Below are 288,358 nucleotides of genomic sequence, written 5' to 3'. Positions count from 1 at the left end.
ACATTTGGGTGGGCAAACATGATTAATGAAGAAATATCTCACAGATGCTGTTCTGAATGAAAATAAAGCCTAGCTAGGAAATTCCAGGTTTATAAAATCACAGTAATTATGAGTTATAGCATGTGGAGTTTATCCCTCACACACAAAGCTTTGCCCAATTTGTGAAGCACTTAAGTTCTACTCTTCTAAAAGAGCTTGCCTAAAATATTTGAGAACAACACACCAAACATGTGAGGGGGATTTTTAAGTGACTTTCTGCCTAGAGGTGAAAGATAAGGAGGCTCTCTTCTTGGGGTCCTTCCTAGGGCAATGAAAGCCTCATCTCCACCCCCACCCCGCCCCCAGAGATCTGCTCTCAGTTTCCTAGGCCAAGTTCTGCTTTCAGACTCACACATATGTTTCTGATGTCATCATCTGGCCTTGAGTTTGTATATGATTCAGTGGTAGTGGAATCTGCTCTAATACTCTGAAATCAAATCACTTATTACACTGATAACCAGAGGAGGTCTGGGAACCCACAAGCAAAAATCTATCTAGTTTATTTGAGGAAAAGCCACAGATCTGTGAGAGCTGTTAGACCACAAAGATGAAATAAGTACAATAGAAAGTGAGAGAGCAAGCAGCTCTGCTCCCCGCCTCACCCTTCTCCTCAGCCACCTTCTCTCAGCCAAGTCACTTGCAAGCGTATCATCACAATAACTCTCTAGAGGGCATTCCTGTTGGTAATAAGAAAGCATAATTATATGCTTCAGAACTGTTGAGGTTTTCTCCTATTTTCAAAACAATGAATATCTTGTGGAAAGATAGCGTCTCTTGTGAACAAGCTGAGATTCCTTCCCGAGAACACACAGACAGTGGTTTGGAGTATCCATAGGATGACTCTGTTAAAGTTATTCCTTGGGTAACATAACCAGATTGTTCCATGGTGCTCCCAGGAACAAACCGCTCTGTAAACGTAATTAAAACTGTAACATCTTCAAAACTAAAATTACATTCTCTTTCCCACCCCTCCACGCCACACCCTCCCCCGACCAATGAACTGGCTATCCACTGCTGAGAGAAATGGAGTTATATAAGTCCACATTTTGCAAAACTCAAGACCAACTTCCACAAAGGATTGCCTTTATGCATTCAGAGATTCATAATTCTTACCTCAGATGTGGTAAGTGAAAAGGTGGGGACTGTTTTAAATGTCCCCTTGAGTTACATGGTAGTCTTTCTGGACTTGGAATCAGAGTGAAGCCCCATGAATGAGCTGTAACATATGGTTTCCAGAGGCAGAGGTTCTTTCCTATGATTATCATACCAACATTCTTCAAAGTCCAGCAGAAAGTCACCGAGCACAGTTGTTGCTGGGGCTAAAGAAAACAGCATGTAGCATTTCAAAAATGTGAATCCTTTCGACAGTTCAGCTTACTAAGTATTGACATCTGTTTTACAGGTAAGAAGCCAAGACCCAAAGAGAGGCATAGAAATGCAAATCTGAGTCCCTGCTCAGACTGGACTTCAGAGAACCCAGATTATTCTCTTACCACTAACTCGAGCCTTCCTTCAGAGAAGGCTGCATCACTTCTAAAATACATGTGTGGTTATTTTTACCACAGCCCACTAAACTCTCAATTCTACACAGATTGTCCTGAATAGAACAAGCTTTCAAGTAAAAACATCACACCATTGCTTTTATAAAGCTGAGGTCAAGTTCTTTTGACTTTATGAATTGTCTGTCATGTGGAAATTAAAATTGTTAGTAACTGTCAGAAAATGTTGTGCCAGCAGAGGAAGCAAAGCATTCTGGGTGTCGCACAGCCACTAAGTCCTGCCCCTCAGAGACCACAGCCTCATGGAGACTCTGAGACAGGCACTGGACTGGATTCCTTTTAATACTTTAGTGATGGTTTGGGAAATATGATTTTTCTTCTTGAAAAATCTTTTCTTTGGCAGTAATACTAAACCTATGGGGCTGAGTCACTTTTCCTCATCTGACTTTGTGTTTTTCTTCATAAGGAAGTGAGAAATTTTGGAAAATCCAATTTTTGTAAGTGTGTGTGTGTGTGTGAGAGAGAGAGAGAGAGAGAGGGAGAGAGACTTTGGGAAGGAGTAGGGGAAGAAAATATATGTATTTATCCTATAGCCAATTTTTAACAGGTAATTCATATTCCTAGTCTATGGTCTTTAAAAAAACTGTTTTCTATTGGCACAAATGACTTGCTATGTAGTTTGCTGGGCAGGTGTGTTAAAAAAAAAAAAAAGCTGGGAAAAACCCCCACCCCCAGCCATATGAAGAAAATACCTTGGCAGAGAGAACACAACTTCTCCAGACCCCAGGTCCTTCACTACCGAGTATCTTCCTTTTCTTGATGTTGGACGCAGTCACTGGAGGAGAAACATGCCAAGACTTTTCCATAGCACCACTGAGGATTTCTGCAATGAAGAGGAATCTGGAAACTGCCTAGGTAAGCAGTAACTGAGACTGAGCACCCTGTACAGAAGATGCTGTGTCTTCTCTGATCTGTGCTTGCACTGAGCCTTGAGATGCAGAAATTCAGACAAACAATTACAGACAATTGTTTGTAACTAAACTTCTCACTTGATTAACTTCCTTTTACAAATCTGAAGAGATCACCAAAGTAGGACTACACATGTAGGTAATGAGCATTCTTCTTTGGTACCAAGGGCAGAATATGTGTTTATTTGGGAAACTTTTTGATGGCATGTATTGATGGTGACATGGTAAGGGACCTGCCAGTTCTTTTTAGCATCAGAGTCTCAGTTCCCACAAGCACTCAATCAATACACACATGTAATTTCTGTTAAATGTTTTGAATCATATAGACACTTTGGGGAGACAAAAACATACAAGATTCCTCATGCTGATAAGCCAGCAGAGATTAGAGTTGATACACACGTGAATGGGTAGCTGAAAATACAAAGATAAGCAGAGCGAGGTATCATAACTCAGCAGGGTATAAAGATATAACATTTTCACTTTTTACTTATTCAGTCATTCAACAAATATTAAGCATCCATTATGTGTCAGGAACTATTCAAGGTGCTAGGAATAAAGCAGAGAAGATAATTAGACAAAAATCTCTGTATTTCATGGTTATTACACTCTAGTGGAGCAAGTCAGACAGTAGAAAGTAAGTATCATATACATGGATAAATTGTGTAAGGTGGAGATAAGTGACATAGAGCAAAATGAAGTGAATGAATAGGCCTGTGGAGTGAGCTGACGTTGGAGACTGCCAGATATGTGTGCAGTGGAGGAAGGGCCTGAAATTTAAATAGGGTGGTTCAGGAAGCCTTGATGAGGTGATAGTTGAGCAAAAACCTGAAAACAGCAAAGGAAAAAACCAGGGTAAATAGGAGAGGGGAAGAGCATTCCTAGCAGAGGGAATAGCAGGGACAAATGTCCTGTGGCAGGAGGGCCCTGACATGTGTGGTTGGAACAAAGCAAACCACAGGGAAAGTATAATAGAAGACATCAAAGGGTATGGCCAGGCAGTGCGCAAGCCTGGTTACAAGGGTCATTTAAAATCATGCTCAGGATTTCTGGCCTTTATTTTGAAATAGGGAATGAGTGGAGGGTTTGTTTTGTTTTGTTTTGTTTTGTTTTGTTTTGTTTTGTTGGCTACTCACTGGCTGGGCAATCTTGGGCAAATCAGTTAACCACTCTGAGCCTCAAGTTCCTCTCCTATTAAATGGGAACAGTGATCACATAATAGTACTGATGCCAAGCATGGTGGTAAAGATTTTTCTATTGTAAAATATGCATAAAATTTATCAGTTTTAATTATTTGGCTCAGTGTCATGAAGCACCTTCACATTGTTCACACTGTTGTTCAATCATCACCGCTAGTCCACCTCTGGAACTTTTTATCATCACACACTGAAACTCTGTAGCCATCAAACAGTGACTCTCTAGTCTCTTACCCACCCCAGCCCCAGCAACCATTGTTCTACTTTCTGCCTTTATGATTTTGATTACTCTAGGTACCTCATATTGGTGGAATCATGCAACATTTGTCCTTTTGTAACTGGTTTGTTCTCAAGGTTCATCCATATTGTAACATGTGTCAAAATTTCCTTTCTTGTTAAAGATCAATAATATGCCGTTGTTTGTATACATCACATTTTTTCTATCCATTCATCTGTCAATGGACACTCGGATAGCAGCTATTACAAAAAATGCTACCATAACGATGGCAGTACAGATATCTCTTTGAGTCTCTGTTTTCAATTCCTCTGGGAAAATACCCAGAAATGGAATTGCTGGATATTATGGAAATTCTGTTTAATTTTTTGAGGAATCACCATACTACTTTCCATAGTGGTTGTACCATTTTATATGCCCATCAGCACAAATATTCCAATTTCTCCACATCCTAGCAAACACTTGCTATTTTCTGGGTACTTTGGCCGGGTGATCAAACTATCTTATTGAAGGCCTGAAGGGGAAAGTCAAAGGACTGGGAGGTCAATGTAATCTGCTGTCTTTGACCCAGATGGGATCTCCCAAGTTTCACATTCCCTGAAAATGTGTGTGTGTGTGTGTGTGTGTAATAATAGCCACGTTAATGTGTGTGAAGTAGTATCTCAGTGTGGTGTTGCTTTCATTCCCCTAATGATTAGTGATGTTGAACATCTTTTCCTGTGCTTATTTGCATTTGTGTAACTTCTTTGAAGAAATGCCTACCGAAGTCCTGTTGTCTGTTTTTTTAATTGAGTTGTCTGGTATTTTGTTGTTAAGTTGTAAGAGTTCTTTATATATTCTGGATATCAATACCCTATGAGATATCTGATTTTCAAATATTTTCTCCCACTCTTTAAGTTGCCTTTTCACTCTCTTGATAGTGTCTTTTGATGCACAAAAGCTTTAATTTTGATGAAGTCCAGTTTATCTATTTTTCTGCTTGTTCCCTGTGATTTGGGTATCATAGTCACAATATCATTGCCAAATCCAATGGCATGAAGCTTTTCCCCCAATGTTTTCTTCTAAGTGTTTTGTAATTGTAGCTCTTACATTTAGGCCTTTGATCTATTTTGAGTTAAGTTTTGTATATAGTGTGAGATAAAGTCATTGGAGTATTTTGAATAGAGTAGAAATATGATCTGACTTCCATTTTTAAAAGATCTCTCCAGCTGCTATGTGGAGACCAAACTGCTACCAGCTGTGCTTCATGCAATCCTTCCACATATCAAAAGGTGGATTCCCAAACCACATCTCATGATTTTAAACCTTTTAGTCACTTATTTGTTCAAACATTGCCTAATTTGATATGATTTTGGATCACTATTTGCACATCTCCCAGACCCCTCAAACACTCTAACCTATGATATGGGAAATAAAAAGATAAATACTTTCCTCTAAATTGATCTTATGTTTTTATTACTATTCACTTCTTGGCTATGCCCTCAACAAGTATTAATTGTGTGTCTACTATGAACCAGGCACTGTCTTAGGTTGAGGAGATATATAGTGTTGAGAAAGACAGATTTTATCCTCATGGAGCATACATTCTGTCATGCATTTAAAAGTTAACCTAAAACATAAATGGCCCTTATATCCAATAATTACCAAAAATGATTACAACAAGCTATTGAAAAATCAAAAGTGTTACCCTTTCTATTCTCAATCATAGCCAAAGAGCCTACTGGGACATCAAAACCAATCAGTGAGAATACAACTGGTAAATAATTTGTAGAAAATGATGTAGCTTAAACATGGATGTTTATTTTTTTTCTTTGGCTACAGTCATCAAACCATATCCATGGATTCATTCGGTCCTACTTGGCTTTAAATTCAGAACCTACTATGTTCCAGGCACTGTTCTGGGAGCTAAATGAATGAGACTGTGGGAGGAGCTGATGCTGGAGAAGAAAGCAGGGGCCAGATCACGGAGGACCATATAGGCCACTGAAAAGAATATGTCTGCTTGAAACATTGTCCAGTCTTACATTACTCCAGGTGTGTTCCATGGTGTGCACTGGTGACTCTCAACCCAGCTGCACATTGTAACTACCTAGGAGACTTTAAAAATATCATTGTCTGGGCCCTACCCACCGAGAGCCTAGTTTAATTGATCTCGGGTGGGGCCAGGGCACCAGTAGCTTTTAAAAGTTCCCTAAGGGATTCTAAAATGCTGCTAGAGCTGAAAACTGGCACTCTGAAACTTTGTGGCTCCATTTACCTACTCAAGCATGTATCAGAGAAGCTCAGGGTAGCTCTTTTTCTCTGAAGAGAACTTTTATTGCTTTATTCTTTTTCTTAGAACCAAAGAAACATTTGCTCATTGTAGAATAATTCACAGAAAAGAGGAGCATCACCCAAAATTCCACCCCCAGAGATTTCTTCTATCAACATTTTGGTGCATTTTCCCATATTAGTGTCCAACTTTTCTTGTCATTTGATAATGTACCATAAAGAACTATCCAGTGTCAGAATTGAGGACTATTTTGACCCTGCCTGTATATAATATCTCAGCCTTTCCAGAAATGGGATAGTTCTGGTCAGGCAGGTATGTTTGTTTGGCTCTTAATTTTCATTAAAAAAAAAAAAAGAATATTGGTCTTATTCTCTACTTGAGTGATTATCCAATCACATCTTTCTGTTCTTCATCAGCAATGGAGGGTATTGATACTTAGGGACTTGCCTTGAACTCTGCTTTCACATGCTTTTCAAAAGCCTGACTGCCAGAAATAATATCTATAGAGGATTTCCTGAAGAACATGACTCCGCTTATTTCTCTATATTCTAAAATTTACCCTTGCAGCACACCAGGCCTTGGAGGACTATATACATAGAGCACACTATTTTAGCTCCTTGTAAAAGTGCTTTTACTGGATGGAACTTCAGCTGTATATCATCAGCCTTTACTGCAGTGCATCATAATAAACAGTTCTCTGAAGTTTATTGTCATATCTATTATAAAAGTAGGCACGTTACAATGATAAACATCACTTAACGTTTATCACTCAGCATTCCTTTTATGGGAATCCACAAAAGCACTCAGGAAAAGAACCACAACTTTTTATGTGTTTCCTTAATCTCACAAACCTTGCTACTCTTAATTACTTGTTTCCGTCTTTTCTGTGGCTGCTAGGAAGCTCAGTAAAATGGCAGGCCTACTTATGCCTCACCACAGCAGGTATTTATACATCTCCTCTTAACTCTGGTGTTACTATATCTCTATCTTCTCATTTTTCCTTCGCTTTTTTCCTCCTCAACTATTAACTTTAACTTTTTATGTTGGCTATATTTTTCAAGCTTTTGTGGGAGAGTGGAAGGGAGCAAAAGAAAACAAGAAAAATAAGAAAGGAAATATAAAGAAAATATGAAAGGAGGAAGAGACAGAGAGAATGGTGAGAGGGAAAGAAGAAGGCAGGCGGAAAGACAATAAAGGGGGGCCTAACAACTGGTGTAAAAGTCCTCCACAGAGACCTCGAGGAGGGAGAGATCAGCATCCGTCTCAGTGGGCTGCTCAGCAAAGGCCCGCAGAGGTTACTGATAATAGCAAGCTCTTAAAGAGAGCCTGCCCTCAGCAGCACCCTACCCCAGGTACTTTATCTTTATTTATTTATTTATTTACTTACTTACTTACTTATTTTTAATCAAGGTGACATTGGTTAATAACATTACATAATGTCAGGTGTATAGCATTATAATTCATGATCTGTATACTCTATTGCATGCTCATCAACAGGCTAATTTCCATTCGTTACCATATATTTAACCCCCTTTACCCATTTTTGCCCTATTTTCACTCCTTCCTCCTGGTAACCATGATTCTGCTTTCTGCATTTGTGAGTTTGTTCTGCCAAGTACTTCAAATGTATTATCTCATTTAATATTTATCAAAACCTTTTGAGGAGGTTACTATCATCATACTCACTTCTCAGATTACAAAACAACAACAATAACAACAAAGATAAACAGAGAGGTGAGGTAACTTGCCCAGGTTTACACTGTGAGTAATGAGACTGGTTTTTAACCCAGATCTGTTTGCTATACACTACAGCCATAGTTTAAGGTTAAGATGATGCTTTAAAAACAGATCGTTAAGATCTTTCAGAAAAATCAGAACTCCAGTGGAGAGATATTTTCTTCTATTAACAATCCCTTGCTTTACCATCATCTTGTGTGTGTGTGTGTGTGTGTGTGTGTGTGTGTGTGTGTGTGTGTGTTATGAAGGATGACTTTCCCCTTCATCCATCTATTTCCATCTCCTAAAGAAATGTAATTACATTGAAAATGAGATCAGGCATGGAGGGAAATAATACAGACTTGCTGGCAGGAAGAGCAAGCAGGAAAGCCAAAAGGACAAAGGGAGAGCTGACAAGACAGAAGGAAGAGTGGTTGCTCCTGAGCAGACAAGAAGAGGCACTCACAAAGAACTGAAAACCTGATTGAGGTCCAGGGAAAAACAAAGATAAATTTGGCAGGAATCCTGGCATGAAAAGTGGCAAGCACGAGCTCAGATAAGACCGAGGTGCAGGGAAAGCTGCGGCTGTCAGGGTCCTGGACACTGGGCAGCGGTGGCCAAAGCTCAGTGACGAACAGTACCTGCCCAATGCCCACAACACTCCAATCATAACTTGACTCTTACATTTGAAAAATTGGAGAACCCACTATTTGTTTCTATTTTTAGTAATGAGATTTTGTCCCTTATCTCCAGTGACATAGTTGTTCTACAGAATCTTAACTTTCCAATAGCTCTATGATCCAAGTAAAACTCAATATTTTTTTTTAAATCTCTAAATCCCTGAGGGAGCTTTCCACTAATGCGCAGATGAAGATGGATTTATGGACTCTCAGGAGCCGATGGACATCTGTGCTGCGCAAAGCCAGGCTGGTCGCAGATGCACCGATGCTGAGCGCTTCGTGCAGTGGTTCCATTAGCAGGAAAGTGAAAATTCATGGTTTTCTTGTGGGTAGGGGACAATTTCTGTTTCTCCTGGGTCTTTTAAAAAATTATTCCCATCAATACACAGACATCATAGAGTCAAAAGCTTCTATTTAGGAAAGCACCCAGAAGCCCAACATTCACACACAGAAAGAAAATAATGACAATTCTTTTTTTCTCCCCTCCAATGTTTTTTTTTGAACTCACAGGAAGGTCTCAACAAACGTACAATGAATACCCATTTACCATTCACTAAGATTGGTCAATTGTTAATATTTTGCCACATTTGTGCCGTGTGTGTGATACATATACATATACAGATTACACACTTGTCTTTGACAGAATCTTTACACAGTTAGGGAGTTATTTGCAGACATTACAGCCTTTCATTCTAAATACTTCATCACATATCACTTTCTTTCATAACCACAGTACAATTATCACACTCATAAAATTTCACATTTGATATAATACTTTTATTTAAAATGTAGTCTATATTCAACTTTCTCCATTATCCCAATAATATTCTTTATGATTGAGTTTTATATAATGTTATTAACCAAAAATAAATTAATTTAATACATAAATAAATATAAAATACCGTGCAGAGGGACCCCACAGAGGGTAGACTCTCTCTAAGAGCTTGATGTTATCATTAACCTCTGCAGGCCTGTGCTGACCAGCCCCATCACGGCCTTAACAAAGAGCAGTCACTATATTCGGTTGGCATGTCTTGTTAGACTCCTCTGATCTAAAAGAGTCCCTCAATTTTACTTTTTAAAAAATCTTTTATGATGTTGGCATTATTTTCAGAATCCAGGCCAGTTGTTTTGCAGAAGGCCCTCAGTTTGAATTTATTGCTTATTCATGATTCAATTCATGTTACACAGCAGAAATACTTTAAAGCTGAATCATATCAAATTGTCATTTTTGTAAACCAAAAGCCAGTCAAATTTGAGCAATTTAATGTGGTTTAATTTAATAAATAAGGAATATTCTGCCCTTCCTATTACATCACATCAAGACTCATGATGCTTATTTGCCTTGTTATTGGTGATGGTTGTGAGTATTCAGGGATAATATATGCAGAGTGACTAGCTCAGTACTTGGCATAGAGTAAATGCTCAGCTAGGTGGTAGTTATTATTAGCTCTTTTTTTTTTAATAGATGTGAAAAAAGCTCTTACCTAGAGATTTTGTGTTGCTGGTATGCTAAGCAATAGCTGTTGATGAAGTGTAAACATTCACATTTCTCCCCCTACCCAAAATCAAACTCCACTGAAATTAATCTGCTTCTTGAGTGAGCAAAAATAAATTATCTGACTGCACTGATCTTCTATCTAAAAGTCAGGTTATTCTCCACTGGATCAATTGTTATTCTGTTCAAGAAAGTGGTAATCTTCATTGTTTCTAGCACACATCTCAGTGATATAATTTTTCACCATTAATATTTTTTTTTTCAGGCCTTCACTTCTTTGCAGGTTTTACCCACTCTTAGATAATTTTGCATCTCCTAAACTATTGTTCTACAGATGCATAATTTTGTATTTCTCCAAAGTGAAAAATGATTTTATTTTTTCCTACCAGCTTTTAAATTTATATCTTTTGGAATCTAATTGACTTTTCTTGGTATTTGCATCCCCTCTCAAACTGCAGCATCTGCAACGTCGTTTAAACTATGTTTCTTCCATTTCTTTGAAAAATTTATAATCCTGAATTTATTTTATGTTCTCCTTATCCTCTTCTGAGTACATCCTTGTTGGGAAACGCCCTGTCTGGTTTCAGGAACTGTAACCCCACTGACAGGCGAGAGGGCCTCAAGGCTGGAAATAATCAAGGAGGCCTTGGGAAAGCAGGCCACTGAGGAGACAAAACCTGCCCCCCATGCCTCTCTCGCATCACCCTGCTTGGCCCTGTCAGATGGTTGGTAGTCAATGACGGATAAGATTCCTCAAGAGGAGGAACAACCTAAGCCAGACACAGCTGATATGGGCAGCAGGTCAAGGACTTGGGAGACACAGAGAAAAGGCAAAAAGGCCCGCACCCCTCAGCTTGGCCAGGGCCCTCATTCTATCTGAAAAAAGTCTCCCTGTCTCTTGGCGGCTCCCTCCCCGCCACCTGGCTCAAGTTCAAAACAATACTGGAGACAGTCCTAAACTGGATCTGGCGGTTCCCAGGGGAAATGAGGCCTAGAAGTAAATTCTTTAAAGCATGCTTTATTTCTCTCTCAAAACCTATCATAGCCAGCTCATGCTGGGAAGGAAATTTACATTATTCACAGACCCTGACCTTATGTTTACACTTTCATGTTTACGCTGTCATGTTTACTATTCTCCTCTCAGACCCATGTAAATCGGTGTGTTCCTGCCATTTGTTTTCCTCACAACAAATGATGTTCTTCAAAACATCATCTATTCTCCGTAAATATTAACATGCTGGTATAATGAGATAAGCTGCATATTCCTATTACCTGGCCCCACTGATAACCTTTTTAATAAAAGCCTTTGGAAAAAGAGGCTGGGGGGCCTTCTCCACTAGAGAGGAGAGCCATGTCCCCTCTCCTGGCAAACAGGTAAGTGTTTGTGACGGCTCGTGTTTTTTCCCCCCATCCGTGACAACCCCAGGATGGGCTCTGCGGGATTCAGAGTCTGGCGTCCCACCTCAGCTGGCCCCTGACAATGACTCTCAGATCCAGGGGCCCCGTGCTCCCTGAAACACATTCTCTTCAAAGAAATTCATTTATAGTCACTTTATATTTGCTTAGAAAGTCTTTTCTCTCTCTCTTTCTTTCTCTCTCTTTCCCTCTCTCTCCTTCCCTCCCTCTCTGTCTTTCTGTTTATCTTTCTTTGAAATGATAGCTATGTCTTGGAGCACCTCCTAGTCCAAAGAGTGTACAAGGGGAGTCCCTGACCTTAGTCTAGTAAGAAACAGGTACATAGTTATGTAACTATAATTCAGTGTAGGCCAGGTGAAAGAAAGTTAAGATGTGACTGTAAAGCTTTAAGAAGTTAAGACAGACTGAATAAAATCCAGACATGCAGTGTCTTAGAAGACAAGTGGTAAATGTTCAAAACCAAACTGTCATCTAATCTCAAGTAAAGTTAAAAATTCTTATCTAACACTGCAAATTCACCAGAATTACATATATTCATGGAGACAATATCCCATAAATGCCACATTAAATTTCTAATGCAGAAAAGTCTATTGCTATCATTTATTCTTTCCATGCAAGACCTAGAACACCATTTGATGCTATAAGTACTTTTAAAAAATCCTGGGTAATTTCTTCTGACCTATCTTCCAATTTACTAATTCTCTCTTTATCTGTTATTTTTAATGAATATGATGAACTTTTTTTCAATTATGTTTTTTTCCTAGAAGTTCTACATGGTCTTTTTCCAAAATTGTGTAGTGTATTCTTTAAAATTTTTTATTCTATGTAGATATTTTCAATCTTGTCTTTTATTTCTTTTAAGGTAGTAAGCATGATGGTTTTATATTACTTGAATAATAATCCATCATATGAAACCTTTGTAGATCTTTTCCTTCCATCTGTTTTCCTATTGGCTTTACTTCATGGTGCCAATTTCCCTGTGTGCTTAGTTATTTTTTACTGCAAACTACTCATTTTGCATGGAAACTTTTTTGGGAATGTTTTTATAGCCTATTATGAAGATGTTTTCATCCAGGCAGAATTTACTGTTGCTTCTACCCAGTTGCCTGGGCCTCTGCTAGTCTCAGACCACTTTAATCTAAATTTAGGGTTGAAGTTTTATAACTACCCAAATGATATAAAATTTGTTCTTAAAAAAAGATGCACAAGGGCAAATTTTTGTGGCTAGATGTGTCAAGGCCAGTTTCCCCAACACTAGCTCCGCTCAGAACCAAAGCTACTTTCCTTACCATCAACTGAAGGTGGAGTGGGTAGGAATGATTATGTATATTCCTGGTTGACCCTTATTCCGAGTGTCTAACTCTTACCTTGAGTCTAGCCTCAGTTTTATGAGTGGGGTATCCCATCAGACCCCTACCTTGTTCAGGCCCTAGACTTTATTTTCTGTCCCCTCAGTTGAACCATTAAAACAAATGATTTATCAAATTTTTGCTTTCACTAAGATTAGCCTGATAATTTTTTACAATAGTTTCAATAGTTTATAATATTTTAATATACATATTATCAGTATCTTCTAATTGCTTTTAATATGAAACACATCTACTGTTTATTTGCTACTTGTCTGTCATCCAATACCTAACCCACTAAGATTATATATAACTCTAAATCTATAGTAACTGTAGTAATTTCTCAGGCACTACATGATCATTCTATTTTGAAAAAACAAAAAATTACTTTTGCTTAAAATTTTTCAATCCATAAATATCCCAAGTTGTTTACTATCAATTATAAAACTTCTTATTTAAAATACATCCAATAATCTCAATAATAAGTGTGCATTCTGGAAAATTCTAGAAGACTTTAGGCATTGATGGTTTATATGCCTTTTTTTTTTCCAATAAAATCTAAACTTCCAGGAATAAGCAGAGGATAAAGTATTCTGGGTAGTTACATTTTGAGGATAATAATAGTCGAGGAAAAAATTGTCATTTGTTTTATTTTTATTATCAAAATCTTAACTATGCAAGTATACATTAGTTAAATGTGCAAAATACTGCTTAATGATTCAGAGTCTTAAAATATTTATGTTATTAAAAATATCAGAGGCATTTAAAATCTATATTTACTCCAGAGTATCTTCTAGAAGTTGTAAAAAAAATTAGATAGTATACATTTAATACACAAACACATCTAGTGTTTATTTGCTACTTGTCTGTCATCTAACTCAAAAGGTGAGAGAGAGAGCAAATAGTGTTTGGTTAATACAGGAAAATAAATTAGGTGTGCTTCAATTAATTCTGGTTTTTACTTCCAAACAATTCTTCCTTTTTACACAATATTGTGAAAATGGCCAGTATTTTTTCTCGTCCACAGTGGCAAACAGAACATTACTGATTGATTCAAGTAGTAAATGATCGGTTCAATGTTTAGGTGATTGAACTGTGTTTTATTTCCCCTGACACAGCTTTGGAGCAAAATTCAATCATTTTTAAAACCCTGAAAGAAGCGTTGAGTGGTATTTTAACTGGCAAGAAAATCCAACATGTAAGCAGTGGAGTAGAACTTGCAAAATCCTCCAACTCAATGGATCATTCAATAATTATTTACTGTGCCCCTATCTGGAGACTGCAGTAGACATTGTAGACACACTGCAAATAAGACAGTCTCTGCCCTCAAGGACCTTTATCTCCTCAGGCAACCTAAGACCCCTTCAGTAGACAAGGGTGGAAATACCTTTCCATCTCCACCACTTTTCCTCCCCTCCATCTTCTGATCACCCTGTACAATTGCCACTGCTCCCTCCAAACCTCGGGTGCAGTTTGCGGGAATACAATGGAAACTAGGAGGTCACATCACCCCAGCATTTGCCTTGTGGACCAAGGACCTAGCCTGGTCCTCTTTCTTTGTCTCCCTCTCCGGAAGCTCTTTCTTTGGCTCATCCCAGAGCTCACACTTCGGAGTCTGTGATGAAACGCCCAGTATAGCCTAAGTCAGGCTTTGTTCTAAAATAAGGATGCTTCTATGGATGATCTAATGTGCCACGGCAGCATGCAAGGCAGCCGAGCTCCTCCTGACAGAGGCAGTTTTACCCTCAAATGGGTTTGCAAGGGTTGATATCAATGAAAATGCTAAAGTAGAAGAATGTGTCTGTGTTCATAAGCACATAGGAGACACATTCTGTAGATTTCTAAAAATAACTGGAGGAAGCTTCAGCTGGGAGGCTGGGGTCCTTTTCAATCAGTGGGATCAATAAAGCAGCAAAAGGTGAGCTTCAAAATTAATGAAATCTCACTGTTATCCAAAGTTAGTGAGAACTGGGACATTCAGAACACATGTTGCCTTCCTATCTCCAAAATGTAAATCAAAAAGAGAAAAAGGATTGGAGAGGACAATGGAAAATCCTCAGAGAGAGCCTTTTACTCTCTAATTTCTTTTTGAAAAGCCAAGATTGGGTACACTGTGTCCTACCGTGAGTCTTAGAGGAAAGAACTTGGTTAGAAAAGACAAGAAGAGAGTGTTAGGAAATCAAAAGAAGCAGGCAGCTTGGTTCTGGATAAAGTCAGAAAAAAAAGCAAGCATAGACTAGCACCAAGAAATATACCCACACTTACTTACACTAGCAGAAGCCTGGACTCCCACCCCCACCTCTTACCCCCGCCTCCCACCTCCCACCTTCTACAGCATCTTGATCTACCACCACCCCGACAGGCCCACTCTCACCCTAATTCACCCACCAGCTACTTCTACTTCACCCACCAGCTACTTCTACTTCATTTTAACCCAATAACCAATTTACAAATTTGAGTATCATGGATCTCAACCTTGGCAGCATATTAGAATTACCTGGAGAGCCTTTAAAATCCCCAATGCCCAGACCAATTAAATCAGAAGTGAAACCCAGGCATCAGTAGATTTTAAAGCTCTCCTGGTGATTTCAATGTGCAGCCAAAGTTGAGAAACTCCGCTTTAGGAACACAATTTATTAATAATAAATTGAATACTGCCTAGCTTTTCATCAAGAGCAGAGTGTCCAAGGAGAACAGATTGGCGGAGATAGGGCAGGGGCGGCGTGCAGAAGATAGAATGTTTTGCGAGTAACGAAGACAACGTGTGTGTGTATGTGTGCCTGCATCATGTGAAGAACTCATTTAAATTTAGAACAAAAACATTGAGAACTTACAAGGGAAATGTAGAAAGGCCATGAACAATTCACATAGAGAAATACAAGGAGTAGACAAACATGGAAAAATCCTTTTTGCTGATAATCCAAAAAACTTAAATTATAAGCAATCTTGAGATTACATTTTCTATCCACTATATAAGAGGAAAAAGCTTAAATGACACAATTTTGATGAGACTGCAGTGAAACCAATATGTTCACAAATTCTGATGGTATTGTAAATTGGTTTTTAAAAACTCCTTTGGATAGCAAATGGCTGTAATGAAAAAAATTATAAAGGTATTTAGACTCATGGACTACTAGAGGTTTAGCTTCAGGAGATATTGAAACCAAAGCAAAAAGATATACACTTGAAACTGATCTCTGCAACAAATTCTGAATAGCAAAAAATTGGGAACAACCTAAATTTCCAACATCAGGATAATGGTTTAATAATTCATGATATACCAGCAGCACAGAACGTTATGCGGTCATTAAGCTGACAACTATGAAGGCTGTGAGGAAACACGGGGGAAAAAACGCTCCCTGGAGGGGGCCAGGCCCAGGCTCGGCACAGCCTTGCCTCTCCGCAGCACACTGCCTTCAGGGCCATCCAAGAAGGAAGCTGTTATTTGACCTGATTTCCCAGCTTCCCTTGAGAGACCACCGGGAGTAGCTCCTGTCAGGTCTCACATCTCTGTCCCTGTCCATCACCATGAGGAACCCAACTTCTTGCCACCTGGACTCTGATTCCCAGAGCTCTGGACATCCCCTTATCTCGCTGAGCCTTCCACCTTCCCATCCCCCAAAGCCTTACAGTCTGCTCTCTAGAATCCAATGAGGTGTCGTCAGCAAAACCCCCGTATCTCCAACTTTATCTGTGAGCCTTAACTTGTCATTCTAACTCAGTGGTTAGGAAGCATTTTGGAAATTTGAAATGTTAGTCATCAAAATGATTGGTTGGTACTTCTGCCAAGGTGATAAGATTTGCTGCAATTGAGCTTAACAGTCCCTCACAATGAAGGATTGCTCTGTATCCTGACAAATAGTCATAGGATTTAGGAAACTATTTATAATGATCCGAAGCTAGAATTTAACTCTGTTCTACATACAAACCCAAAGTGTATTTCTCACAGCTTTAAAATACACTGAATTTTCCAGAAATAAAACTTCCATGTAAATGAGGAGAACACCGCACTTTGTTTTATGTACTTTCTAAGAGTTGTAACAGCGTTTGGGAAAAACGCATCTGGGAAGACAGCACACCTCTCGCAGTCTGCCTGTGTCACTGTCGTGTTTGCAGTGGTCACTTAATGTATCCAAATAGCAAACGACTTTACTAGGCCTTTTAGAGTAGTCTTGACCAAACATTTTTACATCTCAAAATGAAATTATTTTAATCAAAGTTACTTTCTTTTTATCTTTGCATTATATTACAGCTAGGGAGTTACAAAAGGTTTGCTATAAAAGGGAAGCATTGGGTCTAATAGGAATGAGCACCAAACTCCCACATAGCTCTTGCGAATGGAGACTGATTTTCCTCTCAGCCTCTCACACGGGGCCTCCAGCTGGGCTCCCAAAGTTGCTTCAAGACCACGTCTGCTATCTTCTCTATTTAAAACCCCTGCTTTTTCTGAAGAACAGGTCAGCAGACAATAGCATTCATGACCCCTCTCTGGTGTTCTCACCACTGATTCCCAGGTCACTCCCCTTTATTTACTGACTTTTAGCATCTGGCTCAACCACCTTCCCTTATACCAATACTTCCATCATCATTGAGAACAATTTACCATAACCCTGGCTTTGCAGTTTCTTGATCTTCTCTCTGCCACAGACCTCTTTGTCTAGCCCACCTTAACCACCCACCAGCATAGTTATACCCCCAGTCCTCGTCATAAGCAGCAATGGTAACACCTCTGATATCTCAGTTTAAAGCCTCCGCTCTCTGACTACCACATCATCGCATTCCAAGTCACTTACTCCAGTATCTTCCCTCCAACAATATAGGATCCCAATTCCAATTCATTGGTCCCATCATCTTTGTACTTTCTTTCCCCCTGCCCACACTTCTGCTCAATTTCATATATTTACCTTTGCTCTTACTCTTGACCATATTCTAAACCTGTGATACTCAATTTTACACACACTCACACATCTATGTCTATATTCATGCTTTGTCTATATCTGTAACTCCTTAGTTGCTTGCCTACTTCATTTTATTGTCTGACAAAGCTCCAATCCCAGTGAAACACTTCACTTCATACTGTATGTAGCTGAGAAAAACACACCATCTTGCAAACTGGTCCATCTTTAAATTCATGGCACAAACTTTCAAGTGGATGTTTAGCTCATTCAAATTGATAATACAATTCTAAAATATGTCTCAAGGAAATTGACTTTCTCACTTCCTAAGACAATTCTTTCATATATTCTCCTTTCTTCAAGTCGCCAACACAATCCTCCTGTCCTCACTCTCGGGTTTATTAGCTCACTGGCAGTGTGGGCAGCTTGTGGTGTGAACGGCTTGTCTGATCCACAGGCATCTGCTGGGGAGCTGCCTGGGGCTGGAGGATCTACCTCCGACACGGCTTCACTCGCAGGCTTGGCAAATTGATGCTGACTATTCAAATGAGATTATCATCTGGTGACCTTTATTTTCCTTAATGTAGCTTCTTCCTGAAGCTTCTTGGACTTCTTCACAGCAGGGTGAGATACAAGAAGAAGGAAGTAGAAGTTTCCAGTCCTCTTAAAATGTAGTTCTGCAAATAGAAGAGGACCACTTCTATTGTATTCTGCTGGTCAAACAGTCACAGGGCTAGCCATCATTCTAGGGGTTGGGTAACAGATTCCACCAGTTAGGGAGGGCCAGTGACAAAGCATTTCTGGCCACCTTAAATCCAATAACCAGCCCTTTGAACAGTGTCACTGACCGGTGGTTCATTTGGTTCTTTAGAAACTGTGGTGCTCTGGTAAATGTTTAACTTTCGCATTTATCTTCACCACCACTCCCTGTGGGAGCTAGGGCAAGAAGTAACCTTTCATAGATTAGGAATCTTGGGCTCAGTAAATAAGAGTTAGGACAGGTTTGTGGGCTCTAAAGCAAATTAATTCAATAAATACATATTGAGTGCCTGCGATGGCTCAGGCATGACTCAGGTGCTGGGTGGTATCTTGTCCTCACCACTGACCCACCACCCACCCGCTGTCCTGGGGGTTGTAATGCCGAACTCTCACGTGCTCCCCACACATGAACAAGGTAGCGTACCCCAGCTGATGTACATTTCAGGCAGAGGAGGGAGGCAGGGAGAGGCGGGGACCTCTTCCATGTGTAGCAGTGGATGTAGGATCTCACACTTGCCTGCGTTAGCCCCCTCCTTCAACAAGGAAGAGCAGAGATCATCCATCCCTGGCTTTCCTACTTCCCCATCTATAAAGCAATCTCAAAACTACTTTCCCTCATAAGTGAAAGATCTTTCCATAATACTATACAACAAAATACAGATTTTATAATCACCATTTTTTGAGATCCTAAGAGATCTGCTCTCCTTAAATACATGCTGTCATTGTTCTCAATTAAGTGAGTAAGAGCTGGAACAGGCGAGGAACCATGCTCCCTGGCAGAGCCCTGGGTCTGATGAAAGGGGTAACTCAGTGGGTCAGGGGAACACATCCCCAGAGATGCCATCTGAGGGCACATTGAGAAATCTGAGTTGAACTAGGTGTCAGAAGACCCACTGAGCCTTATAAATGGTTGAGGGAAGGCTGTGATCAGCAGAGTGAAGGGCTACTGAAAGATCAAAGGCACCATAGAGCAAGAGACTGCCGACATCAGCCATGAATAATAAATTTTCTTCCTTAAGGAACAAAGCAAGCCAGGGCTAAAGCCAGAATGAGTATACTCAGGCTCCATCAAATATTACAGGAAATGCGAATGTGGATATGGGAGTTGGGGGAAGGGATGTGGCAAAAAGCTAGTTTCAATGGTCCATAAACATTCATTAAATCTTCTCTGGAACTATGAAGAAAATGATTAGAATCAGGCTCTTCATGTTACAGCCAAAAGAACTGAGGCTTCACGAGCAAATTGTTGAAACACTATTAAGTAGATGAACAGAAGAGAAAAAAATCCCAAACATTTTATTCCCCTGGCTTATCCATCAGAGAAGTATCCTTTATCTTACACGATGGTTATCTAGTTACTTTCAGCTTGGGGAAAGATTTGAAAAATGGCAAAATGCCTAATCTATAGGCTCTCTTGGGAAAAGAGTAGGGCAGATAAGAGGTTTTCCTATCAATGGAATACCAAGATTGACTTTCAGCTAGGAACCCAGCCAATTTATTATTTCTTTCCCATTGTGAAGAAATACTATAAATGAACACACTAAGCCCTAAAGAAACTGGTTAGAGGGGAAAGAAAAATCACAACCCAAGTGTAGCAAGGCAGACAAGTAGGATCATTTTGCAGGGTTTCTATCCAAAACCACCTTATACTGCGTGAGGCTCGGCTGGCAGCTTGACCTTAGTTAGGCTGTCTCCAGGTTCCCAGGATAAGCCTGCACTGTGGGTAGCAGAGCCCCAAATCAACCTTCTATAAGCAACCCTGGTTTTCTGTCCTTGTGCCCAAAAGTGACCCATCCAAAAGCCTAAGTGTACTCTCTCTTTTTTTTTTAGAATTGCTCTTTCTGAAGAATGTCCAAGACCCAGTTACTCTTTGTTCCTGCTTACACACAGCTTAACACAGTCGCTCCTCCCTGCCCTTGACCTTATCCTCTTCCTTTTCCCACTGACTCCACCCAGAAAAGACTGTATTTCATTGTCTGTAACCAATGCAGTCATGCTTTCTGCATCAAGGACATTTTCAGGGGGGTGAAAAAAAAGATACTTGGTGGCATTTAAAGGAACAGCAGAAAAGGAACAGAGTCTTGCTCTTCCCTCCAAGTAAGAAAAGCCAAGAGGAACTTTCTCCACTGCGGGTAAATTTTAAGAGAATGCATCTTCCCTCTGCTTGTCCTCTCTCCCCTACTTCTTCTATTTCACTCCCAGCCCCACCCTCCAGCAGCAGAGTGAAAAGGGAGCTGGCTGTCCCTGCCCTCCTCCCAGCTGACTGACCCTCAAGGATGAGCGTGACACCTCACTGCAGGCTGGGAGTCCAGGCGCGGGCAGATTCCCAGGCTCTGCAGAACGCTCACGACCTGCCCCTCCTCTTCCTCTGTGTCAATCAGCCCCTTCTCCCCTGCCAAGCCAGCTGTCTGCACCTGGATGTCTCTGTCATTCCGCTCCCTCACTGCTGGCCTGACGCCAGGTTGGCATGGTCCCTGCGGGGGTCTGGGCTCCACTGCGGGCAGCCAGCTGGAGCCGGGTGGGGGTGGGGAGGCCTCTCAAGGAACCTCTGGCCTCACCAGTGACTGAAGCAGCAGACCATGCTCAGGCTTCCTCTAGCTTTTCACCCGGTGTAAACTAATCTTCAGGCTCCCAGGGAGCTTCAGAATGTGTGCCCTTACCAAGTCATCAGGCTTATTGCAACGTATTCCATTTAATGAGCAATGTGGTTTGACTTGGTGTGGGTAGGCGTATCTAATGAAAATCAATATTGTCATCACATCTAAATAATGTCTTAAAATGCAATTAGAAACACTCAACAAAAATAGATTTTTTTTTCAATAATCTTAATCCATTTAAGGTTCTGAGACTTCCCAAAGTTCATTTACTTTCCCATCGGTCTTTACAGAGCTGTACTTCCAGGTACCAGATTTATACTGTGGTACCCATTCTGTCAGGACACCCAAGTCTACTATACCTCCTTATGTTATGCCTTTTTAGTAGTAAGCAACAGAAAACCAAATCTATTGACTTCAGCAGAGAGAGGGAACTTTATTGGAAAATCCTTCTCAGGGCTCATAAACCAAGTAAAGAAAGTGAAGGAAGGAATGAACGGAAGCTGTGCTGCGGCCCTGGGCTGCAGGAGGTCGCCGCCCTCTCCAAACGCACTGCCCTTTCCCGGTGCATTGGTTTTCTCTCTGCTGATGCCAGTAACAAATTACCACAAACGTAGAGGCTTAAAGCAACATAGACTTCGTAACTCACAGTACTTTTGCAGGTCAGAAGTCCGGCCAGGACTCAACTGGGCTCTCTGCTCAGGATCTCCCAAGGCCAAAATCAAGGTATGAGCCATGCTGGGCTCTCTGGAAAACCCTGGGGGAAAATCCACTTCTCCCTCATCCAGGTTATTGGCTGAATCCACTTTTTCATGATTATAAGAGTGAGCTCTCCACTTCCTACCTGGCTGTCAGCTCTGAGGGGCCACTGCAGTTTCTGTATATCTAGGTCCTTCCAGATTCAAGTCAGCAGTGGGGTTTCAAATTCCCCCTCTCCTGTTTCAAATCTCTCCAGCTTCTGCTGCTTTTAAGATTAGCTGAGGCTCCCCCAGATAGTCTCCCTATCTTAGGGTCAACTCTACCACGTACATAACAATTATAGACAGAAATGTCTTATCTTCTCGTGCATTACAGTTTGGAGGAGGAGACCTGAGTTCCTGCCACGCCGGGACTCAGATCCAATTACTTAGTCCCTGTCTTTCTGTGTCACACTGCAAGCTCTCAGGAGAGAAACTCAGACTGGCCAGTTTGGGTTGGATGTCAACCCCCATCGTTCAGCTGTGACCAGGGAACAGGCTCTTATAAAAGCAAGGCCAGCACTTGGATATCAGCAGCTGCTCTGAGGAACAGGAAGATGGTTGGGAGGTGCACAAAGATCCCAAGAGAAACGTCTGAAGAGGGACAAAGTGAAATGATGGAAAAGGAGAGCTGGGTGCCACGCAGCAGGCAGACAAGCCTTCTGGATTTAGGCAAAGCCTGGGAGGAGCATCAGCACGGTTTATGTGTTCACATTTTGTCTACTATAGAAGAGTTAAAAATATATAGACTTACTATGTCTGAAATCCCACTGTGGTGAACATCTATTGACCTCTCCTTTCCCCCTGCTTCTTGCTCTGGGCACTGTGGCTCTCCCACAGCACGCAGTATTGCTGCAACAGCCAGGCACACTTGCCAAGTTCCCTGACTGGGTTATTTCACAACCTGTTTTCCTTTATATCCCCTTGTTTCATCTTCTATAACAAATTCTATTCCCATAATCCCACACCCACCCATGTACCTACTTACCCACATAAATTATTTTATGTGATTATTTATTAATGTAATAATGACACATGAGCAAAGAACATGACAAATAGGCACATAACACTCCCTTTTGACAATGTAATGACAAAGAGATTCTGGAACCCATTACCTAATGTTAGAGTAGAATTTTGCAAAATAATCACTAAAGACAATAGCAAGCATTTACTAAGTGCTTTCTCAATGCCAGACACTAGATTAGACTGAATCCTTAATTTACGTTGTGTCACTTTAATGTAAAATACACTATTTAACCAAGCAACATTTCCTTCGCCAGCACAGCATTCTTACTAGATTCTATCTTTTCTGAAAAAATAGATTCTTTCTCTCCCAGGAGCCTCAAGGCATTCCATTCGCATCAAGTATTACATTTAGATTCTCTTACCATTCATAAGAGGAAAATGCGGGATTGGATATTATTTATCTTCCTACAGAATTGAGGAAGCTACTGAGGTGTAATTTCCTCAAAATTCGCACAGCGTTTGGTGGTATCTGAATGCCTCTCCATTTATTAAGAGCTAAAGGCATTGAGAGAACAATTCTTTTTGTTAATAGGTATACTTTCTGGTCCTACCTTGTGTCAAGCTTTGGTGCAGGGAATCAGACTGATTCACTCATATACAGACATACCATGTGCTGAGGCTGTGCCAGTTACCTGGAACAAGATGGACACAGTTCCAGTCCCCACAGTATTGCAGTCTTGCCTGCTCTCAGGGAGTTTAGAGTCGGAGGATAAACAGGGGAGCATTTGCAAGTGAGAAATGTGGCTTAAGAAGTAGAAGTGAAAGTTATGTTTGAGAAATTGGAAGTGCGCCTGAAAGTACCGAAGCAAAAACAAAAATACGGTATATACATGTAGTGCAAAGAAACTCTTGGAAGAAGGTGAAAGGTTCATGTTGAGTATGAGGATATGAGGGAGCATAGTTCACAAGCCAAAATAATAACCTGCGGACACTGCAGGCCACCGTGAGAGGAGCTGTGCCTGCAGTGGAGGGACACAGGCACTTCAGGGCAAACTTGTAGGAGAGAGAGGAAGAAATTTAAACCTCACCACCTCCCTCTCCCTCCTCTGATCCCCTGCCAGATCTTGCGCTGCCTCAGCCAAGGAGAGAGGGTGTCTACTGATACAGCCTAGGCGGGTCAGTTTCCCAGGCTGAGAGCAGGGCAAGGGTGGACAGTGAACCTGGAGGCCAAGCAGAAGATGCCCAACACTTCCGGCTTTGCTGCCAATTCGTGGTCTTTGACCAAGTCTTTTGTCCTTTTTTTGGCATCAGTTTCTTTACCCTTCACAGAAGACCTGATTTGGGTCATCTCTACGGCATCTCCCAGGGTTGCACTATTTGAAGAAAGAAGCATCAACCATCTGAACTAAGCTTGTATTAAGGATTAGGAGGGATTTCCTCTGACCATCTACCAAGAGGCATTATTTCCCACCTCCTGAGGTATATTTGGTGTTACACTTGCTTGATAGGAATTTCTTGACTGGTGAGTGGAAGAGTCTACATTAAATGACAAAAATGTCTGTAAATTGAGCTCTGGGCAAGTGCACTTTGGTGTGCACGTCGGGGGAGCCAGTCCCCTTCCTGCTGTAGCAGCCAGTAAGTCAGCAGAGAGAGGCACAGAAAGCAATGTCTCCCTTTTGAATGTAAATGCTATTTTAAGACAAAATAATTGAGGGGCAAGGAGATGAAAGGGAAGTGGAGATTATTGTTATCACTATTGAAAGTGACCTCCAAACAGCTGCTCTACAGATGCTATGTAGTAATTACTATCGAGAAGTAAAAAGCCGCCGGCCGGCCTGCCAGCAGACAGGGCTGAGTAAAAGGATTGATGCTTAAGTCAGGGAGTCTGCATCTGGGTGAAGCCCAGTGGCTCTTTTGGGCCTGCTACTGACTAGTACAAAGCACGGTTCATTCAACAATACAGAGTGTGTACTGGGAAGTGGCATGCATGGTAATCGAAGAGGACGAGATTGACCAATGTAAAGAGAGAAAAGGGTCGTTTCCCCCATCAAAACCAATAAGACGTTCATGTTATCCATGAATTCCAAGGTACTTGCATAGTGCACTTTGACTTCTTGACCTGCGCAGATGGAAAAGATGCCATGGCGAGGAGGTTAGGCAGTGGGCACTGGAGCCAGACCACCTGGTCTTATTCCTCGTTTCATGTGACCTTAATAAATTACTTAACTTTTCTGCAGCTTAGCTTCTCAATAACATGAGAAATAGGGCCTTCTCACAGGACTTCTCATAGGAGGATTAAAGTATTTAATAAAGAGCTAATAAAGTTAATTAAGGTAGAATATTACCTAATATATGAGAGGTACTATATGTGTCTAATAAAATAAATATTTCAATGGGAGAGCAAAGGATAAAATCTAGAAACCCTCTCGCTTAAACCTCTGGTACCTAAATAGAATGGAAAAGACAAAGGTAATTCTTATTGGGTTTAAGCAAGTCCCCAAGTAAATCTGAAAGGGGATTTAAATTTTTACAAATATTAATAAATATTTTGCCAATAATTTTAATCTATTATAATTGTCATTCATTTATATTTATGTGTGTAGAAATAGACATATAGTCATATGGGCCAAAATTATCCAAGTACATAATCGACTCTTAAGAGCGTTATTCACTTGCGGTAGAAAGAAAAATAAACCTGGAAGTACATTAGGGTTTTGGGTCGAAGTCTTTCCAGGGAGACCTTAGACAAACCAGGCTTTGGGGCATCTTTAATCATTCAGATATGAGGTGATATCTCAGAGTTTTATGACGATCAAATGAGTTCCTATGAGCAGAGCACTTGAAAGAGTGCATGGGATAGGGTGAACACTCAAAAGCATTAGCTGTTTTTTTTGTTACTGTCTTCGATATCCCTTCCAGGTTCATATGGTGTCAGGTCCCCTGTTCCTTGCTCACAAAGGAAAAGACTGACTGGAGAAATCGGCTCAATGGGTAATTCTTCCAGGGCTGAGAAAACAAAGACTGCTCTAACTATGGGAAATACTCATAAACAAATGAACAAAACAGAAACAGACTCAGAGATGCAGAGAACAAACTGATGGTTGCCAGATGGGAGAGAGGTCAGGGGCCGGGTAAAAAAAGTGAAGGAATTAAGAAGTACAAACTGGCAGTTACAAAACAGTCACAGCCTAGGGAATAGAGTCAATAATATTGTAATAACTATGTATGGGGCCAGGTGAGTACTAGAGTTATCGAGGGGAACCCTTCATAAGTTATATAAATATCTAACCACTACGCTGTACACCTGAAACCAATATAATTTTGAATGTCAACTGTAACTGAAAAAATAAACTAAAAATAAAAATATATAAATATAAGTAGTAAAACTATTTTAAAACTTAAAAATAAAAATTTAAAGAATAAAAAGAATTGCTAGTGGCAAGCTTGCTGGCATATCCCTGGGTCCCACTACCCTCCTTGGGCCCCTTACATGGCGCTGCAGGCAGGGGCTACAATGGGCACTCCTGCCTCTGTTGAGTGGAAGCTTCCTGAAGGTCTTCAGGAGAGTCATCCTGCTGGTCCTTGTGCTCTGTGAGAGTGTTTGGCCCCACCCGAATCACAAGAGATGCTCAGGTTTGCAATTCCAAACAGAATTCACCAAACAGAAATAGTCTCTGCCCTAGAGGCAGTCACAGTATAAAAAGCCTGAGGTGTTAGAATCATTTACTTTGTGATTTCTCATTCGTTGAGCTCTTTATCTAAAACTAGTCCTGTCATGTCGCTCTAAGAAAAACTTGGTTGCTGCAATAGTTGCTGGCAGCTTTCCTTAAAAAAAACACAAAAACAAAACCTTCCTGATTTCACTCTTGGCCATCTCCAGTTGCTGCATTACATTTCTTGTTTTCTGCAATTTTGCCCTCCAGCACTTTAACTTAATTTAAATAGATGACTTAGTATTAATTAAAAATAGTTGGTGTGTTAACCTTGGCTTTAAATGTTTTGAAAGTTAATCTATTCTTTCTCATTTTTTTCCCTGTTAAGCCAGTCAACCTGTTCTTCAATTTTTGTGGCCCAGAGGCTTTGGAAAGTACTGTATTTTGCCATGTATAATGCACTCCCGCGTACAACGCACACCATTTTTGGCCCAGACTTTCAGGGAAAAAAATTTTTCATTTTAATTTCTTAATTTAATTATTTATATTTAGAAACAAAACCAATTATCATATTCTAGGGCATTACTTTGCATATGGAGATCATTGCTTTCTAGAGTTACACTTTTAAAGCATAAGCATAAATGAATTAACAACATTTATATAGATACAGAATTAGTACTGCCCATGTATAATGCGCATCCTTATTTTTCCCTAAAAAATTTGGGTAAAAAAGTACACATTATACATGGCAAAATACATGTAGAAAATAACTTCAGTGTCAGTTAGGCCAAAGGGAAAAAGATATTCATCTTCTGTACAAGACACTTACAGGAAAATTACCTGTTTCAAACTTAACACTGAGAAAAATGGGGAAATACATCTTGAGAATTCACATTATGATCTGATTCTCACGTATATTTTTTAACCCCAGTTCACACTACCAAGGTGTCTGAAAGTCCTTAAGCTGAAATTATAGCAAGAGTCCGTTAAAATAACCAAGCAGTTTTTTGAAAGAACAAATAGAATTTCTAGAAATAAAAATATAAATTTATAAATTTAATGAATAAGTTTAGCAGCAGAAAAGACAAAGTTGAGAGAATTAGAGAACTGAAAGTGAAGTAAATTACCTAGAATGAAGTTCAGAGATATAAAAAGATGGAAAATACAGAAAAAAAAAACGGTGAGTATGGAAAATACAGTAAGGACGTCTAACGTAATCCGAACAAGAATGAGAGAGACAGAGAGAGAGATTGAGAATGATGGGAGAGAGGCAATATCTGAAGAGATAATAGATGAGGACTTTCAGAACTAATAAAATATACTACTTATTCAGCAACCCCTATAAAACCCAAGCAGAATAAATAAAAAGAAACATGAACCTAGAAATGAACACTGAAACTGCAGAACACCAAATCTGATTAGTAAAATAAACATGGTAAAGTGTCCAGGGTAAGTGCTAAAATAATAGAAATACAGTGTTTAGCTTCCAAATTCATAGTAAAAACTGGAACAATAAAAGAAATCAATCCAAAAGAAGGCAAGAGAGGAGAAAAGAAACTGAGAAAAAAAGGAGAGCCCTGACCAGTGTGGCTCAGTTGGTTGGGTGCTGTCCCACAAAGCGAAAGTTCCTCAATTTGATTTCTGGTCAGGGTGCAAGTCTGGGTTGCAGGTTCAGTCCCCCTGTAGGGGCACATACAAGAGGCAATCAATCAATTTATCTCCCTTTCGTTCTTCCTCCCTCCCCTTCTCTCTAAAAATAAATTTTAAAAATCTTTTAAAAAATACTTTAGAAATAATGAGACACTGTATAAAATAAGATTACTAAGTCCAAATATATTAAAAATTATATTAGACTAAATGTTCCCATAAAAAGGAAAAGGTAGTCAACCCAATTTCTTTTTAAACCACTCATATGTACCTAACAAGAGTGACCTCTAAAATACAGGAATACAAAAAAGTTGAAAGTGAAGGAGTGAAAAAATGTATACCAGGCAAAAATTAATCAAAAGAAAGCTGTGCTATTATATGTTAATATAAATTAATATAAATTAACATATAATTTAAGGCAAAATCATAACTAGCTCTAAAGAGAATCACTGTATAAGAAAAAGGTTAAATTCACCTGCAAAACATAATAATTTTAAATGTACATCTAGTAAAATTACATTAAAGTATACAAAAAAATTGACAGAATCACATGACAAAAATAAACATATGTAAACATATTTATAAATAAACATATATAAAACTCAATGTAGAAGTTTTAACATAATTCTCTCAATAATCAGTAGATCAAACAAAAAATTCAGTATACATATAAAAGATTTGAAGATGCACTTGGGAAACCCACATATGGAACACTGAACCCAATAATAGTTGTCTTTTTAAACACATGGGAGAAGCAGTTACAAAATGGAACACATAATGGGCCATTAAACAAGTCTCGAGAACTTTCAAAGGACTGAAACCTTACAGACCATATTCTCAGACCACATTCCCTTCCTCTTGAGTGGGAGCTAGACTTAATGACTCATGTTTAACACAGAGAAAAAAATAAAAAAGCAAAAGTATGAGACTTTGAAGACTAGGTCACATAAGGCATGGAGGCTTCCTGTGTTCTCTCTGTTGGCATCACTCTCTGGAGGAATCCAGCTGCCATGTTGTGAGGAAGCTGGAGAAGCCCTGTGGAACACTACAGGTGATAAGGCACTGAGGCCTCCAGCCAGCAGCGTGTCTTCTTGGGAACAGATCCTCAGATGCCTGCAGTCCTGGCTGACATCTTGAGAGATTCCAAACCAGAACCACCGAGCGAAACTGCTCCTGGACTCCTGACCAATGAAAACTGTGTGACAGAGTCTTTGTTGTTTTAACCTGCTAAATTTTGGGAAAATCTGTTGCATAGCACTAGATAATCATACAATATAATTAATGGGATAACTATACAATAATTAATAATGTCTGGTCTACCTGTACTGGGACTCAGAATAACAAGATACAAACACAAATTAGAGAATAAAATCATAAAAAATAAGGTGCTAAACTGTATACCATAAGACAGTGGTCCCCAACCTTTTTGGCACCAGGGACCAGTTTCATGGAAGACAATTTTTCCATGGACCAGGAAGTGCAGCGTAGTTTCAGGATGATTCAAATGCATTCATTCACGCTCACCTCCTGCTGTGCAGCCTGGTTCCTAACGGTCCCTGATCAATACCCCAATACTGGTCTACAGCCCAGAGGTTAGGGACCCCTGCTATAGAAAACAAACCTGTGCACATTGAGGTGCTAATTCTAAAATACAAAACAGAAGTTGGAGAAGACATCGATTTCTCAAAAAGAAAGTAGAGTTGGAGTTTAGTACTTTATTCATTCACACACACACACACAAACACACAAATATTAAAAATGTGCTATACATTGATTAGGAAATTGAGCTACAAAGACAAATGTCTTAGCAATGATTCCTGTGTTCAAAAAAATTACAATTTAATGAAAGAGAGACAAATAAACAAAGAATTACAATGTGGGTGATAAGTGCTCCCTGATAGTACCCTATAATTTTTGCAGATTAGGAAAACCTTCCTAGATGAAGCTTTATCTATACAGAAACATGAACTTTGGGGTTTTCATTAGCCAAGTAAAGAGGAGGAAGTGAGGGACAACTATCGAAGCCAAGGAAACAGTATGTGAAAAGTCAGGAAGATAAGCAAGCACAGCACATTTAAGCATTCAAAATAAAGTTCAGGAAGTCTGAAGGTTTGGGCTGAGAGGGTCCAGAGTGGGGAGAGATAAATTCAGAGAGGAAAGAGGCGGGATCCTGCAGACCTTGGAAACCCTTTAAAGAATCTGTGTACAACAAGAACAAGGGAGAGCCACCAAAGTGTTTTAAATTCCAAAGTTTGGGAAGAGTAAGAGGCAAAAGCAGCACCATTTGAATGTATAGTACTACCCACTTTACCAGGCCTTCAAAGACAGCACTCCATCCCCTTAATCCTAACAATGAATCCCTAGGTAGGTATTATTAATGCCTTCATAAGGAAGAGGCAACCGAGGCTCCAAGAGTCTTTGTGCCTCACACCAAGTCCCACACTAGTTGTAGGAGGCAGAGCTAGGGCTTAAAACCAAAGAAGAAAAGAAGGAACAGGGACATAAAGAACAGGCTGGTAGGTAGGGAACCAGTCTAGCAGGGCAGCATAAAAGACAGTATTATATTTTTAAAAGACAATTTCAACTATCTATTATTGTAATAGAATTTCTTTGGAAAGCATGTTGCCTTTCTATAGGAGTGTGAATGTATGGGAATACAGATTAGACCCACGGTAATTAAAGAGAACTAGAAATAGCTCTGACAGGTTCCTGCTGCTTTCTTTAGGATAGCATGTGCCCTGTGATGTTATTAGTGTCCCTGATCTAAATCAATATAATCACAATGCACAAGTTGTAAGTGCCACTCAGACGCCATTTTGTGTTGTTCATGTTGTGAGTTCACTCTCCACCGGCCTGGTGAAGGAACCCCTGCGGGGGCCCTGCCTGCCTCCAGACTGCGCACGCCCCCCGCACCCCCCCGCCCCAGGAGTGCTCTGTCTTGGTGCGGAGAGGAAACAAAAGCAGAAGCGGGCCTGCTGAGCAAAAGGACCTTTTAAAAACACTTAACTGAAAATAAAAATCCTCAGATGCTATTTCTGAAAGTGCTATTTATCATTTTTTCCAGGTCCTTCATTTACATAATTTACCTAAGTATAAATTCTCAATGACGTTTAAGAATTTCCACTGAGAGGCTTACAAAACAGCAATGTGAAATTCATTTGTATCACTAACTATTAAAATAAGTAGCACATTGTCCTTGTACCAAATCAGATGTCTGTGTATACATTTGAGGGATTTTTGTTGTTGTTGTTGTTTTTAAGACTACTACTTTTCATTTTTCTTTAATGTTTCAGTAGTAAAAGAAGAAAATGAGTATCTACCATGGGAAATAGGAAAAGACTGAAAAAGATGAAAGAGACTAGGATAAAGGTAGATACGTTTTGCTCTGTTAGTATGTAGGCTAAAGAAGAATGTAAATAAAAAATGACTTTATTTATAATGGAGGGACATCTTTGATAATATCTGAAACTTCTAATAAATCCTAGTCTTAGAATCACAGGGGGAAAATGGCCAATCTGACCTTATGTGCCTCAAAATGTGCAATAGAAAGTACTTAGCTCCACCTGTAAGTTAAAAAATTGAACATGGATCTGATCAACCCTCTAGGTCTTCCTACTGATTTACAGGAAATACAGAGGACAGAGGTACAAGGAAAATGACACAGCAGGGAAGCAATTACCTAAATCCAGAATATGGGACATTCTTCAAGACAACTGACTTGTTTTCTCCCACAAATCCATAGCATGAGAAGAAAAGAAATAGCTAGGGTTGAGAGGATACAAACTTAACAACCAAAACAATGTGTTGACCTTGTTTGCATCCAGGTTCAAACGAATGAATTATAAAAAGACATCTCTGAGGTAATCAGTGAATTTGAACATGGTAGGGGAACACGTCCTCTTAAGGAGTGGCAGTGAATTTTGTTAGGTGGGATAATAGCATGATAGTTTTTGAAAATCCCTAACATTTAGAGATGCATACTAAAATTTGTACTGGTGAAATAATAAGTTATCTGGGCTTTACTTTATACTACTGCAGCTTTTCATTAATTTTTTCTTTTTTTATTGTAGTTTTTCATTACCATTTATTTCTCTTACACCCCCCTCCCTGCCCCCTGCAATCACCGTACTATTGTCCACGTCCATGAGTCCCTTTTCCTTTCTGCTCCATCCCTCCACCCCCTAACCCCCCACGCAATAGCTGTCATCCTGCTCTCTACCTGTGTGTCTGTATTTATTTTCTTGTTAGTTCAGTTTGTTCTTTAGATTCCACATATGAGTGAAAACATATGGTATTTGTCTTTCTCTGACTGGCTTACCTCACTTAGCATAATGTTCTCCAGGTCCATGCACGCTGACATAAATGGTAAAATTTTCTTCTTTTTTACAGCCAAGTAGAATTCCACTGTATAAACATCCCATAGTTGTTTTATTCACTCATCTACTGATGGACACCTGGGCTGCTTCCATATCTTGGTGATTGTAAATAATGCTGCAATGAACATAGAGGTGCTTATGTTCTTTTAAATTAGTGTTTTGGGTTCCTTTGAATATATTGCCAGAAGTGGGATCACTGGGTCAAAAGACAGATTTATTTTTAAGTTTTTCAGCTATCTCCATCCTGCTTTCCACAGTGGCTGCACCAGTCTGCATTCCCGCTGACAGGGCAAAAGGGTCCCCTTTCTCCTCTTCCTCGCTAGCACTTGTTATTTGTTGATTTATCGATGATAGCCATTCTGACAGGTGTGAGATGATATCTCATTGTGGTTTTAATTTGCATTTCTCTTATGATTAGTGATGCTGAGCATCTTTTCATATGTCTGTTGAGCATCTGTATGTCCTCTTTGGAGAAGTGTCTATTCAGTTCCTTTGCCAATTTTTTAATTCAGTTGTTTGGGGTTTTTTGGTGCTGAGTTTTACAAGTTCTCTCATTCCATGGATTGTCTTTTTATTTTGTTGATGGTTTCCTTTGCTGTGCAAAAGCTTTTTAGTTTGGCCCTGGCTGGTGTGGCTCAATGGATTGAGTGCCGGCCTGTGAACCAAGAGGGTCACTGGTTCAATTGCCAGTCAGGTCACATGCCTGGTTTGTTGGCCAGGCCCCCGGTGCAGAGCACATGACAGACAACCACACACTGATGTTTCTCTCCCTCTCTTTCTCCCTTCCTTCCTCTCTCTCTAAAAATAAATAAATAAATCTTAAAAATATTTTAGTTTGATGTAGTCCCATTTGTTTATTTTTTGTTTCCCTTGTCTGAGGAGATATATCAGGTAAAATATTGCTACCAGCAACATTTGAGATCTTACTGCCTGTGTTTTCTTCTAGGATTTTTATGGTTTCAGGTCTAAATTTAAGTCTTTATTCCATTTGGAATGTATTCTTGCGTGTGATGTACAAAGGTGATCTAGTTTCATTTTTATGCATGTATCTGTCCAATTTTCCTAACACCATTTATTGAGTAAACTATCTTTAACCCATTTTATGTGCCTACTTTCTCTGTTGAATACTAATGGACTAAAAAGCTATGGGTTTATTTCTGGGCTCTCTATTCTGTTCCACTGATCTATGTGTCTGTTTTTATGGCAGTACCATGCTGTTTTGATTACTATGGCCTTATAATATAGTTTCACATTATGTAGTGTAATTGCTCCAACTTTGTTCTTTCTCAGGATCACTGTTCCTATGAGAGGCTTTTTGTGGTTCCATACAAATTCTTGAAATATTTGTTCAAGTTCTGTGAAATACGTTATTGGATCTTGATAAGAATTGCATTGAATATATAGATTGCTTTGGGAAGCGTGGATATTTTAATGATGTTAATTTGTTTATCCATGAACATGGTATGTGCTTCCACTTATTTGTGTCTTCTTTAATTTCTTTCTTTAGTGTCTTATAATTTTCCAAGTACAGGTCTTTTATTTCCTTGGTTAAATTTATTCCTAGGTATTTTATTATTTTTGAAGCAATTGTGAATGGGATTGTTTTCTTAATTTCCCTTTGTTAGTTCATTATTGGTATATACAAATAAAACTGATTTTTGGATATTTTAATTTTGTATCCTGCTACTTTGCTGAATTTATTTATCAGTTCTAGTAGTTTCTTGGTAGAACTTTAGGGTTCTCTACATACAGCATCATGTCATTTGCAAATAAAGACAGTTTTACTTCTTCCTTTCCAATTTAGATGCCTTTTATTTCTTCTTTGCATCTGATTGCTATGGCTAGGACTTTCAGTACTACGTTGAATAAGAGAGGCAAAAGCACACATCCCCATCTTGTTCCCAGTTCTAAGGAGAACAGTGTGGTTTTTGCCCATTGAGTATGATGCTGACAGTGGGTTTGTCATATATAGCCTTTATTATGTCATATATAGCCTTTAATAGAGGGAATATTCCCTCTATTCCCACTTTGCTGAGAGTTGTTATAAATGGGTGCTGGATTTTATCAAATGCTTTTTTCTGCACCTACTGATATGATCATGTGGTTTTTATCCTTCATTTTGTTTAGATGATACATCACATTTATTGATTCGCAGATATTGTACCAACCTTGCATTCCTAGAATAAATCCCACTTGATCAAGGTGTATGATCTTTTTGATATATTGCTGTATTTGGTTTGCTGAAATTTTGTTGAGGATTTTAACATCTATGTTCATCAGGGATATTGGCCTATAATTTTCTTTCTTTGTAATGTTTTTATCTGGTTTTGGAACTAGGATAATATTGGCCTCATAAAGAGAGCTTGGGATTCTTTCCTCCTCTTGAATTTTATGAAATAGTTTAGAAGGAGAGGTGTCAGTTCTTCTCTGAATGTTTGGTAAAATTCAGCTCTGAAGCCATCCAATCCAGGGATTTTTTTGTAGGGAGTTTTTGGCTTACTGGTTCAATTCACTAGGTGTGTCTCTCTATTCAGACTCTCTGATTCTTCCTGATTTAGTTTTGGAAGGTTGTATGTTTCTAGGAATTTATCAATTTCATCCAGGTTGTTCAATTTTTTGGCCCATAGTTGTTCATAATTTCTTACAATCCTTTGTATTTCTTTGATGTCAGTTGTTATTTTTCTTCTTTCATTTCTGATTTTATTTATTTGGGTCCTCTCTCCTTTTTTCTTGATGAGTCTGATTAAAAGTTTGTCAGTCTTGTTTATCTTTTCAAAGAACTAGCTCTTGGATTTATTGATCTTTTTCAATTACATTTTAAATTCAATATTATTTTGTATTAGTTTCAGGTGTATAGCATAATAATTACATAATTATATACTTTACAAAGTATTCACCTGATATTTCCAGTAAACAGCTTGCACCATACATAGTTATTACAATAGTATTGACTATATTTCCTATGCTGTACAAAATACTGCAGATTTTTTTTTTTTAAAGGCTAGAGAAAACTAGATGGACAAAATGTTGATTGGTATTGAAGCTAATTTCTGGGCCATGAGAGTTCATTATACTATTCTCACTATTTTTGTGTGTGTTTGAAAATTTTTCATCATTAAAACAAGGGGGGGAAATGAACTCACTTAAGGATCAGTTTCTGTGGCAGGGCATGGCCGTATGAGGTTTAATATCATTTCGGTCGTTTATGAACTAGGTGACCTATTTTTCCCCCTTCAACTGCAGATGAGAAAGTTAATGCCAAAAGGGTGAGTGATCCAGGACATACAGCCAGCCTGTGGACTACCTACTCAGATTCTTCAGATAAAATCCAGATTCTCAATCCAACTTTCTTTCTTCTCCATTGGGTGGCAGACCAATTACTTAATTTTCCTGGAACTTTGTGTCTTTGTCCCTAAAATGAGAGCAACACTGCCTACTCTTCCTAATTCATTCAGCATTACCTTGGGGAGGTAAGAGGGCTTTGCAAAATTCGTCACAATTGTAAGAAACTATTACTTTAAAATAATAAATATTGTTAAATTTACCCAGTATAGAATAGCAAAACTTAGAGTTCACTGAAGAAGAGTGGGGGGCGGTAATAATAAAGAACAACAAAACAACAGACGGGTTTTAAAGCTGCCAAGACACATTCAGTGTAACTTTCCCTGAATGGAGCAAGATGATTAGAAGTGGAGCAACAATAGCTTCAAATTAAAGCTGCACAAGAAGACAGCTGTCTTGCATCTTTACCTGAGAGATGTTTTCAGAGGGGGCCTCCCAGCGCCAGGAGTTGCCCTCAGGGGTACTCCCTTGTTCCTCTCCGGCAAATCCTTTGCCTGAAAGCCATATGGCTCCCAATAGCGTGCCTGCCAACCAAGAGGTGTGACTTCCCTAATTGGCAAAGTCTGTTCAAGTGTCTGGCCGCCAGCTGACAGAAGCCAATGTTGACAGTGGGGAGGAGGAACCTGAGAGAGTGCAAGGGGGGAGGGGGAGTTTGTGATGTCTGAGCAGCAGATTTATCCTATGACATTGATTCATCTTTTTCCCTCCCCCAACCTTAAAGTCCAGGGACTTCAGAAACATAATTGGTTGTTTGGGTAAAAAACATTATAGTAAGAGAATTTGGATGCCCACTCAGGGACATCTGCTCTGCAGAATGCCTACAGAAATAGTCTAGGACCTTGAGGAAAAAAGCTGGGGTTGGTGAGTCCCAGAGAAAGGGAGGAAGAGGAAAGAAGTGAAGAATTAGATATCTGCTAACCACATCTACCACTCCATGCTGACAAGTGATGGGCTGGTGGCGAGCAGGCCAAGCAGGCTGAGCCAAGTTCCCAGGGGCAGCAGAGGAAGCCTTTCTATCGAAAAGGTTTGTGCCATGATTCCAAACACTCGCAAACGAGGAGTTCTCCATGTGCAAAGAGCCTTAGTGGAGTCCAACAGCTTTGTTTCTTTCATTCGTTTTGTCATTCCACAAACATTTGTTTAGCATCTCCTCCATGCCAGGGGCCGCATTAGGTGCTGGGGCCCAAAGATATGCGTGGACTGGGAGATGCAGGGAGTTTACAGGCTATTGAGATACACAGAAAAGAACAGATTCTTCACAACACAGCTAAACCCTGGTTTCTGTGGAGGTATCTAACTCAGATAAGAGTATTTGAATCTAGACACGTCATTGACTTGCTGGGTGACCTTGTTTCAGCATCTAATCATCCTGAGCTTTTGTTTCCTTACTTGTAAAACAAGAATAAAGCTGCTTCTCTCTTTTATAGGAGGCTCAAGGGAGACCTTATCTATGAGAGATTTGTAGATGTCCCATGTGTAAGGTAGCCTTACTGAGAAGGCTCTATCTTTTTCCAGTGAGGAAGATTTTAGTTTTCCTGAAAATTATGTTTCAGTTTGGTCTCTATTTTCTGAAATGTGTAAGACCTCACAAAAGAAAAACTACCTACATCACAAAGATTCCCCACATAAAAAGAGCTACTTGGGAAGAAACCATTTTTCAATCGGTGTGTCCCACTTAAGTACAAAAATCCACAGCAAGGCAATGGCTGCCATTTATTTAGCATGTACTTCATGCCAGATAATTTGCTCTGAGTTTTACACACAGAAACACATCTCACTTAAGTCCCAAAACAGTTCAGTGGGTTAATTTTATTTTCCTCACTATATAAGTGAAGAAATTAAGGCTCAGAGAAGTTAAGCAACATGCTCAGGACCATTAAGCTAGCCAAGTGGGGGTGCCTCGGTTCAAATCCAAACCTACCTGACTATGAGGCTCTTCTTTTCGAGCCCCATGCCACACCATCTCAGGTCACAGGACAAAACCGTGACCCTAGGCAGCCAATAGAGCAGCACATGAAACTATGAGGCGGCTGGGTTGGAGGACCGCATCCGGGTCATTTGCTCTCCCTCTCTACCCACAACTTATTTTGTATAGGATAAAAATGGGTCATGAGAAGGTGAAGTACGCTTCTGGGAAAAGTCAATTTTCCATTTTTTGGTAATCCCATGATTTTCCCACCATAAGGCATAGCCGTGGCTGTGGGTCACAGAGCAAAAACCTCAGGAAGAAGGGTTTATAGGGGGTGACTTCACAGGGACTGAGGCAGAAAAGGACCAAGAGCTGATCCTGTCTGCACCTCTTCTTGACTCATGTCCTCTTCTCATGCCCAGCTTCCCATATGGCTCTTGGGAAAAGCATACCCTGGAACAGTGGTTCTCAAACTTCAGCAGGCACCTGGAGGGCTTGGTAAAATCCAGAGAGCTAAGCTCTGTCCCAGGTTTCTGATTCAGAAGCTTTGGGAATGTGGGGTACAAGAATTTGTATTTTTATCAAATTCCCAAGTGATGCTGATGCTACTGATCAGGGGACCACATTTACCACATTTTAAGTACCACTGGTGTATAGCATTGATCTTGAGGATGGACAGGGACTAAATGTTTAATATAATATTTAGTCAAAAACCCTAATCGCTCCCTGGTATCGATTCTCCCCTTCTATAGTAATAGAACGTTGATTATTTAGCTGGGCACATAGCCAACCAAAAAATAAACTATAATTTTTAGATCCTTTGCAGCTGCGTGGTCCCTTGTAGACCACGTGACCTAGTTATAGCTGACAAGATACACAGCTTCCAGGTTGTGCCCTTAAAGGGATACAGCAGTCACTTCACCTTTCTCTTTCACTCTGGCTGAAATACAGACATGGAGGGAAGGCATCTTGGACTACTCAGAAGGAGCAAGAGCCACTGATGACTTAGTAGAACAGGGTCTTTAACCCTGTTCTTGGACTTTTATATGAAAGAAAAATAAACTCCTATCTTTATTTAAGCCACTGTTGTTTTAGGTGTCTGTCACTTGCAGCCAAACCTGTATTCTAACAGATACAGACATACCAACCAATCTTAGAATGCCAGAAAATAAGACAAATAGGTAGATCATTAGAGTAGCTAAACAGATAGATAGATAATTAAAGGAGATTATTGTTCAATAGCCCAATACGTAACATCCATTTGATCTGGAGAGTTAGATTGTTACACACATGTATCACCTATCAACTCTAGTCGGTTTGGCCAAGGTTTAAGTTTGCCAGAAGTCATTTAGTTGTTTCTCAAGATTCCATTTTCATTTAAAATTATAGAAAATGTTTCCCATTCATTTTAATGCTCTGCTCTACATTATACCTATAATCTTCCTAACTTGGATTGTTATCTGATACACAATTATGTTTCTAGAAAACTAGAATCTCAGCAGATGATTTAAAATAAAAGTTAAATGGATATAATTTGTGTTTATTTTTGTCTTATTGTAACAAAATAATATAGAATTGCCAGTGTCTATTTCATAGGGATGGTTTGAGTCAAGTAGATATAGTTTCCCGTTAAATAACATCTTTGAGGAAAGTATATGGGAATGAGACTGTAATTGTCCAAGGAAGGAAGAAAAGGGAAAAGGTCAGTTCTCACCACGGCCAGGTTCTGTCCCTGCGGATTTATTTTCATCCATATGTTATTTTCCAATACCTTGTTCCCTATATTAGTCTTTGAAAAAAATCAAATCAAGAATCAAAAGAAACAGCAAAAATCAGAGCATCTCGATGTTGATGAATAACAACAAAAAGTTTTATACATTTCTGTAGCATTTCATAATTTACACAGCATTTCATAACACATCCTCAAATAAAAGAAGCCAGAAGTTTTTTTCCCTTTTTTTATCCTCACCCAAGGGCTTGTTTATTGATTTTAGAGAGAGGGGAAGGGAGAGAGAGAGAGAGGGAGAGAAACATCGGTGTGCGAGAGAAACACCAGTTGGTTGCTTTATCGTGGCCACCCAGACTGGCGCTCGAGCCTGCAACCTGGGTATGCACCCTGCTCAGGAATCGAACCCTCAGCCTTTCAGTTTACAGGACAATGCTCCAACCAACTGAGCCATAACAGCCAGAACATTTTTTCCTTTTTAAATAAATTAAAAATAGTGATCACATATGATTACACGAAGTTGCTGGCTGATGATGCTACATAAAGGTTTTTGGAGCAATAAACTTACTCACAAGACTGACTGCTACCTCCCCCTCTCCCACCTTGAATTGTTCTAAATTGAGGATGTTGATTAATTGGTTTTGGACTGAAAACTTTAGGTAAGCTCTTTTCTGACACTTCTGCCTGTTCTTAGAACCCAGAATAGTGCAAGGCATATAGGTATCAGGAAGAAAAGATGAGAAGAAAGGATAAGGAGAGAGGAGAAGAAAGGGTGAGACAAAAGGATGGGAAGAGGCAAGGCTGAGAAGGGAGGGGGAAGGGAGGGGAAGGGAAGGGAGGGGAAGGGAACAGAAGGAGGACGAAAAGGAAAAAGAGGAGGAGAAGGGAGAGATGGGGGATCAATAAACATACAAAGAAGAAAACAAGAATTGAAACGAACTTGAAATTTTAAACATCCCACAATACAATGTACCTTATGAAAGATGACAGAGCTAGTTAAAAGAAACCCACCTTTTCCTTTATAATTAAGTCTTTGGCAGAGCTGTAGTGATTACAGGTGACCATGTACGTGGCTGGCATTCAGTTACATGGAGTAATTATGAAGCAAATGTGTATTTACAAAAGCCATTGACAATACTTATGGTATGAGAGAACATCCATGCTAATTATAATTCATAAGCAGTATGTAGGAATATTTAAAAGAATACACTAACTAAGCAGTTTCAAAATAATCTTCAGATTTCAGTAAGGGTGTATCTTGCAACATCTGCTATGATTTCATCAGATTCTAACTGTTACTTTCAAATTAGGCTGTGATAATGGACCTCCTATATCTGATATTATCGATGGCAGATCATTTCACTGCTCTGTAAATGTTTAATAAACTGAAAATAAAGTTTTTTTTACAACCTTGGAGACTATGGTGACTAGATGTCCTCCCAGCATATTAATCATTTTGCTGAACATATACATCTGTTTTTATTAAGGTTTAAAGAAAATAAATAATGAAAAAAGAAACATAATTGTGAGTTAAGAGAAAGGAGGGTGGTTTGGGCTCTGTCCCACTGGGAAGAGGACCATGTCTTGTTGTGACAGATGAACAGGGTGGGCTGTGGTGGCATCTTTAAGGATTTTCTGTGATTTTACTCTTGTTAAGAAAGTAGGTCCCACAAGAAAACACTGCTGAAAGTTATTTCAGGTAAGTACTAGTCCATCATGAGAAGCTTTAAATAAATAAAGGTTCTTTGGCTAGAAAGTACCACTCTCCTCACACGTGTCTGATTGTTAAGCAACATGCATAGCGCAGCTCATCCTATTACAAGAAGATAGAAAACAAGAAGAAAATTACAGGATGTTTTAAAAAATAATACTCAAGCAATTTTTTTATTTGTCAACTTGATTGCAAGCCAAAAAGAAGTGATTAAATACTTATTGTGCTATAATTTCTTTATAATTTGGTATTTTTAGATTCATGTTTCCAGATGATTGCATCTAAGGGACTCTAAGAACTGAAATGAAAAATTAAAAGCACTTGTATCACAAAACAAGTACTTACCAGTTTCTGATTCTTACCAACACAAAAGGGAGCAGGTTTTGATTCTCATCAAGTGATAGGCAGTTAGTTATCTCAAAGCAGGAGGGCCTTGAAAATGACGCTTTAAACCAGGTTTCTAAATAAGCTGGTGACCAGCAGCCGCAGGAACCCAACATTTGGCTGAGCTCACAGACATTTGCAAGCTGAGCCACAACGTGCAGTCCTGGATGGGACCCTGGTGCTTGAGGCACCTCTACATGCTGAACGAATGAACGAATAAATGAATGAGTGAATGAATGAGTGAGTGAATGAATGAATGAATGAGTGAATGATTAGATATGGCTCAGAGGTCACTGACCCATGGAGTAAAAGGATTTTAGAGGCTTCCTATTTGTTTGGCGATGGATATTTTTACACATATATACAAGTCTGACTTTAACGACTAACTTTTGAAAAGACCCTTTCTGAGTCGAATCCTCAAACACCCTCTAACTGCCTGCTTGTTCCCTAAGTCACAGGCCCCCTCACTCACTCAGTGATGTACTAAATGCTTGTGCCACAGGATGAGTTTGTCCTCCTTCCACACGTTCACCTGTTCTGGCATCAGAGCCTAAGGGAGAAATGTACAGGCTTGTCTATCCAGGCCGATGAAGGACTGGCTCTTTTGCAGGTTCAGCTCCCTGAGAAGACAGGAGCGTTCAGGACTCTTCTGCATCCTCCTGACATCTGACAGCCCCTGGCCATCCAAGAGATGCCAGATGGAGCCACTGGACTCTAGGGACAGGAGTAACTGCAGACAAAAGGACAGATGGATGCAGGTGGGGGTCGGGGATAAGAGATGGGACTTGAAAATGGGGAGAGAGGGTTTCCTCTGTGGCGTTGAGACCACCGAGCAGGTTCGTAGTGAGTTGCAATGTATGGCTTAAACCTGAGGTATTGGTCATTTTACAGTTTCACATTCTCCCTGTGGGCTCTCTATTCCCTCCCTTCCATGGTACAGGTTGAGTTCTGGGGCTACATTCGATTGTCAATAATGCACAGATGTTCATCCATTTTGATTAATTTATTTTGACAAATCATAAGTCAGTGTTTTCTGGAGAGCGCTGTACCCTTTCCAAAGGAGCCTGCGCTTCCATAATTCCATTTCCTTCTACCAGCCAAGCTATGAGGTAGGTATTATCCACTCCCCCACCCACACCCCTCTCTCACTCACACCACCTAATAGAAGAGAAGACAGAGGCCCAGAGAGTGTCCATGACCTTTCTAACCAAGACCACTCAGCCAGTCAGCAGCACTATTTCTGACTCAGAAAATCCAGGCCTTCTGCTCTATACAATGATTCATCGCTCTGGACTGTGTCTAATTATTAATTTGTTTGTTTGTTAGTGTGGCTTTTTTTCAATGTTTAATAGTGTGCCCACAGGGATCAAATTTACCTGGTTTTCTTACTGTTTCAAGTAATAACGAGAAAAATCATCTTGCACTCACTGAGAGTAGCTTCCCTTGTAGAGGGCAGAGGGAAGTGATTCCCAGGAATGACTAAAGGTAGCTCTACTGTGAAAGCCAAAGGCAGAGCCAGTGGCTCAGTTGTCCAGGGAAAGGACCTATAGGACAGCAGCCTGAGCCCTGCAGGGACACTGAAGAAAAGAGAGGCTCTGAGCCCTGCCTGGCCAATCAGCCCATGGAATCTCTCTGACATCTGTCCTGACAGTTTTTTTGTGCACAGGGACTTAAGCATGAGAGGGGAGAGGAGAATGACTACAGGAGAAGGACAAAGGAAAAACGATGCTGCCTCCTCTACAATCAAGGCCAGCTTCTGCTCTGCACCCGGCCCCTCTCCACAGCAGAAAATGGCCCCCAGCAGTCTTGGTTTGCACTCGAGCAGGGGCTGGGCCAGGCTCTGTGCCCTCTGGCCTGCCCTCAGGGGACAGAGAGAGCTGAGCCAGGCCAGGGCACCAGCCCTTAGGGAGGAGGGAAGCCAGGGGAGCCAGGCTGGGCTTTGAATTGTGTATTTTGATCCTTTTCTGGACTAGCCGTATGCGGTACGATACTCTCTCATGATGCTCAGCGTTATAAAATAGGCTTTGTGTTAGACAATTTTGCCCAACTGTAGGCTTATGTAAGTGTTCTGGGCACATTTAAGGTGGGCTAGGCTAATCTGTGATATTCAGTAGTTCGGGTGTGTTAAATCCTTTTCAACTTACTATATTTCCAAGTTACAATAGGTTTATAGGGGTGTGACCCCATCGTAAGGAAAATCCCTGAAGAATTTACCCCTTAAAAAGTAGGATATTTTTTCATGGAGGGTTATGTGACCAGGTGATTTGGAAAAGAGATATCAAAAGGCAAGGTTGTCTTTCATGAGAACAACTACAGAATGTGCTCGCAATCACTTATGACACGTGACTGAAGACCAACTCAGAGACATTTACAGTTTTAAATTATCATGCCATTCTTCCATTAAAATTATTTTGTGTGTACCAGAGTAACTTACTAAGCTATCTCTTCCCTATATTCTCCCTTTTACCTGCCTTAAGCAGGGAACTGAGTTTTGTGACTTCTCGCTTTGGTACCATAGCTTCACAGACAACAGAAGCAGCCTCATGTCCAAGGCTGTCTTAAAGTCCAAGCCAACAAAAGAAGGCAGAGGTCTTGGGATGATAGGTAACTCCAAAACTGTGGATCTTAGGTGACACCGTACAAATATCTTTTTTATTTTAGTAATTATGTATATACTTTAATAAGAATGAGAAATATGTATGTGAGAAATATCTAGCACATAAAACCTGTGTTTGCGCATGTATTATTGCTTAGAAAGGTATCTGCCAGGCATTGATAATGCAAGTGGTGAGGATCCTTGAATTACAAGATAGCACATGCCTCCAATGGGCACAGGATCCAGGAGGCTGATCCTTGGCTGGGATTATTCAGAAGCACAGTTAAAACATGCTGGTCATCAATGACTTGAATTCTTATTCCCTAAATTCCCAGACACATCATTGTATTCTATCAGCAATATGTCAAGCTATCACCTTCAAAATTGACTGGAACAATGAACATAATTATAATTAGAGAATGTAGATAATTTGTCTTTGTCCCTTTCAACTAAATACACTCCTGACTTGTATGTCTTGGTGCTAGTTAGCAGCAGCAGGTGCCAAACTCTAGAGATGGACAAGCCTGGGTTCAAAGCTTTGTTCTGTCACTGACTAGTTTGACCTCTGACATACTGCTTAATTTCTATAAGCCTCAGTTTCTTCATCTGTAAAACATGGAAAAAGCTACTAGATATCTCCTGAAGGCTTTGCAATGATTCCTTATGGATTAGAGCTCTTACATCTATGCCTGGTATATTTTAAGTTCTTCATACTTATTTGCTTTCAAATACCTTTTTTCAATGTTTTCACTGATGTGGAACCTCATTTAGTCTTACATTTAGCTATGTCAAGTTGGCAGATAGTCATTCATGGCCTCATTATTTTCACCAAGGAAACTATTTAAACGTATATTTTTATAAATAGATTTATTATTTTAATTCATTGTTAACTTATATGTTTCAATAACATTCTTTTGTTTTCATTAACTTATTTTTACAATAACACTCTATCTTTGGCAAGTAATATTGGTTTTCATTCATGAAAATTATATAAATTTTCATTTAAATTAAATTATTTCAGTTAAAAAAGATAATGCTATGTAAAGAAGATTATTAGGTAAAAAACTATACAAGGGAAATGCCACTAAGTCAAAATTATGGAGCTGCTACAAAGACTAAATTTTGGAAACACACTGAGTGCTTCCTAGGCCTACTTTCCCTTCTACCGTCCTCGTATTTCACAGTCTACTTTTGCCCTTTTTCTCCAGCTTTATTGAAGTATGATTGACAAATAAAAATTGTATATATTTAGGTGTACAACGTATAATTTTTGGAGTACAACATGATGATTTAATATATGTATACATTGTGAAATGATTACCACAATCATGTTAATACATCCATTACTTCACAAAGTTACCATTTTGGGGATGTCTGTGGTGAGAACACTTAAGACCAACTCTCTTAGAAGTTTCAAGTATACAATACAGTAGTATTAGCAATAATCACCATGCTGCACATTAGATACCCAGTATTTATTCATCTTATAACTGAAGGTTTGTACCCTTCGATCAACACCTTCCCATTTTCCCTACCCCAAAAACCCTGGCAACCACCATTCTACTCTTTGGTTCTATGAGAGCGACTTTTTAAAATTTCTACATACATTTAAAATCATATTTGTTTTGTTGTGTCTGGCTTATTTCACTTAGCTTAATGGCCTCAAGGTCTAACCATGTTGTCACAAATAGCAGGACTTCCTTCATTTTTTGTAGCTTAATAATATTCCTACATTAGGATAGATTGTTGGATAGATAAATAAGTACAGAGATACATATCACATATTCTTTATTCATGCATCTACCAATGAAACTTAGATTGTTTCCCATGCCTTGACTATTGTGAATAATGCCACAATGAACATGGAAGTACAGATAGCTCTTCAAGATTCTTATATAATCAGCTCTGGCTGGTGTGGCTCAGTGGACTGAGCACCTGCCTGCAAACTGAAAGTCTGCTGGTTCAGTTCCTAGTCAGAGCATGTGCCTGGGTTGCAGGCCAGGTCCCCAGTTGAGGGCAAGAGAGAGGCAACCAATTGATGTTTCTCTTGCACATCAATGTCTCTCTCCCTCTCTTTTATAAAAAAATAATTTTAAAAATCCTTATTTAATCAAAATAATCTGGTACTGGTATAAAAACAGACATATAGATCAATGGAACAGAATAGAGAGCCCAGAAATAAACCCACACCTTTATAGTCAATTAATATTTGAGAAAGGAAGCAAGCACATATGATGGGCTAAAAATAGTTTAATCAATAAGTGGTGCTGGGAAAATTGGACTGGTACTTGCAAAAAAGTAAAATAAAATAAAACTAGACCTCTAACTTACACAATACACCAGAATAAACTCAAAATGGATAAAAGACAAATATAACTTACAATACCATAAAAATCCTAGAGGAGTATATAAACAGTAAAATTTCAGATATTTTGCATAGCAATACTTTTGCCGATATATCTCCTAGGACAAGGGAAACAATGGGGAAAAAATAAACAAATGGGACTACATCAAATTAAAAAGCTTCTGCACAGCTGAAGAAACCATATAAAAATGAAAAGGGAACCCACTGTATGGGAGAACATATTTGCCAATGATACATTGGACAAGGGTTTAATCTCCAAAATATATAAAGAACTTACACAATTCAACACCAGGAAGACAAATAATCCAACTGAAAAATGGGCAAAGAAACTGAATAGATACTTCTCCAAAAAAGGCATACAGATGGCCCATAGACATATGAAAAGATGCTTAACATAACTAGCCACCAGAGAGATGCAAATTAAAACCACAATGAGATATCATCTCACACCTGTGAGAACAGCTATCATTCATAAATCGGCAAGCAAGTGCTGGGGAGGATGTAGAGAAAAGGGAATCCTAGTGCACTGCTGTTGAGAATGCAGACTGCTGCAGCCACTGTGGAAAACAGTATGGAGTTTCCTCAAAAAATTAAAAATGGAACTGTCTTTTGACCTAGTGATTCCACTTCTGGGAATATATCCTAAGAAGCCTGAAACACCAGTTCATACGCTCCTATGTTCACAGCGGTGTTATTTACAACAGCCAAGATTTGTAAACCACCTAAGTGCCCATCAGCAGATGAGTAGATTAAAAAACTGTGCTACATTTACACAATGGAATACTACACAGAGTAAAAAATAATTTTTACCTTTTATGACAGCATGGAAGGAACTGGAAACTATCATGCTAAATGAAATAAGCCAGTTGGTGAAAAACAAATACCATATGATCTCACTTATAAGTGGAATCTAATGAACAAAGTAAACTAATGAACAAAAATAGAATCAGAGGCATAGAAACATGGAACAGACTGACAGCTGTAAGCGGGGAGGGTGGCGTGGGGCCTGGTTGAAAGAAAGTGAAGGGATTAGTCAAAGAACATGTATGCATGACTCATGGATACAGACAATGGTGTGGGGATTGATTGTGGGAGTGGGGGGTGGGCTAGGCAAAGGGGGGAAAATTGAGACAACTGTGATAGCACAAACACTGAAGTATTTCTAAAAAGATTCTTATTTAATTTATTTTGGATATATACCCAGAAGTGGAACTGCTTGACCATATGGGAGTTCAATTACTGTTTTAGGAACATCCATACTGTTTTCCACATGGCTGTACCAATTTATTTTCTCATCAATAGTGTATGAGGACTTTTTTCTCCACATCCTCACCAACACTTATCCCTCCTCTTTTTTATAATAGCTATCCTAATAGGTGTGAGAGGATATCTCACCGTGGTTTTGATTTGTAGTTCCCTGATAATTAGTGATGTTTAACACACCTTTTCATGTACTTGTTAGCCATTTGTGCATCTTCTTCAGAAAAATGTCCATTTGCCCATTTTTAGTCAGGCAATTTGTTCTTTTGCCATTAAGTTTTATGAGTCCCTTATGTATTCTGGATATTAGCCCCTTATCACACATGCTTTGCAAATATTTTCTCCCATTCCATAGGGTATCTTCTCATTTTGTTGAAAGTTTTCCTTACTGTACAGTAGCTTTTAAGTTTGATGTTGTCCCATCTGTTTATTTTTGCTTTTGTTTCTTATGGTTTTGGTGGCATGTCCAAAACTCACTGCCAAGACTAATGTTAAGAAGCATTGTCCCTATGTTTTAGATTTAGGAGTTTTATGGTTGTAGGTCTTACATTTCAGTCCTTAATTCCTTTTGAGTTAATTTTTGTATATGATGTAAGATAAAGGGTCTAGGTAATTTAATTGCATGTGGCTACAGAATTTTCTCAACACCATTTTTTAAAGAGAATATGCTTTCCCCCTTGTGTATTCTTGGCATACTTGTCAAAGATTAGCTGATACATAGCCCTTTTTGAAAACTCTTTTGTTAGTTTTTTATAGTGTCTGATGACTTGTGGTTGGGAAATGAAGAAAAAGCTTAAAAGAAAAGGAAGAGGTGCTATTTTATTAACTTCTGAAGCAGTACGTCTCAAACTTTAGCATGCATACCAACTACCTGAGGATCTTAAGATGCACATTCTGATTCAGTAGATCTGGGGTGGAGCCTAAGGATTTGTGTTTCTAACAAGCTCCCAGGTGTTGCTGATGCTGGTGGTTGGAGGCACACACTTTGAGTATAGCAGGTGTTAAAATAAATAAATAAATGTAATATATGTGAGTGTGTGCATACACACAGAAACACACACACAATTAAAACAGATATATCCTTGCCTTAAGATTAATCACATACCCCCTCTTTTTTTAAGTAGAAAAGACCATTTTCTCAGTAAAAAGGGACAAAGAAATGTTTTCCAAATCTTAGAGGTATTTGCAAATAACATTTCTGTATGCCTGGAAATGTTAGGACATTCAACTAAAAAATTCAGAACTAATAAGAGAACTCAGTTATATAGCCATCAATATGAAAAATAGATTTCCTATAAGGCAGTAAGAAGCAGTTAGAAATAGAACTCTATGTGCGTATGTGGTAGGAAAGAGGAGTTTCATTCACAATAGCAAGTAAAAAATACAAAGTAACTAATGCTTTACTTAACCAAAACTATACAGGAACTATAAGAATAAAATAACAAAATTAGAACTTAAATGGGGTATATCCACATGCAAAATAATAAGTTTGGGCCCTTTCCTTACACCATATACAAAAATTAACTCAACATAAATCAAAGACCTAAACTTAAGAGCTAAAACTATAAAATTCTTAGAAGAAATCATAAGGGGAAGACTTCATAACATTGGATTGGCAATAACTTCTTATATATAACACAAAAACATAAGCAAAAAGAAAAGATAAACTGGACTTCATTAAAATTTAGAGCACTGTGCATCAAAGGAAACTACTAAGAGTGAAAAGGCAACTCATGGAATAAGGAAATAGTTACAAATCATAAGTTTGATAAGGATATAATATTCAGAATAAATGAAGAACTCCTATAACTCAACAACAATAAAAATAAACAACCTAATTAAAAATGGGTAAAGGACTTGACATTTCTCCAAAGAACATACACAAATTGCCAATGAGCACATGAGAAGATACTCACTAGGGAAATGCAAGTCAAAACCACAGTGAAATACCACTACATAGCTATTAGAATTGGTACTATTGAAATAAAATAAAATAAACAGGAAACAACAAGTTTTGGCTAGAATGTGGAGAAACTGGAGCCCTTCTGTACTGTTGGTGGGAATGTAAATGGTGTGGCTACTAATGAAAAACAACAGGGCAATTTCTTTAAAGATTAAAAATAGAATCACCCTATTATCCATCAGTTCTACTTCTGGGTATGTACCCAGTCGAAATCTTATGAGGAGTGTGTGTGTGCACACACACGCAAGCAGAAGAAACCTAAGAAAATGATTCTGAAATACATAAAAAAATACTCAGTAACATTTTGAAAAAGAAGACTAATGAAAGATTAGTTAGATTAGAAAGATTAGATTTGTCTAACTAAAAATAAAAATATTCTATAAAATAAAAGACAAAATAAAAAGTGATAAACTGGTCTACAAAATTTTTATAACTTCCATTGTTAAAAAATAAACACACATAAAAGCAAACTATAAACTGGGGAAAATATTTGCTGTAAGTATAATAAAGGGCTAATAAGCTTAATATATAAAATTTCTTACATATCAATGAGACACAATTATACTCATAGAAAATGAAGAAAAGGGAAAAAAAGGCAACTCATGAAGTGAAAAATGCAGTGGCAAATAAGTTATGAAAAAGTTTCTATTTCATCAAAGTAATTCATCAAATAATCAAAGTAATGTATGTGCTGCTTCCTCTGTTGAATATTATTAATTGACTACAAAGGTGTATTTATATCTGGACTCTCTGTTCTGTTCCATTGATCTGTGTGTCTGTTTTTATGCTAGTACTATGCTATTTTGATTACTCTGGTCTTATAATATAGGTTCATATTAAGTAGCATGATTCCTCCAACTTTCTTCTTTCTCAGGATCGCTGTTGCTATGTGGAGCCTATAGTGGTTCCATATAAATATTTGAAATATTTGCCCTAGTTCTGTGAAATACATCATTGGAATTTTGAGAGGAATTGTGTTAAATATATAGATTGTTTTGGGTAGTATGGACATTTTAATGATATTTATTCTTTCTATCCATAAACATGGTATGCTCTTCCACTTATTTGCACCTCCTTCTATTTATTTCTTCATTGTCTTATAATTTCATGAGTACAGGTCTTTTACATCCTTTGGTAGGTTTATTCCTAGGTATTTTATTCTTTTTGTCTCAATTGTTAATGGGAATGTTTACTTTAGTTCCTTTTCTATTAGTTCATTATTGGTTTATACAAATGCAACTGATTTCTGGATATTAATTTTGTATCCTATATTGCTAAATTTATCAGTTCTAGTAGTTTCTTTGTGGAATCTTTAGGGTTCTCTATGTACAGTATCATGCCATTTGCAAAAAAAAAGACAGTTTTACTTCTTCCTTTCCAATTTGGATGCCTTTTATTTCTTCTTTGTATCTGATTGCTATGGCTAGGACTTCCAGTACTATGAATGTGGACATTCTTGTCTTGTTCCCAGCCTTACGGGGAGCACGTATAGTTTTTGCTGATTGAGTATGATGCTAGCAGTGGGTCTGTCATATATGGCCTAGTTTATTCAATAAATGGTGATGGGAAAATTGGACAGATATATGCAGAAAAATGAAACTAGACCACCTTCTTATACCACACACAAAAATAAATTTAAAATGAATCAAAGACTTAAATGTTAGACCTGAAACCGTAAAAATCTTAGAAGAAAACATAGGCAGCAAAATCTCAGACATTGTTCATAGCAATATTTTATTGGCTGTATCTCCCCCAGGCAAGGCAAAAAAAGAAAAAATAAACAAATGTGACTACATCAAACTAAAAAGTTTTTACACATCAAAGAAAACTGTCAACAAAATAAAAAGACAACCCATGGAATGGGAGAACGTATTCACTGATACCTCTGATAAGGGGTTAACATCCAAAATGTATAAAGAACTTACAAAACAACACCAAAAACACAGACAACCTAATTTTTTTAAAAAATGGGCAAAGGATCTGAACAGACAGTTCTCCAAAGAGGACATACAGATGGCCGATAGACATATGAAAAATGTTCAATGCCACTAATCTTCAGAGAAATGCAAATAAAAACCACAATGAGATATCTCATATATGTCAGAAAGGCTATCATTAATAAATAAACAAACAAGTGCTGGAAAGGATGTGGGGAAAAGGAAACGCTAATGCACTGTTTGTGGGAACTTAGACTGATGCAGCCACAGTGGAAAGCAGTATTGACATACCTCAAAAATTAAAAATGGATCTGCCTTTTGAACCAGCAGTCTCTGGGAATATATCTGAAGGAACCAGAAACATGAATTCAAAAGAACATGAGCACCCCTATGTTGATTACAGCATTATCTACAATTGCCAAAATATGGACGCAGCCTAAGAGTCCATCAGCAGATGATTAAATAAAACAACTATGGGTCCTTTACACAATGGAATACTACTCAGCCATAAAAAAGAAGAAAGTTTTACCCTTTGCAACAGTATAGGTGGGCCTGGAGAAAATTCAAGTTAAATCTTGAAGTTCAGGAGCTAGAAGTGAAGTGATATTCTATGAAATTTCAGGAAACAGATTTTTATGTTGTTACTCCACTAATCTCCACATTTAGCATCCACCTCATGATCAAATGGTACAGCTGTCAAAGCTCCAGCCATCCCGTCTGCTTTCCAGAGAGCTGGATGTAGAAAGAGGAAAAAAAACTACTCCCTCCCTTTAATTGCACATAAATGCAAACAAGGCTAGGAAAATTGAGCCGTCTTTACTGCACGTGACTCGGCTCAATTGAAAATTTGGAGTTCTGTTACTAAAGAAGAAAAAGTGAAAAATTATCAGGAACAGCCCTCTGTCTCTGCCAGTGCCTCCCTGCCTACACAGGAGTGGGGCAGTAAATTGACCAGAGTGCTCTGTCCCCTACACACTGTGCCTGGAGAGAGGTGCACACCAGAACTCTCTCTCTCTGACCACGGAGAGTGGGGAAATTGCTACACTCCTACATATGGAGTTTATTTCAAGACCTGTTTGCCAGAATTTTAAGCTAGAATATATTTAGCCAACATTGCAGTCGAAGATAAGCAAACATCAAGACCATTTTATATATATATAAATATTTATATATATTTATATATATTTAGTATATATATATATACACTAAAACATCCCTTCTCCATAAATATCTAATATTTTCAAGCTTTCTATGACTGCTTGGGATACTCAGTTTTTTACATGATTTTACTTTTTAAGATGTGAGGACAGAATTATGATTACTATGTACTGCTATGTTATATTTTTTTTCACTTAATGTTATTTAAAATAACCTCCTCACATGTCCATATATTCCAAAAATCTGCCATTTTGATGTCAAGGTATAGACTTAATATACCATTTCTACTATTTCCAATTTGTTTTGTGTCATTTTTTTGTCACGGCAAATAGACTAGCTATACACATCTTGGTGCAGATAAACGTTTATTTCTTTCAAGTATTTCTTTAGAATGTATTTTCAAACACAAGATTATCAGGGGCAAGGACTATAACCAATTTGATGGCTCCTGCGTGAACTATATTCTCTCCAGAAAGTTCTCTAATTTTCAAGATATCTACACCCTTCAATGAAACCATTTCGTCAGCAACCCTGGCATAACTAAATTTCTATCAAATTAAATAGTTTCCAGTTTGCAGGAGATACAGCAGTATCACTGCATCACTTGAATTTAAATATCTTTATTTAAGCACAACATCATCCATGTTTACTTATTTATATTTTTACTCCCCGTGAGTTATATGTCCACTCATAAGACTGTAATCTGACTGTAATCAGAATTATAGTCAGTTCCAATGCGTGGCATTGGAAGTTTGCATCAGTTCCTCTTATCTTCTGAATCCTAAATTTGTTTCTATCATTTTTATGATAGATGATTTTGTTTCCATTCTGTTGCTTTTCTTTTTTCTTAGGGCAGCTCAAATGACACAAAAAGGATTAAAAAGCAATATTTATTAGAAGGCATAATAATGCACATGTTTCTGCTCAACTGGGAATCCGGTGTCTGCTGGGGCCCAAGTCAGGAACGTATGTTTCCTATTAGAAGCTCTCTCTGCTGAGAAATGGCAGGCCTCCGGATCCAGGGCAGCAGGGCGGGAACCCAGGATGAATGAGGAAGTAAAAAAGGCAAGCTACCATCCCAACCATGCTAAGTGCCTTGTGAGAGAAGTTTACAGCCCATACAGGTAATCTCCTAGTTTTGCACGTAATGCATTGCTGGAAAGTCATTTGATTTTGAATGACTGAAAACCACCTATTAGGGAACATGTTGTGTATTGAGGGAAGCCTGGTTTATACCCAAGGGAAAAAAAAATAGTGAATCTCTACCTATGGGTTCCTGAGACACCGCCTGTCTCAGGCCTGAGCCATTCAGTGGACTGAAAACATTAAGTATCTCCCCTTCCTTTGCACACTCTCCCGTGACCCCCAGCAGCGGGCCATGAAGCCCTCAGGTTTTAAACTTGAACTCTAGGACACACCAGCCACCTGGAGCAGAAGTGGTGCTTCTTTTCTAGCATGGAGATGAGTAAAACACAAACAAATCAATAAAAGCAAATAAATAAGCATGATAATTACCAATTGTGATACATGCTAAGAAGGAAATCGAATGAAGCAGCAAAAAGCCACTTGGGGTGGTGCTATTTGAGATGAGATGGTCAGGAAGGGTGTCCCTGGGGACATGCTGGCAGTTTCTGAGAATAAATGGTAGAAAGATCGCTTTTCACACTTGATTCTCATTCCCAGAAAAGGAACTTCTATTTCAGGCATTCGGTTATATTCAGTATGCGTTTTATATAAACACTGAGGTCAGCATTGTGCTAGTGTTAGGGAGAATAACTTTGTTATTATTATCCAAATGAAGTATCATGAAAGTACAGTGTGTTAGTATCAGTTAAATATTAGGGGGAAGCACACTGTGCTGACATGGCAGTAAAGAGAAAGCAAACCAGGGGTTTAGGTTACAATTCAGGAAAATAGGTCAAGAGGGCAACTTTGGGGGCCCAGGAAAGGGCCCAGAACTGTCCAGGGAAAATGAGCAAAATGACTCAAATAATACTTTACAAAATCAACTGACTTGAAATTCTCCCTACGTGTATGGCAAGGGTATCAAAATAAATCTTCCTGAGAGACAAAAGGGATTCCTGAGTTTATATTTAGTTTCTAAGGTGACAGCATCTTCCTATAAAATCTGATACTAAGTAATTTTTTTGAATAGTCTTATGAATATCAGTGAATAATTTAAGCAGACATTTTATTCTTTGGGGGCCTAACTTATTTTGAATTTATGTGCCTAGAACACGTCAGTGATATTTTTCTCCATGACCACGCACCAGATCCATGTACTCTCCAAAGGCTGAGTGACCCAGGAGAATCATGAAGGAAGAGCAGGCTGCTCGTCTTCACGAAGCTTGCTTAGCACAGACTGTATTTAGACATATTTTTTAATGATCGTTTTGCCACTCCAAAAGCTGGCTGGAAACGCATGGCAGCCCCACAACACCCCACACGATGTTTGCAGTTCGGCTCTCATCTCTTGGTCTTACCATTCCTCCGAGCTGCTCATTGCTTACGCCCTGGCAGCTTCAGCCTCCAGCTGGGACCAGGGCTTACTTTCTCTCTGCAATCCTACCCTTCCAAGGAAGGAAAAACCCAGACCTTGATTTCTTGGCGCAATTTTCTTTAGCCTTACTCAAGCTCAGCTCATATTAAAAAGAAGTATAAAAACATTTGTAAAGTTCCATTTTAAATTAAAATTAAATTAAATACCATATTTTGCCATGTATAATGCGCACCCACGTTTTTGGCCTAAACTTTCAGGAAAAAAGCTTTCATTTTAATTTTTTAATTCAATTATTTATTTATTTATATTTAGATATTTGTTTTTTGTATTATAAAGGAATTTTAGCATTTATTTTTTTAACATATTATGGTACAAGAAATTTTATGTACCAGTAACAAATTAGTACTACCCATGTATAATGTGCATCCTTATTTTTCCCTCAAAAATATGGGCAAAAATGTGTGCATTATGCATGGCAAAATGAGTAAGTTTCCAATCCAAATTTGTACAGTAAGTCAGAGGAATTGGATCCTGTCTGGGGGCTACCACTAGTAAGTGTGTTACCTTCGACAATTCACTTAATGTTTTGGGGGCTTATATTTTCATCTGCAAAACGGTAGGTCCCGACACATTCTGTCATGGACACCCACTCATTTGCCAGCAGTTTGGGTGCCCACTGTAGGCCAAACCCTCTGCTGGGTGCTAGGAAAATCACAGAGATGATGCCAAGGAGTCTGCATTCCTGGTTTCACTGGTCATTGACTGACATTGAGCTCTAGAGGTCAGGTGACAGTATGGCCAAAGAAGCCTGTTGACTATTTTTACTTTTAAAAAGCCTTATTTTGAGAAATTTTAAACCTATTTCCCCCAATTCAAAGTAGACATGGAGCCATAATATTAGTCTACTGTTACACCATGCATGTCGTGTGCAAGGATGCCAGATCAGACTGAGGGAAGGGAGCATCCCAGGATGAACCCCCAGCTTTCTGCGTCACTCCCTGCAAGACCCTATTGACAACATCTGGGGCAGCATTTCTCAAAATGTGCCCCAGACTAGTGTACTAATTCCTCAGCATGTTAATGGTGTTCTGTGAAAGAGGCTCCCAGATTATAGAAATTGGAGGGAAACTAGGCATAACAATTAAATAGGTTTTCTTAGAGTAGTTTTCTTGGTGCTTTTGTTGTGTGATGTGACTCTAAAAGTACAGAGAGGTATATTTTGAAGCACCAACAAAACTTACTTGACCACAGGATTTGTTTGTCTGTTTTGCAGGGCACTGCATGGGTCCAGTCCTTTGGAGGAAAATAGTTATTTGTTTTAAAATGTATGACTTTTACAAAAAACCTTGTACATGAACATTCATTAGTATCTTATTCATAATAGTCCAAAAGTGGGAATAACTTAAATATCCATCAACTAATGAATGTATAAATAAAATGTGGTACAACGGTACAATGGAATATGTTTCAGCCATAAAATGGGAATGAAAAACTGCTACAAGATAAGTGAAAGTCAAAAACATGGTAAGTGGAAAGATGCCAGACATAAATAGTCACATACTGAATGATTCCATTTACATGAAATGCAAATCCATATGGACAGAACGTAGTTACGTAGATTAGTATTTGTTAGATATTGGGGGTGGGAAAGAATATGAAGTAACAGCTAATGGATACGGGGTTTCTTTGACAGGTTGCTGAAAGTGTCCCAGAACTATATTGTGTTGATGCTTATACAACTCTGTGTATACTGAAAACTGTTAAAGTGTATACTGTAAATGGGAAAATGTTATGGCATATAAATGATATCTCAATAAAGCTGCTAAATACATGTCTGTGAAAAAAAAGATAAACTGAAAGGGGTTCAGGCTTGTCTTTTTGGAAGCTACCCATTCCAAGTTACGATTTATCTTCCTAGAGGTTTACTGTGGTAGTGGAAGAAGCTGACCTGGTTTAAAAACCACTTGTTTCATTTCCTGATAAAGCAACCATGGAAAAATCCTAAGCTCCCTTAGCGTCCCTTTCCTTATAGAAAAATAGGAATAATAACAGAACTGTTGTGAGGATTAATGCAATCAGGTGTAGATATTCTCTTTAGAAGTGTAAACATTTTACAAATGCTAATTATTATTTTACAGTAAATAGTAACTGGATTGCTTGGGTGCAAAATCTGTGAGATGTTCATCAAGTTCCTGAACCTTTCTAGGTCTCAATATTCTCCTCTGAGATAATAAAATAACTTCCTCACTGGGTTATGAGAATTTAATGGGTTAATACATTGTAACATTCTTAGAACAGTGCCTGACATTCAGTAAGCCTTCAATATCTATAGCTTAATTTCTCATTCTTCTCGCTAAATTTATTTACTAACATAGCTTTTATGCATTGTATTTTTTTTATTTCATTCTTCTCTTGTCTTTATCTCCTTGACCATATGTAATATATCATTTCTCTCTCTTTTTTTAGTGGCTCTTAGTTATTTATGAATCACCATATCCTTGTTTTCCTGCCATTCTTCTAAGTTATGCATGCCAAACTATTTTTGTTGCTTCTTAAATATAGGCCTTTTAACAGATATTGTAAGTTTTTGTCTGGTCTCCAATGTGTTAACAACCACTTTGCTCATTGGTCCACTTCACTGGATGTTGATGATGATGATGACTAGAAGAAAAAGGCTAAAAAGAAAAAAGAAAAACGAAAATTCTACCTGGGAAATATTATCTTCTCTATTTTAAGGAAGAATAGTTTTAAAATGGTAAGGTCACCAAAGAAAAGTGGCATGCTAACTAGTGGCAGGATATCTTGGGAATTTAAATATAAAAATACAATTTTCAGAAGTAACAGGAGAAAAGATCATGAGATGTACATGCTAGTTTTAGTTTTGTCCTCTGTAAACTAGAAATGCAATAAGATCCCTTTGGGGATTGCAACTCTATGATTCCAACATGTATTAGGAAATTGTAGTTACATTAATTTATTAATTAATTCAATAAACTCTTATTGAGCATTGGCTGGTGTGACTCAGTTGGTTGGAGCATAGTCCCAGAGACCGAAAAGTCACAGGTTCGATTCCCAGTCAAAGCACATACACAGGTTTCAGGTTCAATCCCTGGTCTGGGTGTGTGCAAGAAAGCAACCAATTGATGTTTCTCTCTCTTTCCACTCCCCCCTCTTCTTTCTCTCTAAAAGACAATGCAAAAATGTCTTCAGGTGAGGATAATAAATAAACAAGCAAATACTAAGAATCTATAGTATACAGGAATACATGTGATGAGTACTATATGAGAGGAAACCTCACAGTGGGGCACCTTACCCAGACTGATTGTTTAGTGAAGGCTTCCTGATCAATATAACATTGAGCTTGGTCTTCAAGGAAAAAAATAGGAATTAAACAGTTGAGAGGAAGAAGAGCATTCTAAGAGGATTGTATACAGGGGCACAAAGGCCTGAGAGCTGCCAAAGTGTTCAGGGGACACATTAGTACAAATGCACACTACAGTGTGGTATGGGAGTTTGTGAAGGACAAAGCATAATATACTATGTGTGCCTAGTATGTCACTTAGCATGTAATGCTGCAGAGCTTGGATATTGTCCAGCAGGCAAAGGGTAACAAAGGGTAAATTTGATTTGATTTGATTTGATTTTGATTTTACTTATTTACTTTTTAGAGAGAGGGGAAGGGAAGGAGAAAGGGGGAGAGAAAAACATCGATGTGTGGTTGCCTCTTGCGCGCCCCCTACTGGGGACCTGGCCCGCAACCCAGGCATGTGCCCTGACTGGGAATCGAACCGGCAACCCTTTGGTTCACAGACCAGCGCTCAGTCCACTGAGCCACACCAGCCAGGGCAACGCAGAGATTTTTAAATGGGTAAGTGACAGATTACACATGTATTTCAGAAATATTTGGGAAACATAAAGAAAAGAAATAAGGGAACAAATGTAGAGGCAGTATGAACAGTTAGGAAACAAGAAATTATGAGGGGTTAAGTAAAAGTGGACAAATTGGGAATAGAAAGAGTTGAAGATAGATTTGAGCCATGATGAAAAAAATACAACTGACTTGAATGACAAATTGTAGGCATAGACTAAAGGGAAAGAAAAAGCCAAGAAATTTTCTCCCAAGTTTCTCTTGGTGATTGAGCAGATAGTCACCAACCTCAAGAAGGAGAGTGTTTGGGTAAGGATGGAAAGAGGGACAATTCTGTTTTAAACCTGTTCAGTTTTAAGTGGCTGAGCCATGCAAGTAGAAATGCCTAGCAGGCATTGGTTCTGTGAGTCTAAAACTCAAAAGAAAGATCTAGGCTGGACTTCTCATCTTGGTGGTCATTAGCACAGGTAGAAAAGTCCGAAGTTGGAGGAAACACGCTACCTAATATAAAACTGTACTATAAGGCCATAGTAATCCAAACAGCCTGGCACTTGCATAAAAACAGACACGTAGATCAATGGAACAGAATAAAGATCCCAGAAATAAACCCCACCTTTATAGTCATTTAATATTTGACAGAGGAAGCAAGCACGTACGATGGGCTAAAGAGAGTTTATTCAATAAATGGTGTTGGGAAAATTGGACAGATACAAACAGAAAATGAAACTAGACAACCTCATTATACCACAAACAACAATAAATTCAAAATGGATTAAAGACTTAAATGTTAGACCCAAAACCACAAAAATCATAGAAGAAAACACAGACAGCAAAATCTCAGACATTGCCTATAGCAATTTTTTATCAGATATATCTCCTCAGGAAAGGGAAACAAAAGAAAAAAATAAACAAATGGGACTATATCAAACTAAGAAATTTTTTCACAGCAAAGGAAACCATCAACAAAATAAAAGGACAACCCACAGAATGGGAGAACATATTCGCCGATACATCTGATAAGGGGTTAATATGCAAAATGTATGAAGTACTTTCAAAGTTGAACACCAAAAAAAACAAACAAACCCCGAACAACCCAATTAAAAAATGGGCAAAGGACCTAAATAGTCACTTCTCCAAAGAGGACATACAGATGGCCAACAGACATATGAAAAGATGCTCAACATTACTAATCATCACAGAAATGCAAATAAAAACTACAATGGATACCATCTCACACCTGTCAGAATGGCCATCATAAATAAATCAACAAACAAAAAGTGCTGGTGTGGATGTGGAGAAAGGGGAATGCTTTTGCACTGTTGGTGGGAATGCAGACTGGTGCAGCAACTGGGGAAAGCAGTATGTACATACCTCAAAAAATTAAAAATGGGTCTGCCTTTTGACCCAGCTATCCCACTTCTGGGAATATATCCGAAGGAATCCAAAACACTTATTCGAAAAAACATAAGAGCCCTATGTTCATTGCAGTGTTATTTACAATCACCAAGATCTGGAAGCGGCCCGCGTGTCCATCAATATGAGTGGGAAAACAACCATGGGACATTTACACAGCGGAACACTACTCAGCTGTTAAAAAGAAGAGAATTTTACCTTTTATGACAACATGGATGGACCTGGAGCGCATTATGCTCAGTGAAATAAGCCAGTCAGAGAAAGACAAATGCCATATGATTTCACTCCTTTGTGAAGTCTAACAAATAAACTGAACTAACGAGCAAAACAGAGACATACTCATCGATGGAGAACAGAGGACAGCTAGTGTGGGGGCAGGGCAGTTAGGGCATGGAGAGACTGAGCAAAAGGGAAAAAGGACTCGTGGACATTAACAATAAGGTGGTGATTGCTGGGGGAGGGGGCAAAGGACACGAAATGGTAGTGAAAAACTCTAATAAAGATTGTATTTTTAAAAAGTCACTGTCGCTAAACTGTAAGCTGTGAAGGGGAGGAGGGAGGTTTCTTCTTTAAGATGAAAATGTCATGAATAAGTCTATTTGATGAGAAGGAAAAATGAGTAGAATGAAAAATTCCGAGGCATATAAGAGAGAAGAGATAACTAATAAAATGAAACTCACGAAAATATTCCAAATTACAACCTTCTAATTGGGAAGCTCTTCATGGGCCCATAAATTGTTACATGATTTGCAAAAGAAATATACTTACGTTTCTTTTAAGGAGTACTTTAGTTGCAGAAATCAAGAAATACCTGTAGTATTGCTGTATTATGTAGGAGAAACATCCATGTATCTATTAACGTTTCCCATTTTCAATTATAAAATGAGACTATGCTCATTCATTCCATCTATTATTCCCCCTCCCTCCCTTTTGTCCTCTCTCCCTCCTCAGTGTTAAGCCAGGATTTGTATTCCAAGTGCCAAATGGAAGAAGATGCATCTATTTCCAGTCTTCTGCATCCCAGCCCTCATGCTTTTTAGTTTTTAATTTACATGCAGAAACTGAAACAGAAAGGCGAAATCCTATTGCAATCGTGCACGCAGTCCTGTGGGAGGAAAGCTTCAGGGACCCGGAAACAATGGGATTCTGGAAAGCAAGGCTCAAATCTCCTTTCGACTGCAGAAAAGCTATACCACCAATCAAAAGCAAATGAAGAAACCCTGGAAAAGAAGATAGAAGAAACCCAGTACAGTGCACCTGTGCTTGTAGTCCTGTATTAAAGTTCAAATTCCCCTGCTTCTAAAGTAGCCACCATCCTATTGTCCATCTTTCTACCTGAATGGACAGGTCTGGTATTCAGTCTTGGGTAGGGGGCGGACTCTAGAAAAGGATTTTCTTAATTTGTTCTGTTTACCTCTCTTTATCTCTTTGTTATGTAGTGAAGTAGTTCATTTGAAAAAAGCTGAATAACTTAAAAGTTGAATCACTGTTTTTTAAAATAAAAATGACATTATAACAAGCTCCAACAGACAGAGGGTATTAAGCAAAAGTTCCTCCAGTCCTTTGGCACCCTATGCTACTCCCTAGAAGTAGCCGTCAACAGTAGTTACTGGGAACAAAAATACTATTACATTACATTTCATTTGAAAGGAAGATGACTGTAGTGATGATCACCTGGATGCTATGCTGCCGCAGTCCTGGGCTTCTGTTTCTAAGTCTGCAAGTAAGTCAGCCTATTTTTCTTCCTTTCCAACTGAATTAACTGAAATGTATGTACCAACCATACATTGTAGTCTTGGTTTGTTAGTGATAAAGCTCCAAGTAGGTCTTAGAAGTGCTGGAGGAAACGTTAACCCTGCAATCGTCCTCTGTCTTGTCCAAAAGGGAAGAGCAGCTTGGGAAAGGTAAGCCCACGTTGAGGTCCAGCTCTGATTCCTCTGGAGCCTCTCTCTGGAAGCTCTCTGTCCTTGGCCAGCGAGAGCCCCCTCTTCCTCATAAGGGGAAAGCACCCTGCTGCTGGCTCAGCTTTAACAAGAATCAGGTTAAATAGAAAACCCAAATTCTGTTTTCTAAAGACAAGGGAGGGTAGAACTGAGATGGCAAGAACCATGCATGAACTAGGAAGTAAATGAAGAAGAATCGGAGTTTCAGTTAAAATAATAATTCTTTAAAAATTCTTGGAATGGTTTGCTGTTTCCACACATATTTTTCATGAATCAGCTATCTGAGAATGCTCCCTTTCATCATATTGAATGGTTATAATATTGCTTAAAATATGCAAACTTGTGCTTTTGTTTGCTTATGTTGACAAAAGATAACCCCCATATATATATATATATATATATATATATATATATATATATATATTATATTTTTGGCCTCAGACTTTCTAGTCTTCAGCGACCTAAACAAATAGATGAGCGAATTGGGGAGGTGGGGGAAGGGGGAAAAGGCTGGCTCATACTTTTTGGCATAGACCCAATTTTCCAGTCTTCAAAATTCTCAGCCAGTTTCCTTCTTCTCATCGTTGCATTGTGCTACTTGAAAGACACAGTGGAAACAGCTATGGTAGCACAAAGAAAAAAAAAACCCTACACCATGGGGTTGGCAAAGAGGAAACCCTCTTAATAGATTTCAAAAGAGTAAAAGAGCAATCCCAAGTCTTAAAGGATTTACCAGAAAATGTGGGCAGAACTCCAAGATCATGACACTGGAAAAAATTACTATATTGGGCATTGTAAGGTAGAAGATAAGGAGAAGAAAATTCCAAATGAATTAATAAGTAAATTCATGTATAGATTCTTGTTAACAAGTCCCTACCAGGAACTGCAAGATCAAACCTTGTTACTTTGTTAGCTGGAGTAAGAATTACGTAGTATTTGCTCAAGTAATTTGTATCTTATTTCTAAAATAACTTTATGTACTCTGGAATTTTCAGATAGCCAAATTCTGGGCAAAGTAAGGATTTTACAGTGATTTTTTAAAAAATCATATATTTCCTATAGGTCTATGTTAAGTCCTGACTACACTTGCCCAAGAATATTGAAATCTACAGCTGTCCTCAGTCATTGCTCTTTGTTTCATGAACTCATGAGGAATATATTCATAGCAAAGAAAGCACTAAAAATTGGACTATAAGAAAAATCAGCATAATGATGTCTCAAACACTAAGTTGCATTCAGAAGTATATTTTTTCTCTCTTTCAGTGTGGGCTCTGGGAACATATGAGGGCTTTCAATATATAATCTGGATTTATTGGCTTTTTCTTTAAAGGTTACAAAGACAGATTCATTTTATGGATGTGTGTGACCATTGTACAAGTTTCAATAAACTTCAAGTTCTATTGAAATTTTAGTAGCTTGGCTGACAGCCAAAAACATTCATCAAACATTCAGGGTTTACTTGCTTTTTGCGGGTTTGGAACTCTGGGAGCAATAAAAAAAACATAAGAGTATTTTAAAATTAATTGGTGAATAGATTTATAGAGAATAGAGGCTCAGCAATCTTGTCTGCAGGGTCCCTGTCAGAAATGCTATGGAAAATAGTCAGGTTGGTCGTACTGGGGGACAGACAGGTATCAGAGCAGAGAGGCATCATGGGAGAGGAGAGAAAAGATGCAGTGGCTCAGGTGTCATAGATGAGGACTCTGGCAGACTCTATAGTTGCTTACCCAACAGATCCCCCATTTGTTCAGACATTGGGCAGAGAGACTTTGATATCAAAAAATATAGTTCTGGCTTCTGGTCTGGGGAGAGATGAACATGTGATCCCATTCTTTCCAATGATACGTAAGGAAAAGTTTGCTGGGGGATTCTGCTCCTGGTAAAAAGTGAGAAGTGTACAAGGGGTGGGGGTGGGGGGCAAAAAAATCCCTGGAATTTATTCATGAGAAGTTTAGTCATTCACCCCTAAACGTCGGTCACCTTCAAAGTACTCTCCATTTAATGCAATACTCCTATCGTGATGTTCTTTTCCACTGTTCAAAACAGTTTCTGAGCTCATTGATTTTGATGCCTTTTAGTGCTTCTGCTGTTTTTTGTTTCATCTCTTCCACATCAGCAAAATGTTTCCCTTTGAGGTGTTTTTCCATCCAGGGAAACAAACAAACAAACAAAAATCTCTCAGGGAGAGATCTGGCAAAGAGGCAGGCTCAGCACAGGGGTCATGCCATTTGTGGTCAAAACCTGCTGAACGCTCAGCACGGTGTGGGCAGAGGCTCTAGTAAATCACCCATCATGGAACGGGCAAACGCATTGCAAGACTCTTCAGAAAAATTCACTGGAGCCAAAAGCAGCCTCTCACAACCATGCCAACTGGTACATGTACACAGATGGGTTCCTACAAGACTCACCTAGGGGGAAGCCTTTACTTCAAGGAGCCCTCCTTCCAGAAGATAATTCAATTTTTTTTGGGGGGTGGGTCCCTCCTAAGCAGAAGGTTTCTTTCTGCCTGGCTGTCCCTAGGCTAATCCCCACACCCATACTCCACCATTCCTGGCCTTTGAATACTTGGAAGCTTACGGCTATGGCATGAGTTTTCAGAGAGAAAGCCAAGATGTTGTGGATGGTAGAAAAGAAGGATAGAAGGGTCTTAAGTTTCTTGCCTCAGTGACCTCAATGAGAAGATGAATCAATGACAGCAACTGCCTATCTCTAGATTTCTTGAAATGAGAACAATAATCCTATTTACTTTAGCCACTGTTCACCAGATTTTTTATTTGCAGCTGAAAGCATTCTTAATTACTAAAGGAATTATAAACTTAGCTCTAAAACCAAGCCACCACATGACCTTGAGCAAAAATAAATGAACTTGTTTAAAAAAAATAGAATAAAATGAGTGACCTTACACGTCCTTGGTTTCCTTGTTTATAAAATGAGACATAAGAACCAAAAAAAAAAAAAAAAAAAAAAATTTCACTGTGCTTTTCAGGGTAAACAAACAGTCTGCATTTCTGAAATAATTAAAAACACCTATTTTGAACTCCAACCTAACGTAATATGAAGACTTTCCTGGCCTTATGCTAAGGGTTTAGTCAACATTACCTCATTTAGTCTTCCCAATAATTCTTTAAAGTGAGTGCTCTTAACCCCATTTTGTAAATGAGAAAGCTGCAGTTGAGAGAGGCTGAGTAACATTCCCAAGTTTGCCCTACTGAGTAGCAGAGCCAGGACTCACACTCAGGCCTATTTTTTGCTTCAGAAGTCATTCACTACCCAGAGAAATATAGTGTAAATTCATCCTAACACTTCCACCCACTCTGAGTGAGGCTTAATAGATGAACACTTTGGTGATGTTTGTTATTTTACATTTCAAGAAATAAGACTTAACCTATGACATAAACAAAACCAGGTAAAAGTTATCCCATCTCACCACGATCTTCAGAGATGGTCTGAAACTGCTCACTGAGAGGGTCAAGATTATCCTAAGGAAATAATTTTGAATTTATCCTGATACACAAACGGGTAATTGAGGCATTGCAGTTATATGACATAAAGTGTGTCTATAACAATTTTGGTTTGGAAGAACTTTGAATGCTGAAGTAATCAAACCCCACTTGTGCCTTGCAAAGAACTCTCAGGAAAGCATTCACACAAAAAATGTCTGCTTTTGATGGCCTTTCTTCGAACACAGTTAACATAAAATGATAATCCGCACTAGATAACTGAATGAATGGACCGCCAACAGGGGTTAACAACTACATCGGTGAGCAGGGAGAAGGCCCTGACCAAAGGAGGATGTGGAATTATTGTCAATTTGGATTAAGGCCACTTTTTCTTTTCTAGCAGAAATGAGGCTGCGGGTCCATTTGCCTATTAAGGCATTTCACAATTCATGATAGTAAAATCTTGTCCTTTGCTTATTCTCTGAAACTATTTTTTCTTTAAATCACTAAAGCAACATACATTTTTGAGGCAAATCTATAAAATATAGACAAGTAAGAAAAATACGAACAGTAGAAAAGATCATTCATAGTCCCATCACAAGAAGTAACTGATGACATTTTTGTATGAATTTATTATCTGCATTACTATTTGTTGTTAGTAACAATGGGATATTAGTGAAACAGCAACAGAGTGCTGGTTCCATCACTTATAAGCTGCACAACTCTGGGCAAGTTTCTTTAACCAATTTCAGCTTTGGTTTCCTTACCTATAAAATGAGAAGAACAATACCTATTTCATAGTTTTTTTAATGAGGATTAAATGAGTTAATTTATGTAAAGCACTAAGTATGGTGCTAGTACAAACCAAGCACTGAATAAATTGATACATTATTATATGTTTTGTAATACATACTATTATCTCTTCATGTTATTTCACAATCTTTAACAACATAATTTTTTGTGGCTGCAAAGATATTAAGTGGCTGCAATTGTAAAGATTTATTACAAGTGAAGTAACTTTTTATTGTTAGAAATTTCCATTGTTTCCAATATTTCACAATTGTACATGTCTTACACTGTGACAAAAATAGTTAAAGCCAAATTTTTGCACACATTTCTGGTTATTATTTCCTTTCGATATATTCTTAGGAATGAAACTGCTGAGTCAAGATGGTTAATTTTCCAGAAATGTAATATGAATTTACAATCCCCTTAGTAGTATGTGGAAGAGTACATTGTCCCTCACCCCCACTAAACTTAGAAAATTGTATCTAGTATTTTTCCAACTTGATCATTTAAAAAAGATTTGCCTTTTCTGTTTTAATTTCTTTTCATGGATTATTACTGATGTAAAATGCTTTTCAATTTGTTTATGAACATTTGTGTTTTGTCCTTGAGAGTGGCCTGTTCAGCACTTCTGCAGGGCCTCACTCTTCACTGACCTCTCAGCCCCCTCCCCACCCGTCACCAAGGACCTTCACTTCACTCAATTCTGAGATTATTTTCCTGGTCTCATTTCTCTAAACCTTTCAGTGATGTTTGACACTTCCCCTTTTGCCTTCTGAGATACTACAGCTTCCTGTCTCTCTACCTCTTCCTTCTCAGTCTCTTCCTCTATCTTCAGTTCTCTGGCCTAGCCCTGGCCCTTCTCTCTTGATGAGCTCATTCACTTCCCATAATCACCACATACACTAATTACCACATTTATATTGCCAACCCGAACTCCCCCATTCACCAGCTCCAGACTCAGATATTCAACTGATAGTAACATTTCTACTTGGCTCTATCCTGGGGATCTCAAATTTCACATGTTCTTAAAGAAACATTGATTCTCCCCACTTTTCCTCCAGTCTTCCTTGTAGTAGAAAATGTCACCACCATTTTCAGAGCTACTTAGGTCAGAAACCTGAGGGTCCCTTTTGGTTGCTCTTTCCTTTCCTACTCATAAGCAAGGCCTATTGTTTCTCCTTCCAAAATATATCTTAACTCCTCTCTAAGTTCTTTATGAACCTCAATCCATGTCAATATCATCTAGCCTAGGCTACACAATGACAAAACTTCCCACCTTATCATTTTGTTTATTCTTTTCTATTCCTCCAGTCTGTTGTCCACAGTCACAGGACATATTTTTAAGTGGAGAATTTGATCATGCTATTTTCCAGCTTAAAGCCCTTGCATTGGAGCCCCATAATTTTTTTAGTAAATTCCAAACTAGTGATTATGATGTAGAAGGTTCTGCGTGACTTCCCGCTTGTCTACCTATTCCACTTCATTCCTTACCACTTTCTCTGCCCTCTCCCTTACCACACTGGCCTCCTTTCCAATTATTGATATCACTAAATATTTTGCCATTCCAAGGCTTTTGCACATGCTCTTCCCTTGTACTGGAATGCTCTTCCCACTTTCTCCCACCCTTCTTCACTTAGAAGCCTCCTTCTTATTCTAAAGGTTTTGGTTTATATGCCACTCTGAGAGAGGGCTTTCCTGATCACTCTATCACAGTACCTCAGATACATATCCTCTGTTTTCTTCATAGCCCAGTGCCCCCTAAATAACAGACTCTCAAGAAATACCTCTTGGCCTTGGCCTGTGTGGCTTAGTTGGTTGGAACGTTGTCCTGTGTAGACTGAAACGTGCGTTCTATTCCTGTTCAGACGTGTGTGAGAGCCAGTCAATGCTTCTCTCTCACATCAATGTTATTCCCTCCCTTGCTCACCCTCTCTCTCTCTAATAAGCAATGAAAAAAAAGTCCTAAGGTGAAGATAAATAAATAAATAAGAAATATCTCTGGAATATAGATGAATGAATACTTTGTCTAGTTTAATGTTTAGTGTTTTAATTTTTTTTGTTGATTTTTCAAGACCTTAAAGCAGTTTTTAGATATTAAGTATATTAATGCTTTCCCTTTAGTTTTTTGCTCTGTGGTTGGGGGATGTTTTTTGGTCAACAGATGTTTTCATTTTTATGTACCCAATTCTATTATTTCATTTCTCTCAGATTCTACCTCAGGTGTCAAGCTTGGACTGGACTTACCCATTCTATTATAGACTTAGCCATCAGTGTTCACCTTCATTTTCTTCTAACTGGTACTTTAATATTCTAACTTATTTACATTTTAATCTTAAATCCATGTAGAATTTGTTCTGTTGTAAGATATTATATAACAGTTTGTCCCAATTAAATTTATGATTATTACTTTCATTTATGGCTGATTTGAAATGCTACATGTAGTATTCAATATATATTAAACTCTTATAAATATTTGGGTATGTTCTTGCAGTCTTTAGAATGTACCCTTATTTGTCTGTCTATCCCTGCACCAGTACCACTCTATCTTATTATTGGGTAAGGCCAGTACCCATTCATTATTTAAAAGATTTTAAAGGATAATATTGACTACATAAATTTAATTTTTTAAGAAACTATTTTCATTCATTTTTTTTTCTTTCTAGGTGCACTTTTTAAAAAACCCCAGAATAATTTTAATTGGAATTTTATTCAATTTATGTTTAATTTGGGAGAAATTAAAATCTTAATATTATTAAATCTTTCCTCCTAGGAACATAGTCCATCTCTCCATTTAGAGTTTTTATCTATGATTCCCAGGAGAAATGTGCAGTTTTTATATATAGATCCCGCTCATTTTTTCATTAACATGTGGCAGCCACTGCCAGTGTTCTGCCCACCAAATACCTTTGGCATTCCCACCTACTTGTCAGTGGCCACCTCCTAGACATCCCTGTTCCTCTGTGAGTGGTCTATTCTGGCCGTCGGAGCGCCCAAGGCCTGTTGGCAGGGCCAACTTGAAATCTGCTGTTTATGTACCTAGAAATACCCTTTCACCAATCAAGATGGAGAATTGGTGGCTAAACACCCAGCTTCCTCTGCCTTCTGTTGTAGTAGCTCTGTCATATGTTTTTATTGTCTCCCACAGGGGCCTGGTAGGGTGAGGATGTATTTGCCCCTAAAAATACCTGGCTTGATGATGCAGCCTCTATTGACTTCCTTCCCTTCCCAGTCTCCCATCCTTATTCCCAAACTGGGTTTCTGGGGTCACTCTTCAATCAATAAACAATTCTAATACTCATCCTTGTCTCAGGCCCAGCTTCTGGGGGAACCTAAACCACGGCATAACCCCTGCTTATTTTTGGTTGCTATTATAAATGGGACTTCTTATATCATTTCTAACCATGTATGTAAGAAACTTATTGATATTTTGTCTACAGTAGAGATATATGTGCTTATAATGACATTAAAACACAAGTTTTTCTCAGAAAAAAACACAAATTATTTTACATATATACACTAATGTGCTGCAAATTACTATATATATATGTCTATAAAGATACAGTGTATATATTTGCATACACAACCACCATGTATATAGTATTTCATGAGCAATGTGGAGAATTTTCAAGAATGATTTTGGCTATGCACAACATTCACCTCACTTACTGTTTTTAGAACCTAACCTTATGACCTTTGGCAACTGTCTTCCTTATTGAATTTATTTATTAGTTTTAACAGTGTTTCAGTTTATTCTTTTGGTGTTTGTAGGTAGACAATCACATCAATAAAATAAGATTTTTTTCTCCTTCTAATTACTTATACATATAGTTTCTTCATCTTGTTTTATTGCAGTTACTAGAATTTTCAGGATGATGGCGAAAGTGTTATCGCCATCATTCTGAAAGTGAAGGTTCAGTATTAGTGGCGAAAGGAATATCCTTCTCTAATTTCATATTTGAGTAGAAACAAAATGTTTCTCTTTCTATTGAGAAAGAGTGTGTGTGTGAAAGATGCTTGGGGAATACATATAGCTTATCCAAAGGCAATTAAGTAAGATAAATGATAAATTGAATGCAGGATGGAATAAACTTCAGTTTTACCACAGTATAATGTATTTTCTGATTTTCCAATAAACTATTCTTAGTAAACTTGATTCTCTTGACTTGAGATGAGTACAATTTCTGTAACTTCCTTAATAATTTAAGTCTATTTGAGATCTTCTCTAACTGAATTAATTTCATTGGATTTTTTATTCCATGGATTATATGAAGAAGCATTGCTTCTTTGGATTGGTTTGAGACCTTCAAAGTTTAGGGCAGTTGACGTTGATTTATAAGCTAGACAAATTAAACCTCTAATTGTAACAGGGATCTGAGTTTCTATACTCACACTTGCCAAATTCCCATATACCATGTAACTATTTTTCTTGTTATTATTGGTTCTGACAAAACTGGATATCACCTCGTAAATACAAAAATACAAAAATTTGAGATAATTTTAAAATTTGGAGGTAATATCAGCTATCCTTCCCTAATTTCATTTTGAATGTTACTTTACTAACTTGGTTAGCATTTTGTTTTGTTTGTTTTATAAGCTAGCAGTCTTCATCAAACCAGACATTAGGAGAGCAAAAGATCATTATGCCGGGGCATATGTCAGATGGTATCAATGTTTAGTTAGAATCTATAGCTGTTGTCAGTATTTGAAGGGCAAAACCTCTTCCTTGAGAAAGGCTAGTTGCACGTTTTTATTCCTCAGATATTTTCAAGTTTTATTCCTCATGGATAGATATATTTAGAAAATCTCCCAGTCCACCATATTCTTCTCCAACCTCTTATTTTACCCAAATTAGTGAAAGCAGGTTTTGGCTCAGCTATGTTCCAGTGGAAGACAAGGGAGAAATAAGCACTTTCTACCAGGTCCCCAAAATGTAGCCTATTGGAAGGCATGATCAATTTCAGGTACCTTAATCTATTTAACTAGTTTCCTATTGATAGATATTTAAGACACTTCAATCATTTGTGATTACAAAAATGCCGAAATTGTTGTGCTTTTACATATACCATTTTATACATGTATAAACATATCTGGCTACCTTAAACATAAAGAGATACACATGGATAGATATTGAGATGTCTCAGTGAGTCCAAGGAGGAGTTGACTAAACCAAGTTAGAAGGAAAGGAACCAACATGCTGAAGGAGGCTTCGCAGCAGACAGTCTCCCCAGGGCTCACCTCAGCTTTACCATCTCCCACTGAAGTATGCGGGCTGGACAGGCACCCCTAGCCTACATTGCTGAGCTCCTTTGCATGTAGGTGTGGCCATATGACTATTTCTGGCCAATAGAAAGTGAGTAGAAATGATATGTTTCAGTTTTATGTATAACCCTTAAAACCTGCCATACAATTTTCTCTTTCTTCCTCTCTCTCTCCTTCTTTCTCCCTCCCCTCCTCCCAAGTGGTGGGAAAAGAACCCAGCAAAATCCTGGCTGAAGGGAGCCTGTGTTCCTCAATCATTTTGTAAAAAGTTGCCCAACAAAAACCCAACTGGACTGTGACTTGAGAGAGAAATAAATCTCTGTTACGTAAAACCACAGAGATTTGGGGGTTCTTTGTTATAACAGTTGGTTTTTTCCTAATAACCCCAGGTCTGTATATCTCTGATCAAATTTTCAAGTTCCTAGTAAATAATCTTTGGCCCCTTCTGGAGTAAGTGTCTACCCCTGATCAGTCAGCTATGGCTAGGCCGGGGCATTAGAGGGTCCCTCTACATAGACATGGCCTCCAGACACCCACCCCTGGGTACTGGGAGCTATTCCAAAAGCAGGAATTACTGGCCGCTAGGAAGCCATGATAAGAGCTCCTCTCTGTGAAGGATGATAACAAACAGGAAGAGGCCAAGCCTGACAGAGCCTTTTATGCTGGTTCTCAAGGTAGGAAGGAACAAGGGTCAAAATTCCATCAATCTTCCTATTCCTCAGGAGCTTCAGATGCCCATAAGATCATTGTACATCCTTCACTCTCAGATACAGTCAACTCTTTCATTGGAAATACAGAATAAATAAAAGTTAAAAGATCATTCATATGAGGCATTATGTTCAAGCAGATATTGTGTACCTTGCTGGGGGAATACAAGTGTAGGGCCTAGCTTGTCATCCATTTACCAGGGAACAGAATCATTACTGAAAAGTAATAAATTCCTGTTAAATGAGTAGAAACAATCATGGCACACTGAGGTTCACAGAGGTGTGGATGAATAATTGCAGGGGGCATTTGTCATTTTTAAAATTCTGGCCCAGCATCCCACCTCCCCTTCTAATTTAGTAAGAGTTTCTTTACCTGAGTTGGTTGGGGACAAAGCTTCACCATTTTCTACAGAAGCTGAAGAAAACCAAATAACCCCACCTCCTCTGCTTCCTGTCCCTCAACCCCCACTGACAGATACAGCAAATGAGAGGAGGATGAAGAGATGGCTTGGAATTCACCGCCAGCAGTTGCAGAAGTCCCTGGCAGTAGGAGGTCTCCAACAAAACATCTTAAACAGTCTTTTGATATGTCCTTGGCTAGTTATTTTTGATTCTTGCTTATTTTCTGAGCCTGGTTCTCAAGTTTTCCCACTCTCTGAGCCTCCTAATATCCTTGTAAGAAATTTCTTTCCTGCTTAAATTAGACATAGTTTCTAAAGCTTGCAACCAAGAACCTCGACTGATATAAAATTTTCTCTTCTTCCTGTTTATTTTTTTCCCTTGACAACCTGACAGATAGGATATTTGAGCTCTTGAAAGTGGCAAGATAAATGTTATAAAATCTAAGTCTCATAGAGATGTAGACCCCTAAAATAATTAGAAACCTGAGACATTATCTTAATTTTTTCCTTTAGGACTACAGCTGACTATGACCAGAATAATATCTGAATCATCGAAGGCATGCTCCAGGAACCACACCAGATCTCTCTCTCTCTCTCCCTCCTATCTCTCTCTCTCTCTCTCACACACACCCCCCCCCACACCTGTTGGCCTCATTGTGTGGCACTTGAGGGTCTCTCCAGGGGAAGCAAGTTAGTCTCATCTCACTCAAATAAGATCAAGTTTAGCCAACCTGTGCTTCCAAACAGGGCAATCTGAACGCCTCTGATCAAACTATCTGCACAAACATGGAGCTTTCCTGTGTTGCAGCCACATAGGACAAGTCTCAAGCACCATTGCTGCAGAGAGTGGAACTAGGATTAGGTAACAGTGAGTAGTCAAGAAAGGGTCAGAGTGGGAGGTACAGTTTGTTAGGATGCAAAGGAAAGGGACAGGCCATTTTATGACAAGAAGGCCTCCTTTGTTAGAATCCCACAAGGGCTCCTGTAGGAGATCCTTTGGAAGGTAACTACTACATGAAATTAAGTATTTCTATGTATACGCTCAAGGTTGTCTAAGTCTCATATCCTGACATTTGAACCATACTAAGTAATAACACAGGCATCCCTTTGAGAGTCAGGCAAATAATCAAAGACCATCTTCGATCGCCACCACCATTCCTACTTTCACTGAGGTCTGTTTGGGATACAGGCTTCTTCTGCAGGTCCAGTCCTTCCCGGCCCAGCTTGCCCAGCATTGACGCTGACATGGGGAGAGCCCCAGCACTGGTCCAGGGCACCTCGGCTCTAAAGCCATGTTCATAATAATTCTACTATGTCTATTCAGTTCAGTCTCCACCTTTTTAAAAAGAAGAAAGCTAGAGAGGCACACACCAAGGGGTCTCTGCTGTGGCCCTGTCAGGAGAAGCAACTACGCAGTTTGGACAAAATTTCATTAGAGAAAGCTGGCATCAAAGCAGTACCAGAACCCCAGCTTCAGAGGCTCTGCTGGGTCTCTTCCCAGGGCAGTTTTAACACCATCTACCCTACCCGCTCCCAAGCTTAGGCTGGGGTTGTGTGAATAAAGGGTCCTTCCCTTCCTGTATGAGATTTTCCCACGATCATCTCCTCTTGGCTCGAGGCAAGCTGTAGACCCAGTGCACTCTACATTTACTGGCTATGTTCTGACCATGATAGATTTTAAAATATGAAGCTTTTTCTGTAAGAACTTGATGAGATGTCAAAAGTAAGAGTTTCTCAGTAAACCAGGTGTGCCAAGTACAGAGATGTTAGCCCAGAACCAGTTTAGCAGTGGTTCCCTGCTCTGCAAGCGAAGTATTTTGAGTCATTCTTACAAATTCCAGGACATCCACCAGAAGCTAGAAGGGTGGCTGCTGGTGGTTGGGAGCGGAGGCCTCATACCACCCCCCACCCCAGCAGGCAGGAAGCCCCTCCTGGATCCCACCCCTGTGGCAAGACTCTTTCAAATGAGAGGAAAACCAACAGAGAATTAGAAGAGGAAGAAAAAAGGGAAAATTGAGGTAGCAGAAAAAGGAAACATTTAAAAACAGTTTTAATGTTTCTTCTGCTAAGTGCCCAGAATTAAAAGTTCAAAAAATTATGAAAAAAGTTTTTAAAAGAAATGACCTATAATCTGATAACTTGGAGAAAGACACTTCTAAAATTTTTGTGTAGGTACTTGCATACCTTCCTATGAGTTTATATATGTATAGTAAGTTTTTAAACAATGGGATATACTGGAGTGGGCAAAAGTAGGTTTAAAGTTGTATGTGAAACACAGTTTATTCTTGTATTATTATTTATTAATTATTGCAAAACCTACTTTTACCCACCATCACATAATGTTTAAATATAAACATACTTATATATACATATGCACACACATACCAATCTGTTCACTTTTTTCTCTTAACAATTTATTGTGAAAATCTTTCGATATAAATAAATGACATCATAATCACTTTTATGGCATTTCTATAGATACTGCATAATTTAGTCTCTAAATCCCTTATTAATAAGCTCTTCCCAATTTTTCACAATTATGAATAGTGTTCTAACTATTCATAGGTACATCTTTGCAAATTTGTTCCATTCTTTCCATGAAGTGAAATTGCTGGATCAAAACTACATAATTTTAAAAAAGTTTCTCATGAGTGTTATTAAATAGTCCTCCAGAAAGTGTTACACCAATGAACACTCCCACTAGTAAGGTGTGGGTATCCATTTCCCTACATCTTTTTATGTCTTTGGCCAACCAGGTAGTTAATAAACTATATCTTTGCATTGCTTTGGTTACAAGGGAAGTTGAATCTCTTCTCATATTTACTAGTTATTTTGGGATGCAAATTTTTGCACATGTTTTTTCGGGGGAGCATTCATCTTTATTTTCTCACTGATTTGTAAGAACTCTACATTAAGGATTCTTGCCCTTGCCATATGTATTGCTACTGAGTTGACACTTAACAGATTAAAACTAAAATGTTATAAATCAAGACATTATTTTAACTAACAAAATTTAAAATAAGAACAATGCTCCTTTAAAAGCAAGAGAATAAAAAATTCAGTTAAAACAAAATGAAGAAAGTCCAGATAGAAATAGGAAAACTTAAGGTGAAAGTATAGAAAACTAAAAATAACCAGTACCAGTCAAATAAAAAAGAAATTCTAGAACATTGTCTACGTTCTAATTTGTATAATATAAGTTGTCCATAAGAAAACAAAACAAAATTGGGGGACGTAGGGGACCACATGACTTATCTCTGGTAGACCAGAGACGGTGTCGTGGATCTTTCATCAAGGTCTCTGTAGCAACATGCACAGTTGATCAAAATAGGGAGGAGTGTTCAAATCGTTAAAACTGCTCTACACACTCATTCAGACCATTAGAAAATCCTCCAGAGGAGGCCAATCCATTTAAAGCTACATTTAAGAAGGGCAACAGATAAATGGGTGTGGGTGAGGAAAGAATTACAGAAACAGGATGAAGACTTGATGGAAGCAGGTTAATCTGTCATTTTAATTGCACTGTCTTTTTTTTCTTTGTCCACTAATTAGATTAAGAAACTATTAGAGTTATAGAAGCTAAAAAAGTAACTCTTCTTGAAGAAACCATAACAGTGAGATGTCTCACCCCACCCGCTCCAGATTTAATGTAAGAAAAATTAATCTTCACATGGAATTTCAAGGAGATACATATTTTAAAGGTGGTTTTCTGAGAATATATGACAGTTTATCTTTAAAAAAGAAGAAGGTATGCTTCCATGTCCAGGTAGTCTTTTTACAAAAGTAGTGTGAAATCCAGTTTACTGTTTCCGCATTCTATGAATGAAAACACATGATTTGCCTCATCAAGTTGCTCTCAACAGTTGCACTGTAGAGCTGGAATCAAAAACGGCTCTAGACCAGTGCTGTCCAGAGAATCATAGTATGAGCAACATACACTAGTTTAAATTCTTTAGCAGCTTCATGAACAACTTAAAAGAAAAAGGAGAATTAACTTTAATATTTTATTTAGCACAACACATTCAGACTATTATCTTCTTAGAATATAAAAATGAGAGGTTTTATTTCCATGCTAAATCTCAGAAATCCCATAAGTCTGTTACATTTACAGCACATCTCAATATAGGCTTGCCACATTTCAAATACTCAAATACATGTCACGTATGGCTAGTGGCTACCACATTGGACAGCCAGGTTCTAGACCAGTGGTGCTCAAGGTGTGGTACACAGACCAGCAGCATCACCACCACTTGGGAACTGTTAGAAATGCCAATTCTTGGGCCCCATTCCAAACCTACCGAATCAGGCCCTCTGGGGGTGAGACCCACCAATCTGTGTTTTCACAAGTCCCTTCAGGTAATTCTAATACCCTCTAAGGTTTGAGGACCATTGCTCTCGACAATTACATTCAAATAAACCGAGGACAGCGATGGCAGGCTAGTACTGAGGAAGAAAGGTTCCTTCTTTTGAGATAATTCTCTTCTGTGGAAATCTTCTAGTCCTAATTTTTGTTCCATTTCTTGGGACTATGGAATGAATGACCAGGTACATAATTTAAACATAGGTTCACTTACCATTTTAAGGAGAAAACAAAACACAGTAACAACCCTATAGTATCACCTTGAGTTTAGTTACTAACTTCTCTTGCCCTCAGTTTCCTCCCCTCCCCCTCAAAATTGGGCTTATTTAACATACATTACTACTTTTTAAAAAAGTATTTACAAGAAAAAAAAAAACCTCATCAAGAGTGACTGACATTTTTAAACTACAGTTAAAAAATTAGTGGGCAGGGAAGGTAATGTTATAGATTTTTAGCACAGAAGCAGAAGCCAATTCACTTATATTTCTCAGAACATTAGATTTACTGAGGGGGGGAAGGGTAGGGTTCTTGCCAAAATCATTAAGGAGAATGAATCTGAGCATGCCTTAAAGCAGAACTTTCAGTAAACAGGAATTACCTATGAAGAAAATCAGGAAGCCAAAGTGTTTCTTTTTATGAAGTTACATCCTGCCATAGAAAAGCTGGATAGGAAATAAAGACTGATGCACACCCAACTATATGTTTAACTGGCACCATCAAGGAAAATCTGACCCAAAGCTCAGATTCAGTGAAGGGGAAAAAAAAAAACCCCAAAAAACATAAGAAGGCTGAATGTCATGAGAAGCCAAAGACAACCAATGGATTCAATTAAACATGATTTGGAAAAAACTACAAACAAATTTGTACTCCATGATTGCAGATCCCTTAATCACTGCCTGCCCTCTCCTCCTTCTCCCCGCATTTCAGTAATAATTCCTCCATGTTTTTTCTTGCAAATAAATATATGTGCGTGTCCACGAAAATAGGAGACCAGTGAATTAAGCCTAATTTCCACCTCCTCATTATTATTAATAATAATATTAATTGCCCATTTCCAAGCTTGCCTTAGCTTTTCCAGGGTTCCGTGATGAGATTCTACCTTGTTTTGCACTCTTCAGTTTGATCAGAGAAAATGCTTTCACCTCCCTAATACTTCCCCAATTTATACTTCCACTTTCAAATAAAAAGACCCCAGAAAGGCAAGAGAGCCCTTTCTCCCCAGGCAGGTTCCCATGGTTTGGGGGAATGGCAGATGTCTTTCTGCAGTCACAGCTGCAACCTTCCGCAAAGCAGAAACTGCAGTTCACTCTCTCTCCTCCTTCCCCCGCCCTAACTCACTACCTCAGAAGTCCACACAATCCTTAAAAACACACACACACAACTCCTCCAACCTCGCGTCCCCTCTCAACACGCTCAACACGCCAGGATGCCGGCTGCCACAGTAACGCTCAACCCTCTCGGTAGCCCCACCCATTTCAGTCCCGCCCCCGCCCCAACACCAATGGCCGCCGCGCGAAGCTCCCTAGAGCCCCGTTGATAGGGTAGCGCGGACTGCCACTCTCAGAGTGCGTCCCGCCCCCTCCCCACTCTGGGTTGGGGCTTGAGGGCAGGAGCATCAACGCGAGTAGCTGCAAGCAGCCGCGGCAGCGGCGGAGTGTCGTTGCAGTTGCGCCATCTGTCAAGAGCCGAGCAGGAGGGGAGGGGGCTGCCGCGGGAAAGGAGGAGGGGTCGTGAGCCGAAGGCCGCGGAGACCCGCCCGCCCGCCGATCGCGGGAACAGAGGCAAGGCTGCCCTAAGAGCCGCGCGTCCTCCGCCGTCCGGGCTCGCGGCGCTTCACCCCGCGCACCGAGGGCTCCCCGGGCGCACACAAAGCCGTCGCCTGCACCTCACCGCCCGGCGGCCGCCGCCTGCACCGGAAAGGGATCCGGCCGCCGGGCCGGGGATACTCGGCGCCGCCCCCTCGGCGCTCTCGGAAGGCCCACCAGCTCCCGATCCCGCCGGAGCCCCCGGAGCTGCCCGGGCCGCGCTGGAGGAGGGCGGGGAGAAGACCATGTGAATGGGGTCCGGAGCCTGAGCGCCGCACAGGTAAGCGGCAGGGGATGCGCGGTGGGAGGCCGCGGGGATGCTGCAGAGACCCGGGTCGCCGAGGCCCCGGAGCGCCGCTGCCCCCGCGGTGGAGCCCGCGCTGCGGTCTCTCGGCCGCTGCCACCTCCTGGGCGCCCCGCTGGGCTGCCGGGGAGTTGGCCCTGCTCGGAGTCTTTCCGCTGCGGAGTCGGAGGCACCCCTGCGAGGTGCGGCCCCGAGGTAGCGCAGGGACCCATTTTCTCGCCAGTGAGCGGGCGCGGGGTGAGAATAGGAATTGGCTTAGAGGAGAGGCTGGCCCAGACTCCGCCCCCGCCCTCCTTTCGGGGCCCCCCGCGGGGACCCGGGCTGTGTGTGTTGTTTTAATGTCAGGGATGATGTAATCACTTAATAATTGATGCCCCTTGCTGTTTCCCTCCCCACCCCACCCCTGCCCCACTCCTCCACCTCTCGGCCGTCACCTTCCCCATCGCATCCTCCTGCCTATTTCTGGCACCTCCCTTGCACTTCCCCCATCCTCCTCTTCACTCTTCCTGTGCCACCACCCACCCACCCTTTCCCTGTCCCCCGTGGTGGAGCCTTCACTCCTCTTCCTCTGCTCCCCACCCTTTCTCCCCCAACCTCCTTTCGCCTCCCTTCCCTGCTCGCTGGATTTCCTCTCTACTTCCCAAGATCGATGACTGTTTTTGTTTGGTCGGCTCCCCTCTCTTATCTCTGCGGCCGCAGGCGGAGGGGACTGGGCCAGAAAGGGGTCACCGAGCTTGGGCCCAGGCGGAGATTTGCTGGGACTCAGTGAGAAGAGGGATAATAAAATAACCCTTCTTGCCCCTCCTCCCTCAATAAATCACACAGACTCTCCGTGTGTGTGTGTGTGTGTGTGTGTGTGTGTGTGTGTGTGTGTGTGACACAAAGAGCTCTTTCAGTGCACAGAGAGGAGCCGCACAAAGTACCCAAGGATGGGCGCAGTGCTGCTTGTTTCTCTTCCCTGGGGCTTCCCTTTCTCTCAGATAAAGCAGTCGATCTTCTCTCTCTGAGAGTCTTTCCTGCCACATTTACCAAAGAATAAATGGCCCCAGATGCAGGGTGGCAGGTGCTAGCATTTTGCTGTATTCATGGACCGGTAGTGTTGACTGGCAGCTGCAGTATTTCTTAGATTTAAGAGGGCAATGATTCCAGCCATCTTAAGAGTCGCTTTACTTTCAAGGTACCCCTCCATCCACCCACCCCCAGCTGTTTTAACGCCCTCTCTTTTGGGGCATAGGTCCTAAGAGCTGAGGTGGGATAAATTGATGTGGGGGCAGAAAATGTTGTTTCTGAATCAGAGAATTAAATTGGTGTTTGATATGAGAGGAGCAGCCTGACTTGCTGCTTCTCTCAAGTCTACAGAGCGCTGAAGTCTTTTGAAATGAAATCTTGCCTGCCCAATAATTTTGCTTTGTCCTTATGTTTAAACAAGTTTCTGGGGCGTTAAAGTGACATTTGGAAGACCACTGGAGACTGTCTCTTCCTTACTTCAGGGCAGCTTCGGAGGCCCATGTCTTTCCTCCCACCACTCAAGTGACTCAAATACTTTCCACCCTTTGTGCTCTCTTCCTCCTGAGTCCCTGCCCCTTGGATACTTGAGGAAGGGACTCACAGATTTTTGGAGGAAGTGGTTTATTAACTATCACGGGTTTTGGAGGCACTTAGCTATGAGCAAAGGATGTAGAGATCTTTTGACTGAACTCTAAACCATTTGCTTGATGTTCCTTTTAAAAGAAGAAATGTTCATATAAATCCGGGGGCTTAATGTTCCTCTTCGTAAGCCAGTGACTATTACATGCTTAATCAATAATGTCAAAACGTAGGTTGAAACAGATGATTCCTAAGAGCATGGCACCTTGACTCTTAGAAGTGATAGAACTATCTCATTTGTTTTTCAAGAATTTTATTAGAAAAGAATTGTTAAGATTCATGAAACATTTACTTCTGCACTTTCTAAGGACATTCATCATGGAACTTTTATATTAAAAAAAGCACAAGGGTTAATGAGTGTACTGAAAAAACAAAAGGTTGTTTGTTTCATGCCAGACCCAGGAAGGAAAGGCAGTACACAGTAAATTTGCACTGTGTTGACCAAGTTAGAGAGACTTAATGATAAGGTTGAATGTGAACAAATGCACACTTGGTTTTCTGTGCCTTTACTCTGTGCCTCCTTCTGGGTCTGGAATCTCCAACACCATCTGATTTGCTTGGATACCATTTAACCTTCAGGGCTCAGCTCAAAAGTCACCTCCTCTGTAAAGCTTTCTCCATCCTTTCCCCTTCAAACACATCATGCTTCCAATTTTGTTTTCAAACTTCAGCAGCAGGCATTGGGTTTGGCATGTGTCTGTTTCCATCATTAGTTGATCAGCATTGAGAGAAGGAACCTGGTCTTACTTATTTTGTCTCAAGAAATATTAAGTTAGGTCTTTAGTATGTGCTGGGCTCTGGATTAATTAGGCTAATGTTAGTAGCTATAACAAATAGGCCTGCAGAAATATAATGGCTCAAAAGCAGTAGACATTTATTGTTCCTCATGTAATAGTCCAAAAGAGGTATTTATGGTTCGTGGGCGAGGTGGCTTTCCTCCATGCAATGGCTCTGGGCCCCATGCTCTGTCATCTGTCTCATCGTGCTCTGTTGTAAACTGCTTTCAGAGGGCAGGACGAAAGAGGGAGTGAAGGGGGTGCACCCACTTTTTAAATACCTTGGTTTGGACATGACACCTGTCACTTCTATTTATGTCTTTTACATGAGGGCTACTTCTTTGGCCTGCAAAGTAGCCTGGGAAATTTAGGTTAGCCATGGGAGCAGATGAAAGATCAAGAAGAAATGTATTTTTGGCCAGCAGCTTTGTCATATGCTGCCACTCCACAAGGCACAGTCATTGCCCTCAAGGAATTTGTAGGCTGACAAGAATTGAATTAAAGTGAAATTGCTTTTGTTCTTTTGATTTTACAAGTTCAGGTCTTTTCATTTTAAACACCTTTCAAAACACCTTGCTTTTTGTTAGTTCAAGTGGCCAGTTCCATCTCAGCAATCCCTTATAATATAGTGATGTGATAGTTCCTGGGTTGCCTTCGATATATTGTTTTTAATTTTTAAATTCCAGTAGCACTGTTCTTGTCCTAGTGTTTTATCTGTTGATTTTAGAGACTCCCAAAGTGGCTAAGGGGGTTCTTAGAAATCACAGTCCTACCTTCTGTTAACTGGAAGAGGAAATAAAGCAGATTCCAGAGAAGAAACTTCTTGCCCCAGGTCATGCTAATGGGAAGGGAGCCTCAGTCAGCCCAGCTCTTCGGTCTCTCCCGAGCCCCGATTCCCTCCATCACACAGCTGCCCTGACTGTGGGACTTGTGAGCCTTGCGTGCTCCAGGGAGGTTACCTGGGCAGGGTAAACTGTCAATGTTCTACATGGTCCCTGTTCCCCACAGGCCTCCAAATTATTGGAGCAATTCTGTCTGTTCTAGTCATCATATTTAATAATGTACATATTTTTGCTATAAACAGTTCATTATATTCATCTGTTCTGAAAACATTAGCCCGGTATGTTATTGTGTGCAAGGCACTGGGAGATAGTCCTGAAAATGAATACATCTGCTGTCCTTGCTCTTGAGGAGCAGGCAGCCTACTAGAGGAGATAAAAATGATTAATAATAGCAAACTTCTATTGAGCATTTGCAATCTGTCAAGTGCTGTTTAAACTCTAATCCTAACAATAGTGATACGAAATGGTTTCATTTTTAATCCCCATTTTAGAGATGGGAAATTGAAGCAACGTAAGTTAAGTAACTAACTCAAGATCATATAGCCAGTAAGTGGTAAAGTCAGGGTTCAGGCCCAATTTGGTTTCAAAGCCCTTGCTTGCTCTTAACCACTATGCAATATGCAAAATACTATACATGGAAAAAATGATGATATTAATTAAATGCGTTAAAACCATAAGGAAGGTGGTTGTGTAAATGCTTTGAAATTGTTGGGAAATAACACTTTATGTTTAGGTAAAAAATAAAACATTCATTCCTACCTCCATTCCTTCTACTTAGACTCTCTTCTATTGCTCACCTAGAAAATAGAAAATAAAATAAAATTTTAAAATGGGAAAGCACAGCATGTTGATACTGGAAATACTTCTACTCAGCGTGATTCTTTATTTTAAACTGGGTTCTTCTAGTGATCCGCAGATAGATGTCTATGAGATTGTGGATTGTCCTACACATTTACTCATTCAGCAGCATTCATTCATTGTACCTACCATTTACCAGACAGTGATCTAGATGATGTAGGGGCAAAAAGATGTGATTCTGCCCCAAAGAACCAACCTGCAGGAGGATGTCTCTGACCACTATGATAAATGCTGTGAGTCTAGTGATTCTCACAGGAGCAAGGGAGAGTGCAGCAGGGAGCATGACCCCACAAAGAGGTGGGAAAGTGGGGTGGCCAGGCAAGGAGGCCAGAGGAGGAGGAGGAGGTATCTTTGAGATGAAGAGTTAGGAATCTGAAGAGTAGGAGTCACCTAGCAGATGTTGTGTGATGGCCGTTTGCCCAGAAGGAGCAGCCTGGAAGGCCGAGGCCCGGACCTGCTGGGGAACGGCAAGCAGTTCAGGGTGGGTGTGGCAGAGATGGAAAGAGGGGGAAGATAGGGCTGGAGGAAAAGCTGAGAATATTCTTGTATTTTGTCAGGAATGTGTTGAAGAGTTGCAAGTGAAAACACTGCCTTGATCTGATTTTAATTTATAAGGATCATTTAGCCACAACTGGCTATTGACCAGAAGTGGTCAAGATGCAGGGACGGTAGACACTCAAATTAGCAATAGATGAAGGTTTGGATGGAGCAAGAGACAGAATAAGAGATGGTGAGGTACAAATGGGGGTGGACAGAAGAGGGGTCCTTGGGAATTAGGTGGAGAGAGACACTGAGACCGGCAATTCAGTCAGAAAAGCTAATGTGTGCAAGGTGATGACTGTATCGTGGACACTTTGCACTTTCAGCTCCGGGTATCTCATAGGCAGTTGAATAGAGGATCTGGAGTGAGAAGAACTCAAATATAAATCTATTAGCAGCAAATTACAGAACATACAAGCCTACGGGACTTAGAGATCACCATAGTCCAAGATGCCCAGAGAGCCCCAGAGAGCTAAGTGACTTAACCAAGGTGGCAAAGTTACTGCTGAGAGCCAGATTTCAAGCCTTTCAGCCCCGTGACCTTACTCAGGGTATGGTCCTGGTTCTACCCCTCCCCACTGCGTGAGTTGGGCCAAGTTACCTAATCTCTGTGCCTCCCGTTCTCCACCTTTAAAATAAGAATAATAGTTTCTACCTCAAGTTTCGTTGTAGGAGTCAATGAGCTAATAAATGTAAAGTGCTCAGAATAGTACACTACACGTAGGAAAAGCTGTGTGTTTGCTGCTGTTGTTAAAGTGTATATGAGTGTGTGTATATACACACACTCATATACACAAAACACATATACATATAAACATACATACATATGATATATATGCCCCTTAGAGAAGGGAGGATGAAAATGTATTGTGTGCATAAAAGGAAATTTTGAATATTTTAGAAAGAGATTCGGGTGATTACCAATTCTGGATCAAGAATTATTGAGAAAGGCTAGGAAAGTAGTTTAGATACTATGCTTGAAAACAGCATTATTAGCAAGTCTTCTTAAGAAATGCAGAGCCTTTTTTATTCTTGAGAACAGAAAACAAAAGTACTTTGAAGTTAGCCCTCTAAAAGAGTTTCTTTGTTTTAGTCAGATAACCAGAATTTTCAACTATTTACAATGTAGATCCCTTGAGTTGGATTTCAAAACGTTACCATGACTTTCTGAAGGTGGAATAAACTACTGGTAGGAAAGCCCCCACAGGTTACAACGTTCATGTACGTGGTTCCTATGAAAAAGAAGTGAGTTGGGTTATTTAGAGGAATATAATTTTTTAATGTTTCTAGTTTGAACAGATATAATTTTTAGCTACTAAAACACATAAGTATCCTGGACAGTATTATCCAGATGGACTTGGGTGACATGCAGTACAGATAACTTCGGAATAAGTGGCACTCTGGACTTGATTAGAACGCAGTAATCCTAGAAGGATATAAATTGAACTGGATTTATGGTCTAATAAAAACATGGGAAGAAAAGATAATGCTTACTGACTCATGAAACTTTAACAATGTTTATAAGGCTCTGAGTTGTAATATTTGGATGAGGGTGTTTTTTCATTCATCTCAGCCTTCTTCCAGAATGACCTGCGTGTGTCGCACTCGGGAGGTGATGCGGACGTGGGTCCTCTCCCTGGGTGTTCTCAGGAAGCAGAGATCATCCTTGTAGCCCTGTGATCTCAAAGCAACATCTGGTTCATTTGGGCAAATATGTATCGAGTACCTATTAACTGTAGATTTTGGAGAAAAAAATACATTCTGGGAAAGTCTTCGCCCTTCAGTTATTTCAATGCAGAAGGCTTTTCCTGAGGGCTCCTTGTTTCTGGCCTGTATTCCTCTCTCTGTGATGATGTAAAAACCCATGGCATACGACAGCTGCTCCAGCCTCTCTATATACACCATAAAAATAATAATGCCTACCATTTTTATTAGACCCCAGAGGCCTTGTTAAGTGCTTTACATACAGTAATTTACTTCGTCATAACACCTCTATGAGGCAGGTATTATTATTCCCATTGGTCAGGTGGGAAGACTAAGGCGCAGAAAGGTAATTTGCCCATTGTCACACAGCTAATTACTAGAGAAGGCAGGTCTGTCTGGCTCCTAAACTCATGCTTGTTTTTGCTTCAGAGCTGTGGTTCCTCACTTCCTGCCTATTTTCTTTTCTTTTCATTTCTTTTTAAAAAGATTTTACTTAGAAAGAAGGAAAGGAGGGAGAAAGAGGAGAGAAACATTGATGAGAAAGAGAAATATCACTTGCCTCTTATACATGCCCTGAATCTGCAATTCACTCAGCCTGTGCCCTTACCAGGAGTCAAACTGGCAATCTTTTGCTTTGCAGGATGACACCCAACCACCTGAACCAGTCAGGGCACTTCCTGCCTGTTTTCAAGCCTCCTTGCCTTTGCTTTGCAGTTACTTCTAAGTGTTGGTGTTACAAAGGCACCTTTACCAAACCCTATGTAAACCTCACTCCTTCTGATGGCTCCTCTCAACACTTACTTCTGGGGAGTACCCGCTTTGGTCCTCTCTCTGGGTCCCCATGGCACTGCCTCATTATCGCTGTTGTCACAGACTGACTTGTAAAGCAAAGAGAAGTCAGCTGGGTGGGAAAGTGGTCAGATACTGCTTTTTTTTTTTTTTTTTTTTTTTTTTTTTTACTAACTTGTGGGCTCTTTGTAAGTCAGGTTTGTATCTTTGTCATGGTTTGGTTTCACAGTACAACACCCAACACCGTTTCAGGAGATACTGTTGTTATTATTCCCATTAAATAGGTGGGAAAACTGAGGCATAGAGATTAAGTGATTCAATCAGGTTCACGGAGTTAGTAAGCAGCAAAGCTAGGATCTGAACCCAGGCAGTCAGTCTGGCTCCAGATTCTATGCTCTTAACACTAAATTTGTTTTGTCTCTCAAATGAGATTATAAACTACCTAGCCCCTGTGCCTCACAGTCCACACACAGTAAACATCAGCCCTTGTTCTTCCATCCACTCTGGCAGAATGACGAACAGACTATATTGAACCAGGTCTGAGCCCATGATAAGGAAAGAGCTTCAGGGCCATGGCTGCATGAACATCTTCTAAGGATCGTATGGAATGCATATTCCCAGGCGCTGTTTCGGGTATCAGTATGGGGTGGGCAGAGTGGAACGCTGACATCTTTTATGTATATGAGAATGGCTTCTGAGAGATGAAGAATGAAGCAGATAAAGTGAGTCTCAGCCACAGGGATGGGAGCAGGCCACAAAGGGGTAGAAAACCATCAGTCAGCTAGAGCCAGAGGGAGCAGCACCCCTGAGAAGGCTGGGGATCAGAAACCCATCACAGAAAGACCTCTTGCCTTGTATTTTTAAGGTTTATAAGTACCTGCTTCTTTTGAATGTGTGGTGGGATTTTATCTGATGAATTCAAACACTTTCATTTTCTTCAAAGCTTGCATCTTTGAGGTACTCAAAAATAGTAGGCTTTTCATGGAGTTGTATAAGGATTCCATCTGCTTTATACTGAAAAGCAGGGCCTTAATGGAAAATTAAAAAATGAGCCAGATCTCCTTTCCCACAACAAAGCCCAGGGCACTTTTCTCAGTTCTTTTCTTCTCTAATCCCCAGAAAAAGTTCTTCAATCTGTATTTCTGTGAAATCTTGCCCAATTTAAATTCTACTGAAAAGGCAAATAAATACCAACAAGTTCCTTCATTTCTACTCATTGGAGTATCTATTTAAAAGCAATAGCAATTTCAAATACTGTCACTTGTAAAATTTGATTTAACTTTTTTCCATGAATTGTATGATATGTTGCCTATAGCTAGGCACATGCACACAGTGGTATTTAAAAATTGCTGATTTCTGTTAATGTTGTTTCTCTTTTTTGCTCTCAGAGTTTGTAGGGTTTTACCTTTTTGTTGTGTAATTTTTATTGTCTAAAGTGGAAATACAAACAGAGAACCTCATTGTTTTCAGATATAGGAGCTGAGTTACCAATTCTATGAATTATGAACTCTCACATTCTGTCATTCTATATCCTTTATCATTAAAAGATATGTGAAAATGTCAGTTCTCTGACTGTCCTTTGTATATACCTTTGCCTGATCTATATTCTCGTGATATGTTATGTGCTTCAGGCTCCTCCATGATTGGCAAATAACAATTCCAGTTGCAAAACAAAACAAAAACAAAAACAAAACCTACATTTTAAAAAAATGATTCCCACTGTGTTACTCCTGTATTTTCTAGATTGAGTGAGGAAGCGTTGATCCATGTCAAAATGGATGTGCTGGCTGATGTAGATACTGGTTCTTTTGCTTTGTCCCTTTATTAACAAACCAATGAATAGAAAAAGGAGCAGTTTCTTAGCCTAGCATTCAGTGCCTTCCACTGTCTCCATATTCTTAGTCACAGTTGGCTCACCTTATTCACTGCTACATGAACACTTGACTTGCCAGATGTCCATCTAAATACCATTAATATGGAATATGTGTTTTGGCCTTTGCTGGTTTTCCTTCTGGAATCCTCTCACCCTTCTGTCCTTCAGTATTCTATCCATTTCTCAAGGTTCAATTGGAATTTCAACTCTGGGAAGATTCCCCTCATTCTTTTGCATTGAATATTTATGTCTCTCAATTACCTCCTAGTAAATGATACCTTATGTTGTTAGTTAATTTCTGATATGAGGAATCCAATGTGTAGAGAATTTTTGTGACTTGCCCAAGGTTGTACATCCAGTTACTAATGTAGATTTTTTTTTATTATTACTATTATTTTTATCCTCACTTGAGGTCATTTTTTTCATTGGTTTTAGAGAGAGAGAAGTTGGGGAGGGGAGAGAGGGCGAGAAGGAGAATCACAGATGTGAAAGAGAAGCATCAGTCAGTTGCCTTCTCATAAGCACCTGACTGGGAATTGAGCCCTGCAACCTGGGTATGTACCCTGATCAGAAATCGAAACTGTGACCTTTCAGTCTACGGGACGATTCTCCAACAAGCTGAGCTTCATCAGCCAGGGCCCATTTACTAATTTAGTTTAGACTTGAATGCAGTTCTCCTAGAAATATCTACTTATGGGTCCTGTTTTCTCAAGAGACTGTTGGCCTCATGTGTGCACAAATATTGTCTGCTGCTCCCCTCTTCCTTTTTTTCTTTTGTTCCGCTGCAGCATGTAGCAGGATGTCTTTCACAGTGTAGTCAGTCAGCAGATGTTTACTAAGACAGGCCCTGGAGTAGGGCGCGGAACGTATATAGTTGGTTTCTGGCCATCTCTGGAGCTAGGTTGGCATCTCCTTGAATATTGATTGAGTCTCTGTAGTTTCTGACGGCACCAGATTTACTTTATAGCAACCTGCGTACTTTAGGTTTGGTGATTGTCCTAGGCTGTTTTAGGACCCATCATTGTATTTCGAGAATGGTATGAGTTTAAAGACTTTTTTGTTTATAATATTGAGTTTTTTGTTAAAATGTTAGGGTAGTCCAAAAAATAGTTAGTGCTTTGCCCTCTGCCATCAGGCTTCCGTCAAGACTTTCACTAAAAACAATAGGAAGTCACCAGTGTACAATAACATCCAAGACCAGGGTAAATACAGAATATTTCAAAATCTGGAAGAAACTGGGAGAATGCAGTAGTGAGTGATGGGAGAGGGAAGAGTAGCAGAGTAGACCGCCAGTGTATCCTGGGGGAACCAGCAAAGGCAGATGCTGACCTATTACACACCTGCCCATTTCTGGACCTCCCAAGGTAGCATTTAACTGCGTCTCTCAGCCATATGTAACTCAGCTTTGGCTGTTGGGAGTGCCCTCCTCTGCGTGCCTTGATTCACTTGGGAGTCGCACCATTTGCAGAATCTCCTTGGCAGGGGAGGGGAGCCTTCCATCATACATATAAGGTCCTACAACGTAATGATTTCACACTATGTTCCAATATATACCACAGTCTCTGTTTGTATACCCTTCAAAAGAATGATCGAACATAAGCCTTATAAATGTTTTCCATGGTTGGGGGTGAGGGGAGGACAACTCAGGTAATATCTATAATAAAAGACACAGCAGCACAACAGGCAATGTGTGCCAGCCTCTCATGAAGAGTCTTCTCAGCTACCTGTGAATAGCTCTCTGTGGTTCTTCATTAATGGCTTCCCTTGTCCAGCTCTCACCTGGATGCCAGATTTAATGTATCTGAGGGATGGAGACTGAAAAGAACACTCTCTGTTTGGATGTAGACCAACTGCTGCAGCCAAGATGGGGAAAGGGGGTACCTGTGCTTCGCCGTGCACTTCACATTTGCACCGCCATCATGGTCTTTGGAAAGTGATAGCGAACTTCTTTCCTTAGTTAACCATTCATTATCTATTATTTCAATACTTTTCTTGCCTTCTTCCCCATTCCCACAACCATTACCTGAAATGTGAGAGATAACACGCCACTGACAAAAGGCACTTGGCCCTTGGCTGGTATATAATGTCACTACTTTATCCAGTTTGTTCATGTTCACTCACTTTTGTCCATGTCAGTCAGTGTCAATATTGTTTATTTTCAGTAGCAAGCTACTGGAAGGCTGAAAGCACACCTCATTTGATTTGCTTTGTGTTCAGGGTGTAACTCCTCACTGAACTGTGCAAGTCGGGAGGTCTCCTAAGTGTTTTCACTATTTCGAGAATGAGATACATCTTGAATAAATTTTCTTCTTGTAGATAACACATTAGGTCCTCTGCATTGATAGATCCGCAGAGTCATGGTTTAGAATCCAGACTTTGCATGTAATGTTCCACATTATATTCCATATCCTTGGGTTAAAATGCAGTGATCCCAAATCCTAGTCCTGACTGCAAGTTAGGGTCAAAGCATAGATAATGTGCCATACCACACTCTTTTCATAAAAATGTGGTTACCCATATAATTGTCACTGTCTTATAGTCGTTATTCTACGGGTTCTTGATTTCAGACTGCCAAGAGTTGGAGGTAGTTCTCCAAGAGGCCAAGACTTGCTAGTGAACGGCAGTGAACTATGGCCAGGAAGAACTTATCTGCGGTATAAGGAGCAGAACTGGGTGCCTCTGTGGGCCCCAGTTATTCCTGGGAGGTTCTGATTAGTTTATAGCTAAGTGTGATACAAGGAGGATTGGCTCTTGGAAAACTGATTGAACCCCAGCCCTACCATGCCACACGGAAAGAGGCCAGTGTGGAATGGTGTTGAGTCCCTGATTTGGGAGGCCCAAGGCAATCCCCACTGCCCTCCCTGATCTCACATCCCTGGCTGTGACAGAGGTTCTGCTTTTGGGGGGTGAAACATCCTGGCTTCTACCCCCGCAACGGCACCCCTGCACCTGAGATCCGGAACTGGTACTGTGGCAAGGGCCTTGCTCTGTGTCTCACAGCAGAACACTTAGTGTCTCCTGAAGGAGAGAGAACCTATGGAAATGATCCAGTAAAGAAAGTGACGCTGGTGAAGCTGGAGAGAGAGGGGACAATGGGCAGAAGGGAATCAACAGAGTTGGTAGAGGCAAGATGATGGTAAGCATAGAAGGAGTCCTTATACTAGTTTTCTGTGGCTGCCATAACAAATTTTCCCAAATGGAGTGGCTTAAAAAAAACAACAAACCCCTTCCTAAAACCTCTCACAGTGAGGCCAGAAGTCTTGAAATTAAGGCGTTAGCGGGGTTGGCTTCTTCCGGAGGCTCTGAGGTAGCCTGTTCCATGCCCCTCCCCTAGCTCCTGGTGGCGGCCCGCAATCCTGGCCTTTCCTGGGCTGGAGACCCATTGCTACAATTTCTACCTCTTCACAGGGCATTCTCCTCACCAGATTTAGGACCCACCCTAATCCAACTTGATCTCCTTGTGAGGTTCTTAACAATTATATTTATAAAGACTCTTTTTCCAAATAAGGTCACACTCACAGGTTCCTGATGGACAGATTTTTTGGGGGGGTTAGGGGGAGGCCAGCCATTCAATCCATGATAGCCCTCAAAGGGATCAAAATTAGCAGTAACTCAGAAGGAGAAAAAACAGATGAGAAAGGTGTTGATAGATAGGTTTGAATGCCTCAAGAGCAGGCACAGTACTGTACATGTGTGATTTTTAACTATCCCTATAAGATAAATGAAGATGCATTGAAATGTTTATGAAAAGAGAGAAGTTTGAGATTTAGAGTGTCCTGAAGCTTTTCAGTAAAATTGGAAGCCTGAGCCATTATCTGAGGGTGGAAGGTTTGGAGACGGGATTGGTGGTTGGAAAATTTAGAAAAAATCCAAACAGCCACAAAAATATAGGATGATGTGTTAATAAATGGATAAGAGGTATTACAGAGAAGTTGTGAGGCCCCAAAAGGCACTTTTGGTGGACGACTTTGCCTGATAGTACTTACCATTTTGGAATGGAAAATCTGACCTTGTGGTGACCTAGAGTTGAGAGTTGTATTAAATAGTCAAGTGAGGAGGCTGGTCTGAGACTAGAGTAAATATCAGTTCAATCAGCTGAAAGTAGGATGAGGCTGAATAGGGGAGCAAGCTGGGTTTGGGATGATGGTTAAGGTAAGAAAGGCTCTGCGGTTTGGGGCATGTGGTGAGTGAACACAGCAGGTGTGGAGGAGGAGAGACAAAGGTGAGAAGGCCCTGGGAAGAGGAAACCCAGGGAAACGGAGAGCTCCCAAATGATACTGAGCAAGGGTGGCTTCCTGTCCAATGGATCTGTGCTTAACAGAATAGAGGTTCAGGGCATTAGATATAAAGAATTCAAGAAACTAAAAGGCGAGGTCCCCTTTGGAGGCAGAGCTCAGGCGGTTATGTGAGCGAAGCTTCACTCGCTTGCCTGCCGCCCACCTCCTGCTGTGTGGCCCAGTTCCTAACAGGTCACGGACCGGTCCCAGTCCATGTCCCAGGGGTTGGGGACCCCTGTTCTAGAAAAATGACCTGTTTGTATGTTGCACTCTTTAAAATCCTGGATGAGTGTTCTGAGACCTTGCATTAAGACCAGCTGATTTAATGGGGATAATATTTTGAACTGGTATTCAATTTACTCTCCCTTCCTCCTAATTCTTGTTGCCCCAGGAGTCTCCCTCCTCAAGGCGAAGGATTCCGTTACTGCAGGGGGAGGACAGACTATAGTCTAGGACAAAGAAGACATTGTTCAGCTTTCGACTTTCAAAACAGGCACTTGAAGCATGTTTCGGAGATCAGAGTTAGCTCAGGCCTTCCTTTAAGAGGCAGACTTTGTTAGAAGAAAAATGATTTGTGGATTTCATGGAGCCAGATCTCAGAAGGCCTGGCATATATTGTACAGTAAGCCATGCAGGAGGGAGTCTGCAGGAAGGAGGAAATACCTTGCTGGGTTGGAGAATGGAGCACTAGAGCTTTGGATGAGACGAGAGATAAGAAATGAATGGGTCGCTGGGATCCCCCACTCCAGGGGAGTGGAGGATAATCTGCATGCACACAGCACTTGAACCCTGTGTCCTGTTTGGAATTCTAGAAGGAAAACACCCTGTGATGTGCCCTGCAGTGGGAAATGTTTAGGCAGAAGCTAGTCCTGAGACGATGTTCCCTCATGGTTCTCTAGTGCCTGCATGTGGCATAGAAGAAATCCTGGTGGTCCTGCAGCCCCCTCAGGCAGATGTGGAGGTGCTAAGGGAGCTGGGCTGGGAGAGGCCTCGGGTCAGAATGAAGAGGGCACAGAGTGGACTATGCCAGCCTCACTGCCGAAGGCAGCTGGGATCACGACTGCAGGTACTTACCAGACACATCAGCAGAACCAGGCCACCATTCGAAAACAAAGGGATGGGACACCTCAAGGGGCCAGCGAGGACTTGGAGGCAGGATGTGGATGAGGCTTTCTCCCCATCCTGTGTTAGCCTATCTCTCCCCCTGGGGAGATGGAGTGAAAGGGAAAGAAACAGCCAGGAGAAGCAGTTTGAGATGCATTTAATTTGACTAATTGCCCTGAAGCAACTAAAATTTTAAATCCGAAGAGAGTAAGTTATTTGGAAGTAGGAAGACTGTTTTCCTATCATAAGCAGAAATACAATGGTCATGATCAAGTTGAATTCAACTTCAGAGAAATGAAGTAACATCTTTTGTATACAGCTGAGTAGTAAGTGTAAATTTCAAATCTGTCACACTGCATGAGCTGTATTTGAATACGCTGCTGCTGCTTCCACTGCTGGTGGTGGCAAATTGATTTACTTGTATTCTTATAAATATGCTTTTTCCTTTGAGTAAATTGTGGGATAAAATTCCTATGCTAAGTTCGTCTTGGAGAAGAAGTGGGATGATCTCTCTTCTCAAGGAGCAGAGTTGTCCATCAGATATTCTGACGTACAGTGGAGATTTGGATTTTCCATTGTTTAGTAAGAGGCAATTCTTCCAAGCGCTCTGGAAGGAAGGATCTCAGTTGCCATGGAGCCTCAGGTCAAAGGAAAGTATTAAAATTTCAGGCCTTTCTCTAATGAACATCCTGTGATGCCGGAGGCAAGAAGAGAATTTTCGCCGGGTGTGATCCTTCCACATTTTAAAGGCATCAGGGCGAATACTAAAAATTGTAGTCTCTGACTATGAGGAGAGAAGCTCTTCATTTTTATTCCATCCTCATGGACTAAATAAAGCATGAGTTTATGAAAGGATCCATTTCCAAGTATAATTCATAAGTAGTTACTAGAACACTCAAATGAGAGAGGGGAAAAAACCAGTTAGCTCTTTTTAATTACATTTCATTTCTTTTTGACATTCATACAAGGGTGATACTGCATTTAAGAAGATGTTTTCAAACCTGCTGTTTCTTAAAGTGCCTAGTAATTTTGGCAGAGAAATCTTTAGTCTTGCTTTAAAAAGCATGCATTTGGCAGGGTGGGGTGAGGTGGGATGTCGCCTGCTGGGATACCACTTACGTATTTTCCCACTAGGAAATGACTGTGACGTTTTGAGCACATTTTCTCAAAATGTAAATGTATTTTATATTTTCCCTTGTCTGTCAGTGAGAGCCAAGAGAGCTAGAGATAGGGGACCCTGACATTTACTGAAAGGAGTCACTAAAATAATTAAAATTATACAATTTTTTAAAGTGTTGATTTATTAAATGACAGATCAGTCTATGCTATTTGGGGCCTATGAAATAGTTTTATTCAAAATCTCAAAAATAAAATTTATAAAAATTAAAAACATGCCCATATACACTAGAGCAAAACAAAACTTTTTGTAAAGAGTAACAAAGCATTGAAAAGAACATAAGACTAATTATTCTTGGTATATAGTCATTTACCTTGGCTTTTTATCCATATGTCTCTAGTATTCATGTCACTACTTTTTTTTTATGAAGAATGAATTGTTTTTAATCTTTCATAAAGTTGTCTATAATATAAAGTTGTCTATAGTTGTCTATAATACTTCAAAGTTGTATTTTATAGTTAATATTTGAAATTGTTACTATGTTCAATTGGCTTTTATGTATATATCATAATATTTTTAACTGAGAAAATAATTCTTTCTAAAGATACACAAGTTGAGAGCAAATTCTGCTAAATGGAGGCTTCTCTCAGGCTTTTTTTAATACTGAAATTTGTGAATATTTTAGCCCAAATATTATCACAGGTCTTTTTACCCCCATTTAGGATTCTTATCTTCAGTAAGTATTTTTAAAAGACAAAACTTATGAAAATAAGTTCCTTATGGTCCTTACAACTGTTTTTTAACATTAGAGGACAGAAAATCATAGATTTTTAAAATTTCACTCCATTCTGGTACAGAATGTAAATGTATTCAGTCAAAACTAGGAGGACCACTAAAATATCACAACAACTTGAAGTACTGTAAAATGTAATACAATTTCAGAATCAAACCTTGGTTGCTGCTTGAGTTCTTGTAATTTAGGGTGTTCAGCTCCTCCTTTGCTTCACTTTCTATAACTGCAATTGGCTAAAGGCTTTAGAGGCTGAAGTTGTCACTGCTTTGATCAAAGATTTACAACTGTTTTGGAAGAGAATGCACCCAAACTCCACACAATTCATCTATCATACCATTGTTGATTTAGAGAGTCATCTCTCAAACCGTTCTAAAGTCTGGTTTATGATGACAGGCAGCAAAATAGAAGGCATGTACTACATGATGAAGTAGGGGGGGGTTGTATTTATAAAACACTGTCACAAAAATTTTGTAATTCAATTTTTCTAATTATTTATCAATTTCTACATCTACATGTGTAGTTCATTGGCATTTGGTAGGTTATAAGTACATGTTTTAAGGCAGTTATGAATTATGCATATGCCATATCCAATTCCAACTAATGTCTTCACCATAGGTATCTGAATTTAGTAAGGACAATTGCTTTTAGCATCACAAAACTTGTATTTACATTACAGTGCAAAAACAAATAATTTCATCTCTTGTATTAAACTTTTCACAGTTTCTAGTAGCTTTCACAATAACATGAAATATTTTACCAGCAACAGAATGAATCTCCACAAGCTTTATTTTGATCTCAAGAAATAGAAAACAAAAATCAAATTGTTATTGGAATTGATTAATCTTTCTGTTTAAAATGCCTGTTAATACTAGCATAAATACTGGAATCTCTTAACTGTTTATGAATTTTTTCTTCTAATAAAACCAATACATTAAAGCTATCACTTCACTTTCTATATATGCACAAAAAACTTGAACTCAAAATTAAGTAGAATCAACAGAAAAGCATCCATTTGATCTAAAAGAAAAGTCCTGTTTCCTAGAGTGCTACGTTAGGGAATCTTCCATTGCTGCATGTATTAAATTGTCATCCCTGGGCACAGTCCTATTACAATGGCTATTAACATTTGAAGTAGTTGCTGCTTCTTGAGCAGATTGGTGACTTATGGTTTATGTCTTAAATGATATCACTATGGCTTCCCTGGTAGATAATAAATCTCAATAAACATTTTGTGCCAGTTAATGTTCATCATCACCTTTCTTGAAAAACAGAAATTTGGTACTCAGTTTTTCATTAAATTTGCATTTTTTAGCTTGTTACTGCTAAAAGGGATATTGCAAAGTAAAATAGCATAACTATTAATAAATGACACATCACTGTAGTGAGAGCAATCATACCATTCTTCAGAAGGCCTGTTTCCCACAAATATTTCATGTACACCTCACCTGTAATTTTCTATGATTTCTCTTGGTCCCTCTGCCGTGTGCTTTATACATCGCAAGCTGCAGCGTGGAACATAGCACAACCGGCCAATAGCATACGGAGTCTGGTAGGATTGAGACTGGGAGGAGTTGGCTGGCCTTGGCTGCTGGTGTCCAAGTGCTTTCAGTCTTATTGGTGAGCATCCCACATGTTGTCCTTGAAAGGGGGGGTGTTCCCTTAAGCCAAGGTTGGAAAGGATAGAAAAAAAGACAGATTGTCATTGATCACCTTTAGATTTAATCACGCGTTAAGGTGAGAATTCTCTTCACCATGCAGTTACATCACCCCCTGGTAGGCAAGACTGTGGCAGAAGCTGGAAGTGTATGTGCACCAATTTTGGTGCATTTTAATGCAACTGTTAGTAATAATACTTGGTTTAAAAAAAAACCCAACCCTGGATAAATGCTTAATTCAACTGGCTCCTGGAATAATAGACATATAATCTACAATTTTCACAAACAAGCTAAGGTATAAGGTCACCCTAGTTAACAGATCACATTTCTCCATCTGCTTTGCACCATCCTTTTTTGTCTGGACTATTCTGCTAACATTGTGGCTCTGCCTTCCATTATTGTGGATTTCCAGTCTCACTCCCATAACAGCTGAGCGAACTTTTAAAATCTATGTAAGATCCTATCGCTGGATAAAACCCCTCACTGTCTTCCTAATCCATGAAGTCCAGCTTTTCATGCTCCCATCCTCATCCACATGGCCCCACCAGATTTTGAACTTCTAGGGGACACATACCTTGCCCATCTGTTTTCTTTGCCAATATTGCACATGAGAGCTGCTAAATATATTTTCTCAAAGGAATGAAGATGTAGTGTCTTGCTAATCTATGGCAATAAGGAAATTCAAGTCCAGATCTCTGTGTCCTAAATATTACTTCTATCTCTATTAACAAAGTTGGAGTACAGAATGTACTACAGGACTAAATCCTCCCCAATAGCAGAGATGTTGTGACGCCTACAAACCGTTCTGATCCTCAAGTCTCCCAGCGCCTCACTAACCAGGGAAGCAAGTGTGAATTATAGAGAGTCTATTGTTTCTACTAACAGGTCAGAGATTTTGTGTGAATTAAAGGGGAGTCTATTGTTTTCCCTAAGAGGTCAGAGATTTTGTTTTAGGTACATTTGGTGTACATGAGGAGGAAAATGCTTCTCTGGTTGTTTTTGGGAAAATTGGGACATAGGATGGTGGAGGTAGAGGAATACTTACTTTGGAGTCATGGTTTTGAGATCTTGTGTTCTTCCACAACTCCTTTCTGTTGGATCTCTTTTTTAAACATGCCACTGTTCAATTTCATCATGAATGCCTTTCCAAGGACAGTAAATGGTTTCACACACTATGACATCGTTTCCATGGCAACTAATGTATTTTAGCAAAGAGAGACTGCTAGAAGTAGGCTAAAAAGGACAAATACAGAAATGGCACAGTATAAAATATGGGACAATGTGTGTTGTAGTAAAGATTTTTTTTTTCTGACTTCTTGTTTAGGAAAAACCTGTATTACTAGATCTTGACTTCTTAGCTCTTACTAATAAAATTTTTACTGCACCCACCATTCTGATACATTTTTTCAGTTGGTACTCAGATTTGTTTGTTTGTTTATTTGTTTGCTTTAAAATGATGGGTTCTATCAACATACAAACATTTGTAATTTCATCAATTTCTAAAATACATTGTCTTCACCTTCATTTCTTTTTCCTCCGGCAACCACCCCATTTCTCTGCTGCTCTTTGTAGCAATGCTTCTTGAGAGGTATTGTCTGTACTACCTGTCTCTACACAGCGTTTGTTTAAAAATAAAGCCATTCCACCCAGGCTTTTGCCCCACAACCCGATCCAGTTGGTCACACCCTAATACTCTAAGGTAATTACAGTTGTCCTCTTTTGTTTATTCAGAAGCTAGCATGAGTAAGTATATATTTCAAATAATTCTACCAAACATCAAGCCCTGTATGAGCATGTATCTGGTTATAAAGGGGGGAGGGGGGAGTGGATCATGTTACCCTGCTTTCTGCATCTGAATGTACTTGGATTATTTCGTTATATGGTAATAGAAACCCCTTCTGTGCTCTTAAATAAACCCTGAGTAGAGGCCAAATAGCAGTCAACTTCCTATTTAAAAGAAAGAAAACCCATGGAATAGATCTTATATGAAGATAGTAGCAAACCAGTCTATGGAGTGGATAATGCCCTCATTTATGTTCGGTTGGGCCACATGGTGCATTTAAAAAATTTAAACTAGCACTTTAACATTGCACAGTTTTATATAAAAACTGAGATTTCTAGCTTCTCTTGAAAAAAACTGGAAGTTCTGGCAAAGCTAAGCCTGCATTCTGTCCTGACGACAGCCTGCCCAAGCAGCGTTGCAGCTGTCCTCTTGAAGTGGGAAGGGCTCTTCAGCTCCCCTAGCTCCTTTGTACCTGCTTTATTCATTTAGTCTACCTGATGGCCTGGCCGCTGTGGGTTTTTAATATGTGATCCTTGCTGCATCCCCTTCCCTTCACCCATTCACAGAGCAGGTTAATAGCAGAGCTAGGAATGGAACTTGGTTTCCAAGCCAACTGCTTCCTCCCTGGCTATGGACCAAAGTTCTGTGTTCTGAAACACAGAATTTGTAGGTCAGTAGTGAGCATTTATAGGTCAGTGGTGAGATGCACCCGTAGGTGGTAGAGCCTACATTTTGTACTTTATTAATTGAAAAAGACCCTGAAGCTAATTTGTACTGGGTACAATGTTACATTTGGGATGCCTCCCTGTCTTGTTTGCTTTGCTTCTATCACAAGTCAGTTGTATGTGCTATCAGTTGTGACGCTCAAGGCGGAGGTGCTACAGGAGAGTCTTACCACTTATGTGTGCATAAGGGGCGGGGGCTGGGTGGAGGAGGACAAAGAGGGGGAAATGGGGACAGCTGTATTAGTCTCAACAATAAAAATAAAGTTAGATTTTTTTAAAAAAAATCTGGCCAGAAAGGAAAAGCACCAGCATCATACTAGGGGGTTCAGATTTTCTATGAGCATATATTACCTTTTCAGTGAGGTAAGTGAATATTCATACAAAAGAATTAACAACAAGGCAGTAGGACAAATTATATACAACATTGGCCAAGCGCAGGGATGTCCTCCCAGTGTGGGAGACTTGAGGATGTTGCCCTGCCATCCTCTGCCAGACCTGACCCTTTTTCTGGAACTCCTTCGGCACGATGTCAGCGTGCTGAATATTCCCTTGGGTGGCATTGACTGGCTACCACCTTTGTCACTGCCCTGTGCTCTGCCCCATTTTGAATGTGCACCTATCACTCACTGCACCTTTCCCAGGGTGGATGAGAGGAGAGAAGAGGTTTCAGGTGCTGCCATCTCAAACCCTGTTAGAAGATTTATATTTGCAGTGGACACAGGATAATGAGCTAGTCCAGGGCCAGAATGAATGGCTAGAGGAAAATACATTTTTCTTGGGGGAAACAGAGCAATGAGGAATAACACGCAACAAAGGGCCTTGTCTGAGCTGGGTCCTGTCTCCAGGATTTGCCCCAACTGTTGGGCACACAAAAGATCGTGGTCACCCTGAGCGTGGATGGTCCCAAACACTGCACTTCGTGTCTGTGCAGCTGTGGTGGCATCTGGGACGCCACTGTGAGAGTGGGCCTGTTCCTGGGCTTCAGGCAGGGAGCCAGGGGCCACCCCTTCGCCAGAGAACATTGAGGAGCTTCTCTGTACACTCTGTATGTGTCTCGGCTTTCTTTGGAATTGTGGCAGAGTCTGGCCCTGCCTGGTCTTTTTTGTGCCTTGGGTCCTAAGTTAAGAATAACTGAAGAAACACTGCCCCTGTTGACACACTTGATACAGAAGTTGCTATCAAATGACTGTTTTATCCTCAGTCACCACTGACATCACACCACGTATAGTTCTGAGGTTCTCACTTTAGTCTTGATTGAATAGAGCAATGATCGTTGGAGCAGAAAGAAGCCATTCAGATGTGAATATGTGAAGATGTGTCTAGTAATGTGCAGATTTTTTTTGGCAGATCAATGATTATTTTAAATCTTTTGCAAGTAGTAAAAAAGGTTGAATTGGGAATAGAGAAGATTCTGTAGCAAGAGAAAAGTACATTTCATTTCTCTCTCAATCTTTTCTTAAAATAATTAAACAAAATTCAACCCATGATTTAAATCTGGGATTTGTCATGATCCCCTTAAATGTCCTTTGCCACATATGAGGCAGGGTTATGACTCTAATGTATTGAATCTCACTTTCTCAGTCACATTTTTTAAATAAAACAGGAAACACTGGAAAATATTAAAAATAACAGCAGAATCTCCAGATTATTGGACTGGATTATTGTTCATGTATAGCTAAAGACACAGGACTAAGTTGAAAGAAAAGGCCATCTTCTGGTTACGGATATGCTCCATGTGATACGTGGGTTCACTCTCCCTCCCCAACACACGTCCCTACTGCTACATGCAGCAGGAGTGAGCGGGGTGGGTTTGATTTCGTGCAGTTTCATTCCTCTCCTTCCAGTCAGTTATTTCTTCACTAGTTACTCTGTCTCAGCACCTCATCACCCTCGCTCCTTGACCAGCGGAGGTGGCCCTTGTGTTGTAGTCGCTGTGTTCAGTGTGTCCTGGCCTCAGACGGGCTACCATTCGAGCAGGGGAGACTGAAACAGGTAGTAAATAAAGTGCCATAAGAACAGAGAAGAGAGGAAATCTAGTTTTGTGTAGAAGTGGAACCAAAAGAAACAAAAGTGAAAAGGTGATTTCTGTCCTGGGCCCTGAAGACCAATTAAAAGAGAAGTATACCTACCTAGGAGGGTTAGTAAGGTTGGAATGGTGATGCTAAGCCCGGGAATATGCTGAAAGCTGCATCTATTTTTCTGTCCCTTCCTGGGGTAGAGGCAGACTGAAAATGTACCAGTGAGAGGAAGCAGAAGTGTTCCCCTAACGGACTGACTTAGCGGACATGCCGTCCCCACCAGCCTACTGGCATCCTCTTACCTGCCTCTCTAGCCTGTAGCATTGCCAAGCCTCTTGTCATTCTCTGAACATGTGGCTGATGCCCCTTTGAGTGTGCCTGGCTCTCCCTCTGCTGGCCCTCTCCAGTCATAAGGTGCGTTGGGAGGTGCCTATTGGAGATGTCCCTTAAGCATCTGGAAATACGGAAGTGGTGGAGGCTGACTCAAAGTTGAGGGCTTCTCAGTTTTATGTTTAGATTTTTCTCTAAAAATAAAAACGTGTCTGTATTCTCCCAGAGATGGAGGATTTGATCTGATCTAAATAGTTGGGAGTGCAGTAGTCCCCCTTTATCTTCAGAGGATATATTCCAAGACCCTGAATAGATGCCTAAAACCCTATGGAGGATACTAAACCCTATATATACTGTGTTTCTCCTTATACGTACATACACTTCACGTCTTCTCTTTGGCATAACTTAATGGCCAGCACCACCACTCTTGAGCTTTGAGGTCATTGCTAAATAAAATTAGGGTTACTTAAACACAACAAGCACTGTCGATCTGATAACCAGGACGGCTACCAAGTGACTAATGGGCGGGGAATGTGTACAGCAGGGGTACACTGGACAGAGGGATGATTCACACCCCAGACCAGGAAGAGGGAGATTTCATGTGCTCCTCAGAGCAGTGTGCAGTTTAGGACTTGGGAATCGTTTTTTCTGTAATTTTCCATCTAATATTTTAGGACTGAAGGTAACTGAAACCACAGGAAGTAAAACTGCCGATAATGGGGAACTCCTGTAGTTTATTTGGCCAGGGCTTTGTCCGTTAGTTTCTATTCCTTCAGTGGATCACAAATTTGCAGCATTTATGGATCATCTTTTAACCTGAGGAATCTGGGTCATTTCCGTCATGTTTCTCAAACAAAACATCAGCACTACCTCAGCAGAAAAAAATAAAAGCATGGAAAATGCCCTAATGCCCACAAACCCACAGCTGAACACATAGTCAACTATTTCAAATGCCTGTATAACTACATATGCACACCCACAATCTAAATACATGCATGGGGGATGGAGTGGACCTATCTTGCCTTATTAAGCTTTGGAAACTTAAAACTTGAATAGTTTAAACATCTAGATTTCAAATAAAGACAATGTAGTAAAATAATTGGTCAATTTTTTAAAAAAATGATTTTTAAAGAAAAATGTGGGATTCATTTAAATAAAATGTACCTCTTTTTCACTTGAAACATTTCATGACCAAAATTTATTTATTCCCAACTTTTCAGAAACACAACCTTTATTTAAGAAAGATATGCCTGTTTTTAAAAACAAATGCCAGTCTTCATTCTAAATGGGGTCACTATATGAATTTCACTTTTAGGCAATTCTGTTTCATCCATCCCTATCCTCTCTGAAACAATGGAGCTGGTATCTAAAAATATCTAACGTCCCATGTGCTTGCTGGAAGTCTTTGAAGTTAAAGCTGTGACATCCTTCTGGTTTATGGCTGCAGGAAGATTCGTATATGTATTGTTTTTGTTAATTAGCTACATCTGCTTCATAAGCCTGAAACAGAAATCAGATGATGCTGTATATACATATGTGGATACAATTCCTTGTGCAGTAGTGAGCGAGCAGCTCCAAACGGTTTTTCAGCTTTCCTTTTGTTACTGGGTGCTAAAGTGCCACGGAGTGAAGGCGCATTCTTTCACAGCCTGTTGTTGAACTGAGCATCCTGTGTGGTTGTAGTGCCGCATGCCTGAGAGAGGTTGTCTCCCCAATACTTTAGAAAAGGGTAATGATTCTCCAGCTGCTCATTCGGTGGCAGATGAAGAAATCTTTCACCTTGCAAACAGAAAATTCTATTCCACAAATCCAAGTGACAACCTTCCTAAACCTCTGTGACAGTATAGGAGAATGGGTCAGAGTTTCTCTGTACATATGTTCCCTTTGGTGAAAAGTTATCATAGTACCGTGATACTATGTATGATACTGTGATACGTAGTATCTTTTCTAGTTACAGGAAGGCTGTTTAATTTCTGGACAGGGAGAAATTCCCATTCTTTTTACAGCTTGGCAATGTGTAGATCCCAGTGGTTAGGCAGAAGAAAGAGCATATGTTGCCTGGTGGCCGCTCCTTGGTTAGGAGAGGACAGCATGTGTCAGAAGCAAGACAGAGATGGAGCGAGGTGGGTTGCTCAGGTGCAGGCTGTCGTGGCACCCTCATTATTAGCACGTTTTCTCCCTCCAGCCTCCGTGCTGGTTCTCTTGCATGTCAGCAGTGAGTTCATGATTTGAATGCCCATCTGTAAAAGACAATATATGAGTTTCTAATTCTCTTCCCCATGGTCATTTCTTCTTTCTTTTATTCTGAGTCATCTTTGATTAAACACAACAAAGATGTTACTGTTAATTGCATATCCTTTGAAATAGCATAAAAGTTCTCTTTTGTGTATGTGGTGAGGAGTGGCTTTGGTGGGCATAGTAATTTATGATGGGGGTGTTTTAAATCATGGACCAGGAAGAAAGATGCTAAGATTCATACTGAACAAAATTTGAGTCTCTACTAAGATAGGAAAAATTGCTTCTGCTTTTTTTTTTTCAGATTCCTCAAACTTTTACTTTCTGCCCTAAACATATTATTGTCAACATAATTCCATTCAACTATTCTTATTGTTCTCATTAGACACTTTATTAAAACGGAAGTTGTGTTCAAACAGCTAAAATTGCAAGTAATAAATGAGGTACTATACCATTGGCAGGTTGTAGACAGAGTGTCAGAGCAAACTGGAAATCTGCCATCCCCCTGCTAGCACTTGGAAGATTAATGTGAAGTGGGCATGGGTGCCATCAAAACTCAGCTTTGCCAGGGCTTTGGCACAAGGTTCTAGGGTAATCCTGAGGCTAGAGTTCTGTGGACAAGTTGGTACAGGCTGGTGAGCTGGCAGGCCTCCCGGAGAAGGGAACCCCAGCTGATGAGAAATGGGGGTCATTGCAAAAAGGTTGTTTTGACAGTGAGGTCCACCCACAGTCAGATAGGAAGTGGAACGAAGTATGTGCTGGAGCTACGGGGAGATTTAAGCCAAGATGTAAATTGAACAAGACCTAGGAAAACTTTTTAAAAGACTCACTTTTAGTGTGTCCCCTCTATGGGTGACTTGTAGATACTCTGAAGAAGGTAAGGGTATGTGTGTGTGTGTGTGCTCATTTAAGACTTCTGTTCTTATGTTTCCTGCTCCTGAAAGTTAAAATCTTTTGCTAGCTTCTTTTGGTGGTACAGGGCCAGGTTTTCGCACTTTCAGTGGGTGTTTGTTGCAACTGTGACTTTGCAACAATTGTGTGAACAAGAAAAAAATTTGTGGGCAAATTGATTGTAGCAAATGGAAATTCTATGGTGGTATTTTGTGAGTGGTTTGCAGAGTGGTTAGTTCTCTTTTTTTCTTCTACAGTTGTTTGAAGAAGCAGGATGCTGATCTAGACGTGGAAAAAGTAAGTTGACAAGTTTCACACTGAGAGCACATGCCTTATGAATTAAAAAGGACTTCCTTTTGGAACCCAAGACTTGGTCCACTTTGAACTTGGGATTGTGACTCTGGGTCCGTAAGTGTCTAAGGGAGAGGTAGAGTTGGAGTTGGCATATGAGAGAAAGTCTTAGCTCACTTAGGTGAATGTGCTGTTGTCCCCTTTCCCAAGGCTAAATTGTAACACTCACTTTTGATAAGCATGAGAACATAGAGTCATACCTTAGTACTCGTCAGCTTCAGAACTCATCAACCCCTCCACTTGTCACATTTTCACAAGAAAAAAATGTTTCCCCACTCAGTGCTTGCTTGGGAGCCCTTGCACTTGCTAGAACTTTTATGACTCACAACGCCGCCCCGCAAGAGAAAATGCTCCATCGTTTTGTACTCGTCGATTTAGGCACTCATCAAGAGTTCTGGAACAAGTTAATGACGAGTACTGAGGTACCACTGTATATTTTAGCTATAAGATATGTCTCCCTGCCCCAGAAATAGGATGGAACCGCTTTCCCGTGCCTGATGAGCCCTCAGGGACTGGTGAGAGATGAGTAGCACTCCGTCTTCACACTGGTTAAGGGAAGTCCTCTGTAGTCCATTCGCGGTTGTTTCCCTCCTGCCTCAGATGGCTGATGCTTACCTTTGCCCTAGTTGTACCTTTGAGTTGCAGTCACTGTGTAACAAGTTATTCTTTCATTCTCTTAACATTTTTGGTGTCCATTGGTGTTAGACACCATGCTGGACTCTCTTGGGACAAGAATAAATGTGACAGATGAGCACCCAGGTGCTTGTTATCCAGTGTGATAGAGCTGTGCTGAAAGAGCTCCCGAAGCTCAGGCCGAGGGCTGCTGGCCTCTTGATGGAGGGGATGTGTGAAAGAACCATGTGTACATCCATTCTGCAAATGTTTGCTGAGTCTCCTCTGTTCGTACTTCGCTCTCATCTTCCAGGTGCCTTGGGTTCCCATGAAAGGCTGGACTTCAGTCTCACAAGCCACCGGTGGGATCCTTTTCTGCCCCAGCCTCCACTGCCCAATTCCATTGCCTTGGGTGTGATTTGTCAGCAGTTCTGAGTTACATTCCTTGATTCCCTGGCAACTCAGGGGCTGCTACTTCATCATCTGAGGATGACTGGGGGTTATTTCTTATTTTGAATTTGGGTGTAAGAGAGGTTCTTCTCCCCAAACCAGCACCATTCCATATGCAGACCTTATATCTTTCAGCTGAGGAAGTGTACTATCTGAAACATCCTTTTAGAACAGTTATGAGCATCCCCTGACCTTTGACCCATGCAACCTCGTAGCTCCCGCAGAATGGTCTGTGATCTGCTTCAGTCATGTAGCTCCTAAAAACCAAGGGACTCAGGAAAATAAAAGGCTCTAATCAGAGCCAGGCAGATGGGAGCTTTTTTCGAATAAATCCCTGGGTGCTCAGGTTTTGGCTATGGAAGCCAGGGTTGGCAAAGGCACTCCCTCTGGGGGAGGAGGGGTCGTAAGTGCTGTGGCCCCCCTGGGCCAGGCCTGACTCACATCAGGCTTGAGCCTTCGGGTGCCAGGAGCCCCCCCAGGATAGTGTAGCACAGAAGAGCTGGAGCCTGTGGCGGAGCAGGGCAGGAAACGCCTGACGCCTGCTCCAGGCTGCAGGGTGTGCCCTGTCCTGTGTAGCTCAGGCCGAGGGGAATCCTGCAACCGTGAGAGGGGGAGGTCCAGCTTGTGCAGGAGGCAGTTCCATTGACTCGTATTCCCAGTACAACCCACCGCCTGGCACGCAGGAATGCTCATGAATGGTGGGAAACCCTGAGTGGAATGAATTATATTCTTGCTTCGGCTCTGCTGTTCACGTGCTCTGAGACCTTAGGCAAATCTCTTCTCCTCTCTGAGCCTCATTTTTCTCATGAGTGAAGTAGTCACTTTTTCAGGACCAAGAAAAGTCTTCATTTTTTAATTTAAAAACACAAACCACACATATGTTTTAGTTTTCTGTTTTGAGCTTTGTGCCAAAAAAGGGTAAATGGCTATCAGCCACCAGTGTGAAGAATGCTTAATAAGGCCCACCAGGGGCTGGGAGCTTCCTGAAGGCAGAGCCTCTGGCATTGTACTTGGAGGTACAGTGAGTGTCTAATGAAGGAATGAACAGTGTGACCGGCCCTGTCGTGCGGGGTGGGTATTTGTAAGCATCAAGGGAGTTCAGAATAAGACTAAGAATGTGGTGGGAAGTGCTTCGTGGGCTGTGTGAATGTGAGCTGCCTCTCAAAGGCTTTATCTGCACCTTCTCAGTTGAGTGGTTAAGAAAAACACTTAACTGCCCTACAGGAGTTCACTGTTTTCAAAGCTGTAATTCAAAAGCTTGAATTCTATCATCTTTTTCTAATGCTGATAGAACTGTTGAGCACAGATCTATCAGCTGTTATATTTTTTGCCTTTGTGGCTATTATCTGCCACTGTACAACTAAATGATACCAGTTGGCCAATCCAAGTGAAAAAAGTCACAGAGGTTATAGTATTTTTTTAGGTGAATTTAAAATTTTTCATTTCAGTTGCATATTTTTGTAAAGACAACTATGAATGGAAAATGAGCTTTATTTCAACATGCCAAATCTCAAAGGTAAATCATAAATTCTGTAATTATTAATTACTATCTAGAGTTTACTGGACTTCACTCCATACTGAGTACAACCACGTCCCTCCCCATGAGCTGCTCGCAGCACCACCGTGACAGCAAGGATTCTAATCATTCCCCTCTGCGTTTAGAGCCGTTTCTTTCCCGTACACAACCTTACCTTGAAATTGATATAATATTTGAGACCATATGTTTTTGCGACCTTTTAAAAAAAGTTTTATGAGTAATAGAAAAAGCAGTGTTACTTTTTAGAGAGGTCTTCCTTGACACTCCCTCCCAATCTGGATGGAGCTGCCCTACCACCCACCTCATACTTTTTCAAAGCTGTCGTTGTTGTATAGTTATTTGTACAATAACTGTGTACTATTTGTGTTCTCTGTTGACGTGTAAGCTTTGTTAGGTCTGAATCCTTACGTGTGCTAAGTCTAGTGCCTGACTTCCAGTGTGCCCTCCTAAAAGGTTGACTTCCGGTATGAACAAATGGCACATGACCAGATTAAGGGGTAAGGAGAGCCAATGAAAGCCACTTTGGTAGGGGGCAAAGTAAAAAATATTGTCTATGCCAGAAATCATGTTTTTCTTCTCCATCTGTGTTTTATCTGTGGAAACCATGCTTGTTAATAGCACTAAATGAAAATAAGACAATCATTCCCTGGTTTTCTCTCCAAAAAAACAAAGTTTTAAGCAGATAAATAAATAGATAATTGTTAAAAATGAAGGAATTTGGGCAAGCAAAGAGAATATGAAAATAAAAGAGGAAGGGAAGGGTAGTAAGACCACAAGGGAAATATTAAAACTTTTTTTTGTGCAGAATCTTCTAGAATTCTAGAATCTTCTAGAATTGAGGAATACACTTCTGAGAATGGTTTTCTTAAATTAGATTTAAATACAGAAAATGTACCTCCTGAAAGTGAAACTTGTACTCAACTAAATTTTAAAGAATATGTAATCAGGTTATGTCAGAGAAACAAAAATGTATTTTTTAAGTAAAACTGATTAAATTGAATCATCTTATTTAGTAATTTAAATCATCATTTAAATGGATTTGATTAAAATAACATCTACTTTGGTCATAACTATTCTCAAAGGGCTGAAGAGAGAGGTGTGGTTTTCGTGCATTCTGCACGGCCTTTGTCTAACATGATTAAAAGTATTTAGGCACCTGCTTTGAGAGAGGCCCCTGTCATTTCTGTAGTTTTGGTGAGACCAAGAATTCCTGAGTTGCTATTCCAACTGCTTGCAGGATTTAGATAGTTACCTTCAGGCCACAAATATGGCCACAGACACTATTATCTATTTGATGGACACAGAGGCCTCCCCCCAAAAAAAATTCAAAAAGAAAAGCAATAGAAAAATCACCTCCTGTGTGGAGTTATTCCTTTTTCAGCAAATTCCTTGAAATGTCTCAGTCTCTAAATGTAGAATGTATTTAGAAGTTGCTCCATTTTTCAATATTTTTTTTTTGTAAGTCCCAAGAGAAAAGATGAAAATATCTTGGATTCTTACTGGGGGTCTATAGTCTTGTGAAGATGAAGTCTGATTTTAAACAGTTGAGGGTTTTGAAACTGTGTGTGGAACCAAGCTTTCAAGCAATGGATACGTGATTCCTACACAGCTGGTTGAGAAGTGGAAAAATTAATTCATACAAAATTTTTCTTTAGTGGGAAGGAATAGAATTTCCAGGGATCAGAAGGCCAGCAGTGCTTACCTGTGTCCAAAGGCTTGAGAGTGCTGATCGCTGGGAAGACATGGGGCTGTGTCTGGGTGGGACTGGGGCAGAGGTGTGTGCGACACCATCTCATTGTGTGTGCTGAGTGGGCTTCGGAGGCAGACGAGAGAGTAAGGGGAGGAAGAGAAGAGCAGGATAAGCCGAACTCCCTGCCATCTGTAGAAGCCATTGTTTCCTGATGGGGGCCAGGGGAGGGCTCACCAGGTGCCTGTGGGGGCTGGAGAAGGCAGCTCCCATGGGCAGCGGGCCCTGAGGCCCTCTCTGATGTGCATGCATAGGGCTGCCAGCCCCAGGGCCTATGGGATGCCAAGTTAGCTTCCATTTTCCCTTCCCCCGCCCCATCCTCACACACAGCCCCGTTCCTCTGGCAATCAGGCATCAAGAAAGACCAGCCTCTGTATCACTGAGTAATCATTGAGTAAAGCCCAGGCTTCACGTAGCCTGCTTTCTTGGTGACTGGAGATCAGGAAAGGGAATGGCTTTGGGTTGTGTAGGGGTGGAGGTTGGTGTTTAGGAAGGAGGGACTTGCTTAGAATCCTGTTTTAGACTGAAGAGCAAACATTTTTAGCCCTGGACCAAAAATAATTGTTATGCATCACCCATAATAACTGACCAACTTTCTTTTACATAACCTCTAGAGTATAAAACTAAGTGCTGCTGTCTAAGAAGAAAAAACATGCCTTCTGCCAATTCAAATATCCAAGATAATAAATGATATCTCTTCCTAGACATTATAAACTCAGGAGGATATTTATGACTGTTGAAACAGCTTCAGATAACAGTATTTACATTGTAATTTAAGGAAAGAGTTGAAAAATTGGGGTGCTTGTCTAGTCCAGGATACAAAACAGTTAATTCATTTGTCTCTTGAACTTTAACGAACACCTGTGGGCTAACCGCTGGTCTAGTCCATATGTTATCTTATTCAGTTGCAAGTGACGAAGGTAAAGCTCAACAGAAGTGAAATGATTTGCCCAAAAACATATATCTAGGAAGTGGCAAGATTCAAACGTAGGCCTGGGACTTGGCCCACGCTTCTCTTTCCACTCCACAGTGGATGTTCCCTTGTCCTGAAGCTCAGCAGAGCAGAAGACAAATACTCATCATTAGTCTCATGTATTTAACTGGTAACTTCATATGCATTTTCCATTTTCTCTTCACTGAATTTAAAAACTTTCTCCCTTATTTGTGGTTTTAAAGATAGTAAGGATGTTTTCATTAAGAAGAAATTAGAAAACTTAAAACAGGAACAATCTGTTTAAACCTGACCTGGTTTTACCAGGTTGTCCCCTAGGTGACAGCATTAGAATGACTTCCAGGGATGGTATTTGGCAGCAGTAGGAGTCCGGGGTGGCCTGTTGGATATTTATTGTCTTTCCACGGCCGGTCCCTAGGCTCAGGGATGATTGTATTGTATTCCTCATCTCAGTAGCATTCATCATTCTGCAGGATGAGAACAGGACGGATGTTGCCAGGAGAGCTGAGGAGAAAGGCTGCCCTCATTACACTAGAGAATCAAGACTAGTTTCCACAACTCTGTAGCCTTTCTCCTGTAGCCGTGAGATGCTGCATAATTTGTTTCCCTGCCGCCAGGCCTGCTGGGTAGAGGCTGGGATCATTTGGTTGTCTGCCCAGCATAGACTTATTGTCTGCTTAAGTCTTATGTAAAAGAGAGATTATTAGTAAAATATGTATGAAGACTGGCTTAAAAGATGCTTTTGTCCCTGCCCCTAAACACTTTTAAAAGCAGAGCTGCACTTTTCCGGGACTGATATGGAAAAAGCAATAAAAATACATGAAAAGTCAAGCTTTTTTCTTAAAGAAGGTTAATACTACCCATTTTTAGCCCACAGCAAAATCGTATTTAAGCAGAAAACCTTCTGGATTAATTTGTTGTGGCTGCCATAACAAATGACATAAACTTGGTGTCTTGAAACAACAGAGATTTATTGTTGTATTTATTAATCTTGGTCTGCATGTATTTATGCTATACTAATGCAGACCAAGATTACATCTCCCATTTAGCCTCTTCGTCATACCTTCAGCTTGCATTGAACTTGTGTTCAATAAAAATGCATAAGACTTTAAAATATGAATTGTTTTTAAACATTTCTCCTTTGCTCCTGCCACGTAGAAGAGCAGGCTTCTGTCAGTAGCAGGATGGGATCAGCTTGGGATCCAGAATACAGACAGTCCAGACGGGAATCCAGAGAGCAGGCAGGTCCACAGGCTGGGTCATGCTCAGGGAGACAGTACCAGCTGCTGGCAGTAAATAGGCGGCAGTGAGGACAATTTGTCAAGGCATAGGACTGGGGAAGTTCTTCCCTAGGTGGCAGTCTCGAAGGACAGATGTTTAGGAGCAGCATTGTCTGGCTGAGCAGGTCAAGGGGCCAGAGGAGAGGAGTGCTGGTGTGCAGGAGCAAGGCTCCGGCCAGGAAGCAGAGGGAAAGAGCTGGGTCCGGAGAAACAAGTTACCAGAGCCAACTGCTGAAGTGGGGGTGGGGCTCAAGACAGAAGCTTGAGTCCAAAGAGTAAAAACCCCAGGTCCGGAGTCAGAGTGATAACAGTAAGGAGAGTCTCAGTTGCAGTGGGTCAGTGGCCTGGAGCCCCACCCACACAGAGCCTGGGGCCAGAGTCACTGACTCAGCTTGTGACCAGGGGTGAGTTGTCTGAGCTGAGCGGACTGGAAGGTATAGAGCAGGTGATGATATGTATGATTTTTTACAATCAAAAGCAAGCTTTTATCTCTATTAGTTTGAGGTGGATTCTTTTGTTGTTGTTTTAGTCAGTTTTGGCACTCATTCCAGCCTGTTGAAAGCTTTTACAATTTCTATTCTTTCTTCCAATTCATTAACTATCCCCTTTCAGCTGTGAATTATTTGTGGTTTCTATAAGCACATAAGCACATCCTGATGAAAACATCAACCAAGGACGGACAGTCCTGCTGTGCAAGGACCTCCCTCCAGGTCGATGTTGCCCCTCTTGGGTGTGGTCATTCAGTCAACTCTGAGTTCACCAAACTGAATTGTCACTTGCCCCAGGATCCCCTGTCTTGATCATCTATGCTTTGAGTGGCCATCAGATGCTTTGCTGGCATCCAGGTGTTCTGTGCCCACAATCTGTCACTCCAACAGTCCTGTGAAAATACCCTGAGACGAGGGCACCGCAGAGGTACCCGGTTGTTCTCATTGATGTCAGTGGGTTTTGAGCCTGAGCCCCACTTCCTATAGTACACTGGGTATTAGCCTGTGAGTGATTTTTTAAGGAGGGACTAGAACCCATGTTCAGGCATGGTGTCCTAATCTTTGTTTTAAGCGTTCACCTCTACTGAAGATTCATCCTCCTTTGTGGGTTATGTGTGGTCTATGAAGAGAACTGAAAAGGCTGCATACTGTATGATTCCAGCTGTTGGGTGAATACGGCTGCTTCTCAGGAAAGGAGTGGGGGCATTCATTAAGTTGTGAAACGTGTCACTACTGAATATAGTCAGAGTGTAAAGGAAAGGAAAGGAAGTGACATGCTGTGTGGATCATATATGTTAACAGAAGGGATGAAATGATGATTTATTCATTTGCAGAGTCCTTCCAGACAAGACTACCAAGAGCAAGTGAGACGGTTTGAAGGTCGATCAGGAGGCAGTGTGAGCCGGTAGAAAGAGTAAGTGTCCCTGATCAGGGGCTCGAGTAAATCCTGACTGTGCCACTGAAGAGCCGTGTGATGTTGGCCGTCAGGACAATGTTCTATCAGGACAAGCGGATAGTCACCGAGTGTAAACTTGCAGTTGAGGGGAGTATGTGAAGTGGGTACAGGGTGCTGTGAAACCCATCTAAGAGAATCCCAAATAGGAGGTAGATGAAAAGATGCTGAAGAGAGGACATAGTGATAACTTAGCAACTTCTATTTGTTGTACCCCCTTTCTCTGGTCAGTATTGACCAAGGATTGGATAACTTTCAGGTATGAGATGGAGTAGATTTATACTTAGGGTAGAAGGATGGGCAGGGAAAGATTCCTTTCCACAATATTATTTTTAACAAACAAACAAAATCTTTATGTTCGGGGAGGATTTATGTGAGAAGAATATTCTGAAAAGTAGTCCTCCCAGACTGGGGTTCGGGGAAATAGTAATTTAAAAAACAAAGTAACCGCCACTTTGCCTATTATACTGTTATCAAATGAGGGGAAAAAAGAGTTTTTGATTCATGCATCAAGGTGCTGCTTATTGTGAAAAAGTAAATAGGAGCCCTTGCAGCTGTGATTCAGTGGTTGGAACATTGTCCTGTGACTGAAAGGTCCCTGTTCAATTCCCGGTCGGGGCACATGTCTCAGTTGCAGATTCCGTCCCTGGTCAGTGTGTGTATGAGAGGCAACTGATTAATGTTCCTCTCTGACATTGTTGTGTTTCTCTCTCTTTCTCTGTCTGCCCTTTCTCTCAAAAAAGAAAAGTAAATTTCATAATGGGAAAAAGTTTAAATACCCTTTAGGTATTGAAAATGAAATAACTTATAAAACCTATTCGTGAAGTTTAGAAGTTGTCACAGTGATCCGTGTGAAGTTTCAGGTGTGGGGGAGGCTTCACTGGCAAAATATCAGGAGAGCTTCTTTCATGTATAACCCAAGAACTGGTAGAAAAAAAACTTTGACAGTTATCCTAATATTTACTGTATTTTCTTATATTTGTGTTAATAAATATTGGCTACTAGCCAATCAAATAACTTTTTTATTATTCAGTTTTTTCAGTGGCTGAGAGGAAAATATAATTAGGCTTTTGTGTTTTCTAGGTAGTAAATATAACAACAGAAACAATAATAGGACGTGATATAATGTACTTTGAAGTAAAAAGCTTCAGAAATGATCTCTTCAGAACCAATTGACCCAGATTTGTCAGGGCAAGAAAAAGCACTTTTTGTTTTTTTGTTTTCAAATCTTTTTTTTAAAATAAGCTTTAAGTTTTAGAGCAGTTTTAGGTTCACAGCAAAATTGTGGAGAAGGTACTAAGATTTCCCATATACCCCCTCCCCCACATATGCACAGTCTCCCCCACTATCAACCTTCAGCATGAGTGTTACATTTATTACAAGTGATGAACCCACATTGACACACTATTATCACCTAAAGTCCATAGTTTACATTAGGGTTATTCCTAAAGTTGAACACTATGGGTTTGAATAAATGTATAATGACATGTATATACCATTAGAATATCGTACAGAGTTATTTTCACTGCCCTAAAAATCTGTGTTCCAGCCATTCATTCTTCTCTCATCCTAATCTCTGGCAACCAATGATCTTTTTACTGTCTCTATAGCTTTACCTTTTCCAGAATGTATTTCGGATCATACGGCATATAGCCTTTTCAGACTGGCTTCCTTCACTTGGTTATATGCATTTAAGATTCCTCCATGCCTTTTTGTGGCTTGATAGCCCATTTCTTTTTAGTGATGAATAATATTCCATTGTCTGGATGTCCCACAGTTCATTTATCCATTTAGCTCTATTCAACAAAACTTGATTGCTTTCAAATTTTGGCAATTATGAATAAAGCTGCTATATACATCCATGTGCAGATTTTTGTGTGGACATAATGATTAAAAGCACTGGTTTTTTGTCGGAAATTGTTTTTTATTTTCTTTTGAAGGGCATAAAGCCCAAAGCAGTGCATGCCGTAGGCCTATTTATATGTAAATTTTAGGCAGCCGTCATTACACCTGATGCTTTAACCCATGAACGCCCATTGCTGTATCTTGGTTTAGATTTGAGATGGTTGACAGATTGATGGATTTTTGCATTTCCTCTTATGTCACTATGTCAATTGATCCCCTGACCATCGAGAGCTCTCTTCATCCAAATTGAAGGCCGACTTGCTTTTCCCCAAAGGCCCTCCTTTTTTCTTTTTCCCTTTTCCCACAATTAGATCCCTGAGTCAGGTTCTTGTCACCTCTCACTTTGGCATCATCTTCACTGGCCTGGTATTTCAGACTTGTCTTTCAGTTCCCTTGTTTATGGCTGAATTTAGACTCCCAGGTTGAAGTTACTGACTTAGCCTGGCCCCCTGGCTGTAACACAGCACCATGCTCCTCACCTGGGGCTGAGTGTGGAGTTGCCCCGCGGCATCCTATCACCTTTTTGCATACACTTCCCTTACTTTTCTTATGACTTTCTTTCATACCCATTCTTTAGTATGTCTTCTGTAATCAAATGAAAATAAGCTCATTAAAGTGAAAATGGAGATGTGCTATTCTGTTTCCAGTTTGTAGTACAGATAGTATGAAACATTTTTTGAAGAAAATCTAATTACCTTGACTCACATCTCCAGGACAGTAGTTACAATCTATGTATTTTTTCTATAACTAGTCAGTTGTGGGAGAAAAACTGAAGTAAAAATAAAAAACAAAACTATTTGCCAAATTCATTTGCTTTTGAAGTAATTTCTTTATCATTTTTAATTTTTGAGTAAGAAATAGGAGAAGCTTTTAGAATAAACAGTCCTGAAATAGAATAAATCTGTAAGAGTTCTTATTTTGTCTCAATTAAGCCTATGGTACCACGTTCAGGGATTCCTGAGGGAATCTAACTGAGGTTAGAGCAGAAAAATAATCTCAGAGCTTACTCTTAAAAGAGGAAATTAAAAAAAAGATGAAGAATTATGGTAAGATTGGGAGCCTGGGTGTCTGAGAGATGGGTGGACCTGAGATTATTACTACTACTACTATTATTGTTATTATTATTATTATTTTATCCTCACCCAATGACATTTTTTTCGTTGCTTTTTTTAGAGGGAGAGGAAGGGAGAGAAACATCGATGTGAAGGAGAAACATTGACTGGTTGCCTCCCATATGTGCTAGGACTGGGGATCAAACCCACAGCCTGGATGTCTGCTCTGACCAGAAATCAAACCCATAACTTTTAGGTTCCAGGACAGTGCTCCAACCAGCTGAGCCACACTGGCCAGGGCCACCTGAGATTATTTTAAAGGAACGAGGAAGGGGTGGTTTGGGGAAGTCAGGCTGGAGAACAGTAATTCAATGGAGCAGATGGCCAACGTGGAGACCCTGCAGTTGGGTCAGTGTGAGAGATCCAGGCCAGCATCGCTGCCTATAGCTCCTTGGTATAATTTAGCCAATGGCTGTTGCATTCAGAGTGGCATATCAGGCCCTCTTGCAACACAGTTGGCACCACCTTGTGAGAGATGTCACACACAGTTGGCCACCCATCAGTGGAGGTCTGGATACATGCTCCTGGTGAGTCCATGTAGAGAACAAAGGACATCATGTTGGGTTTTCAGTGGTCATCATGTTTGACTGGATCAGGGAGTTGGATGGAGCAAGTACTTGGTCTAAAACAAGAGTTCGAGCTGAGGCCTCCGCAGAGGGTCAGAGTGCTGGCAGGGAGAGGCCGAGGTGGGCCCAGGGCTCAGGGTAACATGAAAAATAATAATGATAATGTATACAGAAGAATATATATGCACACAAAGGAGCGTGTATGTCAGAAACGTATGTGTATGTATATGTTGATAGAGATATATGTATATCTATCTATATACACACACACAGAAGGTAATGGAGGAAGAAAAATATAACCCCTGTCCACACCCATTCTGCAGCTAAAGAACCAGAATCTCACTAGTATCTTGGAAGCAGCCCCTACATATTCCTCCGTGGCCATACCCTCTCCCTCAAAAGGAACTACTGTTCTGAATTTTGTATTTGTCATTTCCTGGATTTTCTGTGTAAGTATATTTCCCTAAGCAATCTATTATTAAGTTCTGTTTGACTTGGGGCTATATATAAATCATATTCTTGTACCATTTGCTTTTTTCAATCAGCGTTTTTAAATAAGATTCATCTCCACTGATGCATGAAGTGACATGCATGAAATTCATTTATATTCAGTGCTTTGTGGTCTTGTATTGCGTGAATATACCACAATTTATTTATCCAGTCTCCTCTTGATAGAGGTTTGGGTCATTTCCAATTTTGTGCTCTTTAAACACTGTTGCTCTGAGCAGTTTTGCATGTGCACCCTGCTGCAGTTTCTCCAGGATAGGTGCATAAGGGTCTCAGAGTATGTGCATCTTCAACTTTACTGAATAATATTAAGTAGTTTTCAAAAATGATTATATTTAGACATTCCATTTAACATTCCCATGAATAAACAGATTAAATTTTAAGATAAGGGGAAGTCCAAAGGAAAGATTAAATGCAGGATTAGCTAAATATTGGAGAAAAAGAGGATATCATAGGATCTCACAAGTCCTTATCAAAGTGTGATAGAGCTAAGGGATATGAAAAAAAAGTGTAGGTTTTAAACAACCATTGTGGGAAAGGTGAAAGTTATCTTGCGTGAATGTAGTCATACTGTCGTTAGGGAGCAGATTCCACCTCAGTAGGAATGAATACCCAGGTCTCTTCATTTGCACTCAGTTTTCTCCAATCAGCAATAATCTTTAGTTATTATTATATATCATATCCTAATACATATAGTAACAACTAAAAAGTATTGTTTATCTAGGGGGCAGATAGATGCTGCCAGGCATTTAAGTGTACTGTTTCCACATCAAACTGATTGTGGCATGTATTCTAATTAAGTTTCCAAAACAGATATCCACCTAGAGGCACACACGTGTTTCGGACATTACTTTCCTACAAACACAGGAGATTTTTCTGACAGCCATGCTTTGTGTTGTATAAATTCAGTACGTTTACACAGGGTTTGCCATTGTTATTTGATGAGAACTCAGAGCTGCTCTGTAAATTGTTCATTCACTTGACCTGAGAAAAATGGGTCTATGCCATTTAGAATAGCACATTAACTATGAAGTATGACATAGCCCTGAGGGAGAATTCTGGCTTTTTTTGTGAGTTCTGACCACTCTGATATGTAAAGCTGATAGGATTTGTTTTCTTTTCAGTGAATTTTCATTCTTCTAAATCTAGATTTTAATGAGGATGACTTCCTCGGTTGGCATTCCTATGGAAGTAAAAGTGGAGCATTAAAAACACATGTTCTCTGGAGTCTCAGAAGTGCAGCTTTTTTTAACGTTTTATTTTTGGGTCACCCTTCATTAATAACATTCATCAGATTTATCTGATTCCAGGTCAGAGAGCTCGGTAGTGATGGCATTTTCAAAATATTTTAATCATAGTTTAACAGCATCTGTCAATTGGTATTGTCTATTTGAAACTTTTGATGGTGACATTACACATTTGGAAAGGCAGCATGGATACTGGAAATAACACTTGCGCTTTGCCAAAAAAATTTAAAAGAACCTTGGTGTTCCAAAATTGAGATCTCATTATGTAAACTATGACATAACTACTACATGCCTATTCAGTGGAATACCATATCATGTAAAAGTTGTTAAAGAAGTTGGACAAATGTTTATTTAGGTTGTTAAGTAGAAAAAAGCAGGATACCACAATGTCTGTGGAACATGATCTTAAGTGTGAAAGCAAAATGCACGTGTGGGAAAAGCCAACAAAAATTACACCAAAATGCTAACAGTTGTACTTGAGTTATGAGATCATACAATTTTCATCTCAATGTTTGTTAATGTGGTCATACTACTTTTATAATAAAATTAATTAAAAGGATGGACTTCAGAGAGATTAATCTAGGTTCAAATTGCTACTCTACTGTTAATCAGCTGTTTGACCTTGGGCAATCTACTTAACTGGTTTCCTAGGAAACTGAAGATGTTATATCTACCTGCCTAGGGTTGTTGCCAAGTCAAATGAGGTAATATACCTAAGCCCCCCCACCACCACCACTTCCCATGCAAATAGGTAGCATAGTGGTTCCCACCCTCTCCAGTTTACCCTTCTCTTGTGAAACAAGCTTTGCCCAGCACAAAACCAACAGCTATGGGTGATGCTCTTTTAATATCCAATTTCTATTTTGTCTAGTTGGGGCCTCTCCCTAACCACAGGAAACACTTTTGACCTCTTGGAACTTGTTTTAGCAGTAACAACTGATAGTTATTTTAGAGAAGTGTTTGATGAGTATGACTGCTTGGCCTTATGTGACAAGAAGGGAAATTTGAAGAACTGGACTTCCTAAAAGTCCTAGAATTTCAGCTGTTCAAATAGATATATTTGATTGACAGAAATATGCTTGCTAATTTGAGAACGCCCCTTGTTAACATCCCTTGGCAAGTGAGAAGAGAACATGTTATATGCTTGTTAAACAAGCTGGTGATTTTCTTGGCTCTGAAAATCTTTCTAAGAGACAGGTACAAATACAGTTCACCCTTGAACAGCACAGGGTTAGGCACGCAGACTGCCCCCGCTCTGCCCCCACGTCAAAAATCCACGGGTAACTTTGGACTCCCTAAGCACTTAACAGCTGATAGCCTACTGTTGACTGGAAGCCTTACTGATAACTTAAACAGTCGAGTAACACATTCTTTGTATTTATTAGATACTCTATTCTTACAATAAAGTAAGCTAGAGAAAAGAAAATGTTATTAAGAAAGTCATAAAGAAAAAATACATTTACAGTATTTATTGAAAAGAGTGTGCATGTAAGTGTAGTTCAAACCCATGTTGTTCAAGGGTCAACTATAATATGTAAGAGTTCTGCCAGGATCCCCAGGGGCTGTGTGTGAGCTCTAAGATGTTAAATTGAGCTTTTAAGACTTTGTGATGATACAAGATCATCATGTTGAGCAGTTGGTATAAATAGGGACTGGGATGCTCTATGAGATCTTAACTTATTTCAGGGTAAGTTTACTTGGGGTGGGGAAAGGCAAATTGATTTTGTGATGTGACAGCCAACTCCAGATTGGCCAGGCACTGGAAAATGTAATCTTGCCCTGCCTTTAGGGAACACTTTCAGCAAAGGTTCAGTAAAAGATGCCCATATTCCCATGGGTCCCATCTACTTGGACCAGGATTCAGAGAGTCTAAGGTCCCCCCAGACTCTTAGACTTACAGTCTAAGGCAGGAGTGCATTCCTGACCCACTCAAGGCTACAATCCAGGTCTCTGAACTCTCAGTTCACATAGAATAGCAGACTCTGCTTCTGCCTCTAACTGGTCTTATGCAAGTCACTGGACATATTGAACCTCACTTTTGTCATAAGAAGTTTAATCTCTAAGGGCCCTTCTAGACCAAAAGTCCAAAAATTCAGTAATTCTTTTTGGTATTTCTTTCTTTCTTCCCCCTACCCCCCACCCCTCTGTATCAGTATCTTGAGAAGTACAAGTAATTAAACCATAGAACATCAATTATAAATTCTTTTCCCTTAAAAGTGTGAGGCTGTGAATCAGGCCCCTGGTCTTCTGCAGATACCTTGGTGGGATCAGGAACTTTCTGCTGAAGGCCACAGTTCCCCGTGGCCCAATTTACATGGCCCCACAAGGGACAAAAATGGCATAAGGCTAATCGGAATGCGGCGTCAAGGACTTTTTTTGCCAGTGAAACAAGTTGTTAATAGGTGGAAAATGAAACTCAAGAAACAATTCTACGTATAAAATTAACATAAGAAGATAAAAACAGGAATAAACCTAACAAAAACCAATCAATTGGTGCTATCTCTGGGGACAGAGGAGAGTTAATGGGTGTTGGCTATCCCAGGCAGTTCCCCAGAGTGGACTCTATTTTTGTAGCTCTTACCATTACTCAAGGGGAAATGCTCTGTCAACTTGTATTATTGTCGTTTAGCATCATCAAGACATGTATTGTAGTGTCAGTTTATATTTAACAAGGCACCAACACTCCTATGACCATTTTATATGACTGATACCAAGCATATCTTCTTCCTACTTCGGTTATAGGGTGAAGTCCTGACTAATTTACAGGGCCAGACTAAGTCTCAGGAATAAGATATTCACTCAGAATGTTGTGATTTTTCTTTATTCTTGTTCCTACTTCCACCTAGGGTGTGATGAGGCATTTAATCCCTCAGCCAACAGGAGGATCTATGTAATGAATTTTTACATACCCCGGTCATTTTAATGTAATCGTTCTTCTTTTAAAAGGCTTCATTAAGTCTACTGTTAGAATTGTAAAACTACCTGAGAGAGAGAGGAGGGCTTTTCCCATTTGCAGAATTCAACAGACAGTTTCTTAATTGCACCAGTTTAGGTGAACAGTAATTAAATGGGTCGGGAGAATATGCAATATTTATTTTAATAATATAGGCATGTCATGTATTTATAGTCATTAGTGCACAGTCTACCTGATAGTATCCTTTTGGGAGAAAAAATGTCATGACTATTAAAAGTAGCTCCTGTTTTTGGCAGGTCTTTGAATCTAGCTGAATATTAACAGATTCAGGTACCCTTGTATTGAAGTACCATACATAGTAAGCATTTTGCAAGGAACCTACCTGTATTTGTAAAGTTCTAAATATGCTTTTAACTTTTTAAACTTAAAATATTAGTGTTAAATATGTTGGCCAATGTCAAGAGCCTTTAGAGTGTTAATAACATATCTTAGTTTTGACAAGATGAAAGAAGAGTAACTTTCAAGGTTCCTAAATTTTGTAATAAAGACAGCTTAGCACCTTATTCCTAATGTGCTTGAACATGGCAGATTTGTCAAGAAGACAGAAGAGAAATTTTCCATCAGATACTGAGCATCTTAATACCAACTAAGCCACTGCTTTAGGGCCATTGTAAAGCCCAGATGGAAACTAGGAATCCTCCATCCAGGAAAAAAAATGTATAGACACATCCCCACAAACAGATATAGTGTGCTACTTCAGGAGGTATCTGGCACCCCAAACACTCCTTCCTGGATCCAAAGATGTGAATCTTTGATATAAACAGAATTTGTTCAACCAGCCCCCTCGTGTTCCATGCCCCCTCCCCATTCCTTGCTCATGTCTACACATGTATTTTTATTTATACTTATTTATCAGGCATTTTTACTCAATATCTTCATTACCAGTTCACTCTAAATGTGACAGACACTGAGGCCCCTTTTCTACCCCAACTGATTTCTAGCTCCTCTCATCATTTCTGTAGCCATTATAGGTCATCACCAACTTCTCCCTCTGCCCTGCCTCCCCAGAAGCTAAGAACACGCATGCTCTCTTACTCCATGCATCTAATAGATTGATAACTTTTTATCACATGCTCTATCAAGAGCTACCTCTTTCATGTGTTCTGTATGTCAGCACGACCATGGTGCGAGCCTCAAACATCTGACCTTTATTTAAACTGTCCCATCCTCCTCTCCCCTACACTCCCTTCCCCCAGCACCCTCCTGCCCCTCATCCGGGGCTTTCATCTTTCCTGTATGTGGTCTAACTCATGAGGGAACACTTTAAATTTGGCCCCTACCTCCTTGGCCGCCTTCAATGGTCCTCTGTCACTGCCCACAGCAAATTGAAAGTCACCTGCTCCTTCATATAGCGACTGGCTCTCCTATTCTCCTTTCCCCCAGAGACTGTTTCTTTCCCCAGGTTCCTTGAATGTCCCTTTCCAGCCACTCCTCTCCCATCCCCTGCCCCTCCACTGGGGTGTCCAGGGCAGGTTGTCAGTCTGCTGACAAGTGGTGGCTGGGCCTCTTACGTTTTTTGTTCATAAAGTCACTGAACCTGCAGGAAGATGGGTCCCCTGGCCTGGGCAGCCTTATTTCTGTCGAAGTCTATACTTTCGTCCACTTAGCAACTTTTTTCTACCATCTACATGGCTCAATTAAGTCAATAGTTTAATGAAAATACTTTGGAAACAATTTTTTTTTAAGTATAGAGTGAGAGACTAGGAGAATAATATGAAAGAATAAGAGAATAATATTGTGTAGTATAACATTCCCCCACGTGCACAGTCGCATCTTCTGATGCTGGTCCGGAGGCCAGTGACTCTGTACTTCCAGGGAGCACAGTGACTGGCTCACTCTGTGTCTAGCACAGAGCGGGGCACAGGGCAGGCCCTTAAGTGTCTGAGGGAAGAGTTGTGCAAAGTACCGCAGCACATCTGTTTCAGTATTTCACAGGGTCAGCTGGAGGCGACCTTTGAGATGATCTCCTCCAACTACCTCATTTGACAGCTGAGCAGACTGAGAGTCAGGAAGGTCAAATGACTTGTGCAAGGTCAGAGAGCAATGAACTCAACTTTTGAACTTATGTTTTCTGACCCTCAGCCTCCCAGTCTCTCATTTTGCTACACTACAAGTGATCAATCTATGGTTCTTCCTTTTCCTTTCTCTTTCATTTTTATACTTATTAGTGCCTGTTCAGTGTCCAGTAGATATTTGGGGCTCGTAACGCTGCCTTAGGTTGTCTGCTGCACCTTAATAAGCCTAAGTACTTAATAATTATCTAACAGTTTGAGTAGCAGTTGGTACTCTTCAGGTTCTTTTACATATGTTTTAGCATTAGATTTCACTACAAACCAGTGAGCTAGGCTGAGCAGGTATTATTCTCACATGTCAGAGGAGAAGAAATAATGTCTTGCTTGAGACCATGCAGTTGATAAGTGATATGGTGAGGAGAGAATTCAATTCTCTCCTCTCAGACGATGATAGTGAATTAAAACTTTTGAAAATCTGGCTTCAGGCTCTGGAATCTTGCTTTCCTTTATGTGAATATGAAAAACAGGTTTTCCTATTTCTAACAATTTTCAGTTTAGTAACTTGTTCCAGAGTGTGTTCTGAAACACGCTGGTCCCATGAGATGCTCTGTGAAAAGTGGATTGTGTGGCAAGGTCAGCTGGGACGGCTGCTTGCTATATCCCCCTCTTCAGGGTTCCCAGGACACATTTAAAGACTCTGAGAAGTCCTGATGGAAAGAAGACTGTAGAATGTCTTTTTTTAATTGTGTCAAATACACTTAACCTGAAATTTATCATCGTAACCATTTTTAAGTTTGTTCAAACAATCTTCAGAACTCTTTCACTTGCAAAACTGAAACTCTGTACCTCTTAAACAACTCCCCATTCTCCCCTTCCCAGCCCCTGGCAACCACCATTCTCCTTTCTGTCTCTCTGATTGGGGCTATTCTAGGGACCTCACATGAGCACAATCAAACAGTATTTTCTTTTTTATGACTGGCTCATTTCACTTAACATAATGTTCTCAAGACTCATTTGTGTAGTAGTAGCATGTCTCAAAGTTTCTCTCCTTTTTTGAGGCTGAATAATATTTCGTTATATGGATAAACCACTTTTGTTTATCCATTCAACTCAAGTTCACAGTTGTTTCCAACTTCTGGCCATTGAAGTCATGTTGCTGTGAACATGGGTGTGCAAATATCTCGTCAATCCAATTTCACTTCTTTGGGATATATGGCCAGAAGTGGAATTGCTAGATCATTTCGTAATTTTATTTCTTAATATTATGAGGAACCACTGTTGTTTAGTATATTTTTGTACCCAAGTTTCACAAACTTATTTGATCACAGAATTCCTTTTTCATATTATACCTCTGAGTATTGCAAAGTCGGGCCGGTCAGAAAATACTTTGGGAAATCTTGAGTTCAGTAAGGATTTCTACTTGTTCCAAGGGGCAGACAAGCCTTAGGGTGCTGGCTAGCAGGGTCAACCACGAAGCCCCAGCCCAAGAGCAAGGTTGGCAGTACTGCTCCGGGAACTGCAGAAGCAGAGGAAGCACCCAGGGTACACAGCAAATCGTTGTGAGCTCTTCCTCTTGAGAGTGACGCTGTAAGCCTGGCCCTGGGGAAGAGGCTGCTGCGGAGCCGATGTCCGTGTCTGCACTGCTGAGACTGGCCCGTTTGTTCGACAAGAGCATTAAGAAGAGCAAGCCCTCCTGCCTCCACACAACAAGGGGCCTGGGGAAAGCTTTATGGTGAAAATTATTAGAATTCAGAAATCACTGTGTCTTTCATCTCCCTAAAAGGGAAAGAATGCCACCTGGTCAAAATCTAAATGGGCCTCTCCGCAGGGCTTGTGTTGACTCAATCTCATTCACCCTTAATGTGGTTCCTAAGTAATTGAGGGGTAATCGTAAACACTATAATTGTGTGGGAAGGTAAACATTCCAACAGGGTTAGTTTACCTTCCACATATAGAAAAGGTATGTGGGGCAATGGCAGTAACTGAGGAAGGAAAAAATTTCCTACCCCCGAAAGCTGCTGCGGAACCTCGCGGCCTGGGGGTACACTTTGCTCTGGGGCCAGTGCAGGAAGTCCCCGTCACTGGTAACCTGGAAAAAGGCACTACATCTCTGACTACCCCGAATGCCCAGTGTCATCTTCTGTACCTGTGGCTTAAAAATTGGCATAGGCCTGAATGATTCCGGGGTGCCTAAAAGAGAGCAAACTCAGGAGATCACTATAGCAGTTGTAGCTTTATCAAGCTGGTTTTGATGTTGATAAGGAGGAGGACATGGAGGAACATAAAACCGTGGAGTGGATATGTTGTCCCAAAGAGCTTTGGCCCAGCCTGCAATAGGCCATAGAACACCAATCTCTTAGCTGCCTTGACTGAGAGCAGATAATGATAGCTCACATTGTGGGATTAGACTTTCGTAAGCTCTCTGAGATCCTTAGATGAAAGCATCTCCTGATGCACAAACTATTATTATTATATGAGGCTTTACTCTTCTGTAAATAAATGCTATAGCTTATTCTCTCTGACTCTCTTGTTTTAATGGGTTCAGATTGGCCACCTCCCACCTAAGCTATTTCCCCAGTACCTCAGGTCTATATGGAGGCACTGAGATGAAGTGGAAAGAACACTAACAAGAGCTTGGGAAGCTGTATAACCCCGGGCCAGCCACATCACCTCATGGGGCCTCAATGTTCTCATCTCTGAAGGTCCCTCTTTAAGGTTCTTTCCAGCTCTTATCGATTTGTGATTTCATCAAAAATTAAACTAAAAATGTTTATCGAGTGTCTAGTGTGAGTTAGGCACTATGCTAGGTACTTGGGATAAATTGGTGGACAAAGGAGCTTCATCTATTTGGGGAAAAAGGAGAAGAGACAATAGCAGTCCATGTTCATACATACATTAATTTTATAATTGTTAGAAGGTAATATGTTCTGTGCAAAAAACAAAATAGTGTGGTAAGAGGAATTGAAAGTGGAGGCAGAAGTGCACTTTTTAAAATGTAGCAAAGGGGAACTTTTCCATCGTGAAAATTGTTAGAATATCAACTACGTAATTAATTATTGGGAGGCTGTACATGAGAGGCATCTCCTGTGGAGATTTTTTTTAAAAAGTTTACTTCTTAGATTCAGGGATCTAAGAAGTAAATGTGGAAGGATTAATCAGATAATCCTTTCGAAGGCTTTCTTTTTAAATGATTTAATGGTTTGTGCAGGGGTAGCTCCAGAATTTGTGCGTGCGTCCATGCGTGCGCATTGGTACATATCCACACACGTAGATATGTGTGAGCACTCGAGGAGCAGTACAAGCCATAATTGGAAGGACCCAGCTGCTGGCGTGCTTCCCAGCCAACTTTTAAAAGGCCAACTGGTGTGCCTTAATAATATAGCCCTCCCATCCTGCCATTTTACAAGGGAAGAACTGAAACACGAATGCTATCTGATGACTCACCAGAATCAGAGTGAATCAGGGACGGGTAATGGGACCTGGCCCCCTGTCCTCTGACAGTCAGTCACCCACCTCCCTGTGCCGCCCTGCGTTCCTTCCGACCACTTCCACTCCCACGTGTGTATAATAATACAATTGATGTAAAATTCGCTCTAACCCATATGCATCCAGACCCACACGATCCAGTTTCAGAATGACGCTGGAGTCAAACAACTACTGTCCAGCGACAATAATTTCCAAATAGGAAATTCTTTACTTATATTTCTCAATACGACAGTCGAAAAGACTCCACAGCGGCGCTGTAAATCCCTCTTTCCCCTGCCAGCTTTCCTGACACCTATAGCCCTTAAAATCTTACAGATGTTTCCTAACTGTTACCCACATGCTCATTCACCTTTCCCCCTCATTCTGCATCATCAAATACCCCCCAAACAGGCCAGGATCAAGATTTTCCTAGGAGGGTGGGCAAGGGGAAGAACCGGCAAGGCAAAACCAGAATCTGCTTCAGCAGGTGGGGGAACAGAGCCTGGGAGCATGTGTTCTTAATTTCTGTTCCCTCACACCACTGTTCACTGCTGTGCTGCGCTAGTCATTCTTCTCTATTACGCCATATAGTTTAATCCTCACAGAAATCCTGTGTGGTAGGTGTCAGTATCTTTATTTCACTCGTGAAAAACCTGAAATCAGAGAAGTCAAGTAACTTGCCTGGTACCCTGCTATATAGAAAGAATGCTAGGATTTGAACCCGGGTCTATCTAGTTATAAAAACGGTGCCCTTTCTTCTATAATATAGAACTTGTATGATGCGCTCTTCAAGTATTATACCTCCTGGAAACTCCATGTTATTTCAGGTGCCAAATTTGTTTGAGTGGGAAGCACAATTATAAGTAAATTAACTCTTTGGGTTTGTTTGAGAGCATTAAATCTGTTTTCAGCAAAGACCTTGAAAACTTGGTAGCTAAATGGAAAAATGGATGTTCTCCAAAGGCTTGTGGAGTGGAATCTTTGTCTTGTTTGGAAGCACAGAGAACAGTCTGGGTCTCTGCTCAGAGAGATCCCAGGAAGTTCTGTGGACCACCCTTTCCACACATCAGAGGCAGTAGCTTCCTGACTTTCAGTCTTCTAGCAGGTTTTACGACCAACAGAGTGCTAATGTTAGGCCTGGCAATCTGAGGAAATGCCTGCAATGCAGAGGTGGAAGCTGGGAGGAGCTTTCAAACATACAGGAAACTTTAAGCAGTTCCTTTGTCACTAGGATAAAATACAGACACTTTATGACAAATGTACTTGCTCAGTCTGTGAATTTGTGAACGTGATACAAATAAGAATCTTAGAAGTAAGGATATAACAAGAATGCATTTTGTGGCCACCTAATATTTAGGGCATGGAGGGAAAGGGAAGGGACAAGAAACCAGGGATTTAACACAACTAAGCCCAAGCAAATACAAAGAGAAACCCAGAGTAAGAATGAGAGCAAGTAAGGCATAATAAATGAGACAGAGAATGAGCAGGGGAAGATAAGCTACAGCAGAACTACATAGGAGCTAAAGACAAGGGACAAGACAGGAACATTCTTATAGATAGAAAGACAAAAGCACAGGGAACCTAATTAGGCAAGAACCTCCCCCAGGGTTAACAAGATGCTGTACAGGGTTCTGTTCTGATCTAAGTCAGGGTGAAGGCTTTTCACCAGATTTCAAGAGAAATCTAAGCCTGATATGTAGAAGGCTTTCACATGAGCGCCCTTTTCACATGTCTGAAATTGTATTAGTTGGGTCAGGAGGAAAATCATTTGAAAGTAGAAGCATTAATATCTATCATCATCCAAGCTGCCCCTTAATTAACTCTGAGAACAAGGGCAAAATGACTGAACCTAAAATAGATTCTATGGCAATGATCTGCCCAATGATGTTATCACAAATGAGTCATTATTAAATAGATTCTTCACATTTTGTAATAGATGTTTTTCAGTTTTCAAAAGTTTGCGATAAAGATTTTTTTTAAAGACCATGCACTCACATAAGAGAATCAAGTGTTTATACCTTTCCCTTGTGAAGATGCTACGCTTTTCCAACTATTTTCCCAGTTAAAAATGGTATTTGACTTGTGAATGTTCTGTACCACAGATGATGACTTTATGAACTTCTGGCTTTCAGTTCCTGAGACATAGAGATATGATGAACTGATTAAAAATAGCATTCTAATGGAATTTTTGTGTGTGTTGTTGTAATATAAGTCAGCTGCAAATGGGGAGTTTTTTCCGGAGGAAATTCGGTAAACTGAAAGTCAACTTGAGTGTTTATATATTTTCTGTGATAATTTCTGGTCCTTCCTTATGTTTCCCTTTTTTAAATTACCACTTAATTTGTGCTTCCCACCCAAACACATACTTTAACCCTTGTAACAGCTGAGTTCTGCTATGTCAACATGATACAAGAGTTTTGATTAAATGTTTAGCAGCAGAGTATGTGAGTGCATCAACTCTTAAGGGAAAGCAAAGTGAGCCATTTTTAGTTCAAATATTGGATATTTAAAAATGAAGAAAGATTTAATTCTTTTTTATGATGGAGTACTATTCATTCTGTTGTATGTATGTACCACAGCTTTTTTATCCACTCATCTATGAGAACTTTTTTATCCACTCGTTGATGGGCACTTGGGTTGCTTCCGTATCTTGGCTATTGTAATAAAACTGCAATGAACATAGGGGTGCATATATTCTTTTGAATTAGTGTTTTCTGCTTCTTCAGATAGATACCCAAAAGTGGAATCACGGAGTCATGAGGCAGTTTCATTTTTAATTTTTTGAGAAACATCCATATTGTTTTCCATAGTGGCTACACCAATCTGTATTTGCACCAACAATGCACAGTGGTTCCCTTTTCTCCACATCCTCGCCACCAGTTGTTTGTCGATTTACTGATGATAGCCATTCTTCTAGAGGGTATTATGCTAAGTGATAATAAGTCAGTCAGAGAAAGACACATATTATATGATTTCACTTATATATGGAATCTAAAGAACAATATAAATGAACAAACAAAATAGACTCATAGATACAGAGAGCAGACTGATGATTGCCAAAGGTAAGGGTTGAGAGGCTAGATGAAAAAGGTTAAAGAATTGAGAAGTACAGGTTGGTAGTCACAAAACAGTCAGGAGGCTGTAAAATATAACATAGGAAATACAGTCAAGAATATTGTAAAAACTATGCTGCCAGGTAGGTACAGGAAGTAGGGGGAACACTTTGTAAAGTATATGATTGTGTAAATACTGTACTGTAGACCTAAAACTAATATAAAATAATATTGAATGTAAACTGTAATTTTTTAAAAAATTTAATAAAAATAAGAAAGAGAGGATGGTCTTTATCTATTGTTTCTTTGCCCTTAGCCTAGCAATGTGAAAAGTTCTCATTCTTTTTCAAAAAGGAGAAAAAGAATAAAATTCTTATTTGACATTTTCTCCTTAATGCCAAACTTGTAAAGAGTAGCAATGCTAGAGGTGGACCATAGATATATTTTCCGTACCCCAGTGTATTTTAAAAATTCTGTCCAGCATCTAAAAGTCAGGATTGCCCTGGCCAGCGTGACTCAGTTGGAGCATCGTCCTGTAGACCAAAAGGTCATGGGTTTAATTCCCGGCCAGGGCACATACCCAGGTTGCGGTTCGATCCCTGGATAAGGCACATGTGAAAAGGCAACCAATCGAGGTTTCTCTTTCACAGTGATGTTTCTGCCTTTCTCCACTTCTCTCTCGCCCTTCCCCTCTTTCTCTAAAAGCAATGAAAAAAAGTCTCCTAGGGTGAGAAATAAATAAATAAATGTATGTATGTATGTTGGGATATTTCACATTTTTTAAAATCCAGATTTATGGCTTCTCTTTAAAAATAGGATAATCTGGCAACACTGGGCCAATTGCCTGTTGGTAGCCATTGCTGGGCCTGGAGCTGAGAAGCGTCCACCCCCTGTTATTGGCTCCTAGGCCCTCATTCCGGTTCTTCATAGGTGCCCACACCCACAGTCTATGGCCCCCAGTGTAGGTTGTCATTCATGATCACATTTTTCCTATGGATATTTGCAAAATGGACAAGTATTCTCCTGTACTCACTTGGCAACATGGAAAAACAGAGATGGCAGCATAATTTTGCCTGCTCACGCACATTACCTGTTCTGTGACATTTAATCTGAGCCCCGTATTCACCCTGCTGCAGTCTTAATTCCACCAATGCTGTTCCACTGAAACAGCCATATGACAAATTAGAAAGTCCTCCTGCTTTGTAACATGCCCTTTCTTGGGTCCTCATCCTCCTCCATCTCCACTAGAAGGTCTGATGACTGGGTTGACCAGCCCTCCCTTGCAGCTCTGTCGTCTCGTGGCTTCCACGACTCCACTCTCTTCCGGATTTCCTCTCCTTCCAGCTCACCTCTCAGTCTGCTTTGCTGGCTGCCCCTCCACTGTCCACTCAATTCTCTTATTTCTTCCTTATTGAAGTACTATATCGACAATAACAGAGGGATGTAAAGTAAAAAGATAGTCTTTATTTCATTATTTGTTTGTTTGTTTGTTTGTTTGTTTGTTTTACCATTGACCTTTCCACTCCCCTTCCCAGGGGGAACTAACATGGTTAACCTCTAGGTGGGTTTCTTTTCCTGACCATTTCCTATGTAATCTAGTCTGTTTATTGTTGTTTAACAAAAATAGGATCCTTTTATAGATACTGCTTTTTGGCTTGGAGATGACCCTGGTCAGTATATATAGATCTCTACCTTGCTCATTTTATGATCCACCAGCTTCTTAAACGTTGGTGTTTCCTAGCTTAACACATTGAATAATCACAGTACTTAACAAATTGTTGTATTTATGGTTGTGTGTGTGTTTTTTCTAGGACTCTAAGCTGGTAGGGACAGTGTCTTTCTATATTCCCCTGTCTGTCAAAGCACCTGTCAGTACATATTCAGTGGGTGAATGAATGAATGTTGGTATTTTGCCCATTCAGTTATATCATTCTAATTTATATTATATATTACGCTATATCATAATTTAAATCCAAGCTAAAATATCCTAAGCTCTGTAGTAAATACAGTATTAGTTTAATTGCTGTAAGGCACAATTAATCTATTTCTCAGGTCACTTCCTAACAGTAATATTAATTTTGCTTTCTTCATTAAGATTACCATACTGTGCAAAAGAGAATTCTTTACACTGCTTATTCTGGTTAGGAGAAGTGTTGGTGGCTGGGTTTGTTTTTTTTTTTTTTTTGGTTTTGTGTATTTTAAATGAGTGTGTGTTTTGGCATCTTTCCATGGCAGATAGTATTTTGTGTGCAATTCATTCCTCATAAAAGTATCATTTATCTTTAAAGGAAATATAAATGCATAATGGTTGTATAAACAGAATTGAATTAATACAACATCTCTTCAGTAAGAAAATAGATGAGGTTCATGAAGTGAGCCTTGTCAGATACAATTTGAGCTCTATTGCTGAGGGTTCCCATACAGTATGTGCTGCTGTTCATAACCCTGATTTAAGGAGAAACCAATGAAAACATCTATCATCTGATCACTCTGGGATATCATCCAAGCTTGTGTCATGGTCGTGTAATGTTCCTGGGTTTGTGGGATGAAGAAAATAACACTTGGTGTTTGGAATTTATCCTTAAGCTGTTTTTGTCAGGGCTGGATGAGTTTCTTGCTCCTGAGTTGAAATGAGACTTTTATATACTCTTAATAATTCTCTCATCACCAGAGCCTCTGGAAGAGACACCAAGGGTGAGTGTGTGTAAATAATATTTTTAGAAATGTATTTGTTTATAAAAAGATGGGGGAGGTAAGACTAATCTTTCTTCGGTAATGAGCTGAAATCAGTTGGTCACTAACAGTCCATGTCATGACCTGAACCCTACTTGTGTAGTTTGAGAAATGAGTAGATAAATACAAACTAGAAAATAAAGAAGCAGGAAAATCTGCAATGGACATGTGCCTGTTCATCTAATTAAAATTCTGCCCAAGGGGTTGCTAGCGTGGCTAAAGCTCAGTTTAATCTGGGTCAAGGTCTTGGGGAAGGTGGTACAAGTACTATGTTTTTAAAGAAAAGTTTAGAGAGGAAAGAATATTTAATTTCAAGGGACTGTCATAAAACAGCAATCTAAGATCTAGTTGGAGACTCAAAGTGAGTCCAGATTACAGAGGATTTAAATACTGGAATAAGAGTTTGAATGACTGACAGGGAACAGAAATTAATTAAAATGATTATACCCATACTGATATATTTGTATATCATACTGTAGTTTACTGACTCCTTTTGAGGATATTAAATTTTATCTGTTTTAAATCTTGATGAACTACAAGCCTTTGTGAAGACTGAATATCCCAGGGTTGATGGTGGTCGCCTTCTTGGAAGTGGGGACTGGGAGAGGAGACATGAAATAAAACTGTCTGGGCCTGGGAGGATATCTGTGCCTCTGACCCAGATGAGCCAATAGAGAAGGGCAGTGTGGGCAGGAGAAGATGATCGACATAGCCAAGACCGGCAGGGAGAACTCTGACAAGTGTTGAACTCGGGAGAACAACGGAAGTTAACTAGCTGGAGAACTTTACAAGCACACTTTTGTAGCCTGGCGAATTTGAGAGCCAGGGGCCCGGTAGGGAATTGCGGGGTGGTCTGAGAGGGACAGAGTTAGGAAAGAGAGGGAGCTGATAGACTAAGGGTAAAAGCAAGGGAAAGAAGAAAGAGAAAAAATGACTGTCAAATGCTATCTGTAAATCACGGAGTTGCCAGGACGCTACAATTTAGAGAAATGGCAGCATGACAGCATGAGATCATGTTTTGTATTGTTTATTTGCAGTTTGTTGAGTTTTGTATCCCTCAGGAAATAGCTGTGGCTCCAATGCAGACAGCTCTGGGCAGATGAGGCACATGACAATAACATCAGAGGAAACTAGTCATCAGAGGCAGCAGCCAGGCGCGAGATCAAGCACTCGGTGCCATAATGAAGCCAGGCTCCTGAGATGGGCTATGGTCTGGGCTCCTTTTCCAGGAGGCCCATGGCCTTTGGGCAGCACAGGCCCCGAGGCTGGCCACGCATCTTGTAAATGAGTAGCACGGGCATCCCACAAGTGTGATTACAAACTGTCACCACCACTGAAAACACAGCTCAAAGCTCATATGCAGAGGTGGGCACAAGTAAGTTTACAGTTGTCAGTATATAAAACACAGAGTTTTTTCTTGTATTATTTATTATCTATTGTATTATTTATTTGTATTACAACTGTAAATCTACTTTTGCCCACCCTTGTATAATAGTGCCATTTTTTAAAAAGAGGATTTGCAACATTAAGTCCATACTCAGCTTGATCAGATCAAACCGGCCGCCCTCGAGCCGAGGTATTTAGAATGCTTTGCGTGTGGGTGTATGCTGTTGCTGTCCTCAGCACCCACCCTGGATTGAGATTGCCCCAGAATTGCACGGAGGAAAGCAGCAGATGCATGTCGTCTTCCAGCGGTCTGCCACTTCTCTTAGCCCTCCATCTCGCTCTCACTCTGTGCATGGTTATTCTGGGAAAAAACATTACAAGACCAAAATATGAAGCTTATTTTGAGTTGGTGAACCCATGCATTGGCATGGCATGAGATAAATTGCAGCAAATTTCTTTAATTCAGATAACTAGCATCCAGAGGAGACAGCTTGTCAGTCATCAGCTCATGTGTGTTCTCTCTGTCGTTCTCACAGTTGGTTGATTCTTCAGGGTGCGTGTGTGTAGATGTAACGTTTCTTGGCCCTGACTCCTGCTTTCAGAGGCTGGCAGAATCACAGCCCGGCACTGTTGTAACCAGACAGTGCCCCAGTGGAGGAATCTTGCTGCTCTTGCTTGAAGCCAAAGAGAGACACTTTATTGTTTGTTCATCAGGGATGCTTATATTTTCTCCTGGACTGAAAAAAAAATTACTAGAAACCATTTGTTATTAATATAAGCCATCCCACTTTTAAACTCAATTCAGCATTCAAGAAAAGCAATGTTTCTTTGCCAAGTAAGTTGAGATCTCTGTGTGTGGAGCTAACAGACGGAGTCCATTGATAGTGAATGCACTTGGATGCACACAGCCCAGGAGAGCATCCTTGGGCTATAAGCGTCAGCCAGAGAGTTAACAAGGCTGGGTTCAGAAGGGTCCTGGATGGAGAAAAGTCACAATAGTGAAATATCAGGAACTGAGGCTCTGTATAGTCAGTGTAAATATTCAGTGTAATGGTACCAGGGCACTGATTGCAAGTGTTTTAATACAGATATGCCTCTGTCAAATCTGTTTTAAATTTTAAAAATAGGATTCTCTTCAACCAAATAGAAAATATGTAGCTATTATTTTTTTAATCCAAGTAATACCAAAATAGAAAAAGTGAAAAATTTCCAAATCCCACCTATACAGTCTTTCCAAACATCAACACACGTACGTACACAGGTAGACATACACACTATTTTATGAAAGTGGTATTATACTCTGTAGGCTGTTCTGCAATCTGCTTTGATCACTTAAATGCTGTGGACTCTTTTCTGTGTTGTTGAATATAGCTTTACATCAGGAGTGTTAATTCCTCCATAAAATTCAGTTGTATACCTATATCCTGTTAATTATTCATTGTGCCATTTATTCATCAGATACTTATTCTTAGTCCTATAAGCAGTAGACACTATGCTAAATTGTAGGGATACAGCAGCAAACCCTGTCAGTGGATATTTGGGTTGTTACTGGTTTTTCTGTCTCATAAACAGTACTGCATTAAACAACCAACAGTGTAACATACATCTTTACATTCTTCCTTTTCTCCTTAAAATGAGTCCCTATGAGGAAAATTGGCTGGTCAGTGGGTTTGCACATTTTGAAGTTTGATCCATATTCATTGCCTAACCACTCTCTAGTAAAAGTTTACAGTGGGGCCAGTTTTTCAATACTCTTGGTAATACTTTTCTTTGGTTATTATCTTTGTCCAAGTGAGAGGTGAAAAATGATGCTCCACGGTTTTAACTTAGATTTCTTTGATTGATGGTATTCTTGCAATGGGAATTTTAACCACTAAGAAAACATGGTCTCCATATGATCTATGGAGTACCATTCTTTTTAATACCTAATTTTATCCCTATTAAAAGGAAAAGCTTTTTTTTTTAACTTTCTTCTTTGGGGTTAGGTTAGAATCAATGAGGAGTATCTATTATAAGTAACTGAGAGGATGTTATATAAATATTCTTAAAGATTTGAATTTAGTGCATTGGTTTTAGCATCATTAAAATTTGCTTTATTTCCTTTTATTTTTAAATTAATACTATATTTTTGAAAAAAAGAGACATGTAAGAACTACCTAACAAAAACCTTAAGTATAAATGCCTAGAAATATACTGCCTTTGTTTAGCTTTTCACCTGACTATACAATAACATTTAAATTTATTTATGAGGTGTTTACTTTTTCTGGTCACAAATGAAATTCAGTTGTAACAAAATGGTCATGAGACAGACAAGCTTGAATTCAAGTCCCTACCCCTCAAGTGTGAGTTGCGTCTTCTCCACTTCTGCATGTTCAGGGATAATAATACTGCCCACCTCGTGAAGCAGTGAGGACTCTGTGAGAAAAAAAAGCACCCTGCATACTGCCTGGTATTTAATATGTGCTCAATAAATATGAAATTTATTATTGTAGGAAGTTTTAGCAACATTAGAAGCACTCAGAAAAGGTTATAATTTATTTTCTATAATTCCACCATGTAGAGACAACTTAGGGTCTCTGGTTTTGGGGATGTTTTATTCTCCTATGTTTCCCACCAGATGATACACATCATACCATACTAAAACTGTATAGCATTTTGAATTTCAGCAAATGGGTGCACTTAATTATTCAACAATGACATGGAGTAGTTACCCAGATTTATATTTTTATACTGGTTTAATGAAGAATTTTGTTAGTGTTAATGCTTATTTATGATAAATTTGTATTAGAATGAAGATTAGGTTTAATTGAAAGACATTTTGAACTATTAAAACTCAAAGGAGTACAGGAAGGTGATTTTGCACAGATCGAATGTGGACTGAATCTTCCTTGACTCTCCATGTCTCATTCCATGCATCGGAACTGGATTTCAAGACATAGATGTTTTACTGAATAGTGGTGAAGTTAAATTGCTGTTTATTAAATTTCTTTCAGGTCAGGCCAACCCTTCAAAGAAGGCTCATGGTAAATCTTTTTAAAGCTCACACACACATAGATACACACATGCAAAACTATGAATTCACCAATTTCTTCACCTTACCTGTTGAGACTGTCCAGGAATTACAATTGATATGTTTTTTGAAAGTAGGAGACTCAGATATTCTCTGCACTCAGTGCTTTTACGTTCAGTAGATAAATCCTGGCTTATATTTCTGCCCTCTAGGATTCATGTGTAAGTTCATTTTAGTTGAAAAATTGTCTCTCTTTTGTTTTTATTTTTGTTTGTTTTTATTTTAGAACAAATATGAGTTATAATGAAGGAATTATTTTAAAGGCTCAATCAAGCCAAGTAGATATTTTTTAGATATTTATTTTGTTTCGCATCAATCCCTGAATATATTTTTGTCACTGGGTGATATTCATAATTTGGGTTTATATTTTCTTAATTTAATTATTCACATAGTATGCATTTTAATGTACAGTGTATACTCAATTTTGCTTAAAGTTTTTATATGCTACATATAGACAGATTTTTGCATAAGCTTCTTTCATTTCAAGTTCTTAATTATTTTCAACCTTTGGTTTAAAAGGAAGATCAAAATTTACCTGCATTAAGTTCACAGCTCTAGTTAACTTTTGTCCTGCTCCTAGGAATTCCAAAAGCTTGCAGTGAAAATATCGTTTCATGCTCAGGTTTTTATTTTGTTTTGTTTTTCCTTAGAGTCTGGGATGTCATGAATGGAATGTGGCTGTGTCATTCTCCTCCCCATTTTTGTCTTTAGAATGAAACTTAATTCATAAAATCAAATTCATTTTTACAAGCTTACCCAATAGTTAGGATTTCTTTTTCTCCCCAACATTTTGACCTGTTTTTAAAGTTTTCATTAAGAATAGGGTTGAAAACATTATTGCAGTGGTTTATTTCCCCCTTGGTTTTTAAACTCCTCCAGAGCCAACTCTGTGCTTTCTCTGTACAGTTAACAAAAACCAAGACGGCATCGAGGCACTCTCGTGTTGGGATATGATGTGAAAGAAGTTAAGGTTTCCTAGTGCTGCTTCCGGGGCAGCCTGCACGTTCTCCTTCAGCTCAGACAGGGAGGACTGCCCGTCTCCCTCAACTGCCTTGGCACGTCTGTGCTTTTCACCCAGCGAGCTCGGCGGGGCTGCTGTGGGACCTTAGAAGTATCAGGGTCTCCCTTCCCACCCTCAGCTCACTGTCTAGTTTCAGTAACATCTCTTCGATGACACATTCCATTACCACCGAATGAAGATCTCGGTAATAGCTAATGTTCACTGAGACCTTTACTAAGACCTTTACTGTTTCAAGTGGCACTGCTGGAAATTCTGTGAGATAGGTAGTGTTACCTCCTAGAGAGGGGAACTGGCTGATCTAAGACCCCTGCTGCCACGTTATGGTGGAGGGGTTTGTCTGAGTCCAGAATGCTAGCTCTAACCACTGCACTCATTACCTATTCTTTCCTCCAAGCGGATCCTGATAGTCAAAATTCAGTGTCATGAAAAGTATTTGAGCAATCCTGGGAATTCATTTTACCATGGTTTGACTTACGTTATCTTTGGGGAGTCTGTCAAGATGAAACATAGTTTGTAAATGAGATGACTAATTCTCAGTGTGATCACTCTCTCAAGGTTGCATTTCACAAACTGGGATGATTTGCTCATGTGTTTCAGGGAGTTTTCTGTAAGTTGTTGGGTCTCTGGGGGTGTGCATAATATCTGTGTCAAATTGTTGCTGTTAGACCTTGGGAAAAGTTCATCCAGGTTGATGAGGGAGGGGGCTCTTTGAGCTCTTTTAATCACTAACTTTAGATAATCACAAAGCTAGAAGTTTTAATTTTGTGAACTGTTTAATGTTGAAAACACAAGCAACTCCCAAAAAACACAGTTGAATTTGTGTTTTCAACATTAAACTGCTTGCAACAACATAAGTGTATGCTCTTACAACATCATTGTACTTGTAGGGAATTATTCCAGGATCTCAAACATATTATATGCTCAGTAAATAGTTGTTTCCTAAATGAATTAGCTACATTATTTATATAATTTTGAGAAACTAAAAAAAAAAAAAGAGCAATCTCAATGTGTATATGAGGACAACAATCATATATAATATATAATCAGTGCTTTATAGAGGGCATGACTGTCTCTATAAAAACATTTAGTATGTTTATAATGTCTTTTATCTAAACAGCTTCATGTTGTAAACATGAGTTAATTCTCACAGTACCACTCTGAGGAAGAGGAGTGACACACTCCTCAGTGACACACTCCTCATTATAGATGAAGAATTTGTGGTGGAGGCGGATTAAGTGTGACAGACTCAAGACTGATGAACTTCAGTGGTAGGAGACCTGTCTCCAGCCTCATTCTGTGTTTGTGACCTGTTCTTTGACCTTTGGAAAGCTGTTTGACCTCCCACTGTTCAGCACTATGCCCATAAAAACAGCATTTTAAATTTAATTGCCCTGGCTGGGTGGCTCAGTTTGTTGGAGCATCGTCTCAATACACCAACGTTGCAGATTTGAGCCCTAGTTTGGCACGTACAGGAAATTGAATGAGTGGAACATGAAGTCCATGTCTCTCTCTCTCTCTCTCTCTCTCTCTCTCTCTCTCTCTCTCTTTCCCGCTCTCCCTTTCCTTCTCCCTCTCTCCCCCACTGCCTGCCCTTTCTCCCTCTAAAATCAATTTTAAAAAATTAATTACCCACTTTAGAGGAAATATAATAATTTAACTGTGTAAGCATATTTGGTTCCTAAGTAGACAACTAAAGTATCTCTAGCCATTTGGCCTGAAATCGTTTTTTCTTTTCATGGTTCCACAAACTGCACACTAAGCAGATGATGCAGACAAGCACATTGTTTATTTACAGCCAGTACAGTAGACAGAGGCATATGTGCTAAGCCCTCTTCCACCCGCTCCACGGGAACCATTAACACATCCATGTAGGTGAAAGAGTCTCGGGGCTCTGCTGTGGGCATTCCCCTTTGCCTCCCTGAAGCATCACCATCTGCCCTGCCTCCTCGCAGAGGCTCTGACGCCCTCCCCTCCCACCCAGTTAGTCGCTGCCTTTTCTTCAGAGTTCCCTCCGTTCACTTAGATACAGTACTGAGAGCAGCTGCTCTCCATTTTTCACTAAAACCAGTTCGACTCTAAGCTTGTCCGACTTCCACCCACGGCTGCTCTGGGGCCAAATTCAGTCCCATACAATCCCACAAATGTGTTTGAGCACCCTGCACACCTCATGCTGGGGCTTGGGGTACAGAAGATCTTAGGACAGGAGCCCTGGAAGCTTGCACACATGTTTCTTCCTTTGTGCTCTAGTCTGAAAACTAGGGCTTCCCCTGTCACCTGGGATGCCTGGAGGGCCAGCAGCTGTCAGGTTGCGAGACTTCATGCATCAGATGGACCAGACACCAGTTTGCACCACTCACCAAGGAATTCCGTATATGCGTTTCTTCTTTCTCAAACGGTCTCCCTAGGTGAATAATTATTAATTCTATTTAAAGAGCAGTCATTCAGAAATATTTTCTACCCAAAATGTTTTTTGGGAGGCAAAAGATTTGGCAGATACCTAGTCCAGCTATTCCTGCTTATTACTCCCCCCAATTTTTTTTAAAAAAGGCATTTTAACTAGAATAATCAGTCAGCTTAGCAACCCACAACTAACTGGTAATAGCCTCCTCATTTTTAAATTTCAAATTCCTGGTAGGATTTATCGAATTGGTTTAAAGTTTCTTTTTAAGTCAAACCACAGGTTCCTAGGCAGCATATAGGGGTGGCCCTCCTTTGGGTCATTTGTTCTCTCTTCTGCATTCATATGTTGCTTTGTGAAACTGGAGTCTGTTAGAATAGGGAGCACAGAAGTAGCTTGATCCATCTTGTCTAACATTTGTTATGCTTACATTTATAGCTCCAAACTCTGTGTTATATGAACCCTCCCTTCCCTAAAATTCTCTACTATCTATTGTGGCATGTTTAAAACCATTCCATTTGGATGTAAACTTTGGGACTTAAGTAAAACTGAAGTCTGTTTATTTCCTGTAATTCTAGCAACTAAGTCAAGAAAAATTCACAAATGAAGTTATACAGTATAAAATAGTATTCCTCTACCTTATGTGGCTAAAACTGATAATTAGCAAATATTGACAGCCTGCCCATCTAGCAAGGGACAGAAGGCTGAGGACTCGATATTTGCAACATACATCAGCTGGTTCTGGGCAAGGTCTGCTCCCTGTGCCAAGCAAGTTGGATTATTCTTTGGTAAACACACTTTTCATTCATTGAAGAGCAGTTGCTTGCCAATATATCATACAATTATGTAGTGAATAGAGAACAATAGAGTGTAGAAATATTTTTAAAACAAGTAAACAGCAGACAGTACATAGGAAAAGGGCCCAGCCCCAGAAAGGCCTGCTGATATGCGGTATTTAGCAAAGCACAAGTGTAAATAAGGACGCAGAAGCACAGAACGTTTTGTTTCAAACATGTCTTTCTAGAATAGGCTGGGCAGCATTAGCTTTTGGCTCTGATCACAAGGTGGGTTTGGGGGTGGGGACATCAGGAGCAGGGGCAGGCAGGTTCGAGTGGAAGTGGGTACAAGTGCACCCAAGCACTCAGCTTCTCCACTCTCATATTTGTAAGAAGAAAAAAGGCCCTGCACGTTGGTTGATTTCATGTTTTCTGAGGCCTTGACTTGAATGGAACATGAGCATGAATGGAAGTTTTTCAAGAGGTTAGAATTTGGAGTTTTGGGTGACTTGAGAGGAAACAGGGCTGAACTAAAATGTCTAAGAGATTTACAGTTCATGTAGGAGGTGACTGTTGACAGTGTTTTCCCTGATCAGTACCACAGACTATGCAGTATTTTTACAAGACTAACATCAAAAGGATTCGTGTACCATGACAGATTGCTTTTGTAATTTATTCCGCCTGGATGTCTCTAGAATACTCTCAATGAAGGTCTTATGTGAAGGTTTTTTCTTCATGCTACAGTGACTGAGGAGAGCAGCATTTAGCTTATCTTCCTCTCACTTCATTATTTATGTTCTCCCATGTTTGAATCTTTCCATACTATATTGTATATAAATCTATAGACCTTAATTTTTAATAATTTATCACAAGCATGTCTGTTATTCTATGAACAAGATAGGATTTAGATTGCAAAGCAATTTTAAATTGTTATTATACTCTTTGAGCTGTCACTCTCTGACCAGAAGAGCTACCACCTTCAATGAAAAAGTGTTTGTTTCCAAGTCAGAAAAATGAATCCATATTGCCTATTTGAAGGAAGTTAAAACTAAAACCTGTGTCTCTCTGACTCATGAGGTACGCTTAGCACTAGCTCAGTGTTTCCCACACTTTAACATTTGCATACCACGTGTATGATTTTCACCATATCTATATACCACCTATAGTGGTTTGTACGATATTTCCTTTAAGTTCATTTTTGTTCTAAACCAAATTTGTTTTTAATAGAAACTTTATGTGACCTTCTCAAGCAGTTAACCAGTATTATTTGATGTATATACACAATAACCATTAAGACGTGTAAGTAAAAAGAAGAGTGTTACCAAATTCTCATAGATGCCCTTGCCTGGAATAGACTCTGTGCCTAAGGTGCACCTGCGATGAAGCAGGTGTTAGAGGGCTTTTGCACACATGCAACATCCAGCTGAGACTTTGGTGTTTGAGAAGAGTTGAAAAGTATTGAAAAAGAAGTAAGGTGCCCATTTGGTGATGCTGCAGTGCGCCTCCACAATCTCCCAGGGCACCTGTGGCGGTGCACCCCTCCCCCCCCCCACCGCCCCCGCACCACGTGTGCAGCCAAAGGGGCCAACGCGGAACCCGGAGAGCCCTGGAGACTGCTGCTTCCACCGACGCCAGGGAAACAGGAGTACTCGGGGGCGGGTGGGAGGTTTAAAAGTCAGCTCCTGGACACCCACTGAAGGTGACCGTAGAGTAGAAAATGGCGATCAAACATAATGCTTCCTGATAACTTCCTAATTTTAGTGGGACTAACACTGTTGGTGGAAGTTGAAAGCGGGGATAAGTCTATCCCTAAAGCCATTTGTTTCAGGCCACCTGACAGCACGTCATGCATTCATTTAATCGTCTGCTATCAAGGAGGTAAAACCTAATTGGAAAATGAGATATGTTAAAGGAAAAAAAAAAATGGCTTACTTCTGCTGTCAGGCTATGAGGACATGAAATTAAAACTAAATATCTTTTCCACTTTAAATATCTGAGACAGTTTTCTTTTTTGTAATATATTTATTTTTGACTCCTTTTGGAAAAAAATGGTGATGCGGGCTTCACTAAACCTCATGACTTCTCTCAGCAGCAGCCCTATTGAGTTTAACATAAAAGACAGCTTTAACTACAGGATGAAGTAAAATATTGTGTCTTTCATGGAATCAGTGTTCAGTAAATGTTTGATAAGTACATTTGTGAATTTATTTTTGAAATACTTCCTTGGACAAAGTTGTGTCCTTTCTGTAGTTACCTGTCCCAGCAGGTGCTTCCATGAGTGGGCGTGGCCGGCGCGTCCATATTTGCAGATGGAATGCTGCTGTCCGTGGGGATGGTGAGGGCGGATGCTTCCTGGTGTGGTTTCTTTAGAGATACTACACCAGGTATCTTCCCTTTGCTCCTGTGACTCCAAACACTCTTCACCCTTCTTTGCTTTACTCTGACCCCAGAAAATTGACTTGCGTGCATTGCCTCTGTGGGAGCTTCTGCCTCCCGTTTCTAGCTGGGTTCAGCAAGGGGAGTGCCCACAGACTGGAGGGAGATAGAGGGGGAGGTCAGGACACTTCTTCCCGGCAGGGTCTCTCACACTGGCAGTGGCCCTTGAGTGATGGTCACAGTTCCTGTCAGGCAGCACTTCCACAAGCACTTCTGTCCCAGATTCAGGCATCTATCCCTCACCTCTCTCTGTCAGGCCTTGGGGTATGAAGAACCTGCCCCTACCCAGTTCCCCCTCCTGACTCTCCCAGGGAACTGCACTAAGCCTTATGGCTCTTCTATGCCCTGCCTGCCTCTTTGTAAATAGCTCTTTTATTAAATTCCCTTCAGATTATCATAATTGGAGGGTGTGCCCTGTTTCCTGCTGGTACCTTGACTGATAAAGGGTGCATGTGCAGGTTTCTTTGCAACACAACAAAGCTGGTTCCAGAGGAACTGACTTCTGACTTCACTTTTAATAGCAGTGTGTTCTGTACCAGTCTGGTTCCCAAACTTGGGGTGCTTCAGGATTACCTGGGAGGTTGTGAAAATGTAGATTCCTGGGCCTCACCCTTCCACCTACTGACTTAGGGGTACTGAGCACAGTTCTAAGGCCCTTGCAATGATTGATCTTCTGTAGTTCACGAAACACAAAATGTGATAATTTATACTACCCCAAACCCAGATGTCCTTCTGAACAGATAACTGGTTCGAGGACACTGGACCCCTGTTTTTGTGCCATGATTTATTATTACCTGGGGGATGAGTGAGCGAATGAGCAGGAGAAACACCTAATGGTTATAAGTAAGAATTTTCCTAAAAATTACAATATAATGAGGAAAAAAAATAAAACTAATATGAGATAGGGGAAGAACTACTCTTTGAACTCCTTGTTAACTCATGCATCATCAGGAGTGACCAGGCTCCTCCTGACTTTCTTGCAAGATTTGTAAGAGAGGAAAGTGTTCCCTGTTACCCAGAAGGAAAGTTTAGTGTCTGTCTTGCCACAGAGTTCCTCATCATCATCTGTTAAGAAAAAAATTCTTGTTGACTATCAAAGGGTAACTCAAGATATGAAATGTAATTATCTAAACACTGGTCATTGTTTTCCTGCAAAAAAAAAAACAACAAAAACCCAAGTTATAAATAAGTCCTGTGTTAAAATAAATGCCTTCAGCAGAGCCCTTTTTATCAGGCCATGAAATGTTTAGTCCATCCCTGTCAGTGACCACACTCTGCAAAAACAACAGCATTCCGGTCTCCCGAGGGGAAAGTGAAATAGGTGCTCAAAACCCTGAATGAATTGGGAGTGGCAGACAGTGGACATCAAAGGACACGATTTCAAATCATGATTGGACCAAGAGGCCCATTTCTCCTAGTTAGGCCGTTGGGAAGGCTAAATAAAAATATAAAGCTCTTGGGACATGTGATTCTTGGAGGTTGTTACTCCCTGCCCACATTTTCTCCTCCCCGTTCCCACCAAAACTGTTATTATCTTTAAAAAATTACATCTCTAATCTCATGGCAGAGTCACAAAAATATAAAGATAATTGGAAGGCGTATTCTGCTGAGTTAGTAGGGTAGACCCCAGGTGCCTCCAGCTACCCTACAATGGGTGTTGCAAAATTACAAAACAGGATTTCTCAATCCCAAATTAGTAGTAAATCATTTCACCTTGAAGAGTGAGCCAGAACATGTGGCAGTTTTGTCTCCCTAAAAGGTTGAGTGAGGGTCACCCTGATGAGGTCTAATTGCTTGAGAAGGATAGTAAATATTTTGCCATTTTATTCATTGTAACCCTTTTTCTTTTAATGCTTTGGTGAAGTGCTTTTAGCAGATGGGTTGTGGACATTAAAGTAAATGGTCGTCTGGGATAGAATAATCTAGGAACAGAGATGTCCTTCCCAGGTGGGCAGAAGTGGGCCTGAGGAGAAATCCAGCTGACCCATCCAGAAGTGCCTAAGTGATTCTGATTGAAGTGTGCCTTCTCAAACCATCCCCTCTCCTCCTCCCTGTTAGCTTTTAGAACCATCTAGACTGATTTGCCCTGTAAAAAGAGAAGTGATTCTTAATGGTCCCTGGAGTTATTTTGCACAGCATTCAGGATTCAGGAGGTACAAGCTTATGCAATTGTGTTTCATCTCTGAATACAAGGTGGTCAAAAAGGAGAAAGTTCAATCAGGCTTTCTGTTTTACAGTCTAAATTAAGATGCTGGCTCTGGGGGACCCTAGGTACTGCACTGGTTCAGAGTGCGGTGACCAGTTCACAGCATATACCCACTTCCTACTCCACCCCATTCCACTTCCCCCTTCCACTTGCCCCTTATCAACGGGCCTTCTGCTACCATGGGAGCTGTTGTAGGCTAAGAAGATGAAAGAAAAAGCAGAAACACTTTGGAGAAACTGTCATGAGAGCCAGTTTGTAGGTGGTGACAATTCTACCCTACCCCCACGCACCCCCACAATGCCTTTCTTTCACACTCCCAAAATTGAAGTGAAAAGCCTGCAGTTTTTTCACTTCAGTTTTTTGATGGCCTATGATTTGATCATTTTAATTTGAGAGCATATGAGGTCTGTCCAGAAGGTATCCAGCGATGTACTATGAAAAATAGAGACATTTATTGAAGAAGATACAAGATACAAGAAACATTGGACATATGACAATGATACCTCAGGCGCCTTCAAAGTAGGTGCCTTGAGACCTCACACGGTTCTCCAAATCACTATCAGTTGCTCCGTCATATATTCCTGAATCTCATCCACGGTCTGAAGTCTCTTTCTTTTTGAAAGTGATTTTAGTTTTGAGAAAAGCCAGAAGGTCACAGGGTACCAAGTCTGGGCTGTTGGGGAAGCTGAGTCACCTGGGTGATTTGATATTTCACCGAAAAACTCTGCACGAGATGTGATGTGTGAGCAGGCGCATTGTCGTGATGAAGCTGCCACTCACCAGTTGCCCATAGCTGTGGCCTTCTGAATTATCTGAATAGTTTCTATGGAGGAATGTTAAAGCTTAACACAAAGTTTGATGCAGATTCATTGCTTTACTCTCTTAGTCATTTTCAGCGTGATGGCCACACAGTACATATGCTCATTCAACAGTGTCTACCACCCACTGACTGGTACAGTGAAGTTGTCATTGTTCACACATGCACATTCCAGTCCACTCTCCTTGGCTACCAGGTTACGTCGATGTCAGGCAAACCATTCTCATTATATTAACAATGGCTGGACTTTTTCCAGACACACTTCATAAGTGACCTTTAAAATAAAGCAGTTGCTTCAGAGGACGTTGATGACTTATGAAATGATCAGTGACACATGTATATGAATTAATTCCATCAAATTGATTAGCCAGTGGAAATGGAGCTATGATTGGAAAGGCGGTTGGTCAGTAGACAATGTGGGTGCCTTTGGGAGGGGACCCAGGGATATGTGGTGATACGAAGCCAATAGGAGGACTAGAAAGGGGGCAGTCGTAGGAGGGGAGAGAGGTTTAAGGAGAAAAACAACTTCAACCACATGGACTCTTGTCCCTAAGGCCCGGAAGTCACATCCGTGGTGGTTTTACTCTGCCTGAGGCTGGTTTGGTGTGGCAGCCTGGTATCTACCACCATCAACAGCAGCATCCATCATCTGCCAGACTGAATAAATTAAAACAAACATATAGGATACTCAATAAAATTTGAATTTCAGATTAACAATGAATAATTTTTCATATAAGTATGTCCCAAATTGTTTATCCAAAATTAAAATTAAAGTGGATATCCTGAATTTTATCTGGCAGCTTTCAGAATGGATGAGTTCCTGACACCGGCAGTTCTGGAAAGAGATGTTGTTTGCCCCACTCTAGTGATGGGAAAGCTGAGGCTAAGAAGAGTTGTGGTTTTCCACCTCTTAGTTGCTGAAAAAACCTAAAGAGCTAGTGTTTCTAACCCCTGGACCATCCATGGAGAATGCACTGTAGGACCAAACAGCAGCTGTAAACACACCCACCTGAGCCATCTGGTATTTATCTTGGGTGGCAGAAAGCGCCCTAGGAGGGGTGAGATTGGAAGAGGAGGGCTCCACACTGGCCCTTCCTGCAGGCTTGGAGGCTGGTCGGGCCTCCGGGCGGTGCGCCCCAGCGGGGCTAGAGCAGAGGCCTGAAGAGAAGCTAGCAGTCACCTGGTCTACCTTCTTTATTTTATGAGGAAACTGAGAGCTAATAAGGCAAAGTGACTACTCAAGTCTCAGGGAAAAAAAAAATCATCAGTGAAGCCTGTAGAGAATCAGGTTTCTTAAGCCCTCACTCTGTTCTTTCCACTGCATGGTGCTGACACAGCAGATTCTTCTTCAAGCCTCCAAGTTTCCGCACAACACTACTTTATACAGCGTACCCACTTAGGCTAATCTTGTGGGAAGAACCGCATTCTGCTTATGAGTCAGTCACCACCCTCATTTTCTTTTCTGTTGGTGTAAGAACCACCTAGATAGCCCCTTTTTTGCTAAGAGGCTGGGTTATGTTTTATATCCCACTTAACAGTGACCTGGAGCCAAAAAAATCCAGGTTTTGCTGTGCGTTGCATTACACGCTATTTGAAGCAGTTAGGTGTGTTCCCAAAAGCTGGCTACTCAGTAGAAAGAAAGAAAAACTTGAAGTTGTGCTTCCTACTGTCTTAAAAGTATTTATCAGTGGTTTTGCAATGTAGTATTCTATTTCTACGTAGGACAGAAATACATAGTAGGGGATAGTCGACAGTAGTCTGCTAATGAGCCCCCAGAGCTCTTGCACTCAGTGGGGAAGAAAGGAACGCTCAGGCTACAGTGAAGGAGGGTGGGTCCCTTCTGCAATGGAGAAAACCGTTTCCCTCGATTCCTCCAGGGACTGCAAGTTTTATGGTTACAGGAAGTGTGGATGCTCCCCAAAGCCAAACTTTGTCTTATTTTTTCTGAATCCTTAAGCATGGCCTTTCTATGTTTTCAGGACCATAATGCCTTTTCCTGGCTTTAGACGTGTGGGAGTGAAATGTTCTTTTTAAGTTTATCGGGTTTATTTAGCAGTCTTTGATGTAAACTGTGGGCTTAAGAATAAGAATACTTCAGTGAAACCAGTGCCGTGTCCACACTGTAGTATCCACTCAGTAAATTAGCACTCAGTAAAATAGAAAACTATTTATAGGGGAGAGGGTCATTTATGGGAATGAAGAGAGTTTCCTCCTTCTCTATTCACATGGTTTGCACCATTCCTGGTATGATGGACATTTGTGACATTTTCTTGGAAAGCAAAGTATCCCACATTAACATCATGGCGTCTTTGTGAAGACTAAAATTCCACATGTTCCTCAAGCACTTGTACATTTGCTCTGTTTGCTGCAGAAATGAAATTGTCCTCAGCGCGTCGTTTCTGTATTATCTCAGGAATTACGATGTTAAACATCAGCCAGCCAAAGCCATAGGCAAAGACACCTGTTATTAAGGTTCTTATATTACCCTCTTATATAACCTCTGTAGACTCCCCAGGAGTCACTGGCTGAAGACATTATAAAGTAGGTTGCATCCTCCTCTGATGTTAACAATTATACTTGACTCTCCACAGATTGGAGAATGTGAAACTAAAAAGCTGAGGGTCTATAATGAATGCAACTGGCTGGGATATGATCCGCTTTGTAACTTGTGGTCCTCAATTCAGAGTGGCTGGAGAATAGGTAAACCTCCTGTACCTTTATTAATGTTACCTATCTACTTTAAAAAATGGTCCATAGGGTGAAACCTCACTCCCATAGTCAAGCTATGAAAGTAGCATTGTTTGGGGAAATAATTTTTAAATGAAGCCCAAATATTTGAAGTGATTGAATTAATCCCCTTAAAACAGCCAAATAAATGTGTGTGACTGAAAGGTACCTGATTTAGAAAATTTAAAAAAAAAACTACCATTTAGCCTAGAACAGCACTCAGAGGACGAAGTGGCAGCATGCCCTTGGAACTCCAGTGGCCTCGAAGGTCAGTGGGAAGCTACTGTTTTGAAGCAAAAGAAAAACGGGTAAACAGGCTGCTTAGTTTCCATTTTTCTCCAAAAAACTTCAGCTGGTTTCTAGTTTTCTTTTAGTCCCAAATTTTAGCCTCCTAGCCAAGAAAAACATGTATGGTTGGGAAATCTCGGCATTTTACCTAGTTTTTGCAAGACCTACTCTGCACCCATCTTGGTAGTTAGTCAGTGGTTAAGTATTGTGTTGTTAACTTGGCATTTGTATGTAGCTTATCTGCCAAGTTGGCTGCAAACATCTTGAAGGCCGAGACGGTGTCTGATACTTTCCTGTTCTCTTCATGAGTGCCCAACCAGCATCTTCCATCCTGTTCGGTCTCCCATTACACCCTGGTGTCCAAATGGCTCACACCAGTCATTGTGGGGAGCTGAGATCTGGGGCAAAGCCTTTTTCTCAAAGGCTGTGCTCTCCTGTAGGCTCTCAGTAGAACGCTCCTGCATGTCCGACACCAGCAGAAGTGAGGGGAGGAGTAATCCAAAAACAGTGCACAACTTCAGGCACCATTTTCATTTGTCAGTCTTGGATGCACTTGCTGTTTTTGTAATTGGCTGATGGTTTTCTAGTACAACCTGGACCACTGGGGAGACCTGTTTTCTGATCATTCATTGAGTGGCCGGTATGGAAGTTCTGTTGAATTTTGATACTCATTTCCCCAGCCAACAAATTTCTCTCCCTATAAATATTTGTTCGGTTAAACTACATGTCATAAGAATTTCCATGTATTCTGCTTCAGGGTGACTAGCTAGGTGTTTCAGAAAAATTGCAAAGCCACATAATCCTAAATAAAATGCACACAGTATAGGAAGCCCTGCCTTGGTTATGAAGGAACCAGTTTCCGTTGGAATGTCTAAACGCAGTGCCTTTTAAACCCAAAGGGATCTGAAATCTGCCAAGTGGGAGGTTACCACTGAGCCAAACAATTAAGATGCTGCCAGAGGTTAGAGGGTAAGCTTTGCCACTTACAGCATCACAGGCGATGCAGATGATGACAAAATCTCTCAAATACGAAACCGGACTCTCAGCAGCTAAGAGCAGACACCCCCTACAGCTGTCACTGTGTGCCTGGTCTTTTAAGTTGCAGGGTCTTGTTATTTATCAGCAGAGGTCTTCACACTGTCTGCAAAGCATTAGGATAATATGTAAGGAAGGATAAGGTGATTAAGTATGGAACACAAAACACTGAAGAGATTCTTAGATTAACATTTTCATCTATTTTCTTACCAATTCAGGGAAGTTTGGTATTTGCCATTTATACTCATCTTTGCTGCAGCCCCCCCAGGCAAATCCCCCCTCCTCAGAGGGTATCAATCATCTGGCATGTGGTTTCCTATGAGAATAGTTGAGGAGAGAGAGACCTGCAGACCTGGGCAACAGAGTGTTAAATCTGAAGCTGGGTTTGCAAAAAGTGGAAGCAAAGCTTTGTGTCATTGCAGAATAACCTATTCATTATGAATTCTGCTGCATCATCCTTGGAACTTAAATTCCCATTTTATCTTGGTGGGTATTTTTGGAAGTCAATGAATAGTATTAACTTATGGAGCCATTCTGTGACAGATTTAAGAAGCACCGTCGCAGTCAGTCATTTCCATTTTAGATTGTGGTAAATTCCTTCTGCATCAGGCTCACTTTTGTGAGTTTTCCTTTCCTCCCTTCCTCACACTCATTATCCGCTGGGTGAGCTGTGCCTGTCCCTCCTGCTACGCTCCCACGCACTGTGCAGAGGAGCTCGCCCGCAGAGCCCGGGCAGGCCTCCAGCCAGCCGGAGGCCTCCTTCCTCCCATCCCCCTGGCCTTTCCCACTGGTGGTGAGACCTATGCCTGATTTTCAGCTCTTCTGGGTAGTGTGTCATTACTTGGAACAAAATTAGAAAGCATTTTACATTGCTTACAACTCATTAATTGAAGCGCCACTAAACCCAAGGAATTTATTCTCTCATTGATGTGTGCCTAACTCCTATTAACACTAATAATAAAGTTGTTAAGAATCAAAGAACCGGCAAGAACCCATAACAGAGGATTCATTTTGATCCTTTTTAACAAAGTGACTCATACCCACAGGGCATCAACAAGCATTTTTAATATAATTTTTACAACTCCTTTTCTTAAAAGCAGAGCAATTAGTGAATATATCATAGCACACTCATGTTGTTTGGAGTAAACCACAGTTGCCACATGTACAGTATTGCCCACTGACCACCCCCCTACAAAACCCCAGGTTGGAAATTGCAAGCTTTGTCCCTTTGTGGAGGCAGTGTCGGTGGTGGAGATTGCAGCTGTGGCTACCACTGTCACACGTGCCCTTCGGGGGCATTTGGGAGGCAGCAATAACAAGGGTGTAGAAGGTGTGGGAGCAATGGGAAGGGGACCATACTTGTTGCCCACAAGACAGAGAAAAGTAAATTAAGGTGTGTGCTTCACCAGCCATCTGTGCACTACCTGTGTGGTATTGACAGGTAACCACTGAAATGAAGATTTTGAGAGGTAGGGCGAATTTAGTCCAGAGAATTGTAAAACTGTCAGAACACTCCATTTACTAATCCCTACTGTGGTAGAAGGACCACAAATCTGAAGGTCGTGAGGCAACAACTGGGAAACACCCTTAACTTTTCATGTAAAATGCGAACACTAGGGGTTAGAGCTGCACCTTCTCTGTGTATTTCTAAAGTGCTTATTTATTCACCTTAGTAGCCAGTAAAAGGGGGACTTCTCTCCTAAGTGTGCTCAACATTTAGGTGTGTCTGGTTTTCCCCTTGCTTCTTCCAGCTCCTTCTCTACCTCTTCTTCCATCTATAATTGAGAACATTGATTTATACAGATGTTCCCAATGTTTGGAAAATGAGTTCAATTTGGCAGGGAAGAGAAATTTTCATATTTATATCTTCTTGGGACATAATGGTTGGTGTCATCTCAGTGTCCTTTACTCTTTCTTAGAAATGTTAAATTTCATCACTAAGCTTAACACTTGTTTGTTTTTAAATGTTGCTCTTTTAAAAATCAGTTTTCCCAAAAGAGAGAGGTGGGAAAAGTTAATTTTATTAGATTTTTGAAGTACTGATTATAATTGGATTATTTCCCTAGAGATGGCAGCATCTCACCCGGTTTTGTCCTTTGAATATTACCGAACCCGTGAGCACTTTGAGTTCCCTCTGCTCTTGCCTGAGGTTGGGAAACAGGTATTCATTTCTGTAATTGTTAATTTGGAAATTCTAAGGAATAAAAATACTGAATATCCCTTTAATCACTGAATCTCATCTTTACCCCTTTACTTTTTCTGAAAGAATGTACAATTTCTTAAGGAAGGAAGCAACACTGGTTATTAACAGGTAGACTCCATCTGGTACTGAAGAGATTAAAACAAGACCCAAGTGCTTTCCACTTATTCTTCACACAGCGCTGCAAACTGGGTCAAGATTATCCTTGTTTTACAAATGAGGCAGCTGCAACTGGAAAGGTGAAGCAGCCCTTCCCAGGGCCGCAGATCCAGGCAGGGTCAGAGCCCGATGAGGTTGGAGCGTTGAGGGTGGGGCTGCACAGGTCTTGCTCCACTCGAGGTGCTTAAGCCCAGCGTCAGCTAATGGGCCATTTGATCCCAGAGACTCAGTTTGACCCTTCAATACCTGGCAAAATGCTTGGAGCGTGACAGGCACTCAGTAAATGTTTGTTGAATAAATGTATTGTCAAAAGCCAAATAATTCATTGTAAGTCATCATCTTGTCCTGGTGACTGCCCTAGCCATCACCGCATCTATTTTGAAATCTCTTTGCTGGTGAGTTTAGAAGATATATTTTAATAACATCATCAGAATTTGTCCCACATGCCAGTGTGGTCAAAGGCCTCTGGCAAATCAAAGATGCACAGTAGAAATATGCTATATGCATATTAGCCTTTGATTTTAAACATGTTTTTTTTGTTTTTTATTTTTTCCTGACTTGAAAATATGAACTCATTGTAGAATATTTGGTGAGCTATAAAGAAGATAATAAAAATATCTCCTAATTGCACCATATTGAGATAGAATGTTAAGATGTATTTATTTTACCTCTTTTGTGTGGGTGATGCATATCATACACACACACACACACACACACACACACACACACACACACATGGTTTTGATACTGGTTCTTTCATTTAATATTAAATTGTGATCATTTTTAATTAATTAAATAGTGAATCTGGAGTTTTCCGTTGTATAAATAGACATCATTTAACCATTCACCATGCTATTACTGTGCAATCAAAGGTTCTCATGTTTGATATCATAAATAGCACATTATAAACATTCTGGTATCAGATATTTGCTCCCTTCCCTGATTATTTCTTGATGAAAGAATTAAGAGACTTGACTAGGTAAAAACAATAAACTTCTGTACATGAAAAATTTTAAATAAAAGTAAAAGCAAAGAAACCTTAGACACACTTTTGCCACAATATATTACAATTCGTAACACTTCATGCCCTGGTTTTCTTTCACTGAGCCTATTTTTTTTTTCCACATTCTCATGACCAGGCACTGATTCTGATTTCCTAAACCATTGCACTGTATCTCATTTGATTTAGCTAGAATTTTTCCCGTTAAATATACAGTTCTTTGCTCACAGCCTTGATACCGTTCAGGAACATGTCCTCCTCCACTGGGACTTCTCAAGGATTGTCTGACCTGTGTCATTACATCTGACTTGTAAGTCCCTGAGTAACCTATATACATTTCTCTTGGAAAAAAACTTTAAAATAAATAAATTCAAACTACTATGCACCATGCCAAACACTGAGTGGGATATTTAAATCATGACATAGCCCCTGCCATATAAAAATTTCCAGTCAACTGAGAGGTAGGACATGCCCACATGATAAGCAAACCTGGATCTAAGAGATGTTAAATAAAAGTGCTAGAATTTCTATTTAGTAAACCTTACTCTCCTTCCTCTGTTTTCTACAATGTCTTCAAGTTCGTTAGCCCGTTCTTTCAACATACCTGAATCTTCTTTCTCATTGCTTTACTTAGGAAGTCATTTCAATCAATGTTATGGTTACATCAGATTTTACCCATTTTGTCACCATGGTGGCAAGATTTCTGTCTGTTTTCTTCACTGTTGTATCCTTAGCCCTCAGAACAGGGCTTGGCATATAGTATGTGTTCAGTCAGCAGATGTTTGATTTTACTGTATGCATTAATAAAAAGGGTCCATTTTTCTTCAAGAGGAGAATACCAGCAAATATTTATATACTTAGGTTGACAATATTTATAGTTCAAAGGAGGAACTGTGGTGGGCAAGAGCTCTAGTTCAAATGTCAGACAAATGAGGATTCAAATATTGGGTCTGCAGTTTCCCAGCTTTGTAATCTTGAAAAGTTAATTAATTTTTTCCAGACTGAGATTTTTCAGCTGAAAAAATGTGGATAACAGAATCTATTCTGTTGGGTTGTTAGTAAGGATGAAGTGAGTTCATTTATAAAGCATAGCAGAGTACCTGGCACATAGTAAGTATTCAGTAGTGTTAGCTATTATTATTTAAAAATGTTTTTTCCTTTCTTTTAAGCCCTTCATGTTGTCAAACTACAGCCCATTCTCAGGGATGTAGAAATATTCCTGATGAGGAATAATACACAGGCTTTGGAGTCAGACCTGACTCTACCACTTGTGTAAATTACTTCTTAGCACTTTGGTTTCTTTATCAGTTGAATAAATATAACATTATCCATGCATAGGGTTACTATAAAGATTAAATAAGATATTGTATATATAGTGCCTATAATATATTTAATAAATGCTCTTTTGTCTTGGTTCAATTTTTGAATACCCCTTTGTGATTGTGCACCCAAGCATATTTGCCTCTCTCCAGTGCAGCGTTCTTCTATTTTGATATAATACACAGAATTTAATACATTTTCACATCACAGCCATATCACACACACTTGTGATTTTTAAAAAAAAATTTTTTCACCAAATAATACTACATATGATACCTGCATTTGTTTGCTGGGGCTGCCATAAAAATTACTGCAGACTGAGTGTCTTAAACAACAGAAATTTATTTTCTCACAGTTCTGGAGGCTAGAAGTCCAGGATCAAGACGTCAGCAGGGTTGATCTCTGAGGCCTCTCCCCTTGGCTTGCAGATGGTGCCTTTTCCCTCGGTTCTCACAGAGTCTCTCCTCTGCACTTACCCTGTTCTCCTCTTCTTATAAGGACTGAAATCATACTGGATCAGGGCCCAACCTAGGACTTCATTTTCCCTCAATTGCCTCTTTAAGGCCCTTTCTCAAATAAAGTAACATTCTGAAGACTGGGGATTAGGACTTCAGCATATGAATGGTGAGAAGGGCATAATTCAGTCCGTAACAATCCCCTCAGTATTTTTTTTCTTTTACTTCGGTGTAGAAAATGCTGGGCACGACCATCTAAGGTTGAATTTTGCAACTCACTAAATTGATTGCCAGGCCATACCTTGACAGGCACTGCTCTTGTAGGTTGTGTTGGTTTACCAGATTAGTGTCAATTGGCATCAGCCTTAGACTCATTGCCTTTGACTCACTGTATGTAAATATAGTCCCAGAAACTCAAACATGTGAGGCAGAGTAAGAAAATCAGAGTGGATAAGCTGCAAACACATAGCAATTATCTGAATTCTGGGGTCAGCAAACTTTTTCTCTGTATGGCCGGGTAGTAAGGCCATTGTATGGCTTTGCAGGCCATGCAGCCTCCGCTGAGGCAGCTCTGTTGTATCCTGACAGCAGCCAGAGACAATATGTAAACTAGTGGGAATGACTGTCTTCCAATACGACTTCATTTATAGGCACTAAAATTTGAATTTCTTACAGTTTTCGCATGTCACAAAATATTCTTTTTTCAACCATTTCAAAATGTAAAAACCATCCTTAGCGCATGGGCTGTGCGAAGGGTCTGTGGTTTGCCTGCCCCTGTCCTGCCCTGATAGAGAAAAGGCTCTCAAAGAATCAGCCTGGATGATGAGCATGTTTGGCTCTTGTGATTTATCTATATTTTCATGTGGAAAATCTCTTTGGCCACTCATAATAAAATTTTTTTACGAATCAAATATTATTTTCTTACCAGAGCTTCCTTCTTACATGACCCACAAAATCATTGTCAGATGGTAAGATTAGGAATAGAATTAGCATCAGAAAGTCTGCACAAAAACAACAAGAGTTTGAATTAAGGGACATCCTTCGGCACTTAAAATTCAGGGAAATGGAGTGCCCAGAGAAAGAGCAGCTCATCTCCAGGGCCCGGCCCCCACGCTTTGCTCTCAGGGTGAGAGTAAGTGAGGTTTCCTTCATGAGAACCCCACATCCTCCGCAGTCCCCTTACTCACAGTTCCTTTCCCAACTCAGAATGCAGGCCACGGTGGGGCTGGCCCTCTCTTACTTCTCTCAGCGGCTGCCTGCCACCCAGGATTCTGTATAAGGACCCAAATCAATCCTCCTACCAGAGGGTCCTCTGAGAGAACACAGCTTCTAAGAAAGCCAGAGTCTGGTCTATAGTTTCTGCACTCCAAGAGATTAATTTCAGTGGTTGGTGGAGCAGTTGTGTGGAGCACATGTCTAATGAAGATGGGCCCGCCTCCGCACAGACTCTGATCCGAAGAGAGAGAGGGCCTCGCATAAAGGCAGACTGGGGGACAGACTTCTCTCTCCACCGGGGTGATGCTGCGCCCTGAGTTAGGTCAGGACTCCACCTCACGACATGTGTATTCCACAGCAGGAATCTGAAGCGGGGAAAATCAACAAAGGTGGGCATTGGTGTCTTGGGAGTTATTTTCCATGTTTCAGACTGCCAGGTGGAAACTATACGTTTGTCCACAGCAAGGCTGCAGAAGCCAGCTGAGCTGTCTATTGTTTCTGGAAATAAGATGATCTCACGTCATGACCGGAAGGGAAATCCTGAGCACCTACTGTGTCCCACACAGAGAAAACACCTTTATCCCCAGAGCTTTTCTGTCTAGAGATGCCGCAGGCTCTATGAGACTTTTTACATTGACATGAAAAAAGAAATTGGACTTCAATATCCAAATTTTCACTTTAAAAAAGCCAATAAGATAAAATGATTTGTTATTTCATTTCGAAACTGTTTGCTTCATCCTGTCCTAACATTTCATAATAAAATAGCTTTAGCATGACAGTCATCTTAAGTGAATAAAAAACACAATTAAATGAAATGGCGCTTTTAAGCTTTTAGCAAAGCAAATTTTTGAATTATCTTGCCTAGATTAAATTGCTGTGCTCTCTTGCTTTCAGTTTTTATAAGAGCTTTGTTTTGTCTCTGGTTTCACTGCATTAACCACTGAGATTTTTTAAATTGAGGTGTTATATTCATACAGAAAAGAACACATTAGTGCACTAATAATGAATTTTTACAAAGCAAGTACTCCCCGGTAACCAGCAGCCAGATAGGGAAAGGACATCACCCAAACACCAGAAGCCCGTTGGACCCTTTTCCAGTCCTTAACCACCCCTCCTCCCACCAAAGATGGAATGACTTCAACTATAAGTTGCTTTTGTCTATTTATATAAATAAAATCTTAAGTATGTATAGGTACTCTGGTCTCTCTTTCCATTATATTTGGGCAATGAATCCATGTTGCTACAAGCTGCAATTTGTTCACTTTCATTGCTGTGTAATATATTGTATAACTAGGTCAAAATTTATCTAACCCTTCTATTGTACATGGGCTTTTGGGTCATTGCCAGCAGATAGTATGATGAGGAACATTCTGGTACATGTCAGTGGGTAAGCATTCGTAACATTTCTGTAGGATAGATTTTTTCAATGGATCCTGGGTCTCTGTCAATTTACCCTCTCGCCAGCACTGTATGAGAGTTCCAGTTGCTCCATATCCTCACCAACACTATGAGTTTTCTCTCTGTCATTTTTAGCTAATCTGGTTGGTGTGTATTGACAATGCATTGTGGTTTTAATTTACTTTTCTTTGATGACTACACTACAGCATTTTTTCTATATTTATTGACCATTTGGATTTCCTTTTTTGAGAAATTTCTTATCAAGTATTTATCATTTCTTTATTGGATTGTCCGCCTTTACCTTAAGGATTTGTAGGAGATTTGGGGGGTATATGTATTACAATGATTTTCTCCACTATGTGGCCTACCTTTTGATTCTGTTGATGTCATTTGATAAAGGCATTCTTAATTTCCTTCATGGTTAACATTTTATCGTGTTCAGTTCTTTAAAAATCTTTATTTTTGCAAGGTATGGAGCTACTCTCTGTTTTCTTCTGTAAGTATTATTATTTTGCTTTTGACATTTAGTTCTCTCACCCAGATGGAATTGATTTTTTTGCATGGTGAAGGTAGAGATTAAGATTCATTTCTTAAGGTTGCTGTAACCCAAAGTACCCCAAACTAGGTGGCTCAAAACGAAAGAAATTTATTTTCTAACAGTTCTGGAGGCTAAAAGTGCAAAATCAAGGTGTGAGCAGGACCATGCCCCCTCTGAAGCCTCCAGGGAAAAATCCTTCCCTGCCTCTGTCCGCTTCCGGTGGCAGCAGGCAACCCCTGGTGTTCCTGGCCGGGCAGCTGCATTGCCCTGATCTCTGCCTCCGTTGTCACATGGCCTTCCTCCCCTCATGTCTCTCTGTATCTGCAATTGCTTCTTATTATAAGAAGGTGTCACATTGGTCTTAGGGCCCACCCTAATCCACTATAACCTCATTTTAACTAAGTATATCTGCACTGACCCTATATCCAAATAAAGTCACATTCTGAGGTACTCGGGGGTTAAGATTTATATGTATGTTGTGGGGGGACACTATTCAACGAACAACACCCAGTGAATTTCAGTGCCGTCTGTCACAAATTAGGTGACTGTCTCTTCGGGTCAAATTTTGGGCCTTTTCTAGGTCAAATTTTGGGCCTTTTGTTCTATTGGTCTATTTGTCTATTGTGGTGCAAATATACTCTCTTAAGGACTATCATTTTATAATGAATCTTGGTATTTGATAGAGTAAACCTTCCAGCTTTGTTTTTCTTCTTCAAGATTATATTGACTTTTGGCACTTTGAATTTCCATATAAATTTTAGAGTCTGCTTGTTGATTTCCCAAAGGGGGGAAAAACTATTTTTTTAATTGAAATTGCGTTAAGGATGCAATTTTTGGAAAGAACTGACATCTTAGAAATATTGAGATTTCCAGTCCCATGTACATGGTATAATCCTCTATTATTTAGGTCTTTACTTTCTCTCAGTAATAAGGCATTCTATTTTTCAGTGTAAAGGTCTTACACATCTTTTGTTGTACTTATTCCTATATATTTGACTTTTCCTTTATGAAGATTTGTCCTGATGAAATAAAAATCAGAGGAAGAGAAGAAAAACCTGTACTGGGTTTACTACTTCACATTATTAAAGAATTTTCTCAAGTTTACCAAGCTTAGCAAGGCTAAGATTTAAGTTGACTCCAAGTAAGAGCTGTGCAAATAAATTAGTTACCATTTGAAGAAATGTAGTTTTTATGAGAGGTAAAATGGTTTAAAATGTAGGATCTTCAGAGGTGAGTAAAAAAGATCGTTGGTAGAAAACAGGTAAAAGTGTTAGGTCACCCGCATTGCCACATGGAGAACCTACACTCAGACTGGAAGAGATGTTAAGGATGAGGTGCAGTTATTGGGTGGATATCTGGAATTTTCAGTGTCCTGAGAACGTTAGGTTTCCCCAGAAGTGCCAAGTGGGCCAGATGGATGGTCGAGGTGGTAGCATTTTGAGTCCTTTTCCCCTTGAACCAGAGAGTAGCTATGTTCCCCTGTTATGTGATGTATTATAATCTAGCAAACACCTTTGAAATGCATGCATGCATGTATATGTGTGTGGCGTGTGTGTGTGAATGTGAATACACAAGGTTCTTGTACTAAAAAAATAGTTTAAAAATACCAGACTATATATTCTTTAACTTGCCATTCAGGCCCAGAATTCTGGAATTTTAGTATAGTAGCCAACTTGCACACATCATTATTAACCTTGATCTTGGCAGCATTGTGATACTGCGTGCATTTCACGGGCCTTCCCAGGAGCCATTGCAGAGTGTCTGTTTGGAGGGTCTTGAGAGTGGTGATCAGGCTGGAAGGGCGCTCGGGGATTTAGCCAGCAGCTGCACCTGCATCATAACAACACAGCGTTTCTTTTCAGGCTTGGGATTGCAGATCCATAGAAATAGCTTCATTTACAAGGGCAAGTCAGAAATAATTCAAGTATACTACAAAAGCAGAGTTTCTGTTTTATTTTACCTGCTACATAAGTGATGTGATCACTTGACAGCAAGTCACTGCCAGAAAGAAGAGAAAGACATGATAATAAATACATGCTTCATTCTCATATACAGAAGCAGAATCTTTTGTTTTTCCACCTACAGTCAACTAATGCTTCTACTGGCGTTTACTTCATTTATTTCTTCCCCAAATAAACTGGGCACCCTCGGCCTGAAAGTTTAAACAACACTATTACTACTACTACTACTACTACTACTACATTATTATTAAGAGAAGAAAGAAAAATCGTATTACTCCTCCTCCTCTTTGGAGCTGATGGAGATTATGTGGAGCAAGGAGAGCCTTAGAATCCCACCCAACTCTCCAGTCACCACTTCGTATGACTAAGCCCAACTACTTGTGCCAATGAGCCCTAAATATATGTCTCTAGTCTGCCTTCAGAGCCAACCTTTTGGGCAGGTGAGGTAAGCTCATGTGCTGGTTTGGTGGTGCCTTACTCCTTGGTGAGCCTCTTATTGTCTCTCGTCCTGGAAATAGCTGATGAGGCCGTGGCAGCTAGCTTTTTGTAGCCTGACCTTCCTGCGCCCTTATTGTGTGGTCAGTAATTCCTTCTGCTGGCTGAGTGCTTTCCGTGCTCATCTCTTTCTGTCCATCGATCTTTCTCCTCTTTTCTTTTGCTCTTTACTCTACCTCTAGCAAATAATAAAGGAAACAACAACCACAAACTTGCTTGAGTTTCCCCAGCTTGTTGGAGTGAAGCCAAGAGGATTAGGGTCCCTGAAGGCAAGGGAAGCAGATGGGTCAGTGGTGCCTCCTCAGAGCCCCCGCCCTTTCCCCCATGGGGAGGAAAGGTCACAGACAATCATATATACTAGGCTTGGTCTCCTAGGGGGCCCTATGTTTTCTGGTTTCCATCCTCCTTCCTTGCGACTGGGCTTTGTTTATGCCCTTGCTTGTTCAATGTATTATCCCACCACTTGGAACACTTTACTTTTTCAGACAATTTATTTTGGCCATGCAGAGAATATTGTAGCATAAAAGGAGTCAGAACTGTATTTTAAATCTATTGTTTTTTTTTTTAAATAAGCTGCCCAGCTTGTACCTCACATTGTACCAGACAGAATAGCAGTAGCCACAGGAAAGCTATGGAGGGGAGGGGAAGTCATTCTCCCTGCCCCCCGCCCCCACATTCTCTGCTTTTGAAAACAAGACTCAGCAAAGACTCACACAGCTGCTCCCTAGCAAGTGGGCCTGCAAGTGTGTGCTGGCTTTATCTTCAGCCTGCACAGGCTAGGGCCGGGCAAGGCTTGGAATCCCGATTACAGACCTTACATAATTTGGCTGAATGCAGCAAAATGACTAGAGGTGCCTCCTCTGTGCAAGGTGCCAGTGGTTCGAAGATTAATGGAGTTTCCTGCCCTCAAGGAGCTGGCTCTTTTACTTGAGGCAGATGGTGTTAAAAGTTCTATTGTAGAGGTATAAATAGAGTGAGGTTAATTCCAGTGAAGGAAATTGGGCAAGAACTTTAGGGAAGGATTTATATTAGAGGTGGGTGAGGGACGACGTGGTTCTCCATTCTTGCAGGAGAAGGTAAGAGCACCTAAGAGGGAAGAAACAGGGCAGCTGAAGGCCCGGAGGAGGGACAAGTGCTGGGAACATCAGGTGCTTTGGTAGGGCTGGGCGCGAGGGGGAAAGAGGACATGGAAGATGAGGCTGAGATGGGTTTAGGATGATGGTAAGTGTCTCTGAGTGCGAAGCTGAAGAGTTTGAGTTTGTGTAAGTCATTGGTGTTTTTAGCGGTGTCATCAACCCCTGAGATTCCCAGAAGTGACTCGAAGGCACTGCAGGGGCAGACGCCCAGAGCAACTCTTCTGTTCTCCATTTTGTGTCCTGGGGTATTATCTTTCTTTTAAAGAGGGTTCCACTTTTTTTAAAAACTGAAATCCTTTGGTATATGCCAAAGAGAGCCATTCGTTTATCCAATTAGTCAGTCAACAAATATTGGGCATCTCCTACATACCTAGCCCTGTACTAGGTTTTGCTGAAAAAGAGCCCTGAAGGTTTTGAACTAGTCAGTGACATGTTAGCAAAAGCCACCAAGTCAGCGGCCTGGATTATAATCCTGGGTCTGCCACCCACTAAACATAAGACCTTAGGCAAGTCTTCTGGCCTTGGTGGGACCAGTTTCTCATTTGGAAAATGCAGTGCTGGACTGGTAAGTCATTCTCACCTGAGACATTCTAGAACTGACATGATCAGTGCTGTAATCCAGAGCTTTCATTTTTGTCAATGGAGTGGATAAAGGAGAGACCAGAGAGGCAGGCCACTTATCGGGGCAATGGCAGGAAATTCTGTGCAAAACATCTTAGGAGTCTGAGTGAGACCTTTCACTTATTCATTCAACAAACATGTAATTCTCAGTACCAGCCACTGGGCTAAGCATTGAGAATGTAGTAGTGGCTAAAACAAACTCTCTGCCCTCAAGTACTTTCTGTCTAGGGGCAGCAGAGGAACAGGGGCCATGGGTCATACATCTAAGGATATAGTTTGAAACTCCTGACAAGGTCCCAGGGGAGAGAAAGCAAAAAGTTTGGGGAAAAAAGAGACCTGAGGTAATAGAACTTAAGGAATATCCTGTGGAAAACCAACTAATATTCACTCCATGATTGCACATTCTTCACCAAGTCAACACAACAAACCCATCCCCAATATATCCTGCTGTAGCTAAGAAGCTATGACACACTAAAGAGGTGATGTTCATTTAGACACCCAGTTTTCCCTGACTACATCACTCCTGTATACAAGGCAAAATTACACCAAAGCCATGTGTGGTTTATATAATAGCAGGTCTATTTGGTTTCCTTCGAAAGGTCTTTATTAAATACTATTGATGTGTAAAAAGTCATATGGGTGGCTACCTAATCTTTTTCCACACCAAACTTCTCACTCTCTCGCTCTCTCTTTCTCTTTCTCTCTCTCTCTCTCTCTCTTTTTCTTTTTCCCAAGTTTTTGGAGTGGATCCAGGAGCAGACTCTGAGAGCCTCAAACTTTTTGTTATTTACCCTTCAGTAATTACATGTCACAGGTTGTCTTTCCTATTAGAGTCTGAGGCTAAGCAATTAGTCTCCCATTGTCCTTGCAGGAAATGACACCCATGTGACTTCTGGGGAAGGCAACTGTTGATCACTTTGGTTAAAATAATTTGGAAAGTGTTCGGCACTTCCTCTGGTTGATAATTTAGACTGGCTAATTTAGAAAGCTTTTGGAAATGGACAAAGCAAACAATGGTTGTCAGAACCGGAAACACTACTGGGTCAGTTCCCCCAACAAAACGAGTCTCTGAACTGTCGCTCTGGTCTCTCAATGCACTGAATTGTCTGGACTCCAGCATGTGGTTGAGTTGGTGCCTGGATTATGTTCCCTTTATAATGCTTTATTTAGGGATGTTTTCTAGCTGCCGATAATTGAAAACCCAACTCCAAGAGACCTGAATAATAAGAAATGTATTGGCAGTTCCGTGACTCCCCAGATGTCAGGGTGGGCCTAATGCGATCACCCCACTCTGCTTCCCTAAACTCTTTCTGTCTTTGCGCTCCTCTCTGGACCAGTTCTATCTTTAAGTGGGAGCAAGATATCTATGGAAGTTCTGGGTGTCACATCCCACACAACATTCAGGAGGGAATTTCTCCCAGAAGAATGAGGAGAAGCTCCCCACAAAACCTTCATATCTCATTTTCCTGAATTAGGTCACATGCCAGTTCTGGAACCAATCGCAGGAAAGGGAGTTCCCGTAGATCAGTGCATCTCAAACTTCAGTGTGCACACAGATCACCTAGGGGTTTTCTAAAATAGATTATGATTCAGTAGGTTTGGCGTGGGGCCTCAGAGCTGAAGCCTCCCAGAAGCTCCCAGGTGATGCCGATATTGCCGGTTGGCACAACGTAACGCCTTAAACTACTCAGATCCCCACCCTTTAGCTGCGGCTGCTATCACCTGCCCATGGGACACTGTGATTGAAGCAATAGAGGGGATCTGTTAGGAAGAAGGAGGAGGGAATGGCCCCATGCAGATGGGAATTGTATTAGAGATAACTTCTTCCCAGTATGTAATGAAATTGTTCCCTTCAAACCGGGAGCCACACACAATAGTCTATGATATGTATCAGAAGTAAAAAATACATGCAGTGTAATCTGTTGCTGTATAGGAGCACCTATAAACATCTCATTATTTATTTATGAGGATATATATATCATAATTCATGAAACGGAAGATAAAACAGTCATGCTGCCCTCTTCATTATCATTCATCTATTTTTGTTTAGTACCATGTATCTTGTGCATCTCAAAAGGAATAAATTCAAATGAAATACATTTACATGTCCTTAAGAATAAGAGTCTGTGCCAAGTCGAGCCTTTGTCTTTGAGTGAATGTCTCATCAGTCTTGGTTACTAGGGTGGAAGAATACATCCCACTTATCATAAGAGTCATTTGACACGGTGTAGGGCTTGAAAAGTGTTGCCAATGGTGAATTTCTGCCAAAACAAATGGTCACAGTGCCCTTATGAATGGTTTCAGTGGAGAATATCATTATGCTCTCTTCATTTGAAAAGGAAGAGCTAGTCTGTTATATTTTTGTTTTTCTTGGCAAAAATACGCAAGAGTCCTGAGCTGCAGCTATTCAGGAAAAAGACTGATAAGACTAAAGGACTGATGTCCATCATGAGGCTGATCCATGACAGATTCAATGGAGTTCAGAATGAAATATGCAGCCAGGTGTTTAGGAGACTTTCCTGATATGGTCACTTTTGGTGCCATCTCTGACTTCATATGCAAAGACAACATCACTCAGGAGAGGAGATGGAATTTTGCTGCTCTATCTACCCTGGAACCACCTACCCTGGAACCATGGGCTCACACAACTCTTAACTGGCCTTGCCTGCATGAGTCACAAGGTACCTGTGCTTAGGAAATCACCAGCTATTCTTTGTCTATGCAAAGGCCCTGAAAGGTAAAGAGATTCTCAGACAGGCCTAAGTCAGACAGACACCCCTTTTGTCGGTAGAATGATTGAAGGACTGGTCTGTTCCCCGGAGACCTGTCAGTCAGCAGCATTGACTAAGCATTTACTCTCTAAAGAGAAAAAGTAAAGGAAGAGAGCATTTTGTTGCCTAATTTCAGTACTTCATACTCCAAATATGGAATGTTTAGGTGTCCCTTCTACATATTTAGGACCCCCTAAGCTGCCAAAGAGATGTAAGGTAATACTAATATTAGCTGAACCTGTGTAGGATAAGCAAGGTTGTGCTGTCACTGAACAGTGCTGACCGAATGTCCTCCTACTGTGCCACCTGTGAGGAAGGGCATTTTTAGCCACGGGGTGGATTTTAAAAATGGGGAAAAAATAGGGCCTTCCCTTACAACTGAAAGACATACAACTTGAAAAGTAGGAAACAGTAAGTACATTTAAAGTATCTGTATCAACTAATATAAAATTAAAAAACAAATAGTAGCAAGGTAATCCCAAATTAGGAAAATCAAGATAGAAAGGGCTCAAGAAAATGAACATTAAGCTAAGCCTTTAAGTGGGGATACTTGACCTGGGGTCCGTGGATGGAATTCAGGGGGTCTGTGAACTTGGATGGGGAAAATGTTCTCTCTTTATTTTCATTAACTCTTAACTGAAATCTAACATCTCCTTCTATTATGGAAATAGCATTAGCTATTCATTGGCAATAGAAATTACACGGTTTTTCCTATTACATTATAGTTAAAGATATCCTGAGATATCATATATGCTCAACACTACTTCAAAATTAGTCATTAGTAAACTTTTACTGAAATTTATTTAAATATTGAAAGAAGCACATAACAATTGTTATATGTTTTGATAACTGTATATCAATATACTTCTTTTGCATTTCATGTGTTAATTTCAAGCATTTTTAAAACATTATTCTGAGAAACATATCTCTAGATAGTTATGGCACAAAATTAGGTGAAGAGCTCCTGCCTTAGAGAATGGCTGGGCCTCCTACCAGCACTTAGGGGACAGAAGACATGGCTCACACGGGGCAGGTGACTGGATGCCCCAGCGTTTGATGGGAAGATGTGGGGATAAAGCTGAGGTGAGCTGGAGCCCCAGGCTAAGATTATTTCACAGATAAATTTGTGGGTAGTAGGAAGCAGTGCAAGATGTTTCCACTGAGGCTTTATAGCTGTGTTTAGGAAGGATGCTTTGCGGAGCCAGGAGGCTGGGATTGGAAGGGAAGAAACAGGAGGCCAGAGACCAGTTTCTGCCAGGACCGATGCCAGCCAGAGAGAGTGATAGTGAGAGCGGAGAGAGAGCTGGGAGTCTGAGCGTGCCGGCAGGACTGGAGGGCAGGCGTGGGCCGCGGTTTGCGGCAAAGGTGAGGAAGGCCATGGCAGGCTTCAGGTTTGAGCGACCAGGAGAAAGAAAATCACTCTTTATGTTCACCAAGTACTTACTTGGGCCAGATACTGTTTTAAGCCTTTCTATGTCATTTAATGTTGTCGAGTTTAGATCATTTAATCCTCATAATGACCCTTTGAGGTCAGTATGATGATTCCTATTTTTCAGATAAAATGAAGTCCAGAAAAGAGAGATCCGAGTTTCACGGCCAGCAGAAGAGAAGGGGATGTGCTATTGAAAGAAGCAGGAAAGAGGAATGGTTTGGGGGGAAAATACTATGAGTTCAACTTTAGATATTTTTGCATTGTTCTCTTGTCTTCAATTATTTTAAAGGGCTAAAAATTCAAATAAAGCATTTATAAGCATTTTCTGGCGTATTTTGTTGTCCATATTTTTATTTATTTGGTATTAGTGAGTGTTGAGGTTATTTGTAAATTGGTTTCATGTTCCTGTGAAAAATCAAAGAGGAATTTGGCAGTAAGAGTGTGGTACGTTGACAGGTGCCCAAAACAAGGAAGACGTGCAGTATCGAGAAGGGAAATACAATATGTATGTGTGTGTGTGTGTGTGTGTGTAATTACATCTTTAATGATGCATCTATCCTTTTGTTGTGGTATTATTTTTCAGGACCACTCCAGCAGCTGTATTAGAAGACATGTGGTGTATATAAAGTTTGCGTAGTTGGGGGAAATTTTGGTAAGTGTCACTGCATTGTTTTCTAAAACCTTTTTTGTAAGTGGTGCTCACAAAGGGAAGCCATTGTTTTGTTCTGTGCATCTTTAAATGTGCATTAAACTTAGACAAAATGCCATTTTATAATTAAATTTGACATTCAATTGGTGCTTTTTGACTGTACGACTTTTTTTCTTGTTATTTCTAATGGTATTAAGCAATATGGGTTTTCTAAAACTTAATAAGAAGTCTAGATTTAGGAAAGCTGCTGGATGCAGGGTAGAGAATGCCCTTGAAGGTTTAGCTTATGTTTTAAGTCAACCAGAGAATGTGAGTAATAAACTTGTGGACCAAAAGAGTGAAATAAAATGAAAAGTCTAAAGCAGAGAGATCCTTATGGCCTCTGTGTTGAAATGAGAGAGAAACAGGCAATTAGCTGCTTGGGGAATGGGAAATTAGAGAGACTTAAGAATCCAGCATGCCTGGGAGCCAGCCTACAAAACAGCATAACAGTGGCCTAAGAGACCAAGATCATTTAGTTCAGCAACCACTTGCTAGCAATAATAAAAAGAATAGTCTTTGGATTTGGGAGACCTAGGTTAAAATTCAAATTCTACACTTACTGGTTGTTGCATAACTTCTCAGAGCCTCAGTCTCCTCATCTGTAAAATGTTACCTATTTCGTAAGGTGATTGTGACAATAAAATGAGCTAGGTAGTGCTGGGACATAGTAGATGCTCAATAAAGCAGTTATTCTTGATAACAGAACAGGCTTGTTTGGAAACTGGACAGTTGCCACAGAGGTCAAGCCCTCAAAAGGTGTTCATATCTCCCAGCAGAGGGGCTGCTGGAGCTGGGTGGGTTGTGCCTCCTTTGCTCTCACAGGGGACAGCAGACTTGGTCACTGCAGTCCCTCCTCTAGGGCCTATTCCAGTACAAGCCGTGGGGCCAAAATGTTTGTCTTCTCTAACCCTGTCTGCCCCTTCCTAGGCAAACGCAGATAATGTAACTTCCCTTCCTGCCACCCGTAGAGCCAATTGAAGTCACATTGTTGAATCTTTGTTCAGTTTTGGAGTTAATGTTACTTTAAACCAAAATAACAGGGAGAGAAAGAAAGGTTGGGAGTAGATGGTACCCTTCATTTGGACCTTAGTTACCAAGTTCAGGCTTTCATTTCCAAACCTGTCTTTTGATTTTTTTTGGGGGGGGGAGTCTATGTATATTATGTAATTTTCACAGAAATCCCATTAGTGGACTGATTCTTTTTGAGCTTTGACTAAAAGAATTTGGCTTTGGGGTCGGGCCTTTACCTGTGGTTGGGGGAAATGAACTGTGTCACTGTGGATAGGCTAGTGTTTATAAGATCTGGTGTCGAAGTGACAACCCTCTAATTTCATGGAATCAGAAGGACGGACCCGGCCTCAGGGTTTGTCTGGCCTAATCTTCCACTAACTAAACAAGCCTCAGCATCCCTGTAGAGGGAAATTCACATTCTCTCAGAGATGAGCCTAGTATTGCCCCACGCCACTTGCTCCAATTAAGAAAACAATCAGGAGCACAGGAAGATTTTAAGGGGTGAGGAAATTGTTCCAGATCTTGATTGTGTTGGTATTTATACAACTGTGTGCATTTGTGAAAACTTACAGAACTATACAATAGAAAGGGTAAATTTTGCTGTATGTTAATTAAACCTTAATTTTTAAAATGGAAAAAAAAACAGACAGACAAATATCTGGGCATTTGGCTCAAATTGTTCAAAAGGAAGAGGGCGGGTGGGTGGGAGTGAAAGTAATCTAGTCCTTATATGAAACTACAATATGAACTCCATAGGTCAGAGACTGGGTCTTCTTTCTTCCTGTCGTCTCAGTGCCTGGCACCTGGAAGGCCGATGATAAACATTTATCGAACTACCTACTGCTCTTAGTCACTTTTTAAGCAAATGAGACAAGTCCACTCACTTTCCCACACACCAGCTCACCAGATACTTAAAGACGACCTCCTTCCTCATTTACCTTTTCTTCTTTGGACTGAACCTAACATCACCCATTCCTTGATTCTTTGTCTCCTGATGTTATTTTCCTATCTCTCCCCACCCTGCAACTCTCCTTGAGGAAGCATCTGCTTTTCCATGTCCTTTTTCACACTTGGCACAGCTTTAAAAATGCTGCCCCTGAGGGGGTCTGGCCCTGGAGGAGCACAGTCAGCCATCGATTCTGTAGATGATATTAGTAGACACCAACCCAAATCTTCTTCCTTCATAATCAGTCCTGAGTGCTTGGTAGTGGATTGTGAAGGGTTTCTTAAGAGTAGTCTTCTAAGAATGGAGCTCCCAAAAGTAGGGAGGATAGCAGTCCAGGAGATCGGGTTGCAGATTCATCCTGTTAAATGTCTTGACTGAAATGAGGTCATGCTGCCCTTATTTTGAGACAGCAGTAGTGCTGTTTATAAATCTGTTGAGTAGTAGTGTATCACAGATCCTGATTCTTCATTATGAGTCATAGGAAGTTTGAAATTCTTAAAACTAAAACTTGTGGATGCCTTGAAAATCTAGATATATATTTCTCCTGGCCATGCCGGGGGAAGTACATAAGTACATAAATAGAGAGCAATGGTTCTCAATCCAGGCCAACTTTGTCCTCCTAGAAGACGTATGGGAATGTCAAAAGACATTTTTGATTGTCACAACTTGGGGAGTGTATGCTTCTGGCTTCTAGTGTGTGGAGGCCAGGGATGCTGCTAAATACCCCGCAATGTGCGCTGAACTCACAAACGAGTGATCCAACCCAAGATAATAATTCCAAGGCTGAGAAACCTGACATAAAAGAAATAAAAAAAATTTTAGTGTCTATATTATTCATTATTTTGAAGGTTTAAAATCTTAAATATTTTGACATTTAGTTACATGTATTTAACTAGAAATCATTAAAATGTTTGTTCAAAGAATCATAGGTCTAAAAGGGTTCCCAAGAAGCTATCTCGTACATTAACTCTGACTCCAAACAAAAAATGGTCTAAATGAAATTCAGACAGATGGGTGTCTGAAGGCTTATGCTGACAACTGGCAACTAAAGCTAAAAGCGAGACTCACACAACATGATCCCAGCATTCACACAAAAGAGATTGTCTTATATTTTGAATTTTAACACCAGTTCCTTCACATGTGTTTGTCTTTAGATGACCTCTGAGATAAAACAGCATTTCAGTCTGGGCTAGTCCTTCCTTCTGAATCATGGTACCGATTCTATTGTGATAAAAATGTGTTTAGGGAGGAGAGAGATCTCATTACCGATGATTGAGCCTGGGTATTTTGGTACACAGGGCTGTATATTTGCATCAATTTCCTAGTGATACCACAAGTAGTTTAGAGCCTTTGTAGCCCCGTATGGCTACATTTGCTGAAGCAGGGAGATTAAAGCAACATATGTGAAGTTGTGATATAGGACAGTCCACTTGAAAAGACTTTAATTATAGGGCCTATTTTGAGAGGGTAACTGTGCTGTTTGTGAGTATATTTTGGAATCCACTAACCTAGCTTCAAGACCAGTAATATCTTCCCAGAAAGGGTGTGGTGTGTGCTTGAGGACCTAAATGTTTTCCTGCCAAAAGCTTTGGTGTGATATTCTTTCGACTTTACTCCCCTTCATTTTTCTTTTTCTGATAATCTTTCTTCTTGCAAGAATGGTATGAAAATGCATTCTGGAAAGCTGAAGGAGGATAAAAGATCTCATTTCAGATGGCCAAGCCCAGAGATTTAGGGACTTAAACATTATCAGTCTGCTGTTTTTAAGATGAATAGAATTTGGAAAATGTACCAAAGCTGAATAGTAAGCAGAGTCAAGTGACACTATAAAAATACCATATCGGCACTAAATATTTTAATGTATCTGTAGGAAAACCCACACATTTACAGCTGTTTGAGTCCAGAACCCCCTTTCCATCCCCTGAGTTATTCCCATGGGTCGTTGCCATGCTCTTTCATAAAGGCTGAGAACCTGGAATGGGCATCTGCTTTCACTTCTGCTCTTCAAGACTTGTACCCTTGCCCTGCTCTGCCTCTGGTGCCCCCCGCCCCGCGCCCCCGCATTCCCCTGTTAATTCCTGAGGCCTTGGCCTTAAAGAGGGTTAGACTTTCTGCCCAGTCAGCACATCCTAGTCCTCCTTTAAAAGTGAATGATAAAGGAGAAATTAGATCAGCAAAACAAAATTAGCTTCTCATTTACACTATAAGGGAAGGGAGTGGAGAAGAACACACAGAAAGAATAAGAACAAGCCATTTTGTAACCCAAAAGCCTAACCAGACCTAAGGGCAAAGAAGCACTTTGACTTCAATTCCAAGTTCACGAAGGCAACAAAATGAGAGCCAGAATGTTCCGTGAGGGAAAGCTGAGAATCTCTGAAGAGGTGTTCATGTTCTCCCAGAGGCGACCTGCAGCTCCTGGGAATCAGTCACCCAGGGAGCCTGTTGAAAAGTGCAGGTCCGTGGGCCTTCTCTAGACAGACAGAAGCTGAATCCCTGTTGCAGTTGTGCATCTTCATGCTTAAGGCTCTTTGGCACACTAATTTGTGCCACTGATTGCTCCAGCCTTCGTTCTCAGCTTTGTTCAAGGCTTACAGCCCCATATGAGGTTGTTTGCAACAGCCCTGCCCAGCCTCTAAGCTTCCCTTCTACGAGCAAGCATCGCTGAAGAATGTAGATTGCAGACCAGTCCATCGTTTTGTAAGTCAGGCGGTGCCTGCCGCTCCATGCTCTGGTGTGCATGAGGGAGTATTCTGTCACCTGGTTCTCTTGATCCCTGAAGTAATTCCCTGCCCGTTCCAGGTTAGTTTTGGTACCATTCTAAGCCAGATTCTTGGAAGGTACTTTAAGACTGCCATCCTGCTTGTCAGCTCCAATAGACCACTTATCTGCCCATCAGCTTTCATTCTGAAGTCATACTGTGGTGGGGCTTTTATCTGCAGCAACACTTATAAACCAAAATTTCCCACTTACGGAGGGGAAGTGCTTCCAGAATAAGTAACTGTCGTGTGTGTAGTACATGACTGGACAGCTAATACTGTGGGATAGATCCCACCTGGGATCCAGGTGGTTGGACCGCCCCCGCCTCTGACTGGCAGGCTGCCTATGTGAGTGTGTGTTGTGGTATCACTTGTATAGCTGGTTTAAGTTTATACGGAGATGTGGCACATTTGCTCCTCCCAAACCACTTCTTGGGTGGTGGAACAGGTATTACTCCCAGATAAAATCTGAGGCTCAGAGAATTTGGCCTGTGTCGAAGGCAGGGGGTGTCTGAGAGTGCAGGGTGTTTGTTCTCCTCCCGTAGACTGGAGGCAGGGTTGGCATGGAGTGAGAGAGGAGGTGGGGCAGCCATGGCTAATGCTGCAGGGCTGGGTCAGTCCTGCGCAGTGAAGAGTTGTCCCCAGCACAGGGCACAGTGACCATTGTGCCGCCACGGAGAAACACTGCTCTGAGGTTGTGCGGCTGATACGCAGGAGAGCCGGATTCATACCTGCATTCTCTGAATCCAGGCCCTTTGTGGCCCTCTCCGTGTTAAAGGCCTCCCAGAATTAATTTCCGCTTTGTCAGGAGCTCTCAGGCATTGCATCGGAATTCGGAGTGGCTGTTGTGTGGGCTATAGCATGGTGCTGTCTGCACCAGGACTCAGGCTCCACACACTGCATGAGAATGAGCCTCTAAAACCTCAGTGGCCTGCTGACCAGCACCCTGTACCTGTCGTTCCTCTGTCAGCACCGAGAGCAGGTGGAGAGAAAGTGTCATTTTTTTGAAAAGATCAAAGCCTGAGAGAATGCCCACCCACAGCCTTTGATCCAGTCTTACCGGCTTAAAAATCATTCAGATAGTGAATTAGGTGTCAGTTTCAGGAGGTTTTGATATGGTATCTTTGGCCTCCTACCTACCTGGTCAGCTTCTACAGCCTGCTGGTGGAGCTTTGTTTAAAGTTTGGCTTTGATGTCAGGCAGCAAAAAAAGTCGTCAGTGGCTACATCAGTTTGAATGAGCACACATGGCATTTTTTAAAGTGGTAAAAATAAAAATGTATTGAATGAAAAGGCACACAGTGAAGCTGACCTGAATATAAATGTAAATGTTGAGGTAATTATGAAAAGGGAAAGTGTAATATTATCTGATCTGGCTATTTTTTTTCTTTACTGTTTTTTTTTCTTCTCTCCCAGTTGCTTTCCCAACTTTTTATTTGAAAAATTTCAGATCTGTGAGTTGGGAGGATGGTAAACCCAACACCTATGTGGCCATTACCTAGATTCACCAACAGTTCTAAATTTGCCACATTTGCTTTTTTTATTTCCTCTTCTAATTTTATAAATATAATACATATTGCAATTGTATAAATATTTGTTGCACCATTTGAAAGTTGCAAACAACTTGACATTTTATCACATATCTCCTAAGAATAAGGACATTCTTTTCTATAACAATATTATCATACCTAAGAAATGTAACAGTAATTTCATAATGTAATCTACTGTGAAGTCCATATTCAGGCTTTCTTCATTGTTCTTGGCTGCTTGTTGTGTAGAACATCTTGCACTCTGGGACTGTCTGTTTCTTCATGGTGTTAATTTACTCCTCGGTTCCTGAAAATTGTTATATCTAGAAGCTTGTTGTTAGATGCAGGTTAACACCTTTCGACAAGAATATTTCATAGGTGGCATTGCACGCCTGATATTATATCCCATCAGGAGGTGGGTGATGTTAACTTATCACACCATCTATGAGGAGGAACCCCCCCCCAAAAAACAATTATTTTCTGAAGGGTGGGCCCCTTGCAGTACAGGCTTCCCCCAATAGCTGAGCGTTTTAGGAACCCATCTGTGTCAACGCACTAGCTGACGTTGTTGTGAGAGGCTGTGTGGAGCTTCAGTGAATTTTTTTTAAGACTCTTTCAATATGTGTGCCCATTTCATGATAGATGATTTATGAGTGCACCTGCCTACACCATGCTGAGTGTTCAGCAGTTTTTGACTAAAAATGCTATGAATGCCATGCCTTGATCATTATTACATTGGAAGAGTGTCTGATATTTTTTACCTTTTGCTTCTCTTCCTTAGTTATTTATAGTGAATGATCTGGGCCTTCTTATTTTTCCCAATAATGATTTTTTAGCTACATCTCCAGTGGTCAGCTCAATTTTGTTGTGATAATAGATTATGCCAAATATTTTTCTTTCTTGCCTTTGGAATAAGGAGTAACTTTAGCAGAGCATATACTGCATGCCAGGTACCACACAGGATCCTTACCTATAGAAATTTTTTTCACTCTCTTCCCACACGACAGCTCAGACTAGTGAGCAAAATACTTGCTCAAGGTCACACAGCTCCTATGGTAGAGCTAAGATCAGTCCAGATCTGTCAGGTTTAGAGCTAGGGTTTTTCTACTCTTGCAAGTTCCTTCTGATCCCCAACCCTGGCTGTGTCCCCCACCTTACAGTTCTTAGACAAAGGCCTTCGTGACTGGGTAGGTCCATAAACAAGGCAAGTCAGTTGGGAGGTGGGTGTGCAACTGGAGAAACACAAGCCACACACACCTAAAAGGGGCATGTGCTACTGGGTCTCAGACAGTATGGGCCCAGCACTACCAGAGATTGTGATCAGCATATGAACAATTCCAACTTTTTAATGTTGGCAGCTAACATATACTGTTCTGACACTCATCAGTCGAATCATCACGTCTCAGCACCCGCACCGCTGCTGGTGGAGGCCACTTTGAGTCAGCCAAGGCTTTGTTTAGGAATGGAATTCATTGCTTGCCTGTTTGTTTTTAAATTTCTCTTTTAAACAGTAATTAATATCCTTGAAATTTGATTTGATGAGTGTTTGATTTTTGAAGAGAGGGAAAGTTAGGTTTCATGGAGGCAGTACTTAACTGGCATATTATTATAAAAGCTGGGATTTATTAATTGGAAGGTTAATAACACCACAGCAGATGGTTCATCTGTAGCTTTGAAAGAAAGTGCATATATTTCCCTCTGAATATCATCTGTAGGATTTTTCTCTTTGTGAATTGTTCTCTGATTCCATAAGAAGAGGATGAAGTCTGTCTGTTTGACCCATCCTCCTTGTTCTTTGTGTGTTATTTAACTGTGTTAATGAGTCACAGAAGAATCCATAGGCTCGTTCCCATGAGAATAACAGAAGCAGAACTGACAAAGATAAATCGCAGTGCTTCCCAGGATGGGCCTCGGTTGGCGCAGTGTGGGCTGAGGATGAAGACCTCTTAGGTTAATTCTGATGTCTTTAGCAGAATTGTTCTTGAATTTGCAGTGATTGAGAAGGACTGCAGGCAAAGACCTCTGCTCTAACTCAACCATGCAGGAATTTAGTCCTGCCCTCCCGTTTTGTAGGTTAACCACCTGAGGCACAGAGAAGTTGAGTTGGGCCCAGGTCAGACCTCATTAGCTTGGGCCTCTCTGATTGATTCTCACATTTCCTAAAGCTAAAGTTTTTAGTCAACAAGTAATAACTGTAATGCTTCACCCTGGCACGTCACTTATTGTCCACAGTGTTTCTCATAATTAACATGATGGAAAGTGTGGTTTTTCACTTTCCTGCCAGTACAAAGGTTCTCACCCTGTAGTGAACCTGCCACCTGGGGAACATTTACCAACCACGCAAGTCCTGTCCTTCCTCGTCCCCACTCCACCTGCCCCCTCACCGAGGGAGTGAGAGGGCCAGGGGCCTCCCTAACCCTGTGCTGGTAACCCCAGCGCGCCATCACTCCCTACCTCCTCAGAGGTTTCAGATCACCTTTTCCAGATCGAGGATTCCCTTTTTTCTTCTTTTGACAAATCCAGTGACCAATTCATATTTTTTTACCAAAGTTGTTTTACAACTTTGTTGCTTCATTATGGAATTTCAAATATGTAGACAGAAAGTATAGCATGATGGACCCCCCATGTCTTCCTTCCCCAGCTCCAACAATTACAGACATTCTGCCATTCTAATTCCATCTGTACCTGGGTTATTTTTTGACTAATTCAAATTTGTTTCATAGATGAGAAGGAGAGCATAGTCTGTGAACTAAAAATTGGTTGCCTGTCCTTCTGGGTTCTTCCCCCCACCTTTCTGCACTTAATCTTCACAGCACCCCTATGCATTGTTACCCCCATTTTAAGACTTTGGAAACTGAAGCTCCAAGAAATTACATACCTGCCTAAGGTCTCCCAGCTCATAAGCACTCAAGCAGGGATTCACATCCAGAGTTGTTTAAAAAGCATGCTTTCCCCACTAAGCTGCACCTTAGAAAAATAAGTACTATTTTTTAAAAAAAAGTAGTTAAAACATTTTGCAGTATGGATAGATGGGTAGCTACGTGATAAAGCAAATATGGTACAATGTTAACATAAGAAGTTAAGTGGTAGTATATAGATGTTCAGTGTAAAATTATTAAAACTTTTTGTTTGAAGCTTTTCATCATAAAATGTTGGGGGTGGTGGGGGAGCGGAATCCCAGGAGAAGCAAACTTTATCTTAACCATCAAGCAGTGGACAAAACACACAAGCTACTTGCAGATACTTACTCCATTGGTATATGCTCCAAAGAAACAGATTTGAGACTTGAATGAATTTTAATCTTAAAAATAGCAAGCCAGGGATAGAAATTACATGATGTACCCAATCAACATTAACCAGTGGCTCAGAAAACCAGTTGCAGAATCAGAGCCTTTCCCAGGGTGGCCCCTCAACTGTGGACAGCTCAGGAAGCCTCCTCGCTGTTGCTGTTCATGAAAGACCAGAACAGACATAACAGTGGACAATTCTCTTTTCCAGTTCCAGCCACTTAGGAGGGACTCCATCATTTAACCAACGAACATTTTGCATACATGCAGCCTACAGGTTGAAGCTGTTTCTGTGTATGGAAGGACATAATCATTTTTTTATTGTTATTCTTGTTTATTCTACTATAGTTGTCCCAGGTTTTCCCCCTTTGCCCTCCTCTGTGCAGCCCACCCCCCGCTCCCACAGTCAATCCCCACACCATTGTCCACGTCCATGGGTCATCCATACATGTTCTTTGATTAATCCCTTCCCCTTCTTTTAAACACTACATCATAAACATAGAGCCACACACATGACTCCATTACTTAATGCAGACCCCGCTTTGATGTGGAGCTGGCCTGGTCAGGCACAGCTGAGCAGCCTGCTGTGTTGGGAATGCTGGTTGGAGGCAAAGATTCCCTGCCAGGGGATTCCTCAGGGCATGTTGTTGCTGATGGTACAAGGAGACCCCAGGTGGGCGGCCAGCAGGCCCCTCTCCCACTCCTACAGAGCCCTGTACGTCCCAGCAGCCCAAGCTTGGCTGCCATTGGCATTACCCAGCCTGCCCTTCAGTGCATGAGGCCAAGTGCTCCTGGCCCAGGGAAAGCCCAGCCATGCCAGCTTTAGCATTCTGTGGAAGAGGGAGCTGCTTACAAAAGCGACCTCTCCAGAATCGTCCAGGGTCCCCACAAACTGCAAAACTGGAGCCATAGCGGGAAATCAAGAAGTTTCCAGTAACAATCATTCCCACTGGTTTCCAAATCTGCAATTGAATCTTGGGGCCCATGTGACTCACTGGTGTCCATACTATTATGCTATTCTCCTTTCCCTAGACCCTGCGCAGAATTTAAAGCCTTTAAGAGGTAGCTGTTTTGAGTTAATTACTCAAGAGGCAGCTTCCTTCACCCTGCAGGGTGAGGCAGTACAGGCTAGAAGAGCAGGCTTTGGACATGAATCTCAACTTCACCATTACTGGCTGCGATACGGGGAAAGTTGCTTAATTTCTGGGAGGCCAGCTCATATAATTATTATAAGGTTTGGATTCAGATAAAGTATGTAAAGTTACCCAGCATAGTCTTGGGCCCATAGCAAGTTCACTAAGCTCTGGTTTGCCTTTTCTGTCATATGGGTGATATGTTGTAGGTGTGAAATGAGGTCTCATATCCCTGCCTGTAGCTGGTGGTGTGAACACCTCTTGTCTCTTGGCATCTGTGCACCACAGTTTCATCATCTAAAGATGGACTGCCTGTTATCCAAGAAGCTGTGATTTAAAAAAAAAAAAAATTATACTACCTGATTGCTCCTTAGGGCGTTTCCGCAGGCAGGTCCTAAGCAGGGAGCAGCCCGGAAAGGGTGAGGCTGGGAGCAGACTGGAGACTGTGGGGTTGGTGAGATTAAGGTAGGGAGGGCCCAGAAGAAATGATCAAAATGAGACCAGAATCAAAAGGTTGGCATTTCTAAAAACAAAGATTGCGCTTGGGAATTTAGCCAGGGGCAGGCCCCAGGGGAGACCGAGTTACACCAAACCAAGGGGTGTGGGTGTCCGCGCTTCCAGTCAGTTCCCCACAGGAAACCTAACTGCAGCCTGGGCCGCGTGCGCCTCCCTGCCTGGGAGGCTCCCAGCTGCTTCGGCCGGGGAGTAGACCACTGCAGCGTGACTGCCCACACCCGCGGCTGCTGCCTTCCCCGAGAATGATTTCCGTTATTATTTCACATGGTCTAGAAACCAGCAGAGATTGTTTGCTCGGTTTTGCATAACAAACATTAAAACTGTTGTTCGATTCGCAGTTTAGCTTTGTTGGTGAACCTTCCGTCCTTGCCTGCTGCAGCCGTTCAGGCACTTGGGAAGCATTTCCTTTCTTCTCCGCAGCTGCCAGGAGCCCAGTAGTTGGGCTTCCTTAAATGCAAGCAGATGGAAGCGAGCGGGAGTGTGGAGGCAATTAAAGTATTTCTTTCTTCAAGCAGTGCGGGTTTGCTCCTTTTGGGTGTGTGGCTGTTCTTGCTCATTTTATTTTCCATTTGGGTTTTGTCAGGCTGTCAGCTTGTCTTTTCAGGGTATATTTTGCTGCTGGTTGCAGGAGTGTGCAACTTGGTTGATTATTGTTTGGAATCAAAGTTTTCACACACCGAAGTATGGCTATGTCATGATGATGATGATGGCGCTCATGTTTGTAAAATATTCTGCAACGTAAAGAGTGCTTTCATATACATCACTGTCTCGATTGGTCTGGGCAGAGGCTCAGGGAAAAAAAAAAAAAGGCGGCCCCACTCACTCTGCTAGAGTCTGAGTCTTTCCTTGTCTTTGTATCATCTCTAGTCAAACCACGAAGGAGGAATAAACAGAATGAAAACTACAGCCTTCTGCTTTGTTCCCTTTTTCTTCCTTGTTTCAGTCAATCAGTTTAATGTTTTCCAAGCACATTGTGAGAACACTACTGGATTCTCTGGTGATATTTAAGTAATCGTGGCAGACAAACTTCGCCATCAGGGAGCTTCTGATCTAGTTGGGGACTCAAGACCTCCAATTCTGAGTTTAAGTAACAGTGCTGATCAAACAGAAGGCGCTCAGTAACTAGGTGTTGAATGAGTGGGTGAGTAAATGAATGGATTATGTAAACCCCTCAAGTCCTGAAGAGCAAGGAGAAGAACTAGGAAGGAACTGAAAGGTGCACAGTCCTCAATGGGAACAGGTACAGAGGGTGCAGCACCCTCACAGGGTCAGGGTGCCTGGGAGTCAGAAGGCAGAAGGAACAGGCACCCTTATGGATTGTCTCTGTTAGTGATTTGCCATTTGTTAGTGCAGCTAAATGAGAGCTGAAGATTAAAGGCAACCATATCAATATAGGCTGAGAAGAATGAGCAAGGAAAATATTCTCTCTCTTAAGGATGGGATAAGCAGAAAGAGGGAGGGAAGGGGGAAGACAGGCAGACCGAAAGGGATAGATTGCTCATAAAACTGTTGTTGGGGAAAGTACAAGCAAAGTCACCCCACCTTAAAAGTCTATCTCCTGGATTAGAGAAACTACCACGTTTATTGCAGCCCTGTACTAGGAGCTAGGAGAAGGCAATGGGGAGAACCAAGGAGATACAGAACTTGGCCCAGCCCTTACGGGACCCTGCCTTGCACAGGAAACATGGAAATAATATGAAAGCCTCACCCTCACATGAGCAATGCTAGGGGAAAACTGAGGAATTGAGAGACAGGGAGACCCACGTGAGCCTGGGGAGCTGCGCCCAAGGCCTCCGGTGGGTGAGACTGGCTTGGGACCTGGCACATGGGTGAGATGTGGGAAGCGTGTGGACATTTATGCGGAGATACATTCCATCCTGGGTGGAGATTGCGGTGGGGCAGTGGGCAACTGATGGAAGAGATCTGTGGGCCCTGGGTGGGAGGCTTGGAAGCCAAGCTGGACAGCTGAAGGAAGTTGCTGAGCAGGGAAGCAACTTTGTGAAGGTGGTAAATGTAATTTTTTGTTCATGCACAGAATTCTCGTTAATTTCCTGCTACCTCAGATGCTGGGCTGGGGGCTTTGCACTGTCCCTTTGCTGACGGTGCAAGAATAAGCTCAGGGAAGTAAATGACTCCTTGGGTTGGGCGCTTAACACTTTCAGTGTCTCCTGGGGACACTGATATACTCCAAGCCAAATATTACCACCCCGGTGGTCAAACAGGAGTAAGAAAAGAAGAGCCTCTAGTATGACTATCAGTAGGACACTGTTTTTATTGATTGTTTTGGCTGCTATGAATCGGTACTTACTTTGTGAGTGTACTGGAGAGCACCAGAAATTTATGCTGCATGAACTGTAGATATTTTCATCTTGATGGATTCTTTAAAATAACGGCCGCATCAATATGCACCCCTAGTGTAGAGTACTTTAAAGAAACCCAGAAAAGCATAAAGGACAAAGCAAAAGTCGCCTGTTATATCCTCAGTCGGAGATTATTACACATTAGCATTTCACTCAAAGTCCTTTCCCAGTGTGAATTTGGAAGATTTAAAAATAATTTGAAATTACATTCAGTGTTTTATATCTTATTTTTTTTAACTTGGCAGTCCGCATATCATAAATATTTTTCAATGTCAATATATTTATTTTACAATATGATCTTAATGCTACACCCTGTTTCACTATAGGAATTCACTATAATTTATTTAATCAATCAAATAGAGAACCATTCTCCTATTTTTGCTTGTTTTTGTTATTTCTGATGATTAGGTTTTAAACATTTTTAAAACACCTTAATATAGGGTTTTCAGATAATCTTGCTTTCATTAAGTGAATTGCCCGGTCAGATCCAAATGAACATAAAAGTTCTCCATGAAGTTTTATCTTATTTTTATTGCCATTTCATCATAGTTGATAATTAATCAACTCTGAGTTGAAAAGGAGTGTATGTGCCCTAGTACCCTTCCCTAAGACTGTTAAAAACGGGAAGACCAAGCCCCATGCTGATGGATGTATTTGAGTACAGAATAAGAATTTAAGGGTGTCCGTTGTATCTGGTAAGTCCATAAGAATTTAAATATTATCACAAGCTTGATTGTTGTGAAATTTCAACAACAAAAATATTAAGTAACCTTCAGAAGTATCTTCAGTAGGTAAAGAAGCAAACATTCAGGAAATTCTTAACTCTCTCTCTCTACCTACCTTTTGACAATGCCCCTCTTCAAGACACAGGCCTCCTTCCCAATGTGGGATGCCATTTGGAAGGCCGGTTCCTGCTGACTTTATTAAAAGCTGAGAAGAGAAGGTGTCAACCTTATTCTTCCTTTGAGGCAGAGTTTGATTTGCAGAGGCCTGGAACTTCCTGCCTGTGTTTCATTTCCAGTAAGATGGGTGATTCACCGCAGTTCAGGGTAACCCCATCTACAGCATCTCTGTTGCTTTTTTTTTCAAGTGGAATTCTTCTGTGGGAACCGTAAAGCAGAGAGGAATCCTCTAAGTTTTCCACGAAATTATGCCCTCTGCCTGTCCAAGTTTTTGTAATATCATTAGATTACTTGTTTTACCTAATAATTTTTATCAAGATGTGTTGAAGAGGAAGAGATAAAGGTCAAAAACATAAGTACAGTGTTCTGTTTTTTTAAGTTACTTTGTCTAACTGTTGCTGGTGCAGAGAAACAGTTTTTCATATATAATTTATCTCTATTGCTCTTAGACTTTCTGTATAACCAATCATATGTATAAATAATTATGTTTTCATTCTTCCTTTTCAATCTTTTATCTTTTATGTATTTATTTTTCTTATCCTACCACTCTGCTACAAAGATATAGAAAGAACATGCCTTCTTAGCTTGTTCCTGATTTAAAGGGAAGGCTACTAACATTTCACCATTGAGCATAATGCCTACCTATTACTGGATTTTAGTAAATACTTTTCATCAGGTTAAAAAAGTCTCCTTCTGATCCAAGTTTACCACAAGGTTTTGTTTTTTAAATTACAAGTGTTGAATTTTATTTAATGCTTTTCTGGGCCTATTAATAAGATCATGGGGTTCTTTCAATCTACAAGTGAGATAATTATTATCATCAGTTTTCTAAAGTTAAACCATTCTTTGCATATCAGTAAAAATCCAAATTAGCCAAAATATGTTTTATGAACTGTTGAATTTGGTTTGCTGATTTTTTTTTTTTTTTAGGATTTTTATGTTTGTATTTATATCCAAAATGTGCCTGTAATTTTCTTTTCTGCCTACTCCTTGTCTGATTTTGGTGCTAAGTTTATACTGGTGCTTTCCCATTTTTTTAAAATCTCTGAATCTTGCCTTTTTTCCCTATAAACCATCTAATCCAGATGTTTATTGGTTTTGTTTTCTTTACTGGAGAGATAACTAGTTATATGAATCAATTTCTTTAATGGTTATAAGAATATTCAGTTTTCTCTCTCCTCTTATTTCAGTAATAAGTAGTATTTTCCTACGAGTCCTTTATTTCATTAAAATTTTCAAACATGGCATACGATTGTTCATAGTATGGTCTTATTTTTTAATCTCTGCTAAAAATGTAATTACATTTTCTCTTTCATTCCTAGTAGTGTTTTATTTGATCAGTTTTGGAGGGTTGTCTATTTTATTAATCTTTTTAAATAAACAGCTTTTTCTATGTAAATCTTCTCCAGTGAATGTTTGTTTTCTGATTTTTATTAATTACTCCTCTTTATTACTTTTTTCTTCTAATTTCATTGGATTTATTTTTGTTCACTTTGTCACTTCTTGAATTGGATACTCATTTTTTTTTTCTGTTTAGGATAAGGTTTAAATATTTTTCTCTAAATACAACTTAAGCAGCATCTGACAAGTTCTAATATGTAATATCTTATTCATCACTCAGTTCTAAGAATGTTGTAATTATCATAATTACTTCTTCTCTGAATCATTAGTTATTAGCAGTGTGATTTTAAATTCCCAAATGAGTTTTTAGTGATCGTTTTTGCTTTGGATTGCTGCAGAGTAAGTTGTTTGTGTGATGCCAGTATCACAAAATTTATTGACACTTGGTTCATGGCATATATATGATCAGTTTTTTAAAACATTCCATGAATTTTTAAAAAATGTTTACTTTCTAGTAGGGGTGGGGGAGACAGAGGACCTAAATATACCCATTACATTAAACCTCTTGATTGAGTTATTCAAATCCTTTATAAACTTATCAACCTACTCACTGTATTTGTCCTTTGTCCTTTTTCCTTATAATTCTGATGATTTGCTTTATATCTGGTAAGATCTACTTCGCAGGAAGACTATTGAAGAACTTTTCACTGGCAGAATGTTGGTTCCTTTTGGCTTCTAAGCAACCAGGAATCCAATTTCTCAGGAGCCTTGGCCTCAAGGCATACATTCTCAGATTACCTTGCTAGCTTCAACATGGGGGAGAATGTATCATAAAATCTTAGAGCTACTGTACTTGAAGGAGCCTTAAAGTTCACCTAGTCCAACCAGTATCTATTTATCTAAATTCTGCCAGAACATCTCTAGTGTCAAGATGGTCTCTACCATCTTTGGGAAGTTCTCATTATTACAGTAAGTCATAAGAAAATATTCTTCCATCCCTGGCTGGTGTGGCTTAGTTGGTTGAGTGCTGGCCTGAGAACTAAAGAGTTGCTGGTTCGATTCCTGGTCAGGGCACATGCCTGGGTTGTGGGCCAAGTCCCCAGCTGGAGGTGTGCAAGAGGCAACTGATCGATGCTTCTCTTGTGTATCGATGTTTCTCTCTCTTTCTTTCTCCCTCCCTTCCCTCTCTCTTAAAAAAAAAAAACCAAACAAATAAAATCTTTTTTTAAAAAAGAAAAAGAAAATATTCTTCCATCTAATGCCCATCAGTTTTTTTTTTAAAGACTGCCGAATATGTCTTCTCTGGGAAAAACAATTTTCAGTTTTTGTATATTTCCCCACATAATTCCAGGTCTTCTTAACATCCTGATTACTGTTTCCTGAACAAATTCTAGATTTTATATAGAGATTTTCAAATTACATACATACACACACTTATATGTGTGTATGTATGTAATTTGAAAATGTTTTAAGGAATGTTTTATCAGATAATTATTATGGAAACACCTCAGAAAAATGTCTTATGTTGAAACTAAAATCCACTGACCCCATCATATAACAATTTCTCTCTCTTGAGAGAGGCAATTAAGAATGACCCTTGCCTGCTATTCTTAATCACGTGCACTAAGATCCATGTGATGCTTTCCTGAAGATCAGTGGCACTTTGCATGAGGAAGGAGAACAATGCATAGCAACAATTTTCTGTATTTAAAAAAAATCCAACTTTGCTTAGAATTATGATGGTTTGCATTCTATATTTCTAATAGAGAATAGGGAAAATCTTGCCCTTTATTTGCTCGCATGAAGTGTTAGTTTTGAAAGTTCCAGAGCCCATCATTTATACACTGAGGAATAGCAGTATTGTGCTTGCAGGGAGTTGGCTGTCCAGCATAGGCACTGCACCCTTATCCTCATAATCCTCTCCAATCATCAAGAAAGCAATTCCACTGCTGGGATTACACCCTAAGAATCCTGAAACAGCAATTCAAAAGAACCTATGCACCCCAATGTTCATAGCAGCACAATCTACAATAGCCAAGTGCTGTAAGCAACCTAAGTGCCCATCAGTAAATGAGTGGATCAAAAAGCTATGATACATTTGCATAATTGAATACTGTGCAGCAGAAAGAAAGAAAGAGCTACTACCCTTCGCGACAGCATGGATGGAACTGGAGAGCATTATGCTAAGTGAAATAAGCCAGGGGGTAAAAGACAAATACCATACGATCTCACATGTAAGTGGAACCTAATCAACAAAACAAACAAGCAAGAAAAATATAACCGGCAACATTGAAAGAAGAAACAAACCAACAGTAACAAGAGGGGAGGAGGTGGGGTAATCGGGAAAATAAGGGGAAGGGTCAAGTCAAGGAACATGTATAAAGGACCCATGGACAAAGCCAAAGTGGGGAAGGATTGGGAGAGGGAGGTGGGGGTGGGTGGGGCAGGGGAAAGTGATGGCGGGAAAGTGGAGACAAATGTATTTGAAGAATAAAAAAATAATTAAATAACAAAACAAAACCCAGCTTGGGACCCAAAACTATTCAGACACTTGAAGAGTCCTACCTTCAGACAGACAATGCAGGTAATATCTTAATATTGCTTAGCGTTGTTATTTAGTAAGGAATAGAGGGGACAGCCCTTTGACTTGGTCTCTGTTTCTGGGTGCCTAAAATTTTATTATTGCAATATAAAAGCTTCAAGTTCAGACTGGCTAAGAATGGATAAATGCAACCTTTGCTTTGGCAGCTTCTTAACTGCAATCTATTAACCTCTTTAGCTCAGCCAAGCTTAGGGAGGACCTCCATGATAACCAGCAAAACCTCTCTCCTTGGTTAAGCTGGGCTGGGTTTGTAGAGCAACTTTCCAAAATGTTTATATCAAAAGCTCTCAAGTTTCTAAGTGTTTCTGGAGCCCCAACTTAAGTAAAGCCAGACCTAATGTTAAACCTCATTAAATACCACATTAGGTCACAATGGCTTTTAAGCAGCCAGCTCAAACAATTGACTCAAACTGAAATTACTTTCAGCTAACATCCCCTCCAAATCTTTTTCACACATGCTGCTGCTAAACCACATGACCCATTCTGCACTTGTGCAAGTTTTTGGTTCCGGTCCTCATGTTTCCCCTCACTAATTTTATCATCTCAGTTCTGGCCTATTACCCTACCAGGGATGCCCAACCCTTCGATATCTCTGGGCCACACTGGAAGAAGAAAAGTTGTCTTGGAGCACACATAAAATATGTTGTGACACGTAATCACACACACACAAAAAATCTCATAATGATTTAAGTAAATTTACAATTTTGTGTTGGGCCACATTCATAGCCATCCTGGGCCACGTGCTATCTGTGGGATGCAGGTTGGACGCCCGTCTAGCCTATCATGATATTTTTGTGTCTCAAGATTATTACCTAAAACATTTCATATCCCTCCAAAATTTTTTGCATTTGAACATTTTATCAAGCACATTTTCCATATGTTTAAGATGTTGAAGAGCTCAGAGCCCTGTTTTATGTCCCTAGAGATCGTCTTCTAGGTGGGCTTGAACTCACTGATTAGCACCATTTAAACATTATTATTCATTTCATCGCCTTAGTATCCAGCCCACACTTTCCTATCTTATTTCCAAGGATTCAGAGGCCTTTTGTATGTACTGCTGAAGTTCATAAAGAATCACACTTCTCTAATCCCTGTCACAATAGGAAGTGAGCTGACTCTCCTCCTCTGAAAGCATCCTATAGGGGGCTCAAAGAAAATGTGGAAACATTGTAGTAGTATTACCCAGATTTGGATTTTTTCCTTCTCTAGGATTCCTTGACGCATTTCCATGACATTAATTTTTTTCATAAGACCAATTAATGTTGAGATTACAAGTACAGAAATGAACGGAATTTCACCCAAACAATTTTTACACCTGTTCTGTGGCCCTTCAATTTAACAATTTCCCTCACTAATGCTAAACTAGAAAATACTAGAATCTGTCAACTAAAATGTTAGAGATAAACTACGTCTCCCAGTCCCAGTCTACCAGTCAACAGCCTTGTCTATACCTCCATCCTGCCCTCAACATCTACTCCCTAAATCGAGATTCATTAACATTGGCTTAGACGGCTCCCTGGTGAGTGCCCGTCCTTCAGGTGCTCCTTTGACCGAGCCATCCTGGCTAGAGCTCTCCATACCAGACTGAGTCGCCCTTGCTCAGGACTCTTCAGGGACTCCCTGGCACGATCCAAAGTCCAATCCTCCTCTCTCGGCTGACGATCTGCTCAGAGCATCGACCGCCCCATTGCTCCGACCCAAGGCCATTCTTCCCTAAATGGCCTCCAGGCCTTCCCGATGCCCATCTCTGCCCCGAATGTTCCTGAGAACAGGAATATTCCAACACATTTCTAGATTTAGAAATCTTGTTCCTCTCTCAAGCGATAAACTAAATGCTTTTCCTCAATGAAGCTTTAACTGATCCCTCCACTGGAAGTTACTTCTTCTACCACCAAGCTCCTGTTAGCACTGTGTAACTTCCAAGTGACAGTTGTCTTGTGTAGAATTATCTGTGTACTTGTTTTATCAAAAGTTCTTCTAGTGCTGGGACAATAGCTTATTCACCTTATCAGCGCACCAAGGGCCAGGCACCTGCTAGGCAGGAAGGTGGATAGATGCCTGGTTGGCATTGAGACTCAAGAAAGGATAAGTAACTTGTCAACATCATGAAGTTTTGACTAATAGAATTAATAATAGAGTGAGTTTCAAAATTCAATAATAAGGTATTTGTCAAGCACTGCATCATATTCTATTTAATGGTTTTGCTTTGATCTTTGTGTGGTTAGTATAAATATCCAGTTTTAAAAATTAGAACAAATGTTTCATATTTGATTGTTAACTATGTTAAAAATGTATTACTCCTTAATGTTGCATGCTTAGAAATATAAATTTGAGGAGAGGGTGTGATAGGTTTTACCTGCCAGTCTTCAAGCTTCAGAAGCCTTGGGAATCTTGTCCTACACAATGTAAAACATCTGCAAATACATTGGAAACATTGGCCTTCAAATCTAAAAAGCCCCATAGTTTGTTTTTTGGTTCTACTTATTTTCAGTGAGGGGTGGGCTAGGGATCTGATGTTAAAAATAGAGATTAAGCCCCAGGATGAAATGGTTACTCATCCCCACCCCCACCCCCGACCGCGCACCGTCCCCCCCGCCCCCCCCCCACCCCCCACCCCCCCCCCCCCCACCCGGCCCCGCAACTAGTGGCTCTGGCTTTCTCAAGCTACAGTTTAACAATAGCATGATGTTGTCAACCTGAGCTAGGGCTGATTTATCTTATTTGAATCTGAAAGGGAGCCCACATCCTTCCTGTTGCCACGCAAAGATACTGAAGAGCATTCACAGAGAAAACAGATGGGCTAATACACATTATGTTTCCCAGCCATCCCATCTCTGTGCCCCTGAAACAGTGCGATAATTGGGAATGAGGTCAAACAAGGGAAGAACAAAGGAATAAAAGTATAAAATGCTCAGGAAAAGCCATCTAGAAGCTATTCTTTTTAATCAGCTTCTTTTAGTGTTTTTCAAATGTGGTTCTGTAGATAGTGAAAGGGGGGAAGACACGCGGGGCCATTTTTTCCTTTTTCAAGTCAAATTGCTGTCTTGCACACTAGACCCGCAGAGATGTGCTCTCATTCATGGGTTGACCAACTCCTACACCACCAATTTCAAAAGCAAAGGAGGCTAGTCTGTCCTTTCACTGTTCTGTGACATTGGAGCCCCTTTTTTGCTTTTTAAAAAAAGTTTCCCTAAAGTACGGAATGGCTGAAGCACAAGTCATTTGTTTCAGCAATTCTGTCAGGATTTCCAGCTTGCCTTCAATGTTGGTAAAAAAAAAAAAAAAAGACATGAATTATTATATTGGCATGATATGGATAGACTGCAAGTCAAAGAAAGAAAGGAAAGGAGGGAAGAAGAAAGCAAGAAAAGGAGAGAGCCTTCAGGTGTAGCATTTCCTTTCTTCCCAGATATTTCTTGGGTTACCTCTAGTACAGGCAAGGCTTATCAGTAACGGTGATATGGTGATGTTACAGAAAGTCACAACTGTAGGAATCCAGAGCCAGTTGATAAAAGCAAGGACTGCTTCCAAATGAATGAGTATACTAGTAGCAGTTGAACACACCATCACTACACTGTCAGAAGTTAAAGATGTCAGGTTTAAATTAGATATAACAGGGAAATTCTACAGAAATTCGGGTGTAAAATGGTGGATTCTTTCCAGGGGAGACCATGCAATATTTCTAGAGGTCTTATAAATACACAAGATTACCCTCCTACAGTATAGGCATTATGCCTACACTTTCTTAATTCCAAATTTGTTTCCACCCATAAATTCTGAGCATACATTTATTTAAGATATTTATGGGGTCATAAATGCTATTTATCTTGTAATGTACTAAAACTTTACCCTATTATAATTGAGCTATCTATTGACATATTTACCCTTTAAGGGAAAACTTAAAAATCATATAAAAAATATATAATTTGCCTGGAAGATACAGAATAACTTCCAGCAGATAATTAGATGCTTTGAAATAAATAGAAATGGGTTAGAACCTGAACTGAAAGAATAACTGATTCTTCCCCCACCCCCGGGGTAGTTTAGAACGTTTGAGGTTCTCCTTTTAGTAAGTGTTGGGTTTTTCAGGAACTCCTAAGGTTTTTTCCTGTTAAAAGTATAATCTTATCATATAAATCCCACTTATTCGGCCGCACAGAGGAAATGGACTCATACTTCCTTCAGAGTAGCCCAGTCTGTATATCATAAATGCAGTTATTATTGCCATTAAATGTCAGCTATTTCTCCAGAAAGACAATCAAAAGTGCTTAACATGTGAGATTAGCAGACAATATTTGGAACTGCAAATATTGAACAAATACAGGGTTTGGGTTTTTTTTTTGGTGTTTTTTTTTTTTGGTTCACCGTCACCCACAAGTTACCAACCCTTAGGAATTTGCCACAGATACAAATGTTAATGCTGCAAGAAATACTCATGACTGTCTGGAACAATCATTATTGAGGCTAGGCTCAGGAAGAGTGAGTGGTTTACCTGAGGTCACCAATGGGTCAGGGCAGAATAGCTGGAAGCATGTTTGCTTTCTGTGAAATTGTTTTATTCAACTCTCAGGGAACATAGGTCACCAGACAGTTTACCACTTTTGATCAAATGCCCCAAGTCTTTGACCTGGATTCATCTTTTCCATTATTGAGTGTTGTCCATAGACATATAATACAAACCACAGTTGCAAGCAACACAGGTTTTTTGTTTTGTTTTGTTTTGTTTTTTAACATTCACTCAGTAACACAGTTTACTAGTAGCTATATTTTTAAAAAAAGAAAGAGATGAAAGTAATTTTAGTAATATATTTTACTTAAGGCAATATATCCAAAACATTATCATTTCAACATGCAGTCAATATTTTTAAAATTATTAATGAGATACTTTACATTCTTTTCTTCATTCTAAGTCTTTGTAATCCAGTAATACGTGTATATTTTGCACTTACATTGCTTCTCAGTTTGAACCAGCCACACGTGGTTAGGGCCTACATACCATATTGGGCAGCGAGGTCTAAACAACTGAAGAGGCTCAAGCTTTGCAGCAAACCACAGGCCCCTAACCCTTGAATTGTAAATGTCCCTGTGTTTAGTTCACATTTCTTTTAATTCTTGCTCTTGGTAGGCCATGCTTGTTTCCTGAAAACCCAGAGAGAGGTAAGCAAGCATGAACTACTATAAAATATGTGTATCTTTTCAAAACATGCCCCGCTCTTCCTAAGATAGTGTTGCTGTATGTTATGTTACTTCTGCCTTCCTCAAATTCCATGAAGCTCTCTATTTCCTTAATGTCAAAAGTTCCCTTAGCAGCTGCAACTGTTTCCTGTGGATAATTTTCTAAGTGACTTTTATTTATGAGATATCTTCAACTATAACTGTTACCGGTATGAATATGTATTCCAAAACCTGTATCCCAAATCACTCTACTTAACAATCTTCATAGAAATAAGTGTTAAACTTTAGCTGTATCTTTAAACAGTTCATCTCTCACTTTGACCTAATTATAAAATTTAATGTTAAAATAAGTAAGGAGAGAAATCAAAGAAGGGGATCCTTTTGCCTTCTGTTTGTTCATGCATCTTCCACATCTCCTAACCCCACCTCCAACCAGCTAGGAAAAGGCAACACATGGAATAGTAATGAATAACTGTAGAAGCTGAGCCTTTTTCTCACCACTGAAGTAGAAGTAATAATAGTGCTTACCCCCAGAAACTTGTGAGAATGAAGCATAAAGCATAGTATCTGACACATAGTTAGTGCCCAACAAAAATGATACCTACTGTTATTATTTACTTTGCAATTGCTTCGGAAAAATGGGATGGACAAAATAGATAACAAGTAGGCGTGTCTGTTCTGAAAAATGGAAAGGAAGCCTGCCAGCTTTTTTTTTTTTAGGACATTGTCTACATGATTCTAGGAACCAAACCAGGCTCCACCCAGAGGCGAGAGCTTTTTGTTTGCAGTACGTCTTCAGCGTGCCTGTGTGTACCAGCCTCACTTCCGATGATAACAGGAATGTTGCAGCCAAAATGACTCATTTGTTTCAAAGGCAATGTATCAATGGCGGGATGCAGACCTGACCCAAATAGTGTCTCAAGTCATCAGAGCGTGTTCATATATGATTTTCATAGTGAATTGTGACAGCTGTACAGGAGAAGGCAGAATAAGTGTGCTGGATGTCATTTGGGATGCTTCTTTAAACAGTTCTGTGGAGAAAGGGAAAAAAAATGAGTACAAGACTTACAAAATAACTCCCTCTTCCCTTGACTTTTGCCTTTTCCTCGGCTACCCAATAAACCCTTTTAGCTGGAGTCCACTAGCTCTCCTTGAAGCTTCTAGGCATCATCCTCTGGTTGAACACAACTAAAGTCTTGCTGAGTAGCGACTTGGCATTCATGAAATAAGTACAGATCTCTTATTGAAAACTAGTGAGTTCTTAAAAGACTTGAATCACTTTCTTTCTCTACTGAACTTCCCTCAGTCTACTTACTAAAGTGCTGCTTGAAAGAGTAAAATATTGACACCTAGGTGGGAAAACAGTACAGAATCCTGGGCTATGTACAGGCCTCTGTGGACACATTTTAATTTTTAGAAGGCTATTCTAGTCATCTAAATTATTTGTCTGACCATTCATCCTGAGTATCTGAATTCTCCGCAAGTTGGCACCTCTCTTCTGGGAATAGTTCTTCATCTGCTTCTGTGACCCAGACACAGCACTAAGACAACACAAGGGATGGTCTCTCTCTTGGTTTTCCTGATTCTCCTGGAGGTGTGGCTCTCATTACTGTTGGAAGGTTCTGAAGATGAAGCCCACTTATGAAATCTTTGCCTGGCAATACAGAGAATAAGCAGCCACTTCACCTGACTTTGCACACCATGCCTTATTTTGCCCCTTGCCTCAGGTAGGTAGTTACGTATATTAGCAAAAGAGAGAGCCATTGAAAACATACCAAATAGAGGTATATTTATGCCATGGAATACTGCTCAGCAATAAAGCTACTATAATGAATAAAGGAATAAATACTACTATACTACTCAGCAATAATGAACTACTGACATGTACATTATCGTGGATGAATGTCAAAAATCAGTAGACTACAAGATTATGGTTACATTTATATGAGGTCCTGGACCAGACAAGACTAATCTGTGGTGGTAGAAATCACAGCTGTGGTTGTCTTGGGTGGGATTGACTGCAAGGAGCACTGCTGGGCCTTTCTAGGGTGATGGAAACGTTCAATGTGCTCTTCCTTAATTTACACAGGGCTTAGTTTACCCAGGCATATGCATTTGTCAGGGCTTATTGAACTATACACTTGACACCTACACTTTGAACTGCACGTGAATCATACCTAAACTTAAAAAAGAAAAAAAACCTATGAGGAAAGAGGGAGGGAATTGAAATTTTCACAACACTTGCTAAACCTCCCCAAATTATTAGAAATTCTTTTTTTTCCTGAGTTTTTTTTTTTTTCAAAGCTGGATACCAGCCCTTTTTGTACCAGGTACCTAGTGAAACTACTGTTTCCTGTTTCTTTTGAACTCTACCTGCTGCCACAGTACACAGTGGTCAGCCACACTTCAGAAGCATAGAGTAGTACCTGCCTCTTCACAAAGCTTGTCTTAGATTGTGTGGGGAATCAATGTTTTGTAAGTTGTACAATAGAAATGTATTATTACTTGAAGAATATTTTTTTGTAAGGCATAGAGTCACTCCCTAATTAATGGTTGGTTGTGTTAATATGGAATTTGCAAAGATTACAAAAAGAACCAGGACCTAAGTGTTCTGTGTTGTGAAATGTAGATGTTAATATTAAATTCCAAATCATTACTCCCCCCCGCCCTCTCCCTCCAGTCCATCCTCCACACTGTTTAGTAATCGTCTGAAAGACAAATCTGTTGTGTATTTCTTACTCGGAAGCCTTGATGGCCTGCTCCCCCGTTCACATTTAGGCCCCTGGCTAACTTTCTGATTGTCTACTTACACTTTCCTGGCATTTGTCACACCAAACCCAGCTGCATCCTGGAATGCTCCTTCCTGGATCTGTGCCCTCGTGAGAGCTGTTCCTCAGTCTGAGGAGCACTTAGCCCACCCCACTCCTTCCTGCAGCCCTGTATCCGAGGCTCATCCTCTGAGAATCTGTCCCAGCTTCTTTGGGGGAGGAGTGACCCCCACACCATGTATATTTGTTCCTCAGAGCACCATGTATGTTTCTTCAGCAGAACACACTTGCCACAGTGAACAGAACAAATCCTTTCCATGACTGTCTTCTCCCACTGGCTGGATGCTCTTCACCTATGGGGATGGCATTTTGCATCTCTATGCTCTGTGCACACTGCTGGATACATAGCATTGGTCCATGAATGGTGGCTCGACTTACTCATTTGTTTGTTCATTGCACACTGCAGTAGCCTTCCTTGTGGGACCTCTGAAGAGGATACAAGTAAGAACCAGAATGTGCTGTGGCCATAGCAAAAGCATACTTTTAGAGACAATGTTACAGTGTTCTATTCCTGTTCTCTTTGCTTTCTTTGTCCAAGTGGTAACAAGAACCTGACAATGTTCTCTTCTTGGGTTGCACTTTCTACTTCTTCTCTGCATGAAAGAATTCCTGCCCAGTTCTGAGAGAGAAAACCAGAACATAGCTCTAATAATGTAAACCAGGGCAGGAAAGAAGAAAAAGATATAATACAAATACCACCTAACAATAAATTAACTTTCTACATTCCCTAAATACCTTCACATAGACCACTTTGTTTTATTGTAAAAAAAAATCCTATGAATTAAGCAGGGAAGGGATAATTGTCCCAGCAGGCAAATGAGAAAACTGAGGTGAAGTAAAGGCCAAATGATTTGCCCAAAGTCACACGTCTGGTTAGTGATAATGCTGAGACCAGAATAGAAGCCTATGTGCTCCTGCCAGACTGGGAGATCGTTCAAAAGTACGAGTTCCCAGGAAAGATCAAATAATTGCTGGGAAAGCACTTCCGATCTCCAAGGAAAACAAATCTTTCCAGCTGAGTGCCCTCCCTAAAGGCCTGAAGAGTATTATCTGCTGAATAGCTACTCTTTTGTCTTCTGCATAAACTATCCCAGGCTGAAGACCCCTGTGAAATCTGGGAGAAGCAAGAGCACTGCACACTGCCAAAATCTGTTGGAAACCTATGGAATAAGTAACTGCCCATTTAGATGGAAAGTAGGGAATATCTTAAATCCTTTCCAGGACACAGGCGTGGGCACTAATGCAGATACAAGACTCTGTTGCTATGTATGTGTGTGTGTGTGCACGTTTGATGAGACAGCTATTTCTGCCAGGCCAGTATAATATTGAAAAGCAAACATGTAACAGTAGGATAATGGCTGCTGAACCTGCATTTGCAGCTGTGGCTGCATCATTTCTCTGGGGAAGGCAAGTGGCTATTCTCCAACCCTTCATAAAGGGCAAGCATCGGGAACAAAGAGAACTTGATCATATTTATAATGCTGCACGGTCCAATTCCGTGTCCCGCCATTAGATGCCTAACTCAGGAGCTGACTGCAGAGACGGTTCATTGGCTTTGAGACCTAGGATTCATTCTACAAGACCCTTCAGGCCTTTTTTCTTCTAAAATAAATAAAATCCCATGTATGTCTGTTGGGAGTAAAAGAGCCAGATCTTTCCAGACATTCACAAAAGAGGGGCTGTGAATTTGGTCTGCCTTAGTGATGTACTGCACAAAGAAGACCACCATTATTTTGAATCTTAAATGTTTTCATAATTTTATTTAAAGCAAGGTTGCCTTTGACATCAAGTTTTAGGCAAATTCCTTTCTCTGAGTTTAGGTTTTTACAGTAAAACTATTAAACAAACTGTAGGTCATCTAGCACAATGCCTGATGGACCCATCTCTGGGATCCTCTTGTCCTTTTATTATATCCACTCTGCCCTCTTCCCTCTTTACCACTTATCTTTCTTTTGAGATGTCCACTGGCCAGGTTTTCTAGCCAAAAGGTACAGACTTTTCATTGGTCACAGTAAGAACATGCGCTTCTGAAAGAAAAGGCACTAAGGGACCTTGGAGAGGACACAGGAAGGGACTGATCCTGTGCTCTGTCTTGGTTGAAGTCTTCATTCCTCTGACTCTATAGCCAGAATAACACAGAAAGTATTTCCTTTTATTTTCATGTAAAACCTATTCATGCAGCTGCTTCAGGGATCCGGAACAAAACATGGGAGAGGGAATCATGATGTGAAATAAATAAAAAGAGACAGATAAAGAAACTACAGTTTTTGCCATTGCTCCTGAAATAACCCACTAATTTTTAACCTTGTTCTTAATTTGGAATTCTGGGCAATACTATGATGTTAAAGAATATCATCAAGCCTATTTTCAATCACAATATTTACAGAGCTTTCCCAAATTTGGATCTCATGTGACCACATTGTAGGGCCAATTGTAACTGGTTAACTGTACGGATGTTTATAAGTGTGGTAAGCTTGGCAGCAAGGCTTCCTATCCCCTTTTAATTCCCTCAATTAAATAAAAAGGGAACAATAGTTAGTTTCTAGATTGTTTTTGACCTAACGTGGTGAATGACACATTCCCATATTTATATTTGGCTTTTGCCCTTTGAATTTAAATTTTGTTCCTCAAATAGTGGGACCATTCTGTTCAGCTACTAAACCTGTTAGACTCTCCACAGAACATGTCTGAATTCTTCTCTTTATCGAAGGTTGAGATTGATAAATTCTTCCTCTCCCGCTTATTTCACAGATGATTTGCAGTAAGCCAGGCATTGACTTACATCATCTTTAGGGTTCTGGGACTGGAAGTTGCTGAATATCATATAAATGAATAAACCCTGGCTTCAGACCCAGAGAAAAGTTTGGATGTTAATATTGGTGTATGTGTCTTCAATGTCATTGGGAACATGGCATCATATTACTGTTCCTTGGGGGTGTTTCTATTTTGGAGATGTTGCTTTGCCACTCCAAATGACGCCATTTTTTTGTTTTGATCTGAAGGTTAAAGAATGAGCACGGACTTTATAGTCAAATAGACCTGGATATGAAAACTGATTCCATCACTTCCTAGCTGTTTGCTTTTAGGAAAATTCCTTTTTCTGTGTTTAGGTTTTATACAGTAAAATGATTAAACAAACTGTAGGTCATCTAGCACAATGCCTGGTATAGAATGGGCTCTCAAAATTATGTATCCCTGTCCCCTTCCTTCTGGGACACACTTCTGTGAGGGGACCTAAAAGGTTTTTCTCTCAGTTCTTTGGTTGAAGGTATTTTTTTCATCACTACCATTCCTGTAAAAGGAACAAAGCTTTTCTAAGGGAGCCATGAGAGGCAACATGGCACAGTCTGCTGGTGTTTAAAGCGTAGCCCCAGACCAGCAACATCAGAATCACCTGGGAACCCATCAGAAATGTAGGCTGTCAGACCTACACCCCAGACCCACTGACTCAGAACCTCTGGAGGCGAGGTTCGACACCCTGTGTAGTCATGTGAATGAGCCTTGCTCATGACTGTCATGAGTGCGAAGCGTGAGAACCACCAGTGAAGTGAAAGGAACGCTGGACGAGCTTTTGCCGTGTTGGGCTGTATCAGCCAGCAGCCACTGCTCCATGCTGGGCCTCGGCCCCCTCGCCTCTGCAGCGAGAGGTGGGACTGAACCAAACGCCCTCTCAGACCTTTTCCAGCTCTGACGACTGTGGCAGCATTTCCTTAGTGACCATGCTCTAATGAGTAAATGAAAGGAAAACAACTTAGTTTTCATTATTTCAAAGGTAAGTACCTTGTTGTAGAGAATGAAAATAAACAAAATGAGGAGACTTAGAGCCCTCCATAATTTCAACATACAGAGATATTCCTTTGTGCTGTGCTATTTCATTTCTGTGTATTTTTACGTGAACGCACACGTGCACATTAATCTGAGCGTAGGCACATAAACATCTCCCTGCAGTCATTCAGCATCTATCTACTGAGGGTCTGCTCTGTGCCAGGTGTAGTTCTGGACACTGTGGGTGCACAGTGAGCAATCATGACAAGTCCCTGTCCCCATGGAGTTTTCATTCTCATGGGAGGAGGTAGACAGTAAACAAGAAAATAAATAAATAAGATCATTTCTGAGAGTGCTAAGTGCTATGGAGGAAATAAAAGAGCAACATGATAGAGTGACAGGGCAGTGGCCAACTGAGAGTTGATGACAGGAAAAACCTTTCTGAAAAGGTGACCTTTGAGCTGAGACCTGAATCCTGGGCAGGAGCCAGCTGTGTGGGATATTTGGGGGAAGAGCATTTTAGACAAAGGAAGAGCGTATGCAGAGGCCCTGATGGCAGGCAGCGTGGCTAAGGAAGAGGCGAGAGAGGGAGAGCTGCAGAAGATGAGGCCTGAGCCAGGGTGGCTGTAGAGTTTTAATGAAATACAGCACGAAAGCATTTTAAGACGAAGAATAACTTTTTTAAAAAGATCACTCTGATCGCCTTGTGGAGATTGGGTATAAAGGACAGGGATGAAAGCAGAAAAAATTGGATCGTAATTCCACCTAGCATGTTGTAACTTGCATATTTCCCTTGGCTTTACCATGGACATCTTTCAGGATTATTAGTATTCTGCCACATTATCATTCTTAATCTGCATAGGAATCTGGTATGATACCATGTTTTGTTAATCCCCTGTGGGTAAGTACCTAGATTATTTTCAGCTTTTTATTTTCACGAATAACACTGAAATGAGTGTTGTTAAATCTTTGTGCACATCCTTGTTTCCTTAGGATAATTCCTAGAAGTGGTAATCTTTGGCCAAGAGTAGGATATATGTGAAGACTCTTTTCTTGAGTCTATTAGTTGAGTTTTGTAATTCTATAACTGAGCATCCTCCAGTCATTTAATACCTTTAGTTGGCAGACTTTTACCAGCCTGGGACCAGAGGGAGGCAAATGAGACACTGTCCTTAAGTACTTAATTTAAAAGCACCCAAAAAGAACTCAGTAGTCAAGGTAAATAATATCTTAGTGCTATCTTTTTTTATCCTGACTATTGAGCTTTTTGGCATCTCATTGTATTTTGCTCCTATGGCAGAGTGTCCACTCATGCTAGGCCTGGCCCTGGCACTTTTATATAGGAAAAACATAATGGTCTGTCTCTGGGTTTGAGTCTCGTTTTAACATATCCTTAATTATATAACAGAATTATTAGATTATTAACTCAGTTGTCACCTACATGTTAACATTGCATGTTTCCCTTCTCATCTTCATTCTCAAGTAATTAGAAAACACAGATACATAACAGTAATGGGTCTTAGATCCATGTTGTTCACTTATAGGTGTACAGCTGCCTTAAGCACCATAATTTTCCCTGGCCTCATGAATGGCTGCGATCATATATGATGTGCTTCCTGTCCCTACTAGTTAACCTAGAGTTATAACTAGGTCTACATGGCCCCTCTGTGGGATTCACAGGAACCCACTGGGTGTCAAACTAGCCTAACCTTGCAGTCCCAGCAGCGGCCAGTTATTTTCTCCATTCTGCTTAGACCCTTTAATGCTCCCTACCTTCTCAGGGAAACTGGAGGGAAAAAAAAAAAAAATGAATGTTAGATCTTTTTGTTTCGTTGGTTAACAGAAAAGAGAAATTGGCCAGAATCCAAAAGAGAAGACTCTTCAAGTAACCAAATGAGTTCTCAGTTCTATATTTTAGGTTCCTTCTCTGCATCACCACTCCCCCTGCACTTGGTCTCCACTCAGAGGTCAGGAGCACTTTAGGCTCTTTTCAGCAAAGAAGGGGTTTTTGTAGGTTGTAGGAGCCACTACCCTCCCACCTCTCAGCCACAGAGCTGTGTGACCGTGGCGCCGTTGGCCTTATACGCAGACCTCCCCCCATGGCTGAGGTGAGCCTCAGATGCTTCCTGGCCTGGGCAGCCCATCACACCTGGAGCCAGGGCCACCATTGACACTCCAGAGGTTCTCCAGACACTACCAAGCAAACTGTCTCTTCCCTGCCATTTTCTTCTTTTCATTACTAAATCCAGTGAGCCTCTTTACAGCAAACAAATGAACGTTGGTCATATAGTGCAATAGGTAGTTGGTTAGCAAGAACGATTACCATCAGAAAAAGCCACAAGTTCAAAAACTATTCACCCAAAATATGTCAAAGTCGCATCTCTCCAGATCATTCAGTTCTGGTCAAAGGGTGAGTGTATCTGATTTGCAGAGGCCTCTGCTCTTACCTTAGCATAGGAAAAGGAGAAGGCCCAGGTGACCTTGCTTAGGTGACTTTGGGATGATGGCTCTGAAGGTCCCAGGCAGACCCTGCACTCAGGCGACTCAGGCCCTCTGGGGAATAATGTAATGGGAGAGGCTGACAATGCTTCATGGAGCCACAGAAGTGATCTGTAAGGAGTCAGAATGCAGCTGTTTCTATTCCCTTTGAGCTCTCTGATCTCGTATCATACCAGGCCAAGGGGACCCTGCTGAAAATGCCAGGGCTTTCAGAGCTGCCTCTTCATGTATTCGAAGAAGTAGTGCAGCTAATTATAACCCTTCTGCCTTGAGATCCATGCGCTCTTCTCTGTGTTATCAGTCTTCATAGTAGGGCTTCTAAATAGTCCATGCTTGAACATGACCAGTTAGGTGGAAATGAGCTTTTTACATGCAAAAATGCTGCCTTGATTGGCGTACCGTAGTACCCCTGTAATTGACTCTTTGATTTTATGATTCAGACTCAGTTTTTTAATCTAAGAGTTATGCTAACACCTCCTTTTCTCTCTAAAAAATAAACAACCCTCCACCCCCACCTTCCAAATAATACGTTAAAGTCATGCATATCATATGACTATTGTGATTACTTTTGAAAGTTCTAGGCAGTGTATTCTCTCTGGAGCTGAAATTAAGATTAGACAGAAATTCAGCTTTCTCCTCTCTTCATTTTCATTTTTCTTTTCTCTTAATTTTTATCAGAATAATTCGTTTCACTGCCTGCTCAGTCAAACTTGTTTATGTCACCCTTAATCCCAGGCGATGAGTTTGGCATGTGGCGGAACGCCAGTGATGGCAGACTGGCTGTCTCCTGGACAGCCAGGAAGTCAGTGGATGTCATTTGTGCCTGGGATAGAAAAGCCAGGCATGACCCCAAGAGAACCCCAGACTCCAACATGCCTCCTGTCCTCACACACACATGCCTTTTAAACCTATGGTTTATGGAGCACCTCCTCTGTGGCCAGATAATGGTCTAGATGTTGTCTACTAATTTGAATCATGTGAAATGGGCGTATTCCCTTTTTAACTCAAAGATGACCTGGTATCAGTAACTTCTTATCAGTAATTAATAGTAGAATATGGCCATTCTTATAAAAATTGGCATAACCCACATTTTACAAGGAAGAAACCAGAATAACCTTAGTCACATACACAAAATGTAAACCCTACCCCTGGATCATGGCTTCCTGACAACTTAAAGCATTGATGGAAGAGCAAAGAAATGAAATCCGCCCTGGAACTGAAAGAGTGAAATTGAAACCATTAAAGAAAAAGTCACTCCTGCCTCTCCCCACATGCCCCAATAATGAACTGCCTGTCTGAGGCACTTCTTGAGACAGTTGGCAGAGCAGGCGGCAGCAGCTCCAGTGGGGGATATGGCAGCCCCAAGTGAGAGACAACACCCAGCAGGGCCGTGGGATACTAAGATGGGCTCTGTGGCCTTCCTGACATCCCGTCCAAATTCCATTTGTATTTACAGCATAGCATCATCTTGATTTCCTTCCAACAGAACATCATTGTCTCCCACACATATGTAACAATTTAAACTACACAAATTGCCTCCACCCTCAGTACATTACTGGTGCTGAATAACAGAGCAGGTTTCAGGTGCCCAGTAGAACGGGTCAAGCTTTTGACACCATGAAGATATTTTTAAACCTAAAAGAACAGTAGCTACATGATAATTGGTACTTTGCCCAGGGGATACTTAAGTATCAAAATAGGAAAATTATTAGAATGAACCGACGGAGGGAGGCTTTCTAGCCAATCCGTGCACTTTCCCCATTTGTTCCTCCAGAGATGGGGGAGGAAGGGATAGCAGAAGCCATTCTTGATGGCAAGAGGAAACATGAATGGAAGTGAGGATGACACAGAGCCACTCTTGCACAACTGCCCTGAACGGGAGCTGACAGAGCAGAAGGAAGGAGAGGGAAGCTTCACAGAGGAAAGCAGAGAGTTCCCTTCACTTCTTTAAAGAGGTTGGTTCATTTTCCCACTTTCTGTTCATTGTCATTTGAGAGTATTTATTAAAGGCCAGGTTGTACCAAGCATTGTGTTTGTGCTGGGCTCAGTACACCCAAGATCACAAACACGGAGGCCCACGTAAAGGCATGCACAGAGGAGACACGCCTCCTGTGTGTTAAAGAACTGTGGCTCTTTGCCAGAGCTCACCTTTCAGCCTCATCTAGAGGGTGAACTTTGTGTTGAAAATGAAGGTGATGAGGATATTGCTGACTCCACAATGAGGTAGGGTTTGAGTGAGGAACACACAAGCCAAACCTCACCCTGGCAGCCAGGGGTGACAGAGAAAAAGAACAAGGAACAACAGCGAGTTTTCCCAGAACCTCAGACTAGCTGTCTTTGTTTAGGAAGCAGAGCCCAGGGAACGGTCACTCAACCATGTGCCTTTCACCAGCACTGCTCCTCAGCGAGCTTTCCTCCAGCTTCAGCCACAGGCCTAGAGGGAACCCAGCTCCAAAGACAGATATGAATAGATATGGTGAGACTTCAATCCCAGACCGTTATGGTGGAGTGAGCCCCACACACTGCCGATGGAGCTAGTAAAAATGCAGATTCCGGGGCCTCCCCCAGACCTGCAGGGTGCACGTATCCCCTGGTTCACGTGACGTGTTTCCTTAGGTTATGTGCCTAGGAGTGGAATTGCTGCTCATAGAATTGATGCATCTTCATCTTCATTAAATAATGTAAAATTGTTTTCCCAAATTAGTTGTACAAATTTACATCCCGCCAGCAGTATGTGTGAATTTTGTTCCTCATTCTCTCCAGTATAGCAGGTCCTTGAATAACATCCTTTTGTTATATCATTGATGAGATGCTGTAGGAACTTAACTCTTGTTTATATCGATTAGCCTATTGTAAAATTTGTTATACATAGTTGCGCCACAGTTCTAAGAACCTGTTGACGACATTAAGTGAGGACTTACTGTACTTGGTATTAGTAGATTGAAAATTCTGCCGATAACATCACTTCTCTATGTTGGTACCACAACATAGAAACAAAGGGAATGTTTGGGGTAGGTTTGGTTTTGTTTTGGCTTGCCCTTGTTTGCAAAAGATTGACAGTTTTGTCACCTGGCCTAAATGAGTGAGAAAACAAAATACTCTGGTACCAAAAAAAAAAGTGATAAAATTTGTCAGTTTTTTTTTTTAACAGTGGGGAAACAGGGCCAAAAGTAAAGGTGAAATTTATTTAAGCCATAATTTAAGCTGAAGAAGAGTCAAATGTTTGAGGCACAAGAGAAATAATGAGAAGAATGGAAGGGAAGATTAACCAGCAAGTGTGTTAAAACAGAAACAGATTTAACAGTGGAGGTGAGGTTAATAAAAACAAAGTTAGTAAACAGCTTAGTAGGTTTGGAAAGGCAAGAACTGGTATAAAAAAATCAATTTGTTCTATAAGAGATAAATAGATTCACTAATTTTTAGCAACAGTTTAATTTTAGCAGGGGAGCCTATGTAGGAAATGCAAATATTATAAGGGAAGAAAGACAGCTAGGAAGTGAAGAGGGGGTTTAGAGAGGAGTGCATTCAGGGAATGTGTGTCCAGATTAAAAATGAAACCTGGTGGAAACTAAGGCTGTGTAGGCTGGTTATACAAAGGACCATTTTTTCTACCTGGGTTGATAATCAGCATGTTGGGTCAGCCTTTGTCAAAAGAAATTATGGCAGAGCTGTTGCCTGGGCTCATTCCAAGTATGTGCCATTGTTACTCACTGAGTCAGCTTGGGTTGTATTCACCCAGAACTGGGGCAGAGTGTGAAGGCACATTCGAGTCATTATTACCTGGAGCTCAGCATAAACGCAGGGGACAGGCCAGTTCTGCACAGTGCTGGGGCAAATTGCTGCTGCTCAGGCCTGCTGATTGATATCTGTTGTGGTGGATGAGCAGGAGTTTCTGTCCTCTGACTGTGGTGGGCCTGTAGATGTGAGCAGAGCTGTTGTGGCTTAAATATAAGCCATATTCTAACCTAAGCCCAAAGAACTTGTTAATATTCCACAGTGCATGCAAAACAGGTGTCACTGCCACTTCTGCATCATAATGAAGACATTCCTCTTAGACTTGATGGAGCAAATGCCCCACAGTTGAAGAGGGAGAGTGGTGGGCCTCTGTTTACCTTACACTTACCTGCACCTCTAACTCCAGCTGCTTCTTCAGTTTCCTCTTGTGGACATCAGAGGACATCAGTTCATTGGCAGATATTAGCAGTTACATGCCCTTTTCAGCGCACAATGTCTTTCTCCAGATGTCCTGCATTGCAGTATCTATCTCTTCTGCTGCCTGTTCTTGTCATGTGTAGGCAGCTAGCTACACAGCAGCACACAAGTCTTTATTTCCCACTCCTACGAGCCCCGGAAGATCTTGAGCTTCTTTTTGTGACAGAGCTCTCAGAAAATGTAATCACATAGTCTCATAGTAAACCACCTCTGCAGCAGTATGGTTTCATATCTGTATGCTCCCCAGCAACAAAAGCTACAGCTCTGCTACAGTTGGGGATGATTTATGAGGTATGAATTATGCATAGACACGTGGCTAGAATGGATAGAGTTGTTTGTCCAGCTGAGGAAGTCACATCTTACTCAAACACCTCTCTGTCCACCTGTGTGCGATCTCTTACCACTCTCTGCCTCCCTGTCTTGCTCCCCCATGCTTCTCTTTCTCATTTCAATATATGCCTATCAAGACACAGCTTCACTCCCCCTAAATACTGAATAAGTGTCATCTGGCTAATGTACAAAGATTTAGCCTATAAGCACATGGTTAAGAGTATGTGCCTTAGATTCAGTCAGGCCTGGGTTAAAACCCAGCCAGCCTAGCTATGAGCCTTAGGCGAGTAACTTTACTTCCCAATACTTACTTCCCCATCCGTAAAATAGTGCTCATGATAGTAAGATGACAGTAATGCCTAATTCACAAGGCTTTTGATGGGTCGAAGGAGACGGTTTGCTGATTGCACATAGCAAAGCAGCAGGCACCATAGTGAGCACTCAGTAGAACAACATGTAGTTGTTTATGATCTGGCTTCATTTCCAACCACCTTCCCAGCTGCACATATCCATTCCATTAAGCTTTAAGCTTCTTTTGAGCAGAAGCTGTCTCCTTCACTCTCCAAGCGCAGTATGCCTGGGACATGTTTCAGTGCTCTGTAAATATGGGAACAAATCAAATAAGCCACATGGAACCATGTCGTACCATCGCTCTGTGCTCTCACATGTGCCGTCTCACCCCCTCCTTGCCTGGGCCTGTGTCCAGTCACCTTCACAGTTGCTGACCTGGATGGATTTGGGCTTCCTCTGCGCTCCCTTCCCAACCCAAATCCACTGATTGATCTTTCTGTCTCCTTCCTGGGTATGTATAAGCTCACGGGCAGGGGCCTTGTTTACTTGACTTTATACCCACAGCCCTTTGCACAGTGCCTGTCACATAGAGAGGATCAAAATATGTTTGCTGAATAAAGGCTGAATATAAATAAAGGATATGTGCAGAGAAACAAGAATGCAAGGGAAACCAAACAGTTGAAAACCGGTGATTTGTAACTGATGATTTCTGAGTAACTTTTGCTGGGGAGAGTTTCTTTGTTTTTATTATTGTTTTCTTTTTAACTTCCTCATATCCAGCAGTTCAGGAAGGGGACCGCTGTACCCAGTAAGCTTAGGAAAGAGCCAGAGATAACTGGAGCTGTGTTGTGATGAGACTTTTGCAAAAAGAGCAAAGAAAGTGGCTGGGAACAGAGCATGCTTCTCAAAAGGGAGCACAGGGTAGTCAAAAGAAGATGTGATTGTATTACACATGGACTTGGATCCAGGTCCCAGTGACTGGGTAGCCCTGGGCAAGTTACTTAAATTCCGTGAGTCCGAGGTTTCTTAACTGTGAAATACCGTTTTAAGGTTGTTCTGAAGATTAAAGGAAATAATATATGTAAAGTACCAAACAGAAAATATGTTCTCAATAAATGGTAGCTGTTGTTATGATTCGCTATTGTTGTTATACTAACCCACCTTAATCCAAGGTTAACTGTCAGTATCAAAGGAGGTCAGATGCTCTTGTTAGTTCTAGAGACAAGGAAAAAAACAAATGACCAAGTGTTAGGTTTACTTCCCTCTTGTGTTGGGGTACACGCTACCTATTATAATCAAAAGACTCCACCTCACTCCCCCCACCCTCCAAATAGTGGCTGACATGAAATAGATGTTCATGCCTCTCTCATGTTAGAGTCTGATGTCAGAGCTTTCAGGTGAACAAGCAGCTGTGCTTCACAAGGCCATCCAGGGGCCAGGCTCCTTCTGTCCCACGCTCTGCCATTCTCTGTTAGGTTGCCAGCCTCTATCTAGTTGAAACCAGTTCAGCAGCACCACATCCACTTTTCAGTCCACAAAAAGTAGGAAGAATGGAATGCAATCTACTCCCTTTTGAAGGACTCATCAGATGAATAGATCACATCCACATACAATCAGTTAGCCAGAATTAAGTGAAAAGGCCACACATAGCTGCAAGGGAGTCCGAAAAGTGGAGTGTTCAGCTACATAGCCATAGATAGGCCTTGTTAAAACTCTGTTACTGTGGGAAAAGGTGGTGGATTTGGCGAGACAGTGAACAGTCTGCCACACCCTTCACCCGCTTTCATTCTCTCACGACTCACTTATTTTCAGTGATGTGGATTTGGGCCTCAGGTTGCAAGGCTGTGTTTCTTTATGTCCAAGACCAGAATCCTGCAGACTTTCAGGAATGAGGAATATAAACTTCTGTGCTGTCATCTTTCAGGGGGTAATTGAACCTTAGGTTCAATTACTCTGCAAGACAATACTCTAAAAAATAATCATATTCTGCCTCCTTGATATTCCAAGGAAAAGTCACTATTGAATTGCATTACCGTACACTTTTTTAGGGAAAAGTGTTTACAGAATGTATACTGGTATATAAATTAGTCATCTCTTTTGGATTTGTTAACAGAAACTTGACTGGATTTCTATCAGGTACCACATAGGTCATCAACCAGTGGTCTAGGCCATGTAGCACATGTTCCTCCCACATGAAATGGCCACAATTTGTCATCCCAAATACTGTTTTCAGATGCTGCTGGGGAGACCATTACTGTCCTCCGTGGGTTCCATGTCCTCTTCGTCTTACTTATTATTCCCTCCTTTAATTTTCTTGTCTCTCTGCTGTCACTCAGCTCGTAGTCATGAGTGCAGACTTCTTGTGAAAGACTCACTGAAGCAACAACCACACAGTCAACCAACCTGGATTCCCAGGGGTAAGGAAAGTAAGCTCCACTTGATCTCAGCCAAAGGCCAAGAAGCAATGGATAAAGTAAACTCAATGGAAGGCAGAGGTAGTCCTCTTTTCCTTTAAGTGAGGAAGCGGTGTGAGGAAGCTGGCTAGAGTCAGTCTGCTCTCTGCTCCCTTATCCCATCATCACTGTCACTGTTGTTCCTTGTCCCAGTAGAGGCCATGGAATTAGAGAGGGGTATGTTTTCTGACAGCCTACTTTATCAGCATTCACACCAAAACAGCTTCCAAGAGAAGCTTTGAAATTCTAAACCACTGCAAGGGGTACAAAAGTCGTGGCTCCTGGTGTTGCTGATTCCTTGCAACTTGAGAAAGTGCCAACATAAAGATCCAGAGGAGCAGGGACTGGGCTTCATGTCATTCTTCAAAGAAAAGACACCATCCTCAGTTCCAAAAACACAATACAAATGTCCTCACAACCAAATTCTCAGGGCAGTAGGTTGTGACGGGCTCTGGCTGCATAACCGGACGAGTGGAAAGGGGAGATGTGGAGGTCCCAACACATGCATGAACTCACGGACAAAAAACAGAAAAGTAAAATTTCCCTATTTGAAATCCATTCTGTTTCTTTAAAGGAATGGATCTTCTTGACTGGACTGGTGAATTAAAAGGAAAAAGAATTCACTGTTGTTTTTCTTTTTTGAAAGGATGAGGCCACATTTACAGAATCATCTGGCAAGGAACCTCTATGGAGACTGGAAAGATTGGCAGAGAGGGGTTTTGTTCAGCATTGTAGTGTGAACCTCCTCAGCTTTCATTCTCAGCTTTGGCGGGGAGGGGGCGTTGATGACGCCTATTCAAACAGCTACGTTGTGCTAATGTGTTTTCTTGTGGCTCTGCCAGGTGACACCCTGACCCTTAGGCCCTTGGCCAGTTCAGCCCAGAAAGCCAGCCTCTGCCACTTGGCCCAGATGTGACACTGACTTTCCTGTTTCTTTGATAGTTCATGAATAAAAGCCCATATTTTTGTGTTTATTTGTGTCCATTGGTGGTTTTTATACAACAGGGCCAAGGAGGGTGGAAAGATGCTTGACTGAATATCGACACTAGAAAGAAACTGTTGGATCTTTTGTTTCTGAAAACTTCAGGTCACGTAAACCAGTGTTGGTATTTTTCTATGCCCTGCTTGGATTGCCCTAAATTCTAGGGAATGGGGAATTCTAGTCAAAGTCAAAAGTCAAAGCATCAAAATGCCAGGCTGACTATCCCAACAAGAAAAGGTAAAGGCAAGAAGAGGAAAAGTAAGAGGAAAATACAAGACTTTACCTGCCTGGTGCCCTAGGCAATTCTTGTCTCTACCACCAGCAGGCATCCAAAGGACAGTGCTTTGCTTCATCCTCCCCACCTTAGAGCCACGTCCATGTGTTGTCTTCAGGCTCTTGCTCACCAAGAGGTCCTGCAGATACCTCAGTAACCAGAGCTCCTCAGCTGAGGTCCACGGGTGATTTGAATGAGTATTGTCATTCTGAGTTTGCTGGGTTTCCTCAGGTACCTAGGAGTTTGGGGCCCAAAAGTCCTCAAAAAAACCACTAATCCAGACACCCCACTCCTGGTTCTGTAACCCCATTTGCTATCAACACAATCTTGGGAGTTGATTGTATATTCTGGCTTTGTTTAATCTATGTCCTTAATTAGATTTCTGTGGCGGTTCATCTGTGTACATCGACCCCCCCACTCCCAACACTGCTCCTTCACTGCCCACTGCTCAGCACAGATGTTATAAAAACACACTCAGAAGTCTCTCTGTGCTTTGGCACTGTTGCCCTTCATACCTTCCTGAAGGAGAGGTTGCCTCTTAACAGACTTTAGAATCAATCACTCTCTGTCTCTTAATTTTTAAGTTCCTGAAGCGTACTTCATCAATATATGGTTATTATCAACTCATATACAGATTCAATCAGTAATTGACAAAATTAAAGGGACCTTTCTTTTTATGTTCATTATTAAATTGGAACATTCTCAGTATAGAAAAATCTGAGAAATAAAGAGAGAGAACAAAGAACAGTCATGCACAGTGTTATCGCCTACACACTACCGGCAAGCATCTCGGTATCTTTCTCTCCAAACAGTTTTCTCATTATATAGTCTCAATCATGTGATCCCTCTTACTATACCATGAGCATTTTTACATATTACTAACAATTTTCTATAAACATGAGCTTTAATTTCTGTTTAATTTTATATTATGAGCATGCCTTACAATTTACTTAGCCATTGCCTTCTTGTTAAACAATAAGCAAGGTTTCTAATTACAATTCAAATATTAAATAACAATCCATAGAATCTCTTCATATGCCATTTTTAAGTATCTCTTTAGCACAGATTCAGATAAAGAACAGGCCCATTGTTAAGGTTTTTTTAAAAAAACAATATTGCCAAATTAATTTACAAAAAGGTTCTACACTTATTCCCCATCTTGTTTCATCAGTATATGAGAATATGCATGTAAAGGAAACTTCATCACTATTGGGCAGACTTCTTTTTTAAATTCTGTTAATTTAGAGATGAAAGCATCTTACTAATCTAAATTGTGTGTCTTTGATTACTACTGAAGGTAATATCTTTCCATATGATTCACAAGTTGTTTTTTCCATCTTGAATTGCCAATTCACATGATTTTCCATTTACCTAATCTTAAGATTTTTCTTATCTATATAAGTGCCTAATATATTAAAATATTAACCCAAAGGAATTGAAAGCATATGTCCACACAAAAACTTAGACATGAATGTTCATAGTGGCACTATTCATAATAGCCGAAAAGTGAAAACAACCCAGCTGTCCATCAGCTGATGAATGGTAAACCGCAAATGGTACACCCATACAATGGAATACTTTTCAGCCATAAAGAGGAGTGCAACTCTAATTTATACTACAAAATGAATGAACCTGAAAACATTATGCCAAGTAAAAGAAGCCAGCCACCAGAAGCCACATATTGTATGATTCCATTTATATGAAATGTCTAGAATGAACACATCCAGAGGGGGCCAGGATTAGTGGTTACCAGGGGCCAGGGTGAGAAGGGAATGGGGAGTAACTGTTTAATGAAGACATGTTTCTTTTGGGTACAATGAAAATGTTCTGGAATTACGTGGTGTAATGGTTTCTTTTGTAAATATATTTAAAACCACTGAACTATACATTTAAAGAGGGTATACACTTATGGTGTATGAATTATATCTCAATAAAAATAAAATAAGATAAAATATTAAAATACTAACCACAAGGAACTTCCATGTGATCCAAAAAGGGGCGGGAGAAGGCCTGATAAACTTTACAATCTGCTCTAAATCTTTCTGAACCTTTGGCATAGACAGTTCAAACACATCCCTATTTTTACCACCATTTCTCTCCAAATGAAGTGAATACAAGAAGAAAATGTTCTTCCCTCCTTTTGGAGCCTTTCCATGCTTTGGTATTAAACCCTCATTTAGCCATTTGGGTTGGGAACTGTTCCAGCATTTAGTTGACTGCAATGTTAAATCTCACCATTGGCGCCTAATGCTTCCATTTCTTTTTTATTAAGTGCTTTTGAATCTCTGGGCATTGGGGAATGGAAGGTGATACGGAAGGGAAAGGAGAACATGTTACGGGGGCAGGAGCTGCTGCTTCTCAGTTCGGGGGTCATTTGAGCAAGACAGGCCATTGGGGGCGGGGAGGAGCCAGAATAATAGTCTAGGCGCCAGAAATGTGGCTTTTACTTAAAGTGATGTGACTTTCTACAAGTGGTTCATATTAGTTTAGTTCCCTTGCCGTGTGGTATAGAACAAAATCCATCCTCGTCACTCTCCAGAGAGCCTTTGCAAGTCATGCATAAGTGATCGAATGGGCCCAGCTCCACCTCTTATTTTTTCTGAAGCAAAGCTTTGATTTGATTTTTTAAAAAGGCTGTGTTCTCCCATTGTCGCATGTGGCCACTGCCAGTGTTGCATGTATTTCTGCTTTTACATCAGTCTTCTCACCACAGAGATGTACTGTTTTACCACTTGTGTTTGGTGGGGGCCTCGCCCTCGCAGGACCCCATCAAGAGTAGAAATCTGTTATTTTGTGTTGCGAGGAGGCATTACATGTGTAACTCAGTTAATGAAGTAAATATGTTGCAGAAAGTTTTGCCTGTAAAGCAAATCGCCTTTCAAGTGCAGGAGGAAGGCTCACTTGTATACCAAGGAGGCCAATGCTGACTCCATCATATATATGAATATTCCACCACGTCTAGGAAATATTAGGAAACCAAGGGCTGCTTTCGAGTCATAGGCTCAAATGTTCATTAAGATGCCAAACTACATCAAGGAAGCTGGTGACTCGCCACACCTGGCATGGTCCCAGCACCCTACAGAGCCAGTCTCAGGGGGCAGGATGTGAATGTGGGAGAGTGAGGCCCATACCCAAATCCAGGGCCTTCATCTGTCGCGCTCAGGCAGCTGGGCTCTGGGGGACATTCCCCCCAGGCCTCTCCCTGCCCTCCTCCTACCCTCGCGCCCACACCCTTGCGTGGACTGGCCTAGATTCCATGGGGCAGGAGGCAACCCCAGTCTATAATAAAGGCTTCACATGCTGACCATGGAGTTAACCTGTCTCGCATCAAATCCCAAATCCACCCCGACTTAGCTGTGGACAAATTCCCAAAGCTCACAGTTCCTCCATTATAAAGCGAGGGAAATAAGAATACCTCCCCCTTCGTATTGCCCTGAAAATTCAGTGAGACAGCAGGGCCCGGCTTTTTCCCCAGCCTCCTCAGTCATCTCGGGCCCCTCTGTCCCGACTGTCCCCAGAAGATAGCACTGCCCGCACTCCCTGTGGGGTGTCAGGACCCCGTGTCCTACAAAAAGGACTGAAAATCATCATAAAGGATTGAAAGTGTTAGGAAATTTGGGTGACAGGTTCTGTGGCCCAACTCCTATTGCTACTGATGTGGCACTCATCTGTCATACATGTCCTTCTTCCAGCAGTTACGTGGGAAAACTCAGGCCAGCCTTCCCTAGGCTTCAAGGGATTCATCTTCTCCATTGTCTCCATTGAGACAATGGGAGAACACAGCCTTTTTAAAAAATCAGAACACCCCAGGCTGACTCTTGTGGGTGTTTCCAATTTTGCAAGGATTAAGAGCCCCCTCCCCACCCCTCACCCCAGCCACGAACCTTCCATCCGGACTCTCTCTGCTGCATCTTATTATCCTCTTGCCTCATGTTGTTCCTGTTGACTGAAAAGGGGTGTTTGCTTGTTAAGCTGCCAGTTTTTGCTTTCCTTACAGAGAACTGGATGAAACTGTGTCGTAGATCTACAGTTCAGGTTTAAATTCTTTTCCAAATGTCCCACCTCGGTTACTTGTGTTTGGTTTCTATGTTCCCTTCCTTGTCCTTTTCCTTTTAGTTTGATGCCTGCCCAGATAAAGTGGAGACCAGCTAAAGGAATAGGGAATGAGAGCACCAGGAAACACACCACATCAGATTACAGGCTGATGCGGCTTTCCTGTCACTCTCCAAAGTCCGGGCTGTCAGGAGCAGGGACGGCGCCTTAATGCCTAAGGGCTGTCGCTTCTCCACATGCACCGAGGCTGGTTTCTCAGAAAAAAAGTGCTTAGACTGCTGAAGTTAAAGTTATTTGTTGTCAACTTCACCTTTCCTCCTCCTGCCATCCCCCCTCTGCCTGCAAGCTTCTGTGTCTCAAGAGGAGGTAATTTGCTTTTGCAGAAGACTGCCAGTGGCCTCTTTCCATTTCTGGTACCCAGCTCTCACTCCTGAAATCCCCTCAAAAGCCCTGCAACACTATAAGCAGAGCATACAAGCCATGCTTTATGGATTGGCATATGAGAACACATGAGCATATTTGTGTTTAATGGCCATCCGGCAGACCGGACCACGGTCTCTAGCATCAGTGGCGGGGATGTACATTCCACCAGACTCTCTGTGGATCAGTAGCCTCTGCCCCAAGAGGCAGAGAGAGTCGATCCTGTATGACAGTTTTAGTCAGTCACTCGAGGGCTATGTGACGATGGGGCTGTACATGGCATAGCACCAGAAAGTGCTGTGATTAATTGATGACATCTGCCATGTTCACGGGAGCAGGGTGTGGCGATCCTTAGAGTCTCTCTTTGGCAACTCCTCCTGGAATTGCATAATGCTGTTGGCACACAGAAGTTTCAGCAAACTAAAGACATTGTAAGTAAATCAGGTTTCAGAAACAGAGCCCCTCAGTTTGCAGGACTGGCAAATAGGGAGCTTCATAGCTATAATGTAGACACCTTGACCACAGGCCCAGGATCCTGCTGGTCAAAGTGCTTACCCATCAGTTTTCCTAAGCAGAGCTGCATGCGGAGAAAGATGGTCATGAGTTCATGGTGTATGATTTACTGCTCAGAGTTACTCTGGGGCCCCACTTTCACAATGGCATTATTCAGAGTTTCCCAGCTCCCCACAGATCTTGAACAAGTATGTTAGTGCATTGTATGTTCATGATGCACCTACAGCTTTGTCCATAGAAGCCCCACCACAAAACTTCGCATAATAAAGGATGTTTTTATTTTAACACTGCGAAGTTTGCCTTGTGGCAAGGAGCCTAAAGTCACATGGAGTACAACTCATATAGCATCTTCTGACTCTTCCATTGGGAAATAATTAGTCAGACCACCCCAAGTGGGAGGAAGAAGACCACAAGTTCTTAAACAAATATTTTCATTGTGATTAACTTTTAATGGCTTGAGCCTGCATTTGCTGATTTATTTTGGTTTCTTCATGTTTGTCAAGGAAGGGAAAAGAATAAGCAAGATCTGTGCAGAAGCATTTCTTACTCGAAATTCCAAATGCATGAAGTGGTAGTAGAGCTGTCCCTTTATAAAAGAGAATTGTTTTCTCCAATTCTCTTTCTGGTGTTTTGCATTTAAACAATTAACAAATATTTATTGAGATCCTACTGCACGCCAGGCACTGTTCTGGACACTGGGGATAAAATAATTTAACAAAAAGCAATCCCTGTCTTCAAGCAGCTTACTATTTATTTCTTTCCATTATTTCATAGACTTATATGTAAGCTGTTATTCATTTATTACAATGGTAATACTTTTCCTAGTAGGTTTTGAAAGATTTGTTTTTTCTTAGTTTGATTAGATGTAGGATCCTATTTTCAGCGGGGTTCTGTATAGGGGCTTGTTTTATTTCGTTGGAGTTGAAAGAGTAATTTATACTAAGAGTTCTCATTCATTTTAGATTCTTTTCTCTATCACAGGGAGAACCTTCTAGAGAAAAATCAGAGCATTTCCTGTCAATTTTTTAAATTGCCCCCTTTTACCTAGCATGCCTGTTTTCTGAGGAAGACAGTCTAGATTGCATGCTAATCACATATATATAAGGGAAACAGCTGTTACACTGTTTCAAAGATACAGACATAAATTCCTTCCTCTCCACAAATCAGGATTTCTCGACCTTGACACTATTAGCATTTGGAGCCCAGTAGTCCTTTGTTGTTGAAGGCTGTCCTGCTCATTGTGGAATGTTTGGCAGCATCCTTGCCTCCACCCATGAGGTGCCAGTAGTACCACTTTTCCCCAAGCTGAGATAACTAAAAATGTCTCCAGGCATTGCCTAGAATGACCCTTGGTGAGGGGAGCAAGGTCAATACTGGCTGAGACCCACTGGTGTAAATGATGTTGTTCTGTGATTTGGGTCTCACGTCCTCTAAGTACAGCACATCAGTGAAATCCCTGAAAAAAGCCCTGGGGCAGAAAGTGTCTGCTGTCTGTCCTGTGTAGAAAGTTGGAGTAACTTTCCACCGTGAAAGAGTTCATATAAAGTGAGCAAGACATTTTTCAGTCTTATGAAGCAACACCAGCAACAAATGATGAAATTTCTTCAGTAAATCATGTCTTGGAAATAGTTTGCATTTCCTATTGGAAACTTGTTAAACTCATATTCATTTACCGTAAGTTAGAGAGCATGTTGGACACAGTATACTGTAAATTAATCTCAAATGATTTATGAGTAAATGTGTTCCAGATTTGGTGATCTCAGCTCAAGCAGTAGGCGGCTCATTTCCAAATATTTCTATTCTCGGGAACTGACATTCAATTCAATAAGTATTTATTGAACCGTGTAATGTGAGAGGACTGTAGAACAGTCTGATATTGCTTCCATGACCCTGCCCAGCAGAAAATCAGTGCCCAGAACAGTGCCCCTTCCGAGAGTCTCCATACGTGACGTGGCCTCCCCTACTTTGGTTTGCCAGAGACTGTAGGAAAACTGTGTTTTTCGTTCTCCTTCACTGCCTCAAGTCCGTTCCCATCCTGAGCAAGCTGTGCCCTCCCCAATGAATACATGTAATTACGCATGATGTCATGTGTTTCTTATTTGGTTCTTTGGTCCCAAGTGGGCCACTTTTCAGAGTTTTGCTAAGGACATCCATTGCAAGTTCTACCTCCCTGCTGTCAGTTTGACAAGGGTATTGCAGTCCACAGAGGGGTCATTTAACCAACTTACCTTGTATTTTTAACAATCTTCATTTTTCATACACACCAATAGATTCAAAAGTACAGGGCAAACTGTTGTTAAAAGGCACTGGAGGAAGGGTTGGTCTTGATGCAAAGAGAAAGAAAGGGTGAAAGAGAAACATAGTGGGCTAGAGAACCTTCCCTCATTTGATTGCTCTTTATTGAGACCTACTATGTGCCAGGCACTGACAATACAGCTATGACAAAAGTGGACAGGGCGCTCCTTTCCTGGAACTCAGTCAGTTACTCAGTGAAACAAGTGGACAAGCCATGTTTTGTTTGGTTTTGTTTAATGCGGTGCAATAGGTGCCAATATGAGGAAAACCGAGATCCTTGGGAGCAGTGGAGAAGAGTGCCGCCCCAGCCTGGGGAGGGTGGCGAATCAGAGAAGGCTTCGCAGAGGAAGCAGTGTCTTAACCAGGATATGAAACATATGTTGCATAACAAAGAGGAGAGGGAAAGCGTGTTCAAGGCCTGAAGGAGATGACAAAATTGGAACCATTGAGGAACTGAGAAGTTCACCGTGTTTGGGTAGTAGAATGTGAGACAGGAAGAGTGAGAAATAAACAAGAAAAAACAACTAATGATGCTTCTTAGGATTCTCACTTGAGCAACTGGGTCATAAGTGACACCATTTACTGAAATAAGGAGCTCAGGAGAAGTAGGTTTGGAGGAGGGAGAGGTGGCAAGGACTCAAGTTTTTAATCTACCACTACCTCTAGGACATGGGAGTGATTTTTTTTTTTTTTTTTATGAAAGATGTCAAAAGCTAATGAAAATGTAAAGAGTTGAGTAGCAGCTTTCAATGATTTTGCGGTCATCATGACATCCTGCAAATATACTTCGACCTCTCAGTTTCTGCCAATTTAATTTTTCATCCAGCAACTATTTCTTCTTGATACTTATAAATATCTTTTTTATTTTTATTTATTAGTTTTAGAGAAAGAAAGAGAGAGAGAGAGAGAGAGACAGATTTTTTGTTGTTGTTCCACTTATTGATGCATTCATTGGTTGATTCTTGTATGTACCCTGACTGGGGATTGAACCCTCAACATTGGAGTGTATCAGAACAATGCTCTAACTACCGGAGTTGCCTGGCCAGGGGCCTTATCATTATCTTATTTCTTAACTTTAACCTAATAAGCCCCAAAGAATGGGTACTCATGAGTGAAGAAGTACGGTGAGTCATTTCGGGGCTGTTTTCTTGCTTTTCCAGCACACCTCTACCCTCTTCTTAATTTTCCTTTGTCGTGATGGAAGCTTTTATTCTAATATTATGTAGACTCATTTTCTAAGTCATATGTTATTTTTGAGATGACTAAAGAAAAACATAATAAGTATTACTGGTCTGTCTTCGGGCAGGTGTGTGGTATCACAGAATTTTAAGGGGTGCAGACGTAATTTGAGAAAAATTGCTATGTGGTGAACATCAATTCTGTGTTGATTCCATCGCTCAGAGCATAGGGAGAGCAAGTGCAATTGTCAAGTTAAAGGCACTGAGCTTGCCTCTAACCATCAACGCTAGCCATTGTTTTTTATCACGCCCCTAACAGGCCTGAAATACCCAAGAGCAAGCATCAAGAATGCGCCGTTGGAAATAGTCAAGCACCCGGCAACTAAGGTGCATCCAAGTTCACGTGCCTCCTTTATGTTTTCGGCAGGAATTTAGATAATGGGCTGTGTGCAATGTAAGGATAAAGAAGCAACAAAACTGACAGAGGAGAGGGATGGCAGCCTGAACCAGAGCTCCGGGTACCGCTATGGCACAGACCCCACTCCTCAGCACTATCCCAGCTTCGGCGTGACCTCCATCCCGAACTACAACAACTTCCACGCAGCCGGAGGCCAAGGACTCACCGTCTTTGGGGGTGTGAACTCTTCGTCTCATACTGGGACCTTGCGGACGAGAGGAGGAACAGGTAAGTCCCAGTGGTGGTGGAGGGCCGAGGTGGGGAGGAAGCAGCTACTCTTAATTTTTTTTTTTTTTTTTTTTTTTTTTTTTTTTGCAGTTGAACATTTATGCTCCAGCTCGTTTTGACTAAGGACTTAATATTTAAAGTTTTTCATCAGTTTCCACTTATAACACATTCTACCAGGTTAAGGGCTGTAGGAAAAAAAAACAAGCCAGAGCTTCATGTGCACGTCAAAATGCTGGTGGCCGTGGTGTGGGGACCCCACATTGCTGCCTCATGAGAGTTCTGCGTGGGCTGTGAGACATGACTCTCCTGACGATGCTCTTGAGGCCAGGGCTCTCAGCCCAGCTCGGGCAGCTTTTCCAAACGCAGATGCCTGATCCCCATTGCGGACCTTTCCAATCAGAAGCTCCGGGACTGGATCTGAGAGAGCATATATTTGAGTTTTCCAAATATGAATGCACTGCTATTCCCTGGTTCAAAGCTAGGGATAGCCCCTTCTCCTTTATCTTCCTAATCTTCAGCCAGCCTGTCACTGCCCGGCTAGTGGGGTCATTTGGCAGCATTATTTTTTGGCCACTCGTCATCTTTGATTCTCTCTGAGCTTCACATTATCTTCCGTATGACTGAGTTTATCAGCCCTCAAGTATTTTCACTTATCTTTTGTATTTTAAAATGGAATCTTAAGGAAAAATGGTATCCTTAAGGGACCTTTTTCTTTTCTTTTCTTTTTTTTAAAGCTTCCTTCTCTTTCCCACCGTGGGCTATGTTTTACTGCCATGTACATTTGCTGACTTAGCTAATCCTTTGTAAAATGTCTGGCATACATTCATAGACATAATGTTTTCTGAAACATTTGCAAGTTATCTCATACATCCTTAGTCTTCCAAATCTTCTCCCAGTATGTGAATCGTGGTAACTAGATATTTGACATTATTTGTTCCAAAATTGTTTTGTTCATTGCAAAAGTTGAAGGCAATATGCATCAGCCCTTGTGCTCTCAGCTCATCTGGGAGCCGATGTCTTATATAAAGACCTGCTGTGCCTTTTTACCTGGGAGCTGGTGCTACTAAGACATCACCAGGGGTTTTCTTCCCACTGCACATACCAGGGCAGTGTACTTACCCTAGTACACTAGGGTGCCTGACTCAGAGCGTTGGACGTTATGTCCTTGTGTTATGGTGAATATAGCTTTCCCTTTAAAGCAAGCCTTGCACGGGTGAATGAATGCTAGGTACACATACCATGTTTATCCTTCCTGCCTTCCTGGAAGGCATCTAGAATGGAGAGAGGAAGAAAAGAGGCTGTTGTCCTGTCTAGGGACGTCTCTTGAGGATGCAGGAGAAAAAAGAGAGCCAACACTGTACCCAGTATACATTTCCTGTGCCTACTGAATGCTTTGCCAGGCAGAATTGAAATTCTGCTGACACAGGCATTCACCTTGTTCATTCATTCATCAATGCTGGATATTAATCCCTGTGTCTGCAGGTGTCACTACACAGGGTCATAAGCTACTTGCCTTGAACATGTGGGTCTATAACTGTAGTCAGGGACGATCTTACTATGAGAGGCCATCTGGCCCCTTGTACATTTGAAAAATAAAACACAGTACCCTCTAACATTGGCAGATCTTTTTGCCTTGTGTTACCTGACTTTATTATAAATGCACATCTTTTTCCCTGTCACTGGTTTCAGTGTCTTAAGGCCAGGAACAGTGTCTGTGTGTCGCCGTGACCTCCTATGACTTTTTCTTCCCTCTCTAGAAGATAAAAACACCCAATGGGAATTTGCTGGCTGATGGAGGGAGAGTGGAAGTGTCCCTCCTCATGTGCCTTGTCTTCCACACAGTGCAGCTGGGGTTTGTTTTTAAATTATGTAATCAAAGAAATCTGTTAATAGAGTGTTAAATGAGAATAAAGAATAGGCATGACTTTACAGGTTCCCACTTTTTTTGTTTTTAGCCAGCCTCTTTTCTAAACTTTTAAAGACATCTAAAGAAAGGAGGACAGTTGCCCAATGAGCCCTGCTTTGCAGGGTCAGACCTTCTGAACGCCAGCTCTCCTGCGGGAAGTCCCACCTGGGATGGGGTAGGAAGACGAGCCCTGCCTCCCCACCACCCCCCACCCCCGGCCCCGGTCCTTGAATACTCCCACGGGCACGTCTGTTCCCTTGGAACTACCTACACAGAATCTCTCACAGGCTACAGTCCAGGTGTGTTGGCTGTGCTATAACCATCTCACCGTCCAGCTGAGACACATCTGCTGCCAAGCTCATGGCGTTGACAGGATTAAATTCCTCACTGGCTGTTGGCCAAAGGCCACCCACAGTTTTTTGTCATGTGGGCCTCTCCGACATGGCAGTTTGCTTCATGAAAGTATTTGAGTCTGCTAGGAAGGCAGAAGTCACAATCATTTCAAGCCTAATCACTTAGGGGACATCCCATCACCTTTGCCACGTTCTTTTGGTTAGAAGCAAATCACTAGGCTCGCCCACACTGAAGGGAGGGGATTGCACAAGGGCATGAATACCAGGAGGCGGGAATCACTGAGGCTGTCTCAGAATTCTGCCTGCCACGTGGAGGAAGTCCTAGGCCAAATAGGACACTGGGCATTTTTGCTCTCCATAGGAAACCTCTGCAAAGCAGGAAGGGCTTGTGTGAGGAGTCAACCCGATGAGAAGAGATAGGATGGGTATGAGGAAGAGCAAGTACTACAAGTCAGTGTGAGAATAGGTGACTTCAAGGTAGAAAGAAAGTGAGGGAGAGGGAGTCACAAAAGCAATTGCAGATGCAAAGGGCAAGACATCCTTTAATTGAGTGAACAGAGAGGGCCTTCTCAGAAGAGCCCCCAGCTGCCGGCTTTTCCTACCACACTCTATATTACTCTTATGCCAGAGGAAAGCGTGATGCATTTTACCCAGAACCTAACGTGGGCTCCTGAGTTTCAGATGCAAAGTGTCAGTGGTTGCTGCAGAGCTTGGCGAATCTAAGCTATTACTCTGCTGCCGCCCCTTCATTGTGGACATGATATTAACATCTGTCTCTTCCCAAGGATTCATTCAAAAGTGTACAGAGAAAAGTCCTTCAACTCCAGATTTTAGTCAAATCAAAGACGAAGACATGAATTCATCCCGGTGACTCTCATCCCGGTGACTCCCGGTTTCACACATTAATTACAAGGCCGCATCATGTTATCTATGCTGATTAGCTTTAGATTTTGAGAATGAGGTTTTAGAGAAGATTTAATTTCTTGTAATTAATTTCTTCTTGTATAATATCTTTCCCTTTTTGATTCATTTTGTCAGGAGTGACCCTGTTTGTGGCCCTTTATGATTATGAAGCACGGACAGAAGATGACCTGAGTTTTCACAAAGGAGAGAAATTTCAAATCTTGAACAGCTCGTAAGTTTGGAGAGGGAAGGGGAAGCTTTCATGCCTTTCAGATTGGGAAAAAAATCCTTGTTGCCAGTCTGTCCCTTTTCAGGTATCTGAAATGCTGAAAGAACCCTTGTTTAACTCATTAATTCACACGACTTTAACTTGAGAATTGAAGAGTCGGTGAACCAGGGCAGTATGTTATGACAAGGGTTTTTGGGGGGTACCATAGTAGCTGAGTCAATGGTTTTGGTTTTGGCTTAAAGGTTGTAAAAACACCAGCATCAGTCTCTGCAAATCCACATTTTCAGACGACTGGTGCGAGGCTGGACTATCTGCGTCATCTTCTCTTTGCCTGGCGATTTTCTTCACGTTTCAGATGGTGCTCTTGCTAAGCCCTCACTTAAGGCTAGCAACAAGTTCCTTCTGTTTTCAAAACTGCTAAACATTCCAATTTGGTGAAGCCTGTGGAGGCGTTACCCCATAACGAAAATTTGCAAGTGACTGAAATCTTTGTGAGATGGAAGGAGAAGTGATTTCGCCCACTCGTGAGTGACTACAATGCGTACATTTTAAATGCGACCGGTAGGAACAACAATTAAACAGGCACTGGGGAAATTTCAAGGATGAGAATCACTCACTCTTCAAATACTACATTTAATACCTCCATTAGGAAGAGTAAATATAGGTCAGGTTTCCCTGTAGTTTTAAAATATTGCTTCTGCTCCATTAAGGCCCTCCAGAAAAATCCAGGCACTAAAGAAAATGCATTGGCCCACGTCGGCCAGGCTTCCTTCCTTCCTTCCTTTCCCCCTGAGCGCTCCCAAGTGGTTGGGAAGGAGTGCCACTGGAGGCGGAGGTCCCACCTGGGAGGTTGTCCTGTGCCTCTAGGTCTAGCTATTCGGCCCTCTGCTCCCTGAGCAAACTGGATTTCATGGCAGCGGAAGGACCTGACCACCGGCCCTTGGCTTTCCAAGGAACGTGTGGGTAGGAGCTAAGCAGTGGTGCTCACACATGCAGGTCCTAGGAAGGAAGTGTGGTCACTGGAACGAGGAACTCCCTCAGGCCCTGAGAACTGGTTCTTTGGAAAGCCCTCCGTTTCCCTGTGATGCCACCATCTCTCAGAACCAAACGTTGAGATTGTGCCGCCTTCCAACAGCCGGAACAGAATTCCTCCCAGGAGAGTACAGTAACTCTTCTGGACATCAGAAATCACGTCTATGTAGGAGCCAGCCTGTAGTCATGAGCTAGTAGGTGGCAGGGGTTCTGGGGGTTTTTTAATTGTTTTTGTTGTCATCATTAAGAGGGGTATGGGTAAGGTGTTCTTTTTTTTTACTTTTTATTTACATGCATGCAAAAAAGTACATGTATCAAAAATGTGCACAGTGGCCGTTGTACCACAATTAAATTGCTTAATGCCACTTAACTGTACACTTGATAATGGTTAAAATAAGTTTTATGTTAGGCATAACTTACCACAGTTTTTTAAAAGTGTACAGTTTGCTAAATTTTCACAGACTGAACATGTCTTTGCAGCCAGCACCCGGATCGAGAAGAACATGACCCGCCCCCCAGGCAGCCTCCTCTTATAGCCACAGGAATTTTTTTAATTGGCTATATCACATTTTATTTATTCACTCCTCAGTCAATGGGCATTTGGGTTGCTGCTACAAACATTCACGTACAAGTTGTTGAGTAGACATATCTTCAATTTTGGTAGGATGAAAATGGATTCAATGAATTTCTTCTTCCTTTCCCTCCTTTGTGGAAGTTAATAGCTCCTCATCAGCACTTCTAAGTGCAAAGTTCTCAAGGGTTGACCTGCCCATCTCTTCAGGCTCACCTGTAGCAAGTCCCTTTTAGACAAGGCCCGTGTGTGAAGACTTAGCTGGTAGTCCTCTAGCACACCACGCTCTCTCCGAACCACCTGCTTCAGTAAATGCTCTTCACATTGCCAGGAATCTGACTCCTTGATGATTTGCCTTCATGGCTTCACTGATCTCCTTAGCTGTTGTTTCTCCTCTGCATTTCAAATTTTCCACACGAGAGGCTGGATCAGGGTCATATTTTAGGTCCAATGGGTATACGACAGGATGGTACTGTTCCAGAATTTCTTGTTTTGCTTTTATGATTTTTATGACATACTCAAGGATATTTCCAGGATACAGCTTACATTTTTGTAGCTCAATTTGCTATGATTTCATCAAACTGATCTTCAAGTTCTTTGATACTAGAATCCATAAAACAATTATCTGAAGCTTCTTGCCATGCCTGCCCTTTAGTGCTGACATTCTCTTGCACAGCCAATTCAAAAGTCCACTGTGCATCTATCAGCGCAGGCTCCCGAATTTCCTCTGGCAGCATGTCCCCAGGCTGTTGCACAAAGCTGCCACACAGTTCCACCTGCTCCAAGCATGGCCCACCTAGCGCTGCAGCACACAAAGTCCTCATGGGAAATGGCGGGGACCGAGGTACTGTCTTCTGTCCCAGCCACTCCCTCCACATCCTGCAGAGGCCAAAAGCTCTATGAATTTTCTTAAAAACAGCAAACAGCTGCCATTTATTAAAGACTCCTTATGTGCCAGCCATGTGCTTAATTGCAAATGTCTTTATTTTATTTTTAAGATTTTTAGAGAGGAGAAATGAGGGAGAAAGAGAGGGAGAGAAACATTAATGTGTGGTTGCCTCTCAAGCACCCCCTACTGGGGTCCTGGCTGCCACCCAGGCATATGCCCTAGAAACTGGGAATTGAACCAGCGACCCTTCAGTTCACAGGCCGGCTCTCAGTCCCCTGAGCTACACCAGGCCAGCGCTCATTTATTCTTCATAGCAACTGTCTGAGGTGCGTCTCATAGTCATCGTGTGACACAGGAGGAGCCAGAGGCTCAGGTTCAGAAGCTGCCCAGGTGCCGGGAAGAACTAGCAAGTGGCAGAGCCAAGGGTGTGACATGTGGGGATGCATCCTAAGTACAGTGTCAGGTTTTGTCTTGGAGAGGCTGAGAGACTCCATCAGAGGGGACTGAACCATTCAGGTTACATGCAGATGAAAGGTTAGCTGGGAGCGCGGGGGGGGGGGGGGGGGGAGGAGGGAATTTGACTTTGATCTCTTCTGTTTCCAACTGTATTGTCAGTTTGATTCTCTGATGAATGCTTCTTGTTAGAGTCAGCTGACTTTGAATTCTGAAATGCACTGCACTTTCCCTCCCCATTTCATGTAATATTCTCTCAATGCCAAGGTTGGTTAGAACTTTTAACCAGCTTCTGAAAGGTAAGAACTCAGGAGTGGTAGGAAGTGCCAGCTCTTCTGTAGGTTTTCTCTACAGTGCAAGTGGATTTACGCACCAGGTTGTAGGGCACCTGCGAAGCCAGTCCTTGCCAAAGTCAAAGGCATGATTACTTCCTTTGTTAAAATGGATAGAATCTATAATGGCATCCAACTGAAATTTAAGAGAAACATTCAAAGAAGATCTGATCTCTCTCAATCTATGTTTTGTTATTTGCATGCATGGCCTTTAAGGTTTATAAAAGGCTGCGAGCCTCTGACCCTGTTCTGTTAGAAGAAAATATTACAAAGGGCTTTTTTCCTCCCCTTTAATGTTCTTTCTTCTTGCCAGAGGAATTCCTCATTCTACATGCCATGTAAATGCCTTTTATCAAGGTTATGGGGGAAAAAATAAGGTGTTTTTTTTAAATAAATACAATATATTGAAATCAAGGGTAATAACAGGGAAGACAAAATGATGAAGGAAAAACAAAGCAGCAACACAACCAGATGGCATGTGTCTCCTTCCCCTCCCCCTCCTCCCCCCGCTCCTCCTCAGCTGAAAGTGGGAGGGATGGGGCTCTGTCTCTCGGGGCAGCTGCCACACCTCCCAGTGTGTGTCCTCCCACTCCTGTGCCTGACAGGAGGCAGAAATGGGAAGCCACAGGGCCAGCTTTTGTGTTTTAAAGTGCAGCATGAACCATGTGATGCGTGTGTGTAGGTGTGCCCAGAGCCAATGGCACCGCTGCCCAGCCTGGGGGCGGGGGGTCCTTCTCTGACCTGTTGTAAACATGCAGTGTAGTATATCTGGACATTTTTAAACTTGTTTAAACATTCTTAAACCCATCTTGCAAAATATTTTAATTCATCTGTTTCACTCCCTATTTTCCCATTTCATGAGGAGTGACATACCACCTAGAAACACAGCAACTCTTCAGAATCTATAAGCAGTGAAATAATGGTCATCGCCTAGAGTGGTGACTCCTTTCCAGAAGGCCTGGTTTAGCGCCCCCCCCCCCCGCCAACATTCACGCTCTCTGAAAGTAAGATGGGTAGTGTCCAATTTAGAAAGAATCCAGCATTTATAATAAAACTGCTCCACAGCTGACTTTCGTTTGTAAATGCCTCTTCCTGGGCCATCAGGGCTTCTAGCTCCTGAGACCGCAAGCCCTACAAGCAATTTCGGGGATTGGACCTAGGCTCTTATAATGTCTTTAAATTAGAAGGACAGGGGAAGCTGTTATGAAAACTTAAAAGCTATTCAGAGCCAGGGCTTAAATCATATATTTGAATCAGAGCAAGATAACAGTAAAGAAAATCTCACCAACTCTTATATTTATGAAATATATGAACTATAAGAAGTCTAAATACATGTATCTTTAATAATGCTTATTGTTCACAATAACTCAAGTAAAGAGATAAAAGGTAGTATAGGTACTGTTTTTCTAAAACAAGGTGAATGATTTCTAAAGAGTGTATTATTAATTTGTAGGTGAATTAGACGTCTAGTGTCTGTCCCAGCCTCTCTGAGCCCAACATAGGAAGTTTACTACCTAATACACTGTGTCCTTGTCACCTCATATCTCCTTTGATAAAGAAAGTGACCCTAGATGGCCTAGAAAAAGAGAAAAGGTTTTTATTTTTCTCATGAATAACTGAAAACCCTTATGAGATTAATGGAGTCAGGAGAAAATCAGGAATTCCTAACTTTAGAATGAGCTGATGGCTGGATTCTAATTTGTGCTAAACTCTTTAGGTACCCAGACCAAAATGAGATAGTTTATGCTGGATGCAAAATGGAAATTACTTGATTAATACCAGATAACCTGAATAAGCCTGGGCTTGTCCCAACCTGCAGCAAACCGATTTGGCTCCTGCCCCAGCGGGCATAACCTATACCCCAAATTTGGTACTGTACTTTATTTTTCTTAGTTTAAATAAATTGGAACTAACTTGATGAGGGCTGTCTTGCATTAAAAAATAAGCCTGTGCTGCGAGCGCTTAATTTTTTCCCTCACCATTTTGGAGCATTCTCCAGGTGGTGTGGGGTGTGAGGGAAGAGGAGGGAAGGCAGGGAGCCGATACGTATTGTTTTGTATGATGAAATGTCTCCATCTAGTGGAACTTCAGGGCACGAAACATCGTCACCGTATTAAAGACAACGTCTCCAAAGCCATTTCTTTCAATGCATGCAATGTTCTAAAAAGAATTGATTTCCACATATGTTCTTAGATGACATCCTTACAGCTGCATAAATTTCTTTTGGAGGACATAGAAATTAAAGCAGCACAAACTGTTACAATGTTGACAGTTTTAATTTCATGATTTGAACCTGAAAGGCAAAGGGATGCAAAAGGGAAGAAGCACAGGGTAGCTTCCGCACAATTGACAATGACCTAGCTCTTAAGTTGGGTGGTGGGTTACAGGTGTTCCTCTCTACGAGGGGAAACCCAAAACACCTGAAATTTATTTATAAAAAGTTATGTTTATTCTTACATGTTTAAACTTAAGTCATTTTCAAAGTACTCTCCATTTGATGCAATACACCCATCAAGATGTTTTTTCCACTTCTCAAAACAGTTTTTGAACTCATTAATTTTGTCGCATTTAGTGCTTCTGCCATTTTTTGTTTCACCTCTTCCATATCAGTAAAACATTTCCCTTTGAGGACTTTTTTCATCCAGGGAAACAAAAAAAAAAGTCACTTGGGCAAGGGCAGAGAAATCAAGGGAATAGGGAGGGTGGGGCACGGGGTTTGGGTCAAAAACTGCTGAACACTGAGTGCGGTGTGGACAGGTGTGCTTGTAAGTCACCCGTCATGAAATAGACAAACACGCTGAAACGGTCTTCAAAGAAAATTCGCTGAGGCCAAATGCAGCCTCTCCCAACAAGGCCAGTTGGTGCACTGGTACAAATGGGTTCCTAGAGCCCTCCCTCACCTAGTGGGGGAAGCCTGTACTGCAAGGAGCCTGCCCTCCAGAAGATAATTCCAGGGGGGTTTTGGGGTGGTCCCCCTTGTACATCTATTATTTGTATATATAAATTATTTTATAACAAAGCCTGGACATAAACTAAATGCAAGGTTATTAGAGGACATTCTGGGTATGAGAACAATTATTTCTCTCTTTGACGGATTTTTTTCTGTTTAAATTTGTTTGATGGGGTAAGAAAGGAAAGGCTTGAAATAGTAATTATAACAAATATATTTTAAAAACCTTTGCCATCACCCTGTTTTCCTGTGGGCTACTCCGTGTTACTTGGGCCAGCGAACACTTCCCACAACCGCACCTCTGACACATGTGGGCTTGTCACCATTTGTCTGTGGCTTTATTAAATCCTGCCTGGAGTTGTTCATCGATCACCTTGCTCAGATTCAGTCTTTAGTGAATAGGACTCTTGAGTAAAGCTTGTGTTTAATGTGGAGGCTGGTTATTCTCTACCTAATTAAATGAGTCTGGGGAAGATCTTGACCAGGGCCAAAAGCAAACACATTTTCTTCCATCACTGAGGGCTTTGACAGAGCCCAGTCAAAAAAGTGATCTTAAGAAAGGCCTGGGGCTTCTCTTGCTAACTCCAAGGACCAAAAGAAGGAGGACAGAAAGCACTGGGCCTCTGGTGACTAGGTACGGTAGGTATTTCAGCTCTGGTCTCTCAGACATTCACACCTTTCCCTGCCCCTCACACACCTGACTACAGGCTGGCCGAGGTGCTGTGGACAGCGCTGGTGTCGCAGCGACAGCCACACGTACATCTGCTAACCACATCGATAGGGAGGGGCACACCCTGCATCCCTGTTCTCTGCCACACACAGTGATGCGGGTCTGAACACGTGAACTCTACCCATTCAATTTACCCACCTGATTTAAGCTAAGAGTGGCGTTATAAGCGCCCCCTTTCATGTCTTTCGGCCCACAGCTCTGAGGACTCTACAGATTGAGACCAGACTATCGCATCTGTACAAAGCAGTGTGACTAGGGATCCCACTAGTGGGGGTCCTCCCCTGCACTTGTACCCACACAGCTACACCCAGCCTCCTCTCCCCTCACTAGACTCCGGGCATCGCTATAAATAGACAATGAAATAACCACAGGCTGAACATGTCTGAGCAAGGCTTACCCTACTGTGTCATTATTCTACCCATTTTCTTCAGAGGAAGCAAGGCAAGTATTCAGAATGTGATTTCATCCCTTACGGGGCCTCCTAACAGGCTTCCTCTCTTAGATGCTCTGCAGTTATAATGTTGGGGTTGTTTTTTTTTTTTTCTTTTTCTGATGAATCATTTAATGGCTGGCAAGATGGCACTAAAGCCAACAGCTTGCATCTCTCCAGCGGTCCCAAAGGATTCTGGTTGCCTCCAGGTAGGAGATGAAATAGAAACTGTTGGTTAAATTAGCACTATTAATGTGTGCTTTACTTTTCTCCAGCTTTATTGAGATAAAATTGACATACTATTATGTAAGTTTAAGGTGCACAATGTAATGGGTTAATATGTATATACTGTGAAATGTTTACCATAACAAGGTTAGTTAACACATCCTTCACCTCTCGTCATTAACATTTTGTTGTCATTGTTATTTCAGTGTCAGTGTTTTTCTTAAATAGCCTGGGGCTGGGTTCCCTTCCCCTCTGTCCAAGTCGGGGACACTTACCAAGCAAAACGCACCCCCCACTCAGAAAGCCTCTCCTGGCCAGGACCTTACATTCTTAATTCACAATTAAGGCCCGAGATGAGAGACAATGCTGGATTCAACTCACAGTGGACCCTTTGAACCTCACAGAGAGCAATGCTGCAGTTTAGAGAAGTCAGGTGGTAGAATGACTAGGAGATAGTCATACACTCTTACAGCATTGAGACTATAACTGCAAAACATGGAAATGGTCGTTGTATTCACTTCTTTTTCTCTTTTTTCTCTGCAGGGAAGGAGATTGGTGGGAAGCCCGCTCCTTGACAACCGGAGAGACGGGTTACATTCCCAGCAATTATGTGGCACCAGTTGACTCTATCCAGGCAGAAGAGTATGTTTTATTTTGTTTTCACTTAACTACCTGCTTTTAAAAGTTATTTGGCACAATAAAATGCCATTAACGTTGTGCAGGAGGGAGAAGACATTCACTAGAGTGACAAAGGATTGAGAAACTATGATAATGCCGTGTTTCCCAGACCTTATGCCATTGTATTTTGCCATACCTATGTCATGCCGCTACTGGTATTGACTATTTTTCTTAAGGCTTACTCACTTTTTAAAACCTATTTATTTTGAAGGGAAAGTTTGTATCAGTGACTTAAATGAAAACCCAATATTACTTGCCATGGGTAGAAAATAATCATAAAAATGTGATGAAACCCTAGCTACATCATATATTATTGCCAACCCTACAGTCCACTGAAAAAAAACAGAAAACAAAGGAAATTTGAGAGAAAGAGTAGGAGGAGAGGAGAGAGGGAAAGAGGGGGAGGAGTTGGCAAATAATTGTTAAAGATCAAATTGAGATGTTTCTTTCAATCTAATCAGAAGCACTGAAAAGATGTACCTTCCGTGCCTCAGACAGAACTATCTCATGTAGGTTGTGTCCTAAAACTTGATAAATCCTGTGGTGATGTTTTTCAAATAGTCCTTCCCTTTGATTTGGGGCCTCTGTTGGTTTCTTTGATAATAAAGAGTGACCAGCAGTTAGTTAACCCAAGGATTTCACTGCTAAGAGTTTTGGACGTGGGCCTCAGGCTGGGAGCATTCTAGAAAGATCAACTATTGTTCTGTCTCCTGGCCTGTGGGGATTCACGGGCACTTCCAGCATGGAGAACTGTTGCTGGCTTGTGTGGTGACCCTCATTTCTAAACTGAGGGGAAGGGAACTGGGCCTGGATCTCCCAAAGGCAGGAACCTGGCCTTCTCCCCGACACCTTGGGGACCCACCTCACCTGCTCAGTGGAGGCCGTCCTGCCTTAGGAGAAAAGTCAGCCCAACCTTTGGCTCTGATATTTAATTTTGCCCTGGATTTGTTTAAGCTTCAAGGAAGATTAGACTCCACACCTCAGTCAAATCCCCAACTGGATCGTTCTCTTGTCTTTAATTCCTTTGTATTTCCTCTGAGGAGACCTGTTTTGTTTCCCACTCTCAAATACTCAGTGGTTCTGAGCTCCTTTTTTCTCCTAGTGAGTGTGTCTCATCACCAGTGAACAAAGGAATTTGTACTGAATTTTTATTTTAGGCCAGATCGGCAGACATCTTTCTGTTCTTTCAGCAGAAAAGGCAGCACGAAAATGTAGCCTTTTTTTAATTTAACTGAGAACCTACCCACTATATATTTAAATTCTTTTTATAATGGTCAATATTTTTAATATTTTGTTTTTAAAGAAATAACATTTATAAATAATGCTGTGGTTTTACATATGCAATTACTTACCATTATTTTTAAATTCTATTGTTTTAGTGCAATCCATTGTTTGAACTGTTCTCTTTTCACCACGTTCGTGTTTGTGCTGCATTTTAATTGACACAAACCCACAAAGTCATTTCTCACAAATAATTGGTATAATTCTTTTCATACCGTCTAGTGCTAGGTTAGAATTGTTGCACAGTCTGGTGCCTTTAAAAGTCACTGAGGAGCTAACACGCAGCGTGTCTTTTCTTATCTTCAGTGAAGCTCTTTCATTCACAAAAGAATTTGACATTGAACATATAATAGCTATGTTCAAGTATAATGAATTGAAATTTCATTTTAGAAACTGGGTCCTTTCACAGTTAAATATCCTAAAAATTGTTCCCTTATGCAGATTCCAATGGAATGCTTCCGAATTCTCCCTTGGGTTCTTGGAGCACCTGCTGCTTGTTCAGCACCTAGTACTGAAGCGTTAACTGATCGCTCTGCCGTTGACTAGGGCTAAATAGTGCGGGGGGGAGATAAAAGACAAATGACAAAGGTCGTGAAGTGGCTTGATGTGATTCTTCTGAAGTGGCACAGGAGTGTCATCACAAAAAGAATATGAACACGCCCATGACACCGTGTTGTTTTCAAGGACGTGCTCATCGACTATGCACAGTCACCTGGCCCTGCAGCTGTGCCAGAGCACCTGCGCGGCAGATCCCAGGCCAGATGCTTGGCAAACGCCGGCTACTCATCGGCGTCCTGACGGACAGGAAGGCAATACAGACAGCATCCGAGGGCAGCACTCGTCGCAAATTAGGGGTAGTCTTGACCATTTTTCGGAGTTCCTATGGGTAGGAAATAACTGAAAGTATTGTGTCTTTGTTCTTTATCCATTCTGATTTTTTTTTTTAATGCCTGATTAATGACCTTTATCTGCACTGAGACTGTGTTTTGTTATATCCCAGGGATTGTAATTATGTTCAGAAATCCATGGTGCTGTAGATGTGTGTGGAAAGGGTGTCCTGTGGTTACCATTTCCAACAAGGTCTTGGATTTCTCTTTTTGTGTAGGCAGGTGGCAGTTTTAACACAAACCAGTTCTTGTCATCTCTGGAGGGAAGGAAAATAACCCACAATTCAAATCTAATTGTTTTTTAAAGAGTGAAAGAGATGGATTAGGTGTGGAATTAGGAATAGATTGAAAGGGAACTAGGTGAAGCTAGGAAGAAGATATTAATAGATAGGGAAAGGCTAAGGATGAAATCGAAGGTTAAGGTTCATGGGCAAAAGAGCTTGCATGAATCCATTTTTGTAAATGATTGTTATAAAATGTTTCTTTATCTCATTTGTAGGTGGTACTTTGGAAAACTTGGCCGAAAAGATGCTGAACGACAGCTTTTGTCCTTTGGAAACCCAAGAGGTACCTTTCTTATCCGTGAGAGTGAAACCACCAAAGGTAAGATAACAAGCTGAAGAAGTTCACTTGTCATTCAAATCTGTGGATTAGTTAGAAGAGAAGAAAGCCTTATCTCCAGTGAACCAGGATTTTTAAATGGCACATAGCCTCCCTGCCTCTGGAGGGAGCCCTATTTTCGGCTTTTCCCCCAGGCACAGCGGTGTCAACTTGCGGCCAGCCCGTGGCGCAGGATGGCTGTGACTGCGGCCCAACGCAAAATCGTAAATTTACTTAAAACATTACGGGACTTTTTTGTGTATGATTACATGTCACAGTGTATTTAATGTGTGGCCCAAGACAGCACTTCTTCCACTGTGACCCAGAGACACCAAAAGGTTGGATGCCGCTGCTACAGACAGCTCCAAAAAGACCACCGAGGCCCAAAATCTAGACCTTCCTCTTGTAACAGGGCCTGGGGCAGCCTCACTCCTTCAGGTGTGCAAGGTCACAGAATTTTCACACGTCATTTAGAATTAGGAATTTCTGAAATGCTTAGTTCCTCGAGTACCAAATATACAAGTTGTTTTTGCATTTCTTTTGTTTTTTTCATCACTAAGGACTGCTCTTCCTCCATCTGTTGGCCTTTCCATGATTTAACATGTCATTAGAGCCCACAGGCGGAGCGGGGCCAAGGAAAAGAGCAGCGGCCTTCTAGTTTGGTCTACCAGACACTGGTCATCTGCTCCTGTGAAAAATATTGCGAAGCAGAAATTGGAAGCTCATTTCTAGAGAAAGAGTCCCTACGTTTCCTTGTTACACACTATCCCAGCCTCCACGATGCTCCATGGGTAGTGGAGACCGGGGAAGCAATCGCAGCCTGGAAGCTGTGCTGCTCTTCATCTTCCCGGGGGAAGCAAGGAAAATGGGGGAAAGGGAGGATTGTAGGAAAAAATTCAAGCAGCCTTTATTCTCAAGGGTACAGTCATTTTATTGCTAATATTTCCTGACATTCTCAGGAAAGAAGTGTTTTCTTCCTATGTTACTAAGTGGAAATGTGTGTATGCATGTGTGTGAGTGTATGTGTGTGTCTCCTCTTGATAATTATTAATCGGAACAGTAAAGTAAATGAGACCTAAATAACAAAGGAGTACTCAAAAATGATTGGAGCTGCTAATATTTTGCATGTTTACCAGGTGCCTATTCACTTTCTATACGTGATTGGGATGATATGAAAGGAGACCATGTCAAACATTATAAAATTCGCAAACTTGACAATGGTGGATACTATATTACCACCCGGGCCCAGTTTGAAACACTTCAGCAGCTGGTACAGCATTACTCAGGTAACCTTAATTCTAACTAGCGAATAACCATTTGAACACTGCAGGGACTGGGTGGGCACAGAGCAGGTAAGAGGAAAGGCAGGGAGAAGAGGGGTATAACATATATATACAAAGTTACTAGTAAAATACAGTTGACCCTTGACCAACACAGTTCGAACTGCACAGGTCCACTTTTATGTGGATTTTTTTCAATAAATACGTACAATACTGTAAATGTATTTTCTCTTCCTTATGACTTCCTTAATAATATTTTCTTTTCTCTAGTTTATTATAAGGTTACAGTCTATAACACATATAACACAAAATATGCATTAGGTAACTCTTCATATGTGTTCACTAAGGCTTGTAATAACAGTAGACTATTAGTAGTGAATTAAGCTTTGGGGGAGTCAGAAGTTATACAATGATTTTCAACGGCATCGTGGTCGGATCCCCTAACCCCTATGCTGTTCAAGGTCAACTGTAGTTTTCTTTGCTCGCCCCTTGAGATGGGTAAATAGGTTCTATTGATGTTTTTCTACCATAATTATAAGTTACATCAAAAGATTCTGTAACATTCTAGTTTCCCAAGTGAAAAGCAATGGGTTAAACTTTAAAAGGTATCTTTCCTTTTTCTCTGTAGAATGTAATTCAGAAACGGGAGAGAGAGAGGGGCAGTCTCTGGGAGGGAGCTTCCGTGGGGCCCCCTGCGGGGCTGTTGGGTTCTGCAGCCGCCTCGCACTCAGCACTCTGCCGCAGCAGCGGCTACACGGGCGTTTCATTCTCTCAGGACTAGATGAATTTTCAGTCCGTTTATCACGTCCTGCTTCCCCACCAACGCTTCTGTTTCCTAGCTGGACTTAGACTTACGTGACTCACAGCTCAGTCACAGCTGCTGTGTGAAACTTTCTAAAACAGTAGATCTGTCTCTGTCCTAACACCCAGATGTCACCATTAGTCTGTTCTTCCTAGAAGTGCATACTTAGATGTTTAGGTGTGCACTTTATACATTTTATTAAAGAATATGGTCTTATGTATAAGTTTTAAAATGATTGCTTTCTTTCCAAGATTAGCATGATATAATACATACACACAGGTGGATATAGATACACATGTGCAGCTATAGATCTATATCCCATTAAACCCAGTAGTTTTTTGTGTGGCCTGTATGTAATTTTACATCATTCTTCAGGATAATGGCGGTACCCCAAAATGGTACATGACTTGGCCTCAACTCTTGCTGTATGCACATGCATTCAAAAAAATATGAGTATGTGTGTGTGATTTTTCTTTAGCAACCAAAAAAGCAGTCTTTTGAAAATGGCAGTAAGAAATAGCTATCTGGTGATCCTTGGCACTAATGGACAAGTGAAAAAATTAGCAACACTTAGAATATTTATTGATTAGGGCACCGGGGAGTTTTGGTTTATGTGGATTCTGATGAAATACTTGGGAGAAATGGAGTAGAATATCTCCCTGAGCTTAAATGATATACTCAAAATGCCTGCATGTTGAAAGGGTTTTTCAAATGCCAAAATATATTGCATTATAGCCAAACATCGGCAGCATCCCCGGGGTTTGGATCATTTGAAAATATTGTGTCGGAAAGGGCACCTTAATAACATCATAAAGCTGGAAGGAGAGAGAGGATATGAAAAGTAACAGACATATTTTTAATTTCAAAAAAAAAATCTATCTCAAGTTAGATTTGTTTTTATATTGGCTTTCCCTCTTCCCTCCTTCTTTCTCCCACACAATAAAATTCCTTTGAAATATTGGCTCATAAATAATTTCCTGCCTAACCATCTCAGAACCTAATTCTATCAAAAATAAAGGAATAAAAAAGTAACTTACAGCTGGTTCTTGGAGAAAAGGCAACAATACTACGTTTGATTTCCCTGGGTCCGAAGGACCCCCAGTGGGGTAGGTCGGCGCTCTGTCCACCTCCCAGCCTGGCTTCCTGCAGCTTTCGTCACTGCCCTGATTCCTTGTCTTTTTTTTCCTTTTCTCACCTGACTGATGTTTAACTTGGCATTTAGATAGCTTCCCCTTACTGCTGCTAGATTCTAGAAGGCATATTCTTTAGAAAGAGCGAGAGAGGGAAAGAGACAGAGAGAGAGAGAGAGAGAACCCTCCAAATCACCTCACAGTGATAACTACTTCTTTCCTTTCTCTTAGGAAATAGAGCTCTTTTACATCCTCGAGTTTCTACAGATTTTAGTTTTCGTTCTTTCTGCTTTCAAACCAGACTCCTAAATTATACACTGGAGATTGTTATAAACATGGTTTAATGGGAAATATCAAAGAAGCAGGAGTACGTGGCTAGTAGAATAGAGTCAGTTAAAATGCAGGAGAAATGGCTAGAGAAATGTAGCTTCTTTATTCCCCTGCCAGGTATGATCTTCATCCTTACTAGTTTGTAACAATCTAATGTTCTGTGGAAGGATCCTGTACTGAAGTTACAATTTTAAATATAGTCCCCTTGATATTAGAGGGGGGGAAGGACAATCATATTGACATTCTGCATTCCAGATGTACTTTTGGTATTTTCAGAGGACCTGTTATTAGCGTATTGGACTGAGAATGTTTTGGGGTGTTTTTTTTTTACCTAGTGAGTATAGAAACCAAGACAGTCTGTATCTGTTTATGTGAATAGATTATAGCATACCTGAAGATGTGGAGTAGTTCAAATTTCAAATGTCCTCTATTCTGCCTTTGATAAACATGTTTCAATGTGTGGCGTCCAATCTCCCAAGACGTGTGTAGTTCTCTGCCACTGTAGTACTGTTGGAGTAATGCTGTGTGCTGGCCGGGTTTGTGCACCTGTAAGTGTTGTTGTTTCATGTGTTCTGCTTTTCTCTCCCTCTCTTGCTGCTGCCCCCTGCTCCATCAGAGAGAGCTGCAGGTCTCTGCTGCCGCCTAGTAGTTCCCTGTCACAAAGGGATGCCAAGGCTTACCGATCTGTCTGTCAAAACCAAAGATGTCTGGGAAATCCCTCGAGAATCCCTGCAGTTGATCAAGAGACTGGGAAATGGGCAGTTTGGGGAAGTATGGATGGGTATGCTAAGACTCAATTACTCTATCACTAGCTTCCTCGTTTGGGAAGTCCCAAACATCAAAGATGGAAGGTGAAAATAAAGACTGTGTGACCAAAAGGAAAGTTTGAACTACTAATCGCGGGGAATAATGATTCTGATTTTGGAATTCTAGAAGTTCTAGAAAAAAGATATAAGTGGCCAAGATTGGCAACTGGCTCAAATTATACTATTATATGTGTCTGAACTCATAAGCCAGTAAATGGTACAGGGAATGTTCTGGCTGGCACCAAATGCCTTGCTCTTCATTTCCAACTGCAAATGCTTGTCCAATGAACTCAGTATCGCCCTAACGGGCAAGTCACCTTCCATCTTTCCTAGTGCATGCATGATTATGAATTATAAGGACTTTGTTTTCTTTATTAATCCTCTTTCCTGTAGAGAAAGCTGATGGTTTGTGTTTTAACTTAACTGTGATTGCATCGAGTTGTACCCCACAAACTTCTGGATTGGCTAAAGATGCTTGGGAAGTTGCACGCAATTCGTTGTCTCTGGAGAAGAAGCTGGGTCAGGGGTGTTTCGCTGAAGTTTGGCTTGGTAAGGCAGAGGGCACGTTTTGTTTTGGCTGCATCTCAAAGCCAATTAAAAGGATGGTTTTGAACAAAGCACATTAACAGCCTTTGGGACCAAGACACTTAACCTGGATAGCTGGTACAAGCCATCCACATTTTCAGAAGATGGCAATACCTTCCTGTACTCTTCTATCCTACTTTATGTGGTTAACTAAGGCAGGCACAGAACAAGAAACCAGTACAATAGGAACCTGGTGCTTCTTCCTCCTAAGCCATGGGAAGGTAAGATACTGTAGATGGGCTACTGTAGGAGGAAACCATGAGCTTTTGTGCTCAATGGGCCTGGGTTTTTTGCTCAGTCTTTACTAGCTGATTGACCATGGGCAAAGGGCTTATTTAACCTCTTTGAGCCTCAATTTCCTCATCTGTAAAACTGGAATGATACCTACTTCATAGGACCGTTTTGAGGACTACAAGGGACAATATGTTTAGAGTCCCTTGCACATAGTAGGCGCTCAGTAGACACGTATAATTCTCTTCATTTGGTTGTCATGTCATTGATACGGCCATCTGCACTAGACCTCCCCACTGTTTCTATAACTCCTTTTGGGGCAATTGCAACTTTGCTTAAAGACAATCCACAGACTTAGGTCCCACCCAAAAATATCTGTCAGTAAGACAGTGTTAGTGCTTATGGAATCCTCCTTCATTTCTTAGACCCAATTAAAAATAATATAGATAAATACCTGCTGTTATGTGTGACTGTAAGTATTTAAGTGTAGTCTGCACTAAAAGTTTTAACAGAGCCTGGCAATGAGTAAGTACTACGTAGATACAAAGTTACAGATAGATATAAAAGTAGATAGATGGATAAATAGATACTCAGTCATTCACATATATGTGCATGTATTGCTATTTTAATAAGTATTATCATTATTATTGTCCTTCAGAGTCTACATTGTTGTGTCCGTCTTTCTCTGGACTTTAACTGAAGTGATATCAAATATGTTTATATGACCTTCTTCTCCCCCTTCTGCCCAATTTATAATTAATATTATGGGTCCTAAGATTTTTAATCCATTCACTAATGCAATCAGGAATGATTGGGCACTATACAAAACTGTATTTGCAAACTTTCAAATTAGCAACTTCAAATCATCACACATATTATTAAGACTTTGTTTCCCACTGAACATAAAACTTCATGTTGTGGTAGTTAGAGTCAGAATGGGAGGCCAACGTAAGTAACTGGGTTGTTGTGAAAGAAAAAGATCTCCATCTAGAATTTTGGGGTGCCAACAACGCTTAAATAGCAGAGACCACTGACAAGTTGTCAAATTTTCTTTAAGTTTAGTAGTCAGATATTTTGTAAGATTTGATGAATTTTTCTTTAAGCCACTTGTTCTTTCATGATTCATATTTTTGTAGGTTACATGTCAATGATTTTAACAGGGTAATGAAGCTTTCTTCAATTATAGAATTTTTTATTATAAAATCAATCATATTAAATATAAAAATTAATCTTAATTGAATCCAGCCTTTTCCAAGTAGAAAATAACAATCTAGTTTAGCAGATTTTTTTGTTTCCCTTATAAATAGCTTTAATTCAAAGTCCTAAGACTGGTAATGGTAACACACATACAACCTACTTTTTTTAACTTGGGAGCTGAAAGAGACTCAAAAGATAATCCAGTTTCATTTCAGTATTTTACAGATGAGGTAACTGATGATCATAAACTAGGACCTACTAGATTATTTTAACATGTTAAGTTTAAATATTTCTGTTCCCTCTTAGCCGTTGTCTCATTTTTCCAGCCTAGCTGATAGAGGTCATGGCTCTTGTTGTGGCTGACCATCAGTAAGCCTGAGGAATTTTTCTTATCTGGTTGAAGTATGGGCAAGTAGACTGTGAGCTTCTTGCTAGTGCTTATCACTAATTATAATCTTACTTATAGATCAACTGTTGAAGGACTCAGTCAAGTATTGAGATAGCTCATCCATTGCAGACAATTGAAAGTCTAGAGATATAATTTCCAGACATCCTCAGTGTGTTGCCATATTTTTTTAATGGCATAGCCCATAAAATGGAACTTAATTTAAATTCTTCCATGCTCACTCTACTGCCTAATGCATAGATATTGGATGGCCAGGCTTGATCTAACTCCTGGACTTACATTTTTATAAAGAAATTTGTAATTTCTTTTCATTTTGGTACAAATTTGTAATCACATGGCTGAACCAGAAAAGGAAAGTGCTATATATCAAAATGAGGAAAAAGTTAAATTATAAGCTATAATATAGCCATAAATAATGAAACCTATTTTTCCTGTTGAAATACTTGATAGAGTCCTTACATTTGATTGCCTTTGTTCAACAAAAACTATAGTAAGTTTTTAACTTAAAATCTAACTTTATGCAAATAGCTGTTGATTAAAAAACTTTTTTTTGCCTCCAAAAGAGGACCCTTGGTTTGACTTACTATTGTGGGATGTCTGCAGGTACCTGGAATGGAAACACAAAAGTAGCCATAAAGACTCTTAAACCAGGCACAATGTCCCCCGAATCGTTCCTTGAGGAAGCACAGATCATGAAGAAGTTGAAGCATGACAAGCTGGTCCAGCTGTATGCGGTGGTGTCCGAGGAACCCATCTACATTGTCACCGAGTATATGAACAAAGGTGGGGCAAGGCCTCCCCGGGCCTCACCTCACAGTGACCTGAGGGTTGTTTCAGGGAGAGGAACGGGGTTGCCTGCTAGCTTTTTCTCCTGGTTTCTGCACGAGTCGAGCATTGCCATCAGGAAGCACAAATTGTGTGCTCATTAATGAAAACATTTTAAAACAGACTATGACCTCCAGTTTGCCCCCTAAGTACTTGTGATACCACTACCATTTGCATGCTGCACATGAAGAGTTCCAGCTTCTCTCCAGAATGAAAACATTCATTTTTATTATCAGCGTGATACAGAAGGCTATGAGTTTGCTGTTATTTTAAATGCCATAGCTTGTGTTAAATTTCCTTTTTGCAAGGCTGAACAATTAATATCAGACACTGGTCCCTGGGCTATGTAGTCTCCATCTTTTTAACATCTCTTTTTATTTTTTTTTTCAGCTCTCTTTTTAAACATCAAATGAAGAAAGACATGCTTTTAAAGAGCACATTTTATTCTCATTCTCAGTGTGTGGCTCTGTCTCTCTCTGTCTTCTAATCAAAGCAATATTGTTGGGGATAAGGCCAAAGATCACTTTGTTTTGGAAAAATAGATGAACCAAACAAGAAATGTCCTTTAAAGGCAATGCATTGTACCTCAGAGGATTACAGTGTAATTTTTCCTTTCTGTGTACTTTTAAAACATATTTGGAATTTTATTTTTTCCTGGCAGATTGTTTGTCCTTTGTATCCAGGGTTATTTGGTAAATAACTTTGTGATTAAAGCATGAAAAAAAATCACCTTGACCGTTAAGAGCCTTCAGCCTCTACATGTGGCTCTCTGAGCTCTGGTGTCAGTTCTGAGCTCCTCAGGCCGTGTTATCGAGGCGGCGCCGAAGCCCCAGCTGTGCTGACACAGGGGCCACGAAGGCCTGGCTGGCCATGAGCTTCTTGCCTCATCCTCTATCTTCCAGATAGTCTTTTCTTTTATTTGACATCTCTTCTTGATTTAAAATCTGTAAATAAGCTAGGCCAGTGATTCTCAAAATTTACTATGTGTCAGGATCACTTAGAAGGCTTCTTAAAATACAGCTTCCTGGGCCTAACCTCCAGAGTTTCTGATTCAGTAGATCTGGGGTGGGACCTGAGGATTTGCATTTCTGTCAAGTTCCCTGAGGGATGCTGTTCTGCTGGTCCCAGGACCACATTTCAGGAAGCACTAGGCTGGGTGCTATTCCCCCACCTCACTCCTCTCTGCAGGGCCCGTCGGGGACCGAGAGGGAGGTGATGCAGCGCTCTACGTGTTCTTTATGACAGAAAAAGGGGATTGAGTCCCATTTTTTCTAGTTTTATCAAATTTTTGTTGTCCTTGGAAATGACATCACCATTGTTTACTTTTAAAAGTTTCTGCTGCCTTTCACTACATAGTTTTTTCTGGGTTTTTGGTATAACCCTTTCTTTTGCATTGATGGCATTAATTAGTTCAGTTACCTCATTACTTCTAATAGGAAAACCAAATACAGCCCTCTGTTGGAAATTTTTATCTTTCAAAGTAAATTGAAATGGTTTTCTGTTTTGTTCATAGGGAGTTTACTTGATTTCTTAAAAGATGGAGAAGGAAGAGCTCTGAAATTACCTAATCTTGTGGACATGGCAGCACAGGTAGGCCTCGTGGTACTGCCTCGATTCCTCGATTCCTGCCTTAGATACAATAACATGTAATATATCAAGCCAATGTGTAACGTGTTCTGTTCCCTTGATTTCCACAGGTTGCGGCAGGAATGGCTTACATTGAGCGCATGAATTATATCCACAGAGATCTGCGATCAGCAAATATTCTAGTGGGGAATGGATTAATATGCAAGATCGCTGACTTTGGATTGGCCAGATTGATCGAAGACAATGAGTACACAGCCAGACAAGGTAGGCACTTGAATGACAATGGCTCGCGATCACATCCTTGAAAACAGTTATTTACTGCACAACTCTTCCTCCCTCCTTTCCTTTCCTTCCTTCAGAAAATATTTGAAATGTCATTCTACAGACAGGCTTCTTTCTTCTTGACCTGGCAGGAACCTGACAACTCAGCAGGTGGGAGACTGTAGTGGGTTTCAGTAGATGGATGAGATACTCCTTTCTTGATGAGTGAGTGTTCACTGACATGGTCCTCCTGGTCCGTGCCACCCTCCCTCACAGCATCCAGGCCTGGGACACTTTGCTTTCGGAGAAGGAGGGTGTGGAAGGCCAGTAGATTAGTGAAGAAATGGCTCGTCACTCCATCAGAATCTCAGCAAAAAACAGAAAACAAGCTCATTGGATAATTTAATAAAGGAATTATTTACAAAGGTATGGGCAGGGTTTAGGAAAACCAGTAGGGCATGATGGGTATCCCAGAGCTAGTGACAGCAGTGGGCCCAAGGCCTGAAGGCAAAGGGATGGGGGTGGCATGCACCAGAACTAAGGGCCCAGCCGTGCTGAGAGGCCACCTTCATCAGAGCAAGGCCGCAGGGCGGATCTGGAGGACTCATAACCAAGCTCACCCTTCAGCCCTCCTCCAGTTCTCCTGCCGAACCCAACCAGAAGCCAGAGGTCAAAGGAGCCCATTGATGAGTACAGATAGGTCCAGAGCAGGAGAAGAGTGAAAAGGGGATTTAGAGGGAGAAGAGAACATACTTAATTGAAAATCACCTCCTCTAATCATCTACTTTACCCCATCTCCTCCAAAGATTTGTAGAATTAGCCTCTAGGAAAAAATATATCCCATCCAGCAGGCACTCCAGTGGGGCAGCTTTCAGGCGCTGTTAGAACACCAGACCCCAGGGAGCGGGTGCCAGTGTTAACTTCTGTTCTCCTAGATCTTCACGTAGTGGTCAGTGGGTAAAAGTGTGGGGGTAAATGTGCTGTTGACAAATTCAATGTAAACTCCTCACATAGAACACAATGCTTGTGTCTGAAGGAAGGGCTTCACTGTTGTTGTTTTTAACCAAAGCCTGGTTATTCTGAGCAAGGCTGAGCAGTGACTGGAATATATTACACGGCAGTGCTTTCTACTGGATTTCACAAAGGCCACCTCTGGAATTCTTATTCTTATTTATTTTTTTTTAATTCTTTCATGCCATGCCAATTCTTCCCTGCTTTTATCATTCTCAGCAGTCTCAAGTGATGAGGCAAAATGTTAAACTGAAATCCTGGCTCATGCAGATACCATCCAAATGCAGAATTACGTCGGTCAGACAGCTTGGCTATTTGAATTTCCCCAACACGTGGTAGTTCTTGTCCTAGAGCCAAATGCCCACACAGCAAGCATGCCCACGCATTACACATGCACACGCCAGCGCGGGGCCAGATGGCATGCTGCATCGCTAATCAAAGGCACACGGGCCGCTTTGGTTGGCCCTGGCAGTCCGGAGAGAAATGTGGATGTGATTTTGAGTCAAGGTGAGCTGAGGGGGTCTGAAGTGCCACTGGACCTGAAACCTGGCCTTAAATGAAAGAGGTAACCCCGGGGCAAACCTGTCAGATCTCAACTCTCCACCTGGACGGAGAGCAGAGCAGAGTGAGTGAAGGCTGTGAGACATGAATACTTGATTTAGGAAGTGGTGAGAATGGAGTCGACCTTGGCGCTTGGTTCTGTAAGCATTCCTTCCTGGTGCTGGAGGGACTGGCTGAGGATTTGCTTCTCCCCTTCTCCTGGACTTGGGATCCTATAGAATTTGTGCTTAACAGCCTGGAACTATCAATAAATGCGAAGGGTAGGGCCCAAAGCCCGAGGATGCTGGCAGGGATGCTGTTGCCAGGGTCTGGCTATTTAGTTCATGCAGTGAGGTCCCCCTGGCTGCGGCCCTGGGTGATTAACGCCCAGGGGAAGGTGTGCCAGGAGCCCCTCACTGGTTCCCCTCACGCACACTGCTGCTGTGGAAGAGGGCTGGGTGGCCGCCCTCGGCCTTGGCCATCAGTCCTGACTTCTTTGGTTAGCTGTCCTGATTGCCTTTCTTCTGGTGGCTTCCTTACCTCCACCATCACTTTCCCAGATGCTGTCCTGATGCCCTCCAAGGATCGGCCTCACACCCTTTGGACCGTGTTTCCATCGCTTAATTTCCTAAAAGAGTATCCCACCCTTCTGCCTTAAAATTATTTTCTCTTCTCTCTTCCCTTTGAAAATATCTTCAGATCCATGCCAAACACTGGAAAGAGATAGGTAAGAAATCAATGAACTGGAGAATTGAACTGGGGGCGGGGGAATGAAGGCTGGAGGCCCCACGACTTGCCAGAAGAATTAAAAAAATGCTGTCCTACAGCAGAGGGAGAGGAAGGAGCAGGGACATTTATGGAATACCTGCGCGGTGCCAGGCCTGAGTGGGAAAATGTGAGGAGTGGGGAGGAGGCAATAGAAATAGACTCAGGGGGTTAAGTAACTCATACAAAGGCACACAGCTCATAAAAGGGCGGAGGCGGGATTTGCATCTGGGCATAGCTAGCTGTATTGCATCTACTCTCTTATGCTATGTTGACTGCCTCTCATCCAGACAGTGATTAAAAGAACAGGAAATTATGAGATTAGTCCTAAGTCCCTTTCTCCCTTTATTTTATGGAAAAGTTTTTAAGGGGCACCTCCTACAGTGCCTGTGTGAGGGAGTTGGAAAGAGCTTCATTTTCCGGCTCTGCGACAACTCAGTTGTTTATAAAATGCGTCCCCAGGGTCTGCCCTGCCCTGGCCTCTTTACAAGGCAGGAAGGTCCTGGTGTGTGTCTGCTGGTGTGCTCTGCAGATGGCATGCGTGCTGCATGCTGAAGTTTCTGCTGGGGATTAAGCAGCTCCTCCGCACAGCTGGTCCATGTGCCTGGTAATATTTGCAAGTCGGGTTTTATGACCCCCACAAGGCCACAGCCAGGCAACGCCGTGATTATGGAAGTGTGGGCAGTGTTCAGAAGCGCGTGCTGAACACAGGTATTTAGGACTGTGAGTGACAGTTGTTTTTCAGCACAGTTGTGACCGTCCCATCTAAGGGCACACTGAGATGTCTGTCACTCCCCTGGACGGATGAGATGGCATTTCCCAGGGCACAGAATTAGAATACGGACCTGCGTTAAATAGCTCTCCCGGTGTTCCTTTCCTCCTACCGCCCCCACCCCACTCACTGGGCAGCACACAGAAGCCCCCTGTCAGGGAGACGGTCAAGACTAAGCCCAGCGGCCCTGAGGGTGATCCTCTCTGCCAACAGCATTCTAGAGGCAGCTGGGCATTACTCGGTGCTGCTCCTTCTCTGTGACTGGTATATTTCTCTCAGTGATAGCAGATAGATCTTCTTTAGTCATAAACTCTGCTAACTTCTGGCTAGTCATGGTGTCTGAGTAATGCCAATTATTGCTTTACTTTTGCTAGTAATTGCATTACTGAGTAATGCTTAATTGTTCGAGGGCCATGTCCATGAAAGGCGCTTTGCAAGCCTAAGGCTGCTCAGGGGGAGTGAGCACACACCGGAGAAATGCACAGGAGCATTGCCGAAGTTGGGCAGCACCAGATTTCAAACCCAGCTCTGTCATTTGGGGCCTTGGACAAGGCCTTTAGCCTGGCCACGTCTCAGTTTGCTTATTTGTGGAAATGTATTTTACCTGTTTTGTGTTTTAATTTTTGCAAATATTAAGTAAAACAATACATTTAAAGTATTTAGCATAGAGTCCAGTGCAAAGCAGGTGGTAAATAAAAAATACTCTTGTTATGTCCATAGAGGGCTTAAGTTTTTGGATAGTAAACAAATGCATGAATGGATTGTAGACACAATGGAAAGGCTCAAACACTATTGAGGAAAGGGGGAGAGGAATCAAAGATAATTTCCAGATAGCCAAATGCAAGTAAACATGAGAATGGGGTTACCAACAAAAGGAATGAGTGAGTTGGGAAGACCTCATTTTCAGAGAGAGTGAGTTTCGTTTGGGATTTGTTGAGCTTGAAGTGGTTGTGGTAGTACATCCAAGCAAGGTGTTGAAGCCCAGAGAGGTCAGTCGGAGTGCCCGCTGCCACGTGGTCCCCACCATGTCACTGTGCCTCAGCTGGCCCTGGCCTCTCACCCCAGTGCCACCTACAGCCTCCCCGGAGGCCTGGTCACAGCCTCCTCCCACCCAGGCACTGTGCCTTCATCCCAGGGTCGCTCCCCAGCTGCCCCCAGCCCTGCCCGTGCCACGGGCGCCACACGGATCTTCTGTCTGTCCTGTTGTCCTCACACGTCCACACCACACCTGTCTCCTGTAACCACCAACGCGGCAGCTGTCACCCAGCTGCACTTTCCAGGGCTCGCAGCCCCCAGACATCGGACAGACAGGAAGCAGTGGGAGAATTCTTGACAGACTCCTGTTTTTTCCTTCATGAGCTTTCAGGAAGCTGGGTGCTGACAAACATCAGTTTTAAATCTAGCAAGTTGAGATCTGGCTTATGTATAAGAATGACTTGCTTTTGTGCACACTTCCACTTTTTTGGAACCATAATATAAAAACAATAAAATAAATAAATCTGAAGTGTACAAATCAATGAATTTTTACATCTGTGTATGTCCCTGATCACCCACAGATGAGGACACAGGCACTGCAGGCACTCTAGAAGGCCCCCTCAACCCCCTTCCAGCCATCACCACCCCCAGAGGCAGCCACTGTTTTTACCTCTACCACCCTAGGTTCACTTTGCCTGTTATTGAACTTCATATACACGAATCTTTGGTGTCTGGCTTCTTACCCATCATTGTGCCTATGAGATTCATCCACGTTGCTGCACGTTAACAGTAGTTCTTTCCTTTACATTGCTGAGTAGTATTTCATTATATCGTTTCATCCATTCTACTGGTATTTCTAACTTGGGACTATTATGAATTAAGCTACCATTGTGGTAAACGTACGTCCGCCCATTTATTGGGTATATTCGCAGAAGTGGAATTGTAAGGTCGCTGCCGAGTCTAGCATTTGTAGCTACTGCCCAGCAGATTTTGTGGGCGTATCTTTAAAGGGAGAGTGCCCAGGTACTGTGCTGTATCCTCTCCAGGCTGTTGAGGCAGCTGGTGAAACTGAGGAACCTGCAGGTGGAAGTCAGGGGCCTGGGCTTTTACCTTAGCTCTGTCCCTCACGATATGCCGTCCCCAGGCAGATCACTTAACCTTTTTGAGACTCATTTTTAGCATCTGTAAAATGGAGGTTAAAAATAATTACCTTACATAACTCATGAGAAGTAAATGGGCTGCCTATAAAAGCTCTTTGAGGGTTGTGAAATATAAAAACCATTCTTGTAACCTGAGTTTTTTTTGTTTGATGTATATTTTCCTTGAAAAAGATCTTTATTTTCTTACCTAAAAGACAGTTTTCAGGGGGAAAAAAAACCTATTGGTGATCAATAAAGAAGCATCAGTCTTCTAAAAGGAAAATATAATATCATTACTTTTCAGCCCACTCCGTTTATCTGTGTGCTCACCACTTTGCATTACCTACGTGGCCCAAGGGCTCCTCGCCCTGAACGCAGCGGGCTCGCCGTCCTCTCCTCCTTTCACCTCGCCGCCTCCTCCGTCGGGAGCTGTCCCCGCCTCCGTGCTGCCTCCCTTGTTTTTCATCTCGCCAACGCTGAGTATCCACGGGGCATTCTCAGCAGTGTCACTGGTGGTTGTGCGCGCGCACGCTCGCTCTCTATCGCGCGCACACACACGCGAATAAGCACTGCTATAGCAATTCTCCCAAATATTCGTGGACCTAGTCTTACTATTTCTCTGTGGAGGAGTTTTGGCCTGAAGATCAGCACGATGGACATAGTAGGTATCTAACAAATATCTGTTTGCAGCCGGGGAAATGGCCAAAATCACAGCCACCCCTCCACACTTCTCAGGCATGCGCTCCTGCTCTGTGAGCAGCGTGCACGACTGTCTCTCTGGTCCTCAGATACTGTTGTGACTGCAGGAACATCCAGAATGATTGTGTGCTCCGCCGGTATTCCCTGTGTACACCAATATTTGCTTCACCAGCAAGATTGTCCTTGGGGTAAAGGGAAGCACAGGAATTTGGGAGCCAGATAAGCCTGGGTTCAAATCCAGACTCTGGCATTTCCGGTCATGGATTTTGCATACGCTGTAGCCCTGCTAAGCCTCAGCTTTCTCATCCGTGACGTGGGGCTGATGTTGGTAGCCCTTCAGGTGGTTGTGAGCATGAGAGAAGACAGTTGGCAGAAGCTGCTAGTATTCTTCACTCCTCCCACCTCCTCCTGGCAGCACTAAGCTTTAAGTCTTTCTGGATAGCCAGGCCTCTTTCCTTCTTCACGCACACACACCGCCTCCCAAAGATGGCAGAGACTGGATTGGCTAAGAGCATAACCTCTGAAGTCAAATCATCACTGCTAATAAGCTTTGAGGCTACGGACAAGTTCCTTGACCTCTCTGAGCCTTTATTTCTTCCTCTGAAAACAGGGATAATAACAGTTATCAACATCACAGAATTGGTGCGTGGCTTCCCTGGGAATGTACGCAAAGCAAACACTGAGCTGATAGTTACACAGTTGTAGTCAACAATGGTAGTAATAGTAATATTGCTACTATTGATCAATGAATAATAGCATGTGCTTGCGCTCTCTGTATCTCCATTTCTTTCTCTCTCTCTCCCCCCCCCCCCATACTTATACACCCAAATCCATACACCCCCCTGGTCTGTCCTGACTCTCCCTTCGGTTCTTTCACTTAGAGGGCCTGCCTATTTAACCCTCTTCTCTCCTGATTTGAATCATCACAAAGACAGGAACACAGAGTTGCTGTGTGTTTTGGGTTTGTTAGGGGTTTATTTTAAGGTCTAAGTTAATGACAAGATCATTGCTGAGGAAGCAAATGTCTAGGCAGTTTACTCTCTGAGTCTTTGGAATGTAGGCAGAAACAGGCATCCGGGACTTTGTATAAGACCTGCTCTAAGTTTAGGTTTGTGTATTAAATAGAAAAAGAAAAATGCCTCTGTTCAAATGCTCTCAGTATTGAAGATTTAAGTTGAATAGATTATTATCTGGAGAAAAATTCACGTATAAATTAGACTGCAAAGAATTCATAATTGTTGCAGTTTTCATGTTAATTATTTCATGTTAAAAAATTGTTACTGCATAAATTAACACATTCTTTCATGGAGAACATATTTTAGAAAGATTTGTTACTTTAATAACTCTTTGTGTATTAGAAATCCCAGATGCCTGTACTAATTAAATATAATCAGATTTTGGATTCAAAAAGCACAGTAGCCATTTAACAAACAAGCAGGCAAGCTAGGTTGACAAACAGTCAAGAATAAGCGGATTCCTATTTCTTTCATATTTTGAATTTCACAATTCAGAGCCGTGAATTCAATTCCTGTCCTTCCTTTGTATTGCTAGGACTGGGGATTATCAGACTCAGAACGCCAGCTTTCCAGCTCAAGGGCTCCTGCAGAATTATTAATCAGCCTCTTCTGAGGCCTCTGTAATCCGGTGACAGATCAAGGCTGATCTTGCCATGAGATGCCCTCCCTCTGCCCCTGTCCGCACATGCGTTTCTTGTTCTCTGTCAGCAGCAGCATTGCAATTCCCACACAGTGTGCTGTGACCTGAACAGCAAAGGGGGCGGGGGGCAGGGGCTTTTAATTATTGAATTTAATCTAATTCTTCCCATGCTAGAGAAGCAAACCATCCTTTAACAAAAAGCAAACGCTTTCCAATGCAGCCATTGTTTTAAGTACTGAGCAGGAAACTCGTTTGTTTGAACTGACCACGCATGGGTCCCCAGGGGCTGTCTGGTGAGAGCTGGGGGTTCCTGCAGAACGCCCTGCTGGTGGCCGCGTTGGAGCCATCATTCCTGCTGAGCAGACGGGTTGCAGCCTGATCCGAGCCTGGTTCTCATCAATCCTCCCAGATCCTGGGTTTAGTACACTTCTGTCGCTAGGGAGAAAAGCGCCTTCATTTGTATTCTGCCTTTTACAGTCCTGGACTTCCACCAGCATTTCCGAGAGAGGGTCGCTTTGTGTATCTGCTGAGCCACAGCCCAGCTGCGAGGCCAGGTTAACCTCAGCGACAGGGGTCAGACTGCAGGGAGAAGGGGGGTGGACGGCGCAGACCATGCACTTCTCTCAGAGAAGGGACGCAGGGAAAGCCGGAGAGTAAAATGAAAGTAAAGGGGCTTCAACTCACCCTAGCCTACCTGTCTCTTTTAAGGTTAAAACTGTTGTGGGGGAGGGGTGGGCTCATGTCTTTCCCTCCCACAGAGGGGCAGGCAGCTCCAGGACTGTGCCCAGAGGACACAGATGGGTCTGCCGGAAGCCCCCCTTCGCTGAGAGCCTCTTGTCTGAATACCTTCCCTCTTTATCTGCCCTGGGCAGTCACCCCTCGTATTCTACGTGGGTATCTTCTCCTTTGTACTGTCTTGGGCAGGACAATCTGGTGTTTGTTTCTGGATGGTCAAGAAGTCATTGGTCTCTGCATCCCACGTTTCTTAATAATCACCAAGAAGGAAGCAGATGGTCACCCCTCTGTGATTTTAAAGTGTGTAAATAGGAACTACAGACTGCCATCAAACATCAAAAATGTCACTCGACTTCCTTGTCTTGCTTTGCTGCAAAAGGAACTCCTGCCCTTGCATCACGTGGGTAATCGGGGACAGGCAGTGTGTGTGAAAACTGCCCCACAGTCGGAAGCCTCTGCTTCTTCCAGCCAAAGGAGGGCGCACAGCAACGTCATGCTGATCTCCCCAAGGGCACGGGCATGGTGGGGGCTGTTTGAAAAAGCAACTCCAAAGTGGCTATGGTTGTGTGCATGTCATTCTCTTCCTTCGATTTCTTCCTAACTCCCAACCAAACTCTCAATATGATCACCAGCTGTTCCCAAGCAGGATCCCAGACGCCAGTGCTTGTCCTTGCTGCCGAGCATACTTCACAGCATGATTTCAGACTGACCCAGACCCACGGCTCCTTCTTGGGTGGCTGGATTCTTGGAATAATTTCTATGTTGAGCTCTGTCCCAAACCTCCATTTATTACTTAGTCTGAGTTCCCACCACCCTAAACAGCAGCATATGGAGCTCTGCTCAGAGCTTTCTTGCCTTTTGTCCTGCATAAAAGTCCACAGTTAGTGTTAATCCTCCTGGGGCTGTGAATCAGAATTTTTATCCTAAGATTGTTTCCCTTTTGGCCCCTGGGAAGATAAAAGGATAATTGGAGTTTATCAGAGCTTTGGTGTTCTACAACAGCAAGCAAGGCTCCTCCTTAATTCCACCCAAGGCAACCACTCAAACAAGCCCCCAACACAGCCTACACTTCAGGGCAAGTCCCCTTGGTGTTTCTTAGACTTTCTTCCTGAGAGTAAAGGGGCCAAATACCCATGATTTCAGAAGATGCTTGTTAATTTGGTTCTTTACTTTTGGGTTGCCAGTGAGAGTTATCCTGAGCTGTCTTTGGAGACCATTGGGAGGAAGGCGACAGGGAAAGGCAAGCAGCCCGGGGCAGCCTCCCCTAGGAACGGCAGCCTTTCCGTTTTCTGCCGTGGAAGGCTGTCCTGCCCTTCCCCCGTCTGCCTTCCCGACTGTCCCCCTGCAGCTTTAACAAGGCGCCGGGACTGGTGCTTTGCCTCGGGCCTCATCCCCCTCTCTCCCTGACGGCTGGGTCCGCTCTCCTCTGCCCTCTGGTTGGCCTGATTGGGTTTTAATACCCACGGACGGACTTTCCATCCCTCTTCTGTCTGGTTCTCAATTCAGGGCTCCCCTTGGGACTTTGCTCACCCCTGTCAACCTGAACATCTCTCCTGCGAACTCAGCTACACCAGGCTGGGTCTGTGCCTGCGTGATCAACCTTTGTCTTTGCGCTGTGTTCTGGCCCAGCCTCCGGTCTTGGTCCTTGTCTTCCTTTGCCAAACCTGCCCTCCCCCCGCACCCCCCACCCCCCGCCCCCCCGTCTGCCGTTGCCCCAGTGAGACAGCACTCCTCCCGACCCCTGTCACCTTTCTTCTCAAACGCCAGGCTCACCCTTATGCATTTCGGATGGAATGCCATCTCACTCCATTGTGCCATTTACTTGTCATTTATTTTTATTTTTAAAACATGATGCTAAAACCTTACAAACTTAAAGCCAAACTTTGGGCAGAATACGTCACCAGGAATAACTGGAAAACACACAATTGTATTACTCTGGGCAGGTTTGGAAAATGTGAAAGTCATTCCTTTGGCCTGGTGTGAAAATTCTGAGTTTTGCTTTGCCAGGTTTTACTGAGTTTGAAATCATTGTTTTGTTTGAATAACCACAAAGTTCCAGGTCAGGTCAGCTTTGATTTTACCTCTTTCACAGGATATCCTGGCCTAGTCCTGCCTTGTCACGCCCCCGACTTCCTCATGTAATCAGCTTCCTGTTATTAGCATAGTTTGTGATTTCTTTTCTTTTATTCCCCAGGGTAACTTTGAAGTTGAAGTGCTGCACATTATTAACATTGCCTATTCATAGTCAAAGTGAGCGCTGGTGGATCTTTGGTTCAGAAAACCTGTGTTTGTTATTGACGCGGATGCCTTTCCTCCCTGAAAATGCTGTTTAGGCACCACTTGCATTCTCTGTAAGAATGCTTGGGTTCTGTTTTTATGCACTGGCTTTGCCTTCTCCACTTTGGCCCAGTTTTTTAGCCAGAGGGGATATTTTCTGAGGCAGGACTATGAAATTGGCCTCATCACCAGGACCCAAAAAAAAAAAAAAAAAAAAGGGCTTGACAGCCAGCTCTCCAGCAAGAGCTTGTAACATGAGCCGGGCGCCACCGAGGCCTGCACCGGCCCCTGCCCTGAGCTGCCCCGGAGAGCGGCCGTGGGTCACGCCGTGGGTCACGCTGCAGCATTTCCCTGTGGTTGCCTCTTTCCCCTCCCTCCCGAGCCCTCTTCTTCCTAAAGCCAGCACCACAGTTAGCTCTCGGTTGGATTTGCCTGTGAGCTTGATCTCCTGAGCTGCCTGGAAAGTCCTAGGGTAGGAAGTGACCTGTGCTTGGCTCTCTCAGGAGTCCCTCTCGCTGTGCTGAGGGCTAACTGGACACTCAGTAAGTTCTCAGTGACAGATTGATGAGCGTATCGGGTTTTCTTCAGCCTCTTTCCCTCTCTTGAAGTTTGGAGAGCTTTGCCTAACCTAATGCATGCAACTCAGTGCCTTTGCACTGCTACCCAAAGAAAATAATACCTGGGTTTTATCTGGCTATTATGAGGTGCCAGGTGCTGTGCTGAGACCCTCACATTATTTATAATTCTCTCCCCAACCTCATGAGGTTATCATCATCCCTAATTTACAAGCAAGGAGGCTGAAACTGAGGGAGGTTTTAAATGGTCACCGAGAAAATCCAGTGTGCAAGCCCAGGTCTGCCCGACTCTGAAGCTCCTTTTCCAAATGACTGTCCCAGACCTACCACAAATGACCCCTGGAGCCCAGCTCGAGGGCCTCTTTGCATGGTCACTGGGGAGCATTCCCTAGGGAGCCGTGCTCCCTGGCTGACGTACACACACCGTGCGGGAGCGAGCCTTGGGAGCAGAAGTCTCTGCCGTCTTCCTTTACGCTTTTGAAATGCCACTGCCAGCATCTTAGTATATGAAGATGCAAAAAGTACAGTAAGTAACCAGTCAAGTAAACACTGTTTCTGTTTGAGGCAGAAGAAAACAGATTAGATCGCCTGGCCACTGGGGATAGAGGACCTTCACTAATGGGAACAGAGTGCCTGGGGTTGGGATGAGCCATCCTGATATGATGAATTTAGCTCATCAGCCTGTTTTCACTTAAAAAGTGAGCGCATTCAGTCAGACTGTCCTAGAGTGTGACTATCAGTTTGTTACACTGCTGCATTGTCACTCTTTTCTTTGTTCTGTTTGATTGAATCGGTGTAAAGGAAGAGAATTTCTTTGGTCATCAGAGTGTTAGCTACATCGCTGGGTTGGCCCTTTAGCCAGCTAAAGCATTTATTGAACAGTTACTGTTTTACCAGCCTCAACCAAAGTACTGTAGAGGAACCGAATTGTAAAATATGGTCTCCAACCTCAAAGAACTTACATTCTGTTTAAAGAGATTTTTAAAAAACACACATGTAGAGCTGGTAGAAAGACATGTGGGAGACATAGAAATGGCAGCACAGTGTATCGTGTTCAACCGTGTGGGCTCTGGAGCCAGACTCCCTTGGTTCAAATCCCACTTCCACCTCTCCTTTGGCATGTCATTTTACCTCTTCGTGTCCAGTTTTCTCATCTATAGAACAGGCCTATTACTGATACCACCTTTTTGTGTGTAAAGCACTTAGCGTGATGCCTGACAGTAAGCACTCGGTATATGTTTAGCTATTGTGGAACCTACCATTGCAAAGGATTAAACTGTCGTTTGCAACATTGGCCCCAAGAGTGTTGCAGAGACCAATGAGTAATCACATGACTTCATGAAGGAAGTGGGACTTGAGCTGAATAGGCTTTAGCTAAGCAGTTGGAAGGAGAGATAGCATTTAGAACAAGCTAATGTATAAAAAGCGAGAATGATTGTGCCAAGTGCAGGTACAGGTTATGGGAACGCAAACTAGACTAGAGTAACAGTGTTTGGGGTAGCAAGAACCAAAGTTGAATAGATATGTGGGTTCATGAAAACCAGGTAGGGGATTTTGATTTAATGCAGTAGGAGCCCACTGTATGTTTGGGGTAGGGGTATTATGAAGCTTGGGTTTTAAGCAATTACAGCTGACCCTGAACAATGTGGGGGTTGGCGCACTGACCTCCCACATCATCAAAAATCCATGTATAATTACAGTCAGCCCTCCAAAAACATGGATTCCCAACCATGGAGTTGACCCTTGAGCTACCCAGGTTTGAACTATGTGGATCTATTGTAAAAATCCACGTAAAGGTGGACCTGTGCCATCAATTGTAGTTGGGTGGACAATGAGCTGAAGGAAGCATCCCATGGAAGGAGGACTTAACAGACGGATGAGGACCCAAGCCAGGTGTTGGCAGAGAGCTTCAACAAGACAGGGCAAATTTGAGAGCTGTGTCAAAGAGGGAAAAAATAGACCTTGGTTGTGGATCAGAACCGATGTTTAAGGAAAAGGTAAAATCCCAGCCCACTTTCAGGTTTTTCACCCTGAAGCCTGGCAGAGTGGTGATCTGAGCCCCGCAGAAGGGAGAGAGTGGAAAGCGACTCCATTTGCCTCCTAAAATATTGAAGTGAGAATAAACTTTATGTCAGTCATTTAGTAACATATTTTCCCCGTTTCAGGAATCTCCTTTATAATAAAATGCCTTAAACGTAGTAAGATGATTTGATGAAAACTCAATTTAGATTCATAATTGTCACATTTGAGATTTTGTCCCTTAGACATTGGCAAATCGAAAGAGAAGCCTTCAGGTGAGAGACAAAGTCTGTGTAAGTGGATCCAGCCCCATTGACTTAGAGATATGATGGACAGGGTTAGCCATGAGGGAGGGTGTGTCCCCCAAGGGAGTGAGCAGAGAGAGAAGTCTGCAACACCGAGGTGCCTCCGACGATTGTAATTAAGAGTGGGAGAATGAAGAAGAGCCGACAGCGGAACAAAAGAAACGTTTGGAAAGAAAGGAAGCACATCAGGGAAGAACATTTCTCATAGAAACGTTTGAGCTTTACAAAGTGTTGGAATATGCCGTTTTACTACTTTGTCCCTGAGATTATTAGTATTATTCAAATGTGAAAAGTGGGCAAAAATAGCACAAATATGCCTAGAGTTACCATGAGTTAAATAAACATGATGACAGAAGTAACAATAGAAGCATAATCTAACCAGTTGCTAATTGCTAACAGACACCCATGGGCCTTGAAATGTCACGATGCTTTTTGAGAGTTTTGAAAAGTCAAAATGCTTTTCACATTCTGTCTCATCACAAATCGTTCTCAAGGTAATAATATGTTATCTTCCATGTTTCAAAGACAAGGAAAAAGAATGAGGGGGGACGTCCTCTCCCTCCGCTCACAAGCTCCACTGGCTTCTCATCACACTTAGGGTGGGATCCAAAGTTCTTTTTTTGTTGTTTGTTTTTTAGACTGTATTTTATTGATAATGCTATTACCGTTGTCCCAGTTTTCCCCCCTTTGCCCCCCTCCACCCAGCACCCCCCACTCCCTCAGGCCATCCCAACACCTTGTTCATGTCCGTGGGTCATGCATGTAAGTTCTTTGGTTCTCCATTTCCTGTATTGTACTTTACATCCCCGTGGCTGTTCTGTGCTTTTTAATTTCTTCACCTTTTTGCCTATTCCCCCAAGTCCCTCACACATCTGGCAGCCATCAATCAAACTGTTCTCCATATCTATGCTTCTGTTTCTCTTCTGCTTGTTTGCTTAGTTTGTTCTTTTAGATTCAATTGTTGATAAATATGTATTTATTGCCATTTTATTGTTCATAGTTTTTTTTCTTAAATAAGACCCTTTAGCATTTCATAGAATAATGATTTGGTGGTGATCAAGTCCTTTAGCGATACTTTGTCTGGGAAGCTCTTTATCTGCCATTTAATTCTAAATGATAGCTTTGCTGGATAGAGTAATCTCAGCTACAGGTCCTTGCTTTTTCTCACTTTGAATATTCCTTGCCAGTCCCTTCTATCCTGCAAAATTTCTTTTCATAAATTAGCTGACAGTCTTATGGGAACTCCCCTGTAGGTAATTAACTACTTTTCTCTTGCTGCTTTTAAGATTCTCTCTTTATCTCTAACCTTTGGCATTTTAATTATGATATGTCTTGGTGTGGTCCTCTTTGTGTCCATCTGGTTTGGGACTTTCTTTGTTCCCTGGACTTGTATGACTATTTCCCTCATCAAATTAGGGAAGTTTTCTTTAATTATTTTTTTTTCCAATTTCTTGCGCCTTCTTTTTTCCTTCTGGCACCCTTATGATGCAAATTTTGGAACACTTGAAATTGCCCCAGAGGGTCCTTATACTATCCTCATTCTTTTTGGATTCTTCTTTCTTCTTGTTGTTTTTGTTGGTTGTTTTTTGCTTCCTTATGTTCCAAATCATTGATTTGATTCTCAGCTTTATCGCTTCTACTATTGATTCCCTGTAAATTGTTCTTTATTTCAATTAGTGTATCCCTCATTTCTGACTGGATCTTTTTTATGCTCTTGAGGTCCTCACTAAGTTCCCTGAGCATCCTTACAACCAGTATTTTGAGCTCTTCATCTGAAAGATTGCTTATCTCCATTTTGTTTAGTTCTTTTTCTGGAGTTTTGCTCTGTTCTTTCATTGGGGCCATGTTTCTTTATCTCCGATTTTGGCAGCCTCTCTGTGTTTGTTTCTATGTATTAGGGAGAGTTGCTCTGACTCTGTGTCTTGGCAGTAGGGCCTAACATAGTAGGTGTCCTCTATGGTCCAATGGCACAGCCTCCCCTGTCACCTAAGCTGGGTACTTGAGGTGCACCCTTCATGTAGGCGAGTATACCCTCCTCTTGTGGTTGAGCCTTGATTGCTGTTGGCAGGTCAATGGGAGGGATTTACCCAGGCCAGTCAGCTGCAAGGACTGGCTGTGACCACTGACCACCAACCTCCACCCTCTTAGGAGGATCAGCTGTGCAGGGGCCCACTCCACAGAGCAGGGCTTACTTCAGCAGGGCTGTGTTGCCCACTTGTGTTCTATCTGGGGCCACTTGGCATAAAATATAAAGCGATTTGCAGCTGGCTGCTCCTTGTTCTGGGCTTGGAGGTGCTCTAGCGAGGCCAGGCTGTGAACCAAGGCCAGCTGCTGCTAGTGCTGGGCCTGGGGCCACTTAGCAAGACACAGGGCACTCACTGAGGCCAGCTGCTGCTTGTTTGAGAGGATTTAGGAAGCTCAGAAGCATGTACCAAGACAAGTCATTCATATGGAAAAGCCACTGTTAACCACTTGGTTGGGCCTATAAGTTGGATCGGACAGAGTCTTAGAGAATCGCCGGGGTGGGGCAAACAGTGTGAGCCAGGTTGATGGCGTCTCAGACATGGTGCCTGCCACGCTCTGTGGCTCTGTGCGGGGAGGGCTCAGAAGAGGAGCAATGGTCTCTGCCGGTAGTTCTGTCTTGAAGAAAGCTGTCCGCCAGCTCTTGCCCTCCTGCTAGAGACTTCATTTCCTCCCCCATATGTCACTGGTGCCTTTCAAGTTGCTGGCCCAGTGCTGGAGCTCAGCAGGAGTGAGTCTGAGTAAATCCATGTGCGGGATCTTTTAGAGTAGCTGCCTGGGAATCCAGGAGTTTCTTCCACCAACTCATTCTCCACTGGTTTTTACAGCAAAAAGCCACAGGGATTAATCTTCCAGGCACTGAAACCCTGGGCTGGGGGGCCTGGTGTGGGACTGGGACCCCTGCTCCCAAGATATCCCTCCTGCTTTTTATTTTCCACCCGTGGGTGTGGGAAAAGCCTGCGTTGCGTCTCTGCATCTCCACATTTCCACATCTCTGCCCCTCCACCCCCCTACCAGTGTGGATGGATGTGCCTTCTTTAATTCCATGGTTGCAGGACCTCCATTCAACTTGATTTCTGCCGATTCTGAGTGATGGTTGTTCTATAGTTTAGCTGTAACTTTGATGTGGTTGTGTGAGGAGCAAACCATGTTTATCTATGCCTCCATCTTGGAGGTACCTTCTTGGGCAAAACCACAACCCCCAGGTCTCGGAAGACAGTGGCACTACGAGCTTCTACATCACTCATCTCTGGGAACACACACCGCAAGTCCAAGGCTTTCCCGGGATCCAGAGTTCTTAGTGTGGCTTGCAAAGCCCCACAGATCTGCCCTTATAGCTCATTTTATTATTCTCTACAGCACTTGTCACTGTCTGACATAAGTAATGGCCACTCATTTATTTTATCTCCTTCCCAAACTAAGCCGCAATCTCCATGAGAGCTGGAGATCGAGTTCACTCCAGCACTGAGCACAGTGCCAAGCATGTGGGGAAAGTACAGAAATATTTATGGGAGGAAGAGAAAAAACAAAACCAGCCCAGCAATAGTGAGTGGGGTTTTTGTTGTACTTTGCGGAAAAATGTTGGTAACTGAGAGAGTTAAGTCCACAAAACCTCTCCATTCTCTCACGTAAGGCATAGATGATTATCAACATTATTTTAAATGAGACAGACCATGGCCCTGTGTCTTTCCCCGTAGTGTATTAAGAAAGGATTTTCCGCTTTCCTTTGCTGTGAGCGCTCCCTGGGCCTCTGGCCACCTCATCTTTCCGCTGATACAAACCCCCCAACTACAGGCCCAGTGGACTGGGCCCCCTGCTCCTCACAGCAAAGTCCGGGGTTCCCTCCACCTCAGAGAGTTTCACTCAGACCCAAAGAGGATCTAAACACACTTCATTTGACACTAAAAACACAGGGTTTTCCAGGTGTTGTCGTTTCACTAGTGTGTAACAGATGCTTTCTGACTGTAGTGGCAGTTGTTTGACCCTTAAAAGGGCACCCAGCTCATGACAGACAGTGACACTAGTCACTGAGGACAAGGAGAGGGGGACTCACCAGAGAGGAGGAAATCAGTAATAAGCACTGTGAAGAACTGGGGAGCAACCTGGAAGGAAAGGCTAACAGGGCCTCTCAGCTACCCAGTGAGTCATTCACTCAATACCTCTTTCTCTGGTTGCTCCTGTGTCTCAGGCACTGGGCTCAATCCTAGAGATACGGTGGCCATCCACAAAAACATGCTCCTGGTCCCAAAGACAGTATCGATATATCGAGAGGGGCTCGTTTCAGACAACCCCAGGCTTCTCCCACTACCAGAAAATAGACTGTTCCTGTGAAACCCTGTGTAAGCCTAAATGGCGTAAAGCAAAGAAGCAGTTACCTCGGGACACACTTGCTAACGTATGCACAAAATAAATCGAGATCAAGCCCAGGCGCTCGCAGACACAGCTCGGAGCCCTGGCGGCTTCGTGCTGAGAGATGCTGAGCGAGGCTCCCCGGGAAGGAGTGTGGCGGCCGCGCCTGCTGCTCTGGGTGCTGCCTCCGAAAGAAACGCTCACGGCAAAACAAACAGCAACGCTATTTTTGCTCTTCGCCTTTTTTTGTCAAAGCGAAAATCCTCTTCGGATTTCTTTCAGTTAGCCAAAACAGGTACTAATGTAGGTCTTTTGTGAAAGCAGAGTGGCATAATGCAAAGTTTCGAAAGTGGGGGATACCTATAAAGTATTCATTGCACTGGGAGGGTCACAGCTGCAAAGAACGAGACAACCCGGTGGTGCACAGCCAGGGAATCTAGCCCAGTCTTGGTGCTCAGGCAAAGGCTCCCTGCGCAAGTAACAGGCCGAGAACAAAGGAGAGGCAGGCGTAGCCTTGGGATGGGAATCGGGGGAGGACTTTAGGCAAAGAGAACAACCTGTCCCGTGGCCCTGCAACAGGTAAGAAGAGCAGTCATAGGTCAATGGGAGGCTGGGGGTGGGGCTTCAGGGCAAAGGAACGTAGGTCCAGGATCATCGGAAGAGGCTGGAAAAGTAGGGGGAGGGACCAGACTGTGCCGGTGCGCCCTATTGGAAGTGCACTGCAGGAGCCCGGGCAGGTGACCGTGCACAAGCGAGGACTGCAGTGAGGACAGTGAAGTGGACTCAGTGTGTGGAGAATGATAAAGCAGCAGGGGCCCAAGATGACTCAGTGCAGATTTATCGAGCTCCTTCTCTAGGCAGCTCAGTGCTGCTACCTGAGTGCCCCGCGAAGAGCAAATCGGCGCAGCGTCCCGATCAGGAGGATGCTCGGCAGGCTGCTGTCATCAGCCAGGCGGTTTACAAGGCAGCAGACCCTGAACGAGGAGCGGGATTGTGGGAAAGATAAATTCTGGATGTTGTGTTTGAGAGGCCCTTTGAGACCTCCCAGTGGAGATACTGAGGAGGTCAGGAGCTCGGGAGGGAGGTCCCATCTGGTGATAGAAATGCAGGTGTCATTGGAATTAAGATAACCGTGAGTAAGGTCCCCTGTTGTTACAGGAAGTTTATGACCACTCATCTCACATCTCAACAGAATTTAGAGAAACAGCACTGAGGTGTGTATCAGAAATTATTATTTAAAACATGGTATGTTTCCTCACCACAGGAAATGATTCAGAGCAAGGCTAATCAGTCCTCAGTACTATTCCAGGGAAGTAAATGACTAAAGTACAAAGACAGTCTACGTTTCTGGCGGTTCCAGGACGCGGGCCCCAGTGGCAGGACCAGGTCAAGCTGTCAGCAGTGAGTTTACCTTGGGAGGCGGTGAACTCTGCACACACTGCCTGGCAGGCATCGCATGGAAAGGATGCTTTCAAGTCCACACATAAACACACATCCATCGTGTATATGATGTATGGCCTTTGTCTGTTGGCTTAAAAGAATCCTGAACTGTTGAAGTAATTCAGTAAGAAATAAAAACTAAAGCGATAGTAATGCCTTTTCTTTTTAGTTCATCACACCTGCTTAGTTTGCTACATTTCCTCCAGTACAGTGAAGAGGAGAGGAAATTGCATTGGTATCTGAACCCTGCTCCCAAACAAGAGAATTTCCAGAAGAGTCAGCTGATTACATAACAATACCAAGTTCACCATGGTGTAGGTCTCCTGACATTGTCTCCTTTTTCCTACAAACCCATGCTGTGTAGAAGACAACTTTGATCCTGACTATATGCCTGCCACAACATCTGTGCAAAAAGTCTGAGGGGGCAGGACTTTACTTTCAAGGAAAAGGCAACATTTGCACCCAGGAGCTCCTCCCTTCTGGGTTTCTGAGCTTCCCCAACTCCACCCAAGGCAGCCCCCCACAGCCCCCAGCAGGGCTACCTGTGGGATTGTGTAGGCGGGACACTGGATGGCCTTCTCACAGACTAGGGTTTGCCGTGTGGAGCCTGCACAGCCATTTCCAAAGACCCCTGCCCAAAACCCCCGGTGAATTGTCCCCCAGGCGGAGCTGCATCGGTGCCCTCAGGAGGTGGGAAAACAGCGTGAGGGGAAGTTGAGGTAATGAGATGAAGGTAAGAGTGAGCACAGATTCGTTATCTGGTTAACACCTTCATTAATGGTTAACAGTTTATAGCTGCTTTAATTTATTAATCTTTATCCTCCTTGAAAAGGAAAACCTGAGCTATCTTTCGAGAACCTTCTTTTGTCAACAGTACCCGCTATTTTAAGGCTGAAAAAGAAGTAGGAGAAATTGGACAAAGACATTCCTCATTTTCTCCCCTCCAAAATGTATTAGGTATACATACATTAGGTAGAAAGAAAACTAGTACAAAATAAATTTAAGCGAGTTCTTGCTATTAAATCAAAATGCCTATCTACAAATGATTTCCTATTAGAGAGCCATTACTGCCTTTGTTTTAACTTATTTTTTCAAGTTTTATATATCATAATTCTCATTGTATATGTTATGATGAGAAAATAAAGCAGACAGCACAACTGACTGATATATTGAGATCTGGGGTGGGGTGGGGGGTGTAATTTATCTCTCAAAAAATCCAAAATGCCTTTATAAAATTTTGAACAGTTTACCTTCAGCAACACACACACCTTCACCAACCTTAGTGATTTCAAGAAGGGAAGAAAGGCTCCTTCGCTTGTCATTTCATTTACAGGATTTGTGTCTGCACACTAGAGAAGAGTGTTCTATTTGCTTCAAAGATGCACATAAATTCCAAGCCATTTGGCTCAAGAGATAGTTTAAATAGGAATAAATGTAATATACCTTTAATTCTTTGAAATGAGAGAGAACTCCAGCTGAGGTTTGGTCCAGGGCAAAGTCTGTTCTTGACACTGAAGAAAATCTATCACATTAATCCCAGCGGCTCAGAGTCCAAAGCTGCGTGAACAGAATGCTCAAGGATAGGAAGTGTGAGAAGAATACCTTGAAAGAAACTTTTAAAACCAAATGACTGTTCAAAGAATACCAGGCCTTGTGTGGAATCATGCAGCCCTTAAGGACAGAGATAAATAATTATGCTTGAGAAACAGCTAATTACAAATAACTAAAAGAATGAAAGGAGAAGCAAACTATAGAGTAACTTCTCTGCACCAGTGTTAATGTGAGATGCCACACAATGAAATAGTAGGGTTTTTTTAATTTCATTTCACACAGGCATAGAAGAGATGGAAAGGAAAATTATATTGCCAGAAAATTCCAGTTAGATTTGCTAAAGATGTTATCATGTACTGTATTTAAAACAAAAATCTAATTGCTGTAATTTATCATACATCTCTGGTTATTAACACCATACTAATTTAAAGATTTTAATCATCGCCATTTCGCGTATTGTGACTTTTTATGGGAGGCACTATGAAAATTTCTAATTTTTTTTAGCCTTTGTATGATTTTTTTAGGAGCTCCTAAGTTAACATGCTTTAGACATATAATTGTGTTTACATCAGTAGTAAAAGTTCTTTTTAGTTTGCTCAATGAAATGTATGGAACTGCTTTGTAATTGCTGAGCTGAATGTGTGGGAGCATAGGCTACTGAATCCACTCTAATTCCCTGTTCACACATCTAGCCTTGTAAAGAGCAGGGTGGACCCCACCTTCCTTTTGGATTAGAGGGAGGATTCTTTTCACGATGGGTGAAATTTGAAAGAAAAAATCCTACTGACTTAGGCCTGAAATTTGCTCCTTGGTCTTGGGAAATCAGAGGCTCATAAGATAGTCACGGAGACAAGACTGCTCTTTGAAAAACCAAACATTATACAGTAGCCTCTCTGGCTGGCTGGAGGAAGGTAGGGAGGTAATCAAGGGATCACACAGTACAGAAGAAAAAACTATCCCAGAATTAAAGATGGCCACTAAGCAGGTGGAATGGGTAGAGAGAAGAAAGAGAGTGTAGGGAGGGAAGCAGCCAGAAACAAAATCATTTCTCTGCTGTAGGTGTGAGAGGCCGGAGGGAAACAGAGCCATTGCACATGGGCTGCAGCGAATTGTGTCCGCCCTGGGAGAAGCTGGTGGTTTGATTTGGTTTCCTGTACTTCACAAGGATAAACTATGGTCTTATATATCAAAGAATTCATGAGGGTAGCATCATGATTGAATGCTATGTGTATCTATTAAAATATAACATTGTTGCAAAGCAAGTATGTATATACATATATATACACGTGTGTGTGTGTGTGTGTGTGTATAAAATAGTTTCCCAATTCACAAGTTAGATTCACTTCCCGACGCAATCTATGACATTCGATGTGATCATAGATTCAAATTCTAGAAGCCAGAGCTTAAAGATGCTTTGACATACAACTCTTTGATGGGAAAATTAAAATTAAACTGGCTTGCTTAAGGTCACAGAGCCAGGACTAGACCCCACAGCTCCTCAGTCCTAGTTATTCCTTGTGCTCCCTCCTTCCCATCCCTCCTGTGAACCTGCTCCTGTGAGAGCAGTTTCCAAGTGCTTTTTCTCCCCAACCCCATACTCAGTGTAGTGCTCTCTGTTTGACGAGTAACCAGGTGTTCTTTCTGCAGGTGCAAAGTTCCCCATTAAGTGGACGGCCCCCGAAGCAGCCCTGTATGGGAGGTTCACAATCAAGTCTGACGTGTGGTCTTTCGGAATCTTACTCACAGAGCTGGTCACCAAAGGAAGAGTGCCCTACCCAGGTAAGCGCAGGACCCAGCAGAAATGGGCCTCTGATTGGATGTTCTCTCAACGCGACTTGGGAAAACCTCACCCCATGTGCCTTCTAAGCCCCATCCTCAGCTTTCTGCTGAGCATGAGTTTGAAGAACACAAGCAGGTATTTGGCCAGAGAAAAGCAGAACTAGGAGCCAGTGTGGTATGTAGACAAAGAGCCACCATGAACTGTGTGCCAGGGATAGTGTCATGAGCAGCTGGTAGGAGTGCTTCGGTCCACCGCAGCTCAAGGAACCCCTCCGCCCTCAGCAGGACTGTGTGTCTGTGGCTCCCAGAGCAGAAATGTCACTGGCAGAACCTCTGCCCGAGCAGAGTTTGCAGACGTCTGAGAAAGAGAAGGAGAAAAGCCCCCACTGCTTTTTGATTACTCGGTAGCACTGACCCATGGAGGGAGGCTGGCAGGAAGGTGCCAGGACCTGTTCTCTCTGCAGGCCCCGCTCCAGATGGCCAGAGGGAGCAGAGGCGCAGGCGGAACGTGATTTTGAGGCCGCTCACTGCCCATTCCTGAGCAGTCGAAATAAGCTATGCAAAACCAAGTATAATGTAAAGAAATTGGAGATCCTAAGGCCCTGGAATTTTCCTGAGGATCAGGTTGATTCGTAGTCTCCAAAGGAACCACAGGTTTAGGTTATTCATGGTTAAATTCATTAATTTAGACAGATGGTGACATAAAGGACACTTGTGCCATTTCACCTCCACGCTTTAGTGGTTATGGTGCAGGGGCGATCTGCTTTCTGAAATGTTAAGGACATATTTTCCAGTTACTGCTGAGAGAAGAACGAACACAGCTCCCCCACATTCCCTGCCTAAGAAAGGAGCGTTAAAAAAAATAATAAAAAAGGCAGTGATGGAAATGATAGTGGAGATTAACAAGGAATTGAGGTCTCTTGCAAATCCTGGATTTGTAATGGTGTCTTTTCAGTCAGAAGAGCCAGTGAATGCAGATTAATTTGTAATCCCTTTGTTCATTTTTGATTGTTTCTGGTCATCTTCAGAAAATGCAGAGGAGGAAAGAGGTTCTCTTTCTGGGTTGGTGTAGCCTCAAGACTCCTAGGAGAGCCAGGTTGGCACAGAGTCAAAATTGACAAATTCGCTGTCTCTGAAGCTCCGGCACTGGGCATTTAGAGATGCGGGTGGAAGTCAGCTTTATTGATGCTGGGGCGGCTGCTGCTCTGCGTGCACAAGTGGGAGTAGCCAACCAGCTCGGAAGAAAGGGCTGCCCTGGAGGGGCCTGGAGCGCAGCTGGGCGCTTTTGAGTTGCTTCTCAAGGGGAAATGTGCAGGTCTTGGGGTTTTGCAGATGTGAAGGGACCTTTTTTTTTATTGTCTGCATTTTGCACTAATTTCTCCCTGAGCCCCCCAGGTTTGTAATCACCTGGTGTGTTAAATGCAGTTGGGAGGAAAAGGTTAATTTTGTTTTGCATTTCTGTGAAGCCTTTCCTTCTAGCCGTAGAAGCTGCTTTTTGTTTCTCAGGGTGACACACAGAAGCCAAGACAAAGGGGTGGGGGCAGGGGCCTCGGAGAAGGAAGGCAAGCAGGTGTGTGCTTCTGAGGGAGAGGCCCTTTATCAAGTTCGGTTTTAGCATCAAGAAAATGGCCTTGTTTTACAGCTTGGACTAGGATTCATTAATTCAGCAAAGCGTCAGTAAATGTAAACTGTGCCAGGCATTTTGCTCTACCTGGGAAATAAGTACAAATAAGACATTCATACTCTCAGCCAACGTTGACTAGAACCTTCCTGGAGCCAGACACTGTTTCAGGTGCTGCAGGTAAAGCAGTGAGCAAATAAATAAATGTAGTCCCTGCACTCATGGAGCTTATAGTCAGATAAATAAAATATGCATCAAATCCAGGAAGAAATCAGCCCTTTTTTGTTACTTATTTATTATTAGAGGAAATCGCCCCCAAGGGATGGATTACTTGAATGTATCCACTATGAGCCCTGAATCTTAATTCTAATAATGGAGTCAGAGGCACCTGATCCAGGTATCTACATACACAGGCACTGAAAGGGGCCTTTCACTCAGCATCCTGTGAGGATGGCAGATGGATCTGAAAGGAGAACTAAGTCCACTTTATTATGTAGAGTTACATATGTTGAGCACCTGCTGATGTCCAGGGGGCTTTGATAGGCACCCTAATTCTGTGAGGGTGGCAGAGAGAGAGGGCTGTGTCTGGGAGGCTTCATGGAGAAGAAGGCAGGTAGGGTTCCCTCCTCAAGTCAAAGAAGAAGGAAAAATGTCCCAGACAAGGACGGGCAGGTGGGAAGGTGCCCAGGCGGGGGGGCGGATGGCGCCCGTTCGGGAGCTGTGGTAACAAGCCGGGAGGAGGGCTGTGCGAAGAAGCCTGGAGGTGCAGCTGGGAAGGCTGGCCAGCGCGCACCCCGAGAGGCCTCACGCACTGCCGCAGGGAGCCCCCGGGCCTGGCTGGTTGGCAGTGGTGGCCAGGGCGCTGCGTCAGCGGGGGAGTGACATAAGCTGTTCTTCACCACAGAAAATTGTCCCCAGGCCTGTTCCTCACCATGGGTGCTTCTTGTTTTTGTTTTTTAACACAGCTGTAATCACATTTAATTGGACTTCTGAACTTCACAGTAAACTCTTCTTCAGGGAGAGGCTTTTACAGAAGGGTTCCAATTACAGGATTATTACCTTAATGAAGGATAGCAATTCTTAAGGAACAGACAGTTTCATTAAGCTTCATCCAAATGTCACTGTGGAAGAAGGCCCCTCCTCTGCGAATTTTGCTGCTGTTGGCGTAGCCCCGTTGGCCTGGGTGTGCTGCTGGCGGTGCCTCTCGGCCGCATTGAGTCCCCCTGCCTGTTGGTGGGCCCAGCCAGGCTCCCGGCCCCGGTCCATCCGAACTTCCATTCTGACATCTCCACGTAGTAACTTCGCAGTTGACTAGAGTATATTTTCAAGTTTAGTGTTTGTTTGTTTGTTTTTCAAAAACGGTCTGTGGTGGTACATTTTTCGACCTGAGAATGGCCTTGTGTTGCCTTCACACAGAGAAAAGGTCTTTTGGCTGCTAGGTGAGGGTGGAGGTCGAGGGAGGAGGCGGTGGCTTATAAATGGGTTTTATAAAGCTTTCCAGGCATGTCTGCCCAGCATGAAAGAAAGTCCAGAGTAAGAATCAGGGGAGGGACTTAGAATGGAGTATGTGAGGTGTGAGCAAATGAAGGGCAAAAGGGATAAGGAGACAATAAAACATTGGATTGCTTGGTTAGTTAGCAAGTTTCGTGAAAGGAATGGATTAGAAGGAAGGGAAGGACAAGTTCTAATTGAATGAGAGCCCTAAAGCCAAAGAAAAAATACTGAAACGTGACACTGAGATCAACAGGGAGGAGTCACATCACCCTACCAGGCAAGACGGCTGCTTTCGAGGTGTGTGACAAGGGCAGCTCCGCTTTACAAATTCCCTGGAGCAGCCTGACCTGAACGCATTGTCAGCAGAGCAGTCCAGCCTGCTTCTCCGTAAGCCGCGGTTCAGACCCACTCTTTGCGCCGAGATCAGGGCTGATTTTGTACTGAGGGATTGTGGTATATGAGAAATGAAACACACCCAAAAAAGCAATTTTGTGGTGCTCGTGCATAAAATCAGCATTACGGATTTTAACCTGTCATTTCACCTACAAATTTTTCTTTTCCTCTTTGCCTCCACTGCCACTGCCCCCTGTCAAGCTGTCATCCACTCGTACAGTGATGTCTTCGTGGGACTTCCTGCCTTCAGTCCCCCCTCCCTCCTCCTCCCCCGCCACCATTCTATCAGTGTCACCACCAGTTATTATCCAAGAAAACGCAGACCCGGCTCTTCTACTCTCCTCATTAAAAACGTCCATGGCTTCCCTTTACCTTCCAAAGAATCCCCAGAAGCCTTAGTTTTGCATAGTTCTCCTTAATAACCCTTTCTTCAGTCTGTCCACAAATATTTATTGAGCACCTACTATATGCTGGGTACTGTCAGGCACCAAGAATACAGCAGCGAACCAATGGACAAAAACTTCTGCCCTCATGAACTTTCGTACTTCTTGCAAGAGATGCACAATAAGTATAAATAAGCAATATATATTCTGTGTTGGCCAGTGGTAATAGATATGGAGAAAAATAAAGCAAGGAAGGAAGAGGATAGAGGGTGTCAGGAAAGGGTGGCAAAGAGGACCTCACTGGGAAGGTGATATCTGAGTAAAGGCCTGAAGGAGGCAGGTGGCTCTCTGGGGCAGGAGCCTTCCTTCGAGGTCGTTGGCACAAAGGCCCTGAAAGGCTGCAAAGTGGCCGGTGTGACTGGAGCAAGAAGGAGCAGGAGGTATGAAAGGCCTCAGGTCAGATCAGACAGAGCTTCCTGGGTCATTGTTAGGACTTTTGCTTTTACTCTTAGTGATATGGGAGTCATTGAGGGGCTTTGAGTGCAAGAGTGACATAGTCTAACTTACGATTTTTCTCTTGCCACACCTTCGCCCTTCACACCAAGAGATCTCTCTTGCATATTCCGATCTCTCTTCTCAGCCTTACTGTCTGCCTCAGAGTCCTTCCAAGCCCAACGCAAACACCACCTCTTTGTGTAGCCGCCTCCATGTCCCGATTGCATGGGTGTCCCTTCTCCTTCCTTCCATGATACGCTGTGCTCTTTTGAAGCCTTGATGTGTCTGTATTTTCCAGTATGTCTGAACAATTTGAGGAAAAGGGAGCTCCTTTTATGTGTTCCCAATGCCCAGCACAGTGTCTGCCCCGTAGTAGACTCAACAAGTATGTGTAAGTAGGTGGTTGAATGGATGGATGGATGGATGCATGGAAGGAACAGTGAAAAAGTGGATCATGCCTATGAGGTTTTTGAAGCAAGATTGTTTAATTCAACGTATTTCAACTCTGTTCCATCATCTGCCCATATAAACAAAGCATGTCTTTTCCCAGGCATGAGATAGTCTCTGTCCTCAAGGTTGTTGGGGAAGCTGACCCTGTAGTCAGTTCAAACGCAATGTTCCAGCACCATTCTAGGCAGACTGTCCCAGCCATACTGTGCCCTGGCTCTCAAAGGAACAGCTGCTTTGTGAGCTTGGCAGGATCTGGCAAAGCTTGAACATCCTCCTAAACACATCACATTTATCATGCATTTGAAGCACTTTCCAATCTTTTAGCAAGTGACAGCTGCCTGACTTTCTTGAATGCATCTAGTCACTTCATAATGACTTGAAGAAGCAAGGGAAATTAGCAAAACCATAGTACTTTCCTTAAAGAACCAGAAGTCTTGCCCTTGCCCTCCCTCCCCCCAACTCAGACACTCTACGGCCCTGAGCTGTAGGCAGATGTTCCTGGGTGCCCAGAGCCCATCATCGTCACCAGCATCCTCGTTCCTGTTGTGCACAGGGTGCCTTTGGGAGCAGCTTTTTCTTGGGTTAGAGGTTAGGACTCAATGGCCAAGAGAATGGAAAAGCAGGACAGCACCTCAAATCGTAGCCTGGAGGGTTTTGTCCCTTGCCTTCCCCACGCGCCCATCCATGGCCTCTGGGATTTCCTTTCAGCTCATGGTGGTCCCTGAGAGAGGAAATCCTGCCTGAGGTGCCCAGGTGTCATGTTGGCACCTCCCCCAACAAGGCTTTTCTTGGCCAGAGCGGCTGATGAGAGGAGGAGAGAGGATGGAGCTGAAGGCAAGGGAGGATTTTCCGCTGCTGAGTCCTGTGTTCGGCCCCGTGCTCTGCTCCTCATTCTCCACTGTGCGTTTCCAGGGCATTCCTCATGGACACCTCATGTTCTCCTTCACGTCTCCTTTTCTGGGACGAAGGAGTCCTGTATGATACTGCATTATCTACCTTAAACACCCTTGGTGTATTATGGTACCTGAGTAGCCATCATTTCTGTACTTATTAATACAGTGGGTTTAATAAAAATAGCTGACCTGCAGTTATCTGGTAAGACAGGAAAAGAGAAACAAAGCTTATCATTATTGTGCCATCTCATTCTCAAGGTCATTCCTTTATTTTCATCTGTCCTCTGAACAGCGTCTGTCTGCCCACAATGTGTACTTTGGTCCTATACCAAAACCTGAAGTATCCTGCTTGTTACCCAGTAAGACAAGCAGGGCATATGATGCTCTGGTAGCAGGTGCTCGTGCCAAGTAAGCTCCATCACCTTAGTCCTGCTTCCTTCCTCCTGGCACTAGCACGGCACTGCTTAACAGACAGTAGACAGAAGGGCTTCCTACAGGGCCCGTGCTGAGAAGCCAGGGGAGCCTCTGACAGAAGGCCTTACGCACAATAGGTGATCATTTCCTCTGAATGGAAAGCTCAGTTTTCAAAAGTCACCTGGGTGTCTGCTAACCTGAACATCACTGCCGTTGTTAAAGTGCTCGGCTGTTTACATGGCACAAAGATCAGGCTCTTGCAGCCCACAGTCAAATCCAGATGCAAACTTGAACAGGTAACGGTTAAAAACCCCTGATTGTGCAGAGATGGGCCCTCTGAGATCCATATAAGGAAGCTGCACAAATGGAAAGCTGTAAAGCAAAACTCTCTTCTTTGATATGAGATATTTTTTTCAAACAGTTGAAAGCACAATGAATGTTGAGGTATTTTGTTGACAAATGGAGAACCTGGCCAGGGAGGTCGAGTCACCTGCCGAGAGACACAGTGAGAGATGCAGTTGGAAGCAGTGAAGTGGCTGTGCTCATGAAAATAAGGGTGTTTTCTTCCCTAAAGAATCAAAAGAAAAAGAGGGGAGACTCTACTGAGTTAATATGTAGCTCAAAGAGGAGGAATAGGAAAGTTTGAAAGAGGGGATAAAAACCAAAAGGGGAGAAGAGAAAGAAAACACACACCCATGAAAATAGACACTGTTGGCAACCAGACACGGGAAGGGTTGGAAAGTGAGAGTTGGAAGCTTGACCTGATTTCGGAAACCAAGAGGAAGCCAGCAAAATGATTTAAGAATGGATAATAGAATCATAATGGCAGGAAGTGAGTACAGTCCACTTGGCTGGAGAATCTCAGCTGCAGTGTTTTGGGCAGACCGACTGGAAATGATGCCATCAGACCACGTTTGAAATCTGAAAATCCATGGTGACGGGGGGCCGCCATGGAGGATCTGGGGAGGAGGGATTGGAAAGCAAACCTGGGCACAGAAGGCAACACAGGTTGTCTGTGAACCGAGTGCCGCCGCACTGTGCCCTGTGGGAGTGACCCATGGAAACGGCCGCTTTGCTGACCGACTCCAATGGGGGAGCAGGAGGGCCACGCCCTGCCGTGGGGGCAGAGGAGGACAGCGCCGGAGCAAAACTGGCAGGGTGTCTGCACTTGCTCGGCCAAGGCCTCGCGCCCTTCTCGGACGTGGAAGGTGGGAACCGGGACACGCCTGGACACTGTGAACAGGGCACTTCCCGAGCTCTGACACCAGGGGCTGGCGGAAAACGCCCTGCTGTTGAGAAATGGTCTCTGTTGAAGCTCCCACTGGGAAACCTGGAGGCCCCGACTGTCGATGACCGTGCTTCCCAAAAACATGCCCATACACCGTGGAGGGTTTGTTTTTTGGTTTGTTTGTTTTTTTTAAGATTTTGTTTATTTATTTTTAGAGAAAGTGGAAGGGAGAGAGAAAGGAGGGAGATAAAAATTGATGTGAGAGAGAAATATCAATCGGTTGCCTCCCATATGCACCCTGACGGGGACTGAACCCACAACCCAGGCCTGTGCCCTGACCAGCCATTGAACCGGCAACCTTTTGCTTTGCGGGAAAGTGCCCAACTAACTGAGCCACACTGCTGAGGGCCCATACGTCACATTTCAAAGTTTCTGTCTTCTCTTTCTCCCCTGGCATTCTTCTCACTAAAAATAAGAAAAAAAGAAAATCATTCCCAAGCACCCTCCTCTCTCACTGTCTGCTTCTTCACTTAGAAAAGTACAATAAAAAGACCCTCCTCTCCGAGCATGCCTCTGGCCCTCCAGGCTCTGCTCACTGCCCAGGCACCCAAGCTCCTGTACATTTCCTTCCCAGTCCCTGCCCTTCACCTCCCAGGTACAGACAAAGCCAACGTCTTGGGAAAAGTGGCTAAAAGAGGGGAAAATAACCCTTGCCAATGTGGCTCAGTTAGTTAGAGCGTCATCCCATAACTGAAACTCCCACTCAGGGCATCCACTCCCAGTCAGGGCTCATATCTAGGTTGCAGGTTCAATCCCTGGTCTGGGCAGGTATGGGAGGCAACAGATCAATGCTTCTGTCTTCCATTGATGCTTATCTCTCTCTCCCTTCCTCTCTCTCTAAAAATCAATGGGGGAAAAAAAATGTCCTCAGGTGAAGATTTCTAAAAAAAAGAGAGGAAATAACAGTTTTCTTTGTAACAAAAATATGAAAACATCTAAAATGAAATGGGCTCATCTTTATAGTAGTATACAGAGTAAAATCCATTTTGGCTAAAAAAGAAATTCTTGAAATAAATATGATTTTTCAAAGTTCTTATAGCTGTATTCTCATACTGTTTTTTAATATGAACACAATCCATTTAAACTGACTGTTGTTCGTGAAACAAAAACTAGGCTATGCCTTGCTAAGTTGGGCATCTCTTAACTGTGATGGCAGGTTTGCAGGTCAGCCTGTGGGTTCTGGCTTGTGGATGGTTGGAAACCAGCTAGTCCCGTTCAGATTGCCCTTATAAGCCAACTACATTGTCTTATACCCCATTTTTCTGGCAAAGCTGTCATTAGTATGTTCCTGTTTGGCCCACTGCATGGAATTCATTACATATGATCTCCATGCTTTGAGAGGCCTGTGCAGAGGAAGCGTGAGAAGAAAGGAAAGGAGGTAAAGAACGAGAAGGAGCACACCCGTGAGCTGACGGAGTGGGGCTGCCAGCGTCCTGCCAAGTTACAGCTCCGTCCCCTGGCTACAGCCGCCCAGGAAGCAGGCCGCCGCTGAGGGCCAAGCTGTTCTGTCTGCCATGCCCTCGGCTTGGCCAGAGCGCTGGAAAAATGGGCTTGACCCAAGTGGTCAATCAAACTTTCTGTGTTGGAGATTGAGTTTAGAGTTCTGAAAAAGTACATGAAGTCTTTCCATTTGAGTAGTTTTTGTTTAATGAAATGAAACATTTACTGACAGAAGCTCCACAAGAGCAACAGGAGAATGATTAACGTAAACTCTGTGGTGCCATTTTGGACAGTGTCAGTGCCAGAATAAAGCCGTAGAAGGTGTTGGGGGGGAGGGCGGTAACAACCTCCAGAAGGGCCTGTCAGACCTTCTGAGGTTCAGACCTTCTGTTGTCTGTCCTCCCGTTCCTGCAGGCCCCTGGCAAGGGCAGGAATGTGGCGAATTTCTGCAGCTTCAGGCCATGTGGCCTCTGAGATATTATGAAACCAAGGAAACACTTTGGAGAACGCCAGTCCTGATATGTGATTACGCTCCCTTCCTAACCTTTCTGGGCTGGCCGGAGTGCGGTGGCTGCTGTCACTTCTGCCAGGACTTCCCAGCCAAAACCCTGAGGACCGGATGTGCTTCCAGAATGAGACTCCTTTTTTTAGGACCATACAGTGTGTAGACCATGCATTATATAACACCCTAGGGAAGTCTGGAGCGGCACTCTGTGTTCAGATGCATTCTTCCTTCTGCAGCAATATGTATGAATAAATAGAAACAGTAAATGGCCACACACTGGGTCAGGTTTTATGTCCGAATGAGGTCAGTTCAGATCAGTTTTGCTGCCAAGTGAGTTAGTAACCAGAACTTTTGGTTTCCAGAGCTTGCGGGCTTTGTGGACTGTGGATACGGAAATGCTGGCGCCGTCCCTTGCCCTGTTTGTGCAGAGCGCTACAGGACGTTCTCCGGACAGCGCCAGGTTCCTGCCCTTGCTCCAGCTCCCCGCCCCATCCCGAATTTTCAAAATGAGTGTTCAGCAGTTGGAGCTAATTAAGCTAATTAGCCGCAGAGCTGACCAAACATCCAGCTGAAGAGGGCACCTGTAAAGTCATGCATGGTGTGGGGGCAGGGGACCCAGACTCATTTGCCGAACCTCTCTCACTAAAATAAGGATCATCCCGAAATGAGAGGGAAGGCCTAGGTCAAAAGAGTGGGAATAATATATGGACCTTTTCGCCTCAAGAAATTAGAGTGGCAGAGAATAAGAAAGCATCCTAAGAGGATTTTCACAAGCATGTGACTGACAGGGCCATGGTTGACAGCCACAGGACCCAAGATAAACCCAGCTCCAAAAGTAACAACAAAACAAAGAGAATTGGCAACAGATCCCAAAGTGTGGGTGTCCCCTACCCAGGGAGACAGGGCCATGCTCTGGGCCCAGCTCCTCTGAACAGGCTTACAGGGTTCTAGCTGAGGTCACCACCTCCTCCAAACTTAATGGGAGCTGCTACATGCATATGCTCCGTCCTGCCGGTTATGCCCCTGAGAGACAGGGAAAGAAATCTAGGTTTCTGTGTGGCTTAAAACTAGGTTCTTGCTTTTGTAAACTAACCGGGTCAGAAGTCACAGGGGGGCGTCCAGATAACAGGTTCAGCGCCAAGGAGCAGCAAAAACATACAAGAGCTTGGCAAGCGATGGCAGAACGTGCTGCGGCGCAAAAGGGAAGGAAAACCAGAGAATAGTGCCTGGCGGTGACTGGGAACAGGGTCAGGACATGCACCTCGCCCCAAGTGTGTTTCCTGTTCTGTCAGAAAGGCCCACATGTGGGGAGGCTGCATTCTCCGAAGAGTTAGCTGTCTCTCAGAGCACCTCCTGTTAGTGCCGGACGGCCTGATGTTTCAGCCTGAGGCAGCTGCCTCACAGGGTCACAGAGGTCTCAGATGATAGATGGCCTGTCCAAGGTCATCAGTAAACACAGGCCCTGGGGACGCCCTGTCCCCCCATTAGAGTGACTGTGCCTCGGGGTCACTGGGCCAGACAGTGCCCAGCCACAGTGGCATGATGGCAGATCTTGGACAGCAGGGCACCGAGAGCTTGCCAAGGCAGGAGGAAAGCTAATTTTATGAAGTTCATAAATGGAGCTGGTAGATGCTGTATCCAACGAACAGTGTGTTTTTCATCCCATGGATTTTCTTTGTCTGCTTCATTCATATTTGTCATCTTGATTGAAGCGTAATTTACATACAATAGAATTCAGCAATTTTAAGAACACAATGAGTTTTGACAAACATAAGCAGTCACTCCACCACATACAGGATATAGGACAGAGTACTGCCTGTGGACCAAATCTAGCTCCACCCTGTTTTTTTGTAGGTTTCTAAAGAGTTAGAAAACAAAAAGAATATGCAAGAGAGATTGCGTGCAGCCCATGAAGCCCAAAATATTTACTGCCTGGCCTTTGCAGGACGGGTGTGCTGGCCGCTGATAGAGAACATTCCCATCACCCTTCAGCGCTCCCTGCAGCCCCTCAGCAGGAGTTCCCCTCCCCCTCTCCCCTGGCAACCATTGATCTGCTTTCTATCACTGTAGTTTTTGCCTATTCTAGAATTTCATATAAATGAGATCAGACGGTATGTTACCTTTTGTGTCTGGCTTCTTTCACTTACAACGCTTTTGAGATGCCTCATCTGGGTTTTTGTGTGTGTCAGGAGTGCGTTCCTTTTTTATTTCTGAGTGGTGTGGTGTCCTATTAAAGGCAGGGTTCCACCCTGGGTCCCTCAACATGGTTTAATGTGCAGGCTCCAAAGAGAAGAAAGAGGAGCTGCAGGGCTCGGCGCCCACTCTCACCGCCCCTGTCTTTGCAGGCATGAACAACCGGGAGGTGCTGGAGCAGGTGGAGCGCGGCTACCGGATGCCCTGTCCGCAGGACTGCCCCATCTCTCTGCACGAGCTCATGATCCACTGCTGGAAAAAGGACCCGGAAGAACGGCCCACTTTCGAGTACTTACAGGGCTTCCTGGAAGACTACTTCACAGCCACAGAGCCCCAGTATCAGCCTGGCGAAAACCTGTAAGACACGGGTCAGCAGAGAGAGGCCTTGTCCCAGAGGCCTCCGCCCCCTCCCCATTAGCTTTCAATTCTGTAGCCTGCTGCTCCGGGGCAGCGAGAACAGTCCAGGATCAGATTGCATGTGACTCTGAAGCTGACGAACTTCCATGGCCCTCACTTGTCCCCAAATCCGAACCTCCTCTGTGAAGCATACGAGACAGAACCTTGTTATTTCTCAGACTTTGGAAAATGCATTGTATCGATGTTATGTAAAAGGCCAAACCTCTGTTCAGTGTAAATAGTTACTCCAGTGCCAACAATCCTAATGCTTTCCTTTTTTAAAAATGCAAATCCTATGTGATTTTAACTCTGTCTTTACCTGATTCAACTAAAAAAAAAAAAAAGTATTATTTTCCAAAAGTGGCCTCTTTGTCTAAAACAATAAAATTTTTTTTCATGTTTTAACAAAAACCGATCAGGACAGGTGTTTGGGTTTTTTTTCTTTTTTATAAATATGAATACATATAATATATATGTCCCTGTACATACACCATGTGGGTGCTAATGTGGAGACCATGGCCAACCTAGGCCACAGAGCTTCAGGACCCAGAGCGAGGATTTTACTAGAAAATCAGCATAAAAGCACTGGTATTATTCTGAGAAACCAGTGGCCTCATTTTTGGCTTTTTCAAAGCATGATTTTTCTTTTTTAATTTGGATTGCACCTTTTTGGTTCATGTCTGTACCTGTAGATGGCTGTTACATTGACTGTTTTCAGCAGCCCCCGAACTGAATTCACAAGTTCTGTTTCCAGTATTTGTTTCCACCTACTGCGATTTGTTCTTGAAACTTAAAAGTGAGCATACTTAAGCCAGCAAACGGCCAATACTACCAGGGGAACTGGAAGATGGATACCATACAAACTTCTTGTATAAAAATATGAATGCTGAAATGTTTCAAACTTTTTTTATTTAATAAATCTTGTAACTACATTTAAATGGTCTAAAACCCATAGCATTGTAGTCATGGCAACCTGCTAAACTTTCTCATGCAACTAAAACTTACGGGGAAGATGAGGGTGGGGGTTGTACATTTCCCATTGTAAAATAAGTGTTTTAAATGTCCTGTACTGCTAATGAAATGACTTTCTATATGTCCAAGAATTCTCCAGTGGAATAACTATGCACTACTTGACATTTCATGGGGATGCACAAAAAAAAGAAAAAAAAAAGTATTTCATTTTTAGTTGCTGTTTGTACCAACCTTGAATTACATGTTTAACAACAAATCAAAAAGCCTATTTCTATTGAGTTTTTAATACTGAGTAGCAACTCTGAAGTCTTAATTACATTTTTTTGTTATGATTTATTTGTGAGTTTACATTTTTAAATTGTTTAACTTTCTTAATTTAGTAATTAAAGAGAGAACATTTTACATTTGAATTTTTTTTGTTCATTTGTTTAAACATGGAAGGTACTCTGGTAGTGACATATCTGTTCCACACCAGGTGGTAAGGAGTCACCTGGGGAATTTAACCATTGTGCAATGATTTCCAAGTGACAGGGACATTGGGGACACCTGGAGTGTTTTTTCTTTTCTTCTTGGGAAAGGCTAGGCTATTGTCTAGCTAATTCAGAGGAATGTGATAGTATGACTAGGCATACCTTAACATTTTAATTTATCAGACATTTTCTCTCACTGGAATTTCCTGTGCCCCACTTGTAGGAGAAAGAGACAATTACAAGGAGAATGAGACATTACAGGAGAATCTTTCTTGTCCTGGAGTCAGTAGGTATATATTTCCCAGTGTCCCTCCACCTCTGTAATGCAGTTGCTAAGCGGGGAGACAGCCAGCCTAGTGCGCTAGCAGGGGTAGACTGGGCTAACTGTCCCGGCCTGGCTTTGCACTCACTCAGCTGCACGACCTTGAACAGCCACCTGGCATCTCTCACTTTCAGGGTTTGTCTGTGAAATAAGGGAGCTGCATGGGATTTGCTGTAGGTTCCTACAGATCTAAGATCCTGTGATTCTAAGATCACCAGTGTCATCTGGAATCGTGCAATGAGGGCAGTTTTCTTGCTGAAATCATCTTTGCACTTTAGAAAGGTTTTTCAACATTTTTTTCTTAGTAAAACAGGATTTCCTGGTTAATCAAGTCTTCATGGTTTTGTTTTTGGTATTAATACAGTTAGTATCACTGGGAAATTTATTAACACGTTCTAGATATTTGCAAAGACAACTTTGTGTTTAATCTTCACATCCCACCAGTTTGGATAATTTGCAAATATTCTCTGGAGGATTTTTACCTTTTTGACTTGGTCATTCAAAAAAATCTAAAGAAGTCATAACAACCTGTTCTAAACAGAGATTCTTTAAGAAAAAACAGTCTCTTTAAACAAAAACATAGCCTTTAATTCATCAGTTGTGTTCATTGTGGATTCTCTCCTGCGAAGCAAATGAAAGACTTAGGTTAACTCGAGGGCACTCTTCCCCAGTGCAGCACGCTGGCGCTGTTCTGAAACACAGAGTAGGGCTGCAGAATAAAAGGAGAGGTAGCTATAAAATACGGAGAAATCCAAGGCATTACGGGTGTTTTCTTCCAAGAAGCTAACATGCTGTCAAAAGCTATCCCTAAGGTAGAATAGTCCGGGCAATGAAACAAGTCCCCGCCCCCTCCCCGGGGACTCCCAGCACCTCCCAAGAAGCCTCTCTCTCCCTCCTCACAAGTTGAGGAAGTTTGGGGTGAGGAAGTTGAAATCTCTGATGAGAAAGTCCTCTTGTTAAGACAGAAAAGTAAAGTACCTTGAAAGGTAAGTGATGGTGAAATATTCTTTGTCTTTGGTAACCTGATCAAGAGTAAGTACTTGTTCTGTTCCCTTAGGAGAGCTGGCATCTGGCATCGCTGTGCTGCTTAGGGAGACTTTCTAATAAACTTTCTTTGTACTTTCTTAAATAAACCCACTGGAGAAGCAACTTGACAAAGCTCAGGCATTGTAAATGTGACACAACAGTTTCTGTTCGGCCATACCCACTGTGGCTCCCCGCTCCTCACGTGGCCTCAGGGTGCACCGCCCGACCAGGAGGGCCAGAGAGCCAGTGTAGCTGCAGGGCCTCCCGTGCAGGAGGGAGCCAGGGTGTAGTCCTAAGTGAAGGATGCGTTCAGCTCTGTGTTGGTCATGGCAAAGAAAAGTGTGTAGAGAACCAGGCAGTTCCAGGAGAGAAGTTAGGGTATTCATAATCCCGCAAATACGACCATACTACTGAAGGCCTCCTGCCAAGCGCCAGAGGGTGTTTACTCACCTTGAGAAAGACTGGAATCCTCCTGTGGCTAAGTCTTGGCACCACAGAATTTTTCTAGTAGCACTGGAGCTACAAAACTTTATCTGAAATTTCCTATGGGACCTTAAGAATGTATATCGTATTAATTGGAAGGGTTCCTTCATGAGTCTCGAAAGAAGGTAAGGTTTTTGGCAGTGTGCAGAGGAGAATTACGCAGAAGGCTGCTCTGTGAGGGATGACATCTGTTCTTTTGTGATGGCTCAGGACAAGGGAACCTTGCTTGACAGAAGAGGCATTTCCTGACAAGTTGGATTGGATAAAATGGTGTTTGGTCAGTTTGTCCCTGGAAGGTATTTTAATAGGTTTAGATGACTTTTGTTGGCTTTCTTACCACTATATATTACACTGTTGGAGTACGATTAGGCTTTCCAAAATATTTGCTAAAAAGAAGAGAGTGAGGGAGGACATAGTTTTATTGGTGGGGGGGGGGGAAGCTCAAGTTTTCATTCTAAAAATGATATTGTGGGATACAGATTTAGTAAAGCATGTACCAATATTATGGTTTATTTAATTCTAAAAAAATAGATTACAGCTACAGAGAAGAAAATAATTTAAAATATCTTTGAAAAATCAAATGAACCTTCATAATTTATCTATACCTACACTCACAGAAATTTTTCATAATAAGTTTCTAAATTGTACCTCATTCTTTTCAAACATGCAAAATATCCAGAATTCCTTGGGTGCAGGGGATGGAGGATACAGCTCTCTTCTCAAAATTAATTTTAAGAACTGAAAATAAAAATACACGGTATTCCAGTGTGGCCGGGACTCTTCTAAGGAGAGTGTGTGATCAGTGACGAACGACCACTCCCCCAACATCCGAGTCACTGTGCTTTTTTTCCAGAACACTTACTACTCTTCTAATCATTTGTTTAATAGTACAACTCTCCTTTTCATGCATTTTCCCTGCCAGATTGTGAGCTCCTTGAGAACAAACTGCCTAACCTTTTCACTTACCCCCACCCCCCCACCACCCCCCACCCCCGCTCCTCGGGCAGTGTTGAGTCGATGGCAGATGCTGGACGCATGGATGGCCAGATGGGAGATGCCGTCTGGTGGGGCGAACAGTGGACCTGGGAACGACACACTTACGTAAGGACCTGCTGCGCTCACCTGGATTCCCTGAGAACTGCCCGCGGCACCAGCCCTGCCTGTCCTGAACATGTGGGTACCAGTCTTCGACAAATGATTGGAAGGCCCAGTCTGTAGCCCAAAGTGAGCACCATTAGTGCTTCTGAAATCTTTCCTCCAAACTCATCGGAACACCAGTGGGAATACACTTGTACCCTCTGGGACCTGGGGCCTTTAAGGTCTCATTCTAACTTTGTAATTTTATGACAACTCAATATTCTACCCCTAAGATATCCTCCTTTGTCTTCATATGGACTTACTTTCCCAGACCTTCAAGTTGTGCATTGCTCCACGACCGAAGGCACGCAACGTTTGCACACCTCTGCATGACCAGGGAGCTCCTGTGCCCAGCTCAAGCAGCAGAGGGTGGAAGACACTATCCAGGAAACATTGCTGCTAATGTGAAAACACTGTTGGAAGAGGTAAAATTAACCCCCATTAATATGGATTCTCTTCTCTGATTCCCCTTTTTCAGCCAGCAAAGAACAACCCCCTGACTGAGAATGTGACAGAAGGCAAGGGGGGTTGATGATGGAAAGAGGAAACCATCCAGAGTCACCAGGAAGTGCAGGTCAGCTCAGGTCAGCCCGCTGGCCCCAGGTGGCAGCAAACGAGATGACAGGGTGGAGACCCTGGATGAGGAGGAAGAAACCAGAGCTGGGATGAGAGGAGTCTTTAGCCAAGGCTGTTCAAGGTAGTGGGGTGACAGTGGATATGACTGTCGATATGCGTAAGGACATTCATTCAAGTCTCCAAACATTTGTTGAATAGTTGGTATGGACTAGACTCTGTGCACTAGAAATCAAAGAGACAATTACTATTCCCAGTCCAGTGAGAATGGAAACCCCTGAGATCATTGCAGTAAACTATCTGCTAGGTGGCAGCAAAAAGATGCCATTCATCCCAAAATAGCGAGTGCAGGGCAGGCTTCCTGGAGGAGGTGATGCCTGAACTCAGCCTTAAAGGTCAAGTAGATTATGTAATGCTTAATGGTAGGCCCAGTGTTTTACGGCCTTTGGATGTGTTTCTTTCTGATAGTCAACCCCCAGTGGGGGCAAGCTCATAATTTAAATATACAAGGTGCTCGGCAAATGCATCGAAATGAAGAAAAACCAGAACCACACCATGAAAACTCTGAAAATCGGTCTCTGTCTCTCTCTCTCACTCACATACACACACACTGTATCTGATTAATGGGCTGCTAACTGGAGGGTAGATAATACCATAAAAGGACAAAGTGTAAGGTTTTAGACAGCTTGTTGGCTCCAGTGTCCCAGCTGGAATGTAGTTTGGAATATATTCATAGAGTATGAGAATAAAAGAATTGCTGGGAAAGAAACTGGTAATAATTCCTCACTACCTGTGTTAATAATGATTACTAGGGGGTTTTCTCTCATTTATGAATCTGTTGTCATTCTTTCCTTCCATTTACTAGACTATTTTGCTTTAATCATCATGTAATAGATAAACTTGTGAAAGAAGGTATATGCTAGGAGTTGCAAGGCATTATGGTTATTTTGTTTTGGATTGTTTTTTCCCTTTGATTAATTATCAAGTGCTTGCTATATAATAATCAATGAGTAGTTAATTGGAAGCAAGAGAGAATGAAATGGGTATAATCAGAGAGTGTTTTTAATGAAAAGCATACATGTAATGCTGTGGGGAAATACTACTAAATAGCAAGAGATTTTATCTATTTTTTTTTTTTGTTATGTGTTTACAAAAGGATCCATTTAAAGGCACTTACAAACTAAATCCAGCTATGTGAATTCTTTCAATTTCATAGACTCTTCCCAAAGGAAGAGCCCTGGAAGATACCAGGAGGGAGCCATAGCCTCTACACATCACTTGGGAACCAAACCACCCTAACCGGAGCCTGAACGTCTGTCAATTCCCAGGGAGCAGCGAGGAAACAGTGAGCGAGTGGCAGCAGTTGCCTGGAGAATTAGGGAATGAATAACAATGCTTTCTGGTAAATTAACCATATTACATTGTGCACGGCAAAGTGATGGAAAAACCCTGTTAAAAAACTGAATAATAATTTGCGCACATCATTTATGTAAAATGCATAATTTTCCCTCTTCAGTGGACTTTAGTTTGATTTAAAATATGAACAGCTCCAGTACTGTTCACCAAAGCATAATTTGTGAGATAATTGAGAAGGGGAACAGGAATCAGATTGTAATCAAACAATCCTGTGTGAACCACGTCACCCCTAGCTCTCACCTGCAAATTTTGGAAAATATTTGCTCATAGGTTTCTGAAGGTCTCTAAGTGAAAAGTGCAAGGCATTAATCATTGTCATGGCTATCACTAACTGTGACCTCACCATATTTGACAGGGGAAAAGCAATGCTTCATTCTATTCAGTATTTTTCTGCTCTAATTCAAGTAAGTACTTGATTTTGAATTGTAGGGAAAATGGAAATGGAGAAAAGCTATACACTTAAGCCAGCAAGCTGAGAACAAAAGCAATGTGCGTGCAGCCAAAGGAGACCTTGGAAGATGCGTAAGTAAAACAAAAACCTCTGTTTGCCTGGGATTCTGTTTCAGAATCTAATGCAAAATGGGAACATTGTTCCAGCTGTAAAGGTTTCGCGGTCTACCATATCTGAAATAAAAAGGCATCATGCAATCCACCTGGACATTCGGAAGCTGTGTTATTGCTATGGATTATGATATTTTTTCATGACTAACGCAGGTTTTCAGAACCAGAGTGGTCAGAGGTAGGGTGGAGTCCCGTAAGTGGACCAGAGACCTTTTGCTTCCACAATGCGTTCCCCTGCCAATCACTGTTCATTTGCCTCTTCTTCTCCCGTCCTCCTTACCCCTGCTCCCTACTCCCAGTAGAAACGTAGAATTTTTATTTGGATGTTCAGTCATTCACTTCATCCTTGTCTCCCGACAAAGGGCCACTATTTACTTATTAGTGTCGGCCCTTAAATTTTGATCTTTCAGGGCAAATCTGTGGCTGATTCTGTCTGCTTCTCCTTGGTGACCTAGTCTTGCCCACCTCTATAACCCCTACTGGCCCTAAGAGCCTCAACTTTGAACCCCCAAATCTCAGCACTTCTTACTCTTGGGCGTCCACTTGGGCTGCGCAAAGGAGCCTTCCCCGATCCTAACACTCCCCCCCCCGCTCCTTCCTTCTCTCCCACCAACCCCTGCCCACTGGCCTAAGATTTATTAGACTTTCGTTTCATCCCTATGCCTCCTGCCACCAGCTATAAATTGCCTTTTTGCAAATTACAGAAAGCTACCCTACCTCAACACACTTTGATACTATCTGCCAGAAAACTATCGTAATAAATATGCCAAGAGGTGATGTGATTGGCGCCCCTAAAACTGTGCAGAACACCCCTGGCACCACTGCATGTGACATCCCCGTAATTGGAAATCCCTGAGCTATCCTGGGAGCCTGTGTAAAATCAGAGCCACGGTAGGTCAGTCTCGCCTTTTTATGACAGTTGGCAATTTCAAAGTCGAAATCTTTCAGCCATGGTCACAAATTGCCGAGGGGCAGTTTCTGGAAGAGACAAAGAACCCCATGCAGCACTACTTACAAGAGTAAAGGGCTGTTTATTCAGCCCAAGATTTGGCCAGCTGGCTGGGCAGCTACAGCCCAAACCACGCTAGGTGGGCTCGGGTGACCAGACAGATGGCGACATCATGACCAAAGATAAATACCAGGAGGAGGGTTAGAAAAGAAGCAGATGACAGGTCCAGTGTGGACCTGTGGCATGGGAAGGTCCTACAGACATCCACGAGAGGCTGTCCTGGCTGACTTCCTGCCCAGCGTGGCGGAACAGCATGGAGGTCAAGTGTGGACCAATTTAGGTTTAATCCATAATTCTACCACTGTGTGACTTTGGACAGATTACTTCACATCTCTAAGCCTCTTTGCCTCCGTTTCCTCACAAGTAAAATGGGCTCTTACGAAAACTAAATGGAGATGCATACAGCATCTAGTGTAGTGCTTGGTATATGGCGGTCATTTAGCCTGTGTGGGCAACTTCCCTTTATTTCTATCTGTCCTTGGCACAGTGGAAAGTGACCTAAAACCACAGCTTGGATTGCATTGTTCTCATCCTCAAAAAATTGGATGGTTCCCACTGACCCCACTTGTGACAAAAGACTTGATTGGAAGACCTGCGAGCCCACACTCCTTTCTTTAAATTTCCCACACGCACACACTATACCTATTGAAGGCCATGTTTTTACCATGTGACCTTCCGCCCAGCAGAACAGCTGACGATACCCGGGGCAGCTGCTTGGCCGGGAGAAACCAATTCATTGACTGGCCACTAGCTAAATGGAATTGTCTCCCTTGAGTCGGAACCAAGAATCAAGAGGCTGTGGGAGTGGACGCTTGGCCTACAGGTTAAGGTGAGTCAGGCCTGGGTGGGTCCCGTGGGGAAGCAGAGGACACCATCCTCAGAGGGAAGCAATGGCTGGAGATCAGAGTTAGAGCTAAAAACCATGGCTGTCCACACTTTCGTGGCCCAGCTCAACTTCCTGAGAAGCACTTCCATGAGATTCCTCAAACCCTTGCAGTACACTGCCTTGTCACTTAACGAATTGAAGGTTGTTCAGGCCCCTGATGTTGAGCTCCCCTGTTTTGCCAGCCTCATCTCTCCCCTCACCTCTACCATCACCCCTACTCGAGAACCTGATGACATGAACTGCCCACAGCTCCTCAAGCAAGTACCGCTCCAGTCTCTTCCCCTGACCTGCAGTCTTCTTTTGCCCTCTCTCCTCTTCTTAGCAGCCCACTCTTTGGGGCCAAATTCAAACATCTCCTTCCCATGAAGCCCCCCTCCATCCCTCAGTTATAAGTGACGGCTCCCTCCCAAGAACTGCCGCGCTTGGCTTCTGGTCTCCCTCAGCGTTCACTGCGCGCTTCTCCCTGGGTTTTCCTTCTTACCTCTGTGCTCACGGAGAGTAGGAACCTGGCACACGTCAGGCACCCAGATATCACACTGAATGTAATCCAACCATTAAAATCCTAAAATACGATCTAAGTCTCTTCAAAGAGTATTACGCCAATATAAGGTATTGTTCGTTAAAATGGAAATGCATTTCGATTAACAGGGTGAAGATCAAAGGGCACTTTTTTGGCCAGGAGTTCTGAGTCTTAGAGACCCAAATAAATTGTAGACATTTTATTTCCTGATTTGATTGGAACCATAACACTGGATCTGGTGCTGTAATACAAAACTTTCTGAAACTTTTAGCCTGGCAGAAAGCCCATCACCTCTCTACTGGAATTGTGAGGACTGCTCAAGCGCCCCTGCTCATGGCTGGAACTAGCTAGTAAACCTGGAAGGCCAGACTTGGAAGGGGCTTTCCTTGTTCATGTGGAACCCGCGGAGCAGGGCCCCCAACTGGAGTTACAGGCACACCCAGCTTCGAATGTATCAAGAAAGGATGTGGCTGTATTGCATGTGGACACATGTCCACTCAGGTTCAAGATCCTGTGAACCCATGTCGAGAATCCAAAGCAGCTGTTCACGTAGACAGTCCTTGAAACAATAGCTGCATTTTGCAAATGCGTGAGAATTTCCCCTTCGGAATCTTGACCTCAGCTGTGGGCCCAGAGGCTCCTCTTTGGCCCGTTCTTGCACTATTTTCGCAGCTTGAGTCACTTTGTATCTGAATGCCCCCAGCTCCCTCTGGATGAGGGGGCTGGGTTTGGGCTCTAATAGGTCATGGGGTGAGCCAAGCCCTTGCCCCTGAGCCCAGAGAGGAGGGAGGCTCCCAACCCCTGAAGCGAAGTCCACTTTCTCACAGTGCCCTCTGACCTTTCCCACGCTCTCTGAAGAAACCCCAACCAGGGTAACCTAAAACCACACAGTTCCCAAACCTGCCTGTGCAGGACCTAAGAGGATCTTTCAAAATGCAGGTTTCTGGGCCCCTCCCCAGACTTGCTACATCAGGCTTGCTTGGGCAGGAGGCCCAGGAATTCGTCACTGAGCATGTATGCTGTTTTCTCCTCCCGCCTTCCTCCCACTGGAAAACGCATGGCAGCAGAACTGCATGATGGTTCTTCAGGTTCCTTTTAAGTCCC

At 41.6% G+C, this 288,358-nt stretch overlaps 1 protein-coding gene and 1 pseudogene across 4 annotated transcripts; one reads left to right on the top strand and one right to left on the bottom strand.

Moving 5' to 3' along the window:
* The first annotated feature begins 79,125 nt into the window (after positions 1–79,125).
* FYN (FYN proto-oncogene, Src family tyrosine kinase) lies at positions 79,126–278,290 on the top strand. 4 transcript variants are annotated; one of them, XM_054569841.1, is made up of 14 exons: positions 79,126–79,605; positions 113,837–113,916; positions 168,974–169,042; positions 219,159–219,416; positions 222,714–222,810; positions 230,963–231,061; positions 233,765–233,868; positions 235,002–235,151; positions 238,024–238,188; positions 241,236–241,415; positions 242,971–243,047; positions 243,155–243,308; positions 265,783–265,914; positions 277,636–278,290. In XM_054569841.1, the coding sequence occupies exons 4-14, from the start codon at positions 219,170–219,172 to the stop codon at positions 277,842–277,844; spliced, it is 1,614 nt and encodes a 537-aa protein (XP_054425816.1). In that variant the 5' UTR covers positions 79,126–79,605; positions 113,837–113,916; positions 168,974–169,042; positions 219,159–219,169; the 3' UTR covers positions 277,845–278,290. The 4 variants fall into 4 exon arrangements, with proteins under 4 accessions (XP_054425816.1, XP_054425815.1, XP_054425817.1 ...); XM_054569840.1 differs by lacking the exon at positions 113,837–113,916 and adding an exon at positions 105,844–105,883; XM_054569842.1 differs by lacking the exons at positions 113,837–113,916; positions 238,024–238,188 and adding an exon at positions 238,607–238,762.
* On the bottom strand, positions 224,730–229,809 carry LOC129067710 (kinetochore-associated protein NSL1 homolog; annotated as a pseudogene).
* Positions 278,291–288,358: the final 10,068 nt, after the last annotated feature.

The sequence above is a fragment of the Pteronotus mesoamericanus genome, unplaced genomic scaffold (assembly GCF_021234165.1).
Source record: "Pteronotus mesoamericanus isolate MK-2021 breed Mesoamerican mustached bat unplaced genomic scaffold, CSHL_Meso_final contig_20, whole genome shotgun sequence".
Taxonomy (NCBI): domain Eukaryota; kingdom Metazoa; phylum Chordata; class Mammalia; order Chiroptera; family Mormoopidae; genus Pteronotus; species Pteronotus mesoamericanus.
This window is presented reverse-complemented; position numbering and strand designations above follow the sequence as displayed.

Coding starts and splice junctions, on each gene's coding strand:
- FYN (XM_054569839.1), top strand. CDS start 219,170: ATGGGCTGTGTGCAATGTAAGGATAAAGAAGCAACAAAACTGACAGAG. Junction 222,811..230,962: donor TTTCAAATCTTGAACAGCTC/GTAAGTTTGGAG, acceptor TTTTCTCTGCAG/GGAAGGAGATTGGTGGGAAG. Junction 238,189..241,235: donor GTTTGGGGAAGTATGGATGG/GTATGCTAAGAC, acceptor GGATGTCTGCAG/GTACCTGGAATGGAAACACA.